Consider the following 284,191-nt stretch of genomic DNA (forward strand, 5'->3'; position numbering starts at 1 on the left):
CAGTGGGCATGACTTTGAGAAACAGAAAGCTCTAAAAATCTTGGGTGTTATTACTGTCTAGGCAGTGCAGTCAGAGATGATGTTGATGGTGGTAGCCTGTTTTACTCATCTCACTCTCAGAGGATGCTAATCACATGGGTGGGAAATTTCATTAAACAACTGTCTCCTGGAGGCAGATGTTCATCCCAGAGCAGATTGGCATTCAGTCCCTTCCCCCCAGCTGGCCTGAAGAGCACTGGCAACGCAGGCCAGTGCTCCAGAGGTGCTGGGATGGAAGGTCCTGAGGTTAATCCTCTTCCAGCATTCACTATCCATGCACCCTCTAAGTTTCGCTTTCTCATCTGTGAATTTTCTCATCTGAGGAAGGGCTGCCGGCAGGAAGGGGCCAGTGATCCAAGCCCAGTTAGCCAAATCCTCCCGGTACAGTCTGCTGAAGTCATTGAAAAACCCCATGTCTTCTCATCTCAGCTGCTGGCCTGTGAGCCTGGGGCTGCCTGCCTCGTGGAAAGTGAGAGAGAGAGAGAGAGAGAGAGAGATAGAACTTTGGCAACCTGGGTTGGGCTAGGTTATAATAATACCTACTGTAGGTTATAATAATACCTGACTGTGAACTGGGAGCCATAATAATACCTACTATGGGTTTTCTAGGAGGTGAGAAGTTTGTCTTCTACTTTTTTTTGAAACTACAAAATACTTTAGACATCCAAAATGTAAGTATTAATATATAACCCACCAGCAGCTTAAGAGATAAAATGTTGTAACTGATGCACTCCTGCCCCAGTTCCATTCCTCTCCTTTCCTTACCAGAGGCAACCATTCCCCCAAGTCTGATATAGATCAAGACTTGGAAAACTTTCTGAAAAGGGCCAGATGGTAAGTAGTTGCACCTTTGCAGGCCACACGGTCTGTGGCAAGTATTCAACCCTGTCCTTGGAGTACAAAGGCAGCCATAGTTGATAAGTGAAAGAACAAGTGTGGTGGTGTTCCAGCAAATTTTATTTATGCACACTGGAATTTGAATTTCATATAATTTTCAGGTGTCACCAAAGAGTGTCCTTCTTTTGATTTTTTTTCAACTATTTAAAATTGTAAAACCCATTCTTAGCTCACAAGCCACGCAAAAGCAGGTGGTGGGCTGGACTTGGCCATGGGCATAATTTGCCAACCTTGGTATATATCATTCCCATGCATATTTTAATACTGAAACATAATATGTGTATATCCATATACAGTATTGTTTAGTGGGTCTTAAAATTTCATATAAATGGTATTATATGGTACTTTCACTTCTACAGCTGATCACTCTTTTTCAACATCAAATTTGCTGAGATTTAGGTGAGTTATTACATGTAACTTCAGTTAATTCATCTTAACTGCTGTATAGGAACTCACTATATGACTTTACCACAACTTATATGTAGGACTATTTATAGGATTTTACTATATGAATTCACTGCAACTTATTTATCCCTTCTCCTCTCAGTGGGCATTCAAGTTGTTCTACAGTTTTACAAATAAGGCTGCAAGAAGCACCTTCTGCATGTCTCCTTGTGCATGTGCACAAAAGCTGCTGTAGGATTGCTCTTCCTAGTAGAATTTCATGGTCACAGGAATGTTTGCTGATCACATAAAGCCAGGAAGGAAAGGGCTCATACCCAGCACCTTGTGTATCAATCACTGGCAGCTCCTGTTCCTCTGGAGCCCCCTCAAGCACCGGACAGAGGAATGAGCACATGTAAGTGCTTAATACACACTTTTTCACTTAATTCATAAAGACAGGGGGGCAGGGGGCAGGGGCAAAGGGAGGGAGAGCATTAGGACAAATACCTAATGCATGTGGGGCTTAAAAACTAGATGACAGGTTGGTACGTACAGCAAACCACCATGGTACGTGTATACCTATGTAAAAAACCTGCACGTTCTGCACATGTATCCCAGAAATTAAAGTAAAATTTAACAACTAAATAATAAAAATTAAAAATTAAAAAAGACCATCATGGAAAAAAATCTGTGGGACAAACAGTGGGACCTGTGAGTGATCAGGGAGAGAAAAACTCAGTTAGATGAAAATCTCCAAGAATGGCTTTTTAAAAAAGCAACATAGTTGAAGTTGGGAGGGATGGATGGAAAACAAATTCTTCTGATGAAGGCACTGACCTAAGTGGGCTCCGAGGTGGAAATGAACATGCCATGTGCAAGGAAATCCAGGAGACCAAGTAGGCTGGAACATTTGCAAAGTTCTTTTTGCAGGCATTGAATGCCAGGCAGGGGGCATGGGGCTTGACTTGCTGGTCAGTGGGAGCCCAGGAAAGGCCAGCCTAGGATGGCCAGGGCTACCCACTGAGTATGTTAACTCAGCTGGTCCTGTGTGGTGGAAGCTTGGGAGCAGAGCCTGAAATCACACACACCGTGAAAATAGTATGTTGGTGTTGTGGCTCTTCCAAGGCTGAGCCAAGCCTGATACAGCTTGGCCTTTTTTATACCGTATCTTTAAACCAATTTAACATTTTTGGCTCAGGCAGAAGTGGATATACTATTAGTCATTCAGCTAAGGCTGTGGAGGCTCACATTTCCCACTGTACACATAAGACAAACAATTATTGTTATTAAGGGAGAAAACTATGTTTGACATGAAATCAGAGAAAAAGAAAGAAGAACAAAGAAAATCAACAGCATCTCTCCATTCTTTCATTCAACATATGCATATTTATTAATCCCCTTTTGTGTGTGCCAGGTACAGCAGGGCCACGGGAATGTATAAAGCATGGCATGTACCATCCACCCAATGGGTTGAGAGAGCTACTGTTGTTTTCCAATAGTAATACAAAGCAGCATAGGGTAAGTGTCAGAACTAATCTTTTGAACAATTAACATAATAGAAGTTCAAGGGAATAAAGAAAGGCTAAGGAAAGCCTGGAAGAGGCACTTCCAGTTGGCTTTTTGAAGGACTTAGAGGCAGAGAGGGAACAGGAAGGAACCTCAAACAGACCGGGACGAGCAGCCATATGGCGGTGAAAATGAGCAAGACATATTTGGGCAGAGTGAAGCCCAGAACGGCATGCTCCTACACTCACTGTAACACAGCAGCACCCAGTGCTCCTGATTTGGGGATGCAGGCTGCCCCACACGTCAATATTCTCTCTTCCCCTAGCATCCTGGTGATACATCCTGTCCCCATCTTCCTCTCCCTCTTCCCAGACTCCTGTGGAGCCAGGCACCAGGGGTATGTTGGCTCTGTGGCTTGCTGGCCTTGTTACCTCAAGCAGATTGTGTAACCGCTCTGAAATTTCATTTATTTGACGGGTAAATGGAGTTGATCATGCCTCCACTCACCCAGCTGTTGTAAATATTGAAGGGATCGGCCACATTGGGTCACTCTGTAAGTAGGAAAGGATCCTTCCTGCAAACCTACGCCACCATCATGTCTACTGTGAAGTTTCTATATAAACATCTGGAGTACAGCCAGATGCAAAATCTGAAAGGATACCATCAAGCCATAAGCAAGAACACTTCATTTAAAATGGAAGCTCCAGCCACGGGTACTCTGACTTCTGCGATCCTGGCCCTCATCGCCACATCCCCCACAATGCCATGCAGACAAAAAGACTAGATAGGGCTGATGGATGGACATCCAGAGAGTTCCTGGCAATTGTTAAGGTTATGTCCAGAACTACCGCCATGCTGCTTTGCGTTTGGGCAGGACACCTTCTCTCTCTGGGTTAAATGTGAATGGCTCAGAAATACATGCTAGAAGTTCTCTCCAGGACCTTTCCCAGGTGGGGGTTAGAATCCTGGAAGACGGTGTCTTCAAAATGGAATTTCCACACCCTGAGTGCTGCACATGATGAACCACTGGGGTGTGGGGAGAAAGTATTAGAGCTTCTACCTTCAATTTTTCTAATATACAATTACATTCATTTTCAGTTGCCACCAAAATAAATTACCACAAACGTAGCAACTTAAAACAGTCCAAACATATCTCAGTTTCTGGGCCAGTTGAACTCAGTTGGATCCTCTGTTTAGTGTCTCAAAAGCCAAAATCAGGGTATCTGCAAGGCCTCACTTCCTCCTAAAGGTTCTGGGGAAGAATGCTCTTCTAGCTTGTCCAGGTTGCTGGCTGAATTCGGTTTCTTGTGGCTAGAGGACTGCTGTCTTTTCCTTGTGGCTGGCAGTCTTTGTTCCCAAAGGTTGCCTGTGTCCCTTCTCGTGCTTTCCAGGTGGGCTCCCCAGAAACAGTAGGTCGGGTCTTTCTCACACTTCCAATCTCTCCGACGACCTCTTTTGTCACATCTCTTTGACTCCAGCCAGAGAAAGCTCTCTGCATTTGAAGTCTCATGGGATTAGATTAGACACCTGGATAGTCCAGGGTACTCCCTCTAATTTAAGGTCTTTAACCTTAATCACGTCTGCAAAGTCCCTTTTGCCATAGAAGGTGACATGTTCAGTTTCCATGGATTCAAGCATAGTCACCTTTGGGGGGCATTCTGTCTACCACAATCCTCAAGGAAAAGGCTTTACACTCAATGACCGCTGTTGCTGTGGGACACAGGGTCAAGGTTACATATGATATCTGAGATGTCTTGAGGGAAAGGTGGGAATCTCACGACAAGGAGCAGTTGACAGTGACACCCTCACTTGCTGGTTTGCTTTTAGCACATAGTGACAGATGAAAACCTGTGCCTTCACAGTGGCCAAGAATCAGAAATGAGAGTCCAGTTAGTTCCCTTCTTCCATTCAGATTTATATGTCTCATATATCTTTCTCAGCTATAATCGCCCAAGTATTGAAAATCAGAGCCAGGCTTTTGACTCACTGTGCCACAAAGTATTATACCAAGATTTTTAAAAATAATCATGCCTATCCAATCCCATTGCTCTCACTAGAAATTTGATTAATAATAATATATTTTAATGAGAACAAAAAGGGTTTCAGATAGTTAATAGACAAAATCTTTTTTTTTTTGAGACAAAGTTTTGCTCTTGTTGCCCAGGATGGACTGCAATGGCACGATCTCGGCTCCCTGCAACCTCTGCCTCCTGGGTTCAAGCGATTCTCCTGCCTCAGCCTCCCGAGTACCTCGGATTACAGGTGTCCGCCACCATACCCAGCTAATTTTTTGTATATTTAGTAGAGATGAGGTTTCACCATGTTGACCAGGCTGGTCTTGAAATTCTGACCTCAGGTGATCCACCCACCTCGGCCTCCCAAAGTGCTGGGATTACAGGCATGAGCCACCGCGCCCAGCCCTATTTTTAAATATTTATTTCATCGGTATCAATTTTTAAATTTGTGTTTAGATATGTGTTTTTAAAAATACATATTTAATATGTATTTGTTTAATGTTAATACATTGTTTAATGTTAATGTATTTGTTTAATGTTAATATGTAAAAATACATATTTAATATGTATCTGTTTAAAAAAACAGAACATATTAGTTCAACAGTATGTGTACAAAAGTTATAATAAGTATATACGTGTTAGATGTGCATTCTCAAAAATGTTTTTATTAATGAAGTTGCTCAAGTAAGGTTCGGAAGATAAACCTTTGGGTCACAAGACAGACATCGTGCTGGGCTAAACACAAACCTTCTGGAGATATTTTAAAGCTTCCTCAAACTTCCTAAATATGCTGTGTTTCAAAATACTTGGTTCTTGGGTTGTGATCGATTTTTCAGGCAATTTAGAGAATCTCTTTTCCAAGTAGCCCCTTCCCTACACTCTTGTTTTAGCTGAAGAACGTTAAGAAAAGAAAATGGAGTTCTCTTTCGAGGTACTGTTTACTGAGGTGCAAAATGAGAGACGGGGTCTGGGCCTCCTGGTTTCTTGTGTTTGGGTCCAGCAGGAGTTGAGAGCCTCTGAATGGCCATGCTGGGGGGTTTCCTGTGCAAGACTTTACACATTTGAGGTTCCATCAATCCGGCACCTATGGGACAGGAAGCCAGCAAGGTTTGTGGAGCCAGATAGCCAAATAAAAAAGAATCACCTTTTACTTTCCTGAAGTTAATTAATGCTGAGTGGAGCAGGCCAAGTACAAAAACTGATCAGGCTTTCTCTGAGCAAAGACTCCACATTTTACCCATAAAGCCAAATAAGCCTGACCCTGGGACCCCCACAAATGCAGGTCAGGCCTAGCTGGGAGGTACAGAGGAACTAACACTTTTCCCTTCACACTCCTTCTGGTGTTTCCCTTCTGGGTCTTATTTTTATTCATTTTTCCAGTTTATAAAACACACTCACCGATGGGCCCTTGGGGCACATGTGGAAAAGCTTAAAAGACACAAGTACAAAAACAGACTGACTTAGAGTCAAGAACCAAAACCCTAAGAATTCTCCTCTATCTCGCCCCCACCCCCTACTCCTGCCCAAGTTACATTATGGGCCTTCCCCTCCCATATTTCCTAAAAGGTCCATAAAGTTGGGCTTTTTCCAAAGGAAAGGGAGGTAGGTATCAGAACTATTCTCTTAATATCTTGATCCAAGGTTTTCTCGGAGCCTGGTGCTGTAGCCTAAGGTGGTTTGGCAAAGGGGTTGCTTGAACAAAGAGGTCAGGCCTCAGCAACGGGCAGTGAGGCCTCTGCTCCCAGGCCCTGGACAGCCTCCAGAACATCCGGGTCACTCCTAAGAATCCAGGATCCAGACCCAGTACACACATATCAGGAGCTCAGATTTCCCACATCAGGAAGGGAAATAAAGACTACTTTCTTAGGCCGGGCGCAGCATCTCACACCTGTAATCCCAGCACTTTGGGAGGCCGAGGTGAGTGGATCATGAGGTCAGGGGTTCAAAACTAGCCTGGCCAAGATGGTGAAATCCAGTCTCTACTAAAAACACAAAAATTAGCTGGGCATAGTGGCGGGCACCTGCAATCCCAGCTACTCGGGAGGCTGAGGCAGAGAATTGCTTGAACCCAGGAGGTAGAGGTTGCAGCAAGTCTCCATCGTAAATAAATAAAGTCTATATTCTTTGAGGGCCCAAACAAGATGCTTTCAAAGGCCCAATCTTCCCTCCCTTTTAAAAAGTGTGCTCTCGCCAGGCGCAGTGGCTCACGCCTGTAATCCCAGCACTTTGGGAGGCTGAGGTGGGCGGATCACCTGAGGTCGGGAGTTCAAGACCAGCCTGACTAACATGGAGAAATCTCATCTCTACTAAAAATACAAAATTAGCCGGGTGTGGTGGTGCATGCCTGTAATCCCAGCTACTCGGGAGGCTGAGGCAGGAGAATCGCTTGAACCCGGGAGGCAGAGGTTGCAGTGAGCCGAGATTGTGCCATTGCACTCCAGTCTGGGCAACAAGAGCCAAACTCCGTCTCAAAAAAAAACAAAAACAAAAACAAAAAAAAGAGTGTGCTCTCGAAATTACTTTAATCTGCTCTGTTAAACAGCTGACTGATCATCTGATGAATGGGAAAGAAAAAACAAGTAGTCCAGACACCATTTCAGCATAGAGAGGCAGTGCCATGCTCTCATTCCTTCTTTCATTAAATACATGTTTGTTGAACACCTACTATACACCATAGGCTAGAGCTACATCTGAAAATGAAACAGACTCGCCCCTTCTCCTGTGGCTCTTACAGTTTAGTGGGGAAGACACATTAACCAAATAACTAAGTAATTTCATGTGGGCCTCGTGCACTTTAGGGGAAACTGACTTCATCTGGGGGGTCAAGGAAGGCCTTTCTGAGGGCAGACATTCAAGCTGGAAACTGAAGGACACATGGAGTTAAACAGGTGAACAGTGGAGGAAGAGCTTTTGAGGCAGGCACCATGGAGAAGACTGAAGGGTCCAGAGACCACCACAGGCAAAGACCAAGAGACGCTGTCACCAGGCCTGGCAGGCCACACTCTCAGGGTGCAGCTTTGTCCAAGTGCAATGAGCAAACTAACGTGATCTATTCACGTTTTTAAAAAGATCTCTCCTGGGGCTGGGCGCGGTGGCTCACGCCTGTAATCCTAACACTATGGGAGGCCAAGACAGGCAGATTGCCTGAGCTCAGGAGTTCGAGACCACCCTGGGCAATATGGTGAAACCCCATCTCTACTAAAATACAAAAAAAATAGCTGGGCGTGGTGGTGTGCACATATAGTCCCAGCTACCCAGGAGGCTGAGGCATAAGAATTGCTTGAACCCGGGAGGCAGATGTTGCAGTATGAGCCGAGATTGAGCCACTGTACTCCAGACTGAGTGACACAACAAGACTCTGCCTCAAAAAAAAAAAAAAAAAAAAAAAAAAAAACTCTCCCTAGAACTCCTGTTGTTCCTGGAGCTCTGAGAAACGTGGTTTGAAAAGGGCCAACCTGAGGAATCAGGGTCGTGGTCTTCATTTCCATCAGTGATTGACTTTTGTGATCACAGGAGTTGCATTCAGATGGTTTGCTGAGAATGTTGCTCTGGCAGACACGAAAGAGAATGTGAGAAACACAGACACAGTTCTGGAGCACCATGAATGTAGACAAAACACACTCAGCAAAGTAGCAAATCCCCACACTGGGTAACCAGGAAGGAGATGAGTGTGGCCTTCCGGTGAGACCCGCTCTTCCTGAGGGGCGCTTCAGGCACCAGAGGCCCCTGCTCGCTCATGACTCCCTCAGCCAATCTCAGCCTTCTGCCAGGCCAACCAGACTCCTCAACCACCAGAGATTAGAAGAAAATAAGGCTGTCCTATTGCCTCTAAATCAAGTGATGAAGCATGACAACTGTCAGGACACTTTTTTAAACGATTTGTCCTGAGGTTTGTGAACACATTCTTCCTGAGGCAAAGAAAAACAAAACAAACCAAACCATCCTGCACAGCTTTGGGCACACCCATCTCAAGTGTCCCTGAGGACCAGGATCTTTGACTCCTCCTGCCCAGAGGAAGCTTCCAGAAGAACACTGTTCTCCAGTGGCTGTTGGGCTGTGGTATTTTTCACAGGAAAGGGAAGTGGGGTCTCTGTGAGAATCGGCCACCTGCCCCAGGTCCCCTGAAAGTTGACATAATGCCTGGACTGTATTCTGCTCCAGCTCTCTTCACAGACCCTGAGTGGGGAGAGGGGCAATGCTCTGTGATTTATTCATCCTGCTTCCATCCTTCATGCAGTGCATGAATAAATGAAAGAGAAGGTGTACTCAGCTGAAAGGAAAATAAAAAAGAAGGGAATAAGAGACACCCCCCCGGCCAAAACATGAAAAAATAGGCAATTTTTTCAAAAAGCCATTGCATAGGTTAAAATCGCCCCAGGGAATGTTTAAGTTGCTTCTTGGTCATTTATTTGAGCTTTAGGCCACTCTTGGGCTGTGGTGCTTAATGGAAAGAGTATTTACCTCAGCAACTGCGGCAAACCAGGGATCCAGCAGGCATGCTGGGCGGACACAAAGTACCTTCACAAAGGAGGCCATCAGCTAAGAAAATGTCAGACTTAACATTTGGGGATGCCATCAAGGGATCTTTTAAAAATATTTTTCTGTTAATGATGACTGAGGGTGGAGAAAGAGAAGGAGAAGAAAAAGGCACACTCAAGTTTCCCTTCTATTTTTCACAACTGCCCCTGCTTTTCCCTGTTCCCCCTCCTCTGTTGAACAGTACAGAAGCAGGTAAGGCAGACTGGGTAAGAAAGGATCATTTGGGAAAAGGAGTTTGGAAAGCAATGTCTTTCTTCCTGACACCTTGTTGCCAACAGTCACCAGCATGCACACAGGAAGCTCCATGTAAAATCCTGCAGGTCATTTTCCCCACAAGCCAAGAGGTAAAAGGTATCCAGATGTATGCTCTTGCATATCCAGTCTTCTGCTCCCCACACTTAAATGCATAACATTGGCCGGATTCAGTGGCTCACGCCTGTAATTCCAACACTTTGGGAGGCTGAGGCTGGCAGATCACCTGAGGTCAGGAGTTCGAGACCAGCCTGGCTGACATGGTGAAACCCCATCTCTACTAAAAATACAAAAATTAGTCAGATGTTGTAGCACGTACCTGTAATTCCAGCTACTTGGGAGGCTGAGGCAGGAGAATCATTTGAACCCAGCAGGCAGAGGTTGCAGTGAGCCAAGATTACGCCATTGCACTCCAGCCTGGGAGACAAGAGTGAAACTCTATCTAAAAAAAAAAAAAAAAAAAAAAAAAAGCATAACATTTTACTTGTCTGTATCTAATATCAGGCCTACAGCATGCACACGTGTGTGCACGCATACACACACACACACACACGCCAAGCAGCCCTCTTGTTTTCAGGAGCACAGAAAGAATTCTACTATTTAGATGCAGTCAATTGGACCAGATGATGCAGTGATAGCCTGGAGTGTTAAGCCCCAGACCACCAAAAGAGAAGCAATGGGCATTCGTACTGTCCAAGGAGTTGCGGCAAGTTCTCAACCTGGTGACTTAGCAGAAACCCCAAGGCAGAGCTCCTCCAGCTTTTCATGGGGAGGCTTCCTCATCGATGGGACACAGGGGGATGAAGGGAACAGTGGGGGAAGTGATGGGTGGTGAGTGGAAAGGAAGGGTAAAAGTGCAGAGGGCAGCTGCCATCTGGGAATCTTACTGCAAGCCACGGGAATGCGGATCAAGCCAGCACCTCACACTCCCCCTGCTCCACATACACACACATCACTTGAGACATCACCATCTCAAATATGGTTGTTCAGCCTCAAAGCTGAGCAAGCACAGTCTTTAGTGTTGGCAACAAAATAGACATCTGACCTTTTAGGTGTGAGTTAGCAAAGGCAGACTCTATAATTGTTAGCATAGGCTAAGGTGCAGTAACAAATAGACCCAAATGCAGTGACTAAACACCACGGAAGTTTATTTCTTGCTCATGTAACATCTTGGGCAGTGCTCCAACCTGTGAGCAGCTCTCTCCACCCGGTCTTTCAAGGAGCCAGGCTCCTTCTGTCATGAGGCTCTGCCATGCACGGAAGTTTCACTCCCTAAGGTTGGTGAAAGACGAAAGGGATATAGAAGAGTGTTGGCCTGGAAGAGGTACACTGCACTTTCACTCACATTCCCCTGGTGAGGAATTGTTGTGTCTCTGCTCAATGTAAGAAAGGGACGAAGAAATGGATTCCCTGGCTGGGCAGCTCCTCCCCAGTGACAACTATATAGTATGGAAAGGAGATGGCCACCTCTTCCACAGTAACTCTGAATTCATGCACTCCTCTGCTCCCAGGAAAAACCTTGGTTTACACATGACAAATAAGATAGAAACTACGTTCATTTCACTTTACTTCTACTTTCTAATTAAGGTTGGGGGCCGGGCATGTTGGCTCACACATGTAATCCTAGTGCTTTGGGAGGCCAAAGCAGGCAGATCACTTGAGGTCAGAGTTCGAGACCAGCCAGGCCAACATGGTGAAACCCCGTCTCTACTAAAAACACAAAAATTAGCCCGGCACTAAAGACTGTGTTTGCTCAGCTTTGAGGCTGAACAACCATATTTGAGATGGTGACGTCTCAGGTGCCTGTAATCCCAGCTACTGGGGAGGTTGAGGCAGGAGAATCACTTGAACCCAGGAGGCAGAGGTTGCAGTGAGCGGAGATTGCACTATTGATATTTTGGGCGGCAGAATTCTTTGTTGCAGGGGTCTGTCCTGTGCACTCCAGCCTGGGCAACAGAGAAAGACTCCATCTTAAAAAAAAAAAAAAAAAAAAGGTTGGGAAGATGATCAAAGAAGAGGAAGGCCAGGTAGAAGTCACTTACCTCCCTTTTATTCTATTTGAGTGCCTAGTTAGTGCATGAGTGGTGTCTTAGCAGCCCACCCCACCCCACCCCACCCCAGGCTTAACTAAGTGTGAAGATCTTTATTGGTTCCAATGTCAGAAAAAGGATGAAGTCCAAATGCGTCAGAGTCCTGTTCATTCTGTTCCTGGCCTGTTTTATTGGTTCCTTGTCCTATCTCCTCCTCCTCCTATCCTCATTCAGCCTACACACCAGCCACATCCAGCTCCCTCTGCCCGTGCCCGCCATGCTCTTTAATGCCTTCGCACCCATGCACACTGTTCCTTCAGAATAAAATGCCCTTACCCCTCTGCTGTGCCTGGCAAACTTCCACACACTGTTCAAGATGCAGCTCAAGCATACCCTTGCTCCCCGCCCTTAGTCCCATAATCCTTTGAGCATGCATCCATTAAAGCACGTAGGTTACTTTGTGTCTGTCTCCAATTAGACCAGCAGTTCTCAACCAGAGGCAATTTCACCCTCCACTCCCAAGGACATTTGGCAATGTCTAGAGACATTTTTGGTTGTCACAACTCGGGGGAGGGGGTGATACTGGCATCTAGTGGATAGAGGCCCGGGATGCTGCTAAAAATCCTATAATGCACAGGACAGACCCCCACAACAAAGAATTCTCCTGCCCAAAATGTCAACAGTGCAGAGGTTAAGAACCTCTGAATTAGATGGTGAGTTTCTCAGAGCAAGGATATCCCATTTCTTTGGAATCACCTTAGCAATGTCACAGTGCTGTACAATGTACAAAGTAGGCTCTTTAGGAATGTTAAATGGAAGGATGGATGAATAGATAGATAAGATAGATAACTGATAGATAATAGACAGATAAGAGATAGATAGATGATAGATTGATAGATGATAGTTAGATAGATAGATAGATAGATAGATAGATAGATAGATAGATAGATAGATGATAGATAGGTAGGTAGGTAGATAGATCAACATTAGAGCAAACCACACAGACTGAAGAACTGTGAAGCCAGGCTTATCTCCTGAGTTGTCCTTGGCATGAAAAGATGCAGAATCTCCAAACTTCAAGCTTCCATGGCCAGAGAACAACCGGTTAAATTGCAGGAGCTGCCAAAGAGAGACCCCAGGAGGACGAGGACTCTTCCTGGAGCTTACCACTAAATTCAGCAGCTCACTAAATACATTAGACACAATTTTAATAAATATCTGTTTGTGTCTTTCCTTTTTTTTTTTTTTTTTTGCAACTTGTATTCTGCTAATTGATTTGTAGAAGATAAATTATGTTTATCAATGTAAATAATTTGCATTCTGAACTTGTTTGTTTTACTTTATGCATCTTCACACCCTTTAGTCCCCGGGAACCCTGAGGGACAAAGTGTTTCATAAACTGGTTAAGAAGCAAATTTTCAGGAATAATGTATTTTTTAAACCAGACTTACTTACCTGTGGTTTGCTTGCTGCTACTCAGGCAAGAAGTAGGTGATTATTAGACCCAATCTGACATCACTCCCAGGGCATGCCCCGTCCCAGCCCCTGCAGAACTTCTAGTTAGAAAAGCAGCAACCGCCGCACATGCTCCAGCACAGAAGTGCTCCCCTCAACTCCCCTCCTTGTCCCCATGGATTCCAGCTGTCCCTCTTCCATCACCAAACAGGCTGACGACAACCACAGCTGAACATGATGTCAAAGGGCAGCCCCTGCCTACTGGTTACTCTGGGATTGTGGCCCAGGACTCTACAGACAGCGAGCTCAGAGGTCTGCAGAGCCCTCTTCCTAAGTGTGCCCCAAACTCCGTCATGCCCAGGGGACTCTGGGGCTTTTGACAAGCATGTTCAGCTGAGTTCAGAGCAGCCCAATTCCAAGAGCTTTAACTAAACAAAAGATCTGTGCCAAGCACCGTGCTAGAAGCTGGAGACTTAGAAATTTTTGAAGAAACAGAGCTACTTGGGGCAGGAGGAGCAGGGGAGACAGACATGCAGACAAATAATTACAAGCCTGTGTGTCAGGGCAGTGACAGCAGTAAGGATGAAGGGCTATGGGAACAGAGAAGCCCAGGCCAGATGTAGGGCCTGGCCCTGGCCATTCCCCTGCAGAGGAGAAAATGACAGCTGGCTGAAGGTTGGGGAGGGTGCAGCTTCTGACCTACAGTCCCATCTAGGTCCCCAGGCTGAGGTTCTCTACAACTCTGATGACAGCCCAGGACCACTCCTCCGCCTTGGACTTCAGGGGGAGCTGAGCTTTCCTCTTACAAACCCCATATGGATTCCCTTTCTCAGGAGGGGGTGGGGGTCAATGGCTAAGTCCGGCCTATCAGGACTGGGGCCCGCTGGGGCCTGGGGGGCTTGCGCAGACTAAACATTTAAAACCCTAAACTCCCACAGATGTCAGTCTGGCTGGACGGCACAGTCGGACACCTCCGAAAGGCTGTCCACTCCCTGTCTGAGAATAAACAGGACCACAAAGTGTTGGATTTTTTTTTTTTGTATGACTGCGTGTGTGTGTGTGTGTGTGTGTGTGTGAGAGAGAGAGACTTCCTTAACTCAGAGGTCAGCAGAGGCTCAGCCCTGCCCACCTCAGCCCCCACACACCAATCCCTCAGCCCACAGACTTTCCCAGGACTCTGTCCGCCTCTTCCTCCCCCACACCCTTCCAGATGCTCTCGAGTCCTCTGTCCATGGAGGCTTCCTTGAAGACTGACCCTCACATCTCTCTGGCCTCCCCCTCCAGGAGTTATTAGCCCAGTGCTTCTGATTTGTTCAAAACCCGTAACCTGAAGCATGAGCTGCAATGTGCTATCGTGGATAGTGCCTGGGGCCATGGCTTGAGTATCAACATTACTCTGGTGGTTCAGCCTTGGGTAAATGGGTGACTCAAGGTTTCTAACTGAGACTGAAGAATCTGCCCTTTCAGCCCCCATCGTGGCCCCCATATTGTTCCAGTAGAGCCAACCCTGGCTCTTCCGAACTTTCCCAGTAAACACCCCAGTAACCAGTGAACTACACAATTTCATTGCATGAGCAATCCTTTATTCCCCAAATTTCTCTCAGGTTAGGGGACAGAGATCTGATAAATATGGACCCAGAGGATCCAGAACAAATAGCTCTAAACTCCTCCCATAAATGTCTATCTGCCCCACAGCCTCTCCCCTTCCTCTCCCAGCAGATGCAGCCCCAGCCCCACCCTAGGCTCTCTTTCTCTGCCTCTGCTTCTCCTAGACCAGGGGATGCCAAACTATGACAGCTCAAGAAGGCTGTGGAGGAGCTTCCGTGAAGTCCCTTCCACGCAGCCCAGCCAGAACATCCTCAGTGGGGAATCTTAATTATGATGAAGGGTGACTCCAATTTCAAACTTCCTGGAGTTCAGAGGGGTCCAGTGTGTGCATCTGTAATTTAATTACTATTTATTATTTATCATCCCTTCATAACCCGAGAAGCTTCAAACCTTTAAAGAATTAGATATGTGTACTACCAAGATCTGCAACCCAGAGTGTAACAGATAAATCACTAGCTTCCTTCCTTTAAAAAAAAAAAATGTTTAACGTCTTTACCATTTCTGCTTCTCCCTAAAATGTGTTTACCCTGAATTAACCTTACAGAAAAAAATCCCTTCCCTAGGGAGCAAGAGGAGGGCAGGTATATTGAGAGTCAACTCAAAGCTGACCTTTAACCCTCAGCCTTTTCATCAGAAGATTGACCATATATTAAGCTGAGGGCAGCTGCAGCTGCCCTTGGCCCCTCATCCTTATCACGAATCAGATGCCTCTTCTCCCAGGCTGGCTTCAGTCCAGAAGCTCAGCTCAGCCAGCACAGATAGTGTTCCCTATGTCCAGTCTGCTTCCAGAATCCAGGACACTCCCATTGCCTTCAAAATGCAGGGCCACCACCAAGCTCCCACACAGCAAAGACCAGTAAGGACAGGTCAGACCTGGAGGGGAAACTTGCTCTGCTGAGCATCCCTTAGCCCCAAGAACGTCCTTCTCATCACTCAATTTGATGCCTAAAATCCCTTCTGCAAGTGAGCAAGCCTTTTACTTCACAATTGGAGCTAAGGCTACAAAATGCCCCAAGAAGTAATTCACTGGCTTTAGTTCATGTTTCCAAGGGCTAATAACTTCTAGAGTTGGTCTCTGAGGGGCTTTCAAAGAGCATGCCAAAGGGCATGGAGGCAGCAACCTCTGGTGGGAAGAACTTGGCATTTGAATTAGACAGGCTTGAATTGAAATCCTAGCTTCATCCCATACTGGCTGTGTGATCTTGGCTGAGTTACTTAACCTCTCTGAAGGTCAATTTCTTCATGTGTAAAACATTTAAATCATTGGGTTATCATAAATAGTAAAGGTGATGGCATAAGTAAAGTGCCTGGCATATAGACGATCAACTTTCTTCTGTCTTTTGCACAGAGGAAACTCAAAAAAAAAAAAAAAAAAGGAAAAAAAACAAATAAAATGATACTTCACTTGTTTCACTCTTGAGTCCAGAATCAGTACTAACTCCTCTGACATATAAATAGGAATTCATAAGTAAAATAAGCTTAAAAACTGGGGAAGCCACACATTCTTAGGAGGTTTGCATGACAGCACATTTTAATCTATATTCTTTACCATGGGTAGGGAAAAATTTTCCTGTAAAGGGCCAGATAGTAAATACTTTTGGCTTTGAGGGCCAGTCTCAGTCATGACTACTCAACTCTGCCATTGAAAGCAGCCATAGACTTAGATAGCATAGATGCATAAAAGAACAGGCATGGTTGTGCTCCAATAAAACATTATATACAAAAACAGGCGGTGGTCTGGATTTGGCCCCTGGGCTGCAGTTTGCCAACTCCCGTTCTATACCAACCTGTCCCAACAAGTTTCATGACTTTTGAGCATCACAGGGATACCTCTGAAGATCTTGCCATATTTCACACTGAAGTCTGGGGGAGCATTGAACCCTTGGGCATGTCCAGCAGTTTGTCCAGCCCTCTAGACTGCCACTGGGTTGAGTGAGTCTAGACTGCCCTGTTAGGGTCTTCGATGATGATTGCTCATATTTGGGGAAATACGCTGTGTCCCAACCCAGGCTATCTGGCCACGTGAAGTTCGGCTTAGCTTCTCCAAGGAGGACTCAAAGGCTAAAGAGGTAAACAATATGCAGAACACTTTGTCTCCTTCATATGCATTATCTCAACGCATTTCAAAACAAAGTCATAGCAAGAGTGGATACCATTACCTCACTTTACAGACCTAAAAGCTGAGACACCAGGGAGGAGCCTGAACTACCCAAGATTTGATGGTTGGCTAATTGGTGACATGAGAAGTAAAATGTAGTTCTTGCTCTTTCTGCCATATGACAGTATCTCCCCCTGCCCACTTTGTCCTGCTTTTTGCTTGATTTTAGAACTTGTGAAGTAGCATGAGCAGACATCTCCCACACTGAAAGGGACCCAAATTTTTAAGAGTAGAGAAAACATGAATTAAGAAACTCATGTAAATAGGAATTAATGACGTGCTGTGTGTGATCTGTGATGTTCCAGGCATATTGCAAAGATTATGTCTCATTTCAAAGAGCAACCTCTGCAGCCTGGAAGCCGGTTTAGGGCAGGCAGGGCAGGGCCAAGGCTGCTAGTGTGAGTAATCAGCCCCCAGGCTGGGGCTTTTCTGCACAATGCCACTGTCCGATCTCCCCAACTTGTTTCTGGCACCTTGCTTCTTTGTCCAAGCAGGTCATTAAGCAGGTAAAATTGACCTTGATCTATTTAAGAACATCTTCCAAAACGGCAGCTGGTCTAAACAGGGTGTCGAGCATTCATGCTCGTCCTGGGGGTACTGCTCGGTTTCTGGAAGGATTCCATAATGCATGGAGGAGTGAAGGATTCTGCAGCTTCCTAAAATTAGGGAAATCGTGTTTTGGTCAGACGTATTCGTTCATTGAGGAATTCAAGCCTCATTTCTGAGCGGGCTCCCTTTCCCTTTGCCAAATGTACATTTTAAAACTCTGTCTTTGCCCCACAGATTTATGTCTAAATTGCTCTAACTCTTTGAAATAAGGGCTGGATATAAATCTTACCAAATAATGACTAATGTATATTAAGAGTCAACTACATGCCAGGCACTCTGCCTGCAATAACTCATGCCATGTTCACAATAACCTCGCAGCTGAGTTAGTATTGTCTCCATTTTCCAGATGAAGAAGGAAGGATCTCAGAGAAGGCACAGTTTCAAGTGATACTGAGGATCTGAACTCAGGTTTGTGTGTCTCTAAGTCCTGCCTTTGCTACTTGCGCTCATTCGTGGATGTATCTCTTTTTCATAAATCTCAAGTAAAATTTCAACAATGCTGCAGGTCTAAAGCAATGACTGGGAAACTGCTCTCCACTGGGAGCTCATTCTTCCTCTTCCTGGTCTTCAAATAATCAGTGTCTGAAGGATGCAGAAGGAAAGTGACTACAGTATCCACCAGTTTTGCCCCCTTTCCTAAAGCATCCTTGAGGTGTGTCACTGCACCCTCCCGGCCAAGGTCTCCTCCAGGTCAGTGGGTCTTCTTCGAGGACTATGGTGACAGGGACAGATATCTACCAGGGCTCAGGCGAAGATCATCAAGCTCTGGTGACCAAAGCCAGAGGTGAACTCTGGGCCGCAGAAATGAAAGGTCGGCAGTCAGCCCATATTCCCCTGTTCCTGCCCCGCTCCACAGGGCAACAGACAGCCCCGAAACTCAGAAGCCATAATCGCTGCTCTCTGAAGCCATTTCAAATGCATCTGACCGCCCAGGTTTAATTCATCACCTTTGAGGTTTCAGGAGATGACCCGACCCTGGGCTGCAGACCCGAGGCTCACCTTCAAGGACACAGGCACGAAATACGACACCACTCCCCCTCCCCGCATCCTCCAGTCAATCCCCAAGGCCTCAGACAGCCACAGGACCCCAGGAGGGGGATGCAGACAGGCCTGACCAGGCACAGGAGGGGGAACATGACCCTCCAGGGCTTCTCATGCCACCACATTAAAAAAAATGTGGACTAGGTCAAATTTCATTCATTTCTTCTGGTTTACGAAAAGCAAGTCTGAGAGTCTGGGTGGGAAGGCAACTCAGAGGACAGTCCCCAAGGTACAGAAACCCAGACAGCCCCTGTGGGTGGGGGGGGGGGGGGGACGGACGTGCTGTTTGACAAAGGTGTCATGTGATATTAAACATGGTCTCGGAACTGCGAACACTGACCTTCGCCCCTGCCAGCCCTGCCCTTTCTCGCCCCTGCTCCCCCATTTCAAATCTGAAATGTAGATTTGGCCTGGATACAAAATACCTTCCTCTAACCAGGACTGAACGTTTGCACACCCTGAATGCATTGAAATGATACAATGCCGGGGTCAGAGTAACACAAAATACTAGGACCACTAGACATAACACAGACTCTTTATTTCTAAACACCACTATAGCAGTTGGCAGTCCCCAACCCCCACCTCCAACCCAAGTCTCAAATGTAAGAGAATTTTCACTTTATCTCCTCGGGCTTGTTTTCCCTTCACTCTCCTTATTCATTCCATGTCCTTGTATTTTATTTTTCCTTTTATTAAAAAATATATATATCAGTGCCTTCTCTAGAGCCCTCCTTTTTAAAACAGCACAAGAAGGCACCTTAAGGGAGGCTGTGGAAATCTGTTTGCAACTTTCTAGATGTAATTCTAAACCACAAGGAAGAATATCCTTCCGCCTGTGCAGCTAAAAAATTTAAGAAACCACAACAGCTTTTCTCACTCAGACGCAGGACACCTCCTCCAGCTGAAAAACTAGATTCTGAAAAGAAGGAATTGTAGGAAAACTAACCAAAAAGAGGATAACTTCTCCAAAACACTCACCTTTGAGTTTGGAGCACCCTGTTGAGTGTATATCTGTGTGTGTGCATTTGAGTGTGTGGACGCGAGTATGCATGAGTGTATCTTTGTGCAAGTAAGTGTATGTATGTGTGGATGAGCAAATGTGTATGTGCAAGTGTACATACATGTGTATATGAGAATGTGTGCATGCATGTGAGTTTACGAGTGAGAGTGTGAACATATGTGAGCGGCTGTTCATGCAAGTGAGTGTGTATATGTATGTGTCAGTAGTGAGTGTATATGTGTGAGCTGAGTGTGCATGTGTATGTCTGGGTTTTTTAGTGCAGAAATACAGCATATGATGAACCAACTAGACTAAGGGTCTCTTGGCTCCACCTGGAAGCTACCATACAACCCTTGCTCCTTACCTTAGGGCAAAGGTGAGGCTGAAGTTGCCTGGAGGTATGCGATGAACAAGGACCAGAGAAAAGCAAGGCAGCGAGCCCTCCGGGGAGTCAGTTCTGTGACTGAAGACACTCTCAACATTTGCAGACTTTGCTGCAGGTCCCAGGAAAGCCTATCACAAGAGGGTAAGGCTATGGCAAGATGGGCAAGCTCCCTTGAACGGAAGGGTGAGGCTCACAGCACAGCTGTCTGCTGGCGCATCCATTTCCTCAGTTATTACACCTGCCCCAAGCTCCTGGCTCTTGCAGGAAAATACCGCACTGCATCAGAGGAAAGATGCCCAGGCATAAGTCTGCTGTATTTCTACATTTGTGGGCCAAGAGACTGATGCATCCAAACTGCTTCAAGCCTCCTGAAGACCTCATTCCACCATTACCAAAGTATCTCCCCCATCCCTCCCAGGCCCCAGCATTCTAGCCACCAAATGACAACAGACTTCAGAATTAAATTTTCCTTTTTTTCCCAATAAATCTATAGTCTTCACTACCCCCTTATATTTTCTAATCTCCTAAACTCATTTAATTATGTCCAGAGTAATTAAACTTGCTATCAGGGGGCATCTGGAAGGAAAGTTAATACATTTTAATTTTACTTATACAATGAATATTCGATCCCACATACAGTGTAGGGGAAGGCACTGGTACACACACAATCTTGCATAATGGACTCATGGGGATCATGGGTTGCAGGAGGTTGGCGGGGTAGGAGCCAGCAGGATTCACCCAGACATGCTAGGAGACAGGGAGCACCGTATGGACGAAGCCTCGGGGTGAAAAGGGATTAGTGAGGAGTATTAAAACTGGGCAGGGTGGGGCCTCAGGAATCTCAGACACCCTTTGACCAAAGTTCCCAGGAGTCATACCAGACAAAAATCTTCCTAAGATTTGAGGATTCATGATTCCTTTTAAAAGCAGACAGAGGTAGGGTTAAAAAAATAATAATAATAATAAGGGGTAGCTAGTACTAACCCTCCCTCCCCAATCAAACTCCGCATGGGGCTTTCTTCCTCTACCTGTCTGACAGGGGAAAGTGGGCAGGGGCAAACCTCCTCCCAAATTCCCCTTCTGAGAAGGGGTAGGAGGTGGGGTGCTTGTCCGTCACAGGTACACATTGTGTTTCCATCTACATGCACCATGCCATGCCCCCACTGCTTGTAGACAAAAAGGAATGAGTCAAATAACTGTCAAGTGACTCAACACTTGACAGGCTGTGTGGCCATTATGTGGGTCCCTTCCATACTGGCTCCTGGTGACTGAAGCCAGCCTCAGTTTTGTCCTCTGTGATGTGAGGACTTGAGCAAGAACCTTGCCAAAGCTCCCCTAGCCAGGATACTCTACAATTGCACACCCCTGGCTTCAGGCCTCCCCAGGGAACTTTACCTCCTGGTGAGAAGGGGTTGTGGGCCAAGATCTGCTGGCAGCAGAGCTCCCCAGCATGGGCCATTAATCCACATGGGGACAGTTAGCATAACTGAAATTTAATCAAATAAATGGCTAAAACTTAATTGTTAAGTGGGAGTTTGCCTGTGCCATCTCACAGATGGCATGCTCCCTAATCCTACAGCTTACTGCACGGCTAGACACCATCCGAGGGACAGGGTAAGACCGAGACAGCTCCTGCTCACCTCCCAGTTGGCCCCACACCATGCACACTCAGGTCCTGGTGAGGCCACTTGTCACCAGAAGGCCCATTATGCTAACATGCAACTAAGATAAAATGGATAACTCTTAAGGGGGCAAAAGATCCCTCGTGGGAAAGGCTCATGGTAAGAGAACGCACCTCCCTGGAAACAGATGTCTTGGTCCTATAACACAAATTGCAGTATCACATCCCCAAAACACAAGCCCTCCCATAAATCATTCAGGGGAGCCTGTTTCGTTTTCCTGTTCTGATGAAAGTGACCTGCATGTGGGGCTCAAGGCCAAAAGCACTGCCACACTCGAGCAACTCCACACTTCCCCACGGCTTACTGTAAAGATGCTGACCAAAACCACCAGGGCTGGAACCGCTGCCCTGCCCAACCTGTAGAAGTTGGCATTCCCCAGGGTTCTGCCCACAGGCTGAGCCCCTGCCCTTCCCCCTCCTCCTTTGCCAATCCTACCAAGTGCTCAATGCCCACCCACGTTGGTCTCCTTTCTCCCACCTTTCTTGGATCATCTCACACAGAGTTGGGGGCTCCAGGTCCCATTTTTTATCTTCTATAGTGCCCAGTCTATGGCTCTGGTTTGGGCATTCTCTCTGACTCTAACTTGCGTTGTTTGTTTCACACAAACATGTTCTCTCTCCACATTGTATTTTCTGTAGTCAACAAAAATTCACCAACTGTAAGTGCGCAATTGAATGAGTTTTGTCAACCATATACAACCATATGACCACCAGCACAGTGATGTGTAGAACACTGACATTATCTCTCACCTGTTTGCCATCAATCCCCTATCCAGGCCCCATGGCTGTTGGGAATCTCTGATGTGTCTTCTATCACTATTGTTTTGCCTTGTCTAGAGTTTTGCATTTTGCAATCATTCAGAATGTAGTCTTTGTGGTTGGCTTCTTTCACATAGCATATTCCTTGAGATTCATCCACATTGTTGCATGCATCTCAACACATCATATGGTTGCATGCATAAAGTACTTCAGTACTTCAGCTCTTTTTAGAGCTGAGTAATATTCCAGTGTATGGATAGATCACAATTTGTTTACCCATTCATCACTTGATGGGTATTTCAGTTATTTCCAGTTTTCCTTAACATAACAAAATGCCACTGTGAACATTTAAATACAAGTCTTTGTGTGGATGTATGTTCTCATTTCCCCTGGGAATATAGCTAGCAGATAAATTGCTGAGTCATACGGTCAGTGCATATTTAACTACATAAGAAATCACTAAAGTACTTCCCAAAGTGGCTGTGTCATCTTGCATTTCTAGTGAATGAGAGTTCCAGTTGCTCCACATCTTGGTCAGTGCCTGTTATTGTTGGTCTTTTTAATTTTGATCATTCGAGTGCATATGTAGTGATATCTCCTTGTGGTTTTAATTTGCATTTCCCTAATGACTAATGATGTTCAGCATCTTTCCATGTGTTTATTTGCCATGCCTTCTTTGGTGGAATGTCTGTTCAAATCTTTCGCTCATTTTCATTGTGTTGCATTGATTTCTTACTATTGACTTTTGAGAGTGCTTTATTTATTCCGGATACAAGTTCTTTATCAGATGTATTTTTTGCAAAAACTTTCTCCCAGTCTGTCTTGTCTTTTTACTTTATTAACAGTGTCTTTCGAAGAGCAAAAGTTTTAAACTTCGATAATGCCTGATTTATCAATTTTTTATTTAATAGTTTGGTTTGTGTGTGCATGTGTGTCCTATTTAAAAATTATTTCTCAGGCCGGGCACGGTGGCTCACGCCTGTAATCCCAACACTTTGGGAGGCCGAGGCTGGCGGATCACCTGAGGTCGGGAGTTTCAGACCAGCCTGACCAACATGGAGAAACCCCGTCTCTACTAAAAATACAAAATTAGCTAGGCATGGTGGCACATGTCTGTAATCCCAGCTACTCAGGAGGCTGAGGCAGGAGAATCGCTTGAACCCGGGAGGCAGAGCTTGCAGTGAGCCAAGATCGTGCCATTGCCCTCCAGTGTGGGCAATAAGAGCAAAACTCCATCTCAAAAAAAAAAAAGCATTTCTCTAATGCAAGGTCACATCGATTTTCTCCATGTTTTCTTTTATAGTTGTTGCCCTGCATTTAGATCTGTGATCCACTTTAAGTTAACTTTTGTGTGTGGTGTGACTTGTAGGTTGAAGTTCTTTTTTTGCATATAAATTCTAATTATTCCAGCTCCTTTGATGAAAAGATTGCCCTTTCCCCCATTAAACTGCTTGTGCATCTTTGTCAAAATTCAGTTAATCTTATATGCATGGGTCTATCTCTGGACTTTGTTCTATTGATCCTGTCTGTCTGTACACTAACACCACAAGTTTTGAAGTCAGATAGCACTGTATAAGTCCTCCAAATGTGTTTTTCTTTTTCAAAATTGCTTTAACTATTTTAGGCATTTGCATTTCCACATACATTTTAGAATCAGTTTGTCAATTTCAACAAAAAAAGCCTGCTGGGATTTTGATTGGATTTGCATTGACTATTGATCAATTTCTCTCCCTGTTATGTTTTAAGCTCCTGGAGGACAAGGAACCTATCTTGCATTTCCCCATGGTTCCTGAGCCATAGTAAACTATGTGCTTATCTCTGGCAATGCGGCTGTGATTGGGGGCGGGGAGGGTGAAAGCCAAGCGAGAGAGGGTAAAGCAGAAGGCAAGGAATGGTGTAGAGTCACAGGCAGACGTGAGGATGATGAATGCGAACTCTTGGCTGGTGTCATGTATTCTGGCAGTGGCACAAGGAAGTGGTGACTCGGGAGAGGCCAGTTTTCTTCTCATAGCCAAGGTCACTGTTTCACAATCAGGGAAAGTTGCAAGATCCCCAGAACTTGAGATTTCTAGGACAAGCTAGGGTTCCTAGAGTCTGGGATCTGGTGAACAATCGCCAAAGAATAGAATGGAAGTTGATTTCATGTCTGTCTGACTTTAGCTTCCTTCTAGAAAGAGCTAGAAAGGTCTCAGAGATCATCTAGTCCACATTTTATAGATGAGCAAAACAAGAACTGGAAAGACTGAGGTCACAGAGTTAAACAGTGAATTGGTAGCACCCTAAGACTACGAAAAAAATCAGGTCTTCTGTCCTCAAGGCTGTTGACCTTTTGGCTACATCACATCTCCCCCCACTTTTTTTTTTTTTTAGTAATGTTTGTCCTCTCCTGTCTGTCACCAGAGCCATTTACGTCACAGAACTGGAGCTCTTAGAAGTCAATCAGTTGGCTGTGCCAGAAAGTCAGAATTTGGTCTTCAAGTCCCCCCGATGCCTCCTCCTTTCCTGTGCATCTATCAACACAAGACATTATTAAGAAAGCTTAGTGACTTCTCATCAAAATCCCCTCTATAACCAGACTCCCTTTCCCTGCCATTTGCTTCAAGCCAGCTTTGGCCTTCCCAGGTATTTTGGTGAGATGGGATGGGCTATAAACCAGAAATCAGGGACATGGTTTTTAAACCACCTATTCCTTACTCATCAGGCAAATCACTGAACTTCTCCACCCATGGTTTTCTCTCTCAAATGAGGACGGTAATACTCACCCTATCTGCTTGAAGGCTTATAAGAACACAGTGAAAATAGAGCAGAAGTCCCCTCCAATGCCTACAAGGTGGCATATAATGGAAGATACAGGGAAGAAGATAACACACTCCAGAAACAAACTTTTTCTGAAACCTCACTGCCAGAAGCAGGAATTACAAAGGAGATTTATGGGTACATTGTCAGGCCTCTGAGCCCAACCTAAGCCATCATATCCCCTGTGACCTGCATGTATACATCCAGATGGCCTGAAGTAACTGAAGAATCACAAAAGAAGTGAAAATGACTTGTTCCTGCCTTAACTGATGACATTACCTTGTGAAATTCCTTCTCCTGGCTCATCCTGGCTCAAAAGCTCCCCCACTGAGCACCTTGTGACCCCCGCCCCTGCCCGCCAGAGAACAACCCCCTTTGACTGTAATTTTCCATCACCTTCCCAAATCCTATAAAATGGCCCCACCCCTATCTCCCTTCACTGACTCTCTTTTCAGACTCAGCCCGCCTGCACCCAGGTGAAATAAACAGCTTTATTGCTCACACAAAGCCTGTTTGGTGGTCTCTTCACAGGGACATGCATGAAATTTGGTGCCGTGACTCGGATCGGGGGACCTCCCTTGGGAGATCAATCCCCTGTCCTCCTGCTCTTTGCTCCATGAGAAAGATCCACCTACGACCTCAGGTCCTCAGACCGACCAGCCGAAGAAACATCTCACCAATTTCAAATCCGGTAAGCGGCCTCTTTTTACTCTCTTCTCCAACCTCCCTCACTATCCCTCAACCTCTTTCTCCTTTCAATCTTGGCGCCACACTTCAATCTCTCCCTTCTCTTAATTTCAATTCCTTTCATTTTCTGGTAGAGACAAAAGAGACATGTTTTATCCGTGAACCCAAAACTCCGGCGCCAGTCACGGACTGGGAAGGCAGCCTTCCCTTGATGTTTAATCATTGCAGGGACGCCTCTCTGATTATATACCCACGTTTCAAGGGTGTCAGACCACGCAGGGACGCCTGCCTTGGTCCTTCACCCTTAGCGGCAAGTCCCGCTTTCCTGGGGCAGGGGCAAGTACCCCAACCCCTTCTCCTTCAACCTCAGCAGCAAGTCCCGCTTTCCTGGGGCAGGGGCAAGTACCCCTCAACCCCTTCTCCTTCACCCTCAGCAGCAAGTCCCGCTTTCCTGGGGCAGGGGCAAGTACCCCTCAACCCCTTCTCCTTCACGCTCAGTGGCAAGTCCCACTTTCCTGAGGCAGGGGCAAGTACCCCTCAACCCCTTCTCCTTCACCCTCAGCGGCAAGTCCCGCTTTCCTGGGGCAGGGGCAACTACCCCTCAACCCCTTCTCCTTCACCCTCAGCGGCAAGTCCTGCTTTCCTGAGGCAGGGGCAACTACCCCTCAACCCCTTCTCCTTCACCCTCAGCGGCAAGTCCCGCTTTCCTAGGGGGCAAGAAACCCCCAATCGCTTATTTCCACACCCCAGCCTCTTATCTCTGCACCCCAATCCCTTATTTCCACACCCTGACCTCTTATCTCTGTGCCCCAATCCCTTATTTCTGTGCCCCAACCCCTTCTCTGCTTTTCTGGAGGGCAAGAACCCCCCACCCCTTCTCTGTGTCTCTACTTTTTTCTGGGCTTGCCTCCTTCACTATGGGTAAGCTTCCACCTTCCATTCCTCCTTTTTCTCCCTTAGCCTGTGTTCTCAAAAACTTAAAACCTCTTCAACTCACACCTGACCTAAAACCTAAATGCCTTATTTTCTTCTGCAATGCCGCTTGACTCCAATACAAGCTCGACAGTAGTTCCAAATAGCCGGAAAACGGCACTTTCAATTTTTCCATCCTACAATATCTAAATAATTCTTGTCGTAAAAGGGGCAAATGGTCTGAGGTGCCTGACGTCCAGGCATTCCTTTACACATCAGTCCCTTCCTAGTCTCTGCCCAGTGCAACTTGTCCCAAATCTTCCTTCTTTCCTTCCCGCCTGTCCCCTCAGTCCCAACCCCAAGTGTCGCTGAGTCTTTCTAATCTTCCTTTTCTACAGACCCATGTGACCTCTCCCCTCCTCACCAGCCCAAGCTAGGTCCCAATTCTTCCTCAGCCTCCGCTCTTGCACCCTGTAATCTTTTTATCGCCTCCCCTCCTCACACCTGGTCAGGCTTACAGTTTCGTTCCGTGACTAGCCCTCCCCCACCTGCCCAGCAATTCACTCTTAAAAAGGTGGCTGGAGCCAAAGGTATAGTCAAGGTTAATGCTCCTTTTTCCTTATCCCAAATCAGATAGCGTTTAGGCTCTTTTTCATCAAATATAAAAATCCAGCCCAGTTCATGGCTTGTTTGGCAGCAACCCTGAGATACTTTACAGCCCTAGACCCTAAAAGGTCAAGTGCCATCTTATTCTCAATATACATTTTATTACCCAATCTGCTCCCGACATTAAATAAAACTCCAAAAATTAAATTCCGGCCCTCAAACCCCACAACAGGATTTAATTAACCTCGCCTTCAAGGTGTACAATAATAGAAAAAAGTTGCAATTCCTTGCCCCCACTGTGAGACAAACCCCAGCCACATCTCCAGCACACAAGAACTTCCAAACGCCTGAACTGAGTTCCTCCAGAACCTCCTTCCCCAGGAGCTTGCTACAAGTGCCAGAAATCTGACCACCAGGCCAAGGAATGCCTGTAGCCCAGGATTCCTTCTAAGCTGTGTCCCATCTGTGCGGGACCCCACTGGAAACTGGACTGTTCAACTCACCTGGCAGCCACTCCCAGAGCCCCTGGAACTCTGGCCCAAGGCTCTCTGACTGACTCCTTCTCGGCTTAGCGGCTGAAGACTGTTGCTGCCCGATCGCCTCGGAAGCCCCGTAGACCATCACGGACGCCGAGCTTCCAGTAACTCACAGTGAAAGGTAAGCCCGTCCCCTTCTTAATCAATACGGAGGCTACCCACTCCACATTACCTTCTTTTCAAGGGCCTGTTTCCCTTGCCTCCATAACTGTTGTGGGTATTGACAGCCAGGCTTCTAAACCTCTTAATACTCCCCAACTCTGGTGCCAACTTAGACAATACTCTTTTAAGCACTCTTTTTTAGTTATCCCCACCTGCCCAGTTCCCTTATTAGGCCGAGATATTTTAACCAAATTATCTGCTTCCCTGACTATTCCTGGACTACAGCTGCATCTCATTGCTGCCCTTCTTCCCAATCCAAAGCCTCCTTTGCGTCCTCCTCTTGTATTCCCCCACCTTAACCCACAAGTATAAGAGACCTCTACTCCCTCCTTGGCGACTGATCATGCACCCCTTACCATCTCATTAAAACCTAATCACCCTTACCCCACTCAACGCCAATATCCTATCCCACAGCACGCTTTAAAAGGATTAAAGCCTGTGATCACTCGCCTGCTACAGCACCGGCTTCTAAAACCTATAAACTCCTTACCATTCCCCCATTTTACCTGTCCTAAAACCAGACAAGGTTTACAAGTTAGTTCAGAATCTGCGCCTTATCAACCAAATTGTTTTGCCTATCCACCCCGTGATGCCAAACCCATATACTCTCCTATCCTCAATACCTCCCTCTACTACCCATTATTCTGTTCTGGATCTCAAACATGCTTTCTTTACTATTCCTTTGCACCCTTCATCCCAGCCTCTCTTTGCCTTCACTTAGACTGACCCTGACACCCATTTGGCTTAGCAAATTACCTGGGCTGTACTGCCGCAAGGCTTCACAGACAGCCCCCATTACTTCAGTCAAGCCCAAATTTCATCCTCATCTGTTACCTATCTCGGCATAATTCTCATAAAAACACACATGCTCTCCCTGCTGATCGTGTCCGATTAATCTCCCAAACCTCAATCCCTTACAAAAGAACAACTCCTTTCCTTCCTAGGCATGGTTAGTGCAGTCAGAATTCTTACACAAGAGCCAGGACCACACCGTGTAGCCTTTCTGTCCAAACAACTTGACCTTACTGTTTTAGCCTAGCCCTCATGTCTGCGTGCAGCGGCTGCCACTGCTTTAATACTGTTAGAGGCCCTAAAAATCACAAACTATGCTCAACTCACTCTCTATAGCTCTCATAATTTCCAAAATCTATTTTCTTCCTCACACCTGACACATACACTTTCTGCTCCCCGGCTCCTTCAGCTGTACTCACTCTTTGTTGAGTCTCCCACAATTACCATTGTTCCTGGCCCGGACTTCAATCCGGCCTCCCACATTATTCCGGATACCACACCTGACCCTCATGACTGTATCTCTCTGATCCACCTGATATTCACCCCATTTCCCCATATTTCCTTCTTTCCTGTTCCTCACCCTGATCACGCTTGCCTCATGCTATCCCCAAACTGCCATTCTTAACTCTTGAAGTAAATGAATAATCTTTGCTGGCAGGGCTATGCTGAATGTCCTTAGGCACTCTCTAATCAGATGTCCTGAGTCGTCCCAATTCTTAGACCTTTTATACCTTTTTTTTTCCTTCTCTTATTCCATTTAGTTTTTCAATTCATACAAAACCGTATCCAGGCCATCACCAATAATTCTACACGACAAATGTTTCTTCTAACAACCCCACAATATCACCCCTTACCACAAAATCTTCCTTCAGCTTAATCTCTCCCACGTTAGGTTCCCACACTGCCCCTAATCCCGTTGAAGCAGCCCTGAGAAACATCGCCCATTCTCTCTCCATACCACCCCCCAAAAATTTTCGCCACTTCAACACTATTTTGTTTTATTTGTCTTATTAATATAAGAAGGCAGGAATGTCAGGCCTCTGAGCCCAGGCCAGGCCATCGCATCCCCTGTGACTTGCACGTATACATCCAGATGGCCTGAAGTAACTGAAGATCCACAAAAGAAGTAAAAACAGCCTTAACTGATGACATTCCACCATTGTGATTTGTTCCTGCCCCACCCTAACTGATCAATGTACTTTGTAATCTCCCCCACCCTTAAGAAGGTACTTTGTAGTCTCCCCCACCCTTAAGAAGGTTCTTTGTAATTCTCCCCACCCTTGAGAATGTACTTTGTGAGATCCACCCCTGCCCACCAGAGAACAACCCCCTTTGACTAATTTTCCATTACCTTCCCAAATCCTATAAAATGGCCCCACCCCTATCTCCCTTCACTGACTCTCTTTTCTTACTCAGCCCGCCTGCACCCAGGTGAAATAAACAGCCATGTTGCTCACACAAAGCCTGTTTGGTGGTCTCTTCACACGGAGGTGCATGAAAGGGTGGACATCCTAACTTTCTACTGATTGCTCCATCTCCATTTCTCTTTCTAGAAATGGAGGCTTCCCAGAAAGTGTTAAGCTCACCTTTGCTCTGGTCTTGGAAGCCCCTTTCACTCCCAAATCACTGCACACAGCTCAAGTCCTAAACTTGCAACACTTTTCCTCTACTTCCCAAGTCAGTCCAGCCAGTGTCCTGGCCCATCTCTTGATAGACATCCAATTGCACCCCTGATTTTCCTGTTCAGTGGCTGACTTAGACACCCCAGGGCTAAATTCCCCCAGAAGCCAGAAGTTGTTTGTTCATTTAACAGAGTTTTGCACCCACCTAAGTATTATTAAGTGGGAAAGATCCATAAAAGCAATCAGTGATCAATGCTTCATATCAAGCACTGACCATTCTAAAAACTCATGGACTTCAAACTCTATCTAGTTCCCAGAGACATGTTCCTTTTGCTTGCTTTTCTCTCCTCTGAAAGGAAAGCCTGCGTTTTTGCTGAGACTGAACACTGCTCACGTGGTGAAAGCCTTCTTTTTGGTGATGCAGGATTCAACTCTGGTTCCTGGAAGACTCAAAACTCAGTGAGCCTGGAACTGACCCTAGGCTCTGCTTATCTCTCCTGCTTTGAGCAATTTAATTAGTAAATTAAGATAATACCATTGTTTTTCTAACCACAAATGGCTTTAAAAAGATCCATGTCGCTAATGGGTAGCTGAATCTCCCTCTAGCCACCTCCCCCACCCACGTCCTAATCTTCCCACCTCCCCCCTCCAAGGAGAACCATACTGTCTTGTCTTTGAGTGAAAGTGCCACATTTCCATGCAAATTGAGTGTCCAGAGTGAATGGGGTGGGGGCGGTGCCCGGACTTTCTCCATGGCTGAGTTGCTGGAGTATTTGCATAATAAAATGCGTTAACAGCTTGGAATTAATCATTGCTGTTACCCTGAATGGCCTAGGAACTATTTTCCAGGCCCTCTTCTGTGAAAACTATGGATGCCATTTGTAGGTAATGGAGCCTCTGCATATTTTTCTAATTATCACTACTACATTTTTCTCTGTCTCCAAAATATGCCCCCATCCTAGAATATCATAAACTGTTGTAGATAACTGGGAATTTCACATGATATGAAAATTCTCAAATGCTCAGTAATTTACACTACACATGCCTTTATGCATAAGGATGATGTTGGAATAGGATGAGCAAGGTTTGCACAATAGAGTGGACAGAGTAATGACTCTAGTTTGAGTCTTCTTCTATGGTTGATTTAGGGCTAAAACTTGGTTCCCTCTGCTGTAAAAAAGGGATGTGGTAGGTGGCCTTCTAAAATGGTCCCATTCTCAGCCGGGAGCATTGGTTTCACACCTCTAATCACAGCATTTTGGGAGGCAAAGGAGGTCAGGAGTTGGAGACCAGCCTGGCCAACATGGTGAAATCCCATCTCTACTAAAAATGCAAAAATTATCTGGGCATGGCGATGGGTGCCTATAATCCTAGCTAGTCGAGAGGCCAAGTCAGGAGAATTGCTTGAACCTGGAAGGCGGAGATTGCAGTGAGCCCAGATCCCACCACTATACTCTAGCCTGGGTGACAGAGCAAAACTGTGTCTCAAAATAAAATAAAATAGCCCCATTCTGGTATCCACACCCTTGTGTAATCCCCTCCCCTTGAATGTAGGCTGGACCTAATGGCTTGCTTTTAGCAAAAAGAATATGGCAAAAGTGATAAGATGTGAATTCCAAGGTCAGGTTACGAAAGTCTGATCAATCTCTCTCTCTCCCTTTTCCTCTCTCTCCCTCTCTGTCAGCTTGTTTAATGAAGCTAGCTTCAATGCTGTGAGCTGCTCTATAGACGCCCATGTAGGAGGAAACTCAAGGGGCCCCCAGCCACTAGCCATTGAGGAACTGAGGCCCTCAATCCAACAACCCACAAGGAACTGAATCCTGCCAACAACCACTGAGTGAGCCTGGAAGCGGATCCTGCCCAGCTGAAACTCGAGAAGATTGTAGCTCTGCTGCCCTGACCACTATTCTAACTGCACCCTTGAGAGAGACCCTCAGCCAGCTAATCTGTACCTGGATTCCTAACCTGGAGAAACTGAAATAGCAACGCATGTTGATGTAAGTGCTAAGTTTGGGAGTAATTTGTTATGTAACAATAAATAACTAATAATACTTATTATTTAGGCAATAAAACCATAGAAAATACTTCTCAGGGATGTTTTCTCCATAAGATAATCAGATTTTAAATCATCAAGTTCTATACAGATGTATATTATCATTTGTTTTCTACCCAGTAAATAGGTTCCTCTCCTAAACACTCCACTTGCTCCCTTTGACCAGCCAGAGGAAGTTCTGCCTTCCTCCAAATGACCCATCAATATATTTGTCTGGAGTTTTTATTTCTGTCACAATTCTGTTTCACCACTTGGGTTTGTTGTGCCTACGCTGTGGGCAGGACCACCTCACAGAAGACAATGGGTGGGCGATGGTGAGAAGTGAGTTGAGGGTGCAAAAGGATACTATATCACGGGACTCCCAAATCACTAAGCCAAAGAAAAAGGTCAAGCTGGGAACTGCTTAGGGCAAACCTGCCTCCCATTCTATTCCTCAAAAAGATAGCTACTAACATAAAAAAAGCTACATACCTCCCTCACAATTTGTCTACAAGGAAATTCCTTGTGGACAAATGACAGACAGATGTCAAAGTCATCCCTCTGCTCACTGAGATAAATGCATATCTGATTGCTTCCCTGGGAAAGGCTAATCAGACACTCAAAAGAATGCAACCATTTGTCTCTTCTGTACCTATGACCTGGAAACCCCCTTCCTGCTGCGAGTTGTCCCACCTTTCCAAACCAAGCCAATGTAAATCTTGCGTATATTGATTGATGTCTAACGTCTCCCTAAAATGTATAAAACCGAGCTGCGCCCCGACCATCTTGGGCACATGTCACTAAGACCTCCTGAGGCTGTGTCATGGGTGTGTTCTTAACCTTGGCAAAATAAACTTTCTAATGCAAGTCGAAACCACAGTGAGATACCATCTCACACCAGTTAGAATGGCGATCATTAAAAAGTCAGGAAACAACAGGTGCTGGAGAGGATGTGGAGAAATAGGAACACTTTTACACGGTTGGTGGGACCGTAAGCTAGATCAACCATTGTGGAAGTCAGTGTGGTGATTCCTCAGGGATCTAGAACTAGAAATGCCATTTGACCCAGCCATCCCATTACTGGGTATATACCCAAAGGATTATAAAACATGCTGCTATAAAGACACATGCACACGTATGTTTATTGTGGCACTATTCACAATAGCAAAGACTTGGAACCAACCCAAATGTCCAACAATGATAGACTGGATTAAGAAAATGTGGCACATATACACCATGGAATACTATGCAGCCGTAAAAAAGGATGAGTTCATGTCCTTTGTAGGGACATAGATGAAGCTGGAAACCATCATTCTCAGCAAACTATGGCAAGGACAAAAAACCAAACACCACATGTTCTCACTCATAGGTGGGAATTGAACAATGAGAACACATGGACGCAGGAAGGGGAACATCACACTCTGGGGCCTGTTGTGGGGTGGGGGGAGGGGGGAGGGATAGCATTGGGAGATATACCTGATGTTAAATGATGAGTTAATGGGTGCAGCACACCAACATGGCACATGTATACATATGTAACAAACCTGCACATTGTGCACATGAACCCTAAAACTTAAAGTATAATAAAAAAAATAAAAAAATAAACTTTCTAAATTAATTGAGACCTGTCTCAGATACTTTTTGGGTTACAAGGGTAAAGGAAGGCTGCCCCCCAAAACTATTCTTACCCAGCTTTTGTCACTGACAAACTCCTACCAGTATAATAGGGATAAGAATCATAATAACAACTACTACCAATTTTTGAGCAACTTCTTTGTGCCAGGAACTTTGCAAATATTCTTTCAGATCCTCACCACAACCCTGGGGAAAAAAATCCAGAGAGTTTAAACCACTTAGTCAATGGTAGGCAGTTAGCACATGTCAGAGCTGAGGTTAGAACAAAACTCCTCTCTCTTGTATTTGCTTATTTCTTATCTTCTAGGGCTGTGTGCCTAAACAAACTATTTTCAATAAAGTTAGAATTTATTGGTTTTGTATGCTTTTTATCCCACTTAACACATTAACATGAATATTTTTCCATGTCATTAAACTTTTTTTGAAAACACTATTTTTAAAGGCTGCATAATATTCCATTGTTGAGTGGATTTGCCCTTCCCTTATTTTTCCAGCCTTTAAGCTGTTTCCAGGTGATTTACTGTCATAAATTATGCTGTGATAAGCATCCTTGTACATGCATCTGTGATCGCATCTCCAATTATTTTCTTAGGCTAGAGCACTAGAGGAGGGACTGCCAGGTCAAGTTAGAAAACGCCTTTAAGTCTCCCGATGCCAGTTGCCAAATTGCTTTCCCGAAAGGTTGTACCAATTCATATTCCCAAGGAGATAAACACTTAACTTTGAAAGGAAAGGGTGTTTTAAAGTGTGAGATAAGCCGGCACCTTGTTTAAAGGAACAACTCCTTGAGTTCCGCACAAAGGCCCTCAGAACCCCTGTGAACCATGGGCTGAGGAAACATTGTTCGGCCTTCCTGACTGGCTGGTTAAATTCCCAACATCCCAGATGTCATTTTACTCATGGTTGTAGGAGGAGATTCAGTGGGGTAAGGGGGGAAATGGAAGCATTTGCATGATAATCAACCTGAAACTTAATAATCATGCTTTTATAAAACGTGTATGGTCCTTTCTTGAGACAGCTTTTCCAGAATTGGATGACCTTCTCCAAGTGGATAAGGATATTTTTCACTGCCAGATCTTAAGCTAGGGCATTGAAATTATTTCTATACACATACACAAAGAGAAGGAGGGAGCTGAGGTGCAAATATTTAGCCACCCAGAAAGAGGAGAAAAGACACCACTACAACTGTAATCCTCTAGATGGTACCTAAGGCCAAAGGAAGATTCAGAACAAATTTTTTTTAATTGTTAAAATTCTCTACCCCAATTTGTTATGCATTGACATAGCCAAAGAACTATTGGCCTATTTTAACCTTTGAACATTTCTATTTTCCTTTGTGAATTGGAAGAGGGAGAGAGGAAAAGAATGTTGAAAAAGACAATGGGTAAAGATGGCAATGGGAGGGAGACAGAAACAGAAGAGGGAGAAAAGGCTATTTTAATTCTCTGTAGTTACTTGGATTTTCACACCATAGGCTAGATATTAAGAAATCAAAGTCCACTTCCCTTACAGTTCAGGTAGGGCTGGGCCTGCGTGGTATGGTTTTTAGAGGTCAAAAAGATTTCTGTATTCTGCCATTATTTGAAATGCCCTGCATCAGTCAGAGAGGCTAACTGCTGTAACAACCCCAATCTCAAAGGCCTAACACAATAAACTTTATTTCTAGTTTATATCAGTTAGATACAGGTTAGCCAGGGGGCCAGGAGTAAAGGAGGACCTGCTCCACACGGTCATTCAGGGACTCAGGGAAATGGGTATTAAACCAAGACCAGGTCATTCTCATCCATCAGATGGACAAAATTTTAAATTTTACAACAAAAATACATGTTTATATCAATTGTGTGATTCAAATAGATTTTAGGAATTATAATACGGCTTCTAAGTGTTTTGTGCCCTCAGAGAATATAGGAAACACCTCATAAGCAAAGCTAGGGGTAGAAGGAGAATGAGGTAAAAGGGAAGACACTTGAGGGAACCACTTGCTTTGCTCCCCAACTCAAAACAGGTTTAGAAGAAAAGGAAAAATGGGTCTAAGCCGTTATAGGCTGTGCTTTATAAAATAGGCTCTTTTAGACTCTACGACCACTCTCAGATCCCTCCCTTCAAGAATAACTCACTTAAATCAGGATATCTAAGAATCCCAGGCATGGAATATCCATGCTCATCTCTTAAAGCTCTTGTTTTCTTGTGGTCACACATTTCTTAGCAGCCCAGTCAGAGCATCCATTTTGGAAGGAAAAGATCTTTTCGGAAGAAAAGTTGCTCCTTCACAGGCATGAGGTAAGGGCTTGGGAGACCGTGTGAGAACCAAGGCAGAGGCCCAGCCACGGTCCCACCTGACTCCTCTGAACCTTCAGCTCCCACCCTAGGACAGGTGAAGGCAGAAGGAGAAGCCTGGGATGAGAAGGTGACTTCAGGGACATCTGGTGCAAGACCAGCTAGACCAGGTCCAAACTAGCTTCTGGGATAGGAAGTGACTTAGTTACACAGGCATAGGGGCTGGGGGAGAAAGCATTTCATCATTTAAATTTCAGTATTTACTTAATAGGGACCCGAAGAGACTTTAAGGGAAGTCAAGTAATGGCCAAGGAAAATCAGGGTTTTCTAGAATCTTTTTATATTTCTTAGTGATGCTGTCACTTGCCCTGGCACCACCTTAACACTAAATTGGTAGGAACTGTCCTTCTTGGGGTGGCCGCCTGGCTGGTTTGCCCAGTGCTTTGCTGGTTTTAAAACTGACAGAAGCCACCTGTTCTCAGGCATACCAGCATGGCTGCCGCCCTAGATTGTCTACATAATTTTGCTGACAGCATCAACTGGGAGCTATTTTAATCAAAAAGACTCGGCCTGGCGCAGTGACTCACACCTGTAATCCCAGCACTTTGGGAAGCCGAGGTGGGTGGATCACCTGAGGTCAGGAGTTCGAGACCAGCCTGGCCAACATGGTGAAACCCCATCTCGACTAAAAATACAAAAAATTAGTTGGGCATGGTGGTGGGCGCCTGTAATCCCAGCTACTCAGGAGGCTGAGGCAGGAGAATCGCTTGAACCCGGGAGGCAGAGGTTGCAGTGAGCCGAGATCGTACCATTGTACTCCAGCTTGGGCAACAAGAGTGAAACTCTGTCAAAAAAAAAAAAAAAAAAAAAAGACAAAGGATTTGGTCTGAACCACTGACCGTCTCACCTAGAGGAGTCACGGTGAGGATAGGACAGGGCTGCTGTCTGTGATTCTGGCACAACGCAGCACTGTCTACTCCATGAGGAGACTGAATTTACATCTTTGGCCTCTCATCACAGACTTGGAAGGGAGCTTGGAGATTATCTAGAGTAACTATCCAGATGGCAAATAAGGAAATTGAGATGGAGAAACCTTAAGGAACTCACCTAAAGCCATGCAGCAGAACTGTCCAGGACCAAGTCTTCTTTTATAATCTAGTGCTCTTTCCAACACACGGCATAGACCCATCACTGCAGTGCCCAAGCAACCAAATTAATGGGCCTCAAGAGATAAACATGGACATCCATCCAAAACCCTATGAGAAACGTTCCCACTAGTCACCACCAGTGGCAAAGCAGAGGATCGCAACAACAGCCACCCCCGGGGAGATTAAATGTGATGGCTAAGAAGCCACACAATACCACTTGGAGCCACCAGGTTCTTCTGGGACTCCACCCCACAACTTCCAACCTCTCCTGTCCAACTGCAGAGCACTAAACCATCCTGTAATCTCTTTCCCTATCCCACCTTCTTGGGTTTACACAAGTCTGAAAAAGAAGGCCAAAAGAGAGGGAAGAGTGGGCATAGGATGCAGTCAGTTAGAGGCACCACAACAGCCTCCTCTGAGAATCTCTTTAAATAAAGTTTATTGGCAACTTCTGAGAAGCTGAGTTAAATACCTTGTTCAAGTTGATTTCATAGAACTGTCATTTCTGTTCTCTGAAAACCAACCTGACACCGAGCAATGACCTCTTCAACCAATGAAACACCTGCTTACCAATGTATTATTTTTTAAGGGAACAGAAAAGGTTTTGATCACGCACAGAAAGGAGCGCTTTTCAGCTAGTAGCATATGGCTCTTGGGAACACAGGGCTTTTAAAATCTCTACTTTTAGGACTCCTCTCATTATTATTTCATCAATTATTTCATTATTGTATCACCTGTGTCATCTGTGTAGATGTAGGTAATTTGGGTTGGTTATTGTTTTAGGAAGCATGTGGAAATTGCTGTCAATGAGTAATATTTCATATTCTCACCCCTCCCAGTTCTCCTTCTGGACTTAGAGCTAGTCACTATTAAGGCAGATGAACGTGGGAGTTAGACAATGAAACCACCCTCTTCACTATTTGAGGGTTGAAAGGCCACTCCAGGTAGTTATAATTGAACCTCAAAGCAGGTGACCTTGCAAAGTTAAAGCATCTGCTCCAATTTACCTCTGCATCTCACTGCCCCCAGACACAAGTTCTGCCGCTCTTCTCTATTCATGGTTCCTGCAAATCTTTTCTGTGCTCTGAGACCCAGCTTGAGATCCTCTCAAGACATGGTGCCAAGCCTCTCCAGCTGACATATTCTCCCTTCCCTGAATTCATATAGCTCTTAAATTAGCACTTAATTACAAAATGTGTTATATTGTGCTGTGTTTGGTGATTGTCTGATTCTTCCCCTTAGAGCACACAGAGTGCCCCATGTGGAGGCAGCATGTTTGATGAGAAAGGCTCAATTAATATTTCTTAAATTAATTAATTAATAAGAGCATGGATTTTTGAGTCAGAAAGACTTGACTTTACCATGTACTAGCTAGATGACCTTTATCGAGCCACTTAACTAGTTTAAGCTCCAATGTCTTTATCTGGAAAATGGCAATAATGCTACATGGCTTGGAGGAATAACTGAAATACACCTCACAGTTGCTCAAGTGGAGAGCATGTTCTTTACCCCTGCCAAGTGCCCACTGAGTAGACATTCATTTATTGACTGTCTAAACCAGTTTGTATTCCAGAGTCCTATTTTTCTTTTTAATAGTGTTCATTCCAAGACATGTCTACCACATTTTTGTTATTTTCACCTATCAATTATGAAAAAGTTTTCAGGAACCAAGACCCAAGTCCCACAACAAAAAGACACAGGTAGGTCAGCATGTAGATGTGTGTTGATGTGCCTTCTTATCTGAAAATAAAAATTCCCCAAACTTAATACAATTTGGGAAATGTTGAGTCACCTGCTGTGGACCTAGTATTGTTCAATTGTCATTTTCCTTGAAACACTTGGTACTGTGTCTTGCAGGTAGTAAGACATAGTGGGGGCCAGGCACGGTGGCTCACAGCTGTAATCCCAGCACTTTGGGAGGCAGAGGCGGGCGGATCATCTGAGGTCAGGTGTTCAAGACCAGCCTGGCCAACGTGTCGAAATCCTGTCTCTACTAAAAAATACAAAAATTAGCTGGGCGTGGTGGCGCACACCAAAAATCATAGCTACTCGGGAGGCTGAGACAGGAGAATCGCTTGAACCTGGGAGGCAGAGGTTGCAGTGAGCCGAGATCACACCACTGCACTCCAATTTAGGCAACAGAGTAAGACTCTGTCTCAAAAATAAAATAAACTAAAATAAAAAGACATAGTGGGTACTCCATTTGTGTTTGTAAACTGAATTATAGCCATGATTCCAAAGTATTGGGAATTTAACTGCCTAGGATGGGATGAAAATGTTTTCAAAAGGCACTTAATTCTCTGCATTCTAAGCTATATTTCAACAAGCAAAACTTCCAAACAGAATCCCAAAAGATGCCCAAAGCTGCAACCAAGACAGCCCCAGGCCAAGAATTGTTAAATGGTGTCCTTTAAACTCTGCCTCGTAAATACTCCCAGCCTAATGACTCAATGCCCCCAAACAGCCCCTGAACTGGTCTGCTAACCCCAATACATGTTAAATTTATGATTTCTAAACAAGATAAAAGACCTGATTGGATTTATTATCTTTAAGAAAAAAAAAAAAAAGCATTCCACTCCTGACCAAGTTGGGACCCTGCGCTGGTTTGTTTGCTACTAGCGCCTACTGGCCAATCACTTAGACAAAACCTGCTTGTAAACTTCCCTGGCGTTTTGGAAGTCACCTCCTTCCCCTGACTGGCCTGCACCTCCTTCTCTCTCACCACAGATTGCTCATGGCAGGTGACTCCTCGGTGATTCAGGGATGCCTCCTGTGCCTCTGCCTGGTGGCTTCGTACCTGGCCACCCTGAGCAGCCGCCTCCCAGACGCCCCTCCTGGGTTCTCTTCCAGTGAGAGTCCTGTAGAATCTAAGAGTGACCTTAGAATTGGTTGGCTCCTGCTACAGATGAGAAAACTAAGACCCAGAGAAGAGAAGAACGTGAACTGAAGGAGCAAGGATTAGAGCCCGGGAGTCTTGGTCCTGAATCCAGTGCCATGCCCAGCAGCCATGTGGCCCGAAGACAACCTCAGCAGCCCCCTCCCTGAGACACTCCTGTCAGCTCACATGGGGAGTAGGAGGAGTTTGCCTTCAAGGCCTGGACCCAACACAGCACCTGGATAGGGTCCCTGCAGCTGCCTTCCTCGCTGCCAGCGCTCCTGCCAGCTCGTCTCATCTCAGCTCACTCCCCGACCTTCCATCCTCTCAAAGTCAGAGTCCTTTCTTCAGGAACCATCAAGGTGAGATGTGCTAAATCTATCTGAGGAGAGGAGACTAAAGACCCCTCCCAGATAATCTGAGAATAATAAAACAACGGCCTACTGAAGGAAAGAGCTTAGCTATCCTGACCAGAACAGCAACCTCAAAAGAGGGCATCTGAATTCGGAGGGGAAGGCAGGGGAGCTGGCCAGCCTCAGGAGTGGCCCAGAGACTCCATTCATCAGTGCCATCAGCTATTGCAAGCTGAATGCAATCATGTAGAACTATGCCTCACTAGCCTGACCCAGCACTCACACCCTGCCCTTCCAAGAAACGGTCTGGCCTGAATTGCTATCACCCCTCCCCCCTCCATGGAAGGGTTAGGACCAGCTCTAGCCTGAGCACTGCAAGAGCTACCCTCCATTCCCACACTCACCCCACAACATCCAACACACTCCTGCCTAGCCCTCAGCATGTGTCTAAACCCAGGCATGGGCATGACCAGAAAGGACAAGATTGAAAACCCCAAGGGAAGTCTGCAGAATGAGTCACAATACCTGCATCCTAATCCACGCCTCTTCTAACCGGTTCTGTGGCCTCCAACAAACCCCCGGACTGCTCTCAGCCTCAGTTTACTTCTCTGAGAAATTAGGGCAATAGCAATACCTGGGTGGCATAGAGACAAAATGAGAAAATAAAAACTCTTCAAACTTAAAAGTATTTGTCAAAGCTATGACTATCTCCTTGCATTACTAGTAATAATATAGTCACTTCCTTGCCCTCCACCCAGATATTTACTCAGAATTTTCAGAGAATTCCCCAAATTTACCAAGCACCTTGGAAGAATGAGCTTCTCTTGCTGCTCAAATTCCCTTGTAGTTAATCCCAGCTTGTGCCCATCGATTTTCCTTAATAAGATTAAAGGGGAAGTTTCGACCAGGTCATCTCTCAGGACTCAGGAAACAAAACCGTTTGGTAAAAAATAAATTCCAGTCATCTGCCTCTGTCACCAGCAAATATATGCTCAGTGCTACCTGAGAGCAAATCAGTGCTGAATACTTGGCTCCTCTGCACTGGTTTCAGAATGTAATTTCATTTCTGAAGTCCCTTTACTTTTGAGGCCAGTTCTTGAGCTTCTGGTTCTAAAGCCTGATGACACTTTAGCCCAGTGGTTCACACCTGTACTCCTACAGTTTGGGAGGCTGAGGCATGAGGATCCCTTGAGCCCAAGAGTTCGAGGCCAGCCTGGGCAACATACTGAGACCCCCATCTCTACAAAAAATTAGCCGGGTGTGGTGGCTATCCCCAGCTACTGGGGAGGCTGAGGTGGGAGGATTGCTTGAGCCCAGGAGGATGAGGCTGCAGTGAGCCACGATCATACGACTGCATTCCAGCCTGGGTGACAGAGCAAGACCCTGTCTTAAAAATAAAATAAAACAGAGCCTCATGGCAACAAACAAAACATGTGCCCATGCTCTGCTTTATCTCAGTGTTCACACCTTGCATTCCAGCCTTTTTCATCTAAGGACTTTAACCTTCGGGACCGAACAGAGAAATCTACCGGCAGGGGCTGGGTTGTAACTCCACTATCTTGTTGCTTAAAGGGAAAAAAGAGAGGAGTCCATTCTGAAAAAACAAGGAATGACCATACAACAAATTAATACAAAGTTTAGTCTTCTTGTCTCTGCCAGCCTTAGTCCCTTTTTTTTTTTTTTTTTTTTTTTGAGACTGAGGTCTCGCTCTGTCATCCAAGCTGGAGCATAGTGGCACAATCAATCATAGCTCACTGCAGCCTCAAAGTCTTCAGCTCAAGCAAGTAGCTAAGATTACAATCACATGCTACCATGCCTGGCTCCAAGTCCAAGTTTGAAAGCCAGCTTTTCCATGTTTCCTAACAGGCAGTATGGACAACATGAAACTTTTAGAATGATAAAAGTAGATGTCACAAACTCACAGTAAAGAGCTGGGCCCCAAGGTAGGGAGCATTTTACCTTTGTTGGGAATGCTCCCATCATTTTAAAAGCCCCTATTTCTTCTACTTCCGAAAGGCTTAAAAATTATTCAAAAGTGAGAATATAATTAGAGGAAGCAGCAACCACGGAATTTGATGACTTTTCCCAATCTCCTCCTCAAAAGAAACCTTCCACTAAAGTAAATAGCTCTAAGGGCGCAGTTCATCAAGAAAGCACTCATATCAACCCCCGGCCTTAAAATAGACATAAATATTAGGTCAGTTTCATAGTCATTTATCCCACTCTGGGGATAAAACACATAAATAAATTGGAAATGGGCACTTCTCCCACCCTAGGGATATGATCCTGCCCCGGGGCTCCAGGGCTGCTGCCATGCAGTAAAAGAAAGCCATCTCTTCTCTGGCTGATACTGGGACAGTTTCCCTGCAGGAGTCTCAGGCCCCAGAGAATGCCTCTCTTCCCAGCACTAAGGTATGCGACCCCTTGGGCAGAGCACCACCTGGACCTCTCCCAGAGACACCTTGTTCCTTTTCATGATGTACTGTTGTGTCTTCCACACCAGCCCCTGTCCTTTACCCTTGGGCCCTCTCTTCTTCCTTTGCCTCCTTTTTTGCTTTTGTTTGTTCGGTTGTTGTTTTCTATTTGGGTTTGTTTGCTTCCTTTTTTTTTTTTTTTTTTTTTTCTTGAGACAGAGTCTCACTCTTGTCACCCAGGCTGGACTGCAGTAGTGCAATCTCGGCTCACTGCAACCTCCGCCTCCCAGGTTCAAGCGATTCTCGTGCCTCAGCCTCCCAAGTAGCTGGGATTACAGGCATGTGCTGCCACGTCCCAGTTAATTTTGGTATTTTCAGTAGAGATAGGGTTTCACCATGTTGGCCAGGCTGGTCTTGAACTCCTGTCCTCAAGTGACCTTGGCCTCCCAAAGTGCTGAGATTACAGGCATGAGTCACTGCGCCTGGCCTGTTTGCTTTCTTTTAACAGTCTGTTTTAATTGTGTTAATATATATATATAATGTACCATTTACCATTTTAATCATTTGTGAGTATACACTTCAGTGGCATTAAGTACGTTCACAATGCTGTGTCCTCATCCCACCGTCTACCTCCAACACTTTTTCATCATCCCCAGCATAAATTCCCTACCCGTTAAACAGTAGCTCCCCTTCCCCATCCCCTCATTAATCCCTTAGTAATCTCTATTCCATTTTCTGTCTCTATGAATTTACCCAGTATAGGTACCTCATGGAAGTGGAATCATATAATATTGCTCCTTTTATATCTGGCATATCTCATTTAGCACAATGTATGTGAGGTCCATCCATGTTGTAGCATATGTCAAAATTTCATTTATTTTTATGGCTGAATATTATTCCACTGTGTGTATAGCTCACATTTTGTTTATCCATTCATCTCTTCTTTTCTTTTTTTTTTTTTTTTTTCCTGAGACAGATTTTCCCTCTGTCACCCAGGCTGGAGTGCAATGGTATGATCTCAGCTCACTGCAACCTCCGCCTCCCGGGCTTAAGTGATTCTCGTGCCTCAGCCTCCTGAGTAGCTGGAATTACAGGCATGCACCGCCACGCCCGGCTAATTTTTATATTTTTAGTAGAGACGGGGTTTCACCATGTTGGCCAGGCTGGTCTTGAACTCCTGGTGTCAAGTGATCTGCCCGCCTCGGCCTCCTGAAGTGCTTGGGATTACAGGCATGAGCGGCCACGCCGGGCCTCATTCATCTTTTTATGGATGCTTGGGTTGTTTCTACTTTGCGTTTATTGTGACTAATACTGCTATGAACGTGAGTGTATAGAAATCTGCTTAAATCCCTGATTTCCATTCTTTTGGCTATACACCTGGGAGTGGAATTTCAGGATCGTATGGTAAGTGTGCAACTTTTTGAGAAACTGCCAAACTGTTTTCCACAGTGATTCCACCATTTGACATTCCCACCAGCAATGCATGCGGTCTCCATCTTCTCTACATTCTAACTAACACTTGTTATTTTCTGTTTTTGTTTGTTTGTTTTTAATAGCCATTCTAGTAGGCATGAAGTGGTGTTTGCCTGCTTTTTTTGATGGAGGTGGAGGAATAGGGTGGAATTGGTCCTTAACCATCAATTAAGCTGGGGGCCTTAGACCTCTGTGAATTGGCTGTGACAATAGCTAAAGGAGGCTGCTACCTCATACTGAAGAGATGTTTCCTAAGTTTGTCACCGGAGAGGGCACCGAACCAACTTATTGTCTTGGAGGGAAGAAGCAGCAAGGCAGAAGACTTGAACTTCTCAGAGAAAAAAACAGTCTACAGACTTCATTTTATGCTGTCCTCACACACTACTGAAAGCTCTACCCTGGGGACCTGGCTTGACTTCTAACTAGCTGTGTTATCTCAGGAGAGCTCCCAGCTGCTCTGAGTCTCAGTCTCTCAATCAGTGAAATGGAGGCAATAGCACCTGCCTGGCTGCATCGCCCCACAGTGCTGCAATGAGCATCCAACGAGAGAAAGCTTGTCACCTGTGTTGCAAACTAAGTTACACAAATGCAGGCAGTAGCAGCTAGAAGAAAATGGTTGGGAATCTGAAAAGAATTAAAGCCCCCCATGAATTTCTTCTCACGCCTCCTCCAAAAGCCAGGGACTGCTTCACCCCGCCTCCAGGACTGCTGCTCCAGCATTTCCGGCAGCTGCTGACAGAATGTATGTTGCTTCTGATCCCCCGTGGCACAGTCAAGCCCAGATGGAGCAAGGGCCTCCCTCAGAGAGAGGCACCCAGGGCTCACCCTTCAAAGGAAGCACTTGGAGGGATGGCTTCTCAAAGGTCACACAGGAAACTGAAGTTAAAGCCTGGATCTAAACTATAGGAGAAATAGGAGCATTTGAATCCACACATTTGAATGTGGTAATTAGTGATCCCACTCCCCCGACCCATCCCCAATCTTCTGCCCATCTGAGAGCGTTTAGATGATCTGATGATGTTAATTTGAACTTCAAAACGCTTGAGAAAAATGTCCACTTTGCTTTTTAAAAATGGAAAGAAAACAAAAGTAAGTTACTCCAGAGACCTGGATGCATGTGGCCGTTCTAGTGACAACACAATAAGGAAAATAAAATCCATCCTAGGAGAGGAAATTATCCCACCAAAGTTCTTCTTGGCCCTTCCAAAGGCCATTTACCTCTGGGCATCTATGCAGAGTTCACTCATCACCCAGGAATTACGTGAGGAGGGTTATGCTTGCTACAAGGGAAGCCACGAAGAGTAAGACAGGATCAGATGGAAAAATAAGACATTTAAATATAATGCTCCAATTAATAAAGCCCTAAGAGCCAACCTCCTTTGTATGAAATAATCTGGGTTTAAAAACAAAAAAAGCAAAAAGCTTTATTGAAGAATGCAAAGTTGAGCTGTGGTCTTTGCAGCTGCCTGACTGAAATATAACCCTTGCTGAGATGCTTCCTTTCTCACTGTGACGTAAGCTAGGCCCCCAGACTCCTGGCTAAGAGGAGAGACTTCAAAATGCACGCTCGGCACCCAGCCTTCTGATCAGTTTTATCTGAGTCTTTCCCACACTTGTTCAGTGCACCCCAGCAAAACCAGGAGAGTTCCGTGTCTTCACTCCTTGTTGAGACTTGGTGATTGATTGGCTGGTTATTCTTTAACCCATTCACACTTAAGTGTTACCTCAACCCAGCCTTTGTGGGGTAAGCATTTTCTCTCCTAATTGTGTTATAAAAAGATTTTCATCTTATTAAGGAAATCCAGACCTTGGCAGTTTAGCGGGGCAGAGTTAGTCTAAGAAGCCCCTGCAATAACCGCAGGCTCACCCAGTCTGCCTCAAGGTTAACTGAGTTTCATCATTAGGTGACCTGGGGACCCCTGTCCTCCGGCCCCTTCCCTCTCCTCCCTGCTGTCCCTAACTTTCACTCTTCAGGAGGTGGCTGGTGGCCTATTTCTGGAGAGGGTTAGGCAGGGGCAGACCACACTTATGTCCATAGCGTCCTCTTGGGCTTGAGCCAACGCCATCAGAGTAAATGTGTCTCTCAGCAAACATCTCATGTCCTCAAGGGCTGGACATCCCTTTCCTCCGCAGCCAACATCAAGGTGACCCCTGATGTTATCTAACATAGTGTTAGTGGTATTTCATGCTTGCGCCCTATTGACCTCTGATGCATCCCTATGCTTCTTGCAATAATTTTCCCTCTAATCATAAAGGTTTAACCCCCTAAAAAGGAGGCATTTGGAAGACCCTCTCTTAATTCTTCAAACCCTGCAAGCCCTAAATGGTGAAAGAGGGGCTCATGCAGTGGTCAGAGGGTAGGGGTAGCACACTTCTCACAAGTTCATGTGCCTCCCTAAAACGCAGATCGTGACTCATAGGTCTGAGGAGGGAGGGGCTGCAGGTTGCGCATTTCACCTGGCTTACAGATGACGCTCTGTGGCTCTACGGTCCACACACGATCCCACATGAGTCTCTGGCGGGGAGCTCCCTTCACCCAGAACCCCCAGGTGAGGAAGGCTTCTGAGAGGGGGCAGAGCTGAGGGCCGGTGTCCTCATCTGTGGAGCCCATGGGGATGACCACCTGGAGACACACAGAGTGCATCCTCTCAGTGACACCCTGAGAGGGAATTCACTGACTCAAGGGTGGCAGGAAGGCCACTAATTACCCAGAAGGCTGTTTGTGCCACCCAGGGAAAGAGGAACTGACCTTTTTCTCATGGGGAAGTGCGTCTTCTCCTCTCCAAACCACAGGCTCACAAGCAGACCAGCTCAAGTGAAGTTCCTGCAATGACCACTGGGTGTGGGCCTGCTTTTCCGGCCCCTGCTGAGAGGGGTCCCTGAGAGAGGTCCACGAGCCACGCAGGGCCACCATTCCCCTGCCCTGGTTTGGAACCCCAGCCTCCCCCACCCGGAGCCAACTCGCCTCCAGCACACGGGCGCTGTGCCTCCCAGCCTAAGCCAGGAAAGAAAGCTGTGTACGCTGACACTTAAATTAGAGCCTCGCAATTATCTCTCAATCCCGGCTTGCCCTGTGCTGCTTTATCACTGTTTTTTATAGCTAAAGTTACTCGCCCTCGTTTTAAGTACATTGTGCATAAGGCATAGGCCAACTTCTGATATATTCCCACAAGCAAAATTAAATACCAGTAACATGTGTTTTAGTGAATTGGGTCCCTCAATTTGCATCTTATAATAAGGATGTTATCATACTGGTTTATGGCTGAGCTCTTTAGTTTTTATCTCTCTGGGGCTAGATTCCCCCTCATGAGTTCAATATAAGTCCATGAACTAATGCAATTTTTAAAACACTTTTCTTCTGTGTTAACATTAACACCCTTATGAGTGAAAGGGTTTTACTCCCCAAAGTGTACAGAATGTTTGCATTCACTGGAGGATGTGGCGGGATATTAGCCCTCAGTGATAGCTGTGGTTGCTCATAAGTGAAAGGAGTTGAGTCTGTAATCCAGTCTGCCACTGCGAAGAAGCCTTTTTCACCTCTTTGCACTGAGACATAATCTCTGGTGTGTTCATTCTCTTACATTTAGATTAATTATAAAACATTGTCACCAGAATATTAAAGTAATGTTTAATACACAGAAGGGAATAAGGTACTCTGGAAAATGCATAATTTCCCTATGATGATTTTGCCAGTTGCATGCAATATGATCTTTTGATTGCCAGCTATAGAAATATTGTGACTAAGCTTTCACTAGCTTTTTATTTTTGCAACCATCCTGTCATAGCACTTTGAAAACTGTAAGCTTGGCCCATCAAAAAAAAAAAAAAAAAACAACCAAGAGTGCCCATGCTAAAGATTTCTGTCAGCTTGGTTCCAAAGAAGGGAGATGATAGGAGAGGGTGAGCCTTGTACGGGCAGCACCTTCCACTTCAGCAAGCCTAACACAGCTGGGTGGTGGAGAAAGGATGGACTCTTACCCTCTGTACAGGCCCAACACACATGCACACCCATACACACACACACACACACACACACGTCCTTTGAACATGGGAAGGTGTCAACATTCCTAAATGGAAATCTCAAGTCCTCTCACTTGCTTCAGATTTTCCAAGCTCTACTGCAGCCATACACCCCGGAGGAATCATCTGAATCAACACCGAGTCACAGCTAGCAGAACTCTCCTTGCTGGCAGTGGCTGAAATGGGACCAACATTCCTCAGGGGGCTGCTCCTGGGGATTGGTTACCTCCCTCTAGATACTGGGCTCCATCCTTGGCTGTGTTGGTTAAAAACCAAGTGTCGTTACCAGCGGAGGGCTCCTGTCCTTCGAGGTCTCTCTCCAGGTCTCCACAGGTGAAACTTTTCCACGATGATAATCATTTAAAAAATAATCACAGTAATAGCAGAAGGAGCACTCCAACCCATCCGTCTTCCCAGCACACTCACTGGGCAAGTTGGTAACCCCATGCTTCTGTCACACCACCAAGAATGCTGGTAGAATTCTCAGTGTGTTTTAAAACTAAAATTAATTTTTAAATGTGTTTTCTGTTTATCCATGCCCCCTAATGGCAATGCACCCAGCACCTATTATCTTGTTTCTATTCTCTTCAAGGCCTCCTACGTCTCTCTGACCTCTACCCTCTGCTCTTCGAAAATATACTGGATGTGAAAAGCCCTCTCAACCCCAAAAGGCTCAAAGTCTTGTAGCTTAATTACCTTTCCATTTGCAACACGGAGGCCCCTTGGGTCAGAATTCAATGTGATTTCCAGTAGGAGAGGGGATAGGTTTACTTGGCTCCAGCCCACCCCACATCTGTTCTATAGACACAAGGACCCCCTAGGCCAGGAGAGGATATATGCTAACCTTTGCTGGCCTGGCTTTCTAGCCTTTACCTTTAACTCCAGGAGAAGAGTGGGAGCCCAGAGTGAATACAGCTTCTGAGGATAAGACTACAGAAACTAGAGGATAATGACTATCAAAGATCAAGGCCAGTAATGTCATTGAGATCGTCATAGTCGTTACAGATGAGGCATTTTTTTATGTCTAGATAGATGTGTGTATACGGGTGGCACATGAATAGGCATGTGCTATAAATAGATATATACACAAGGAACTATATGTGACTGTGCATATGTGCATACTTCCCATACATATACCATGATTCTGACTCATGGGCAAAATGGAAAAGAACGAATCTATGCAAACAGGCCCTTGGAATGCATGCTTGCATTTCCTAACCCAAGTATAGTATGTATGACTTTTAGTGATTATGTTTTGCTGAGGCACGGATTAAGCCTTGTGCTGACATGAAGAGGGGGTGCTTAGCTAGTGAAGGAAGTTTGCCTGCTCACAGACTTCATCTCACACAGGCCTTGCTTTCCTCCCTGTCCCCACTCAAGGTCTATACCTCACTTTTTCATTACACTTTACTATATTTCAGTGGGAGGGGAAATATGGGGCGTCCTGGTAATAGCAGAGTGTTTTCACACCTCAGGGGAACACTTCCATGTGTGTTGAACCCCTCAGACGCCTCCCGGCCGTTCTCTTGTGACTGATCCTTAGCATTTATTTACACGCTTGCTCCTAGGCCACCGTCCTGAGGTGGGGGTGTTGCAGGGTGGGCATTGCTGAGACTTGTGGCCATGGCAGGTCACAGGAGTGGAGACCACAGAGCTCTGGGAGAAACTCTAGGATGAAATAGAGAGTTTGCAATCCAGCACCAAAAAGGAATTCTTTATATGCCCTAAATATTATGACTTAAGACACTGGACAGTCATAGACTAGTCCTGCTTCCAGGAGAAACAGGATAGTAGGCATGGGGGAGAGAGATAGGGAAGGACACCAGATGATATGACTTATGACTGCAGTACAAAAATACCAAGTCTCTATTTTTGAAATGCAAGCTCCAAGAGAGTGAAGCCCCAGCCTGCACTGCCTTACTTTGTGCAGAGAATGCTTCTTTGGTTATGTATATACATGCTTGCTTATTCTAATCCATGCCTTTATTACGAAATTCATCTAATGTTGTGGCCAAATGGCAATAAAATAATATTATTACAGGACACGGGCCTGTACCAACAAGCATATTGCAAAGAAAAAACAATATAATGTAACTTTTACAAATAGGAGAATCAAAAAATTCTTAAATCACAGCTGGGTGGTGGCTCACGCCTATAATCCCAGCACCTGGGGAGGCCAAGGCAGGAGGATCATTTGAAGCCAGGAGTTTGAGACCAGCCTGGCAACAAAACAAGACCCTGTGTCTACAAAAAGAAAAAAATTCTTAAATCTCCCCTCAAAAAAGAAGTATTTGTACCTCTCTGATCTGCAAAAATCTTGTAGCGTTCTATTCTTTTTTCTGTTAGGTTTATCATTTTGCTTTGAGACATGATACTAAAGTGTTAAGTGCTTAATGAGACATGAAGTCGTCCTTTGTGTTGTAAAAATAGTCAATCCCTAGGAACTAACTGGCCTGTTTGGGCCTCAAGGTCTTTATCTTTAGGCTGTTTGTGGTGTGGTGTGGTGTAGGATCAACCCATAAGGAAGAACTTTTTCAAGCTTCTACAGTCTTTGATGGGTCTAGACCAGCACAAATGGGGAATTTAGATACAGCTTCAAACAACAGGGTCAATGTCTATTTGAATGTGTCAAGGATGACTACATAGTTTAACCCAAGTACTGTATGCACAGCAGAATCCTTCAATGAAACAACCAGTGCCTTCCAGGATCGGCCTTCTACTGGTCTCTTGGCTTGTTTTGAATTCCCTTTCAATCTATTTCATGCCCTGCTACACTCTTCCAAAACTTTTCTATGGACATGATTTTGAATAATCATTAACTGACTATAAGATTTAAGAAAGGCCAGGTGCGATGGCTCACTCCTGTAATCCCAGCACTTTGGGAGGCTGAGGCGGGTGGATCGCCTGAGGTCAGGAGTTCAAGACCAGCCTGGCCAACATGATGAAACCCTGTCTCTACTAAAAATACAAAAAATTAGCCAGGCGTGGTGGTGGGCACCTGTAATTCCAGCTACTCGGGAGGCTGAGGCAGGAGAATTGCTGGAACCTGGGAGGCGGAGGTTGCAGTGAGCCAAGATCATGCCATTGCACTCTAGCTTGGGCAACAAGAGTGAAACTCAGTCTCAAAAAAAAAAAAAAAAAAAAGATTTAAGAAAATGTTATTGACTATAAGATAAAATACAAGCCCCTTGGCCTATTGTCAAAATTTCTCCATAACATGGCCCCAAATTAGTTTCCCACCTTATGTTCCACTAGTTTCATAGACAAACCTCTTCCTGCCATACTGGTCTGGTCAGTGCCCTCCAGACACTGCAGTACTGCCTTGAACTGGTTTGCTGTCATCTTTTCTCTCTGTCATCTAAATTCTAGCCTGTCTTTGATGGCTAAAAGCCTAACATCTCTGTGGGCCTCAGAGAAATTATCTTCCTCTGCATTCCTCCAGTTGGCATCTCTCACTAATGGATTAATCATATTACCCTCTCCTATTGTTATGTGCTTTTATGCATATAATCTTAGCCCCCCCATAGGACCAACTGTAATCCCTTTGAGGACAGGGGTTTGATCTTGTACCTATTTATAGTTCCCCACGTGCCTAGAGCCTCTTGCACACTGTAGGCTGGGGGAAAATATTTGCTTATGCTGATGATCTGAGAAAGATAATACTGCAAACAGGAGAAGTAAAGATTTCTTTGTCTTGTTCCATTTGGAATGAATTAGTGGCAGGTAATCAGTTAGAGGTCAGTTCAGAAGGTTAAAATACGTGGACTTATCCCCTGTTACAGGTCTCTTATCTTTACAAAGATTGTGTTCCTGTTACTAACCTCTTTCTAAATCATTGGTGTTGTTATTTACAAGAAGGACTGGGCCAAATATGTGAGGAAACATCAATGTATACTCATCCCTACCATTTGAAAAACAAGTTTTAAGTGTGTGTACCACTGATGAAGTATGAAGAATAACGTTCCCATTCATTCCAGAGTACTCAGGCCCTTTGCCTGGGACTGCTAGCTACACATGCAAAGTGAATTCTATATCAGCATTTTGTAAAGCCCACTATTCTCACCGTACCAGCTTAACTGCAACCAGTTATTTAATAGGATTCTAATTAATTTAATTCTCCACTGGTAGCAATTTCTGATGCACAATGTCTGTGCCTTTTACCTCTTTGCATCCCTTCCCCAGCACTTAACTCAGCAGGTTGCATATAGCAGGAACCTAATAAATATTTGTTGATTGAACAAATGAATGAGCCATACGGCAGATGGAGAATACTGGAGAGTGAATTCCTCAGATATGCCTCACAAAACCATACCGGTCCTCCCAGCATCAGAAATGGACAGAAATGCAAGTACCACAGCACGAAATGGCACCAGCCTTGCTCCATAGTCTGCAGAACCAGAGCCCTCAAAGCAAAACCACTTTGAATAGACTTCTTAATCAGTTTAATTAGCACTGCTGTTAATTTTTTAAGATGGTAAACTCAGCATTGGCATTACAAGTGGTAAGAAAATTTCAGGATGAGGTAGATACTAGGAGTCAAAAGGTAGAGGTTGGGAGTAAGCATTCTGTAGTTATATGACAGTAGTAGTACTATTTGCAAAACCTTAGACATGTCATTTAAAGTCTCTCTAAGCTTAAGTAGAATGAAAATAATAATAGTACCTATACCACACGATGATCAGGAAGAAGAAATAAGAACATGCATGGAGGCCAGGCACGGTGGCTCACGTCTGTAATCCCAGCACTTTGGGAGGCCAAGGTGGGTGGATCACCTGAGGTCAGGAGTTCGAGACCAGTCTAATCAACATAGTGAAAGCCCGTCTCTACTAAAAATATAAAAATTAGCTGGGCGTGGTGGCACGTGCCTATAATCCCAGCTACTCTGGAGGCTGAGGTAGGAGAATTGCTTGAATCCGGGAGGCGGAGGTTGCAGTGAGCTGAGATCATGCCATTGGACTCCAGCCTGGGCAACAATAGCAAAACTCCATCTCAAAAAAAAAAAAAAGAACATGCTTGGAAAATCCTTATCACTGTGCCTAGAACATAGTAAATTCTCAATAAACATTAGCTGATATGATTATTTCTACTTTAACCTACGTTTTCCTCTTTACCAAGCTCTGGGCAGTCTGCCAATCAAGGACGAGAAGGGTTAGGTTCTCAGTCAGAGATCACATTTCAGAAACATCTGGGCCTGGATCTCCAGGCACCCGAAGAAGTTTGGTGCTTTGCCACCCTCAGTGAGATGCCGAGGCCCTGTGGGAAAGGGCTGCCCTCCATGCTACCCTCCAGCAGGAAAAGGGGTGAAGAGGGACCCCCAACCTTAAAGTACAACCAAAGTGATAAGATGCACCCTGAGCACTGTACAAGCAACTGTGTAAAAAATGTGTGCATGACGACAGCTTTGGTTTTCGAACAAAAATCGCTTGCTGCTTTTTTTCTGTGACATAAGCTTATAAAGAAAAATGGGTTTACTAGCCAAAAGCAAAGAAAAGCCCACCCTTAACATGGACCACAACCCCACATCCCCGTGGCCATCAAGACTGGATGTCAACACTCCAGTCCCAAGAGGCCGGAACACAAGAATGTCTCCCACTGCTGTGACTGTTGCGTGCTGCTGGGAAGTAGGAGGTAGGAAACAGATTGTGTCCTTCCTTTTTCAGAGGGAGGAATGGGCCTTGAATGTGTCACATGCAGAAAGAGGGGACACCAGGTGGGTCAGCATGGCAATGATAAAGCCAAGATCATAACCCTGAGCTGTGGGCTCAGAGAACAGCACCATTTACCAGTCCAGACCAAAAAGCACAGGAACCCCATCCTCATCCTGCCCCCAACACATAGGCCTGTGTCAGAGGGAAAAGAAAATGTGCTCTCAGAGAAGCTGAAAAATAAAAAGAGTTCCACAAATAAGGCATATTGGCTGCAGGCAAATCCACACAAAGGACCGCTTTAAAGAAAAATCTCTTGTGTTCCTGAGTTCTGAGCTTTGGGTGAGTTTCTGAAGAGGAATATTTGCATTTTGGGTTTTTCCCCTTTGTGTGGTGAAGCAACAGGTAAAATCAGTCACTCTGAAATAGAAGCATGAGTAACTGCAAATCTTAGAGCCCAAAGGAAGCTAATCTCTTCCTACCTCTCAATTGGCTTTCTACGTATTCTAGAAGAGGGACAAATCAGCAGGGAGAGAGAAGCAGAAGGTTCAGAAATGGCAGCGGGAGTTGTCTGCTTGCATTACCATCTAAGGAAATTCAGGCAACTATCACTGGGGGAAAAATCAGGCAAATTACTTCGTCTCAGACCATCCTCAACAGGGATGTTTGATTTGCTGTTGCTCAGTGAGGCTTCCCGCTGTCTTTCTCCTATTTCAGGGAGGGCTTTGCCTGTGCAGGCTCTAAACAGCTGCTGCGCACAGCAACTGCTGCCCTACCGGGCCCCAAGACATTCAAAGTCAACCCATGTCCACTAGAAATAAATGTGAATCAAAGGGTGACTGGCAAGAAAAGAAATGGCCACAGAGGCCGGGTGTGGTGGCTCACGCCTGTAATCCCAGCACTTTGGGAGGCCAAGGTGGGCGAATCACCTGAGGTCAGGAGTTTGAGACCAGCCTGGCTAACATGGTGAAACTCCATTTCTACTAAAAATACAAAAAATTAGCTGGGCATGGTGGCTTTTGCCTGTAGTTCCAGCTACTCAGGAGGCTGAGGCAGGGGAATCACTTGAACCAGGGAGGCAGAGGTTGCGGTGAGCCGAGATCACGCCACTGCACTCCAGCCTGGGAGACAGGGTGAGACTCCATCTCAAAAAAAAAAAAGAAAGAAAAAGATACAGGTTATGCTATTGGTTATTTGGATTCTCTAACAGGATGTGATGTGGCATCAAAATTCAAATTCAGTGGGTGTTTCTCTTATATCTTGTCTAGAGAATGGAACAGATTGTGAGACCCACTTAAGTCATTGGAGATGAATTTGGTTTGATGAGCAGCCCTTTTAACTTTAAAAGCTGTCTCTCAGCAATTCTTGGTCTCCAGGTTTATTTCTACCGTTGGAGGGGTGAATTAAAGAAGAATCCATTCAGGTTGTGACCTAAATCTTCTCCGTCATAGGAATACTATTTTAGAAACCTGTTTTCCGTATGGGGCAGGCTGACATGTTCCCTGCTAGTACTGGCACTACCAAAACAAGCTTTTGGGTTTGTTCTTAAATCCTTCTGAAATGCATACTTTTCTGCTATTCCTATTTCTGAATTTAGTGGGTCACTAGGGAGAGATTTGCCACTTGAATTCCTTTGCACAGGAGCTGGGAGACTTGGGTTCCAATTCTGACTCAGCCACTAACTGTGTGGTTTCAAGCTTGGCTATGATGTTTTTTTCACACTGTGATCTTAGGTACTTCACTTAATCTTTGGGCCCTTATTATTCTGATCTCTAAAATGAGTGATTACTAGGATTCCTTTCAACTTCAGTCTATTCTTTTCTTATCTAATTTATAGAATCACAAGGAAAATTGATTCTATCATGTATATAAAAGTATTCTATAAAGCTTAAGTACTTCCTGGGAGCATTTTTTAAAATACAAAGCAAAAAGAAAGGCCATGTGGTTCGTAATAAGATATCCTAATTTAAACTAAGATAGAAAAACAGACAATGACTGCTTCTGGATTTTACTGGAAGTGAGAAGTTCCATGACTTAATGTAACTCCAGGGGAATGCAAACTGAAGAGTACTGTCTCTCCTAGGCAGTCAGAGGAAAGAAATATAATATTGTTTCTCTGCTGGTTAGGAACTCAAGATGAACTCTTGAAGAAGGAAGGTGTGCTTGCATCACCAGTTATTTTGGAACTTCCACCAGACTCAAAATTCCTCAAATCTGCTTCCTTCACACTATACTCCAAAAGGAGTCAAAGCTATGTGGCATACTGTAAGAACAGAACCAACAGCCTACAAAATACTTCCATTCTAATCCTACTATTACTTCCGGGGACACTGATTTATAAAATAAGAATTATAAAATAAGAATTTTTAAAAATAGGAATAAATATAGCCATCTTCGTCAATGTTAACCTCACTATCAAAAAAAAAAAAAAATCATGTCAACGCATACAAAACCTGAAAGATATTCCTGACCACTTGAAGGGCTTGGTTTTAATCTGAATGCTCTTGGAAACTCCAAGCAAAAGTGCCCAGAAAATATGCTGCCAAGGTTTGGGGCACTCAGTTAGACCTCAGCAGATTCCAAGATTGCACTCCTTGCCTAAGAGTTTTCTTTAAATGATCACTGGTTTTTGAAACAATTATTTCTCAAACAGGCTGATATTCAACATGCTGGATGCTGGGTGCTGCAGGGGCTTTGAGTGTCTTTCTCTCCCATCATGGACCCCAATTCTAACAGACCTTTTTTATACAGTGTAATAATCTGTCCGGGCGCGGTGGCTTACACCTGTAATCCCAGCACTTTGGGAGGCCGAGGCAGGTGGCTCATGAGGTCAGGAGTTCGAGACCAGCCTGACCAACATGGTGAAACCCCGTCTCTACTAAAAATACAAAAATTAGCCAGGTGGTACGCACCTGTAATCCCAGCCACTCAGGAGGCTGAGGCAGGAGAACCACTTGAACCCGGGAGGTAGAGGTTGCAGTGAGCCAAGATCGTGCCATTGCACTCCAGCCTGGGCAATAGAGTGAGACTCCATCTCAACAATAATAATAATAATAATAATAATAATAATAATAATAATAATAATAATCTGAACAGCCCACAAAAGGCTTGGGAAAGTAAAAACAATGCCCTGTATTTGGTCTCCTCCATCCAAGTGGCTGGGACTCTGTCCTCTAGTCTGTGCTCATGTCAGGCAACCAATTTATCTCTCTGCAATCTGAAGTTCCACTCTGCAGAGAGGACACAGTGAGAACCCCTGGCAGATTTGTGAGCCTCTTCCCTGCTTCTGCCATTCATGGATAACCATGATCTTGACTCATCACACAGAGAGATGTCTTCCCAAATTGTCAATCTTGTATGGGGTTTCAAAAGTCTAGCCCTAGGCCAGGTGAGGTAGTGCAATGCCTCTAATCCCAGCACTATGGGAGGCCTAGGAGGGTGGATCACGAGATCAGGAGATGGAGACCATCCTGGCTAACACGGTGAAACGCCGTATCTACTAAAAATACAAAAAATATTAGCTGGGCGTGGTGGCGCGTGCCTGTAGTCCCAGCTACTTGGGAAGCTGAGGCAGGAGGATCCCTTGAACCCAGTAGGCGGAGGTTGTGGTGAGCTGAGTCCTTGCCACTGCACTCCAGCCTGGGTGACAGAGCGAGATTCTGTCTTAAAAAAAAAAAAAAAAAAAAAAAAATGGCTAGCCCTAACACAATACCGTTTCCTAATAAATTCTGTAAATAAATTTTTGTTGTCTTTCAACTTTAAAAGCCATGGGAAAAGACAGTCTTTTTGTTCTGTTTGTTTTGAGGGGGTTCTTCTCCACAGTGAAGAGGATAAAACAATATCCTTTATCCACTTCTGTTATCCTCTTGCCCCTTAAAAATCCCACTTTTAGAGATATCCACTTATTTACAAACTGACTCTGAGAAGAAATATATAAAAAGTGGGGGTAGAAACACAGACCAGAAATGAAAGTGTAGTGACCACCAAGTGCAGTTACAAAGGCTGAACTTGTCTCAAGACCCAGGATTGTTGTTTCAGTTCTGGCCTCCCTTTGGAAGTGGTGTCACTCTTTCTAGGCATCAGCAAGGAGTTCAGCACATTTAGGGAGGAAGCCATCACAGAAACCCTAATGGTCTTATGTTTCAGCAACACATAGGCAGAGCATGGGGCAGGGAGAGGGTTTCTTTATGAAATAACTTCTTGTCTGGAAGTCCCAACTAATTGATAGGAAGTCACAAACAGGCCACTCGTGCAATCAGGGTTATTTGTCATGGAAAAGCCACAGGGGAAAGGTGATGGCAAGGAGGCTGCAACCTCCCTTTCTCAGTGCACACATCTGTTGGTAGGAAGAGGCAACTCTGCATGCCTTTACCAAAGGCCATCCTGGGTCTGTATGTGTAAGCCACATGTGTGTGTCTGTGAACATTTATGACTTATGTGCTAACACAGGAAAAGATACTCCCTTTGATCAGTTAAACAGAGTTTGGTGAAATTAGCTCTGGACAAGAAACCAGAAAACCTGGCTTCTCTGCTTTCTCTCTTACTGATGTGGCCTCTGGCAAGCCCTTAACCTTGGTAAGCCTCAATCTCCACCTCCATAAAGTAGAAGTCGTGAGATCTGTCCCAGAGAGCAGGTGAAATAATGCACGAGACAGCACTGTATACAGTATAAGGTAGTTCACTACTGTAGACAGTCATTATTTATTATGAATAAGCAGGAAATAATTCACATGCCAATTATTTGGCTATCTTTTCACTAAGCTAGGTAATCTAGCCAGAAGGTGGATAGGTAGGATTTTCCCCACTTAGGTTCACGGCCTGTATGTGAATCTACAGCACACAGGTGTCTGAGCTCTATTATTGACAAACCTATTTTAATTTGCTATGTTGTTTCTAATTCTCTTCTGGATCTCCAAGCAGTAAAAAATACCAAACTGAGAAAAGTTCTGTGCAAATTAACTGGGCCAGAAAGAATTTTTACCACCTGTTTGTAGATGTAACTTATTTGTGGCACTAATTTCTAAGGAATAGAGCATTGCTGTGATTGTCTGTTCTGATGTGAACTTCTTTCCTCCTATAATTTCCCCCCTCTAAAATCTGCCCCAAATTTCCTGATGTAAGTACTAAAGAAGTTTTATGTTTGTTTGTCTGCATTAAGATATATTTCCTGAAGGTTTGGGAACCTAAAATTAGAATATTTAATAAGAAACTACTGACATTTATCACCTTCTTTAGGATTTACCGCTCGCCCAGTGATGTTCTTTCCTAAGCTAAATTAAAAGACAAATTCAAATCCTGCATGGTAGCCACCAAAAGCATATATTTGAAAAACAGGATTCGGCGTGCCATATTATGCATTATTTAATGGTATGCAAATTATAAGTCAGACAGTTAGGAAAACCACACTTCAGCATTAATAAACAGCAATATTACTACTACATTAATTATGATATTGCTATGATTTATTCCCAAGTTTTGCATTTTGATTCTCCTTGAAAATTTATGCCATCTGATAAGCGGTAACCTAGTTCCCCTCCTACATCTCCTGCCCATTTCTCAAATCTGTTCCTCCTACCCACCCGATGGGTGTCTGTAGGAAACAGGTACAGAAGTACAAAATCATAAGCAGCCTCATTGTCTTATAAGCATTAAAAATTAAAGAACAAGCAAACACCACCTAAAGCTCCAACATTTATTGTGTCAATGTTAAGCACACTTTTTAAAAGACAACATAGAATGTATAGAAACAAGGGGTTGGGGACTCATGCGCATTTCCACAATACAGGTAATTAGGTTGGCTGGTTTCAGAAGGGCCAGGGCATCACTCATGACAGCGATGGTCCACGGGCCCTCTCTATGGGACTGATTCACTGTTCCAATGTGGGTCTGTTTTTTTGTTTTTACTTTTTATTAAAAAATATAAATAAAATGGCGCTGCAGGCCTAGGCTGGAAGGACTCTGCAGGACTCTGTCTTCGCACAACGGCTTCTTGGAGGCTACTGTCAGAAAACATCACAAACTAGCAGGATGACAGACCACGCTGACGTCGACTGGGCGGCACGCGTCCACCCCACCCCTGGGGGCTTCAAATTTTCTCAGAACTTAAGGGCTCTCGAGCTTCCATCCGAAAACTGCCACACATCTTGAGCTCTCTGGGTACTACGCCGAATGGGGGTGTGTGAAGAACCTAGAAAGAGGTTGGAGACAGAGGAGGGGGAAAAAAAAAGTACAGGTGTGACTTGGCCCAATGATTTTCTGTTCTCTAACTAGCTTTTTAAAAATTAGAACTTAAACCAACCACAGGTCGAGCCACTGGCATCTTAAGCATGATTTCAAACTCAGCCTCCCCTCCCCAAGTATCTCTGACCTCTGAGTCGTCTTCCCATGCCTCCCTCCCTTCCGTCCCCCCAAGGAGGACCCAGGTCCCCCCACCCCTGCCCAATTGTATGATAGTCCTAATAAACTCGGGACACACCTGGAAGGAAACACTTGCCCTTATGACTGAGAAAACTTAGTAAGAAACAGTCCTTTGGTTGAGGAGAGCGGGAGAGGGAGGAGGGAAAGGGGACACCTTCTCAAAATAATAATAAAATTATAAAGAAACAAAAAATCAAAACTGATGTAAAAGCAGCACAACGAAAACATGAAATGTCATCAAGTTCAACGTCAAAGCAGCCAATGATTTACAAGAGGCGAACAAATCTCTGAAGAGAAAACCAGAACCCAAAAGAGTTGCTCTCAAATTGCACCAAAAACTGCCTGTAGTTTCTTTCAAACATGCAGTTTTCTTTTCTTTTTTGGAAGGGGGAAGGCAATGGTGAAGGGAAGAAGGGAGTGGTTATTTTCCTCCGGGGTTCCTCCCTTGCTGTGGACATTGACTTGAAGCAGCAGAACTGGGAGTCCGGATGTGCCGAGGAAGAGGGCTACCACTGTGGCATTCCAGGCCTCGTTGCCATGGCGACCCGAAGCAGGGGCCTGGGGCCTCCTCTCCCCTGACTTGGCGCCGCAGGAGGCCCGGGGTCTGGATCTCAGCTGCTCTCACGCATCCCACCCCTGAGCAGAGCAGCGGAGACCTGGGCTGAGGGGCATGCTGCGTCCAGGTGGGTTCTGGGGAATCCCATTCCCAGTCCAGCGCTAAGTCACTGTCGTCGAGGCCCCTTTAGCTGATACCCCAATCAAACCCTTTCGTCCAACCTGCTACCAATATTCAAATTCTAATAGACAAAGTATATCATGGGCATGTACCACGTTCACAGCTATTTAAAAGCACAGCCCCCCTATGGGTTTAGGGGCTCCCGCTTTAGAGGATACTTGGGGAAATGGCTTAATTTGCCTTTTCTACCATCCCTATGAAAGATCTGATACACGTGCTCCCTTGAAATAGTTTTTGCCACTTTACAGAAAGGAAAAACGTATTTGGATCAACCATCGAGCTGTGTTCAGCCAAGTTTAGGTTCTCAAGTACAATGACCCGTGTGAACTGGATTGGTCTCTTTCCCATTTGGAAGGGAGGAATTAATGGTATCCCATGACCGTAGATGACGCTGGGAAATAGAGAGAGAGAAAGAGAGAGAGAGAGAGAGAAACAGCCCCATTCCCCTAAAGGCTGAGTCACTGGCCTCGTGCTGTATGTAGTAAATTAAACAGCGGGCTAATGGGATAACGAGATGCCAGCAAGCAGAAGTGCAGACCGGACAACCCATGTCCACAGTTCATAGCTATAGCAGCCCTAGAGTAAATACACATCATACCAATTCCCTCTATGTGTTCTGATGTCCATTTCTCTAACAATGGGTTCGTTTATTTTCTATTGGGAAATATGCAGGGCTTTAGGAGACAACTAGGAAAATCTGCTAGATGGCTCATGCCTTTTAAAAGTTAGCAGTCTTTTAAGAAACATTTTTCCAAGCAGGTTGAGAGAACTCTGCCAATCCCATCCTCATATCGGCAAAGTTCCCACAATTTTTTTTTTATGGGAAGTTGTCTGAAAAAAAGAGAATGGGATGGGTACATTCCTGAACACACCAGGCCCAGGGACAATGGAGTAACAGAATCGTAATGAGGAACACACAGTTACAACACAGTCATAAGAAGTCATGTTCATGTGTGTACGGAGGGGGAAAAGAGGCTTAAAACAAGAAAACACTGTATTTCCTCCCTCAGTCTCTGTGAGCAAAGTACTACAAGCAGGAGAGGATGGGGCCTGAGGCTTCTCAACTCCTTTTCAGGAAGGCCCGAAATAATCCCAGTACCTTTCAGCAAACTGTGTCTGTGAATAAACCACCTCATTTCCTTATTTCTCCAATTGGAATTATACCTAAGCCATCTCCCGCCACTTCCTTTCAAGTTCTCACTTCTAGCATTATGATTATATACAATATGTACTTATTGCATATACAAAAATGGTATTTAAATAAACAGTTCTATATCTACAGAATGCCCTGGGAAAAACTCAACTACTTCACACTTTCTGCCATGGCCAGTGCAAATGAAGAACTGTGTTCACCTCACTTCTTAGCAACCTTTGTAATGTGTTGGTTCCAGCCTTTTTGTAGGTCCTAAACAAAGAGAGGATAGCAAATGGGTTCAGGAAGGAGGTAATATAGGCACTGGAAGAGTTTCTGGTTTAAAATCTGTGAGAAATAGAATTTGCGGTATTCCTGTTTATTAAGTTGTTCTCAAATGAAGATTAAAAAGAACATTTTAAGCATCAGTTCAGGTATGTAGAGAACATTCCATCAGCACGTCAAGCCTGTTACAAAAACTTACTTGAGGATTTTAAGAGACATTAATGTTCTTAGTAGTTCCTCATTTAAAAAAAAAAGATCATGAATTCATCTTACTATTGGAAATGTGCATGTTATTTTATATTAAGATTTTAAATTTTAGAGTTCTGGATACAAAATATCATTTATAAGTGATATCATGTTGGCTAGGTTCTCATGTTTCTATTGTTCATCAGCTTCAGAAATAATATTTTATCAGAAGGCGTCAATAAGTCAGGAGACTAAGTAACCTGAAGAACCCATCTCCCAGTAAATTTATTTAACTTTGGGACCATGTAAATCAAACATAATCTGTGATTTATCACCAGATGTTTGCACTCCTCCCCATTCCCCATTTGATTTAAGAAATTTGAACAGACAAGTGTACAGTATCCACCATTAATTCTGTCTGTCAGGATGCAAAACCTAATTACGCTAAGAGCAGCATATACTGAGAAATTAAAATGAATACTGTATATAAAACCTACACAGTTGCACTCATAGCTCCTAATAAAAGAGTAATAGGGACACACAGAGGTTTTATGGACATTTAATAGGGTGGAGTCGAAGTCACCACATCTAAAGCTGGCATGGCACTGGGGAATTATTTCTATCTGTCTTGAGCAGCATTTTGGATTCAGTTTTGGAGAAACCTAATCCAAAACACATACAGTATATCTTTTCTAAGTTCAGTGACAAACATCAAGTTCTCAAGGTACCGCACGCCCACCCCACCCCACCTCCTATGTAATATTCTCCAACATCCTTTCTCAGTGGATTCCTCTAGCCCCACTCTCTCCTTCCCACCCAAACTGGCTTTTCAGAAAACATTGACTTTCTTTATACTTTAGAAAGATAAAACTATTCTTGCCTCAGATAAAAGGCATGACATGAAAAGGCCACCTCACAGGCACTAGGGCATAAGAACTGAGCGACAAAAAATGCTACCACAAGAAGACAACAGAACGGCTTTTGTTTTGGTTTTTTACAAAAATAAGAACAATGTCGTATTCATTCATCTACACTGGGAACAGGGACACGATATCACAGAGGTATGTGTTTAGTAAAGCAAATAGATGCTGCAACATGCAGTATTTGTAAAAGTGACAACACAGATTTCTAAGGATTTTTAAAATAGACCTAACTGGCTGGTCAGAAGATAATTGAAGGGTATTCCCGCCCTTATTTGCTGTCATCCAGGAAGACCCTATCAAAACACCTAAAGTAATCTGTAGCATCTAGGGTTCCTGGGATCTCAGAACCACAAGGCAAACCACTATGCATCTCAGGAAATCAGTGGCTGATTCCAAAGATTTCACTATGTCTGGCTACACCCCTAGTGGCTGCTTTCTTTTCTTTCGTCTCTCTCTTTTTTTCTCCCTCTTTTTTAAACAAAACAAAACAAAACAAAACAAAACCTGATGCCTTTGTTTCCAGATTTTTAGATTTCAAAAGTGGGGTTATTTTGTTATGAGAAAAGACTCTTACATGGAAACCAAAGAGCTGATTTTTTTTAAAAAAATCTTTTTTACATTATGTTCTAAGATAAAGCAAGGATGGGAGAATAGAAAAGAACTTTTAGACAACAAGAACAGCAAAAAATTTAAAGGAAATAAAAGTTTAAGATGCTATTACCAGCAAGTTTTTTCACTTATGTTTGAATGGATTTCTGCTAAGAGATGGAGTAAGTTTTTAACATCAGACTGAAAACACCTTCCATTTCTTGAAAACTATTCTAAACTGGAAAGCCTTAAAACTATGTCCAGGGTTTGAGATATGTCTATTTTAATATAGTAAGTACTTTATGTTCCTTTAGGGTATAATACACGCATCAGAATGCCCATAGAAATAATCCTGAAAAAGACTGACTGGCCTTCTCTTAAAACCTGTTATTTTCTTGCAAGTAATTTACAGAGTGTGTCAAATGAGGACACAAGAAGCTTACAATGTGTACTTTAATTTTTTTTATTTTTTCAATAAAGGGACAAAATGGGTGTATGAACAGGTTAATGCAGACAACTGCCAAAAAAACACAGACAGTGGTTTTTCCAATAGAACTTAACAAAGACCAGAAACAAATACAATAAAAAGCCAGGTTGTAATGACCTTTGGTCATCTAAATAAAAAAAAAAATAAAAACAAAGAAAAATAAAAGATCAAATTAAGTGCCTCTGTTTTGAACAGGGCACATAAGCAATAATAAATAGTGACTCCCATAGTAAAAGATAAAATTTCAAGTTACGACAAACAGCTTTCATTACAGGAATAGAAAAGGCCAATAACAAAATATTCTGCATTGCCATTTACAAAAAAGTATTGACTAAAGCGGGCTTTCTCTTTAATATGCTTTGCATATGAAATTCTTTCCAATCTAAATATAAAGCACCATTTAGTTTTTGGCAATGAAAAAAACTGCAAAACATTGGTTTTTTTTTTTTTTTCCTTTTTTTTTCTTTCTTTCTTTTACTGCATATGAAGGTAAGATGCTGGAATGTAGGGTGATAGAAGGAAAGGGACAAAAAGCACACTACATAACAAACCAACGTTATTAGCTTGCAGTACTGCATACAGTATGGCAGCAGGAAAAAGGAACAAAAAAGGATATGTACAACCCCTATGACAGCCATCCATGTGACATTCTAGCAGGCTCCCCCAAACCGCCATTATATGGCTTCTCATCTGTAATGTCACACTTTTTTGTTTCTCTCTTTTTTTTTTTTTTGAAGCATACAAATAATTTGCACTATATTATCCTGCCAAATTAAAAAAATATACTGTGGCAGCCTGTCTTTTTTTTTTCCACTACCAAAAAAGGTACATTGATACCTTTTAAGAGAACAAGCAACAGTTAAAAATACAAGCTTCAATATAAATACTATAGTGCCTAACACTAGATGAACATTTAATTCAAATACCATTCTAGAAATACAGAAAAAAGACCATAAATGTATTTTAGCATAGGAATCAACATGAGTGTGCATTTTCCTATATTTAAGTACTATATAATCTTAAACCTTTCCCCAATGTATGTTTTTTTTTTTTACAACCTGAAGAGCGGTGTGTATCCAAGGCATAGAATTTCCACTACCATTTTTAAATGGATAACAAGTCTTGTAACACCACCAAGACAATGGAACCCTAAAATGCAGTTCCCCCCTAAACATAATGAAGTGTTTTTTAAAAAAAATTTTTCTTAACATTTATATTTAAAAAAGTTTTGTACAAAAAAATCCTTGCACTGTAGAAGCGAAAGCAATCATTCATTTCTATGTTAAGTGTATTCTGTTTCCATTCACAGCGCTTGCAATGTTGCGTCCAAGTAAGTAAGCTCAATAGTCAAGTAAATGGCTGGCAAAGTTTTTTTTTTTTTAGTTTTTAAAAAATGCTCCTCAATGAGATTGTGTTCAATTTTTTTTCAGCATTCTTGCAACTTTTCCCTTAAGTATAGACCTGTAAACTGGGAAAATTGTACAGTGCACTTAATTGTCCTATCTGAGCAGGTTTATTTTATACTCAACCTCTGTATCTCTGATTAGAGAAAAGATACAGATATCACAGGCAGAGTCAAGTGCTATTTGAACACCAACTGGGGCAGATGCTAGCTTAATAAAAAAGAAAAAATTAAAAAAATAAAAATAAAAACAATGAATCCTCTTCCATGTTAACACAAATAGCACACAGTGTATGGAAAAGAAATGAAGTACAACTTTTAGGGAGCACAGACATATATACTGCTACTCTTAAAATTCTTTCTCTTCTTTTTTTAAGAATGTCACATTTAAATGCAAGTCTTAAGAATTCATAGTTAATCATCATTGTATCAATATTAGCTTATATACCTGTTCTAGTTTTAAATGGCAAATAGTACCACGTTGTGCTAATAAATCATATTATTTTCTTCTGTTCCCCTCTGTCAAACCTTATTGTCAGCCTCTTCCTTTCAATATGGTATACAAGGTCTTAAAGTTTATCATTTGATTGTCCACTTGACAACCAAGTAGATCTGGATCTATTTCTTTTGGTGCCAGTATTTTTAAAAAGACATTATTAAAGCAAATATCTTCATAAAATGAACTCCTTACTAGTGTATTTAATTGCGTTCCAGGGCTTTTGCACATTACACATTCAATTTAATCATTGTTTAAAAAAAATAAAACTTTGGGCAAAACAGCCCATTTCTTTTAAGCTCTCACCAGGAGCAAAGTAGCTTTTATACTGGTATAATCAGTTTTGTTTATAAAATTAAACTAAAGGAAAAATGATGATTAACTAGGACATAATGGGTCATCTTTTTAGGTAGCCATTGTTGTGAGAAATACAATATAGAATTATATGCTAGTTCCTAAGGTTTATTACCTCACCCAATGCTGAATTAAGCTACAAGTTTATAACAAGTAGAAAGAACCATCGATGTGGTTTTAATAGATCCAAGGCACTCATATTTTAAAACCAAATGATAGAATAAACTTGTTCTGTTTTTCTGTTAATTTGTCAATTCAAGGCCTTTTTTCTTCCTTTCCAATTGATACATTTAACCCTTTAGAGACAGACATTTAGCTCATAGAGATTTTTTTTCAGTGCTATCTATTCTGTCTATAGAGGGTTAATCCAAAGACTGTTTTTCCTCCTCACGTTATAAAATAAAACTGTACATGATATGTATTACAGAATGTATGCAGCATGGTCTTTTTCTCTCTCTCTCTCTTTTTCTCTCAGAACGGAACTGGAAACAGCAACATGTTTGCTCAGCAACGAATTAGGGACAATTTAAAATAGCCATAACATACCATACATGCTGTCTAAGTTTAAAAAAAAACATACACAACATGTAAATTATTGCACAAGAGAAAGGCTCAAAGTTTGCGTAAAATGCAATAGTATTGCCCCATACAGATCATGCATTCAAACGGTGAGAACATAAAGGAAAAAAAAAAAAAAGGAAAAAGAAAAAAGAAAAAGAAAAAGAAAAAAAACAGGTGTGCTGGTGACAAGCACTCTCATATTCTTAGCTTCGTTACTTCTGTTTGTTTGTTTGTTTGTTTAAATCACATGGGACTAGAAAAAAATCCTACAGGGAGTGGGGCTGGAGGGCGATGGGGAAGGGGAGTGGTGAAAAAGGGGGTGTCAGGTGGGAGTGAGGGAGGGGTATTAATATACCTCTATTCAGTTTTTATATCATTATTCAACACTCGATCACTGTGCCATTTTTTCATGTGTTTCTCCAGGGTACTGTACACGCTAAAAGGCATCTTACAAATTTCACATTTGTAAACGTCCTTCCCCACCTGGCCATGCGTTTTCATGTGCCTGGTGAGCTTGCTACTCTGGGCACAGGCATAGTTGCACAGCTCGCATTTATAAGGCCTTTCGCCCGTGTGGCTTCTCCTGTGGACAGTGAGATTGCTACAGTTCTTGAAGACTTTCCCACAGTACTCACAAGTGTCGCTGCGTCTGCCCTCTTTTGAGCTGGGCCTGCCCGGGCCCGGACCACTAATATGGGGCGTGCTCCCTCCACTTCCCGTGCCGCTGCGCCCCGAGATCCCTCCGTCCAGCTCCCCGGGCGGTGTGGAGAAGCGCAAACTCCCGTTCTCCGAGGAGTGCTCCGACGAGGAGGCAAAAGGCGATTGTCTGGAGTCTCCGAAGCTAAGGAAGGGATCTTTGAGCTGCCTGGAGGCCGCGTAGCCGGCGAGCCACTGCGAGTACACGTTCTCCGTGTTGGGCATCGCGGCCGGGGGCAGGTCGAACTCCTTCTCGAGCTTGATGCGCTTAGAGAAGGGGCTCAGCGAGCTGGGGCTGCCCAGCAGCAGCTTTTTGGACAGGCCCCCCGAGGCCGACTCGCCCGGGGAGCAGCCGCGGCCATTAACAGTGCCATCGTCTATGCGGTCCGACTCGCCGGCCACCGAGTCTTCGTCGCAAGTGTCCCTGTGGCCCTCGGCCTCGGCCAGGTGGCCGCGCTTATGCTTCTCGCCCAGGACCTGGTGGAAGGCCTCGCTGAAGTGCTGCATGGAGCTGAGCACCATGCCCTGCATGACGTCGGGCAGGGCGCGGCTCTCGTCGCCCACGCCCACGACCGCGCCCCGCGAGCTGTTCTCGTGGTGGCGCGCCGCCTCCAGGCTCAGCCCGAAGCCGTAGTCCACCCTCTCGCTCTCCGTCAGCTCCTCCTCCTCCTCTTCCTCCTCTTCTTCCTCTTCCTCGTCGTCCTCCTCTTCCTCCTCGTCCCCGTTCTCCGGGATCAGGTTGGGGTCGTTCTCGCTCTTGAACTTGGCCACCACGGACTTGAGCGCGCTGCTGGCGCTGCCCACCAAGTCGCTGGTGCCGGGTTCCGGGGAGCTGGCGGTGGAGAGACCGTCGTCGGACTTGACCGTCATGGGGGACGATTTGTGCATGTGCGTCTTCATGTGGCGCTTCAGCTTGCTGGCCTGGGTGCACGCGTGGTCGCACAGGTTGCACTTGTAGGGCTTCTCGCCCGTGTGGCTGCGCCGGTGCACCACCAGGTTGCTCTGAAATTTGAACGTCTTGCCGCAGAACTCGCATGACTTGGACTTGACCGGGGGCTGGGAGGGAGGAGGGGCGGATTGCAGAGGAGGGAGGGGGGGCGTCGCCAGGAAGGGCGGCTTGCTACCTGGCTGGAATGGTTGCAGTAACCTTTGCATAGGGCTGGGCCGGCCTGGGGACAGCGGTGGGCTAGACGTGTTCCCTGCCAGCTCTCTAAGTCTCCTAGAGAAATCCATGGCGGGAGGCTCCATAGCCATTGGATTCAACCGCAGCACCCTGTCAAAGGCACTCGGGTGATGGGTGGCCAGGGCCATCTCTTCCGCCCCCAGGCGCTCTATGCGGTGGGGGTCCAAGTGATGTCTCGGTGGTGGACTAAACAGGGGGGGAGTGGGTGGAAAGCGCCCTTCTGCCAGGCCGGAAGCCTCTCTCGATACTGATCCTGGTATTCTTAGCAGGTTAAAGGGGTTATTGTCTGCAATATGAATCCCATGGAGAGGTGGCTGGGAAGGACATTCTGCACCTAGTCCTGAAGGGATACCAACCCGCGGGGTCAGGGGACTTCCGTGTTCGCTTTCTAAGTAGATTCTTAATCCATGAGTGTTCTGTGCGTGTTGCAAGAGAAACCATGCACTGGTGAATGGCTGTTTGCAAGTTGTACATGTGTAGCTGCTGGGCTCATCTTTACCTGCAAAATAATACAACACCAACATCAATGTTTAATCACTGAGGCGGGCATCAGCAATTGCTTATTTATGTTCCACCTCCAGCCTTCCCTGCCCCCACCCCTCAACCCCAAGGCCTAAGCCCTCACTGACCTACCCCCTGTGCCTGGCACGTCTGAGCATGGGTACCCAGTAAATATTGGTCCAATTGATCTTCCTGCCATTAAACTCAGTTCTAGAAATTTTATATCCAATCCCCAAAGCAGAAAAATCCTGACCAGTTCTGGCTTGAGGATGAAGGTCCCTACATTCTAGGCACCTCAACAAATGTCTTCTAAACTTTCCAGTTCCATCAGCTGTAGTTTGGGGCAAGCCATCTCATCTCCATGTGCCTCTGTTTCCTCCTTGTTAAGTGAGAAACTTGGACAAGGTGACCCAAGGAAACTTTTTGGCTTCCTAAATCCCAGCTTTCTATTCCCCCCTGGGTGACAGGTGAACTTTCTAAATAGGCAAACATTTCATAGAGGTATCAAAAAAGGGGAAGAAGGTCAACTCACTACAATGTTCTATGGCCCTAAAGATGCTTTCAGCATTAGCCTGAAACACACTAATTGTTGATATTGTTAAAATGAGAGGGTACTCATAAAATACTTCCGTGGAAAAAAGACTAGCAACATTCTCACACCCCAGACTGTGGGAGGATCAGTGAGTCCCAATTTTGGTTCCACAACACCCCATGGGGACGTCCATTTTTATCTCAAAGAATGTTTAAAAAATCTGAAAGAAAAACTTCATTCAGATTTAACGGATAGGCTGTATCCAATCTTTAGGAGTTGTCCCCCGGTCAGACAAATGCAAGTCTGGAAAAGTTAGGAGGAGTGGCTGGTGCCGACTTAAGCAGACACAGCATCCTAGTTTAAGGAACAGTTAAAACAGCCAGCGCCATGACAGGCAGCAGGCTGAGAAATGCTACACTATCCTCCTCCTCATTGTTTTGAGAGGCTAACAACGTGAACCAAATTATACAACATCCTGCGCCCTCGGCTGGGACTCAGCTCCAGTTGAGAAAGAAACAGAAAGATACAGTTCAGCTAGTCAACTCTGGCCAGTAGCCAAGCCGTCTGGAGAGGGGCCCTGCTTAAGTCACATTATTTCCCTTGCTGAAAAGAACCCAAGAGTGGTAAATGCCACTTTGGCAAAGAAGGGCCAGCTTGACTTCACAAAATATTTCATTTGGGGAGATGGCTAAATTAAATATATATGGGGAGATAGCTACATTAAATATATATATATATGGAATAACTGACCAACAGTTTACTAGTCAACTGCAACATTAAAAAGGGCAGAAGTAATGGTAGCCAAAGGACGAGGATGAGAAAAACAAAACTTCCCAGAGATTCTGAAAAAAAAAGCCTTAAAATATAACTGAGAAATAACAAACTTTTCTCCTTCTTTTAAAAGAAGGGCTGCAAGAGTTCTTTAAGGCCACAGCTAGTATTTGTCAGTAACTTTCTAAGAAGGAAAAAAAAAAAAAATCTACCAGGGAGGTTAAGAGTGAGAATGAGGAATTAATCAATTATATGATGCCTCCATTTAGCAAGTCAGAAAGAAAAGCCGGCAGGGTCTTCTCAGGAGCCCCCAAACACTGGTATTCCAAAATAAGCCAGCCTCGCTCAAGCACTTGTCTAAATAATGGACTCCTGCCCTGACCTTGTAATTTACTTTACAACGCATTTATAATCCCACTCAATATATCTCACTCCTGGGTAAATCTCTTAAACAAGATTAGATGGTAAGATACCAAAATTAGGTTTCAAACATTTGTCTAATGTGGAAGGGGGAAAAAAGGCAGAAAGATTTTGAAAGAAAACGCTGACATTAGTATCACATTATCTGCCTATTTTTGTTTGCCTCCTCTCTTCAAAGGGAAATAAAAAGCTTCATTGAGAACATTTTTATAAATTTTTTGTTGTTGTTGAACAATAACTTGGGTCCCAAATAGGCTGGAAAAAAAACTATCTGGTTCCAACTACATGATCCTCTGTGGCTTCCTCCTTGTCCTCCCTAGATCTCTGGGTGACTATCATTCCTATTTAGCCTGACGATCTGAGTTGGGCAAGTAAAAAGATTTGTCTGATAATCCAAGTCCTTAACACGTTCATCACTCCAAATGCCTTAAAATTATATTTTACCTTATAAAACATCGATTGAAATCCAGGACTAGACTCATAATTAGTGGTGCTGGTTTCACATGTGCCATGAATTGTAGTCATTGATAAATGCCAAAATCTGTGGCATACAGCACTACATCAAGGATCTCATTTGTATCCTTTCAAAAAGGCTTAAATGAGAAAAGTCCATTTTATTTTGCTGCCCTGAGCATCCTAAACTTTTTTTCAGAGCCAGTTATGTGATCATGCTACAGTATGTTAACACTGTGATGTTATCCTCCCCTCTCTCTCATACATCAGGTCAGAGAAAATGGCATTTTATCTTATAATGAGCATACAACATACAGTTTTCACTATCGCATTTTAGTATTCCCATCAACTAGATATTCTAGATCATGAGGGCAGCTAGTGTAATCATAATGTCAATGAGAAGGGCTGTTACGATTGAGACTAAAGATTACATGGAGAGAGCTGCTTTGAAACTGGTAATTATTACCAGTCCACTAATAGCAAATGATGCATTACAATTTCACCATATAATCTGTATTTCACTCAGCTCATGCCGGTGTACCATATTATATTACAGTGCTCACAGATTCTAAATTCCTAAACTGCAGTCATCAATAAATGTGTTACTTGCCATAATTTGTGAAATTACTTTGTTCATAACATCTTTGATGATTTAGAAAGACTGGAATTGATTTCCTGTGTGGCAAAATTAGGGCTACATTGATTTATTGATGTGTAAAATATAATAATATTCTTCATTTACTCTGATGAAAATCAACTTCTCAATTTGAGAGCCTCATTGGGCATTTACGGGGATTGTTTTGATTTAGAGCAATAAACTGACACCTGGCCCCTAAGCATAGGAACTTGAGACATCAAAAGGGTTAAAATCAGCTATTAGCCCACCTACTGGCTTTTATTTTATTTCATTTTACTTTATGGGAAGGAATGACCCCCATTTCTAGTATGTCACCAATGTGAAAAAGTCATGTGATCTAAGCCTCAAGATTCAGAAGAACAAGGAGGTCTGAGACTGGAGGCCTAGCTCTATTATCCACTAGATTGTAACTCTGGGATAGTCATTTGATTTCTCTGAGTCTTGGAATTCCTATCTGTAAAATGAGCATAAAAACAGTACCTGTAAGAATTGTTGGGAAGTTCAAATGACAGAAGTATATAAAAGCCCTCTGTAAACTATCAGGTCGAATGTGAATGTGAGTTTTCATTACTACCAGGGGTGATTAATTACTGAGGGTAATGACTAACCACATTACACACCCCGAACGGCTTCCAGAGGAAGGTCCCAGTCCAGGCCTTAACCCAGGCCAAAAGGAGGCTCTAGTTAAAGAGCAGGGGTGACTGGCACACAGCAGAGTGGCCACAGGGAAGTGCTATGAGCTCTGGAAGCCAGGGGCAGCAGGTTAATGCCGCCAAGTGGAATGGGCATCAGGTTTGTTCTAGAGCTTTCTGGACCCCCACAACCCACTTCCACATACCTTGTTCTGGTCACTCCTAAATTGGTCCTGCCAGCAGGGGCACCAGCAAACTATGTACCCTCCCTTTGTGGGAAGGTGGGAGAGGACAGGGGTTCCCTATCAAGCTCAGACTTTCCTACCAGTCAAATCAAACTCCCAGCCCTCAGGAAGACCAGGCTGAAGACCGAGAACTATGTTTCCCTGGCAACAGCCCTTGGCCTCTCAACTCCACCCTCCTCTGAACTGCTCAACTCCCTTCTATCCCTTCCCTCCAAAAGTGGCTCCGTTTCCACAGCCCCATGCAGGCCCCAGATGCCCCCAGCAACAGGAGAGCTCTCCCCACCCAGCCAGCATGCAGGGACTAGAAACCGTGAGCCCAACCTCCTAAACCTTCTGCAATCTGTGACCTAACCCAGGCTTAGGCCCAGCTTGGGGGAAGGGAGCAGATGAGGTGCTTTTAACCCCTGAACCACCCAGCCCTCAGGACCTGAGGGCTTATGAAATTCACACAATAACTCTTTGTTACCTAGGATTACCTAGGAGTTAACAAAAATAAACAACTGGCTTTGAATCTGGTCTCAGGGTGCATGCCCTGCTCTTCAGATACCATTTACAAGATGGGTAAGTGTCATCTCCCTCCCATCTAAAAACAGTCCCCCTTAGAGCCTTAACTCTGGCATCTTGCTCTTTGTTATTCTCTCTCCATGACCTTTTTCCTTTTCTTTTTTTTTCTTTCCACAGCAGGTTATTTTTCATTTACTTTCAAATAAAAATTAGATGTCACACTTCTTTTCTTCTTGAACCTGCTTTTTTGTGTTTAGGGTGGAATCACTGCCCACCCCCTAACCTTTTAGCCATGCATGATTCATACCATGTGTTCCTACACAGAGAAGCAAACTGTATTATTTTCTAAAACAGTATCTTTCAGAAAACATTTGTATAAATGGACAAATTTAAGTTTCATAAAATGGTCCCTACTATAAAAGCTCACTTGAACAAGTAAATGGTGGTGGCAGTGGTGGTGGTGGTGGTGGTGGTGATGATGGTGGTGGTAGTGGTGGTGGTGGTGGTGATGGTGGTGTTGGTGGTGATGGTGGTGGTGGTGGTGGTGATGGTGGTGGTGGTGGTGGTGATGGTGGTGGTGATGGCGGTGATGGTACTGGTGATGGTGGTGGTGGTAGTGATGGTGGTGGTAATGGTGGTGGTGGTGATGGTGGTGGTGGTGGTAGTGATGGTGGTGGTAATGGTGGTGGTGGTGATGGTGGTGGTGGTGGTAGTGATGGTGGTGGTAATGGTGGTGGTGGTGATGGTGGTGATGATGGTGATGGTACTGGTGGTGATGGTGATGGTGATGGTACTGGTGATGGTGGTGGTGGTAGTGATGGTGGTGGTAATGGTGGTGGTGGTGATGGTGGTGGTAATGGTGGTGGTGGTGATGGTGGTGATGATGGTGATGGTACTGGTGGTGATGGTGATGGTGATGGTACTGGTGATGGTGGTGGTGGTAGTGATGGTGGTGGTAATGGTGGTGGTGGTGATGGTGGTGGTGGTGGTAGTGATGGTGGTGGTAATGGTGGTGGTGGTGATGGTGGTGATGATGGTGATGGTACTGGTGGTGATGGTGATGGTGGTGGTGGTGGTGATGGTACTGGTGGTGATGGTACTGGTGGTGATGGTGGTGGTGGTAGTGATGGTGGTGGTAATGGTGGTGGTGGAGATGGTGGTGTTGATGGTGATGGTACTGGTGGTGATGGTACTGGTGGTGATGGTGATGGTGGTGGTGGTGGTGATGCTACTGGTGGTGATGGTACTGGTGGTGATGGTGGTGGTGGTAGTGATGGTGGTGGTAATGGTGGTGGTGGTGGTGGTGGTAGTGATGGTGGTGGTGGTGATGGTACTGGTGGTGATGGTGGTGGTGGTAGTGATGGTGGTGGTAATGGTGGTGGTGGTGATGGTGGTGGTGGTGGTAGTGGTGGTGATGGTGGTGATGGTACTGGTGGTGATGGTGGTGGTGGTAGTGATGGTGGTGGTTGTGGTGGTGGTGGTGATGGTGGCAGTGGTGGTTGTGGTGGTGGTGGTGATGGTGGTGGTGGTGGTGGTGATAGTAGAGCCTTCACATTTTAACTACAATGATGTGCATTTTTCTCTAAAACCAGGAGAAAAATTAGTCAAAATTATGTGTGGGCATGAATATACAACATATACTATGTTCAAATACACATGTAAATACATAAGGAATATGCATTGGAATAACTCTGGAATAACCCTAAACTGACTCCTTTTGATTCTGGCCTTGGCTAAAGATGTGTGCCATGGACTATACCCAAAGTCCTAAATGAGGCCACAGGAGTGAATGTCCAGTAATAAAATGGGCTCCAGAGGCACAGGCATCTTCAATCACTAGCCACGGAGCAAGACAAGACCCTGGGGAGAAGACCCACAGGGATGAGCTACTATCAGCTCCCAGCCTCCAGTGAGGAAAGAAAAAGGGGAGGGAAGAAGTCCCTCTGGGGCTGAGTGGAGTGGGGAGCGGCTGCCAAGTGAGTAATGGAATAATACATATGACAATCTATTTTGGAAGTAACTCCTTCAGTACTTAAAAAGTAAGGGCAATTTCCAGAAATTCTCATCTCTATACACATGGACATTTGTAGAAGAAATAAGGCTCAACTTACAAATACCCTGCGGGGCATATTCTGCACTCATCCCAGGCGTGGGGATTAGAGCTCCATGTGCAGAACGAGGGGAGGAGAGGCCCCTCCAGTGCAGAAGTTTATCTGTGAAAGAAACCCAAAATCAAGCACTACAGCTACAAACAACGTGCATCATAAACCACAGGATATCACATTTCAATTCCATTAAAATAGATTACAACATCATTACAACAGCCTTGCAGATAGTTAACAGGCCCAAGGCCTGAAACAAAAGAAGAGTGGTGAGTTATTTCCCAGAGTTTCTGTTTTGTTTTCAATTTCGGTCTTTTTGACAAAAGTGAAAGGGTTTGTTTTAGGAAAGGGGAGAGGTGGTCTTTGGTTCATTTGCTTATTTATTTGTTGTTGTTTGATTATTGTCTTGTGGAAAGAAGATGTGTAAGCAGCAAGGGGAAAACTGGTAATATTGTGGGTAGCCTGGAAACATGGGGGGATTTTATCTGCAAGGCTGGTTTACATGCATACATTAACTTTACTTTATAGACAAACCCAAGCAAAAAGCAAAATGCTGATAGGAAATGAGTAGATTTGTGAATCGTTTTTTATGGGACAGAGTCCCACTTTGCTTTCTCTGTCCCTCTGCCCCCCTCTTCCCATGCTATATTTATGATAGCGCCTTCAGTGATAGGGGAAACCTGGGCATTTCTGGACTGAGCTGGGCCATACTCTAGAATCCTGTCAACTGGAAACCTTACACAGATGTGGCTTCTCACAATACAAAGCAATGGAAGATAAAGATTAGACTTCTGGGGTCCAAATAACTTTGACCATTAAATGACAAGGAAAGAACCAGCATTCCAATAATGCCAGCACCCAGAAACCCTGACCCATCTTCACCATTTTACTGCACTTTGTTGTACTCTGGTGAAGACAAGTGACTTCTCACACTAATAAAATGAATCTAATAGTCAATGAAACATTTGTAGCACTGAGATTTTTTTGAGAAGAGGAAAATTTGGTTTGTGCAATCTGGGGATTTTACGGTTTATGTGGTAAGTGCCTAGCTTTTCCAAGTCCTCCTCTAGCTAACTAACCATGTAGCTGTCCATCTTGAGACAGACTGGAGGATAGATGGTGCAGGAGACGCTCTGTGTGTTCTAGAGGTTTGGAGTTCATGATGATTGGGGAGGGCGGGAGACAAGAAAAACAGACTTTGATGGTGAACAAACAGTATGTTTTCCATTAGCTTAATATTAAGAGCACTTAGAAGTGTTGTTGTTGTACTCTAGGATAGCAGGTCTCAAGTGTAAAATACATCCTGTTCTCCTTATATAGAGCACACTGCCAAGCACAGCCAAGGCAGTTGGGACAAGATTTCCTTTCGCAAGGAGCCTGGTGGGTAACGATGGTGTGCTGCTGAGAAGGCTCTTACACAGACAGCATAGGTCTGCTGTTACCAGGCCTGCAGAGGGAAGCCCTGGTGGAAGCACCACCTAGCCTGAGAACATCTACAGAGACATTTCATCCTCTCTGACCCAAAACAAAATAAACACCACAAAGTGAACCAACACAAGCAGGAAGACCGGACTTAACAAACAAGTATGTCTACATTTGACTGTTTACGTCAAGTGAATTGAGAGTGTGGCGTAAAATTACTACAGATTTTGTCATGGTATTTTTCAATGAGAAATCTGAGAATCCATCTTTGCACTTGTTTTTGCCTCAGCCGTTCACTAAGTTTGCTGCCAAAACAGACATCCTTTTCTTAGGAAACACAGGCAACCCAGGTATCTCTGTGATCCCAGCATAAACGCAACAGGTACTTGGATCCTTGTATGGGGAGTATCAAATTTCAAATTCTCTGCCACTTACTCTGGGAAGAGACCCTGAAGTGCTTCAGCAGGCCTCCAGCAAGAAATGGGAGAACTGCTAACCTAATCCATGCCTAGCCCCTCGCATGAATCTCTTGTTGGCAAACTTGTCTACAAACCCATTAGCCCTAAACAAGCTGACGGCAGGACCAGATCTCTACAGTGTCTGGCCGTGTGGCAAAGTGAGGTCTCATCTGACTATCTGGCAGCATAGTTTGTTTTTGTTTTTGTTTTTGTTTTTGTTTTCTAAGTTGTAAAAAACCCTAGCTATCATCAAGTCTGTCCCTTCATTTTACAGATGGGGAAACTGAGGCCATGAGAAATTAAGTGACTTGCCCATGGCTACACTGATGATTAACCACAATGTGAAGATTAGAATTAATCTCCTGACTCCTGATCCAGTGGTCTTTCCTGGGAATTTGTCTCTTCCCCCCTGCTGCTCCTGCCGTGGTCTTCACTGCCCAACAAGAAGGTCCTGTTTCTACTGATCCATTAAGCAGTACTTAACCGTCTTGGGGGAGGGTCCAGCCCAGCAGCGCTACATGGGGCTTTCGAAAGGTGCCAATGAACTGACTTGGTCTCACAATTGGAAAACAAGGCCTGCTCTGCTGCCTGGGCCTCCTGGCCTCACCTTTGCTGTGTTCACCCTCTACCTCTGCTTCCCCTGCAGAATTAGACAGCTAAAAACATTTCTATCAGCCTAAGAAGCTATTTACTTTAGAAAAAAAGCACACTGTCTTTGTGAGACTCACCCTTGCATTTATCTTCCTTCAGGAAGAGGGTCAAAGCAAAGCCAACTGGGGACCCCAGCTGATTCTGCTGCTTCTTCCACTAAACACATCCATAATATTCTCTTTGGTAAGTAAAATCGACATTCCCACATGAACTGGAAATGCTAAATTGTTAATAGCCTCCCTAGGGCTTAACTTCTTGCTATGATGCCTTCAATTATTTCATCACGGCTTAGGCAAAGTAAAGTATCACAATTAATGCTTCTGAGCGTCAAACTCGAGGAGCAGCTCTGCCTTCCCAGGCCAAGGTGGGGAAAAGGAGCTGCCCCTGGTTGAGGGCCTCTTCTTTTCCCACCTTCGCTTTCATTCTCCCCAGCCAGAGATGGGCTCTGGTTGCTGGCTAGGAAGTGGGTGATCTAGTTATGTCCTCTTTTTTTCTTTGTTAGTGCTCTTAGGCAAGTGATTCTCACAGCGCAGACCCAGGCCCACCCCCGATCAGCATCACCTGGGAGTTTGTTCAAAATGCAAATTCTTGGGCACCACCTCAGACTTACTGAATCAGAAATTGAGGGTGGGGAAGCAGCCTTCTATGTTGAATAAATTCTCCAGGTGATTCTCATGCACACTCAAGCTGAATCAGCACTGCTGTCTTAGGGTAAGGGAAGTATGAACGCTGGAAGCTTTGAAATTCCCTGGGCAGAGACCCATGGGCCATGAGGCTGTTTTCCCTCCTGTCCAGGACCCACCTCCTTTAGGACTGGAACAGTCAAAAACAAATTAAGCTTAGGGAATCCCTAAGGATCCCTCCATTAGGAAATTCAGGTTCCACCCTCCGTCTGTCATTGATAAGGACAGGGAACAGGTCCAGGCTCTCCATCAGGTCCAGGGCCTTCTTAGCATGAGACAACACCCAAACCAGCTTGTGCCAGACAGATTGTGTCCTCACTGCTTCCATTAAAGCCGACATGTCAGCGAACGCAGCTGTGGCAACTGCACGGACACAGCAGGAACTGGACTCTTGTTTCCCTTTCTGGTCTCTCAAATGGGACACATTTCCCTTTTCTGACTCAATCTTTTTTCAAATGTCTTACACTTTTCTGGTGGAAGGTGTTTCAACCTGTTCTATTTCATAAAGGTCTCTCTAGACCCAGTATTTCCACTTGGGGCCTCAGAAATGCCTTACACATTATTAGGTTGCAAAGTTTCCTTATGGCTGAATTTAAAAATAGTGACTCTTATTTTTCAGGTTTCATTAAAAAATATGCAGCAAACTGGGAATGGCTTTGATTTAATGTTATACATTTGGTCACTTTACATTTCTACATATATTGGGTACCAACTTTTGACAAAGAGCTCTAAGCCCAGTGGGATGTTCCTGGAATTTAAGTCATTAAATCAAGTTTTTTGGTTTCCTCAAGAACATCTCAAAGATTCCTTGACTATTAACATGCTATTTGTTTCTGAAACTAATCACTGGGTGTGTAATACAGCCACATTACTGTCTACTAATCAACAGGTAATACTGCAGATTTCCAAATGTGCCAAAACAGCTAAGCAAAAAGCATCATTCCAACACGTTTAATGACTGCTTTGGGAGCCCAACTTTAACAGGTATTAAAACCACAGGACTCTCCACAGGAGTACATAGATGTGTGCTATTCACTAAAATGTACGTGTGTGTGTGTTTGCAAGCATTTATGTGTACATATGTGTGTTAGCGTGTGCATGCATATGTGTTTGTGAGCATGTGCATGTGTGTATATTGTGACTGTGTGCATGTGTGTGTATGCTTGTGCATGTGTTAGCATGTGCATGCACATGTGTGTTAGCGTGTTCATGTGTGTGTATATGTGAGTGTGTGCATATGTGTCTGTGTACGTGTGTGAATGTGTGTATATTTCCTAAACATATGTTTTTAGATAATTTCCCTGTTTTTTTTTTTTTTTCAGTGAGACAGGCACAAAAGCAGTAGAGCTGTCCCACGTGGAATGGGCTATCTCGTGACACTGTGACCCCCTTTCTTTCACCCTGGGTCTTCAAAAAGAGAATGGATGACACTATGATGAGGAGGGGTCTCTATATTGGTGACAGGCCAAAATACAGGACTACCTACAGTCCTTTCGCAGTCCATAATCCTCAAGTCCCTCAGCTCTTCCATGTACCACCTTCTAGACTACACTTAAAATGCATCCTGAACGTTTGTAAAGTACCCTGAAGGAACCCATTCCAGTTCTGAATCCGATTACTAGGTTCAAGCCACACAAATAACAACAGTGCAGCTAGTCTGAGCTAGAGGCTTCTTTACCTAACTGCAAAGTAAATGTCCTTTCTATTCAGCCGCATCTAGCTCTTGACCCTATGTTTACCATAGATACCAGTTCTTCTCACTTAGATTCTCTGACTTATCAGAGTATTATAGAGCAAACATTAGCTATGCCTGTGACTTGAGTTGTGTCAATCTGTAATGAAAATGTGCCAGCTTTATCATCACTCACAGACTTCTTAATTAACCTTCTGATATTGTCAAAATCGCACTCTCTTTTGTTCTAGAAATGAGCATTTACATGTGCATTTTTTTTCCTTCATTGCTTTTTTACTGGCTGTTTTACCAAATCCTGATGTTCTTTAAAAAGTGTATTCTGCAAAAACAAAAGAAAGCAATAATTATAGACACTACAATATAGAATTTCTTCCCTGAAACTCTCTCATGGTCCTTAGATTCCTTGATACTTCACCAGTGACTTTAATAACATCAATCACTCATTTTAAAACTCTTTTTTGATCAATGCTATCCTCTTAGAGCCTTGATTACTCAAACAACAGGTTACTAACTTCACCTTTTAAGAGTTCTCCTCCTAGGCTTTTTCTCAATAAAGGGAGGAAGTAGAGATGACATTTTGCGTGCCCCTTTATCTATAAAAATGCCAGCCACCAATCTGTCAGGCCTAAACAAAATTTTTCTGCAAGCTGTGTCTTTAACATAAGCAAAGCATATAATTCCAAAAAAAAAAAATCTTGCTTTTCTGAAAAGCAACTAAGCCAAAGACATTGTGTTCCATCTTTGTGTTGAAATGCAGATTTCCCACTAAAAGGCAAATCCTTCATTTCAAAAGGTTGAATAGGATGGTACTTAAAAAAAGAATTCCAGCTGGTTAAATTTAGGGTGTTAAAAAAAGTTCACTCCAATAATATTCTTTGGCTCTGGGCCCAAAGTATTTTCACTTGATCGTGAATTAGATAAATTTTTATTACACTTTAAGCTTTTGCCTTAGAATGGCGGAACTTATCTAGGAGACTGAGAGGGCAGCTGCATAAAAAGACAAATTGTCTTAGGACAATTTTTTTTTGTTTGTTTAATCACATACCTCACTATGCAAAATGTGTGTTCCCAGGATAAATTCCATTCATTCATTCTCTCATGCATTCATTCAACCTCTCATGCATTCATTCAACAAATATTTACCGAGTGCCTACAATGCCCAAAGCAATGGGCTAGCCGCTGTGGGCAGTACAAAGAAAACACGGACACAGATTTCTCCCACAGCAGGCTTCATTTAGTAGAAAAGGTAAGGCCTGCACAGAAATTGCTCTACCCCCATGTAGAAAGTGTGTCATGAGAGAGGTACAGATGAGCTGCTATGGAAATTCAAAGGAAGAGAAATTATTTCCATTTGGAAGGGAGGGAGAGAGGCTTTGGGAAAGAGGAAAACTTATGAGTTAAACCTGGAGAGCCAAGAGAAAGGATATCCTAGATAAAAAGAAAAAGCAGGTAAAGATGCTTAGAGAGAAGCAAAGCCCAAGGTGGGCACAGAGTAAATGGGGCCCAATAGGCGGTTACATTCACATCAAAATATTGCACACTGATTCATCCAGTTGACAGCGGAGGATACGACCATCTAAATAAATCCTCTGAAGATTTCTGTGACATCTTCAGCTTTCACAAGTGCGTATTTTCCAATTTCACATTTTCTGAAAATAAGGGACACAACCATGTGGACTCTTGTGAAACTCCATGAAGGTTCATCTGTTCTGTTTTCCCCCCACCTCAATTGTTTCTTCCCCCAATGAATGTGGGTGGCCCGCTAAGGCAAAATTTACTATGTTTTATTCCTCTGAGTCAGACAAACAAGTGTTGATAGCCATGTTCTTCCTTGCAATACTGCCTCCCTGGCTTAAATAATCTATTTCAGATGTCTCATTGCCAGTTTAAGATGGGCTTGTACTTGCTGACACATTTTCAACAAATGACTGTGCAAGAAACATTGAGATTTTCCTACACTACTTTGTCTCTTCAATCATCAACTTGACCATCCCTCCAAATTTCCCCTCTTTCTTCTTTTCAAAGCCATGGGGAGGATAGGGGTGCCCTTACTCCTGCTCTGAGTCCTCAGCTGAGGATCTTGTTTGTGTGTAGTGGGGGCAGGGGGAGGGGTGTAGCCTTGCCTCTATCCGAGGTATTTATCAGGTTATTTGGGAGCTACTTTCAGAGATGCCCTTGCTCTATGTATTCCCACTGCCACCACTCCCCGGATTCTTTTCTTCCTTTAGGAAGCAGGGACTTGTTCCTCTGGAGAGACTGCTAGAGGAAAGTCAGGAACCTAAGTTCTGCAACCCCAACTCTGCCACTCACCAGCTGTTTCGTGACTTTGAATAAATCCTTTCTTTCTGGCCCTAAGTGTTTCCATCTTTAAAAGGAGAAGACTGGATTAGATGGGGTGGCTTCTCTCTCCTGCCTCCCATGCAAGTCCAGGCCTCCTTTGGACCAACCAAGAGACCTACTATAGGCCGTGCTAGAAGCTGGCCAGGATACACCTGTTCCCCTCATGACCTTGACCTGGATGAGGAGGGCCTTATAGGAGAGTTCAGGGCTGGGCTTGGTCCCCAGGCTAATCCTTAGGCTTAGAGAGTGAGCCTGATGATGGATTTCAACCTCCTGGGACACAGTCTTGCAAAGTTTACATGTCTGAGCTTCAAGGAGGAAACCTAGGTGTGTCCTGAGCCAATGAGACTGAAGGTCAGAGAACCAGGAAGAAACTTCCCCAAACCCAGGCTAAATGTCAAGGGAAAAGGTCTCAGTGGCTCATGCCAGAAGTCCAGTAGCAAAGCTCGGCCTCATGCCAGAGCCTGGCACCCATTGCTCACAAAGGCACACACAGGACTCTAAGAAAAGGGAGTCCTCTCCCCAGCCACCACAAACCAGGACAGCAAAGCCCAGCACCCTGTGGTCCTTGACCTCCCACCACACCCCATCAGCATGGAGGGTTCTTGGAAAGCCATGTGTAAAATGAATTTCTGTAAAATAAATCATATTTGCTAACCAACATAATTTCAGAGATGTTTCGTCACCCTTCCAGGCTCATTGAAAATTGGCAGGGCTTCTAACATTTTACCTTTTAAGTGTGTCTTCCTTCCCCCAACCCCCAATATCCTCTCTGTCAAGTAGTTAATGATCTGTAAACAAACACTTTAAATTCAGTGGGGGAGCTCACTATTTAAAGAAACCCTGTGGTGAAACCTTTTGAAAAGTTAACAATCTTTCTGTAATGTGAAAAATCACTCTCTAATTTATCAGTTTCCATTAATGAGATTTTTGTGTGTATTGGGCCTTCTGAAAGTGGGGCTCAACTGCAATCCATGCCTTTGTAGTTAGAAGGGACGATAAAAGACACTGCCCTGAACATATTTCTGTCACCCGAATTGTCCAGCTTCACACAAACGTATCACAAACACCCCGATGCCTCCCTGCCCCACTCGAGAAATGAAGAAAAGGATGGGAAATCATCATTTGGACACCTGGAAAGCCTTGCAAACCACACTTGCGTTTCTCCCAGGTTAAGTATTAGATACCTGAGGAAGGTGAAATACGCATTTTCAACTGAGCATTCAGGAAGAGGCATGGGGCTGTGAAGATGGATGCGATGAGAATGATCATTTGCAAACGTTTGATTCTGATAACACCTGCCAGAGCAGAGAAGGGCTTGTCTATCAAAGCCAGCAGAACACACAACTCCCAAATTACTCTGAAGACCACCCCAAGCCTTTTTATCTGCATCAACTCACAACAAATGTGCTTTATGCCTCTATATTATCATTTCGATCGGTCTTGAGAAAATACTAGAATAAGCTAAAGAAAACCAAACATGGGTGGAGGGGCAAGGGGAGGGATAGCATTAGGAGAAATGCCTAATGTAGATGATGGGTTGATAGGTGCAGCAAACCACCATGGTACATGTATACTTATGTAACAAACCTGCACATTCTGCACATGTATCCCAGAACTTAGAGTAAAATAAATAAAGAAAGAAAGAAAGAAAGAAATAATCAAACATGGTGTTTCCAAGAGACTCCTGATGTTTTGTTCGTGGGCACTGTGGAAACAGGGGCAGTGGTGCTGTGAGAGACAAGGGAGTGGGGAGCCATGGTCAGCAAGTGTGGGCAGCCCCAGCGACACTGCAGCCCGGCCAGGTGGAGGGCTTTCCTGACTTATCATCCAAGACTGGTCTGTGCACGGAGAAGGGGCCAGAAGAACAGGCAGCCCCAGGAAGGCTCTGTCAGGCCTCCCCCAAGGCCAACAAGCCCAGAGGAGGGCAAGGCCTCCAACTCTAGCCCTTCTTAAGGAAGCACATCTGTCCTGGCCTTTATGGAAAGCTTTTTTTTTTTTTTTTTTAATTGAGACATGGTCTCACTCTGTTGCCCAGGCTGGAGTGCAGTGGTGCAATCTTGGCTCACTGCAACCTCCGCCTCCCGAGTTCAAGCAGTCCTCCTGCCTCAGCTCTCAAGTAGCTAGGACTACAGGCATGCGCCACCACCACACCTGGCTAATTTTTGTATTTTTTGTAGAGATGGGATCTCACCATGTTGCCCAGGCTGGGTGGAAAGTGTTATGTTCTTCCCAAAGTACTCTCCTCACATCCTGCCCCAACAGTCGCCCTGTGGAATGAGGGAAGGTATTAGCCTCACCTCCCAGTGAGGAACTCGAAGATCTCAGAAGTGTCCTGCTGTGGACAGGGAGGACAGGGCTGGGCTTCAGGACCCTGCCCACCTTCTGACAAACCCCTCCCACTGCCACCTCAGGGCCGCGGCAGAAACCTGTCGTCTGGACACTGGTCATACAGCCCCTTTCAGGCAATCTCCTCACTTGCCTTTCTGGCACTATTGAGTGACTGGTGTGTGGACTTCAGGGGAAGCGTGGAAGGCACTTCACAGGCCTAATACTCTGTGACAGTCTTGGCCAAGAGATTCTGAGAACCAGAACTGGCCATTCTCCAGAATTAAAACCTATTATGTCCTATGGTTAACACAGAGCTGCTCAGAAATTATGAGAACTAATTTAAGGCTTCAAAGCTCTACCAAAAAAAATGGTCTAGCAGGTCAGGCTCTAACATTTCTTCAGGAATAAAACTAGGCTGCCCTCTCGCCTGAGGTGAGGCTGAATGAAGGAGCGCTCTGGTGCTGCGAGGCCAGGCCTCCTCCCATGACGGCAAGTCCTTCTTTCAGAAAACAGGCCTCTGCCCGGGGCATGCTGCAGCTGCTTCTCTGCAGTGCCTCAGCACCTTCCCGCCTCCCAGGCACACAGCAGCCCAGCCTCAGTCCTCATCTCTCTGGCAAAGTCCCACAGAACAAAACACAGGCCTTGGCTTTGACGTGCTTTGTTTTTTGTTTTTTTTTTTTCCCTCCTCCCTGGCTTTTTACCCAATTTCCTAATCCTTCATTTATACCACTGACCAATCTGGAAAGAGTTCCCTGAGCAAATTGGAGATGCCCGCAGATACAACCTGCCATCATTGGAGCAGCCTCAGTCCAGCCATGGGGTGTGGCACTGCCGTCTGTTCTTGGCTCTACTAATTCTGCTGATTCCATATGAGTAACATCCAATGTTCCCAGACACCTCCAAGCTCCTCCAACCAACAGCACAACATCTTCAACTCCTTTCTACCCACCTAGCAGGTCCACGTGGGGACTCAGCCTATGGACACCTGGCCTCTGCGGGCACAGCGGCCACACACCACGGTGGGACCCGGAGACCATTTTTTGTTTTGAGTCTCTCTAAGACTGCTTGGGAAATGAGGTCTCTCAGGTCTAGCATTTCCACGCAGTCCCAACCATGAGGCTGACCAGAGGCCACCAACGTCAAGCTCTCTCAGGTCTACTAGGAACAGGAAAGAATAACTCTCCCTTAACAAGCCCCTCAGGCTGAAATCCTTTTGCTTCCAGGGCCTCAACCTTCTACTGCTGGGTAGAAAGCCCCCTCTGTCACCGGCCCACAGATCTCAGCTGCCATCGCACTCAAACCCTGTCAGGCGGTGGAGAGTGTGGACGGCAGGCTGACGCGGTTTCAAAGAGGCCGACCAGGCAAGAACCGTCCTGTACTCCTGCCCCAGCTCTAATGCAATAAAATGTCTTTTATCAATGTAATTCAAGGCAAAGAGTCAAGGGTCTGTCACCATTTTAAAGAGGCTTATTACATGGCCACAAAAATTTGCCTCAGGCTCAAACCTGGCATGTAAGGTATCAGCGTGGGACAGGTTCTTTTGATTTTATTTTATTTTCTTACAAAATCTGAAAATGAAACGCTTCTGTCCCTCCCTTCCACCAACCGTTTTTTGATTTATGGGGAGGAGGAAAGAAATCTGAAGTTGACAGGTTGGGACAACTCCACTCAGCTTTCTCACTCAAAAGCTGCTTTTGTTAAATCATACTTTGCATTTATGGCCTGCGGCTCTTGGCTGACTTTGGCGGCTCCTCCGGTGTGGAGCAAGCTGTGGACTTCCCCGGGAGGAGGCCCCACTGAGATGACTGCCCCACTCTGCACCAAGGACAGCGAGGAGGGGGGAAGGTGGGGGTGGAGGAGCTGGAGGCCAGGGGGCTGGGGACATGAAGGCACTGGCTAGGTAACACAAAGGCCTGTAAAGGATATGTCTCTCTTCTGAACCTGGCTCTCCACTCCATTTCTCCTGGATCCAAGTCTCCCTGTAATCAGCATGTATCTACCACTGGTTCTCCAACTAAAAGTTCAAGGCTTCTAAGAACCAAGACTCAGTGGTCTACCTCTGACTGTCCAGCACCATGCTGGGCAAAGAAGAGCCCCTCAATAAATAATTAGGATTCAAGCGCTGTGCAGTGAACTTTTCTTCCTGTTGGAGAGCCATTCTAAATGACCTGGCTGGAAGGACCAGGCCATGGAGCCAGCAGTGACCAGGGGAAACCTTCCCTAGTAAATGATTCACTAACCAAGGAGCCTCTGGGTCAGCCTTGACCCAGGAGAGGATTACAGCCCCTTGAAAGTGGCTGCTGGTCCATCGCTTCACTGTACTATTTTGGCAATCTGTAATAGTGTATTTACTCAATGGTTGTTATGGACAATCAGGTTAATCATTCACTTTCCAAATGCTGTGTAATTACACAGTTAAAAGAGCTACAGCGGATGTCAAATTTCCTTAAGTCTTCTGGTGAATTGGTCTCAATTACTAGTCTGGGTCCCTTTCTTCCTTCCTCTCTCAATTTGTTTTAGCAATCCTCCACATTTTCCTCTATTCTCATCCCCTACCTGCACCCCCATCTCTGTCCCAAGAGAAAGAACAGTGTGAAGTACCTCCGCTTGAATAATCCTATTTTTGAACTCATAGTTCTAAATAGTTTTTGCTCCACTAAAAGGGCTTAAAAATAAGGCTAGGAAGCTAGACCTGGGAGGGGCATTACAGGCTGGCTGGAAGCCCCCAGCTGCCTCCCTGCCTCAGATGCAGGGAGAACACCTGCAGCCACCCACACCTTGTCACCCAAGTTGCACTAGATCCTGGTACAGCCCAGTGGTGGCCGCAGCTCAGGGAAGAAAGAAGGCAAAGCCCTGCTGTGCTCAAGGAGATTGAGGCTTCCCAGCCCCAAAACTGGGAAGGGCCCTGGAATGGGATATCCCCTCCCCTCCCAGCACCCCATTCCCAAACCTAGCCACCCATCTCTGCTTGGGACATGCTGGAAGGCAAGAAGAGAGAAACAAGTAACTCCTTGAAAACAAAAATGAAGCAGGGATCCTAGGAAAAGTAAAAACATTCAGAACCCAGGGCCTTCTCTCTGTCTCCCACGACCTACACCAGGCCCTTCGCACCTCTGCTTTGCGGCTTTAACGCACTACACCCCACCCACCACAAGCACATACACATGCTCTCAGGAGTCAGAGGGTCACCCAGGGCTAGAACTTAAGCCACCCAGCCCACAAGCTGGCAGGTGAAGGAGGACAGGGATCAAGGTGACAGTGCTGTCCACGCTGGCCCCTGGCTAAGAGCAACTGCAGCAGAAACAGTGTTTCTTCTCCATTTCCATGGCTCGTGAATTTTTTTGTCTTGTTTTTCTTGACGCTCCACCCCCTACATCTTTCTTTTCCCCACATGCTCCAGCACATACAACTCAGGGCTCCAGTGTTTTAAGGGCATTTTTTTTCCACAAGTGAGATTAATTTTCTAACAGAACCCTAGTACATTCTGTGTGATGGTGGGAGAGCCTTTTGACCATCACAGTGTCCTGGAATGAGCTCAGCATGCTCTCTGGGAAGTGAATTGGGAAAGTGAATGGGGAAAAGCCTCAACACACAGACAGCCCCATGGAAAATTCTCCAGCTCAGGAAACCCACCTAGGTATAGAGACCTTCTCCGGAACCTCTGGTCTGTTCTAGTCCTGCTGTCAAAAGAAAGGGGTTGGACTGATGTTTCCCAGTGGAGGGCTTGTTTGTCATTTTTGGACCTAACATCCAGTTCATCAAGGTCACTTCTGACTCCCAGGAAGAGAGGCAGACCTGTTAAGGGGCGGGTGGTTTGAGCCACTTAGGACATTTTGGACATTTTGCATCTCTCATGATTCTATCTTGAGAGTTTAGTTTGGTTGGAGTTTAGTTTTTGAGTTTTTTGTTCGGGTTGTGGTTTCTCTTCCTCCATTAAAAAAAAAAATTGGAGCTGTATTTCTGTTTCCTGTTCACGGAGCGGACAGAAGGAGGGTGTGCAGTGGAGGAGGTGTGTGGGGAGGAGGCTGATACATGGAGCAGAGCCGAGAATATCCGGAACTGGAGAAAAGTGAGAAATGGAGCTTTTTTCTTGGCTTCCAAACAGTTGTAATTTCCACTGCCACTGCTTAGTTCCTGGGCACCAGGCATACAGAGTGGGAAAGGGGCATGTGACAACTTTGCCACAAATCAGGATTTGGCATTTAAATCCACAGGAAGCAAGAAGAATAGAGGGACTGCTTATTTATAGATTTGCAGATGAATGAGATAACCAAAATGCACTTCTCGCGTATGTGAAGGAGCAATTCCATTTTCAGACTTGGAAAGTTCTCCATAATTAAGTATCACCCAACCCTGAAAGCACACTGCATCCCAAGGTTAAGATCAGCTTCCTGAAAACAGGGCAGAAGACTGCTGCTTCAGTGGTAGCTCAAAAATTCTATTTTGAAGGACAGGTTAGTACCACACTACATTTAACTGGATTCAGTTCATGTGATTATACAGTGCCTTGCTTTCTAGAATGTGTAATCATCTCTTTCTGATGACATTTTAAATATCCAACTAGACAAATAATTGCAGCAATAATTGATAGCAGAGTCAAGCTGGAAGATCATTGATTGGCAGAGTCCCCACTGAAACAAATCTTTCTTTCAAACATTACAGAAATGATGATGTTTAAGTCTAACTTTTGCTGATAAATGCTCAAAATCTGATTTACTGATAAAGGCACTGCAAGAAAACCTGCACTTCAGCCCATGATTACTTTGCGAGATGTTTGAGAAGAATCAGGCAGTGTGATTTATATTATTTCCCATGAATAACTGCAAGGATAGTGTGGGTAGTTGGAGGAGAATCAACACAGGCGAGAGAAGTGTTGCTCCTTAATGCTACACTTCCTGAACAATGCTAGCCAACAATCAGGGTTTACAGCCGTTTTCCCCTCTAATATATATCCCGTGGTAGAGAAATGGTCTTGACAAGGGGAAGACCAGGAAAAGAAGACACACAAATAATCAGCTCCATTCAGGCCTTTGAAAAGTGGTTTAAATCGATGCCTCAAATTGGGACTCAAATTCCCCTGCCCAGTGCAAAGATCCCTGGCCAAGGTCAGAAGACTTGAGACCAGGCAAGTCCCAGATGATCTCAGGCAAGTCCCCAGGTATAGCTGCAGTCCCTTTAGCCCCAGTCTGTTTCTCTGTCCAAGGCAGAACCCAAATCAACTGCTGTCTATGTCATGTGTTTTGATTGTAATATTTAAGTTAGGGCACTGTGTTCAACAACTCAGACCCTGTGGAATGCTGCAGTTGTCAGAAATAACTCAAGAGAGGATGCTCGTCCCCAGGAAACATCAAATGAATGAGCTGGCATATTAGCAGACGTGGATTACAGTAAGGAAAATCTAAAACAGAAGATGTATCTGGATGCTTCAGCAGACAACAAAGGAAGAATTTGGGGACTGGGTCTAAGCACTCGCCCAAAGCACTAGAAGGAGGATTTCTTTTTATTTTTCTTTCCTATTTTTGTTCTTCTGGTTGTTCTTTCTTTCTTCCTTTTCTCCCTTTTTTTCTTTCCTTCTTTTTCTTTCTTGGTTGCTTTTTTTTCCCCCTTTGAAACTGAACCATTATAAATGAGTTGGTCTCATAGCTTCTGTTAAAAATCAGAAGCTTGTTAGATGTAATGATTATCTGCATTGTGACACTTACCGCGTATGAGGGGTCTTGTCGAACAGCTTTACTCTAATTTAGAGCTCCTCTGTTAATTAGAAAGCCCTCAGATTTTCTGCAAATGCAGGTCACTATCGACAGCTCATGCTTTTGATGCTTCGTCTGTGACAGTTGTTGGGTTGCCCTTCTAGGAGCTGGCAGGGTTGTCCAGACTCTGACAGTGTCAGAAAATGCAGTCACCACGGCTGCTTCACAGGAAGTTACACGCAAGGTCCGCACACAGTCAGTTTCCCTGTAGCCCAGAAGCCTGATGAAATCTGCACTCACATTCAGCTGAAAATAGCTCGAATTCCAACCCTCTCTCCCCCTGCCTCCTCTCTTCCCCTTTTCCTCCTTTCTACTTCCTTGCCTCTCTTTCTCCAACCTCTGTTTCCAGCATCTTCTTTCTCATCTTCTCTCTCTTTAGTCCTCAACAACTGGGGTCCTCTGCTGTCAAAAACAGCCACATTCACCAGAAAGGGAAGTAGGTTTTACAGATAAACCGGGTTGCTTTTCACTGAAACAGCAGTGATTGTGGAACAGAAACTCTCCCCTCCCTGCCTTTTAAATAATATTTCCTATTTTTTTGCACCGGTCAGCAGCCGCACCTGGTGAGGCTGAGGTCAAGGCTGTACTTCCAACATGGCTCACGTGTTTTTTCTTAAGAGAAGGGGGAATTTGGAGGGGGGCAAAAAAAGAAGGAGAAAGAGAGGAAAGGTTAACCACTCGAGAAAAAATGCACATGGGCTGAGGTTTCCTGCCCTTATCACCATTCCAGTATAAAACCTCAAATTATGGGAATTCTCACTTAGGAACACCTCATTATGGAACATATGTGCTGGGGGTCTGGGGAGATGGGAGAAGGGGTGTGTGTTCATGACCATGTGTGTAAACTTGTGTGCTCCAAATTTTATCAAGTTCAAGCCAAAAAGAAATCCTCTGTGGCACTTGTTTAGGACTTAAAAAAAAAAAAAAAAAACCAACCAACCAAACAAAAAACAGTATTTAAATCAAAATAGGAAATACAAAAAACAATTTGTACACCCTCACCACCACCACCAAGGCATAGCCTTGGAAGAAAAAGGCATCCCTTGCAGCCACAATTTCGCAAGTTGACCTTTTCACCAGGCCAGTGCCTAATTTCCTAAACAGGCCCCTTCTTCCTTGAAGTCACTGCAAATAAATGCAGTCATCCAGAGTGTAATGGAAGTCTGGCCTTGGAGTTACTGGCTTATGAAATGCAATGGGATGAGGTGGGGTGAGAGGCCATAGCCCAGACTGAACGGCACAGTGACCAGGTAGGGTGGAGCAAGGCCACTCCAGCAAGAATGCCAAGGATAGCCTGCAGTGGGTTATTAGCCCCAGCAGGGCCCATGCCTCTACGGCCATGTTGCTGTCATCTTCGTTCTTGGCTAGCAGATGCTAGTCCCAGGAATGTCCTCCATGCCTTTAAGCTAACTGCAAAAACAGAACGGTGTGAGCCAGGGCAGACCCCATACTCTTTTATATTCTACCTATAAGGGAAAAATAAACCTAGACCTGGAAAACAATGTGTAAAGTGGCAAAAGCCAATCAACTCATTTAAAAAGAAAAACCCTCCATCCAACGTCACGAAGCTGCTGAATATTAGGTTCCTGGGAAGCTGTCCCAGCAACCTAGATATGAGAAACAACGCTTGCTATTCTGGGGTGAGAAGTGAAGTTGCCTTTCACTCGGGACTGTCAAACACAGTCTATAAATACCAGCAATGCCCCTTGTGAACTACGGGCTGAGCTCAACCCAGAGAAGGCAAGTGTTTCCCAAAGGTCACACAGCAATTCCAGGTCCCCCAGAAGTAGCCCTTCACCAGATGGATCCCATCACCAGATAGCTCTTGGAAATAATACATTGCTGCATCTGATTCTCATTTTCAACAAGAAGGCTGAGGAATGAGATTGCACATTTTAGTTTCCTTCCCCAACTTTCTTTCTCCAACCTTCTGCTCTGGTTCTCCTCTCCCCCACCACACGTACAAAAAAAATCTTTTTAGTATGTTTAGGGATCTATTTCCATATCTACCCAAAATCTCCAAGCCCCTTGTTCTATCAGCAGGTCAAGAGTAGAGAACTGTGACAAGCTGTTCTCCATTCTGAAATGGATTTGACTGAACAGCTGCTGAAAGGCAAGACATCCTAGGGAGACTGGTACTGGGGATTTCAGGGTCCTTGTTCTGTGGGTGGACCATGGCTCCTTTCCAGAGAATGACTTGTGATTTGTTCTCTCTCCTACACATCAAAGTGAGACACCAATCACAGCTCTACTGGCCCACCTTGCCCCACCTCCAATTTGGCAACTTTGCCTCCTTCTCACACAATGAGAAAGAACGGATAGCCAAATTCTAAGAGTTCACTTTCTGCACATATGTGTAGTTAAGTACTGAAGTGAGAAATTCAAGAAAACTATACTTAGGCACACACACACACATTTTGAGAGATAATTTCTAAAGACCTACCAATCTAAGATACTGAAAGAAAATGGCTACATCAGGCCCAGAAAAGCCTTGAAATTTTCCCTATCCACAGACCACAGCCCTGTGATGGACATGAGATCCTCTGGCTTTGAGATGAATAATGCACAGAAATGAGCAGCATGATGGATTAGCTGGCAGATTATTACCAGACATGTGAACATGCCAACTCAACATCAGGATTGGGCCTGAAACTTCTCTCAGGAAGGCCTTGATAGCATTAGATGGTTGACAGAGGTATTACAGTGTGACAGAGTCTGAGCCCACAGTCTGAGAATGACCACATCCCTTCCCAGGGAGACGTTCCCACTCAACACCCTGGGAAGACTACTGCGAATCACTCTGTCTCTCAAACCTGGCCATGGCTCAGCCCACGCCCTTTCATGTATTTGCCCTTTTCCCTGCTAACAGAAATGGAATCAGAACAAATTAATATTTAATTTTAAGATTACTATTCTATCAGAATAAAAAAGACTCGGGAGATTCAAAGCGAAGGCAAATGCCCCTCCTTTAAGTCTAACGTTGCTATTCAGGCATTTAGGAGCGCTAGACACAGTGAGTTTCCCTGCCTCCAACCTGTGATTTGCCACAAGGCAGGAAGGGGAAGGATAGTGCAACACCCCTAAGTGTGTGAAGTTCTAACCTTTTACCCATGTAATGATCTAGTTAATGTAATATTTTGCCTTTAATCAATGAAAGAGTAAGATAATTTGATATCCTATAAAACTCCCTAACCTATATTTTGCAAGTCGATTAGCTAAGCTCTTCATGCTAATGTCAGCAGAGCCCATGTTACATCTCCAGTCAGGCTTTCAGGTGTCTGCACCCCACAATGCCACACACCGAGAGTGGAAAAAGAAAATTCAGCAGGGGGAGCAGTGTAGTGGGCAGTTACGTTTTCGTCATCTGTATGGAAATTGGGAAATCGTCTTCTCAAATGTAGATTATCTTCCCTTGGGATCCTTCTGGAGGGCTATAAATAATAGAACATACTAATCAACATTAGATATTTAAAAATGAATACAGATTCAGATTAAGGGAAAACTAAATGATGCCTTTATAAAATCCAGAACAAAACAAAACAAAAAAAGGCATGAAAAAGAAGGCTTAGCGGATCCCCCTTAAGTTAGCCCTATTCTCTGGCAACCACACCAGCCTTTAACGAGGGTGTTCAAAGTAACCATTTCCCACTCCCTTATTTATGAGCAGCAGAATGTAAAAAGCAAGAGGCTTAATTTTAATGCGGTAATTTTCTCATCAACCATTCTATCTAAGGAAGCTGCAGAAAGGTGAAAACTGGAAATTTATGAACCTTTAATGGGAAATCTGGATAAGAATTTGGTCTAAATATATGAAGAGGAACATGGACAGCTGGCACAAACACAAAATGCAAGTACTCCAACTCCAGCTCCCTGATAACATCTGCCACTAAAGGTTTACTGACTTGGTTTTCCCAACTCTAGAATGGAGCCCTCATCTAAACCTGGGGAAGCAATATATGAACAATTAGATATTAAATGCTTATAGATCCCTCTCTGTGCTATTACTTTTGACCTGGGTTTTAAAAACACAGTAACACTTACAATTTATTCTCATTATGTAGAAACATTTAAATTATCCTGGAAGAGTTTGTCTCACGGGCTGTTCAAAGAGTGTTTCTTCCTTTCCTTCTAGGAACATGAGGAGTGAATCTGACTATTTCATCAAAGCCTGTAAAAGATACCTGAGTCATGATTTTAACTGAACAATGTCTCCAAGAATTCAGACTGTGAGAGGGGGAAGAAGACCGTCTCTTTGGTGCAGTGGGAATTGCCATTGTGTCCTCCCTGGTTCCTCTCCTCTGTCCTTGGCAATCCAGTTACAATTTGACAGCATTTAAAGATGACAGTACTTGAGATAATAGGACAATGCCATAACAGGATTACAGCAAATGTGAAAGAAAGGACACACGTAGGTACTGTCATTTAGGTAATGTCATCTATGATCAGTTTTTGTTTCATTTTTTGCTGACACAGAACTCAGTGCTACTTATACAATTCACTGGAAACCCTGTTATGGCTGTAAATAGTTTGCTTCCCCCAATGAAAGAAAATACTTACTGTACTGCAGGGGAATTCGGTAAAACTTTCTAGTTTTGCTTAACATGAAAATAATAACAAAAAATTTCAAATCAGTATCAATAGCCAAAGATCCAAAAACAGCCTAAAGCCACTGCTACCCAAAACGATTTTGTTTGTTTGTTTGTTTGTTTGTTTGTTTTTTGTTTCTGAGGTGGAGTTTCGCTCTTGTTGCCCGGGCTGGAGTGCAATGGCGCAATCTCGGCTCACCGCAATCTCCGCCTCCCGGGTTCAAGCGATTCTCCTGCCTCAGCCTCCCAAGTAGCTGGGATTATAGGCATGCGCCACCACACGCGGCTAATTTCTGTATTTTTGGTAGAGACGGGGTTTCTCCATGTTGGTCAGGCTGGTCTCAAACTCCCGACCTTAGGTGATCCACCCACCTCAGCCTCCCAAAGTGCTGGGATTATAGGCATAAGCTACCACACCCAGCCATACCCAAAACAAATTTATCTTCAAAGAAAAAAAATGCTGTGTGTCCTAAATAATAGGTGGTCAAAATGTTTCTAAAGGGTACCTTAGACCCCAATTAAACTGTTGCTTTAGAGTTTGGGGAAAATAAAGTGGAAACACCTAACTAAATTCACACTGTGAGAGCCAGTCAACACTAGCCCACATGCCAATGGGGTCCTTGTCAGTCACTTACACTATTTCTCATTCCATTTCTTTTATGTCATTTTGCCCACAACATATCCAAATTCATACAATAGAGGCATTTGGAACCCAGTGCTACTCTGCTTCCTAACTAATTTCTGCCGCTGGAAGTTTGTTCCTAAAGCCACCAAGTCTCCTAGAAGCCCTTATTTCTTGGCAGTAAACACACGGCGGCCCTGCGTGCCATTAAAATAGCTGCCTCATCATCCAGGATGACAAACAGCCACACTGTGTGCCAAGTGACCAGCCACAAACAAAAGCTTGTTTGACCAGCACCTATCTCAAAAGAAAATTCTGAGTAGAAGAGGAAGCACCTGAAGGAAGCTGAAAAGAAAGTCTGACATTTGAAATTCTAACAGAGGTTCTTTCCCCTCTAGGACACTCTGGGTCACTAGCATCTCTGCTTTCCTTGTTCCCTGGCTCATCTCCTGAGCCCCCGGGCCGTTCTCCTTTCCAACTGTCTATTTACTAACCACTTTTATCAGCCCCCCTCTCACCCCATCCAAAAATGTTTACTCAAGTTCAGGCTAGCTTAATAACCCCCAAAGCAGGAGGACACTATTAAAGAGAGATCACAGGGATATGAATTTTGATGCCTGCCTTATTTTGTCACATATCATCAAAATGATAAATGCTATCATGAAACACCATCCATGCCCTGAGTATCCCAACATGGATGGACTGGAGGAGAGGGACAAGGGACCAATACAGACCCTGATGGGCCCTTGATTCTGAACGTCATTCCTGCCCACTCCCCATCTGCAATGGGGGCAAAGGCAAAAGGAAAGCTTTCCAAGATTTAAACAGTCCTCTATATTAGTAACAGACCCATGTGCTAGGCTCCTACAATATCTGGTTCCATTCTGCTAGTGAAAGGAAACCCTACGGTCAACCAACTCCATCCTCTAGAACATATAAGTCAACAGGGGAGAACTCGGCATGAAGGGTATAACAGAGAATTTCAACAACTCATCCACCCCCTTTGCAGAGTCCTCACTTAACATCCCCTAGCATGCTGCCTTTGTCTTCTGATCAGAGTATTTCAGCAGCCCTCTGTGATCTATAGGATATGGTCCAACTCCTTAAGCCATCATTCCAGAGCTCCACAATCCAACTCCAATTTTCTATTCCAGTCTTAGTTCCCCGTACCCATCAAGGAAAATATTCTGCCCAAGTAAAAATCCCTTCCGTTCTCATTTCCTTCCTGGCTTTTCTTCTTCTTCTCTTACCTCCTGGAATCCTGCTCATACTTCAAGGCCTCAATGAAGGTCTACCTAGTCACCTTAGCAAGAAGAATCAATCTCATCCTTCTCCAACCTCATAGAACACTCATCCCATGCACCACTCCCTGACTCATATCTAGGCCTTACATTGCTGGTTAACCCTCTATGCCTCTAATTAATTTCATGTGTTCCCAATGAGTTTCTTCAATACAGGGACTCTTTCTCCTACTTGCTTCTATTATATTTGAAAGTACCAGCACAGCATGTGACATGATATTCATATATTCTAGGAATTCAACAAATAGCATATAAATGACTGATTTACCTTCCTAAAAGGGAAGTTATTTTTCCAAATATCATTTCTGTTCAAAATGGTAATTTTAACCTTCTTAGCACCCACAAACATTTCCCTTCTGATATCTACTTGAACTTTCAGATAAAAAAAAAAAAGCAAGTTGCAGTAACATGTTATGCTACACAAAGATTAGCATGAATATCCACCCTCTTTAAACAGCCACCCCACACCCTGGAGAAGAGCAAATGTGAAGTTTATGTGCCAACCAGACTGTGCGCCAGGTTGGTAAAGTCTGACAGAGTTACCAAAAAATGACAACATCTTCTATATGTGAAGCCCAACTACGTGGTTGTGCAACTCTATAGCTGACTTTCAACCATGGTCATCTGCAAAGAAGTTAGTCTCAGCCACCTGCGCATCCTCAATGCAAAAAGCTAAGTTCTAAAAACGTATTCTTAATGCTGTTTTAAATGCAGCACTACTAAAAAGGACCTCATTTTGATGCCAGAGGGCAGCAAACATGGACACTTTTGGCCCCCTTCAGCTATTAAGTACAGTAAAAGGAAGTCCTAACTATCATTTGAAATGCTCCCGGCCAGGCGCTGTGGCTCACACCTGTAATCCCAGCACTTTGGGAGGCCGGGGCAGGAGGATCACCTGAGGTCAGGAGTTCAAGATCAGTTTGGACAACACAGTGAAACCCCGTCTCTACTAAAAATACAAAATTAGCCGGGCATGGTAATACATGCCTGTAATCTCAGCTACTCGGGAGGCTGAGGCAGGAGATCGCTTGAACCTGGGAGGCAGAAGATGCAGTGAGCCGAGATCGCGCCATTGCATTCCAGCCCGGGCAACAAGAGTAAATCTCCGTCTCACCAAAAAAAGAAAAAAGAAAAAAAAAAAAAAGAAAGAAATGCTCCCCTCAGTTCTCCAGGCTGGGCTGACTGCCCACGTCAAAACACCCTAGGCATCATCACTCCGTGTTGAGAGCCAAGTGGCCAGGTAGGACCCAACACTACGCAGGCACAGACGTTTTCCATGTTAAGAACCCAAATCCATACAGTCCTTAGCACCCAAATAGGTTCAGAAAAGGCAGTCCACACAAATCTGCCAAATAAATGAAGTTCAGATATTGCATTTACGCTAAATACCTTGGAAATTGAGAGGGAATCTGGAGAGGAAGATGGATGTAGGAAAAACAAAAACCCTCACTTTACAGGAATTCAGCACAGGAGATGCTACATTGTTAGCATCTCCGCTTAAGGAGAAGACATACTGATGAATAAGACTGAGTTGGTGACAGGCACAGTGGCTCTCGCCTGTAATCCCAGCACTTTGGGAGGTCAAGGCAGGAGGATCACTGGAGCCCAGGAGTTCAAGACCAGCCTGGGCAACAGGGAGAAACTCCATCTCTACAAAATTAGCCAGGCATGGTGGCATGCACCTGTCGTCCCAGCTACTCAGGAGGCTGAGGTGACAGGATGGCTTGAGCCTAGGAGATCAAGGCTGCAGTGAGCTATGAACATGCCACTACACTCTAGCCTAGGCAACACAGCGAGACCCTGTCTCAAAAACAAACAAACAAACAAACAAAAGACAACTAATTGGGCTAATGTTTAGAATAAATGTATTTCTAGGGAAGAAAAAAACTTAGTTGGGTACTCCCTCCCCTTTTTACTTTTTGAAGCCTGCTGGAATTCTAGGAAAACAGATTTCCTCCCCTTGCTCTCTCCTTCCTCACATACTCACCAGTACTCATGCGCTTCTCAGACCCAAATGCTCTGCTTATGGTGGATAACCCCATCTCAGTGGGCCTCCCTCTCTCTCTCTCTCTCTCTCTCTCTCTGTCATTACCAACTTCTATAAAATCTCAGAATACAAAGGGCATTCTCATTTCCCTGAAATGTACTTTGGTGCTACCCTGAAAGACGGCTAGAGTCTTGAGGAGACCCAAACAGTTAAAGGTTACAGACAGACTTGGTTCCACTCCAGTGGTGGGTGTTTTGTTTTGTTTCGCTTTAGCTTTATTAAGGTATACTTTACATACAACAAAAGTCATTCATTTTAAGTGTACAGTTGGATTCAATTTGCCAGTTGTATACAGCTGTGTGGCCTCCACCAAAATCAAGATACAGAACACGTCCACCAGTCTAGAAAGCCCCCTCATGCCCCTTTGCTGTCAATCCCCTTCCCTAACCCTCTGACCCCTTCCTTCTAACCACTGAACCCCCACCTACCACCACAGTGTTGAGAATTCTAGAATTTGTTACAAATGGACTCATACAGGATATCGTCTTTTGTGTTTAATTTCTTCCACAGAGCAGAATGATTCTGGGATTCATCCATGGTGTGGAGTGTGTTACTCTTTCATTCTTCTACTGTTGAGTTGTATTCCACCATAGGGCGTTTATCCATTCAACCTATTGGTTGCCATGTGGGTTGTGACCACTTTTTGACCACTATGAACAGTGCTACAATGGACACTGTGTAGATGTGTTTATAGGAATGTATGTCTACATTTCTCTTAGGTAAACATCTAAGGCATTTCGAGAACACAGAAAAGGTTTTGAGTTTGAGTCCAGGGAGCCCTCATTTTGTCATCCTCCAGGCTGCCCCCCTCCCACCCCATTCCCTGGAGAGTTCAACTCCAAACCCTATATCCCAGCTATCTGTTTGGCTCAGCTACCAAATGTCATCCTATTCCGAATAGAAACCTCTCCACTACACTAAGGAAATGATGGGAAGAGACCCCAAAACATTCTTAAAATGGGCATTCATTTGAATCAGGCCAAATAAATTGGACTCTGGGTCAGAGATAACTTAAGTGTGGTGTTCGGAGTCCTAAGAGCCCCCACTAGCTCAGAAATGGACTTAGTTGACCTCCCCCATTAGCAGCATGGAGAGTCAAGGAGATGACTTCTACCTTGCCAAAGGCCTTGGGAAGAAAGACAGCATCAAGGTCTCACACAACACTCCAGGGAGGCAGCTGCTGCCCAGTGCTGTGGACAGCAAAGCTTCAGTGCAGGAAATTAAGATTCCCCCTGCCTCCCCCTCCCCCATCCTCATCAGCTTGGCCATGGCAGGGCTGGGGGATCAGAGGTGAACAGGAAGCAGAAGGACCCCTGGGGGAGACAGGGCCTCCAGTGGGACCAGAGCTGAGTGGCCTCAGGCAGTGGCGGAAGCTGATTAAAGGAAGGTACGGGGAGTGGAGGGGAAGTGGACAAAAGACAGGACAGCCATCTTAGACAACAATGCAAGGGGGAGAAACTGAAGAAAACAGAACAGAGACCACTACTGGCAATAAACAGAGAGAAAGTGAAGCCCCATGGGTGAGGCACACCTACATTACTTAAGAAACCTGAGCACATTCTTACGCCTAGGGCAATAAATACATCCTTGAGCTACACAGGCTAAGCAAGAGTGAGAGAGGGTGATGCTGACAGGCCACATGGGAGAGTGGGAAGACGTGGGCTGGGAGCTGGGAGTTTGGCTTCTCATCTGTGCATGGCCTCTAAACTGGGCAGTGACCATGGCCTGGTCACCTCCCCACTCTGGACCTGGGTTGCCCCTCTGTAAACAAGGAGGTTGTAATAAATTATCTCCAATACCCTAATGTCTTATAAATCTTATGCAATTTTTGCCAAGATGGGAGTATGGGGAGAGAAGAGTGGAAACGGCCCAGAGCTCAGTGAGATGAGATATCAAAGGGGACGAAAAGTGTTCATTCCATCTCCCTAATCTCCAATTGGCAAAGCCAGACTTGGGGCAATACAGACTGGTTCTGTGATGACAAATAACTCCTAGCTCATTCCTAATGATTTATCACCAAATGTTCTTTCTTCAGCTGGAATTTAAAATATGGACTCATCCGTAAAATAGGAATAATAATAGTATATGCTTCATAGGGTTTGTATGAAAATAAAATGAGTGCGTATTTGTAAAGTTCCTAGAGCAGAGTAAGTGCTCCGAGCTTGTGAACTAAAATGCTGCCTCCTGGTATTTATTAGTTACACCTCAGCAGAAACAAAGTTATCAGGCCCTTTCCCCAATTCCTAGTTTGGGTCAGAAGAAAAGGGAAAAGGGAGAGGAAAAAGGAAAAGAATATGACGTCAGGGGGAGGCAAGTCAGTTGGGAACACAGATCCTAACACAGTAGCTGGTACCTGATAGGTGCCTATATGTGATGGATGGGTGGACAGCCCGACAGATGAAAAATGGACAATTATGAGGAGGGGAGAGTGCAGACAGGGGAAGCTTCACCTCCTTTACAATTTTGGGAGTCCACACGGCATGGCATACAAATTATTTCATTCCCATTGAGAAATAAAATCCAATTCTCCATCACCAAGAGAGCCTTCCGAAAGAGGCCCCCCTGGGCAAACGGCCACCGATGGAGAGGTCTGCCAGTCCTCTTCTACCCCACCCACGCCCCCACCCTAATCAGAGGCCAAACCCTTCCTGGAGCCTGTGATAAAAGCAACTGTTAGCTTGCACTAGACTAGCTTCAAAGTTGTATTGACCCTGGTGTGTTATGTCTAAGAGTAGATGCCATATCTCTTTTCTGGCCTATGTTATTACCTGTATGGACTTTGCACTGGAATCAGCTATCTGCTCTTACTTATGCACACCTGGGGCATAGAGCCAGCCCTGTATCGCTTTTCAGCCATCTCACTACAGATAACTCCCAAGTCCTGTCTAGCTGCCTTCCTTATCACAGGAATAGCACCCAAGGTCCATCAGTACCTCAGAGTAGAACCCCCTATAAACTAGTCTGGTTTGCCCATGGGGCACAGTCAGGCTGTTTTCCAGGGTGGGGTGCAGACATTCTCTGCCTGTTGTGATGCTTACATATAACGTCATAACAGACACACGTATGTGTTGTGATCCCTGTGGTTTGAGAGTTTGGAGCTTCCCTAAAAGTCAAAATATTCTCAATGGGCCCTCAATCAGCACATACACACAAAAGGTACCTGGAAAACTGTAATTCTTTTCCTGCTCAAAGACAGGCAATTCAATACCCCTTCCCCCAACCAAAAACCCTTGCCACCATGGGAGCCTGGGGCAGAGAAGGCACAGTGAAGTCAAACTGTAATTCCAGGCTCTAAATGGTGCTGTCATTTTTCTGAGAGTCTCTAAATTACAAGGGTGTTTTCACTATTCTTAGCTATTTTTTAAAACACCTAAGAAACATACTGCAGCTCTGGAAAAGAGAACAAACAAACCAAAGAGAAGGGATCCAGAGGTCACCCTCATATGTGAAAAGTCAATTGATAATGAAGGCTTTAGGATAACCGGAGGGGAGATGATTGAAAGCAATGCACCTGTGCAGGAAATGGATTACGGAAACAGGGAATTGTTCATGAAATCCCAGAAAACCAGAACCGGGAAAGTTCTGGAAGTCGGAAAAACAAATCATGACTTAAGCAATGGAAGTCCAATACACGTTTACAGAATGCCTTGTCCCACGAGGCAACACAGGCTACCACAGATGGGGGACAGGGTGGGAGTGGACCATCCCAGTGGTGTTACTGAGGGGCAAAGGGATAGCCCTATGAGGCAAGTGTCCAGGGCAGAACTGGAGCTTTGTGAAACCATTTCCCAGGCAGAGACAGAGCACTAGGCTGGTGCTGCCAGTCTGACAATAAGTCTGCCATTGTCCTCTGGTCAGCTCTGGACACACAGCAAAAGTGAGTTCAGAGTAGCCTGAAGCAGGAAAGAGGGAAGAGAGGAGGATAACACCTATCTTCCACTTTGCTGCAGGTTCAAGGCAAGGATTTGAGACAGTTACCCCTTCTGGAAGAGCCTGGTGAGTACATCTCTCCTGCCTTGTACAACCCTCTCTCCTCACCGACTTTCTCTCCCAGCAGCCAGCAGGGGCCTGGGCCATTTATGGAATGCAAGCCCTGACCACACAGACTTACTTACATGCCAGGACAGCCACCAGGTAGCCTTTCCCACTCTAGGTTCCACTGTGAGTGCTCTCTCTCTCTCTCTCTCTCACTATGCTCCCAAGAGGAGTCTTACATCAACCCCTTCCTCAAATCTCCCTCACTGGATGTCACAGTCATAGGCCTGAAAAGCAGCATGCAAACTGAATTTTTGTAAAGCAGGACCCATTTCCCCATGGACAGTCATAAGAGATGAGTGAACACAATGTAGCACTTAATTTCTGTCTTCACGATTACTTCACGATAAATCTGGATTCCAAAGGGACTATAAGCTCTCACATGGAAGGAAGCAAGATCTCTACTCCTCCCCCAGTGTTGAGTGGACAGGGAGTACACCGCAGACACCTGTTGGCCAACCAATTCTAATTCCCTTTAGCTAGCATCCCCTAAGCTAGAGCTAGAGCTAGAGCTATTTCCTTGCAGCCTTCCTTTTCTCTAGCAAAGTCCTTCCATGCAGTAGCTAATGACCTGTAAACACTTAATGAGCTAGAGAAACATTCCATTGAAAGGAATACCACTGTGCATCCTTTTGTAAAGAGGGGGGAAAATCTTTTGTAAAACGAAGCATCGCCTTTAACTGCTCTGTTTGATCAAGTCAGATTTTTCAGAATATGAATAGCTAGTATTCAAGCATATATGAACTGTCTTTAAGTTAATCAATCCCTAGAAACTAGCCCTCAGGTTAGCAGGCCAAGGATATATGAGAGTGCTTTGAAGTCTAGACTTAAACTGCCGCTCCTGAATTGAATTAGAACATTCCAGGTAGACAGATTCATGGCCCCTAACATCAGGAATCAGCTAGAAACTCAATCGGCTCTTACCAGTCACTACCTACGTCAGTGCCATATCCTATAATGGTGATGATAATGACCATTATGATGATGATAATAATAATAATAGCTTCCACTGGATGGCACTTTGCACCTTCCAGAGCAATTTAACATCCTTTACTTTTTTTGGAAGGCCTTCAGGTCCAGCCTCCTACTCTTCTCTTTCTCTGAACTATCACCTTACTATAGGCACATATTTCCCCCAAAGGACTCAGTGGCCTCTTTTGTCTCATTTCTCCCTTTGCTGATGATCCAGTAGAGAAATGATCAAAAGGATCCTGCACATTGTCCTAAATGAAACCAAGCTTCCTCTGCAGGATGGAAGTGAGCCAGGTGATAGAAGGGGGAGCCTGGACCCACCGCTTCATTGGCCGAGGATGACCCCATAAAGGTCAGGGTGTTGCAGAGATTGCTATGCACAAAATCCAAGAGGCCCATGGAGGTGGGGAGATGAGGGACCCACCTGGCAGACCCTCAAGAGCAGGGGTCTTCTCTTTGGGGGAGGACATCACTCTTAGCAGGGCTGGGGTGAGTCAAAAGTCTGGGAGAATGGAGGTGTGGAGGGGATAACTGGGTCAGACCCCAAGCAGGAAGGGCCTCTATGTAGACGGGTGTGTGGCTCCTTAAGGTGACCCAGCAGCCCTGGGCACAGAAGTGGTGCGTGGAGATAATGCCAACAGTGATAACCAGCAGGGCCTGTCAGAAGAGGCCCTGGACACTGAAGGCTGGGCACAGCCTTGGGGACCGCTCACAGGACATGCAGCAGTGTGTGCCGACAACTCCCTACCGCGACCCCTATCAGTGCCGACCAAGCACACAAGATGCACACCCAGGCTGGGCTGGACAGAGGGGTCCCACAAGATCACAGGGTGTGCCCTGAGAAGGTGGGGAGCTCACAGCCTCCAAGCATTGCATCATCCTGGTACCAGGAAGGCAATGGGCTGCCCCATACCCACTTCCCTTCCTAGAATTGGCCTGGGACATTCATTATTTAGCCACCTCTGGCACCTGCATTTGTTTTTCAAATTTTAATAGCAAATAGGCTTAGTGTGCTGGGCAGAGCTGAGCAGAGGTGATCTGACCCCTCTACCTACTCACATAAGATCAGTAAAGAGAAGGAAGCAGGCAGATGAGGTGACAAGGGGAGAAACCAGTGAGGTCATCTATAGGTCCAAGTTCGTACAGACCCAGCCAGACTGCCAGTTCTCTGAGGAGCTAGAGACTTGTGGCTTAAGGAAGCCTCTCTGATGGATGTACTAATATGTATGTACCTTATACATACATTTGAATTACCTGTAAATCTTGATCAAACTCAGATGACTGTCCAACTCATCCAGAAACTACGTTTGTCTAATAGAACAGGAAGCAGGTGGTGGTGGTGGGTGGTGGGGGGGCATTGATGAGAGGCAGGGCCAGTGTTTCTTCTTCATTTTCCATTCCACTGATTCTGTCCCCACACAGGCATCCAAAGGGAAGAATGCTACAGCTACAGTCCATTTCTCGCTGGCTTTTCTGGGAGATCACCCTACAATGTGTTCCCCAGTATTCAGGTTTCTGGGCTGCCATTATCTTCTCTGGTCTCGGGGCCCAAGCCAAAGAGCTGGAGAACAGTATCTGGCCACAGAACCTAAGGCCTGGTAGAGCAAGACAGCCATGTGCAAGGCGAGTGGATAGCGCCCTTCCGTCACTCCCACAGAGCTGCAGGGGTGTGACGCCCCTGCCCAGCCATACCCTTCTGGGCCACAGTGCTGGAGGCTGAAGTCAAAGCCCATCGTGCCTTATTCCTTCAGGAGCAATACTCCTGGGAAAGGTTGCACATTCTGTAACTCCTCTAAGTGATATTTCTTCCCAGGGGCAAAAAAGGAAATTAGCCCCATTTTATAGATAAAGAGCCTGAGGCCCAATAGGCTGATTGACTTGTCCGGGGCCACCTAGCCAGCAGGTGAAAAGACTCATGTGTAGCTGACTTTAGAGTCCAAGCTCCTTCAACGTCCCACTTTCTCAAGACAGTGTTTGCCACGGGCCAGGGCTAGCAAAAAGACCCCTCCAACCCCTCATACCTCCCCACCAACCCCATGCAGGTGTCAGTGAGGCCCAGGAACATGAAGCTCCCCGGACCAAAGGGGTGGACAGCACTGAAGGAAACCGCTCAACCTTGAGTGGAGAGGCTGCTGTGAAACAGCTCTGGGCAGCACCTGGGCCACAGCATGTGGAAGGAGACATGTTCCTAAGCTGCCTGGTACTCTGCCATCTGTCTTCTCTTCCTCCTAATCCATAAGCACCAGACCTCAAGCCCCATGTGCAGCTCCGGAAGCTGCTAGACCTCAAGCAGGACTAAGATTCGGAGAGAGCAGCCACCGACCTGGCTCCTCCCAGGCAGGCCAGCCCAGGTGAGCCCCTCCAGCCAGGCACTCACCCCACTGCCAGGCTGTTTACTCTTAGCTGGTGTTTGTCTCCTGTCTGCTCTACTGTAGCTCCCTCCCTCCTCTCCTCCTTTCGGTCCTCTGCCCAGGCCTGCCTGAGGCTGCCTGCCAGTGAGATTGCATGTCAGGGCTTTGCCCTGGGCACTGAGGGCTAGGGTGCCCAGAGGCCTGCGGCTGTGCCCTGGATGGAAAACCAGCAGCCTGCAAAGCTGTGGGGGCAGCACAGGACCTGTGTGTGAGAGCGGTGGTCTTGAGAGTGAAAGTGGACAAGTCAAGCCCAGGCGGGGAGGGGACAGGGGGCAGGTAGGGATAGGGCAGGTGAGGTTCCCGGGGCCAGTTCCCCCATTATGCACTGCCTCTGCTTCCCCGCCACCATTAACCGTGCCTCTGTGGGCTGACAGATGTGCCTTCAGAGAAGGGCAGGGAGCAGCTGGGGGCCTGGCCAGAGCAATCATCCCAGCAGGAACTTACATCAGAGCAGGCAGCCTACCCAAGAGCCAGGGAAGGAAGGAGAGCCCCTGAGAAAAAATGGCAGAAGAATGGAAGGGACTACGTGTATTGATGGAATAAACCAGACACCCCACACTTCCCAACTCCTCAGGACAGGGTTCAGAGCTAGGCTGGTGGCTGCTACACAGAGACAGCACCCTCCACCAGTTAAGGTATAAGACAAGGTATAAGGCTGATGGGCTGTAGGCATCAAACCTGGAACTCACAGTCGGGGCACCTCACTTCAAGCCTTGGTGGATAGGTAAGATGAACACTCAGGCTCCCAAGTTAGACAGATGAGCTGGATCCTTCATCTACCACCAATTTCCTGGCTGTGTGTCTGGGAGCAGCTCTTTAACCTCTCCAAGCCTCAGTTTCTTCACTGGTAAAATGTGTATGATGACATTGTATGGCCAACCTGGGGTTGCTGATGGAACTAGTTAAAAGAGTGTCTGTGAAGCAAGCCTAGCTGGGTGGGCTTGCAAGCATTTCTGGGTCGCTGCATCCTCCTCTGTAAAATGGGAGAACCCTGAACTGCTCAGCCGACCTCATGGTTGACTCACTCAGCAACAGAGGTCTCCACAGGAGCCCTGCCCACATGAGACATCTTTGGCACATCTTCTGAAACAAGACCTGTTTCTGGAAAGTTGTTGGTAAACATCCAATTTTGCACTTATTTATATTATTGTTTCAGAAACACTACCTTCATTCTGCTTTGATTCAATGGCAGCCAATTTAATTCATTTGGTCCAAACCTGTAGTGCTACTTGCCAGAACAAAATGGAATGAGCCTCATTCCCTGCCCTCAAGGAGCTCACAGTCCAGTGGCTCTGTCTTTAATATCTATAAGAGCACAGGTAAGTGTCACAGGAAGCCATGGTCCTTTGGGGGAAATGAAGAACACTCTTGTAATATGATTAATCACTTCCAAATACTTTACCTGGTTTGTAAGTTCTCTTTCGGGTGCTTCCCTGAGTGGCAAGAGGGAAAGGCCTTTTGCAAGTACTGACACCGCTTTCTTTTTTTTTTTTTTTTTTTTTGAGACAGAGTTTCGCTCTTGTTGCCCAGGCTGGGGTGCAATGGTGTGATCTCGGCTCACCACCTCTGCCTCCTGGGTTCAAGCAATTCTCCTCCCTCAGCCTCCTGAGTAGCTGGGATTACAGGCATGTGCGACCATGCCTGGCTAAGTTTATATTTTTAATAGAGATGAGGTTTCTCCATGTTGGTCAGGCTGGTCTCAAACTCTTGACCTCAGGTGATCTACCCACCTCGGCCTCCCAAAGTGCTGGAATTACAGACGTGAGCCACTGCGCCCAGCCTTACACTGCTTTCTTAATTACAGCAGTGTGCTCATCTCACATAAAAATTTAAGACGGGAAAACAGGAAGATGCATTCTGAGAAGTTATATCAGCCCCTCTGCCTCTCTACATTCCAAAACAGCCTTTTATTCTAATTATTTTACTAGTGAATTATGGAATAAAGTAGTATTATGTTTCTTTCTACACAACTTGTGTTGCACTAGGTGAAATCTCAGGCTAACAGAGCTTCAGGGAGGAAAGGCCAGACCAAAAATATGCCTCACTCCACAGAGAAGCTGTACCACCAGAAGTCCTGGAAAACTGAGAGGTTTGCATGTTGTAACAATGCAACTCAAGACTATCAGAATGATATGAATATTTGTATAGATACTTATCAAAGCAACAATCAGAGATCAGGTCCCTCCAAATGAGCTTACAGTTTATGATCCTGCTTTGTAAAAGCTGGTGAAACAAAATGATGGATAGCAGATTTGCTGAGCTCCAAAGTCAGGGAGTAGGTAAACAGTGTGAACGTGTCAGCTCCCTCCTGGCTCTCCTCTACATTCTGTGAGCAAACGGAAAAATAAACCATCGGAAAAAGTCTCAGCCTAATAAAACTGCACAGACAGAATAACTTCTTCATCAGATTCAGAAGAGTAGCAGGGGGTTTCTCGCTAGCACAGATTTGAGCTCTGCCATCACACACTTTGTACATACAATTCTGGGATCTCAGGTATTGCTCCTAAAGAAAGAGCCAGCTTCCTTCTCTTATCTTCCTCCAACATCCAAAAGCAGTGTTCACACCCAATCCCATGCTTTCTAATATTAAAATATGAATTTAAGAAATACCAGTGAAAAGAGATTTTTTAAACCAGAAACTCTTTGTGTTGTAATGTTCTTGATATGTTAATAAAACTGTTTTCAATCATCATCAGAGAAAAACAAATTTACCTCTGATCATGGTAGCACAGTAGAGCAGAAAGAGCACTCAATTGGTGATCAAAAGAAATAAATTCTAGTCCTGTCACCCAGAAACTATGTGACCAGGGGAGGTACTTAATCTCTAAGAGAATCAAGTCTCGAGTGGGTAAAATGAGCTGGGGAAGGAGTGAACCAGTGAGAAAGAACACTGGTCTGTCTGGGGCTCCCAGAAGACACAGCCAGACTTCTTTCTTGCTCTTGTCCAAACACCTCCTTGTCTTTTAAGGCCTGGGCTGTCTAGGGGGATGGCTACTGGCTTGGAGCAAAACCAACGTGTCTGTCATCTTAATACACACGGAATGTGTTGAAATGAAGGTGTCTGTGTGGAAGGGACAGACCCAGATCCACTCTGCATTTGTCCTGGCAATGGGAGCAGGAATGAGTCCACCTTCTCTAAACCTGGTCACTCCTAGTCCCAAGATGGAGAAGCCACATCACCCTTGATCATGTTAGCCCCATTCTGCAGCCTCAGGAGGCTCTGACCAGGTGGAAAGCCAGAATGGGGTCCAACCAGGAGACCCAAGACAGAAAAGGCAGGTGGCTGCAAGGAGCCTCACTTCTCCAGGCATTGTGACTTTTTATTAAAAACCCTTACCCATGCCACCCACCGCAGCCTGGACAGGCATTCCAGGAGCCAGACATGTCCCTGGAAGACAGTAGGCTATTGCTTCCTCTGAGCACTGCAACAATTTTCTCTGGACCCTCTCCTCCACCTATTCACAGATGGGGCATAACCCTCCCTCCTATCCATTAGATTGCCCAAATCTGGGAAAATAATGTGTGGCGCTCAGGTCTGAGTGCAGACCAAGCTCCCAATACCAGTGGCTCTTTCAGGCTTACAAAGCCTTGGTGGTTTCCACACCCAGCAGTTCCTACCCAGGACTGAGAAGCCCTCAGCAAACACCCAGATGGCCCTTGTTCACCCTCCTGGAAACCTATAGCTGCCAGGGAAATGTGACATTTTGTGAGGACTAATTTAACCCGCCTAGAAGATTTAGGAGCCAAGATGCAACCCTAAAGCCCACTGCAAGGGACAATATTCTGGATCTTTTGTCAGAGCTTTATTATTTTAATAAAATTTTTATATTAAACAGCAATTCACATTCATCTAAACCTCCTGAAAATTGGTTATTGGCTGCTTCGTTGATTCTAGAAAAAAAAGAAAGCAAGAAATGCAGGAAAGGAACGAGGGGGCAGAGAGGGAATGAAAGACACTGAGTATTAAGGCCCAACCCAGCCAAAACCCCATCTGCTAGAAGCCTGCTGGAAGCCTACATGGCTTCGAGCGGCACATTCTGAGAACTCTGAAGAGTACCACTCAGCCGACACTGCCCCCATGACATAGGGCCCTGGTCTCCTCTTTGACTCACACTTGCCTGGCAGGACTCCCCAAACAGAACAGAGATGCTCAGCCGGGCACAAGAGAGCAGGCCCCAGGGCTCATGCTGCACTGTGGTTTCCCCAGCAATTCCAGAACTGCTGCCTACCGGCACGCATGCAGGATCAATGATGAAGATGCAGTACCTTCTGGGTCTGCCTGGGTCCACCCTTCCTTTCTTAGTCACTGCAAGATTTCACCCAGCCCAGCCACCCACTGAAAAGGCAGAGGAGGCCACCTATCTGAATGCTAGGATATGACACACTTGAACCTTCCTCCTGGCCAGCCTGCTCTCCCAAAGAAGGAATAACAGAACAAAAAAGTCAACCTCTGACTACTTCTGGTTTGTAAATTTATACCAATGTTCTTCTTGAAGTGGGAGCTCAGCATCGGGACACCCAGAAAAAATAATCTCCAAGGCAAAAAGCAAATAGCAGAATGAGTCTGCTGAAACAGCCAACTCTGTCTCTGTCTCCCCCAAGCCCTCCTAGTCAGAACGTTCTCTCAGCATTTCAGCAGGTACTGCTCACCTGGAAATACAGCTGATGTATTTACTGAGAAGCTTCTTCAAGCTTTCTACTGGTGCTTAGGGACAATGCCAATCAAGTCTTGAAATTATATAGAGAGGTGGAATATCAGGTACATATCTGTCCCTGAAAATGCTTAAAAGATCAAACTGATTCCTATCACATGCCTCCCCTACCAGTGAGCGCCCACCACTAGCTTCCTTGCTCCAAACTATTAAAACAGAGCGTCCCCCCAAAAAAACAGCCTTCTGCAAGCCACAACTTCCCTACCCTGTGTGCAGGCTGTGGAAGCGTGGGGTGGACCCAGAAGTATAAGGAGTTCTGGATCAGAATCCCTAGTCTACCCCTGCGGCTGCATGAGACCAGACCTGCCATTTAACCTCTCTAAGCTTCAACTACCCTTTCTCCTGCCTCTTCACAGGGTTACTCATGAGGTGAGTCTCAATTTGACAATACTCCTCAAAGGGCTTACTCAAAAAAAAAATGTGATTTTATCCGTATCCTCATTACTAACAGCACAATGGACATTCGAAAGGGATGGGCCCAATTTTTCATAAGCCAAAAAAGCTAGAGGATCGGAGAGAAAAGAAGGGACGGATACTCAGAAACGGCTTCAAGGGTGTCCTTTGGCACCCCATTCTTCCAGATTGTTCCAAATGCCTGCTGCAGTAATAACAGCCCCAAAAGAACACACCACTTTGTCAGGACTTGTAGGTGAAATGTGTTGGAGCAGCTGTCAGCTTGGGGAAAATCACTCATCAGGTAGTCAGCCGAGTGAGGCTGCCTTCAGCTGGACAAACACTGCATCCACACAGGGAACAAGCGGGTGCTTTCCTGTCCTTCCCTTAGGGGCCAAACCAGCCCTCTTTTACCTTCTTGTCCAACCCAGTGGGCCTCTCTCCCTCAAATGCATACCTCCTTCTCTTTCCTCCAGCTCCCTAAGCTGTTGTTCAGGGCACAGACAGCTCTTCAGGCTGCCAGAGCAAGAGAGTTAGGAAATAACGACCCCTCCACATGCATTCCCACCTCCCGGAAGCAGGGGACACAGCTGGCCACTCTGTGACGGAGGGTGGGTAACCTCTCTACCTGGGTCTATCATTTTAGAATAAATCATTCGTGGCTGACTCTTAAATGGGAAGGGCCAATTACAGATATCTCTGAGAACAACTCTACCTGAGGGAGGGGGAAATCCCTCCCAAAACAACGGTGGGCAGAAAAATCTGCATCCCGTAAATACCCAGAAGCAATAGCAGCCCCACCTGGTTCGTCTGCCAGATGCTGTGGAGATGGCATGGTGGCATTTGGTAAATAACCCAAATAGGGCTTTGCAGGGTATGGGACACCACACTAGGCTTTGCAGCCCGGGTGAAACCAGATGGTGCGAGAAGATAGTGAATCACTCATAGGCAAGGGATGTTAGCACACCTAAAAATCCCCTTTCCCAGCCATCCTTTGACACCCACCATAGAAATCACAGAGAGGTCAGAAAGAACACCTGGGCCCAAAATAGCCTGTCCTGTTAGCCAAATGCCAGCACTCCCACTTTCTCTGAGGGCATGGAGGGGAGGCAGCAGCTAGGGCTCTGGCCTCCTCATTTAATTCTCTCTGCATCAGAGGAAGAGTCACCTTCACAGGCCAGCTGTGGTCTGACTTGCCACATCTAATGCCACCAGGCCCTGCCAGCGGCCCCCATTCTGGTCTGTCAAACCCCTGGAAAACTTCAGACAGTGTTCCTCAGATCCAGGACAGAGCTGGCTCAGGACGCCACATGGGTCAACCCGAGCGCACCAGTCCTCAGACCCTCCAAGGTGACAAAGACCTCACTAGACTGTATCTCATTTTTCCAGCCTCAGTGAGCCGGCCCCAGCTGGCATGCTGAGTCCAGGAAAGCCCTGGCTATACAAAACACAGCACCCACGTGCCTTTGTGCATGGCTGCTTAGAGGGCTAATGATAAAGGCAGCTCACTAAGAAAACGACCGTGCCCAGCAGTCTCCTAAATGGCGAAGGCAGCATTTACCACTGATGACAGCCCCCCGCATGTTTCCTCCTAAACGCCTGATATATATCCATTTTTCTGTCAGCAACCTCAAATAATGTCTATAATGCTGAGATTTATACATGGGTACTTATAAATGTGATTTCATTATAGCCTCTGCAAAACTACCTTTCCGCCTAAACATTCAATTAATGTAATTAAATTGCTACCTGATGGCATTATCTAATTTAACTTGGGATCCAAACTATTGAAAAGCATGTGCCTTTTAACACCCTGACTGGTAAGGCATGTGATGAACAGAGCTATAAACATGTTGGCGTAACTGAGCTGTTTAAAAATAAATTAGCAAACTATAAAAATAAACAGTAACGTACATATGTACTCAATTATGAACTAACTCTAATTTTTGTTCTGAAATACTGTCTTTGACCTTAGTCATAAACAAGCACTATTAAAAAAACATAATATCCCAACAGACAGAGGGCCAAGGATTAAATGCTCTTCTAGCTCTGCAGAATGCAAAGCAAGACAAGGAAGAAAGGAAGGAAGGAAGGAAGGAAGGAAGGGAGGGAGGGAGGGGAGGGGAGGGGAGGGGAGGGGAGGGGAGGGGAGGGGAGGGGAGGGGAGGGGAGGGGAGGGGAGGGGAGGGGAAGGGAAGGGAAGGGAAGGGAAGGGAAGGGAAGGGAAGGGAAGGGAAGGGAAGGGAAGGGAGGGAGGGAAGGAGGGCCCTTGCCTTTCTTGAAAAGCTAGAAAACTGTGTCCAAAACCTACAAAGACTATTGTGCTCTTGTTGACTTGAAGCTGCTTCCGTTCAAGCCAGAAAAGTTAAAACCTTGTGAAGTGCTTTTACATTTTCAGATGTTTTGGAGTCTCTCAAGAAATGAGGACAGGCAAGGGGAAGAACTGTTTCCACATGCAGCTGTTTCAACAGCTCACTGCATAACAGAGTCTCTTACACAGGGCTGCCTCCGCACCTGAGCTGAGCTTGCTGTCCTAAGTCGGCTACTGCTTCTAAGTCCCCAGCTTTTCTAAGACATATGGCAGAAATGTGGAAATTGTCTTCCAAACAGCACAAGACAGAAAGCGGGTGGGGTGGGGGGCGACGGGTGCGGGGAGAAGGGAAGAAGTAAAAACAAGCTGTTGAAACTGTATACAGGACACGTCTTCACAGTAATCCAATGCTCCTGTAACAAAGGACAGCATACTATGGGATAATTACTATGGATTATTATTACAGTTTCTAAAGCAAAAGAACAAAAAAAAATTCACAAAAGACATATTACACACGCAGATTTCTAAAGCTTTAAAATCATATGGTCTTCGGTGTTGGTTCCTATGGGGTTACGGATAATGCCCTAACTGAGCACGACAGATGCAAACACAAAAAAGAAATCACAATAAACCTGAAATTCTCTCATGTCATGGTGCTTACTGCCCTTTCTTTCACAAACAAAAGTAGTTGAGCAACAGCTAAGTAGTTATTCATCTCAAAGAACCAACCTAAAATTCTGACAGGCCCAGCACTGTCTACCCCCACCCCCAAACAACAACAACAACAACAAATTACACAAATAAAAACTAGGAGGAAGCTCAAACTCATCCACACTTGGTTCAGGACACAGGGAAGGCCTGATGTGAAAGAGGAGACAGAGAAGCTTCCTGGGTGTGCAGAATTACACCCCAGGCCACACTCCCTGCAGGGGCCACAGGAGCAAGCACTGCAGCCGGGTCCCTGAGTCTGACTTTTACCCAAACAGGGGGTTGCCAGTTGCTGCGAGACAAATATCCCTAGCACATTACCTAGTTGGCAAAGGAATGCAACTGGGAGGTTCTGGAATAGCACAGTGTGGAACTGCACTGGACTTTTCCTGTTCTGAAGAGGACTTTGCTTTCCTCCGGGATGTAAAGCATTTGGCAGGCAAAGGACAAAACTTACCTCAGGTACTATGGCAAACTGGCCAAAGAGAAGCGTTGCTAGGAGAATGGACACGGCAGGAAACAGCCTCAGCTTGGCCCAGGAAGAAGCTGGCGCTCAGCTACAGGGGCCGTGGGAATAGCTGGAGGCCTGTGCATTTCCCTGAGGGTCTCCTTGGCGACAGGGCTGGACCTTTGCACTGGCAGCCTGGACTCTTCTCTGAGCTCCCCCTTGGGTTACCTATGATTCCAGAAGAGTTTGTTCTACATGTGGCAAAGCCAGCACCATAGAGGGGACAGAGGGAAACCTAAGGCCTACCTTGAGGGATGTTAAACTTACGCCCTACCCACTGCTACTTAAGGTGTCTTTTGAATCCTGAGGACCAAGGAGCTCTCCTATGACAAGGAACCTGTCACTGGTTCTTCTGTGATTGCTAAAGCCTAGAGGACCTCCTCCAAAGAAAAGTGGCTCAGACAGAAACACTGACTCTTATTTCTCATCAGACTCCGAAATCACAGGCTTCTGGTCTAAAGATTCAAGCTGAGAAACAAGAAAGCAATTTGTTTGATTCAGGCCCTTGCAAATTACCCCCCAATAATTTACTTGGTCTCAGCTTTGGCTGGCTTGGATGTTATGAGGATTCCAAGAATTTTTTTACTTTTCCATTAGAGGGCTCTGCACTCTCCTTTCAAGGAAAAAGGCTCTATGTGCCAGCCCACTTCTTTCCAGAAATGGGGAAAGGGAGGAGGAGAACCTGTGGAAAAGAGGACAACGGATTTCCGGAAGAAATTCCAAGCCAGGGGCTAACCGTGGACCTGAGCACAGCAGAGCCACACGGACGTCTCAGAAAACGGTTCTGTGGAAGCACAAGACACGTGGCAGTGAGAGTCCTGAGAAGTCCAGGAAAAGATGCAGCTTCCAACCCATTCCTAAATATCACCAATTAACAGCAGCTCGATGGTCTACCTGAGACCTGAGAAAACAAACGAAGGGAAAGAAATGCAAGAAACAAAGCGCATCTTTCTGGATCAAAAGATCAAGTTGTCTTTGGTAGCTAAAGAACAACAGAGAAGGAAAAAGAACAAAAAGATTAGGAGGAGGAGAAAAACACCTGGCCCTCCCCAAAGAACTCGACTTAAATCATCTCAGCTATAGGCAGTCAACTGGGGCTCTCCGAACAGCCACAATCGGGGGGCTACTCTCTTTCCCCTCACGATCTTCCTGAACAGGGCAGTAGTCTAGCATCCACTGAAGTCCTGAAGTGGTGAAGGAGCCCCAGACACACCCATCCTCTGAGCACCTCCACAGCCTTTCTGGCCCATCCCAATAAACAGCAATTCTATTCTCCCAGTCACCGAGCCACACATTTTGGGGTCCATCTTGACTCCTCCCTTCCTTTCATACAACCCATCCCACCAGTCAGCAAATCCTGCCGGTTTTCCCTTCGAAGTATGTCCAGAATCCAGCCCCTTCTCACGTCCCCACCACCCTGGTCCACGCCACCATCACTTGCCTAAAATTTGCCTTCTGACTGCTTCTGCCTCACTTTCCCATGCTTGAGTCTCAAAATGCGGCCCAAGAGACTCTCTGGAAGCGCAAGTCATATGACATCACTCCTCCAGTGGCTTCCATCTCCCTTGGAGTCAGAGCCAAAAATCCCTGCTCTACGTCCTTCAAGGAGCCAGCTGGTCTCCTCTCCTCCTCCTCCTGCACTCTTTCCACTCTGACCTCAGGGCCCCTTGCTCCTCCTCCAGTAGCCAGGCGTATTACACACAAGGTCTCTGCTCTCTACACACTCTTCCTGGAACCATCTTCTCAAAATTCTCATGGCCAACTTCCTCACCTCTTTGGAGCCTTTGCTTCTCATTGGGCCTTCCCTAATTATCCTATTTAAAAGCCTGGTCACCATGCACCCCTTACCCCTCTTCCCCACCTTATTTTCGTGCAGGCAGTTTGATCTTCTCTTGCCATACTATATAATTCACATATTTATTGGTGCATCTTCTGTCTCTCCCCAGCTAGAAAGGGGGTGCCACAAGAGCAGGGAGTTTTTAAGGCTTTCTATGCCCAACACCAAGAACCGTTCCCAGCATGTGGCAGGTGTTCAAAATATTTGTTGAAAAATGAATGAGTGAACCTTCACAATTCCAAACTGCCAGGAGGCCACTCAATGCCATATCTATAAAACTGTCAGGCAGCCCAACCTGGGGGCACTTTAGCTTTGGATCTTGGGTTTGAGCCAGATTCCATTTTCCCCACAGGCCCTGAGACCCACAGGGAAGAGCTTTTGCATTATAATGTAAATGGAGGGGTTGAGCTGGTTTGGGGGAACCCTTGACAGGAGCCAGTTAAAACCAAACGAAAGTCTTTCCTAAGGCTTAGGTGGAGCCTCTAGAAAGAGGGGCTGAGAGCCTGGGGAAGAGCCAACCACCAGCAGTTCCTCAGAGTTCTTCCCACTGGGGCTGTGCAGCCAACTGCGTTTCCAGGCACACTGAGATGCCCATACTCATATCCAATACTGTGCAGGGGCACTGGCCAGGCACAAATCCCAGCTGCCTCCACGGCATTACTCTCCCTCCATTCTTGCTTTCAGATTCTCCCTCCTCCTGGCAGGGGCACTGGGGAGGGCAGGAGAGAAGGAGGCCATGGCAAAGGGACAAATCCCTTCTACCTGAGAGCCCGGGATGCAGCCAGAAAAGCTAAAATACCCTTTCCCACCCTAGCATACAATTTGACAGGTGAATAAGTGCTCCCCAGTAGGCAATAACAAGGAGAAGTCTGAATTAAAAGAACTCGCCAATTTGGGAAGTAATGTCATTCTATGTGACTCCACTCTTTTCCGTTACCAATAAAACACTTAAAGATGCTATTCATGCAGACATAAAGTGCTAATGGCCACTTGTTACCATGTTTCATAATGCTAATATTTCCCTCTGATTTCTGACAGTTCTTTTTTTTTCCTTCTTCTTTTTTGGGGCTATTTTAAGTTAACAGAGCGCTAATCTGATTCAAAACTGAAGACTCAAAGAGCTACACTCTACATAACTGCACTATTAATGACAACCATTGCTTTACATGTTGCACCATTTCATGAAAACAATCATCACTCAGTCAACGTATTTTCCAAGCCACAGAAAATAAGTTGAAATAAGTTGAAAATGCAGTAGGCAAAGAAGCAGCTAGTCATGTAAGACACTAAGGGGCAGGGGAGTCATTAATTCTTCTCCAAGCTTTCAACACTCTGTTTCTATGAAGGCAAGGGTTGGAGGGAGCTTTTTTCTTTCAAATAAATCAGTAAAATGATGAGGTGCTTCCTCTGCTACGCCCAGTGGCCCAGGCACTCTCACTAAGGTATCCTCCCAGCAATGTAGGTGTTCAAAGGCAAAAGAAAGGGAACCAGCTCATGGCGTAATACTTGCTCGGCCAAAGACATAGTAACGCTTCCCAGGAAATACAAGTGTCACAGTCACTCCAAAATGAATATGTGTGCAGCCACCTGGGCTTGCAACTTAATTCAAACAACTTGGAAGGCTAAGGAGCACTGGAGCTGGGGAGCTGCAGATGAACCCCTGTGCTCACCACCCCTGGAGAGCAGTCAGAGAGGAAGCCTGCTTTCCTCAGATGTTTTAAAGGAAGCCACCTAGAGCCCCACCTGTCACTGTGGAACTGCTCATGGTGGCTGCCCGATGCGCTGATGTGGAACTCAGAATCATTCATTTGGGCTTGTGGCTGAGCTGTGCTAGGTAACTGGGTGGCCTGGGCAAGTCACTTCACCTCCCTTGGCCTGTGTCCTTGAGCTTTCCTGGCTGCACATCTTGCTCTCAGGTATAAAGGATCTGTCTCCTTCTACCTGCCCCTGTGCCACACACACTCGCCTCTCAAATGAGAAAGGCAGCTTTGAGAGAGGATGCTTGCCTTCCCGGCTCCCCTCCCAACCCAGAACCTATCACAATGCTCTGCAGAGAGTACATGCTCAACAAATCCAATGCTAAATTGTAAAAAGTGAGACTAGATGGTATCTGCCTCTCCTCTCAGCTCTAAATTATTTGGTCTAAAGAAAACTGAAGCCCCCAGCAACTCCATTTTGCATATCTAATTGGAGATGGTTTCAATAATATAATTATCAAGGCATCCCTACGTTACTTGAAGTTGGTTCATAATCTGGCGACGTTCACAGCCTTATGAAGACAGTTTATTCTCTTTTAGTGTCTCAAGTATGAGTCACCTCTGATGACGGATAGGAGAACAAGCAGGTTTTACTACAATACACACCTAAAGTAAATGAATAAACCCAACCACTTTGCCCACCCACATGGCATCCATTTGGAGGAGACACAGAGAAAGGAGTTTCACCTCTTAGACGTCTCAGAGATTAACATTTTCTCAAAAATGAACACACAGAGCAACAGCTGACGAGTCACAGTGGACCACACCACCACCTCTGGTTACCCCCTGAGAAAGGCAGAGAAAGGACCCCCAGAACAGTCACCATTTGAGGAGAGGTTCAGGGATCATGAGGACTCACCACCCCACTGAAATCCATGGATAGTCTAGCCTGTGAGGGGTTGGGGGTGGCAAATTACTTTATCTTTCTCATCTTTGAGCGGCTCTTCCCCAGAGTCAGGATGACTCTCACTAGGTTTCAGGTACATCCCCATCATGCCCCGGACTCCAGTCTCTGCAGCTGACACGGCTCCAAGATGCTAAATATGAGACAAGGAGGGGACAAGGAATTTAGTCCCAGGAGTGGCACTAGAAGGAGTCCCTGCTCCCTCAGGAGCCATCTGCCGGGTGCTTCTGGAGATGCTGCCTCCACGCCCCACTTGAGGCTGTCCACAGCAGAAACCAGCGCCCAGATCCCCTCAAGCCAGCCACCCCATGGGAACCCCTTTGGCAGGTGTGGGTGTTGGGTTAGCCTCTAGCCAGAACTCCTGCTGCTTCTCTCTTTGTGGAGCAAATCTTCATGTCCTGTCTGGATCTTCCCAGTCCTGCCCTCTCTCTTCTGAATCTTCCCACCCTTCCAAGGGCCTGCTGCCTAATCCATCTCCCCACTCACACGCTAAAGTAAATGAATAAACCCAACAGCACGGACTCATCCCTGATCAGGACTGAAAAAAGAAAAAGAAATAGCCTCCCATCACACCACTCTCTGGGAAAATAGAACTGAGTCCTAGCTCTAGCACTGGGCACAGCTGGGTCAGCACCTACGAAGGGTCCTATGCAGTGAACACCTTGCAGTCTGAAGGGCAGACTCTCTCTTCTCAACAAGCCAGAGATTCTCTGCCTTCCAGACAGGCACCTCCATGAAGAGAAGCTGTTCCTGGCTTGTGGTGAGCAAAACTCCCTGGATTGAGTCGAGACCTGGATTCTAGTTCCACTACTTTGAATTCTCTAGGTTCACAGTCCTAAATCCTCAGAGAAGGACAGACTTGAGGGCAGACAGCCACAGGTGGCCTGGCATGGGCTGAGGCAGCACACAAGGACTCTGAGCCACACCAGCCATCTCCTTGTGGACTTTCCTGAGAGCACGTGCAGCTAGCAGTGCTCCAAGCACTCTCTGAGAGGCTTCCAGGCTGGAGCTCTGAGAGGCTTCCAGGCTGGGCTACCTCCAGCCATGTGGTGGAAACTGGTAGCAAAGGAAGCCCAGAAGGGCCACAACTGAACTAGAAGGCTAAGGAACACCCCGGCCACTGGTGGGATCGCAGTGCTGAGCCATGAGCCCTACCAGGCAACCCATTTCTGGGCAGTCCCAAGACTTGGAGAACAAGCCATCTGAAAATAGAATTAAATAGCCAGGTGCGGTGGCTCACACCTGTAATCTCAGCATTTTGGGAGGCCGAGGCGTGTGGGTCACCTGAGGTCAGGAGTTCAAGACCAGCCTAGCCAACATGGTGAAACCCCATCTCTACTTAAAAAAAAAAAAAAAAAAAAAAATCAGCCAGGTGTGATGGCATGCACCTATAATCCCAGCTACTTGGGAGGCTGAGGCAGGAGAATCACTTGAACCTGGGAGGCGGAGGCTGCAATGAGCCGAGATCGTAGCACTGCACTCCAGCCTGGGCGACAGAGCGAGACTCCATCTCAAAAAAAAAAAAAAATTAAATTGGGTGGGGGAGTTTCTTAGGAAAAAAATCAGAGTTGTGCAAATAAATCTAGTTGGTCTGACTGTCTTTACAACACAATGAAAGGGTAAGGCACCATAAGAGGCTGTGAATTCCATTGATAAGAGAGGATTTCCCTACTCAAATATCAAAGGTCTTGCATACACATACACTAAAACAGAAAAAAGAAAAAAAAAAAAAGAAAAGAGAGACAGAGAGAGAGAGAGAATCACCTTTTAAACTCATCCAAGAGCCAGTCAAAGCCACCCAAAGGAAAGCAGGCCCCAGTCCCTTCCGAACTCAGCCGTTCTCCCTCTGGTGAGACAGGCTCTAGCTTGTTTCCAGAATGCCACTACCAGCTTCCCACACCTCCAGGGGACCCCCTAACTCCAAAGTGTTGCCCAGACCTAAGGATCCTCCCCCACGTGCTCCTTCCCCAACACTGGCTTCCAGGTGAGCGAGACAGAATCTGCAAGCAGAGTTCACTGCTTGACCATGGGGTGAAAGCCACAAAGACACCACCAGCTATCCCAACCCCAGCACTTTCACTTTTTCACTTTCTCCCCAGGGAGGAAGGGGGAAATAAACTTGCCCAGCCTCACACCTTCCCTGGACAGGGAGCTGGGGATCCATTCAAAGCCCGGTCTTTCTCTGTTCAATCAAGCAGCGTGAGCAAAGTACAGATTAAATACTACATATGAACCAGCATTATGTTAGGCACCAAGAAGGCACAAAAAATAAAACATGACTCCTGCCCTCCAAAAGGTTATAATTTGAGGAGGAGAAAATACACCCACGAGCCAATGTGAATACCACTGATCCCCTTTTAACTAATCCCAGAGTGACACCTCCTCCAAAGAAAGCCAAGTTGCTGACAGAGTCAGGCCTTCCTAGTTACCTAGAAAAATGGCCTGGGGAGGTCCAGCCCACTAGAAGGAGATACAGAAACAAGCCCTCCATAAATATCTGTGGGACCCAGCTACCTCTCTGAAACACAGCCCAGTGCTTTCAGGCAGGGAGAAAGTGGTGGTGGGTGGCGGACAGAGATGTGAGTGGACTGACACAGACATGGGGGCTTCCAAATGACTCTTGATCACCCAACTTTCCAGCTTCCCCATTTCTGCCCCTGACTTGAGCTCCCAGGCCACTCAACCCACTGTGAGGTCTTACTGTGGGGATTACCGAGTCACCACCAGGCTGCGCTGAACAGGAAGTGAACAAGTCAATTCGAGAAAGATCCAATAAGGGAATATTCTCTGGGCACCGCTGGGCCAACACCCACGGAGGGGTCCTGGAATACAAATACCCTGGAGTCTGAAGGGCGGTGGCCCCTCTTCTCACCACTTCAATTATGTCTTCATTGAACTGGGTTATGAAAAAGGGAAGCAGGGATTGAAAATCTAGCCTTGTGGCCATAAGCCTGTGATGACTCATGCCAGCTTTGGGTGCTCTAAGATGCTTTCCCATGTCTGTAATGCTTTTCATATCATCCTACACACTCACTGTCACCTCTCCTCACCCCAGCACACAGAAAAGATGTGCTTATTATGTGCACTTAGGTTTTGTTGTACTATTAAACACAATGACCCACTCCTATTATTAAAACACAGGTTTTGCTGGAAACTCAAAAAAGACTTGGCTCTGCTGGCTCACAGGGAATCTGGGCTCCGCTCTTCCAAAACCTTTGTTCTCCAGATGTCAGTGCAAAGTTATGAACAGCTCTCCCCCTGAGCTAACTTACCGAGCAGTAAGTGAGGCAAGAAAGGCCACTCACTATATTTCTCAGCCTCCATGAAGTCGTCACTGGGAGAGGAGCCAAGAGGGAGGGGGCACCTTAGGAGACAAGATCGTAACTCACCGTCATCCGGGGAAGTGGAGAGGAAGTCAGGGAACTCGTGTCAGGAGTGGAGAGCTAAGCTCAATATGGACAAGGACAGAGAGGGGCACCTGGGATGGGAGAAATGTGGCATCAGGACAACTGGGAGTGAAAGTTTAACTGCCCTCAAAGATGGCTGACAAAGATCTAGCATTCCTAGTGGACACCAAGCTGAGCATGAGTCATCAATGAAGCACTGGTTTTTAAAAAAGCAAGCAGGACATAAGAGTGCAGACATAAGACTAAAGAATGTGGAAAACACTAAGATATCTTGCCATTGGACTCTGTAGTTATCAGACTAATGTTTGAGTAAAAGAGCTGGAAAACCAGCAGATTCTAAAGAGAGGCATAGAAACAATAAATGGGTTACAAGATAATAGATCCATGAGTTCAGGTTCAGGAAAGAGATTATTTAGGAAGAAGAAGTGGCGGAGAATGGAATGAAGAATGTAAAATATGAAGCATTTCAGCCCAAAGCTGGTGATGAGATACTTTGTCGTCTCTGGAATGAAGAGGAAATGGGTTTAAAATGAAGCATAAGGGATCGAAGGTAGACAAAAGGAAGGATTTCCTGCGATTGAGAGGTGTCTTTAAAAATAGAACTAGGGTGGTGAGGAAGAGGTTGGGCTGGCCAATTCTGGAGGGCCATCTGCCCCTGAGAGGGTACACGTTCCTTCACCACCCCAACTCCATCTACTCCATTATCTCCAGTTATCTGAATAAAAAAGCCAAGCTATTCCCTGGGCACACCATGTAAACCCCAGAAGGGCCACACTTTGGGAGCCCTAGCAGGAAAGGTGGTAGGAAGACCAGCCCCGAAAAAGGGCAGAGAAAACAGGGAAAGGAACAAGGCAAGAAGAAAGGGCAAAGGACCATTCTCTGCAACAGCACAGGTGATTGGGTGGTGGTTTTGTTGCTTGGGTTTTACCATGGGCTCCCCAGGTTAGCACTGCCACAAAAGCACCAGGCTCTTCAACAAAGCTCCAGTTAAGAAAAGCATTCCAGCCATCACCGATAAAAGCGTGGGTGCAAGTTCCTCTGCAAAGCACATGCGGGCCACCTCTGGCTCCTGCTGGCCATGGAGAGGCCATGTGCGATTGGTACAGTCAGCCAGGAATGAAAGTGGGAAGCCCCAGGCTCTGGGCCAAGTCTACCACTGCCTAGCAAGTAGACTCTGGCACTCACTCCCCTCTTAGCCTCAACCTTTCTCATCTGTAAAATGACAGGGTTAATGATATGACTTCACAAGTCTATGTCTACATAGAAGATGCTCAATAAGTATTCACTTTGGCTTTCCACGAAGGAAACTATCTATGCTCAAAGAGCTGTGCTTTCTTCTATGATTCCTCAGAAACTCTTGTCGACTAGAGGAACAAGAACCTTACTCTAAAACCCAATTTTAGGGGAGGAGAGAAAATTTTTAAAAGACTTTAAATTAATTACTTGAAGGCCAGAGGCATTTGCTTATGCCTATAATCTCAGAAATTTGGAAGGCCACAGAGGGAAGATTGCTTGAAGCTAGGAGTTCAAGACCAGCCTGGGCAACATAGCAAAACCCTGTCTCTACAAAAAGCTTAATAAATAAAATAAAATAATTGCTGAGATTTAGCTATCTTTTCAAAGAAAATATAAAATTTGGCCCAGTTTTTTATCTATCAAACCTAGACCTAAAATCATCTTGTCTCATTCCCTCTGTCAACATCTGCTGAGCTCTCATAATACATAAAACATCATAGATAAAGGAGTCACAGGATTAGACCTACCGTTCCATACCAGTGTGTTACAGCCTGTCATGAAGCAGACTCAGAGAATTTGGCTACTACTTAGTACTAACATTTAATTTAGTTTTAAAATGTCTGCGATAGAGCAGATTCAGGATTATGCCTGTAAGATGACATTCCAACTCACCTGCATTTAAATATGAATAAAGAGTGAGCAGAAGGGACCAGGTAAAAATGGCACATGGGAGGGCATCGCACATGTGAATTTTAGCTTCCCACACGCAAAGGCATGGGGGGACAAGGCAGGAAGCATTGCTCTAGATCTGAGAATCACCACACACCAGAGAGGGCATGGGAGGTGACACACAAACCCAGCAGAGAACGTTGAGAAAGAGTTTTAAGAGCCTACTCATCATCAGAGTTCACTTAAAAGTCCATCCAGAATCAGAACGTGGGATGGGGTGCCCCAAGGCATTCCTGGGGGCCGGGCGTGGATTTTAAGGACTCATCAATTACTGTTCAAGTTCAGGTCAAGCTGGATGGACACCATCCACATGGTGTTGCTCGATGGGCAAAGATCAAGAGGCAGTCGTTCACCACCAGCCGTATTTCCTGGGGCTGCTTGTTACTGACATTCTGTCATTCAAGGTGGGTCCTGAAGCCACAGTAAGCACCAAATCTGCTCCCTACAATCCACAGCAAAAGGAGAGTTCCTTCTTTTAAAGAGCGATGGCACACATCTCTCAACTCTTGAGAGAAAATGGACAGAAGTGGGATTTTTCAATCCTGATACCAGCAGGAAACAGGGAGTCTCTGGTAGGTACTACCAAACCAAGAAGCTTCTTTTCTCCCAAGTACACCAGGAACCCCTTTCAAATACAGGCGCTACAAAAAAAGAAATAGGTGTGAAAGCGGGGCAAGAAAGGGAACCTGAGGACTATGCATGCTCTGTCTATGGGTATCAACACCTTTAAGGCATTTTGCGGTCTTTTTGATTCTATAACCTCCATATTGAGAGACATAAAACACAGAACATTACACCTGTCAGGTGCTGGGCCCTGAACTATCTCCAGGCAGCTGAAAGTCAGTACATCAGCTTTTTAATGATGTGAAAGTTAAAGATTAAAAACATGTTGGAACGCTTACTTTATGCAGTGCCAAAAATGTGTCTATAACCTGTAAGGAGAGATGGGTGTGGAACATCGTAGGAAAAAGGTGACTGCACTCATGCTGCAGAGAAAAAATAAGGTCCTCACTTGCCTGCCTGCCTGCCTGCCTGCCTGCCTGCCTGCCTGCCTGCCTTCTTTCCTTACAAGAGAAATCGCTCCTGAAATCTGACGTGCTTTGCAACAGCAGTAAGTTGACCACTGGAGAAAGTGAGGCTGGAACCACTGGAATCTTGTAGATTTCTGAGGCCAGTTCTGTTCTGACACATGCAGCTGGGAGCCACTGGTTTAGGAATTCACGTGGGCATGGGACTGTGCTTATTCAGAAAGGGCTCCCAGTCACATCCTGTATTCTCCTAAATTACTCCAATGACAAAGAAAACTCAGTGAAGACAAAGAGATCGTTTTCATAGGCATTGTCATTTGCCAATCCATAACTCAGGAATTCATGGCTATGCTTGGATAATTCTCTCTAGACTTGGAGTGTTAAAAGTTTGCACCTAGTTATTCTCCCCTCTCTCTGGCAGGAGAATCATGTCACTGGCAAGCAATTATTGTATCCTCTTCAAATAATTCGGCCTAAATTTTCATTTATGCCTGTGTATTTATGCACAAATGTGTGTATGATATAGTATTATGGCTTCTTTTTCTGAAAATTGAAAAATTCAGAAAGCCAAAGATAATAGAATATACCTTGCGTGGCAAGGTATATTGATTAGGTAGGAATCAAAAATAATTGCAAAATTATTTATGCAGGAGTATTAAAATTTTCCTCAAAAGTTCCCAGGCAAATGGGTTCCTCTTTAATTTTCACCCTTACAATAAACTCTTCTGCAGGTTTTGTTTATTTTGAGGAAACATTTCACTTTTTTTTTCAAGACATGAGGTGTGAATGATGCAAAACAGTATTTGGATATGTAAACTGAATTATTTGCATAATGCATTACTAATCAGTGAGTATAAATTCTGGAGTCTGAGGACCTGAAATCAAGTGCCACCAAATTTTTTAAAATCTAGATTATAAAAGTAAAGAGCATCACCCTTCGGTGGGATAATGTACACATTTGTGTACACATTCGCATTCCGTTTATAAGAAGGAGAAATTATCCTCACAGAGTTTTCTGAGGAAAATTAAATAAGTGGCCTTTGATGTAAACTGTTTTGCTCTGACTCAACACTATGAGGCATAAGGTCCTAAATTCATAGGCACAACCACAGAAGCACCAAGGAGAGTGAAGATATTTGCATCAAAAAGAGCAGACAGTCCCCCACCCCCACCCCATGTTGGTCGCCTACGGAATCTACAGGAATCTGAAGGGGCAGCCAGACATTCTGCCTATACCACCCATCAGATCAGCCACCAACCGAACCAAAAACCACCCATGCCCTTCTCCAGTGGGTTCCCACCGGTGTTTTCGTGCAAGCTTAGCCCCTTCTTTGCAGAAAAAAAGATATTGATGTGCCAACAGTAGAAAGAAGAAAAAATTATTCCAGCTCTGTACACAACCTTTGTCAACCCAGCATGATAAAACCAAGTCTGGGAAACTATTTGTCTAAACACTTTTTGGAAAGGGATGAAATGGAGAGGAAAGGAAAAGGAAGTGTAGCCTAGTGGTCAGCACACACACACACACACACACACACACACACACTCACACACACACACACACACACACTCACACAAATCCTTGAGGGTGCCAGGTTACATTTCTACAACAGCTGCCTTCCATTGTCTACTGCCAGTGAAGCCAAACCAGCCTAAAATTTAATTTAATCTGCTGTAAACCCAAGTATCAGGCACTTAGATGGCAGCTAAAAGCGCCACTCTCAGATAACTGAGTGACACTTGCTAATAATAGCCTCTGTGTGAAGCGAGAGAGAGCGGACATTTTGTAAAACCAGAGGGACCCGGGCCTGGGCCTGGGCCTGGGTCTGGGAATGGTGTGATGTGGTTAGGCCAGTCTCAGCTTCCAGGCAGCAGATACGGCAGAGACGAGGCCCACCATGGCTCCCCTGTGACGGGCTGCACGAAGCCCACCAGTGACCTAGCTTTCAAGTCACACAGCGACAGTCCTGGCTTTTGCTATCTAGAAGAACAAAATTCCCCTTTCCAGCTCTGCAATTGCCACTCTGCTCCCTTTCATCTTCCATCTTGTGCCCCAGTCCTCCCTTAAAGGGAAGGCTGCTTAACCCTTGACGTGTTCTTTGTCCCCTTCTTTCTGAGAGTGTGGTCAATCTCCTCTCAGGCAAATCATCTTTCTCTAATAGCCAGGGCTCAAATGGCCAAAGAAAGGTCCCAAAGCCTTGTCTTCATAACACTACCAGCCACGTGAGCACGTCCCAGCTGCTTCTTCCTGACCCTCACCACGAGGCACAGAGGCACCTGTGCTGAAACTCAAGCAAACGCCACATCTGACTCTGCCTCATGCACTGAAAAAGACAAGGGATCTCTGTTCTTCCAGGAGAATGGGGGACAGTGCACAGTACAGACCCTTAAATGACCCCTTCACAATGAACTTCCCAGATACAAGACTTGAGCTCACAGGTACTTTCTTGCCCATAGGACACTTGTCCCCTTGCTACCTCTGAGCCAAACCCTTGGTGAAGAAACAACACCGACTAAACAAGGCCATACTGCTCTCCACCAGTCAGGCAATACCTTTATTTTCTGGAAAAATCTCAAATACTACAAAAGTAGAGAGAATGTTATAAATCAGTCCCCAAGTCCACATCTTCCAGCTCCAACCACCACAGCTCACAGTCATTCTTGTCTTCTGTAACCCTATCGCCTCCCTAGCCCATTTTATTATTTAAGTTGATCCCAGACGTCATATCATTTCATCAGTAAACACCTCTGTATGTATTTTTTAAACATAGGAACTCGTTTTTTTTCTTTTAAATACAACTGCAAAACCATTATCACACCTAAAAATAATAAAGTCACAAATAAAGTCCCGTATTACCAAATAGGGGAGTTATTTTAAACTCAGAAATACTTCTTTCCATCTGGGTCATGTTTTGGAGGATCCCTTCCAGTGAGGTTCAAGACTGAAGCTGCCAAGAAAAGCTTCAGAGAATCACACTCTCTAAAAAGGGCCTTGTGTAAAGCCACCTTGCATGTCAGCCCAAGCTCCTGCCCCTTGCAGTCCTTTGCCCTGTTCAGGGCTGAATGCACCCTCTGAGAGTCTCTGTGACAGTCCTCCCACATCGACTGCCCCACAGGCCCTGAGTCTCCCTCACTCCCCACCATGTGGCCCATCACCACATCCGACAAGCAGGTGCACTCCCAGTGTTCAGAACTGGAATTCATTTGTCTTGGAAGAAAGTGTTCTCCTGGACGGTTCTGCACAGAATTCATTCACAGAGCATGTCTTGGATATACAGCTGACTAGATATGTCAGTTATGTTCCAAATGGGTTTTCACAGGTCAAGGTTCTGCAGGCAAGAGCAAATACTATTTTTAGACAGGATAAGGTCAAAATGCTTTTAGAGACAGTGAGGTCTACAATAAAACCTATTGATCAGCCTCTGGAACTAGTGCTCCAGAGAGACACAGAGATTGAAACAAAAATTGCCTGGCCGTTTTCTCTGTAGACTCTGTGGGTAAAAGCTTGTTGGACTTAATATCTTTCAGGATATAAAATAAGTAAGAAGTAACTGTGTACAGATTACTGAAGTCCATTTAACCAGATGCAGAGGCAGGTCACAGAAAATACACTCATGGCAGAACCGTAAAGAAGGGAGATTTCAAGGCAACACGTGTTGCAACCTAGAGAAAGAATAAACACCAGTCTTCTCAACTCAGGGGAGGCACAAAGGACAGCCTGCCATCCAGGATTCCTGCTTGGGACTGTTGCTCCTAAATTTGCCACTATGATCCTCAATCCAGCGCTATGTGAACAACAGACTTTCAGATAAATAGTATGGAGATAATTTGCTTAAGTCAGATTTTGATGAAAAGTGGTTTCTACATGGATAGCTTTCAAAAACTTCTATATTGATTTGATGGAATCATGGTGAATTCTAAAGACTTTCCTATTCTCTCTCTCTCCCTTTCTACACACACACAGGCACACAACTATATATATATTCATACATGCATATACGTATGTATATATGTAGTATGTACATATGTATGTGTGTATATAGATGCATATGTATATATGCTTTATCTTATGATGACAGTGTTGATGTGTTTGGGGATTTTTTTTTTTTTCAAAAAGAGTTAATAAGCCTTTTATAGGTGTACCACACAAGACTCCAGTAAGCAAAATCATTCATTGCCAGGCAAAACTTGAGAAATACATTTAGAAATCATACGAGCACACAGGAGCTCAATCAAGTAAATGAATCACCAAGGCACAGAAAGTCACTGGAAAATTACTTAACTAGCCCAAACGTTCAAGAATTGACCAAGGTTTAAGCAGTAAACCCTAAATAATTTATTTAAGCCAAATAGGAGCTTTAAGCACAGACATTAATGTAATGGACTATCCCATCTTAAACTTCAGCCAGAGATCTAAAACTTTGAAGTCAATTATGTTCCCATAAATACCTCTCCATTATCAGGGGTGCTTTATTGTTTGAGAGACTCCGGACCACAGGAACTAGTGTGAAAACTGGAGGGTATCTTCATTTATCATCCGCTCCCATTTCGCAAACAAAATATGCCATGGTAAATATAATCTATATATCACATTGTGACACAGCTGACCGCATTAGTGAGCCAAGACTGTCCTAGCGGCAGCTTCCTATCATGCATTAACAATACAACGGCTGATACATTTGCACAACACAATAAGAGGTGGGGGAGAAGAGAGAACATTGGGCTATGAAATCCTAAACTTCATGTCTGAATACATAATTTTGTCACCTATCTCTGGCATGAATGTTATCATGCTTTTATTTCAGGTAATAATGGAAGGGGAAAGTAGAGCCTCTGGGGGGCTGCCATTCATTCGGCCTGTTATTTGCTTTTGGGTTGGGTTAGGGCTAAACTTTATGTTCCTTGTTTTTGTTTTTGTTTTTTTTTCTTTTTTCTTGTTTTTTAAGATTTTATTTTGTTACCAGAGATAGAAGAGCATGCAAAATCAGAAACAGCTGATTACCAGTGCCCTTACAGAGCATGCCTATTAAAAATCCCCAAAACATTATAAATTAAAGAGGCAGTAATTTAAATAAATTACCTTTTTATTGAAGCTATAGATCTCAAGAGTGCCTGTGTCCTACAAGGAACACATATTTCACAACTGATTCATTTGCCCCTTACTCTGAGCACATGGGATAATAAAAGAAAGTTTTAGATCATCATTATCCAAAGGATAACTTTGAATGCCCTTTTTCAGCATGCTTCTGAAAACATTTCATATCTCATTCAATGCCACATATAAATGGTATTTGCTGGACAGTGTGGAAAACAGAAACATCCGTGCTAAAAGCCAATGGTAAACACCAAGTTTAAAAAATGGATTGCAAAGATCGCATGTCCCAGAACAGGCCATATGCTTTTACCTACATGATGAATAAAAAAAGAACATTTTCCCTCAATTTATGCTGTCTTCAACACTAACAGAGGGAGAGTTCTTCTAAACATGTTGCATCGGATGCCTTTAACAAGCAAAAATTCCTAACTCCAGGGACTCAGCATATGTAGGCTATGTCCATACAGAGAAACCAGCTTTTGGGAGGAGGAAGGAGGAAAATATCACTGAATTCAGTCAGTTAATTGAATTTAAAATACCTGGTTGTTTGAATTCAACTATTTCTTTTTCAAAAACGTACTTCTATTTTGATGTAGTTACATTTGCCCAAAAAAGCAAACTTGGAGAAAATACACATTACATTCTTTGGAGTTTTTCAAAAAAAACAGCTTGCAACAATTAAAAGATGGAGAAATCTTATAAGGCTGGAAACTTCTGTGAATTATCACCATTCCATTATACTGCACTTCAATTTTGCTTCCAGCAATTTGAAAGATGCCTTTAAGCTTTCTGTTGGGGAATCACGAATCCAAGCCTTAATCTCCACCATAGCTTCCATCTTTGAGGCAAATCAAGAAAATAATATTCTGCTGTCTTTGCAGGTGAGCCCCATTCAGCAACTAGATTCCAAAAAATAGCAGGGAGAAAACTGGTCAGTGGTGTTCATACTATGCTAGAACATCATGGGGACTTAGAGACCCACCCAGTCCAAACTATCTATTTTACCTACTTTACAAGACAAGGAAACAAATGCTAACAGGTGAAGGGAGCCCAAAATCTCACAGCATGATACAATAAGGGTCAGAACCCAGGTGTCCTGGTTTTCAGATCAGTGTCTCTCTGTTAACACTAAAAGTCAAAGTTTGGTTCTGGAAAATCTGTAATGCCCAAAAGACCTTAAATGCCCTCCCCCCAAACCAGTCTTGGTAATTTCTCCATGGCTTTCACAGAAGGGTAAATGTCTACTTGGAAGGCCTTTACTAATTTTTATGTTATCTTCTTCCTTCATTCGTGTTTGGTAATCAAAAATAGTTTATCATAATGCTCTCAATTGGAAGGTCTTCATACTACAGGCAGATACTGTTATTTTCTGGTAGAGGATGGCAGCAGGGCTGGGAAAAAAGAATGTGGTTTTTTTCTAACCACAGTAGGTTTTTTCTATAACAATGATTTCACTTTCTAGATATAAAACAGGCATGGTTTCTCTCACCCTGAACTTCTGCAAAATCTAGATTTGATCAAATTCAGAAACTGGTGATTTGATCAAATTCAGAATCCCATATTTTGGGATGATGTGTTCTAGCAGAAAGCTATTGGTTGGCTATATTTTGCTCTTTCTTCCCCAAAAGATTTTTAAATAGTTTTCATCTTTAAAAGGATTTCAACTTCAGATTGTGCCCACGCCAAAGTCTCTATACATCTAATCAATAAATAAATAAGACAAACAAAGCAGCATATGTTTATCCTTTACCATTTGGGAAGTGTACATTAATTACTGCAGATTGTCTCCTATGCATCTCCCCCCACCCCCTCTGCATCGCAGACAGCAGTGCTCAAAAGGGTCCGCAAAATAAAAATGTGTCGGGTAATTAAATGGGTATTTATAATTAGAACTTAATAATTTGCATCAGGGACAAATGAGCTCTGATTTTAATCTGCAGCGCATTTAGATTAGCCCAAAGATAGTGTAATTTGATGGTTTATAGGCCTCCTCTCGGATTATGAAACAATACCAAGCCTTCAAGTGCAGTGTGTCTATGTCAGGAGGGTGTTAAAGAAGAAGATGCAATGAAAATGTTTGACAACGTGAAAGCAGCCATAAATTACATGACAACTGTGTAAAAGTCATGATGAAACAAATAAAGGGCTGACCTATAATGCGTCTGATTCATTGTGACACACACAACTCCCTGCGCTAATCTCTGCCCAGCCAACGCATTCTTAAGCGGGGAACTACTTAGCACCAGGAACGTTGTAAATTATCACTAGTCAACAGCATTGATTTTTAGTCGACATTTCAATCAGGTTGAAGTAGAAATACTACCCGGCTCATCCAACAGCCTCTTAACCAGTCCACTGCCCCTCTGAGGTCTCCCCGGTTATGGCTTTGCTAAATTTCCATTGCTCTCACCATTCGATATTTATTGTAGCTTTGCCACATCCAGGCACTTGGCCTGAAGGGTCACCGGCCTGCCTCTTGGGACATCAAATTTGTGCTTACCTAACGAAGGCAGAAACAGAAAAAGAAAAAGAAACAAAAGGCCATCATCAGAGATGTGGCCTGATTTTCACTGATTTTCAAGGGAAGAGAAGGAAAACTAGGGGGTGCGAGCGAGGGAAATAAGAAGGGTTCTAAAGCCATGATACGCCTTTTATCATTTCAGCTTTATCATTTCAGTCTAGGAGACCCAGCAAATAAAACTAAGAGCTTCTCTTCCAGGGTGACAAGGGAGAACCACTACACTCTTGACCCAAGGGTATGTAGAGACAATGAAGAGGGCCAAGAGAAGGGGTGAGGGGGAAGGGCTTGCATGACCTCCATTGAGGACGTCCATGCCCCGGGACAGAGTGCGAAGTAAAAGTGAAGCTTTGGAGCTCTTGACCCACATGGATTCTCAGCAGCCACCTCCATCCCACCTCAAACTCAGAAGACAACCTGGATGTGACCGACAACTTCTTTGTGATGGATCTGAACAGCCTCCCTTGGTTCTAGCAGAAGGACTTACCAAGTGAGCAGAGCTCCCATCCGATACTCGCCAGTGCTGAGGCCAACTCTTCCACTCCTCCCACGGGGCCTCCGCATGAAGTAGGCGCTTCTCAACTACCAAATGATTCTGAAATTCTCTCAGTGGAGGTCTATGTTAGCCTGGCCAATTTGAAAGGATGGAGAATACAGGAAAACAGTAACATTTGGTTTTGGAATACATTGTGTAATCCATCTGCAACGAACCTCAGGTCTTGCTTCAGCAAATATTAATAGCGTCAGGGCAGCCTGTGGAGTGACTGGGAGAGGCCACCACGCAGCTGAAAACTTGCCTCTGGGGAAGCCACATGCGGATCATATGGAGCTGTTGACTGCAGTTTCCATTCAAAACTTCCCTCAAGTTTCCAGCATGCCTTCCGGACTTGCCTTACCACAGCCTTGTTCAGCCAGAAATGAAAACCTCCTCGAAGCAGATTATGACCCCCCAGAACCCATCGTCCTAAGAAACACCACTGCCACGCACACTCACTCACACTCAGTCTCTCCCTCCCTGTATAATTCTGATTCTCCCCAGCCTTTGAAGGTACGATCCGAGAAGTAAATGCCACAGAGACAACACACAGAACTGCTGCAGGCCAAGCCTCACCACTTCTTAAAAGTCCGAGCTTAGTTTCTCATTCAGCCCACTGCAGTCTCCTGACCAAGCCACACACAAACAGTAAAACCTCCTCCCTCTGTTTCTCAGGACCCTCACTTGATTTCAGGCTCATTCTGGACAGATGGGGAAATGACTACTTGCAAAGCAGGATTCCTTACATTGCAACTTTTCCCAACAGCTCCGTGCTCCTTCAATATGCCCAGAACTGGAGGGGAACATTCTTCTCTTTCCCAGAAGATTGAAAAACTTGACCACAGAACCCATGGGAGGGACAACTGTCCAGCACCAGAGCTTCCTGCCCAGTTGTTGCCTGGCACCGCTGAAGAAAGCTGCAAACGTACTGAAGAGGTAGCAGAGGGTGGCGGCCGCAGGCCAAAGGATTGAACAACTGTGGACCCTCAGGGAAGTCATTTAACCCTTGATGAACCCCAATTTCCTCCTCTACCAAATGAGGCTAATGGGAGTGTTTCCTTTCCGAGGTTGTTGTGGGATGGAATATCAATGTGTCAGACACATGGTAATAATGACAACAGCAATTCTGGAGGTGCAGCCCCCGGAGCGAGTAATGTCTGTGCTTTCCCTCATTTACTTCTCACATGGACTCTATGAGGTAAGGGACCTTGAGTTATCTCCATTTCACAGAGAGGTGAAATGATTCCCTCAGACTCTCCCAACCAGCTAGCAGTAACATAGAAATCTGAACCCAGAGTAACTGTGTCACACACCCAGGCAGGCACAAGCCTCTCGTAAGGCAACACACGTCTATGGGGAGAGGGGACTCCCACCCACGAGGGAGCTGCCACCAGAAACATAATGAGACCCTGAGCTCTTTAGACCCCCACCTGCCCTGCTCTTCTCTCATCCCAACCTGCTCACCCCATAATGGGGGAACTACTTTGAGACCCCAGGAGCACACAGTTCCAAGCCATGAGTCATAACCGTAATAGTAATGAGCTTTTGTGACATGTTTTACCATGTGCCCAGCACTGAGCCCAGCGCCCCCACATGCTCTCATAGGATGCTCAAAGGCCCTATGAGGCAAGCCCCGTGATTCTCCCCACTTTACAGATTGAGGAAGCGGAGGCTTAGGGAATGAAATCTGCCCAAGGTTGCACAACTAGAAATGGTATTACTTCTTTACCCTCAGCCTAAACCATTTTATTTCGTGTAATCAAAGAGAAGAAGAAAAGAAAGAAGATACATCATATGTCAAGGGCATATTTCCCCTCTTTCTGTCCCTCCTCCCTTTCTTACCAGCTCAGGTTACAAAGACATCTAGGTGGGAGAGAAGACTGCCTCTAAGGGCTTGGCTGAGTTGGCGGGCGGGAGCGGGGGCAGGTATCCATGGGATAAACCCAGAGGCCCCCAAATTTTCCCAGTTTTTATTTGCTACTAGAAAAGGAGAAGGAAATCCTGCCTCCCTTATGAGGCCTAGCCAGGGGAAGTAAATGTGATTTTATCACATTTTATATAGATGTGCACAATGGTGCCTTTTCAAGTCTATGATGGGAAAAATATTTTTTATTGTGTGAATATCATTTCAGACAGGTCCCCAAACCACTTGAAAGCCCTGGTGTCCCCTAGGTGGGATTCTATGAACCCAGCTTTAGCCCCAGCAGCTCCTCTGGTGGGAACTAGAACATGCCTCCTGCCAGTTAGTAACAGGGAAATTCAATTACTTCGCCACTTGTGGCAGGAGGGCAAAGACTGCACATTAAAAGAGCTAAAAATGTCAGGAAGTTATTGGGATGATGACTCCTGCTTGCCAACATTCATATATGAATGCATAATGTCACAATAAACTAAAAAACACAGGAAGAGGCCAAGAAGATAAGAAAATCGAGAACAAAACAAGCCCAAACACATGGGTTTGCCATCGGTCCTGGGTCCTGCCCAGGAAAGGCTGCGCCTCTAACAAGAGCACCTTTTCCCCACCCCTGGCCTTTCTTGAGCCTTCCTTGAGCCTTCCTTGCATATTATCGTTCTCAGCCACCGACAGCTTAATTCACAGGCCCTTCCAACAAGTTAAACTTCAGCCATTTAAAAAAAAAAAAAAAAAAGAGTTTCCACTGATTTCTTACCTGCACACGCAGGCACGCCGGCCACGCCCCACCCCACTGCACCACGAGCTCTCACACCTGGTCGCCTGAACACAACCAAACCCTTCCCATCTGGCCCTCGGGTTACTGGCGTTATCACAACTTTTTTTCCCAACGGCAAGCCAGGAAAGATGATAGAACCCGCATATGTAGCCAAAAGACTGGCCTCAACTGGTTCAGAGGAGGGAAAAAATTGAGCTGTGCGTCTCTTTTTTTTTTTATTTTTTATTTTTTTGCCTTTAGCCAAAAGACCAGGGAGCATTTGATGTACAGTCAGCAGGTATTTAAAAAAGAAAGAAAGAAAAAGGAAAAAAAAAACACTGAAAAGGCTTGGCTGCACTGGGGCCCTGACACGCTCTCATCTAAAGCCTGGCCCTCGGCCAAGTTCATCTGTTAATGGACAACCACAACCAGGGCCTGCACCTCCCCCACCTCCCACTACCCCTCCTGAGTCTTCTCTGTTCTCCTACCTCTTTCGAGCTCCTAAAAACTAGACATCGATTATGTCTGCGCTTTTCCCTTTCTATTCAAGATAAACAAAGTGCTTCAAGTTCAGGGCGCACCCTGGGACCCCTGACAAAACAATCTATCATTCTGTCTGCTAAACCAGTCTGGCTACACCATGGCCAGGGAGAGTAACGCTCCCAATGTACAATTTTCCCTTTGTGCTCCTTCCCTCTTGCCACTAACCTCTTTTCTTTACCACCTTCTCCGGAGCAGATGGACTTGACCACTTTGCTTAAGCCCCTCCTGGCAACCTCAGAAATTAGAGAAAAAAAAAAAAAGAGCTCCTGGCTACCCTACTCCGGTCCAGGTTTTTCTCCTCCCTCTGTGTTGCCCGACGGTCCTGCACACACAGACACAAATCCCGTTGGACCCACAGAATCTTTTCGACCCTCTCACACTAACACTAAACCAGAAAATAAATTAAATACTGGGACTGCCCCCTCCTTTGCGTTCTGCAAGAATATTTTAAGTGAGTTTTGTTTTAAATCATATCCATTAATTTACCCTGACTTGCAATTAAATGCAAGCACACTTTTTACAACCAGTACGGAATGCATTAATTATAACTACAAATGGTCAAATGAGAGCAAGGTCCCTCCAAAAAATATTAATAAAATACATAATAAATAATATTAATGAAACAAAAATAGATTCATAAGCCTTGGCCAGGGCTTTTATTATTTCATGCAAGGGGAAAGTCCAGCCAATGAAACTTGCTCCATACACTTTGGCAGGACTCAGACCAACCACTACCATTAAACTCAAGAGCGTGTTTTGGCAGTGCCCTGGCATTGGGGGGCCCTGTGCAGACACCACCAGGAGACGCTGACCCCAGTACCCAAGGCAGGGTCCATAACGTCTTATTCAGCCTTTCCATGTGGTCGGGAAGTTACCCACAGGCTGCTTCCCTCTTCCTAACCACCCTCTCTGCCGGCCGCAGCTGTTCTGTCAGTGTCCACCCTGCCCCTCAAAGGACAAATGAAATCCCCCAGACCCAGTGGGAAATAAGCCCACCTAAATGAAGAACTCAAGACTAGGGCACCATGAGCATCTGGGTTAAGGCTCGGAATCCTGCACCAGCGTTGGAAGCTGCCTTTGTTCCTGCCACACCGCCGGGCCCCTGCTAACCTGTCTCCACAACACTCAGCCTCACGCCTCACCCCAGCACTCCCTGCCTCTGCCCCTCCCCCCAAATCCAACACACCCACCGCACAATCGAATCTAATTAAGATCAGGAAGAAATTTGCATTTTCTTTTCACTGTACCCCCAGTAATCACAGAAGTTCTTCAAATTTTGAGAATTTTGTTCCTCTGCTAATTATTTCCCTCATTTTGCATTTCAAGGCACAAAGACAGTCTATCTCACTGGTGGTCTATTAATAGTTTGAAGTTTTGAGCGTCAGAAGGTGGTTGTTGCTTTTTGGTTTTTGGGTTTTTTTTTTTTTCCTTTTAAAACTATTCTGTCATTTCCAGTTTTTTAAAAAGGTTTTGTTTTGTTTTGCTTTGTTTTTTGTTTTTTTGTTTTTCTTTTTTTGGTGGTGGTGGCGTTAATGTTTCTTCAGAAAGACAGCTTCTGGGCCACTCTGGGTATTATGATTTGGTTTCCCCCTTACAATAGTTACTCTCTGCCTGGTTTACTGATTTACAGAACCTTGGTATGTGAATGGCGAAAAAGAAAAAAAAGGAAAGAAAAAAAGAAAATTCCTTGGCATAAGGATATGTTTGCTGATCAAATTTCAGATCATGTGTTGTTCATTATTATGACTTTACTTGAAAAACAGTTTGCCACAGTGAGATGGATTCACTTATATGCTTTCTACCCCTCCACTCCCTTTAAGTACTTCGAAAAACAGTACAATTTTTTTAAAGGTAGATTTAAAGCATTAACTGGTTTGGATTAAAACAATGTTTCACCATCTGTAAATTCCCTGAAAATACATTTTCAAAAGACTTATGCAAAGCCACATGATTTTGAAGGAGCTAATGAGATTGTCCCACCACCAAAATTTAATGGTGACTTAAGAAATTCTAATACTTTTTATTTACTTCCTGTAGAATTATTTGTGTACTTGACATTTATACAGTTTCTCCATTATATAACAATCTACCCTGGGTACACTAGATTATGCCAATCTATTAGAATGAAATTTGTACTCCATATAAGCAGAAGTTTCCAGTCACTTTTGACTTACCATTATGTTTCAATGTAAAGTGTTATTATAGCAGAGTATAAAGCACAGCTCCTCCATGCTCACGTTTTTAACTCTAATACTGTAATCTTTCTTGCTGCTTCTAGGGCTGTGTCAGTGTTTACATTCCTGGAAGTTAAATAAACCGACATGGCAAAACTCCTGGATAGACTGAATAATAAGGCTTGTGATGACTAAATTGTTTACTTTTTACCTTGTTAGGATCCCTTTCTTGTAAAGTTTGGGGGAGAGAGAGAGGAGAGAAAGAGAGAAGGAATGAAGGGGGTGATGCAAGATAGAAGGAGAGAGATTTATACACTGGCTTCCATATGTCACAAAGACCTTCCTATCCACAGCCAACGCGACTGAAGCAGCATGCATAAGTTAGTGTTGCTTGTTTTGTTTTCTTAAATACCGGGTCAGCTGAATACCCCTTTCTCCACTGCCCACTCAGCCCCACATAAAGTATGAAGATTTTTTTTGACCATTTTCAAATAGCAAATTATCCATTAGATTTCATCATATCTTAGTAAAGCAATTACATCAAGAAAATGATAGTGCGTGTGGAATCAATTATGCATGCAGTTGGCCGGAGACCAAAGGCTGTGAAGTCGGAGAGGGCAGAATCGCTCGACACACACAAATAAAAAGCCCCTGGATCTCACAGATGGACCCCATCAGTTCATCTTACTGCCTAAAAAGTTCATGCACTTAATAATTTATTTGTGTTCTGGATACTGTTTCCCAGCTGAATATTAACAACTTTAAACTGAAGCATGCTTTTAGCATGGTATGGATGGAAGTCACGGTAGGGCAGTGCTAGGTCCCTCGGAGGTTAAAATTATAGTTATGTTTCTTACACACTGTTCATTTTCCATCACAATTTATTTTCTTTCATTAAACATTCGTTTTAATCAGAATATCAGTTACACTGTTCTGATTCTGCTTGTTAACCAGTGATAAACTCATAAACCAAAGATGAACATCAATAATACAGCACAGGTTATTCAACAGCAAAGGCAAACACCAAAATCACAGGCTCTCAAAAATCGGAAACCGTTAGTTAGCACCTTGTTTTCACCACCAGGGCACTCGTGTACCTTGAGGGAGACACTGGGAGCCCAGGGAGCCTGGAGACCAGGATATACTTTGGTGATGAGGGGAGGACACATTGTAGCTCAGAGCAGCAGCTGAATGAGAAAACTTACTTGATCTAAAAGATAAAAGAGTCAGCCAAACCCAGGCCCAAGTCCTTTAGGTGCCAGCCATCTATCTAAAGAAGAAACCTAAAGCATTGTTAGAAAGGTTTGTAGTTCTGTAGCCTTCCCTCCTCCAAAGGAGGAACCTGATGTCTTAATACACTATAATAGCCAAGGCTTCCTGCCATCAAACTGCTAACAATAAAACTGCCCTGCAATGTTCGTGGGGAACAGAAACAGGCAATACATATTTCTCTATGTATCTGGAAGTGCCTCAATCATATACTTAAATTTTACAGTCTTCTCCCCAAATGAGAACGATTTCCAGCCAACACGTTCACAAACTGTACTTAACGTTAAAAGAAAACGGATAAAACATATGTAATTACTCAAGGTTAGACTTCTAATTCCTCAATTCACTAAAGGAAACTTGGCAAGAAGATGCATCATTTTGCTCCTTTCTACTGGGGCATCTGAGGAGGAGAGCCACTGAGGCAGCTAATACACAAAACATGATCAAAAGTGATTAACAACAGCTTCATATGCAAATTACATTAATGAAGGAGTGCAAAGTCATCATGTAAATTAAATATGTCAAATCTCTTGGTGAACTTTTAATCTTGAGAAGAAAAAACACTGCTTTAATTTTTTTACATCATCAATTTTGCAAGATTGAAAATCTAAGAATCTTGGTGCTATAAACAATTTTCACCTTTTTTTTCTCCTTCAGCAGGCTGACAGGCCAGCCTGATGTGCACCGAATGTACATGTTAATAGGCCAATCAAAAATGCAAAACAATTCGCAATTACTGGAAGGACCTAATGGTCATTAGAATTTACAACTAGGTAATGAACTGAAGTCTGCCCACACCATGCATATTCATAAAGCAATTTAGCCTTTGAAGATTAAAGAAGTGCTTAAAATTCAAATGAGCTTTAGCAAATTATCAGTAAGATTCATCCAAAAAGCAAAGGGTTTTTCTTCCTATGATTTCCTCATTTTTTTAATGCAAAATTGTAATATCTTCCAGACTGAGCTTAAACTAAACATAGAGCTTCTAGTCAAGCCAAAGGGGCTAAGATACAAACAGAGGCTGCAAACATCGTCACGGACTTTGTTCATAAAACTAAGCCCTTAAGAGCCAAACCTATCTCTAAACATGGTAATTTATCAAAAACAGCCCAGAGTCGCTCATAGGCAATACTGCATAGTCCTCCAACAGAACAGATTAACACGAGTCCCTCCACCCTTCCAAAAAGCCTTTTCCCCCTCAAGTTGTCTCTCCTGTGTAAACATCCACTGTGGTATAAAAACAGCTTTTTCATTGGCTTGGAGTGGCATTAATTTTAGAAGTTTCTGCTTCCAAAGGGAAACCAGCAAGAAAGGAGAAGCACAGGAGGGAGAGGAGCAAGGTCTGGTTTACTTCTGAGGAGTGCAAATCCTGTTGCTTGAGATTTGCCTTTCTGATTTCCTCCATTCGGCACCAGCCGCATTTAATCCATGGTGAACGGGTCATGCAGACATCAGCTGACATTCAGAAAGTTGTGGTGTCCACCCACCACCACCATCCCACCCCAGTTATTAGAGAGTATCGTGGGAACCTGGATTTGCAGGCTTTCCAATTACTAGTCTGGAGAAGAATCCTTTGCTTGAATGCTAACTCACACCTTGCTAACCTCCTGACATTTAAAAAATTCTAGTGACAGAATTCCCAATGAACTCCTCCTCTTCCTCCCAACCCCAACCTCTCCAACCCAGGTGAAAGCAAGAAAGTATATGTTAAGTCCTATCTCAGCTGGTGTGCAAGTCAGACTGAGAATAACAGCTTCGAAAGGCCACGTGTCCCAGCTTACCGCTCCACTGCTAGACCCAAAAGCTCTCTGCTGTGGGGATTTCATTTGAACTGCTATCGAAGAATATTCCAAGAACCTCTCTCCGCACCCTTCTCCCCCTCTCTCCCCCAGCCTCAGACTTTCTCCTAGAGTTGATCTTACCGGAAATGTGGATGTTATCAAGGAAATCGGAAAGAGAAGGGAGAAAAATCTCAGGTACTACCCCCTGATTTCTTAACTCTCTTATCCTTGGGCCCTGCTCAGAAATGTGCCACATTTTAACATTTATTAGAAAGGATAGGATGCAGAGCTGCATGGAACCCACATCCACAACCATCTGTATGAGCCACAGGTCCACAGTCCTGACCAATTCCGTTTGACACTAATGTTACTCTACATGAGTAGAGTTCAATGAGGGTTGATATGGGATGTGACAGGGCAAATCAGAATTAGATTAAAAACAAAAGTTTAGAAACCAATGCTACACTACAGAGCAAATGGGACTTGAAGGCCAAATTTCCCCTAACTGCCTTCAAGTGATTTTCCCTATTAGAGCGTTTGCCTGCCACCCCCCTGCTGGCAACACCGCAATCACATCAGAAAGTAAAGTGGAATGCATATAGGAAGCCTTGAGATATTCCTCTTTAAATACAATACCTATATACTTAATATATAGCAATTAACTTCTGGTCAGCAGTGTGCAGGCAGCAGGCTGCCCCAAGCAGATAGGAGGGGAGGGGGACCCAGAGCTGGGACAAGCACAAAAGACAGGTCCAACAACAATGCCTGCTGTCAGCAGCTGAATTATTTTTATACAGGAATTTTTATCTCTATTGTACAAACAAGTACGTGTCTGTGCTGACTTGTTAAGCAATCCACTTGTATGTAGAATAAGATTTTTTTTCTTTCTTGCTACCAGTCACACAGCTCCAAGATCAGAAGAAATACATAGTCTTTGAAGCTGCTCAAATGTTTTAGTTAAAAGGACAGCAGTTGTTTTCAAAGATCCAAGAGTATCTTTATCAGAATTAAATTTTTCCTTATTGATTTTTTTCTCCTTAACATAACAAAAACATAACATGAGAAGGTTACGATTTATTATTAAAATTTTTTTCAGCCTTTAAATCATTCTTCAGTAGCCAATGTTCAGTTTTAAATGTAAAGGAATAATTTTTTTAAAATATTAGGGTGTGATGGAGAGAAACTCACGAGATTTAAGATTTAACATTGGTTAATGCATTGTTTTAACTGGAAACTGAAAGGATCGGGGCAGGGGAGTTAAAATGGGGAGTAAATGGTTCACTGAGGGGTTCCCCCCTAAATGTAAATAAATCATAAAATCATGGTATACCTTGAGTTGGTGAAGGAGAATACTTCAGGTTTGGTTCTCTTAGTTTTTTGAGGTTTGTTTTTGTTTGAGGAGGTGCAGGGATTGGCCAAATATTAAAACTCTATATTTAAAATGTACAGGAACAGACTTGGCACATAGTGCTTTGTGCTCCAACATAAGAATCCAAGCTACACTTTATTTCCCTAAAAATTAACAGATGTGATTTCCTTGCAGCCTTTTTATGCATCATTACATATTAAGAAAATGAACAACTGATGAATATAAATTTAAATGCCCTGATGCTTAGCAAAAAGCTTCCTTGTGTTTTTTAGAAAGTTCAAAAAGCAAATAGAAAGGCGAGGTAGGTATACAACAGCACTGGTTTTCTTTTTGAAGGCACCCTTGCAGGTTTCACAATAATTCCATTCTTTATTTTAATGGGAGTTTTTAATCAGTGGATTCGCCTCTATCTAAAACTAAAATCAAATTGTAGGTGCAATTGTTCATTGGCAATGCTAACAACAGTGAGAATACAAACAAAAACTCATTGTGAGTGACCAAAGGTCCCCAGGTATCCCCTTCATCAACATACCTGCTCCAGGTTCCCACTGGGAATTCTCTGGCAGAGACTGATTCAGTTCTGAATAACATGCTGCCAGCCCTATCTGGAAAAGGGTGTGCAAGGCGCCTTCTCGCCTCTTTTACAGGAAGTTTAAACCTGATCATCTCACCTTTAGGTATATATAATTTGTTGTTTAGCACTCTGAGAACTTGGTATTTTATCTATCTAAAGAGATCAAAAAGGGCAAAAGATGGAGCGAGCTGAGGCCCAGCCTAGCTCTGGTGCATACGTCAATCGTGCACTGCGCGTTGCCTTAGAGGAGCAACCTGTGCAGGTAAATCTTCCAGCAGCATTGCATCAGATCCACTCACATCAGTCTCCAGGGTGAACCAAGAGATGACACTTCAGTTCCCTGTCTGCAAACTTCTAATTCGCCAGTTCTTAGCAGCTTATTTTTCCAAGTGTTTTGTTTCAGGAAACGTGTATTTTTCTTTATACGTTTTGTGGATCTACCACAACTGCTTCTGACAGCTGTTGATTCTGTTAAAGGAACACATTATAAAAATCTTCTTTAAAACCTCAAGCAATGTGGACTCAAAAATATAATGGTGAAATATTTTAATGGAATTCCAGTTGAAAGTTGTTTTTTAAAAAAAGTACAAATGAAGGTACAGAAGTCCTTTAGATCAGTACTAGATTTAAACTGAATGTCTCTCTCTCTCTCTCTCTCTGTGTGTGTGTGTGTGTGTGTGTGTGTGTGTGTGTGTGTGTGTGTAATGGGGAAAGAGGGGTGTTGCAAATCACCACAAATATTTACACTGTACTCCCTTTGTTCAAATCACATACTTTTAACGGGAAAAGCTGGAACTGTGGCTATTTAAAATTTTAAATATTCAAACGCCTGTAATTAACCATATGAAACAAATTATGTTGCATTTCTCCATACCAGCACATGCAAAAAAATTCTGGTGGTGAATTGGGAGGTGGCAGAGTTGGGGAGACAACTCCAAGAGAAGAAAAGGATGATGTTTTCATTTCGCTATAGATCAAAGGAGAACAAGAATGGAAACTGTGGCATATCGAGCATTTTTCCATTGCTGTCTTTCACACTGGGCTATCTAAGTTTATACAATTCCCCAGACTAGCTGCATATTAAGCTTGCTGTGTACAGCTTTATTATGGTGTGGTGGTGGAAGAAGCATTAATATTCCAGCTCCGCATCTGACAGGGCATTTACATGCGCCCATCTGAGCGGCACCTGAGAGCTCCTCCAAGGTGCAGTAACTGTGCGCCTATTGTAAAGGCAAATGAAGCTCACCTATTCCCTGCTGGGATCAGAAGTGACCTCACCACCCCCCATGCCTCAAATCCTTCCCTTGCCAACCTAACTCAATGCCATTGCAGAATGACGAATGAGCTCAGAAATAGACCCCAAGTTACTAACCCTGCTAAGAACAGCAAAAGCCTTTGCTGAAATGTTTTAAAAATGCATAGGGAGTGCAGCTGGCCAGTAAAAAGCAGGGAGACAAATTCCAATGAACCCAATATGGAATAAGTTACATTTTAAAACTGATTAGAAATACAGTCTGATGTTTACTGGCTTCAAATTGAGTTTGGCATCAAGTATACTGGCTTTAATAATGCTGGCACTTTTAAAATTATTATTATTTTAAATCTGCCTTTGGTCTCTAGGAGCACATGTAGAGAGCTAAAGAATTCTTATTTGTCAGGTTACATTTCCTGGAAATTAAGTTTGTGACAGAAAATGACTCCAGTAGCAATAATATGGTTCGTGCTCAAATTAATTAGGTCATGTTGTAAAAACTACGTGGCAAATTACAAAGGTAAATTTACTGATATTGGCCAGTGCTCTATACCCTGGTCGTAAAGGGGAGAAGCTGTTTAAGGATGCCCATTTACCTAGGTAGGAGAAAAGAACCAAGGAGGGAGGGAGACAACAGTCAATTTCCTATTTGTATTACAAATAAAAATAGTAGTCATTATCCATTAAATTATATAGTCTGAACATATTTTATGAACTTCATTAATGTCATCCAAATTGATACATAACATAAAAACCTGCTTGATTTGAAATAATGTTAAAAGTGGGCTCTAAGTTAGAATCTTTTTTTTTAATCCTTGAAATAACAACACTGCTGACATAGCCATGACCCAAATGAAATCTGAACAAGCAGAAAGGTACTAAAGATGCTTGGTGATTAAATCTCATGCTAAAAAAGTGGCAAGGTGCCAGGCTGGGTCCAGCTTGATGCTAAGTGCTTTTTATTGCACAAAGCTGGTACTACTGTATGTAAAAACAGACTTGGGCTTGGGGTAAATTTTGTCAAATGACTTCTTTGTGCAATAAAGGGTGTGAACAGACCAACCAAAGTAGATTAAATTAACATCCAGTGACGCAATCTTGGTGCATCTCCCTAGCTGTGCTTTCTACTTCGGTTAAATTTAATATTTCCCCCCAAAGGAAAGCCAAAATTTGTTTCCTTTCTTACTGACCAGCACGCAAAGCCACCATTCACCTATTCTCCTTTATTAAACATTTTCATTGAGAAATCACAAAAATCTAAAAAATGTTTCCCTAGGATTTGCATGTTTTTTATGTACCCCAATTTAGTACTCCCACATTAGCCAAACTACATGGAAGCTGCAGTGTGAAATTAATGATTTTCCAGGACTCTAAAAGATGCCATTAATAAGCATCCAACTCGCCTCCTCCCTGAGCTGAAGGTTGCCTGTCCTGACCCTGCCTGCACGTTTCTACACCCAGTTGCATTTTCCAGCCCATGTGCAGCTCCACAATTATATGCCACATTCACTAAGAGAAAGGTGTGCAAAACATATTTCAGATCCTTTATAGTAAAGGCACAACTTGCAACACAACAAGGAATGGGGTGATTTAAGAAATTACAGCACTGGTTTTGTGTGTGTGTGTGTGTGTGTGTGTGTGTGTGTGTGTGTGTGTGTGGTTATTTTGTTTTTTTGTTTTTTTAAGCTTTCACAGAATAAACACAGAGAACGGGAGGGAAACTTTGTCCCCCTCTGCTCCTGTTCTTGAAGTGAATACATATTTGTGTTTCCAATAAAAGGCCATTTTTACATTAACTGTCTGTAACAGCAGGAGACAGAAAAACTAACACAATCTCCACATCACACACAGGATGATCTTCATATCACGTGGACCTATTCTCAAAACATTATTTATAAAAGATGACTAGGAAAATGCACAATGCATCTTTTCTGTGTCACCACAAGGGTAATGTCTGAAGAAGTTTGGGATCTTTAGGATCTTCTACATTTTAGATATATTTTTTTTTTCCTTTTGGCTTTCCTTAGTAAGTTTAGCAGCCATGCGGGCCACTGTGTTTAATTAAGCTTTCAAAAGTCCTGACAATGCCAACAATTGTAGGACACTTCTGCGGCTCAATCATGCAATCACTGTGACAGTTCTATTTACAATTTGTCTTAGAAAGAGTTTCTCTGACATTGTACTTTGACAAAACATCCAAGCTGCCAGTTCACAACCTTTCTCTGTCTTATTTACAAATACAGCTTGTATATAGGACTCCCAGTTTCATGAACATTAGTCTTTGGATAGTGGCCTCACAAACATAGGCTCCCTATGAAAATCCTAGGTACTTATTAGAAAACAATATTCTCTACTCTCTGGATTTTGAAGGTAAGTAAAATGTTCACCAGTATATTGTTTTTTGTGGTAGTGGTGTTTTTTTGTTTTAACTGCCATGCTGAAAATTCACTTCAGAAGTCAGTCGTTTTTATTCAGAATCACATAAATAAAGAGAAAAGAAAAATAAGTAGTCATAATAGCATACTATAATTTATAGTCTCATTTACAATTACACCATAAGGTACACAAATACATCCTCCAGTTCAGTCTGAGCTAGGAGAGAATCAGAATGGATACAAAAAGAAAAGGTAAGTTCATTTTCTAAATTCTGAAAAGCATATTGTATTTGATTTACTTTTAAGAGCATGCTAATGTATTTCCATTTTGAATTACTATATCTCCCTTCTTTAGAGTATCTGTCTGATATATCATTATCTAAATACCAGCTATACTGTCTAGGCAAATAATTTTAAATACCCTGATATAAATGTCTATGTTCATGATTTTAAAGAGAAAAAATGTTATATATCAACAGGAGCAGACTTTACTACATTTTATAGGACTTGTCATATTTTTTCTCTAGTCTCTCAAAAAGCTAACTTTATGACAGCCCAAACCTAATTTAAAGATTCCTATGTGCAATAAGCCAAAACCTCAAATCTGACATGATGGGATAATGTTTGGGTCTTTTCTATAAGGGAACAGCAGTTTCACATTCAGTAATCTTCCATGAATATTTCCCCCCATCATAAAATATGAGACTAAAAAAAAAGAAAACAAAACAAAACAAAACCCCTATTGAAAGCTCTGACTGCAAGTCAAAGGCTGCTGATATCTGAGGGTGGATATTTGACACACATATTGATGAACTGGGCCCACACAACATAAGCTGCTAATTCCCAGCTAAATTAATACTACTTCAATGATCTCAATGGATCACAATCACACAATATTTTGAATATTTAAATAAAATGAAAAAAGCAACCTGATTAACATCTATGTGTACAGCTCATATGTGTACGTGGATGAAGTGGGGGAGCACATACCCATCTATTCACCAGGTAAAAAGAATCCTCTAAAAAATACTCAGTTTGGGCCAGGTGCGGTCGCTCAAGCCTGTAATCCCAGCACTTTGGGAGGCCAAGCCAGGTGGATCACCTGAGGTCAGGAGTTCAAGACCAGCCTGGCCAACATGGTGAAACCCTGCCTCTACTGAAAATACAAAAAACTAGCTGGGCGTAGTGGCACACGCCTGTAATCCCAGCTACTTGGGAGGCTGAGGCAGGAGAATCGCTTGAACCTAGGAGGCAGAGGTTGCAGTGAGCCAAAATCATGCCACTGCACTCCAGCCTGGGCAACAAGAGCAAAACTCTGTCTAAAAAAAAAAAAAAAAAAAAAAAACTCAGCTTGGAGAGGCCTGAGTACAGTGAAAATGCATACCATTTTACTCAAGATTTAAAGAACTCTGCCTTATTCTCCTATCTGAAAGTCCCGAATTCTAAGCTTTATTTATCTTAGGAAGAAGATCTGTCACTGTTTTATTCTTGCTTCCTGCCTATAAAATAGTACAGGCTCACAGTGAACTCAAATCCAACTTACATCACTTTAATAAAGCCTTTCCTACCCAGCACGCTTAAATGACTACCTTTTATGTGGTTGCCAAACACATTCTTCTAGAGATTCATCAATATATCTCTTTCCTTAATACAAGGCATTGCTTCTCCTTTCTTTTTGTGACACAATTCAAATATCTACTGAATGATTACTGTTATTGTTTCCTTCCTCATCATAAAAAGAAAAGCAGACTTGGAATTGTGCAGACGTGCTTTAGAGAAATGGGCTGGGGGTACACACACAGCCGTCTTCCAGAACTTCGCTTCAGGGGCACCTGAGGGCCAGAGCGTCGGAATTTATGTGCAATGGTAGAATGTTAACTTCACCATAGGAAACTCTTAATTCATTACTGTGAATTATGAGAAGTCGTGATTCTAGTTACTGACATCTCACTTTGAGATGTGACCACACTATTTATGTTCAGCCAGTTCCAGGGTGGGAACAGGTGATTAAACACAATGAAAGAAATCAAGACTTTGTAATTATTCATGCACGAAAGGTTTACCTCACCTGGGTCACAGCACTTGTTGTGCGCCCATTGAATATCTTAGACATCTTAGAGAGCTTTTCGTCTCAGTTAAATGATTGATTATTAGCGCTATAAAATATATTTTAAATTTGCTTTTGGTTTTGGCTTCTCTAGGCTCTGCTATTATACTTGTTCTTTAAAAAAATAATAACAGAACCTTTAGACAACCAGGGAGTTCAAGCAAATATCTCTTATTTCCCTACATAGATTCACAACTATAGCAGTAAAAGTCTTAACTATATGTAAGGCCTTCCCCCCAGCATTTAGATTCCTCCTCTAAATACAGAGGCACAGAATTTTTGAGCTGGTTAATCTAAGACTGAATAACCTATTTGGGACCTCAGTAAGAAGTGTGGTTTTAATTCTTGCTTGACAGACACTGTGTTTTGTCTTTTAAACGAGCAGCTCGATATGTAAATACGATGTTACATCACGCAAGTGTTACTCCATATTTGGTGATTTAGCAAGGCTTTGGATCTCCGAAGACGACAAATCCCCTTCCGCCTGCTCTTGCTTCATTAATCATGCCTTACACTTCTGTTCATTTTCCTTCCAGTCACAAGACAACACATGGAAATGGTCATTCCCACATCCTGCTGGGGGGTAGGGGAGATAAAATCTTCACCTACATGTCACATAAGGTAAATGTGGTGGATTCAAGAAATACACTCCACAAATGCAGCTTCCCTAGCAGCAGATTTCCCATTTCACTAAAGGGAAAGTATCTGAGTGCTATCACAGAAAGCACTAAAAAAAGAAAGAAAATGCCATGTTTGGTTTTAATGATCAAATTCTAGAGGGGGAGAGGAGAAATAATATGACATTTAATCCCCTCTAGACCACTGACCTATTATGGTTCAACTTTGTGGTCAAACTAGGTCGGAGAGACAAGTTCCAGTGAATCAATTCATGATATGCACTACCTTTCCTAAAACTGAACAAACCTCTTGCCTTTCGGGAGCTGGGTGGTAGGTAGATGGAAGAAAGCGATCCACCAACAGGCATGGCATGTCTGTCATCACAGAATCTGCATTGACTTTTGTCTAACATGCTCAAGCAAAAAATGTTTTGAGGGTCACTATATAGTGTTACTGTTTATCACTTAGAGAAGGGAATTTAAGTCCCACTGCTAGCCTTTAATTCCTTTTCCCTTGAGCTGCCGAGAAACCCACACACCTAGCTGCCTCCCTGCTAAAATTAACCAAAGGAGGGAGGGCTGTTGAATACGTGTGTGTATTTTTCCAAGAAAATTTTTACATTGTGTTATAGCAGAAACAGTGGAGTCTGGACTGGACATTTGTAAGGGTGACATGTGGCTGTGTAAACCACAAACAAAATCAAGATACATCTGTCAAAACCACATCAGAGACAAGAGAGAGCACAGAGAAGCATTTATCATTTAGCTGAGGAGGCAGGCTGCAGGGAGCAGCCGTTCCTGTCAAACCAACCTTTTGAAATTTCCAACATGCCCTTAAACTTTTCGAGTAAGCATGTCTGTGCGCTTCAGCAACTGCCCTCTCTACTCTGGCCTGGCCAGTCGAAAATGGCATCTTAAAGTCAAGGTCATGGTGTCATCCCACCACGGGGCTGTGTTTAATTACAGCCCCATCCGGGCTGACAGCCAATATGGATCCAAGGCTAGCCCTGAAGCTCAGTTAACTCTTTCCACCACCTCCAACTACCCTGCCAGCCCACTCTACTTCAGGGAAGCCTTGAGAACGAGCTGAACCCCTAAGGAGGCCTGGCCAGATGTTCTGAGTCAAACAAGTCATTGGCTGAACTGCAAATGCCTATATGGCCACTTTGCCTCTGACACGTCACCAAGGCTGGAAATGGACAATGGAAGCTGGACTAGGTGTAGTAAAGCTCAATACTTCAAAATGAGAAGGTGGGGATGGGGAAGAAAAGAAATCCAAAATCGACAGATCCAGAGAGAAGGTGTCTGATGTGTGTACCTATCCTGCCTACATCTGATTCAGTGAGGTGGAAAATATTTATTTTTCTGTGTTCTGGACGTAAGCAACAGAAATGATTATTTTAACATTACAGGGCTGTCATGGACAGTCACATAGAGTAATAGAGAAAGCACTTCACAACTCCTTACTGCTTGGCTACAGCACCTCTGAAAATGAAAAGAAAACATGCAAACAGCTTTTCTCCTTGCTTCTCATTTACCTGCTATGTGTTCCTGTTTGGGGCAAATTCCTCTAGATGACGTTGATAAACAATCGTCATCCTCTGGCGTGACCTGGATGCCAACCTCCACGGGATTGGATGCTTTTTTCATCTCGATTGGTGAAGGGGAAGGTGGCTTATCCACAGCTTTTTCTAAGCAGAGGCTGCCATTGCATTGTTTCCGTTTGTGCTCGATAAAAATAAGAATGTCCCCCAATGGGAAGTTCATCTGGCACTGCCCACAGGTGAGGAGGTCATGATCCCCTTCTGGAGCTCCCAACGGGCCGTGGTCTGGTTCATCATCTGTAAGAATGGCTTCAAGAGGCTCGGCTGTGGTTGGAGAAACAAAAGCACAATTATTAGAGTGCCAGAGAGGACAGAAAGGGGAGAAGCACATCTCAACCCCATGCCATCCCACCACATCATGTAAAGTGTTTCTAGGCTTCTCTATATAATACCCAGAAAATGTGAGCATACAAAAAGTACAAGGATGTGAAGGTTATCAACCAGAGAGCAAATTTGTCAATGAGGCAAATCATCACATATGTAAAGAAAACAGTCTTCCTTGCATAACTCCAGAGAACACACACACACACATATACCCATGCACACACCCACAGCAACAAATGTGTCTGGTTTGTAAGTTTAGAAAGAATGCTACTTAAATAGTTAACACAGGGAACATAAAGAAAGCTTAAATAATAACTACAAGAAAAACTGGTTAAAAAAAAAAGTGGATAGAAACCAAATTTGTTTCTTTTTTCCTATACACCAAGTTGTCCATTGTGCCAAAGAATGAAAGGAGAGGTGAATAAACACACACACCCTTTGTGTGTGAATGTATATACTCCTAAGTAAACAGACATGGCTTCATAAATTAGAAAGCTACTATGTCACATGAAAAATGTGCCACATTTACACTGCTGTAATAAGAAAACGACTGCATGCACCTATGAAACGGATCTAAATAATAATCATGTCGCAGCATAATTCACACTGCCAAAAACCTTTCTGCTCTCACTCTCAGCAGTGCCACAAAATCAAAGAAATACCAAATGCACGGGCAGTATTTCTCAGACACATTAGCTAAATGGGATACTTTTGAGTACTTAAGAAAATAAGCCAATTAGTCATTTTTTTTTTATTCTGAGAAATGGAATGCCTATAATATTCTAAACATGTTTGCACTTGGTGGCATCTATGATATAAAAATCAGAATGGTCAAGCAAACACCACATTTCAGAGCAAGGCTGAGAAGTCCTTTCTTTAGACTTGAAATACTTCGCCTAATGTTGTCAAAGTGGACTAATTTTCTGAATGAGCTCCAAAATGCTTCATTATGAGACTATTTCTGCACACATAATCACCAGCGGATGGTATAACAAGGTAGACATGTCTTTCTTTCCTGTTTGCTTTTTTTTTTAACTTTGTACTAAAATACTCCAGCATCTACTTTACCAGCTTCTATCATTTTTTAAGCTTCCAAAGGGGAAAAGAGAGTTGGTAAGTCTCTGCTTGTGAAATCTTATGCTTGCTCTATCAAAAAAAAAAAAAAAATCACAAAATACAAAACATCCAGGATGCTGCCAGTTAATAAAACTGAAGCAGAAAATGTACAAGTCTTAAACAGTTAATCAGTCTGACCTTCTTTAGCAAGCTGCCAATTTTACATTTAATGAACTTAAAGCCACAGAGAATCAAAAAATAGATTTTAATTTGAGTGTAGAATATTGGAACAGATTTTGATAAAGTGCAAAAATCCAGTGAACTCAGGTTAAATTTATTTCAACCCTACCCAGGCTGAATATTGAGGGGGAAGATCTGGAGTAACTCCCAGATGTGCTAGGTGAAATAATATTGAGAGAGCCCTGCCTAGCTGCACCTGTGCTCAAGTAGGACATCTCATAATTTCTAGCCTCTGGTACTCCTCCTAATTTAACATAAGGTCACCACAGGAATATGAAGGTTATATTCCTACTAATAAAGACAGTAAAGTAAGCACTTATGTTTCTTTGCCCAACATACTGGCCAAAAGATAAATACAGAATACATATGCATACTTTTCAAATAAAAGAAGACAAACAGAAGTGCCTCTGCATTGTGCCTTAATGTCATTCTTCTCTTACATTTGCTTCCATTTTGACCAAGTGAGGAATAGGGAACTCATTCTCAAAATATTCCTGTTGTCTGAATTAAGGATTTTAAGTACACATTGATAAATGTGGCTTTTTTGTTTAGCATTAGCTACAAGTTCTGAGGTTTACAGACTGAAGGAAGACTTAGGAAAATATTTTATCAAACTTACTAGTACATAGAACCTTTGCAAAAAAAAAAATTTTTTATTTCCACCGTTAAGATTCTTTTTTTTTTTTTTTTGTTCCCAAGGTCTGACACATTTCTAAAAGTGGGAATATTATTTAGGTGCAAAAGGAAATATTCTCCTAGGTATCAAATAGTTAAAGGTAATGTGGTTCAAAACAGACTTGGTTAAAGTCTTCTAAATGTAGTGACTGAACTGATTTACAATCAAAACCGGGAAATGAAGTGGTAATTCAGAGGTTGCTGATTACACCTCCACATTTCACCTAATTAATTTTATAGGAGGCAAAGTTCTTGAAAATAACAAGATGATCAAATGTACAGATATAAAACCTGTAACCTCAACATTTTCTATGCTCTTAACGTAAATTATTGCTAATTAACAAGAATTATATTCTAATGTATGAAATACGTTTAACATCGGTCTCCTTGCAAAACATTTGGCTAGTGGTGTTCAGAGAAATACCAAAACGTGTTTTTATCATTGCTGGTATATTATTAAAAATCAGACAAAGTGGGACACAAAGAAAATATGAAAATACAATTCTCATGGTGTAGTCTACTGATTTGCATTGACATCTTTTCTCAGTGGCAATCAACATTTCCTTTCTGGGCATCTGATAATTTCTCTGCATTTTAATGCAAATTCCCCTTTCCCTAAAAACCTTCCTAACCCTCAGCCATTTACCCCCTCCCTCAATTCAACTCCATCCTCCTTCGCCCCAACAATACCAACATTTCTAAGCTCCGGCCTAAACTCCGGCTACAAAGCAGGGAGTCCTCGATTGAAGTGGAAGGGAGTGGGCAAATAATCATAATAATTAGCCGCGAATTCTCTCTACGAGGGGAGGAAGAAATAGAAAATAAAATGCTTCTACGTTCAAACAGCAAGACAGCCTGGAACGTCTCAATGTCTCAGTGACAGACTGAGATCTCTTTCCTCTCTGTGTAGTTGCAAAAGAATAAATTTAAGGGAAAAAAATAATCCTTATAGGAAATGTTGGTAAGGAGCGAGCAAAACGAGAGCTGCCGGGGAGCGGAGGGGGAGGGGGAAAGGGAGATGTGTCTTCAAGTTTGCTTTCCAAGTCCTTCTCCTTGATTGTCTTAACAGGGTAAAGAAGCAAACGGAGGCTGAAATTCAGAGAGGAAAAGCAAAGAAACAAAAGCAAAGCCGGGGGCTACAGGCCCGGGGCAGGGGCCCCGGCAAGGGTGGACCGTGCAGAAAGTGAAGTTGGGCGCGGGGACTCTGAGGCACAAAGCGAGCAGCGTGCTGGCTGCAGGCTCCCGCCGCGCTTGCTGCGAACACGTGCAGCAGCGGCCGCGGGGCCTTGGGGCCCGGGGGCCCGGAGACGGAGGGCAGCCAGGGGCCCTGACTGCTGCCTCCATGCCCGTCCAGCTCGGCCAGCTCGGCCGCGGGGTGACGGTTCCCTGGGCCTGCCAGTTGGTGAAAAAGGAAGTGAGGTTTGGAAAACCCGGCTGGTTAACCTGGTGCAGTCTCAGTATCTCCGCACACACCTCAAGCGCGGGTCCTGAGATTCATTCTGTGTCCACAAGCTTACACTTTTTACTTTGGGGGATCTCTGCAAATGCATTTCCCCCGCAATTCTGGGCACTGGGTGTGCGCGGCGGCGGCTGCGGTTATTCATTATTAATGACGCTGCCTGCCCGCATCATTATGATGATAACTATTACTATTGTTGTGATTCCGAGCTCCGAGGCGAGAGGGGGGGTGTCGGGCTGCAGAGCCGCCCAGCAAGCCAGCCGAGGCCACCGAGGTCTGTGCTTTGCATGGGGGTGAGGGGGTGGAAGAAGTGAGGCTGGAGACCAAGTGCAAACTTGCCATATCCCCCTCTTCGGCCATGCCCCGAAGCCCTAGAGCGCGCACTCCCGGTTCCTCCCTACCAAAAATGCCGGCCCCGAAAGAAAGCGAAAACTGCACCGTGCTCCGAGCCCGGCGCGCGCTGGTCTCAGCTCGCGCACGGGGGTGTCGGCCGCGCGCCCGGTCGCTTCTCCGCGGCCCCGGCCAGAAGCATTTTTAAAGTCAAAATGAAGAACAAAGACATACGGGGTGATGGGGGAGAGAAAGGGAATTCTGCCTAACCGTTCTTTCCCCCCACCCCCACCCTCGCAAAGCTCGTTCCTCCCCGGACGAGAATCGCCGGGCAGGAGGTGGGGGAGGCTCTGGTACAGGTTCAAGTTCGCTGAGCTTTCTTGATCTTGTTCTGCCTCCTAGCGACCGAATGGCTCATTCAGCCCACATAGCAGAGGCGGGGGGCGGGGGGGTGGTACTGAGGACCGGGATGGCTCCTGCCCCCTCTGAGCACCCAGAAAATGAGGACAGAAAGAAGTGGCCCCCTCACCCCCTCCCAAACTGGCCCTTTAACCCCGGGACAGGAGGAGGGGGTACTAACCCTCCCAGCCTAGAGTGTCCCAAGATGGACCCAGGAGGGAGAGGGGTACGAGGGAGCAGCCTGGACTGCGCGCCCCGGTCTGTCCTTTGAGCCCCCACTGCATCCTTCCGAAGAAGGGCCTGACTTTCCCGAGTCCTGCGAACACTGCCCTTCCTTCCCGCCGGTACCTGGCCGGGCTGTAACTTCACACCGCCGCGCGCCGCGTCTGATCCGCATCCGGCGCGGCCGGGGGAGTTGGGGGCGGGGGAGAGCGGCGAGGGAGGGATGCGAGGGGGTGGGGAGAGGGAGGGCCGCGCAACGTGCCGGGGTGGGGGAGCTTCCGAAGTGTGTGACAAGTTCCAGGGCCCAGTGAAAAATTAAATTCCCTGTGCGCACCCCCCACCACCACCCCTTTAAAAAAACACAGAACCAAGTATAGGTGGTCCTTTAAAACTGCATCAAAAATTTAAAGTAAGAATCATAAATTGAGTAGGGGGGGAATGTGGGCCCTCACGCCTTTCTTTCCCTTGCTGCCAAACTTTCCTAAGTGCCCACCGCCCGCCTTTCCAGGCGCAGTCAGCGGGAGACAGCCACCACCACCAGCTCTTATACAGACTCACAAGAACCTCAGACCAAGCCAGGCCTGGGGAAGAGGGCAAGACCCAAAGGGTGAAGTGCTCGGGGTCCCAGGATCCAGCGCCCTTAAAATGCACACTCAAACACACTTCTCCCCTGCCCTTCCCCGGCAACCCCGCCACCTGGCCTAGTCGTGCTCGGGGCGCAGGGGGACTGGTGACCAGACCGGGCGGGGTGGGGGGTGGGCAGGGAAAGCACGTGGTGACCTCCTCGCGGTCCCGAGCTGTGGACAAGAGACGTCTGAGAAAGTACCCAGGGCGGAGGGGAGGGGAGGCGCAGAACGCGCTTTTACAGTTGCCCTGCAAAATAAAAATGCTTTGCAAAGCCGAGTTTCACCCAGCCGATTTCGCAGTCTGGGAGGTCGAGAAGAGGTCTCGGCATTGTGCTGGGGGCGGACCAGGACCACGGGCCAGGCTGGCGCGGAGACACTGCGTGGCCTGCCGCCGTGCCTGGCGGGTGGGCGCCGGGCGCCGGGTGGGCGATCCGGGGCTGGGCTGGGGCGCGGCGAGGTCGGGCAAGGCCCGGGCGAGGCCAGGCCGCCGCCGCCGCCTGCTCCGGGGCTGCCGCGCCGCGCTCGGTCCTCTGTCTGTTTGTTGGCAGGAGGCTCCCGCACACGCGGTGCTTGTAAACATTCAGACACGAGATTTTTCCCAATCAAAATCCACTTCCACTTTTTTTGAAAATCTTCCAAAAAATAGTAAGAGGAGGGAGTTCCTCTCTCCCTCTCCGTGCCGTCGGCGCCCTAAGTTTGCAACTGAAGGGGTTTGGGGGAAGAGGGTGATTGTAAATTTTTTTCTAGATGAGAGATTGTGAGATTTTTGCAGGGGGGCTGGTGGGGGAGTCAAAGAGAAGGCCGTCACAGAAAAGGGTTGGCAGAGCGTTTGGCTTCGGTTTGGGGGCAAGAAATTGTACATTCTCTTGCCTTGTTTTATTTATTTTATTTTTATGTATTTATTTATTTATGTGCCAGTCTTCTCCTTGCTGCCTCTGAGGTTCGGTCGGGAGGGGAGGGCAGCGGCAACCCAGGAGGCAGCAGTCCGGGCTCCCTCCCTCCCTCTCCCGCGTGCCCCCGGCCGCCTCCTCCCCCGGCCCTAGCTCCTGCCCTTCGGCGGCGGCGGCGGCGGCGGCGCGGGAGGGCAAGCGCGAGGAGCCGGCACAAAAGGCAGCGGGACAAACACCCACCTCTGGCCGGAACAAAAGGCGGCAGTGCCGGCCGCGTCTCCCGTCCTTCCCGGTCCCACGGCTCTCCCCGTCGCCGCGGCCCCTCTCCCGACTCCGCGGACTCAGGAGCGCCGGGGGCCCCTTTCCACAGTGCCACTTTCTCACTATTGTGGGGATGACTACTTTCCTCCCGCTGCACACTTGACCGTGAGCGCGCTGGTGTCCAAAAGCCAGTCTCACCTCTTTTCTCCCCGGGAATCGTTTTTTAGACTTGTACTCACTCCCTCCCTACCCCCCCATTTTCTTACGGTGAGTGGGAAGCAACCTCCCTTTCCCCACCAGCTCCCACCCCCAGGTTTGCATGTGAGTTGTTCGCAACCTTAGCATTGTTCATTATTTTGCAAAACTGGCGGGGCGGGGGGGGAGTGGAATCATTGCATTCCTTTTCGAAAAGAGAAATAAAGCGGCGGAAAGGAGGAAAGAGGAGGAGTCAAATTTTTGTAAAATTAAATAAAATTAAAAGGTGCGTGCTGTCTCAAAAGTGCATACACGGCAATGGTTCCAGATGGGATGAGGGTTTTTTCCCCCTTTATCTCTTTTACCTCGACTCTCGGAGGTTTTTCTCGTGAAAAATTTAAAAATGCATGCACACACCCCTCTCTCCCCCTCGCTTTTGCTTCTAGTCCTGCGCGCTCTCGTGATTATTAATAATTATTATTACTATTATTGGGTTACTTACGCGAGAATTCCCGTTTGCTTAAGTGCTGGGGTTTGCCTTGCTTGCGGCGAGACATGGTGGGCTGCGGGGCGGGCGGCGGCGGCGGCGGCGGCGGCGGCGGGCGGACGACGGCTCGGTTCACATCGGGAGAGCCGGGTTAGAAAGAAGGAGACTCCAGAGAAAATATCTTCATCAGTGCCTTTTGACATCCAAAATAAATTAGAAATAATACAAAGATGGCGCAGGGAAGATGAATTGTGGGAGAGCCGTCATGGCTTTTTTTTAAGCAAAAAAAAAAAAAAAAAAAAAAAAAAAAAGAGGGAGAGAGAGAGAAGAGAGATAGAGGGAGAGAGAGAGAGAGAGATGAAAAAAATGGCAAAAGCCCCCCTGAGCTGCAAGTTCAAGTGCGGACGTGACGTCCCTGCGAACTTGAACGTCAGGAGTCTGGATGGACAGAGACACACAAAACATGGGCAGGGCGAGCAGGAGAGAAGGGGAGGAGGGAAGGGGAAGCTCACACCAATGGACACACATCAGGGGCTGGACATGAAAAAGAGACCAGGACAAGCCAATGGCCAGTGCGGGGAGGGGGAGGTGCGGGGCGGGGGGCTCCGCGGACGCCAGACGCGGCCCCCGGGGGAGGGGCGGGCCGAGGGGAGGGGGCGCTGGGGCCGCGGGCTCACCAGTGGCCGCAGCGAGCGCCGCGGCGGTGGCGTGGCCGGGAGAGAAGAAAGGGGTGGCAGGGGTGGGAGGAAAGGGTGGGGGGGAGCAAGACGTGCGCCCTGCTCCCCCCCACACACGCGGACTCTAAAATGAAAGATTATTCAAAAAAGAAAAAAATAGAGCGAGAGTGCACCGGGAGGCTGCAGCCCCGGGCTGGGGAAGCGCGGGCGGAGGGAAGCCAGGTAGAGTTGCTCCCGGACACCCTCCTCCGTACGCACACCCACTTCCCCTCCCCGCCGCCGCCGCGCTCGCTCCCCGCGTGTGGACGCCAGGGGCCGAAGTAAAAGCCCCGAGCCCGCGGCTGCGCTCGGGAAACTTTGCCCGAGGAGAGGACAGCAAAGAAAAATCACCCGAAGTTGAGAGCTGAGCCTCCAAGTTACAGCTCCGCAGCGGGCGAGGGGAGGTGGGAGGGAGCGCACGGCAACGCGGAATCCAGCCTAAGTTTGGAGGGCTGCGGGTCCGGAAGGGCAGCGCCCAAGTCTCCAGGAGCCCGCGCGGCCTGGAAAGAGGGGACCGGGGAGAGGCAGGCGGCGCAGGCCGGGGCCCGAGGGCGCCCCCAAGGCCGAGCCAGGGACCGGGAATCTGAGCGCCCCGCCAAGCGACTGGGTCTGAATGCAACTGAAAGCGCCGAGTCCCCGGCTCCTAAGGGTCGCAGAAAGAGAGCCCGAGGAATAAAGAACGAGGAGCCAGAGTCTGGCCCCCGGAGGGGAGCGCCGGGGGCCTGGGCAAGAGAGGCACCGAGGCGTCCACCTCTCTGAGAGGCCGAGGACAAAGCGCGGGCAGTCCCGGGAGTCCCAGTCCCTGGGAATGTGCTCACGGCGCCGCGGGAGGTCCCCGAGCCGGGTCCCTGGGAGGGACACACCCCCTCCCACTCCAGAGCAACTGCAAAAGCACAGAGGGATGGGAAGAAAATGTTTCTTACGGGCAGAGCACAACTGTTCCTGTGCTGTTACCCAGGGAAAGAGAAAATGGGAATGGAGAGAGAGCGACAGGCTCGCAGGAGCAGCGGGGAGACCACGGTGGTGAGATGACCGCCTCGGGTCACCGCCGCGCTCCCCAGGCGCCGCCGGCCAAGGCGCACACCCAGGAGCCAGCAGCCCCCTCTCGCCTTTCTGCAGACGTTCCCTGGAAATTAGGGAAGACCTGTTGGAAATAAAACCCTGTCTCTTTAATGCACACACGCACACACACGCGCGTGCTGCCGCTGTCAAAAAGCGGGCTTCACTCTGGCGTGGGATACTTTCAGTTTTACGTAAAATGTACAGCAACAGCACCCCCTGCGATTGGAAAGTTTATTCAGAAACGTGCCTGTAAAGTCCCCTGGCGCCTCCCGCCTCCCAGCCTCCCTGCCTGCCAGCACCACTCTGCAGCCGCCGCCGCCGCCGCCGGGGAGATCGCAGTCCGATTCCAAATCTGGAAGGAGTTGGGGGGAGAGGAGAATGGACTCAGGTCCAAGGGAGGTGCGGAGGGTGCAGGGTGGAGACGGGTCGCCATGGCCCGCGAGACCCTGAGCTGCAGGTGGATATGTGTGAGTGTGTCTGCAGAGCGAGGAGCCCTCCTTCCCTCTCCTCGGAGCGGTTCCACAACCCCCGTCTTCTCATCCCCCTCTTCAGTCTAAAGGGTGTCGCTTCCGTAAACTCACCCACCCGGTGGGGGGGCTTTATTGTTTTAAGCGAGGGCCCCGGGCTTGCACGCGCTCACCCATCCCGCAGCCCTGCCGGCAAGCGGCTGTTTATTCCTGTTTCGTCTTAGTAAAGTTTCAAGTCTACTGTGTTAGAAAATGACTGGCTTGCCTAGCTCGGCGGAGCTTCGGACCCCTCTAAGGAAGAAAAGGAGGTTTTGATGCTCAACATTGAGAGAGATGTGGGCTGTACTGGGATTGTGTCAATGTGGTTTGTTGTTTGTTGTTGTTTCCCTCCAGTTTGTGGGAGGGAGACCTCAAATTCTGTTTAAGAAGCGGGAGGATTCACTAGAAGTTAAGCTCTGTAGCTTGTGTGTGACACCATTTCCCCTTTTCACTGAGTTCTTCAGAGCAGGTCAGCATCTCTATTCCACCACAGTCTGCTTTTTGTCTTGTTAAACCAGCCTTGGAGTCACCAAAAGAATGTCTTCTTGGGGGGTGGCGGGGGAGGACGACGTGGGGGACGGTTGGAGGGAAGGTGAAGAGAGGGAAGAAGAAAGTGCAACTGGGAGGCCTTTGAAAAATAAATAAATAAAAGAAAAGCCCCTTCAGGTAACAATAGTGAGCCAGATTCTTTCAGAACCAAGCTTTTCAGATTTGAATATTGTTCCCACCCGTCCATAAAAGTCCATCTATAGAGAAGATATATAAATGAGCGAGTGAGTGTTGTGGAAATATATATATATGTATGATTTATATATAATGGTGTGTATAAAGCTTTTCGGGGTTGGCTGTAGTGTAAAAAGTAATGACTTTATTACCTCTGAAAGGTTCTGTGGTTCACATTTAACAGTCTTCTGAATTACAATTCATTACACAATTGTGTGCGCTCTGACGATGGCACCCTATCAGGGCTGCTATCTGTGGCTATTTCCAATAAATAACTGGCAACATTTTATTGATTTTCCTTTTTAAAAAAAAACATAGGAAATTAAGCACTTAGTTACAAGTAGGTCTGCTATGTTATTGCACTTGTTTCAGATTCCAGGGGGTTCCTTCCTAAACCACATCTTAAAACATACATTAAAAAGCCAGTTTTGCAGCTGCTTTCCCTGGGTGCCAAAGGAGAGGTAAGCAGCGACGATTCCCCGACATATATTTAATTTCACCATCATAATATGCCCAGGGTGAAATGGGAAGTGCCCTCCGCTCCCGCCCCTCCCCCAGCCAGATTTCACCCAGTCCAGAAAACCACGGCTGTGTGTCGGCATTTGATCCCTCCTGGTCGTCGACCCCCCTCCCCGGCCCCTGGTGCCCTCCCCTAGGGCGACAACCCCTCCCTCAGCACTGCTGGATGCTCGCTAAAGAGCCCGAAAGTGGGGGAGGGGAGGGTTTGTATGTGTGTTTAAAGAAAGATGTGTCGTTTTAAGAGATTTTAAAATATTACGTAAGTATTGATTAATGATGCAGGTGGTTTTGTAGAGGGGGTGAAAGGTCACTTTAAATGCGCACACTTGGATACACAATAAGTATATTTACCTTTCCAGAAGTGGCTTTTAGAAAGTAATAAATTATGACAACGTTAAAATTATTTTCTGGCCGTTCAGTTAACTTCGTTTGGGGCTGTAGAGCTGTTGCTGCTCCCATTGAAAGGGTAATTACGTTCCGTGGGCTCTTTCCCAAACCTTTGGTGACGACACTGCGTGTAAACTCCAGGCCAGCAGACGACCCCTCCCCTTCCCTCCTCCCCCTTTTTATCTTGCCCGCGGAGGAGACGCCCCAGGACTTCCTGCAGTATATATTCTGCCTCTGATCTCCGTACTTAATAGCCAAGTCCTAGTTTATGCTTTATAATGTGTTGACAAGTTTTCTAACAGACTTTCTGAAATAATGCACATATATTCACGTCGGTTAGAAACCCACCGTATTTTTAGAGTTGAGTAGATCTATACCCTAATGCAGTGAGAGAGTGTAAATCATACAGGATTTCATAGTCCTTTCAGTAGTTTTCGGTATGAAGTATGAGCCGCGTGGCCTCCAGACGTAACCTTTTAGAAAAAAAAAAAGACAGTGCTTTTATTTTATGGTGTAAAGTGCTTTTAGCTCAAGGGCTCTGAACGTGAATGTGGTCAACAAACAGCTCGAAGAGGGAGACTTAATACAGTCCCAGCCCTCGGACCGAGGATCGCCTGGCGCGAGGAACTCGGGCTGAGCTGGAAGATGAAGGGTTAAAAGGTCTGTCAGGATGGAAACTACAAGATTAAAATAAAATATTCACTGTCTGCCTTTAGGGGGAAACACCTTCATAGACTCAAAGATAAATAAGTGAATGACTGAATGAATGATTAAAAATACAATCATTTCCTTCTTGATTTTTACTTTAGCCTTTTTTCTTCTTTTTATTTCTTTTCTTTTAATTTTTATTTTTTGTTTTTCCTAATTGGCAGGTCACAAAATAGAGAACAGGCAGTCATCTTCATAAAAATAAAACTTAGGTTTGGATTCTATGCTTGGCATAGGTTTTGTATTTTGGGTCTCAATGATGGAAGTGCTAGGCTGTTGTTAAGACAAAGGAAAAATGAATTTTAAAATGTTGGGAATGGCTGGGGGTGGTGGCTCACACCTGTAATCCCAGCACTTTGGGAAGCCGAGGTGGGAGGATCACTTGAGGTCAGGAGTTCAAGACCAGCCTGGCCAACAATGTGAAACCCCATCTCTACTAAAAATACAAAAAATTGCTGAGCATGGTGGCGCATGCTTGTAGTCCCACCTACTTGGGAGGCTGAGGCACAAGAATCGCTTGAACCTGGGGGACAGAGGTTGCAGTGAGCCAAGATCACATCACTGCACTCCAGCCCGGGCAACAGCCTGTCTCAAAAAAATAATAATAAAAATGTTAGGGAGTTGCTTGTGGAAGAGGATGAGCTTCTTTTTCCTCCTCTACTCCCAGTGTGACCCACAGGTTGGGAGGTCCCTGGAGGACAGTATCTATACCTTCTACAAAGGCACAGACATCTCTCAAGGAGGCTCCTGGGAGAACCATTAGTCTGGCATCTTTCTCTCCAGGCTCCCTGGGCCTTTAGCTAGCTAGCAGTCAGCGCTTCAAACACCTGAATGAACCTATCCAAAGAAAAAGGAAAAGGAAAGAAGGAAGAAAGGAAGGAAGGAGGGAGGGAGGGAGGGAGGGAGGAAGGAAGGAAGGAAGGAAGAAAGAAAGAAAGGAGGGAGGAAGGGAGGGAGGGAGGAAGGAAGGAGCGAGCTGAACCTGCTCTAAGTCTATACTTTCCTCTAGATGAGGCTGCTGTGTGCTAAGTCAATAATGTATGGGGAAGAGGGAGCAGTAGTCTTACCACATAAGTAAGGGGCCCCTTGGAAGAGACAAAGAGTTCTAGTTAGAACGCTACTGAATGAAATGCTCAGTTTAGCTTCCTAATATTGACATCAAAGACACAGAGGTGCTGGGCAATGCTGCCAGTCCAATGAATGTACTGCACTAGAGAGTTCCTAATGCAATAATCAGCACACAGTAGATGTCCAATAAATGGTCTTTGATAAATAATAAATTAATAAAGTTATCTGATAAATAATAATTTGATAAATAATAAACTAATAAATCCTATCACCACATACATGAAACCAACATAACCATCCAAATTCTATTCATTTTCCCCCAAAACTAATAAGGCTTTGATCAGGCAACCCTATTCCAAGAGTGTGTTTAAACATAAAAGTGATTCCCACCAAGGATGGTGAGCTCAGAAAAGATTATCTCGAATATCAGAGCAGCTGAACAAGTAACAATACAAGATATTTCCATCGTCTCCAGCAGCATACATTATCAAATATCTTCCAAATAAGCCAGTATCAATAAGCTGGTATCAAATGATTTCTTTTTTTTTTTAACATTGCTTTTGGATACGTACAAAACTGCTTTCTCAAATGAGACTACTTTTAAAGGAAAAAAAATACAATCAAAACAACCAAAAATAAAAGGTATTTCAAACTTGATTCTCTATGCTTCCCTACCCCATGCATCTTTTACCTTTAGCAAGGGAATAATTTTTTAATACGTGTTTTTCAAACCCAATCTTAAAAACAACCTTCACCTATATGCCTCTCTCTTTCCCTCTCTCTCGTAAATAAAAAAAAAAGCAACACACACACACACACACACACATCTGGTCTGACATTTTGTACAGCCAGCTTCAGCCCAATGTGATTTAAAACAATGTGAGTTAAAAACCTCTTAAAATTTGGGTTTATAATGGAAACGCTGACAGACTCTTAATTATAGCAGCCCTGCCAGACACTGCTATAATGAAATAGTTGTGCTTTCATTACTATAGAGGCACTATAGTTAAGGGTCTGTCAGTGTTTCTATTATAAACCCCAAGTTTAAGAGGTTTATAACTTGGGCTATTTAAATGGCACTGGGTAGAATTCAAGTTATCAGTCCAGATGTGAACTTGTTTTATAAAAGGCAGAATAACTCAGCTGAGGAAGCTTTTGGATCTCTCTCTCTCCTCTTTCTCTCTCTCTCTCTCTCTCTCCTGTTTCTCTCTCTCTCTATCTCTTCTGTTTCTCTCTCTCTCCCTCTCTCTCCTCCAGAACATTTCAGAATGTTTTTAGTAGTTTCAGATGGTCTTATTGCCAACTTCCAGCTATGACTTCACTGCCTGAAAGGAAATTTTATAGGCAGTTAGTCCTTTATTTGGACAAGTACTCTTTGCGATTTTATAAGTTTTTATTATTTTATCCTGGAGTATGTATGTGTGGGTGTGTGTGTTCCTACATATATATAGGCGCACACACAGAAAGAAACAACTTAAAAATCAAGACTATATGCCAAGGAATGTTGCGACCTCATACATATACACAGAGGTATGCATTCTGTGCTACCTTCTGATGAAAAAGTATGAACTTACCAGAAAGGAAAAATAAAGCACCTCAGATCATCTTAATCCTGTCTACCAACTGTGTGGTAAAAATAAGAGTTAGTATTCACATCTTATTTCATAAAAGGTACAGCTTTCCTGGCATCACTTGGTTTGTTTGGAAGGCAATAGCATGGTGCAGTCATCCTGAGTTACCCAAGGACTGTACACAAACACCATGTATTTCTCTGCTTGACTTTGACTGTTGACAGATTGATGAAGAATTTACTTTGTATAATCCGGTGGACCAGAGTTTTGAAATATGTACTATTAACCTGGTATACCACCACCATAATATGAAACTAATGTTTATGGGTGATGATGTGGCCGATGCTGAGTATATGCATGAGGAAAACAAGGATGGTGGTGGTAATGATGATGATGGTGGCGATAGAGGTGGCGGTGGTGGTGATGATGATACTGGTGGTGATGGTGATGGAGAAGGTAGTGCTGATGGGGTGGGGAGTGGCAGTTTCTCTAATTAACATGTCCACCAGAGGGCAGTAGAAATAGGATGAAAGATGGGGTAAGGTTAGAAGCTCTAACACTTTGTTTCTCCAAATCTTGTTGCTTTAGAAAAGCCACTCCATAAACATCAGGTGGCGGACAAGTTAAAGTGAAGTTTTTAAATGCATGCAGCTCATGGCACCTCCACCAAAATGTGACCTTGGCTGGATGTTGTTGGCAGACCCTAAGGTCACTGACTTCACACAGAAAGGCCCACCAAGAGCTATGCAGCAACCACATCTGCATTCAGAAATCTTTTCACTTTCAGAAGAGCAGTTCCTTTCCTCTATTCCCTCTGACTGGGATCAGACCACCAAATTAGGCCACTGAGGACCACAGGCTTTGATCGTTCTCACTTCACAATAGCTTTAGTTGGTCTCCTCTGGAATTCAATGAGTGACAAAAGGGAAGCAGTCATCAAAACATGTCACCAGGCTCAAGTTCCTTCTCTACCAGTGTCTCATAAACCCCATAATTGCCTAACCCCATAACCACTCCAGCTGAATGCCAGTCATTCCCAGAGAGCACTGCACAGCCCAGACTATTCTGGTCCCTTCTCTAGAAATTAAGACTTTTTTTGTGTGTGATAGTCAATAGTCTTTTTTGGTTTTTTCTTGTCAAATTCAGCAAAGGGAACTTTTCTAGGAGAAAATACCTATCCCTCTGTCATCTTTCTTTGGCAGCTTAGTAGAGAATAAACAAATCTCTCTATTCTCCCATTCCCAGTTGCACACAATTTGCCTGTTTTCTCTTTCTCTTAAAAAAAAAAAATCCTTGCACAAGTTCAGTTATCTGAACCTCCAGATTCCTATAAAATGAAGAATCTGGTCCTAAGAATTGTTATTCTTTCCTTCTTTATGGAGCACTGCACTGTGCAAACATAAGATGTGGTCCCTGCTTTTGGATGATTGGTTTTGTTTTGTTTTGTTTTTTAAGGCGGTAAGACACACATACACAGGCACAAGCATGTCACATAAAGTTCACCAGTCACACATGCCAAAGCCATACAAATGCACACTATTATCCTATTTTGTATAGCCCTAGCTTCATATTACTAATTTGAGCGGTTCTAAACCTATAGCGAGGATCTATGTGAGGCAACACAGCTCTGGTCACTCTGACACCAGATTTGTACTTTCTGGAGAAAAACTTGATTTCCCATAAATGAGAATGGTAAATAATGAGGTCTGGTCATAGATATCTGTGATCATCTATCTCTATCACAGTTTTTATAATGTTTTCAAATGGCTTAACTAGTTACTTTTGAGAAATGAGCTTTCTGTGCTACCACTTGTTTTGTAGGCAATATTATGGACTATTCCTAGCATGTATTTGTGAATGTGCCTTTTTTTTTTTTTTGAGTCGGAGTCTCGCTCTTTCACCTCTGGAATGCAGTGGCACAATCTTGGCTCACTGCAACTTCTGCCTCCAGGTTCAAGCAATTCTCCCTCCCTCAACCTCCTGAGTAGCTGGGATTACAGGTGCCCACCACTATGCCAGGCTAATTTTTGTATTTTTTTAGTAGAGAGGGGGTTTCACTATGTTGGCCAGGCTGGCCTCGAACTCCTGACCTCACGTGATCCACCCACCTCAGTCTCCCAAAGTGCTGGGATTATAGGCGTGAGCCACTGCGTCCAGCCAATTTTTTGTTTTGGTTCCCTAACACATAGTAGGCACTTAATACATTTCCTGAATCAAGGAATGAATTCCACAAATATATTTTCAGTTGCTGCTGCCAGTGAAAAAGACATGGGTATTTGCGTTGCTCACTAATAAGTACTCAATAATTGAAAATTATATTATTTTATTTCATTTTTTAAATAGTTAAGAAACATGGGCCATTTGCACTGCTATTTAACCTACATATTATAAACTCCACACCCACTTCCATCAGGGGGAAACAATTACATGTCTCTCTGTGTATATTCCATATAATATCTGTGTATATATGTGTGTATAATATCTTTGTATATATGTCATAAAAGCCACCACATCACCCAAGTCCTAAGTTGTTAGAGCTTATAGGGCACAGTCTCTGTCATTTTCATCTTTCTCTCCCTCAGCACAGAGTAGAACCTTAGGAAAATGTCTGGTACATGAACAAAGACTTACAAAGTAAACCACTTAGATTCCCAGGAACTTCAAAATCCTATCTACCATAGACAAAATGTCCTTTTTATTGTTCTCAATTCTCAGATTTTGAAATGCAGCAAAATATTCAAACAGCCAAATTTCAAGAGCATCATAACAGAGTAACTCTGAGAGACTAATTCTGGAGGCTGATTCTCCAGACACTACGTTCTTTAAATATCAAGACCTGTCTAGCTGGTTTTCATTTGCAACAGGCAAAGCTCACAGAGCTTTATATGGGCAACCCCCTTCCCATACACCCCCAAACAGTGATTTTTTCTGGCCTGGCTCAGGGAGCAAGGGAAATATCAGTATATGCTCTTGACATATGATGAGTAAAGAAGTATGACCTTCTCTTCTCAAAATATTGAATCTTGAACTCAGAGCTTAATTAGTGGATTTTTAAAATAAACTAAGCTTCTGACTACAAATATATTAGGGGAAAGCATATACATTATTTGAATATTAAGCACATAAGGGGGTTTTGCTAAAGATTATAGATCTTTTGCTTGTATTGATTTAAAGGTTCTAGAAAATTTTAAATATGCTCATTTTAAAACATGTTTTATAAGAAATCAACTCTCCTTCATGGGAACATGCAGCTTTCCATTTTTTTTCTTTTATTTTAGCATAAATAAATCAAACAGAGGCAGCCTCCAACCAAAAAGGAACTCCTTTCTTTTAAAAAAAAATTATATGATTTTAGCTTTAGTAATGTCTTCAGAATTCCAAGATGGATCGTTTCTTTCCACTGATGTTCACATTTAAGGGGCTGGATCTCTTTAACTTAATGTGACCAAGAAAGAAATTTAAATACTGAGTCCATACTTGTGTTTTCAGCTATTTTACCCTCAGTAAGATTGACATGATATCTGATTTGTAGTAACAACCAAAATTAATACATTTATGACAATGCTAAAAAGTTGCGCTTCAATACTTACAATTTTTAAACATTTTAGAAGGAAGAAGATTGTCACTATGGATGCTAAAAGGGACAAAAAAGCCCCTGATTTCAGTTGGTATCTTTTATTAATTTTTTTAGGAATGAGAGATTAACCAACAACCAGGAAACAAATATTAATCCTGAGGTACATTTTTTTCAACACAATACCAAATGCCTAAACATTGTATGTAAACTTGCACTGAAATAATAAGATGATGGCAGTAATTATTTCAGTGAAAATTTCCCCGGCCAGAGTAACAAGCAGAGAGATCACCTAATGTTACACTGAGAGGTAGAATACAAGAACGCGTAGTGCTGTGGTGACTAATGGGTGATAAGAGAATCCTTCTGCTTGCTGTTTGGGCATTTATGTCTCCAGTATTATTGATAGCACATATTATTTTTACTACATGGTGTCTTTATTATGTAAAACCTAATTTCAGGAAAAATTATTTTTATCCTCTTGATTTTGATAGGCATTTGCATAGAAAGGGTAAGATGCAGAGAAGGCCGTGTCTTGTGGAATTCCACTATCATGAAGGATGTGCTGATGATTGCTAATACCAGTTCTATAAGCACTGTGTACACCGGCCATTTAAAAGAAAAGGAAATTAAGTACAATAGACTTGTGATAAAATAAGAAAGAGGTTCTGGTGAAGATACAGGGAGGAAGCAGGATGACTCAGAATTAGAGCTTCAGTCTCATCCTCCCTGAATGTTCCTGTGTCCAAGTATCACCAACTAAAGAGTATATGAAATCTCTCACTAAACTGAAACCCCTGGTGAAACAGCACATTAACTGCACCTTGGTCTTGAGGTGGAGATAAGATTAGATTTTTCTGGGTGTAATTTCAATTATGATGCTGACTTTTGGTGGAGTGGTTTTCAAGAGAGCAAGCAGAGTAACAAAAATCTGGCATCCAGAACCAAACAGGCCTGAGTGTCTGGACCATGGACAGCTTCCACAAAGAGGATCGGTCAAGAAGGGCTGAAAGAAAAGGTATATCAAAGGTATCCTTGGAACTCAGAGCCAATAAAAATGAAACTATTCTCTTCTGAGACCTAATTAACTTTTATATCCAAAGGTACACTACACATTTGTTCTTTGCTTATGATGAGAACTAAAACAATATATGTGCCATGGAACTAGGGTTTTAAATGATCTATTGGGTGGCTTTTCCTCGCCTGTAAGGAATTTTCTGTTCTTTAGAGGTAGTCAGGCAATGAATAAGTAAGTCTATGCTGATTTTTTTTTCTCAAAACATTAAGTATTTTCCTATATCTATTTTCAAGGAATCAGGGACTTAGTCCTATAACTTCCAAAATATTCCTTTCGTATCCTAAAACAAAACAAAAACAAAAATATTCAGGAAACAAATTTCATGCTTCCTTGCAAGGATTAGTCTCCTATTAGTCACTGCTCCTATATGATCCTTTTTCATGTTTTAAAGGAGGATATATATTTTTCTGTTACCTTTCCTGACTGTAAAGCAATCACAGGAACCTGCAGGAGGCACTATAAATATGCAAATTTCTGAGAGATAACTGTTTTCAGTGGTTATGCCTCCAAGTAGTAAGGGAAACAGGAAAGCCGGAGCTTCCTCCTACTTTCAAGTAATTCGTATGTTGGTGGTGCCCCCTGCTGCAATCACAGGTTGTCCAAGAAAGGGAGAATAAAATTCAGAAGCATTTAGATCTGGTTAATATGTGAAATAAATGCCCACTTCCCCTGCTCCAGGAACAGCCATACCTGAGTTCAGAGTTCCTCCCGTCAGCCACAGTTCCACTTTAAACATTCCTCAACCTAAAATCTGGAAATTTGCTTTTATCTCAAACCCTTTAAAGATGCATGTTACATAGAGATAGGTTTAAAAAAAAAAAAACTCACCAAGATCCCAAACACCATTTTCAAAGAATGAAATGTTTTAAGAATTTCCTAGAGGTTACCTAATGATAATAAATTCTGAATTAGAAGAATTTCCTGCCACTTACTAGGACATTAGAACAGAAAGGGAAAAGTTAGTGTTAACAGCATGTACAGCTATTACACAGCTTTAAATGGCTTTATCTATTAAAGGAAAATTTTGTGAGTCATTAGCTTATAGTGTAGACTGGACATTTTGATATTCAAAATAAAATGAAATAAAATAAATAAATGAAACAACCAAGTTAGGCACATTGAAATCTGATGGCCATAGCTCTATAGTCACTCTATTACAGATTTTCATATTAAGATGGGCAGGGCGGGGGGTAGCTGACAGAACAGAATAATATGATATAATTCAGACCTGTGATGGTCTATTGAATACATAATATGCATTTTTAAATTGCCTGAATATATATTCACATGACAGAATCTAATGGGTTGAGGAGGAGTCCTTGCTCTGATCAAATCACAAAAACTGTTAAAACTTGTCTATCACATCAAATCACATACACTTTTATTGAAATTGGGTGGGGTTTTTTTGTCTTCTTATTTAAATTCTAAAGTTGAAATAGATAAAAGGAAATTAAACCTACCAAAAGAAACTCAGGTGTACATTAAAAACTCTAGATTCTGAGCCACCAAGGCAAGCCTTGATGAAAGACACTCAACTTTTTCTGTTAGACTCACCTCAATCTTCCCCAAGGCCCCACACTCCCTAATTTTGCTATTTTTTAACATCAGTTTTAGGAATATAAGCTCTCTCCTAATGTAAACATCTCACCGTGGCTACATACTGAAGTTTGAATTTCAACTTAGCTCTGTACTTCTTTTCCATATTCAGATCTTTACAGCTACAGCAAAGTGGAGGACTGAGGAAATTACCTATGTAATTTCAGCAATGAGCCTGCCTTTATCTGCACCATCCAGGAATCTTGTATCCTGTGTGTTGAGCTCTGACCTGAGGGCCCACAAGGAGAGAAAGGGAGAGAAACTGGTGGATGCTATTTACCAGGCAGAACTAATTAGAAATAGATCCCGATATTAATGGTACCAACCCTTTCCTCACCCAAAACTTAAACAAGCACCCATCACTCTATATGATCAGGAGAATTTTTAAACCCCTACTCCAGGTTTTACTGCCACAGAAGGTGAACTGTTAGAAAAAGAAAACCAGCATGCACAAAACAGCAGTTGGGAATGGAAGCTCCTCTTTCCCAGAACCCCTGCCATATACGCTCTGTCGCTCACCTTCTAGACACTCCGTACAACCATTCAATCTATTGAATCAAGAGACTGTTTGATCTTATCTGCATCTGTGAGCTGACTGTCAACCTGCTTAGGCTGCATATTAAATCATCTATAGTAGCTGTATCAAGCTGGGATGATCTGTTAATTCTAAATTTATTAACCCTTGGAGTGCAGTCATCATGTTTAATCTAGTGTAGCCCGCATTTATTTTACAAGACTAAATCCTTCTTTAAGATATGGCTGTGCTGTAGGTTAAAAACAGCTAATGTGGGTTTCATTATGATAATTGGGGGGAGAGAGACTGTCTGAAAAATGCTAGTGTGGCTACCCTAACAGGCTATGGATGTCTGATCCCAGGCACTCTCCTAGGCTGAGGTTTGCCTGTGAAGTGAAATTTTCTCCAGAAACAGTTCAGTCTCTGAAAACAATGCAAAAGGAAAAAGAGGAGGGGGAAGAAGAAAGGGAAGGAGTCCTCTAACAGATTTCCAATGGTCCAAAGCCAGAAAGACTGATTTCCAGCCAGTGTCAACCCCTAATGTAATGCCTAAGGAATAAATTTCCAAAGGCACACACCTGGGAAAAAAAAAAAAAAAAAAAAAAAAAAACCTCAACAAATTCCTCCAGTAAGTCAAACTTCTGAATCAATAAGGATCAGCTATTGCTGGAATGAATGATTTTTCACCTCCCCTCCCCCAAAGAAGAACTCTAAGCAATTAGAATTATAGGTAGTCCTGCTAAAGGGGAGGGGGGGAATATTCGTTTAATATGTTAGTCTGTCTTCAGATAAAAAAAAGATATCCATCTCTTCTACTTGCCCATTACTGATGTTATCAACATATTCATAGCTTTTCTTTCAGACACAAACTGCTAGGCATGCTCCCTTTTTTGGTAACCACGTGCCTGATATCTCTCTAATGTAGCCTAATAACAATTTTAGCATTCAGATGAAGCGATTTCATTCTGTGACTGCCTTTTCTATTAGATTTGATTTTGAGAAGCCCCAGTGGGTGCCTTCGAGGCAGAGATCTATCTGTGAGGCTGCTACCGACTCAATAGCAGCCTGGGCTAACCTTGACCTTTCCTGAGACCCCGCTCCATCTGGTGCCAGCCTGCTTTCCACCACCCCCCCTCCTTTTTTGCTTCATAGTCAACATTGATCAAGGCAGAACGGAGCGCCTCGTCTCCTGGAAGGGCTGGGCAGACTCAGGAGAACAGCACATTTCAGTATATGGAAATGATCAAGCCTCTTATGCAATCATAAATCTACATAGGAGTCTTGTGATTTGATATTTCATTCACCTCCAAAGATTTTTTTTCTCCCTCCCAACAGGGATTTATAAGCTCTGTAAGAGCTCCCGGACAACGGCTTTCCCCAACACCTGGAAATTATCAAGCTTCCTGCTTGCTGAATGATGCTAACAGCTCTAATGCTGCAAATTCATTTTTAACAACTCACTGGCTTTTATCTAGGATTTGTGTGTGTGTGTGTGTGTGTGTGTGTGTGTGTGCACATGTGCCTTTCTTTAATAAAAATCTACCAAAGCAACGGATAGTATCAAAGATACCAAAATCAAATCTGACTTGAATATCCTACATCTCCACACCCATCCTCATTATGCATTTCTAGATAGATGGGTTTTTCCATCTCTGAATTCTGACCCCTTTTTTAACCATCAAGAGGGGAGAGATAAAGAGGGAGAGAGGAGAGTCAGAGAAAAGAGACACAGAGGAGAGAGAAACAGATGGAAACATGCCAAACAGAGAGAGGTAACGATGTAACACTTGAATGGAGCTTGAAATCAGCTTCTCTCCTCCCTAGGCCACATTCCTCCTTTCCCAAAGACCCACACGAACGTCTCCTTCTCCAGATCACCCACTAGAGTACACAGATGCCTCCTCTGCCCCACACTCTCTTTCTTTCCTCCTCTTCTCTCTGTATCAGGGGCTGGGTGGTAAAGAGGCTGACTGAGGGGGAGTCACGTGGGCAGCCCGTGGGCAGCGGCGGCAGCAGCTCAAAAGAAATTGACTGACTGGCCGCTTGGGCGCATTTCAATATATGGAAATGACCAGAGGCTTCTGCAATAAATCAGCACTCAACACTTTGTCATTTTTCTAGTTCTGCTTCATTTTCCTATTTTCCTCTTCTCCTCACAGAAGCCTCATTTCTTGCATTTTGCCTTGCCGCGTCTCTTCCCACTTCCAACCTACACCCTCTCCAAATCTTGCCCCATCCTCTCCATCGCTCCCAACCACCGCGCGCCCCCACCCCCGACACACACACACACACACACACACACACACACACACACGCACGCACACACACACTTTCTGTTCTCTGGCTCCCCTGTAATTGGAAACATCCGGTCTACGACGATTTTTTCCTTTTCTTTCCCTTTCAAAAAATTTTCCGACAAAATCAGGCAGTATTTGCTGCCCTGCCTCGGATTATCTGAGACAAGAGGCGCCCAGGATGAGCTCATGTAATCCCCAGGATGGGAACCTCAAGCCCCTTATGATAAAGAAAAAAGAAAAAGACCAGGATACTCATTCCTTACCCCAGCCCCCACTCCACCCTCGAGGAGTTCCCTTAGCAAACTTAAAAGACTATCAGAAGCAACTTGTGCCATGCAGTGCCATGGAGAGCGCTGGATGGCTAGCCAGAAGAAAAGGGAAGGTTGTAGTGGAAATCTACGTGGGTTTGCAGGTTCCTGCTTTTCTTGTGTAGAGCCTCCGGTGCCCTCCACCTAACCCTGCCCCAATGCCTCGGGTCTTTTTTGAACTAATGCTGTGCGTCTCCGCAATCTGCAATTACTTTGGATATTTCTCAGGAGCTAAACGCAGCCTGAATTTCGTGGCGCGTGCAAAAAAAAAAAAAAAGGCGAAATTAACAAAACCCCACCACCGCGCTGTTGTTTTTTTCTGGAGTTTTTTTTTTTTTTTTTTTTTAGTTCGGTTCAGAAGCAAACGCTACCTAGTTTCTTCCACTCCCTCCCAGATCCTACTTGAGATCTCTAATCTTTCAACTTGGGTCTCTGTTTTGCCTACTGGGCAGCCTCTCTTTTTTTTTCTTTCTCTTGGATCTAGGAACAATAGGCATGTAAAGGGTCAGTGGGCATCACCCTATAAAGCTCAGAACCTAATTAATTTTATTAAAGGAAGATCTGTTTATGCAATATGACAGCCTGGGGGAATTAACCATTTGAGGACGCAGACGCTGTTGAGTCACCAGAGATTCCATCCTCACATCATAAGCTTATACTTCCTGCCCCATTTGATCCTGGGCGGCACCGTGATCCGGGTCTGGTTTTTGTTTGACCTTGTGAAGAGCTTGTCTGAATCCCGGGGTTCTGCACAATTGGAGGGACACCCGGAAAATCCGTATATTCCCATTGCCAGACGGCAGTTGAAGTGCTCACCCATTCATAGTTTGTTGTCGTGACAGCCCCAAAGCTCTCACTATTTGGAACTGGTGGGGAGGTGTGGGGCAGCGTGAACCTCCGGTGCATCCTAGAGTGGATATTTTCTTGAAAATAATCTGCTTAGAAATCACATTCTATGAAATCCAATATGCCTTCTCAAGAGCGAAGGAAAATGTAACAGTTTTTAAGTTATTATTTTTTATTTTTTCCTGCCACTCTGGTAATTTGAAATACATTTTTAATAACCTCCTGGAAAAAACCAATTTAATAGTTCAGACATATTGTTCTTTGACTTAATATCCCTGTGTATTCCTTAATTGCCAAAACAAAGTTTATTTCATTTACAAGGGCTAACTGTATATCTCCTAGGAATTCTAATGTCATAGTCTCATGGTTTTTTTTTTATATTATCACCTTGGATTTTGTTCAACATGGATCTAGAAACGTATAGCATATGTATAGAAATAGATATGATAAAATATTCAAGAGCTCTCTGAAGGAAAATGTGCTTGAAAATAACCCCCTCTTTTATGGAATTTGTTTTGATTTAGATCTATAGATAGTAAAAAGAATGAAAGAAACTGTGAATTACACTGAATCTAAGATGTTTATCACTTTAATATTACACTTCCTAGCTTCCATGTTACAGAGCTTTAGGAATAGTCCCCAAACTTTCAGATTGAAGCTCTGCCTTGTACGGTCTGAGGTTTGTCTGGAAAGACCTGCCAGCACATGCCAGCTAAAAATGAGTGTCAATTAATAATAATAAAAAAGCTCCCTTATTTCTACACTCATGTAATTTAACAGGTTTGGAGAGGAACATAGGATGACAACAGTTGTGAGAACATTCCAATATATGCAGTTCTAACAGCTTTCATTCTAAGACGCCAAACCTTCCGAAAATAGAATGGCTTAACATTTCTTTTTTATATTAAAAGTCCAATCTACACTTCACATAAAATGTTTTTTTATCACAAAAATATTTGTCTCTAACAAAATGCACTTTTTGTTCTACCAAAAAAGCAAACATCTTGAAACAGATTCTCCCAGCTTTTTACAGCTCCCCATGGCAATTTTCTGTACTATTTTCAACTGCCCCTCCCCCATATGAGACACTTTGAACACTGGAATAAAAATAATTACTATTGAAACACTGAACTAGAATGCCCTGTTTCCCAATATTGCTAACAAAATCTCTAATTCTCAGACTGCTCTCTGATGGAACTAGGAGAATTGGGGAACTTACACTGATATTTCTAAGTGCAGTTTGTTGTTTTAAAAACATATTGTACTGATTAATAAAAATGTGAAATAATTTGAGTTACAAATTTTGAACTACGAATCGCCATCTGCTCAAATGGGGGAAAACCAAAAATTGCCGAATATATTTTCTCACCTCTTTTTTTTTTATGATAACATAAACAACATTCCTGAATAATTTAAAAAAGAAACTGACTACACTTAATGCATTTTTATAGTTCAACAACTGCTTGGTGAGTCCACCTTCTCAAACGTGCAATTATTTTTTCCTAATTACTTACATAGGTTCTATCAAAAGATTCAGGTTCTAGTGCTTTTCCCACATATTGTGCAAATCTGCTTAGCTTTGTTTATCAGGACTCTAAGTCCCTGGGTTGATATGATAAAGTAGACTGCATTGTGCAGTAACCCCAATTTGGTCCTCGGTGTCAACTATGTCAGAGACCTGTAAGAACATTCAAAGTATCCTCTGGGAGTGGGGAGAAAAGAAAAAAGTCTCCATGAACCCAAACTTGGAGGGAAAAGCACAACTATCAAATAGATAAATAGATACAAAGAATTGTGATAAAGAATTATCTTATCTTTTTGTGGGAAAGAAAGTAGGTAGGTGGATCTGCCATTCAGGGCTATTGAAAGCAGTTGTTGATGGTCTGGCATCCAGGACCCAGTGGAACTTACTATTCCCCCAGCAGAAGAAACAGCAGAATACAGATCATCTAGGATGTACCAAGTTGTAAGGATTCAAGCAATGAAGATGATGAGCCAGGAGCAATTGGTACAGGGGGTGTAATAGAAGATCTGATGGAGAGGCAAATGTACTGTTTTTAAAACCATATCCTAGGCTTCCACATGACAGATAAAACAAGTTGATTTTCAGGCATCCTAAAAATAAAGAAATTCAATTCTATTAATCACAGAATAATATGATGTATTTTCCTTTCCTTTTTTTTTTTTTTATTTTTCTTTAAGAGAAGAAAACTCTGACTGTCCAGGGAGGAGAGGATGCCTCGTTTTTCTTATAAACAGACATTGGCACCAAGATCAAAAAGCCAGAAATTTGTAAGTTATGTCTGCAATAATCACCCTTTGCCAGGGGGAGGGAAGAGTGAGCCAAATGATGTCATGTTGTCATGCCTATCACCGTCACTGTTCAGTTTCAGTTCAGGTAAAAATGAGGGTGTAAATTCCCAGGCCCCTGGAATGATGAGGACGTTGCTTCATCGTGTTGGAGTTGGGTAGAAGAAAATGAAGAACTCGTCAAAAAATGCTTCCAGACGACCTTGAACATCAGCTGCTCTCTTTCTACTCAAAGTATAATTCCTTGAACATGGCAGCTGCTACTTTTGTTTTGATTTGTTTTTCATTCATAAACAATCTCTCTAAACTTATAGAATATTGAATATTGTGTATAATGTGAAATAGGAAGTTCTCTTATTTAGAGTCAGTTCAATACCAGGTGCTTTTGAGTATCAGAAAACTGTGTCACATGTTGAGGGGACCGAAGACAAGTTAACAACAAGAAAAGGTCCATGTTGCGGAGTGGGTCAGAGTCCAGGGGAGGGACTCACATACAAGTCTGACTGGGGAACTGGCAATAGGTAAGAGGTCAGGGAGGTGCCCCAAAGCGGGAGAATTTTCAACTGCTGGGGAGGAATGAGTAGGGCTTTGCTACATGGAAAATGTGAGAAGAGCACTCAGAGTGGAAATACTGGCCTGAGCCTAGAGCAAGAGGCTCAAGCAGGCCTGGTGAGTTTGGGGGCTGCATCTTGCCTGATGTAGCTGAAGCACAGTGGAGTGACAGGAAGATGTCTGCAAAGGGAGGTTGGGGCAAGTCTGGGGAGAACCTGGAATGTCGTCATTCACAGCCTTGACCTGAATCTCTAGGCAAAGGAAAACCATTAGAGGTTTTGGAGTAGGGGTGCTGGGTGACATGCTCTTTGGAAAAATTGAAAGCTGGAGGCAATTTAGAGAATGGCTTGAAGCAAGTTGTTCTCTGCCATTCAACTTATTTTTCTATTTGCCAGTCTGCAGAGGAAGTGGCCCATATGCAAATGAAATGATTTGGACCTCACCAGGAATGAAATATTCACCATCTTCTCTTTCATAATTGACGATGATGCTTCTGATGGTGATTTCTATTTACATACACAGGATGGCTGAATCTTCTCATAGAAAGTCTACTCTTTGAATGCTTCTATAATTGGACTGTCTAAGAACCTAATTCATCCTTCCCTGTGGGGGCCCCAAAAGTTTTTACCTCTAACCCCTTGACCCAATTTGCCAAAAGGTAAGACTCAAATTTATGAAGGAAATCCCTCTTCTCCACCTCTAGGAAGAAACACTTGAAGATGTCTAAGCCTGCCCACTATACAATCACATTCATTCAGCATCCACTATATGCACAACCTTTTGCTGAATCTTCTTTTAAAAAATGAACCCAAATAGAGATATTGAGAAAACAAGGATGAATAATACATGACATTATACATTTTAAAACATTACCTAAAATCAAATGAAAGAGTAACAATTGCTATCTGTTAACCGGTTGGATGGTGAGCTGGTTTTTAGCACGACATCCCTGGTGCAATAAAGCTAAGTTTTGTAAATTAAAAATCCTTTAAAATTAGATTCTGTTTTTACAGGGCTGGAGAGACCAACTTACAGAACTTTAACCATGAAGTTTCATGGCTCTTGTCTTACTTTTCTAGTTCTATCCAGTAGAAAATAACAGTATGAAAAATGGGACACCATGCTGCATTTCAAATAGCCTTCTGCTAATTAGAAAATTACCCTGTATCTTCATAAGGGCTGCCAGCATTGTTTTAATATGGCTCTGCTAATATACCGAAGGCCCTAATTTAAAAATCTTGTATCTTGGCTGCTAAAATCACTGCAGGCTGAATCTTGTCATACAGGAGGAGATTTTGTTTCTCAGTCCAGGGCATGGAGCATGATTGGTGTCAGTTTTACACGCCTGGAATGTGTGTGTGTTTAGAGGGGTGGGAGGGTGGAGAGACAAAACAATTGTCTTTAAATGCCTTCTTCTTAGCACACCTTAGCTGTGATCCCAGATCGGAACCCAGTTCTCTTGAGAATGAAGGCTGCTTTGACATGTTAGTAAGGAAAAAATCAAGTAACTCAAAAATTTCTCTTACAGGATTTAGTTAAAATATATATTTATGTGAGATTTAAACAAAGTAATTTCTGCTGTATGTTTACAATTGATATGTTTGTCTGTTAAAATTTTTTTTGCTGTTTAAATAAAATCTCTTAATAAGAATGAGCAAAATGTGTGGATCCAGTTATATAAACACACATTCACATGCATATCAGCAAATATTATGTAATACATAGAAATATACAGTACATCCACTTTGATATCAAAATTGAACACCTATGGTCTGACTTTAGAAAAATGTTAGGAATATCAGACTTAAATTCTTACTTCCATTCTTAATTATGACTTGGTATTATTTTTATATGCTTCCCTACTTCAAATATCAAACAGTAAAAGCTTTCATGTGTCTTACATATTCATGTCATACCACAGGGTCAAGGCCAAATGCCAAAGAGTCGTGACACAAAAAAAATACCTTTCAGCCTGAACCTCGAAACATCAGCCTTCACTTTATCTGTTTAGGGTATTATTTTAATGTAAATTGGTATATGGATATGATATTACTCAAGGGAAGAGATATTCATAAATAGCTATATTTCTGAGATTTAACTCAGAAAATTAGTTTTGGTCTTTTATTTTTATCTTCTTTTGCTAGCTGTACTTTCAAAAATGGTTTCTCGTTTAAACAACTTCTAGTTCAACTAAAAAGTGATTATACCCTTGAGTTATTCTTATTTAAATTACAGGCCCATAAGCATTTCTTTTCATCCTTGGCAAAAATTAAAAAGTATCAACTTAAAATGTAAAAGCATCTCTATCTAAGAAACAAGTTTAATAGTTTACAGTATATGGCAATTTGAGTGTGATGACTACTTCCAAGCTCTGTAAGCATTCATTAGCTTAGTTTCCTCCCGTTAGCTTGCAATAAAAATAATAATATTTGCCATTTAGTAGGGGCTTTTCACCCTCAAAGTGCTTTACAGGCATCAAATGGTTTATTTATTAATAATCTATGTTTCTGCTTAATAAACTAGATTTCTGTTTACAATCAAAGGGAAAATTAGAAAGTGTTCCCCTTGCAATAAGTAAAAGAGTTGCTAACAGACTATCAAATTATGTATTTATTTTGTCCTGCCCATTATTTTAAAATAACTTTCTCTTAGCCAATTAAAAATTTCAAGGTCCTAGGCAATGAAATAAAGCAGTCTGTTTCATGTCTGTTTGTTTTACTAATTTGAAAGGAAGTAGGTAATTTTCAAAATTTTTACCCCCTCAATTTATTCATGCAAAAGGAAACTTGGTTTCAGATATTACAGATTAGACACCAAAGAGATTTATCTATTTCCATTTGTGTTTATAAGAACATAGTGGATCTGTGCTGGAGGTAAGGGAGCCTCTGGAACCCCTAGGGTATCAGCTCAAAGGCCCTGGATTCTATTCCAACCTGAGTGGGAACTGTAAGCTAATATTTTAAAGACCTAAGGCCTCCAGGACATTTGAATTTTGCTTCTTGGGCTCTGGCTTTAGGGCAGCGGTTGGATGTGGGCAGGGGTTAGCCTGGCCCCAAGATAGGTAATCTCTACAGAAGAAATCACATAAACTGGCCTGCGGTTGGGGGGCTTAGATGATACCTATAGACTCAGAAATAAGGCCACTTCCTATAAAACCCCACACCGTTTTTCAAATTGACCTTCCCCATCTCATGATATGCTGTTCCCTGAAAACTAATGCTTAGTTGAAACTACTTATGATTCTATTTTGACTTTACCATCCAGAGTTCTCATGAGGAACATCTGAAATGTTGCAGGCTTCTGGAGATTTCTTTGAAGCAGTGCAGAATAAAAGGAAGATAGAAACTAGTTTACACAGAAGTTTAAAATGGCTCATTGTCCTGCAACTTAAATACATAAATACAGGAAACATCAGAAAGCTTCAACACATTAGGAAACTGTTCCAGTCATGCCCTATGCTATCTTTTAAGGCTTATAGGTAATTATGATAATAAGAATGTTACCAGGCCAGGCGCGGTGGCTCACACCTGTAATCCCAGCACTTTGGGAGGCCGAGGGAGGTGGGTCACATGAGGTCAGGAGTTCAAGACCAGCCTGGCCAACAGGGCGAAACCCTCTCGCTACTAAAAATGCAAAAATTACCTGGGTACGGTGGCACACACCTGTGGTCCCAGCTACTCAGGAGGCTGAGGCATGAGAATCGCTTGAACCCGGGAGGCAGAGGCTGCAGTGAGCCAAGATTGCGCCACTGCACTCCAGCCTGGGTGACAGAGTAAAGACTCTGCCCCCCCCCAAAAAAAAGAATATTACCTTATGTGTGGTGATACTTTATAATCTTCACTGTATTTACACACATATATTTTTTCATTGAAACATACTTTCATCTCTTTTCACATTGATTTTGGCTTGTTTGCTCTTTAATATTTTCTGTTGTTTTTCTTCTAACTGATAAGAATGGGGTAGGGTAAACATCACCCTAGCATGTTTGCACAATGCTGCCTTGTTATAATTAAGTGTATTTTTCAAAGGCCTCTAAACCAGTCATAAAAATTTGGTCAGAGCTAAGCTTGGAATGTTAAGGTCTGATCCTGCAAGCGAATTCTCTCAAACACCAAAATAACCTGAATTTTGGGCATTTAAAAATATGCACTCATGAAACATAAACTCTCCAAGAGGATTTCTGTTTTACAAAATGATTTGGTGTGCCTCCTACTCTTATTTATGCGAAGAATGGATGTGTTCAAAGTTAATTTTGGTCTTTTTAATGGTTGAACAGAAGCCCTGGAGGCAGAAATAGGACTTGTGATTCACCTTCAGTTTAAAAGCGCTAATTTCTGCCTTCTGGGTGCCTTTATAACAACTTGTCCCCATCTTTGGCATCAAAAAGCAACTTTCGAGTGAGAGGGGAGGAAAGGATAGAGGGAGCCAGCCCCCTCTCCCAGAATACAAGCCTCCCTTCTGACGCTGGCTGCGAAGGAGGCTGAGAGAAACAATTTGCAAAATATCCACAGGCAGGACAGAGGTGGAGACGCACCAGCATTTAACAGCTCCTTCTGAGAACACCCACTGAGGTCTGTCTCCTCCCACTGAGGGCCTTAACTCACCTTTACCATCCCTGTAGAAACAGAAGACTAAGTAGGTAAGAGGACCCACCTCTCTCTCTATAAAAAGCCATTTGCTGCCTCATCCCTTATCTCTTTCCAAAGACAGCAGTCATAAAAAAATAACATTGCAAAGTTGGGCAGGAATGGGAACAAAATTGCAATTCAATTGCTTTTTTTTATGTTTTGTAAAATAATGGCAATAAATTAAATAATCAAAATATTGAGCCCTACCAACTGGCTTCTGCCACTTGTTCAGTGACTTCTTTTCATCAGGAAGGTTGCTTTACATACCAATAGGTATTTTTAAAATTATCTCAATGTCTATTTAAATGTGCTGCACCATGAAGGCCTTCTGGTTTTTTTCAGTTGAAATTAATATTTGCTAATAAAAGAACTGTCAGGTCATTGAAGTAAACATTCATTGATGTACCCAAAAGAACAGAATGTTGCCAGTTTTTATTTGCGTGGTATCCCTCTGCCCGAGTCAGTCAGTTACCCAGCAAGGCTGCAGCTCTGGCCACAGCCGGACATCAAGCTCAAGATATGATGAAGAGCTACCTCCCTGAACAAGGAACATAGAATATTGAATTAATTCATTTCACAAGCCCTATATGCTCCTGGCAAAAGCAAAGACACTGTGTGGGCTGGATTTTGCATTTACTCATAAAGTTTAAGGTGTTGGCTATAAGAATGACTGTCAAAAGGCGATTGCAGCATAACCCATGAGAATAAAGTGGGGAGACTCCGGAGGAAAAACTCAATCTCACACCTACTAAATTTTCATATCTATTTCAGGCATAAATGGATTCTGAAATTTTGTGGCTTAAAAAAAAGAAAAAGTTCCGTGAACGCAGCAGAAACTGCAACGTTGAAACATTTCAGTGTGGAGATCTGGAAGCACAGATCGGATTTTGGAGCTGACCTGGGCATGTTTATGATCACAGTCCAAATCAAACATCACAGACCGGATTATCAGCCAGGAGCAGCACCCCTGAAGGTCCCTGTGTTCTGCCATGCGACAGCTTTGCCTGGACCTCAAGTTCTCTTCCTCGGCCTTCTCTTGTGCCTTTGCATTCCTACCTCAGGAAGACCCATACAATAATTGAAAAAACTGAGATTTGGTAATACTTTTCAAGGATTACCAAGTCAATTACTGAGAGGGAGAAAAATAAAAAGGAAATAGTTGAGCATCACATGCTAGGGCACATTCAATTCAAACAGCTCCCAGGGAGTTAAAATTCTCTCTATATGGTGAACAGTGTGTGCTTACATGTCGCTGGCAAGCCCACAGCAGTTTAAGGTAATATTTTGGTCAGCAGGTGTAGACCCCAAATGAACAGTGGTTTAAGACCTGGATTGCAAGAGGCAGGCATGTACCGAAATTAGAAAAGCATTCTCAGGCTATTGTTTAACATTCTACATATGTGAGATACAGAATGAAAGAATGAGAATTATCTTAAAATCCCTGCTAAAGCAGGGCCTGCTTTCTCAAGGCAATCTCAAGCTTTAGTAGTTCAGACAGATTCTCTAACTGACAATTAATATTAATAGGTAGATTTCACAATGTGGCATTATCACACGGGAGATGGGTGGGCACACCATCTGGGTTTTGGCAGGTATTAGATGTAATCAAAGGGATTACTTGGCTCAGGGAGAAATAGAAAACCTTGGGTTTGTTTAGTCTCTTTCCTCTTTTGTTTGGACGCAGCTCTAGGTGTGCTTAACTATTTTCCCCCTTGTTCTTTATTTGTGGTCGGCAACATCTCCAGGGGAAAAGAAACAAAAACAAAAAGAGATGGATGGACAGCCCACAACGATAGCTTGGATATGGAATCCTGGCCCATTTTCCCTTCTTACATAAAATTCACCAAAAATTTATTGAATGCCTACTATGGGCAAGGAGCCTTGCCAGGACACCTCAGCTGTAGGGCAATAAGATGTCAGCACTTACAGGTCTATTTCTGGATGCTTTAGAATAGGTAAAAGGGCATATTGAATCTTCAAGGAGAATGTAATATTTCTTGATCTGTCTTTGCCCCTTGCCCACCATGTACCTCTATCCACACACACACACACACACACACACACACACACACACACACAAATGTTACCTGGAAGATCAAAAGGTGGATGCTAAAAGGTGGCATCCACCTCAGATTTTAGAAAACAGTCACATAATTGCATTGCTTATTGGAAAGATTCAATACACTAGACCAAGGAACCTATAAGAAGGTATACATGTTTATTTTCAATAAAAATAAATGGAAGTCGTTGATTGGTTTACATTCTTGGAGGAGACAGGTGACGAGGCATTCTTGAGGTACCAGAACCCTGATGATTGCTGCTGCAGGTAACTTGTGAATTTTATGTTCAACTTTTGCTCTGATGATGAGTGAGAAGTTGGCTTGCCACCAAGACATTCCAACTCATGAAAAAACACTTCTAATTCCCCAGTGTCTCTACCCAGGACTGTCTTGCATCCCACAGATAAACACCACCCTAACACACAATGATACTGCCATTGTTTCATATTTATCACATGCCCAGAGAAAACAGCAGTGACAGAACCTCAGGCTGGACGGTCAAGCTCCCGCAGATACCGGCACTCCTCCACGCCTCCTTCTGAGCACACAAGACCGCAGAAGATCCCAGGTTCCTTCAAAATTATTTCTGGTAGGATGATCTTGTCCCAAGAACCCAATGTGTGGGATGTATATACTTAGCCACTTAATAGATGACAGTGATTAGCCCCAAACTTTCTGTAACAATAGATCAAAGATTAGGCAGTCCCATTCGCAGGACTAGCAAGGCATTGTAAGGACCTATTTCATCTTCACCTTCATTCTCATGCTACGTTACTCCACACGCAGGGCACCCCCTAACCATCTCCCTAAACAGACAAAATAAACTCAGCTGGCACCACTTTTTCTTTCCCAGCCCCCCAGCCACTTCCAGGATCTTTTCGGGTGTAACAGGCACATGATCCATGCTGTATGTGAATCTTTATAAAATTTTACTGTCAACAACATAACTACATATTCTAGTGCTCAGATCGACTTGAGCCCTTAAGACTGCAGGGCCCACTACAAAACCCACTAGTCACATGCGACTACCTAAATTCAAGTTTATTAAAATTAAATACAGTTTAAAATTCAGTTCTTCAGCCACACCTCAAGCGATCCATGGCCACGTGTGGCTAGTGGCCACCATATTGGCCAGTGGAGACAGAACATTGGCATCATCCCAGTAAACTCTACTGGACTGCGGGACTAGAGGGTGCCAGAACACGAGAGGAGAGAAGTTTTCCTGGACCCCTGCAGAGCTGCGCTTGGAACAGCCAGGCCCAGATGCTCACGAGTTTGCAGTCAACCTAAATGCATGTCTCCTCTGCACCCGGGACACCCAGGCCCTGTAGCCTTTCAAATGGGAAGTCAGGGCAGTGCTGCAAAACCTCCACAGTGCGGAATTCCGGGAAAATTCTTTACAGAGGTGTGGAGGTGGAGGAAAGCTTCCTGGGCAGGCCTTTGGGGTCGTCCCCACGCAGGCGCTTGCAGCCACCCCAGCTCGCGCGGGGCCGGGCTTTGGGGTGTGAGAGCTGGGACGGGAGTCGGGTGGATGCCTGGCCGGAGCCGCCAGCTCCCCTCGTCCTCTTTGCTTGTCCTTTAGCACAAGGGCGAGCAGCGTAGGACAAAGACTCGGGCGGCAGCTGCCTGGTTCGGCGCGCAGGGGCGGCCTCGGCCACCCGGGGCGCCCGCCGCCTCCACCGCCCCGCGGGGGAGGCCCGATGCCCGTCTTTGTCTGTGCCGCCGCCGTGGGCCGGGTCCGCAGGAAGCGGGCGCCATCGTGCGGCCTGAGCTGGACACTGCGCCCCCGGAGGCGCGGAGGCGCGAACCACCAAGCGTGGCTCCAAGCTCCACGGGGACGCTGGTGTCATCGTGGCCACGACTGCTTGTACTGTTGTGGTGCGTTCTCTTTTGTATACTAAGTGCTGTGTGAACACAGAACCACTTCCAGTAAATGCAACTGAGCCGTCGCCAGCAGAAAAAGTAGAAGGAGGTGGACAGACTTGTCTATGTACAATGAATAAAAATACCATGATCAAGAATATTTAGTGATGTAGTTGCTTGCATATGCGTGGAATATATCTGGAACGTCACAAAGGAAAGTGGTTACCGTACCTGCCCTGGTGACCTAGGAGGGTGGCTCATGACTTCCTTGACTTTCGTACCATGTGCACATATTACCTACTCAAAACCAAAGCATTTAACAACCTAAAGATATATTTAATAAAATGTGTCGGTCAGGCGCCGTGGCTCACGCCTGTAATCCCAGCACTTTGGGAGGCCGAGGCAGGAGTATCACTTGAGGCCAGGAGTTGGAGATCAGCCTGGCAAACATGGCGAAACCCCGTCTCTACTACAAATACAAAAATTAGCTGGCGTGGTGGCACATGCCTTTAATCCCAGCTACTCGGGAGGTTGAGACTAAAATCTCTTGAACCCGGGAGATAGAGGTTGCAGCGAGCTGAGATTGCACCACTGCACTCCAGCCTGGGCAACAGAGTGAGACTCCATCTCAAAAAAAAAAAAAAAGTCTATGATATGTACCATGTGCAAATGTTGCTGAAGCCAAAGGTAAGTAAATGCCAAGTCCTTGCCTTCTGGGGACCCTGAGTACATGAACAATCTACAAGTCACAGAAACGGAATTAAACCATGTTTCAAAGGATGCTTGGTCAGGAAGGGTTTTTTGTTTTGTTTTGTTTTTTGTTTTTAGCTTGAATGACCCAGTTCAGCAGGTGAGGTTTTGCAGTCTTGGTGAGGACAGAAAATGTCTTCGTTGTCCTGATTCAGTTGGCCAAACTCTTCTTACCATAGAGTAAATTCCTCTAACTATGTTTGTCTCTGAAAATGCTCACCCCAGAAAGATAGCAGAAAAGTAGCATTTACCCTCTGGCTTATTTTAGAAGCCATGGGTAGAGTTGAAGCTCTCAGAAATGACACTCTGTGTCCTTCCAACCCAATCTTCTCTCCTAAACACTCCACCCCATCCTCTAACCGAAGTCCAAAGTACTCCAACAAATTTAACCTAGAGCCATGTACCAAGTTAGAATTGATTACATTTAAGCTACTTCCAATTACCAGAGCCTTGATTCTGTGGCATAGCCACAGAGTTGGGCCTTGTTGTGGATGGCCTCCCAGAGCATTTAAATCTGGCCAAGGAGCCAAGGTAAATGCACTGGGCCAGTGGAGCTCCTCCAGGCAGGGACAGCACCATCATCCTTTTTGTGACCTCCCCCCAGTGCCTCCATCAGTGCCTGGTAGAATACCTGGCACTGTATTAAACTGAACCCTAAACTTTTTATTTCCCTGGAAGTGCTCTGCAGAGTCATGGAAAAATGTTGAGACAGAAAGCTCAGCACTCCTGAGGTTGGGCTGGAAGGAGTGTGGGCAGCAGGGCTGCCTTAGGTGCTTAAAGAGTCTCTCCTGATCATAAAGAAGACGTGATCTGCATGCCAAATGGAAAAAGCTAGAGTCCTAAGAGCAGGGAGAGCAAACGGCTGGGAAAGCCTCCCCCAAGAGGAGAAAATTTAACTCGGCTGGGAAAGCATGGCTTTGGCCTAAGAAGGGAATGTGTGTATTCACATGTGTGTGCATGTGTGTGTGACAGCATGCATATGTGTGTGTGAACATGCACACGTGTAAGTGGCTGGGTCTGTGCAGTAAGCATTCGAGAATCCTGGTTCACCTGCCTGCTTGGAGCAAAGCATCTGATTTGGGGAGCAGGAGAGCAGGGGAGAGAGAGCTTATTGAGTCAAAATCTATATATAAATATACATTTTTTTTTTTGCCATTGGACCCTTGAGGACCAATTTATAAACAATAACTTCCAAAAATGCAAGACCTAACCCCAGTCCCTATCCTAGATCTCTGATGAACCTCTGAGGCATGAACAGGAGGGGCCTGGCCGGGCAGCAAGAACATGACCAGCATTTCCCTAGCAGTGGGGAAGGGAGTAGAAATGCATCTCAGACTTGCACGAGGCATGAAGTGGGTTAGCTGGTTTTCCTGTTTTCTGTAGAAACAGGGCGGATGCATCCTTCCATGTCCTCTGCTCCTGCCATGAGTTCTCTCTTAGACCTGCCTTGATTGTCCTGCTTCTGATGGGATAGACAAAAGAAATCAGGAACAGTAAGGAGCCTACTTCTTGGGAAAAACTGCTCAGCCAACTGGAAAGTACTTAGAATCTAAACTGCCCACTTGGGAAGGGGGACTAAGTCAACCTGCAGTCCATTTATTGAGTACCCATCAGCATCCTGCACCATGCTGGGCACTTTCAGGCAGGGTAGCATCTTCCATTTTATCTTATTGGGATTTCTGTGACCTAATGAGGGTGGCAATGAACCCAACTCCCTCTGTAACTCCAGAGAAGACAGTATGTCCACGGTACAATCCATGTTTGGATGGACAGTGTCCTTCAAACAGCTGCTTGTCAGTCAGGCGTTAGGCCTTGGTAAGCAAGTAGATGCCTCTTGCCTCAGCTGAGGCTTATTGGCCGTGTCAGGAGCCAAAGATATCCTCCAGTTCCTTAACTACCCCCTACACCACCTTCCCTTCTCTCCCCTCAAAAGAGAAGATTGGCGCCATTGGCTCCTTGAGGAAGACTTTGGCCTCCATGTGCATGTGTGTGTGTGTGTGCGCGTGTGTGTGTGTGTGTGTCTTCCCAGTGGGGAAGCCCTTTGCACTCTCGATGGGGATCCATGAAGCTTCTCAGCCTTGCCTTGGGCTCCCCTTGGGCTCCCCTTGGGCTCCTGGCTCACGGGAGACAGAGGTTGGTGAGAATTAATTGTGAAGTGCATTGAGAGGCACAAATGAAAACCAGTCCCGCGGCGGAGAGATTATTACTGTTGGCAATTTGGGTTTTCTAAAATAGCTCTTAGGATATGACTGTGGCAGCCCAAACCCCAGAGGTGAGCTCAAGGCTGATAGATTTTCAGAGCAGCCCCATTTTGCTCCAGTCTCCGGCTTCCCTTCCCTCCAGGGCGGGGGTGAGCAAGGCAGAGTGGGTCGTGGGCTGGGGAGCACTGTCCCTTCCAAAGGCTGCTGATGGGAGGGCAGCTGAAGGCTGACCCCACGTTCTTGAGAGAAGGTCCCCAGACTTCCCGGCATAATTTCCTTCTCACTTCACTGTTCTCTTCCCTGTCTGAAATGGCAGGTGACCTAAGAGGGAGCGGTGTGCAAATTGATTTGGAGGCGATCAATGGCTCGGGGCGCGGCCCCGGCTCGCTGCCGTGTCACTGATCCTCTCCAAATCGATTCACACACCATTCCTCCTCAGCACACCTGCCATGTCAGATGGAGAGGGACGCATGAAGTGAGAAGAAAATTACGTGTTCGTTAGGCCGCCGCCACCTCCGCCGCTGCCGCCTCTCCTCGTCCCAGCTCCCCACCACGTTCCAGTCCACTACCGCTTGCCTCGCGAGACTGGGGAGCCCTTTTCCATGCACGTGGAGAAAGAACCCAGAGGGTGACGGAGCTGCAAATATTCTTGCACCGACACCACCTCACTGACAGCCTCTAACTCAGGCAACTAAAAGTTGGCCCTCTCCATAACACTGGCTCCCAGAGCTTCTTACTCTTTTACTCTTCAAATTCTGTTGGGGACCAGTTTATAAACAGTCAACTTCATTGGTGGGCCCAGGGTCACTTGACATTTGAATTTCATTAATTTGAATTAATCCACCCATCCATCCCTCCACCCACCCTGTCATTCAACAAGAAGTCAACTCTGTGGAACCCCCCACTGGGTGTCCAGCAGTGACCAGAGCTCAGGCCTGCTCCTCAACATCATGAGTTACGACCAGGACAATCTACTTTGGAGAAGTCAAAGTATGCTCACAGGAAAGGAAGCAAGGAATTAAATTCACAGAAAGAGTTCTTTAGCTATTTAAGACAGAACTTATTACAGTGCTCAGTCCACTAATCATTCATTACCAGTCGGCTAGGGGCTCAGAGGGTGACACCAGAAGGCGAATACACTGAGACGCTAAGTTTTTTCACAGTAAGACTTTCTCAATGAAGGAAGCAGTGCATTTTACGTTCTGGTGCAAGCACTCCCGGACTGGCACGTTGAGGCAGGCACAGCTTATCTATTAGTCACAGTGGGCACAGTGCCCAAGCCCCAAGATACACTTAGGGATTGTGGTAGCTAAATAATGCCCCATCCCCCACCAAAGATACCTACATTCTGGTTCCCAGAAACCATGGACATTACATAGCAAAAGAGATCTTGCAGATGTGATTAAATTAGGGATCTTGAGATTGGGGAGGTTATCCTGGATTATCTGGATGGGCCCAAAATAAACACAAGGGTCCTTTTAAGAGAGAGGCAAGGAGTCAGAGAAACAGATGTGATGACAGAAGCACAATTCAGAGAGTCAGAGAGAGGTATGAAGATGTGAATCTGCTGGCTCTGAAGAGTCCACAAACAAAGCAATATGAGCATCTTTTAGAAGCTCAGAAAGGCAGAAGCATTCCCACTTTGTGCCTCCAGACGGAACCAGACCTGCCAACACATTGATTTCAGCCCAATGAGACTTCCAATCTCCAGAACTATAAGATCATGAATTTGTATTGTTTGAAGCTGCTAAATTTGTGGTAATTTGGCACAGCAGCAATAGGAAACTAACACAGGGGTCAACGACAAAAAGTTTTATTTTCTTTTCAGAAGAAAAAAATAAATTTTTAGGTCAAAGAAAATGTTCTACCATAAAATCCTAATATATTTCTCTTTATACCAATGCAGCTGTAAAATAGAATTTTTGATTTTTTTTATGGTGAGTGGGGCCCACAGAGACAAGGTGCCAAGAGCCATGGAAGTCCCCATGTAACCATGCTTTGAGTAGCAGTGATCACGAGGAACCCTGTCCCCACAAAATTCTAGAAGGATAGGAAAGTACATATCTGATGTACAGCTGAACAACCCATTTGACCACCAGTCTTAATGCAGCCATTCTGTAAATCCTTCAAAAACCGGCATTTTTAAACAGAAGTTAAGTGTGCTAAATTCATTTGCCAAAGTACATCCAAGTTACTTATTTAGAATACGGGAGGGTGGGTCTGCTTCCTTCTGTCTTGTACAGTCTTCAGTTACACAGAAATGGTTTCCCTCAAGATTAGAGGTGTTTCCTATTTATAACTGAGGATTCCTTTTCTTTGAAAAGCTCCCTGGAAGATTTCTGGATGACTTGGAAGCTAAATCAACTAAAAGTTTTTAACGATCTTTTAATCCTGCTTTTGTCTGCTCTTGAGCCACTGAAATCAAGATTCTTCCACAGGCAGAGAACCAAAGTGATTCCTCTCAGCAAACTCTTTGACTTACTGTCCAGGTTCTGACACATTCCTCTGCCAACAGCAAATAAGTGAGAATGCTTCCAATGAGCAGTGGCATCTCTTCTCATTTGTAAAAGGGAGTGTCAGACTGAAAATAGTGGCCAACTGTTTTAACCCAAAAAGCAAGAATTTCAGGCCAACTGCAGCCAAGTGGGCTATTCTTAGCTATGCATAGGAGACTGGGAGGTCTCTCTGTGGGTTGTGGGTAGATGGTTCAGGGTTTGTGACTTTTAAGTTGCTCTTGCAAATGTTTAAAGATGAACAAGCCCCTGCAGATCACATTCATCATGAACACTTCAATTCTATCAGACCTTCATGGCCCTTCTCAAACATCAACTTGTTTTTGAGGTTTCCCCCCAGTAACTCAGGAATCAATTCAGAATGATTCTTTCCACTCCTGATCACCCATGATCCCTTTGATCAGTGCTGTATTTATACTTGGATGACTTCCTAAGTGGTACTTGGATGTTACTTTTGCAGAGTCCTGACACGGTCTTCATCCACCTTGAGTTTTCAGAAGTATTTGAGGTGACCGCTTCTTCCTCCTTTTGTTTCTAGACCTCTGTGACACATACTTGCCTAGTTTTTCTCACACCTCACTGGACTTTTTAAATTCTTTACTGATTTCTTGTTCTCTAACAAATCTCTAAATGTTGAAGCACTCCAGGGTGCTGTCTTTTGTTCTTTTCATTCTCTGTCCACCTGTCTCCCTAGATGATCTTATATGGTTCCATGATTTCATGAACCATGGCTTTATCATAACTGCCAAATGCTACCTCCAGCCTGAACCTCTTCTCTGAATTCTGAACTCATATTTCCAACCATTCACTCAACAGCTCCATGTGGATGTTGTCGTGGATTTGTAATGTGTCAGCTTGGCTAGACTAAACTACGTGTTTCAGCACTCCCTTTCTTACACGCATGCTTCTTGGCATAAAATAGGGTTACATCCTGATAAACCCATTGCAAGTATCATAAATCAAAAATGCGTCTAATATACCTAACCTATTGAACATCATAGCTTAGCCTAGCCTAACTTACATGTGCTCAGAACACTTACGTTAGCCTACTAACTTACTCATATTTTTTTAAAGACAAGGGCTTGCTCTTTCGCCCATGCTGGAGGGCAATGGCATGATGAAAGCTCACTGCAGCCTTGAACTCCTGGGCTCAAGCAGTCCTCTTGTCCTAGCTTCCTGAATATCTAGAACTACACCACACCTGGCTTGTTTGTTTGTTTGTTTGTTTGTTGTAGAAATGAGGTCTGACTTCTTTGCCCAGGCTGGTCTCAAACTCCTGGCTTCAAGCAATCCTGCGGCCTCAGACTTCCAAAGAGATGGGATTATAGACATGAGCCATCATGCCCAACCTTCATTAGCTTATAGCTGGCAAAATCATCTAACACAAAGCCTCTTTTATAATAATGTGTTGAATGTCTCATGTAATTTATTGAATACCATACTGAAAGTGAAAAACAGAATGGTTATAGGGGTACCCTAAGTATTTTCTACTCAATGTGTATTGCTTTTGCACCATCATGAAGTCAAAAATCATAAGGAATTCTGTGTTCTGAATGTGCTGGAAACTTTTTTTAATAGAATAAAATTAAACTAGTAAGTCAAACCATCAGAAGTCAGGGACCATCTGTGTATTTTCAGTTAGGATGGGCTACAAAGGTGATTCCTGGAAGATTTTGGAAGGTGGAACAAAAGCAGCACCCATTTTATAGCTCACAGATATTATTGCTGATCTGCTGACTCATTTCACTGGTGTGAAGCAGCAGTTGGGCCTGCAACTGCACTATCTTCCCTGGGATCTTTCTTCAGCTTTTCTGAATCTTGAATCTGGTGTGTGTGTTTAGATCCAGGACAAAGGGCCCCAGCTTCTGCAGGATATATCTATCTAACAGTTTTATATACATATATACATACACACACACATATATATGTATAATATATATATATATACACATACATATTTTATATATATATATATTTCTAAAAGGCATATCAGGCTGGGTGTGGTGGCTCACACCTGTAATCCCAGCACTTTGGGAGGCCAAAGTGGGCAGATCACCTGAGGTCAGGAGTTTAAGACCAACCTGGCCAACCTGGTGAAACCCCATGTCTACTAAAAATATAAAAATTAGCCAAGCACGGTGGCTTATGTCTGTAATCCCAACTACTCGTGAGGCTGAGGCACAAGAATCACTTGAACCCAGGAGGCGGAGGTTGCAGTGATCCGAGATCCCACCACTGCACTCCAGCCTCGGTGTCAGAGCGAGACTCTGTCTCCAAAAAAAAAAAATGAAATAAATAATAATAATAATAATAAAAGGCATCTCAAACATCATGTGGCCCAAACAGAATTGCTCCATCACTGCTCCCTAATCTGCTCTCCAAAGTTCTCCCCATCTCAGTAAATGACAGAAGGGAAACCACAAGTTAATTCACCAATTGGTCCTGTTAGTTCTATCTCCAAAATACATTACCAGGGTAACTGCCTGTTGCCACCTCTACTGCTAAAATTTTTATTCCAGCCACCACCATCTCTTACCTGGGTAACTGCAACAGTCTGTCATCTACACTCGCAGTTTCCCCTCTTGTTCTATTTACAGCAGCCTATCCTTCACACAGTAACCAGAAAATCTTTCTGGATCTTAAATCCAAACCCTTCCTTCTCCTCCTTAAAACCTTCAATACCAGACCACATGTGGTGGCTCATACCTATAATCTCAACACTTTGGGAGGCCAAGGCAGGCAGACTACTTGAAACCAGGAGTTTGAGACCAGCCTGGACAACATCGTTTTGCCCATCTCTACAAAAAATACAAAAATTAGCCAGGATTGATGGTGCACACTTGCAGTTCTAGCTACTTGGGAGGCTGAAGTGAGAGGATCCCTTGAGCCCTAGAGGTCAAGTCCAGCCTGGGCAATAGGGTGAGATTCTGTCTCAAAGAAAAAAAAAAAACCTTAAATATCTTCCCACTGCAATCAAAATATAAATCCAGAATCCTCCAAGATCCTATATATTTTGACCCCTCATGCTCCTTGGGCCTCATTTCCCTGCACTGTCCCATTTATTCTCTATCTTTAGGCACACGCACTCTCAGACATGCCTGCTCACACCCTGGAGCCTTGGCACCAGCTGTTCCTCCTGCTTGGAATGCCCTTTCCTCAGGACCTCACTTGGCTCCCTCCTCACTGTTTAGACCTCAACTTAAATGTCACCTCCACAGAGTTTCTCTCCACTCTCACTTGCTCAGTTATCTGAGTAAGGTTTCTACCACATTACTCTAGTTTGTCTTTTTCATAGGCCCTCACTGTACATGAAATTATCTTATTGATATATTACTGTTTTGTGTTTCTGGAGTGTCACCTCTGTGGAATGTAAGATCTTTGAAGGCTGACAATCTGTCTGGTTCATTGCTATTCTCCAGAAGTAAGAAAGTGTTCTTGCAGGGAGTAGGAGCATAATAAGTACCTTTGACTATTTCTTACGTTGTTCCCTAACTAACTGGTTCAATCTTTTAACCTCTCCAGTGATAGTTTACACATCTTGGAAATCAAAACCATCTTCAGAAAAGGGAGATGTTACAACTGACACCACAGAAAGAGAAAGAATCATTAGAGACTATTCCAAACAATTATACACCAACAAATTTGAAAATCTAGAAGGAATGGATACATTCCTGGATACATACAACCTACAAAGATTGAACCATGAAGACATGGAAAACCTCAACATGCCAATAACGAGTAACCAGATGGAAGCTTCCCATCGAAGAAAAACCCAGGACCTGATGACTTCACTGCTGAGTTCTACAAAACATTTAAAGAACTAACACCAATTTTACTCAAACTCTTCAGAAAAATTGAAGAGAAGGGAATACTTCCAAACTCATCCTACAAGGCCAGCATTTCCCTCCTACCAAAGCCAGGCAGGGACACAATGAATAAAGAAAGCTACAGGCCAGCATCACCGATGAACAAAGGCGTAAAAACACTCAACGAAATAGTAGCAAACCAAATTCAACAACACATTAAAAAGATTATTCACCATGATCAGGTGGTATTCATCTCAGGGATGCAAAGATGATTCAACATACACAAATTAATACATGATACATCACATTAACAGAACCAAAAACAAAATTTATATGATCAATTCAATAGATGCTGAAAAAGCATTCAATAAAATTAAAATGTTAAAATCCTCAAAAAACTGGATAGAGGACGAACATATCTCAAAATAATAAAAGGCCATATATGACAAACCCATAGCTAACATCATACTGAACGTGGAAAAATTGGAAGCCTTTCCTTCAAGATCTGGAAGAAGACAAGGATGCCCACTTTTACCACTTTTATTCAACATAATACTGGAAGTCTTGGCCAGAGCAATTAGGCAAGAGAAAAAAAGAAAGGGCATCCAAATTGGAAAGAAAGAAGTCAAATTAGCCTTTTTCACAGACAACACGATCTTATACTTAGAAATGCCTAAAGACTCCACCAAAAAATTGTTAGAACTGATAAATGGATTCAGTAAAGTTGCAGGATATAAAATAAACATACAAAAGTCAGCAGCATTTATATGTGCCAACAGCAAACAATTTGAAAAAGAAATCAGAAAGCAATTTAATTTACAATAGCTACAAAAACAAAATACTTAAGAATCAGTTTGACCAAAGAAGAGAAAGCTCTGTACAAGCAAAATTATAAAACACTGATGAAAGAAATTGAAGAGGACACAAAAAAAGAAAGATATATTCCATACTCATGGATTGAAAGAATTAATGCCATTAAAATGACATTACTACCTAAAGGAATTTACAGATTCAATGTAATCTCTATCAAAATACCAAGTATATTCTTCACAGAAGTAGAAAAAAAATCCTAAAATATACATGGAACCATAAAAGACCCCAAATAGCCAAAAAAAAAAAAAAAATCCTGAATAAAAAGAACAAAGCTGGAAGCATCACATTATCTGACTTTAAAATATATTACAAAGCTATATTTACCAAATCAGCATGGTACTGTCAAAAAAAAAAAAAAGCCAAAAACAAAAAAAGAAAAACAGACACATAGACCATTGGAACAGAATAGGGAACCAGATAAAAATTCATTCATTTATAGCCAACTGATTTTCAACAAAGGCACGAAGAACATACAACAGGGAAAGGACACCCTCTTCAATAAATGTTGCTGGGAAAACTCTATAACTATATGCAGAAGAACAAAACTAGACCCCTACCTCTCACCATAGGCAAAAATAAAATCAAACAGATAAGAGACTTAAATTTAAGACCTGAAACTATGAAACTACTAGAAGGGAACATTGAGGAAATACTCTAGGACATTGTTCTGGGCAAAGAGTTTTTGTGTAAGACCTCAAAAGCATAGGTAACCAAAGCAAAAATAGACAAGTGTGATTACAACCAGCTAAAAACCTTCTGCACAACAAAGGAAATAATCAACAAAGAGACAACCCACAGAATGAGAGGAAATATTTACAAATTATCCATCTGACAAGGGATTAGTAACTAGAACATATAAAGAACTCAAACGTCTCAATAGCAAAAAAACCCTGAAATAATCCAATTACAAAATGAGAAGAAGAACTCAGTAGACACTTCTCAAAATAATATATACAAATGGCCAACAGATATATGAAAAAATGTTTAGTATCACTCATCATCATAATCAGAGAAATGCAAATCAAAACCATAATGAGATATCATCCATGTCACCCCAGTTAAAATGGCTTTTATCAAAAAGACAGGGAATAATGGATGCTGGCTAGGATATGGAGGAAGGGGAACCCCCATACACTGTTGGTGGGAATGCAAATTAGAACAGTCACAAAGGAAAACTGTATGGAGGTTCCTCAAAAAACTAAAAATAGAACTACCATATGATTTAGCATTTTCACTACTGGCTATATATCCAAGAGAAAGAAAATCAATATATCAAAGAGATATCTGCACTCCCATGTTTACTGCAATGTTATTTACAATAGCTAAAATATGGAATCAACCTAAGTACTCATCAGTGGATGAATGGATAGAGAAAATGTGATACATATGCACAACAGAATATTATTTAGTCATCAAAAAAATGAAATCCTGTGATTTATGGAAACATGGATGGAACTGGAGGTCATTATGTTAAGTAAAACAAGCCAAGCACAAAAAGACAAATATCTCATATTCCCACTCATATGTGGGAGCTGAAGACAGACAGTAGATTGGTGGTTTCCAGAGGCCAGGAATGGTCAGAGGGGTGAGGGGCAGATGCAAAGAGGTTGATTAATGGGTCCAAATAAACATAGAAAAAACAAATACAAAGTTTGATAAAAGAAATAAGACCTCATGTTTGATAGATTAGTAGAGTGACTACAGTTTGCAATAATCTATTGTATATCTCAAAATAGATGGAAGAGAATAACTCAAATGGCTCTAGCATAAAGAAAAGACATATATTTAAGGTGATAAATACCCCAATTACACTGATTTGATCTTTACAAATTATACAAATGTATTAAATTATCACGTGCCCTGAAAATGTGTACATCCATTATTTATCAATTATAAAACATATGAAATGTGCTGCATGGTGCCTAGCAAAAGGCTAGGAATATGGGTGGCAGGTTCTCAATAATATTCATCTCAGACAAGAGTGGTGGTTGCAACATAAATCACTGTTCAGAGCCACCTGTACCCCAAGCCTCCATGTAGTTCCTTCTTTTCTCTTGGCTTTTCTCTCTTTGCTTCTTAAGGAGTGATTAAGAACACTGGGCCAGAGAGACAGGGCTCTGGGCTGAGATGTGTTGCTAACTAGCTGTAGAACTCAGGGCCAGTAGCCTTTTGCAGAACTCAGTTTCTGAAACTCTAAAATGGACAGGTGCCATTCAGGTCATGGAAGTGTAGGAAGAGGCCTGGTTTAAGTCATCCAGGAGTGGAGAAGACCAAAGGACTCCAGAGACTGCCAATGTGCCCAGCTTCCCTTATATGGTCTCTTACATACATTCAGCTTTCCTCCTCTCCTTCTGCCTTAGATTGAACACAGCCCTTTTGCCATTTCTTAGTTCAGTTATCTCCTCCAGCAAAATTCTACAAGAACTGCTTCCTCGCTGATGCTTTCAGTAAGTGCTGGAACCTTCAGTCAATGCCTACACTTCTGAATGGTGCCCGCACCTGATGGCTAGGCCACCCTTTGGAGAACCTGTTCGTCTACTCCCCTGTAATGCCACTAGTGTTTAGGTTTATAAAAAGGCAACGGAGGGTGGAGAGTGAGCACTTGGTTGCTTCCCAAACAACTCAAGGCAAAAGCACCATTATGGAGAGGGAAGATTTCTGACTTAAACTACTCAACTAATTGTTCAACTGCAAACTTCAGAATGTCACAGCAGAAATATTTTTTGTCTTCCAACATTTCAGACAAGGCTATGAGATCATCATGGCTCAAAGTTCTTCAAAATGCAATTTGCAAATAAAGGCAGCAAACTGGGCAGATGGTTGGGGCGGGGGTGAAGGGTGAGCTCCTACTCTATTTTGGGAACCCTCTTTTCGTAAAGAACCAGGTCTCTGAGACACAGCTGTGGATCTGATATCCCCCTCATGCCTTTGACATCTGAGCAAGAGATATTGGAGCTCAACCACAATGAAGATCCACTTCAAAAAGGCTTCGTGGTTTGGGAATGCTGTGCTTCCTTCCACAACAACCACCTTCTGTCTGGCTGAGACCATGGTGGCTTAAGGGATATCACGACTTCCAAAGGTGTTCTGTCAGCACCTCCTAGGATCTATCCCTAGCAGACTAAGCAGAGATTTTTTTTAAAGATAAGCAAATAAGCATTAAGAGCAGCCAAATGATGATGCCTCAACCAAGGAGCTCATCATTTCTATTCTGAAAACTGTCTCTGTGGACAGGTGGGCAGAGCCATGGCCATATCTTTTTGTGACAGGGGAGTCATTGAGTAATTCCAAAATAAGACAATTTCCTTAACTATGCAAATGAATTCATATTAATAATTCCATGAAATGTGTCTATAGTAACACACGGACAAGAGATGGGCCTTGTAAGAGTGGCCCACTACGTTCTTTGAGGTCTTTGTCAGTTTTACCTGCCACAGACTGTGTAGACTAGCTGCAGTCAAAATTCCCATTCCCTCATCACTTGCTCTGAAATTTATCTGAAGTCAAAAGGAGTGGGTTACCAAAAGAGAAGCATCCAGAGATGTGGATGGTGCAAGAAGAAATGTTGTAGAACCTCAAAAGCTAGGTTCTAGTATCTGATGCTCAGTAAGCCAAACACTAACATGTCAGCACTTAGGAGCAGAGAAAGGTTTATTTGGTGTCCCCATAGTGTGAGGACGGGAGAGGCAAACCTTAAATCCAGCTTGCCTTTGAACATCACTGGGGGATTTATGAGTAAGGTAGGCATGCGGGAGGTGAGATTTCCAGTGATCAAAGCTACTTGCGTCTCTCGGCCATCAAACTTCTGGATGCCTCCAAGAAGGTCTATGTGACCTAAGGATCATTGTTCTTTGAAAGAAAAACAAGTTCATTAATCTTGCAGACAGCCCCAGGGGTCAGGATATAAAGTTAATCAATGATTAGTGAATTAGTGACCACGCTCTACCAAAATGACTATGTGCAAGTAATCATGCATGGAGAAAGAAAAGGACAAAGAGAAAAGAAAATAAGTAAAATAAACACTTGATGATCATATCACACAGGCTTGGTTACAGAAACACAGGAGGAAGAATCTGAATCTACACTGGGGTCCACAAACAGCAATATTCCCTCTCTTTTTATTAGGATTATAAAATGTTAGAGCTCACAAGGGACATAAGAGATGATATTATGGGTTGACTATTGTCTCCCCAAAATTCATTTCAAGTCCTAACCTCCAGAACCTCAGAATGTGACCTTATTTGGAAATAAGGTCATTGTAGATGTAATTATTTAATATGAAGTCATAAAGGAATAAGGTGGGTCCCTAAGCCAATATGACTGATGACTGATATGGCTTGGTTCTGTGTCCCCACCCCAATCTTATCTCAAATTGTAATCCCCATATGTCAGTGGAAGGACCTGGTGGGAGGTGACTGGATTATGGGGGCAGATTTCCCCGTTGTTCTCGTGATAGTGAGGTTTCACAAGATCTGGTAGTTTAAAACTGTGTGGCACTTCCTCCTGCTCTCTGTTTGTCTCTCCTGCCATCATGTAAGATGTGCCTTGCTTCCCCCTTGCCTTCCACCATGATTGGAAGTTTCTGAGGTCTCCACAGCTATGCAGAACTGTCAGTCAATTAAACCTCTTTTCTTTATAAATTACCCAGTCTTGGGTACTTCTTTTTTTTTTTTTTTTTTTTTGAGACGGAGTCTCTGTTGCCCAGGCTGGAGTGCAGTGGCATGATCTCAGCTCACTGCAACCTCCACTTCCTGGGGTCAAGTGATTCTACTGCCTCAGCCTCTCGAGTAGCTAGGATTACAGGCACGCACCACCACACTCAGATAATGTTTGTATTTTTAGTAGATACGGGGTTTCACCATGTTGGCCAGGCTGGTCTCAAACTCCTGACCCCAAGTAATCCACCCGCCTTGGCCTCCCAAAGTTCTGGGATTACAGGCGTGAGCCATCACACCATCTCCCTCAGGTAGTTCTTTATAGCAGTGTGAAAACAGACGAATGCAGTGACCTTATAAAAATGGGAGATTTTCACACAGGCACACACACGGGGAACTCTTTGTGAATGTAAAGTCAGAGATCAGCCAAGGAATGCCAAAGATTGCCAGCACATCTCCAGAAACTAGCAGAGAGTTTGAAGAGATTTTTTTTTTTCTCAGAAGGAACCAGCCCTGCTGATACCTTGATCTTGGGCTTCTAGCCTCCAGAGCTGTGAGACAATACATTACTGCTGTTTAAGCTGCCCAGTTTGTTGTCCTTTGTTATGGCAGCGCTAGGAAACGAATACAAATAACCTACTTCACCTCCTCATCTTAGAGCAGTAGTTCTCAGCCAGGGAATTTTGCCCTCCAGGGAATATTTGGCAACATCTTGAGACATTTTTGGTTGTCACAGCTGGGAGGTGCTATGGCATCCAATGGATAGAGGCCAGAAATGCTACAAAACATTCTACAGTGCACAGAACAGTCTCTTACAACAAAGAATTATCAGACTCAAAATGTGAATAGTTTGAAGACTGAGGAACCCTCTTTTAGAGGTACAGAAATGGAAGCTCAGAGGGCGTAAGCAATTCACAAAATCTCTAAGAAAATTAGGGCAAAACTGGAGCCAGGATCCAGTAAGAAACAGATTAAGCCTAGCAAGAACATTGGTGGAACAATGTCCTAAGATACAGACAGAGGAAAAGAAACCCACAGGAGGCAAAGAAGGAGAGAAAAGCTCAAGAGGAAGGAAGAGACCACAGTATGTCATCCGAGGGCCAAAAAGAGAGGTGCTTCATGGAGAGCGAGCTCAACAGTGTCCGCTGCAACAGGGAGCCCAAACTAGAACTCTGCAAGGGGCTCATAGAAGTTGGGGATTAGGATGTTGCTGAAGGACCATGGAGAGAGCAGGTCCAGGCACCCAGGGAGCAGGGCCATGAGTCAGACTCCCGTATGACTGTGAGTGAGATGGCGAAGATGGAGTATTCTAGAGCAGAAAACTTTTTTTTCCTAAATCACCATTGGATCTACTGAAGAGCATAAATCTCTTAAAAGACATTGGAAGGGAAAAAGGGATGGAGTCCAGCTTGCAGGGTAGGGGGATTAGCTTGACCATGAAGAGGATGGCAGAAGCAATTAATGGAAGGTGACCTTTAGAAGGAATAAATGCTCCCTGTCTACTCTGCCTTAATCTTATTTTACCTTGAGAATACTGTTTGTTAATAACTAACAAACACGGTGGAGAACTCTGGACTTCCTGGATATACGTGCTCAAGGATCATGTATAGGAGCATGATCTCAGGAAGGCTTCCAGTTTTCCTTGCTATTCCCTGAAAATCTGTTGCTACTTCCTCCTATGCATTGCGGATATGCCTTAGGAAGTTTCCACACTCTGGTCCTGCCATGGCTGGTAGATACAGGGAAAACAAAAAACAAACAACAACAACAAAAAAAAACCCAGTGAGAATAGTCCAAATTCCACAGGAAGGATTTCAATAGGATATGGATGACAAAGAGGGTGGCTTCATGGGCATATAACCCTTGCAGTCTCACAGCACCCTGTGCTCAGAAGGGAACCCCGGGCTAGGGGTTTAATGCTCTGTGGTCACCATCTTCAAAATGTCAGTAACTATTTTTTGACACGGGGTCTCACTATGTTACCCAGGCTGGAGTGCAGTGGAGCAATCACAGCTCACTGCAGCCCCAACCTCCGAGGCTCAAGCGATCTTCCCAACTAAGCATCCCAGTAGCTGAGACTATTGGTGCACGCCACCACTCCCAGCTAATTTTTAAGTTTGTTTTTGTAGAGACAGAGTCTCGCCATCTTGCCCAGGCTGGTCTCTAACTCCCAAGTTCAAACAATCTTCTCACCTTGGCATCGCAAAGTGCTGGGATGACATGTGTGAGGCACCACACCCTGTCCAAATTGTCAATAGCTTTATCTTTGAGTTTTTATTTTGTAAATAAAGTCTGATGAGACAATGGAGTGTACCCTAAGGGCTTAGAACTTCGGCTCACACGTGGTCCTGCCTCCCACCACCTCCCAGATCGGGCTCTTTACCTTCGGCTCTCATACTCTTACCGAGAAATGGTGTCCCCCGCTCAGAGTAAGTGAGTGAGTGAGAGGGCCCAGGTGCAGGCAGGTGCCTGTGGGGGTCTGCACTCCTTATGCAAATATCCCTATGCTCCAGGGTACACAACATTATATAGCAAATTAAAAAAAAAGAAAACAAAAAAAAAGAAACTACAATAGGTCAAGAGAGAGGGAGAATGAAAACAGGCTTTCTTCCTGCTTTTTAAACAAGGGCTCCCACATCTCCATTTTTCACTGAGAGCATGAATTAATGTAGCTGTTCCTGCTAACTGGCATAAAAGGAGCTGAAAGAACTGAGAAGCAGAAAGTTTCCTGGAGTTTCCATCACCATTTATCCAACTACTAGTGACCAAGCACCTCACAGACACAGGGATAAAATGACTAAAAGGCATATTTCCTGATTTCAGATCTTAGAGAATAGGAGGGCTGAGTGGACACACATGAAAACAAATCATTGCAGGGCTGTGTGCAGCATCAGGAGGAAGTTGGCCAGGGGTCTATGGGAGCACCAGGAGGGCCCCAACCTGCCTTAGGGAGGGCAGCGAAGGCTTCTCCGAGAGCATCTCTTCTGAGCAGAGTCCTGAGCGAGGACCATTCAGAGGAAGAAAACGGAGCTGTTATTCCAAGGAGGCAGAGAGTACATGGCCAGTTTGGAAGCTGCAAATCATTCCAAGTAGCTGGAGTACAGGGAAGAGGAGCACTCAGAGAAGGAGGCCCACATCACAAGGTGCCTTGTTCTGTAAGCTAGGCATTCCAGCATTATCCTTAGACCACGGGGAGCCACTTGAGGGGCTTTAAACTGGACTGACTGACTCAGACTGGGGCCTTAGAAAGATGGTGCCAGCTCTGTGTGGAGGTACCCAGATTGGAGCCAGAAAGAACACTGAGGTTTTTGTTTCAATCCCAAATCCACACAAGAAGCAACAAGGACCTGAACCAAGGAGGTGGCAGTTGGAATGGAGAGAATTGACCCCCAGTTGGGTGACCTTGAGAGATATTTCAGAGGTAGAATAGAAACAACAAGACAAGGTGGTAGATTCGCTGGGGTGGAAGGGAAGTGAGCAAAGGGTGACTTTGTATTTCTGGTTTGGGCCCATGGGAGAATGGTCCCTCTTCAGGGTCCATCACACTGCTCGTGGAATAAATTCATGGGATAGGCAGTTTCCTAAGATAGTCCTCCATGATCATGTTCTGCTATTGATGTCCTTGTGTAATCCCCTCCTCTTGAAAGTGGGATAGACCTAGTGACTTGCCTCCAATGAATAGAATATGGCAAAGGTTATGAGACGTTTCTTCCGAGATTAGGTTATAAAAGATTATGACGCTCATCTGTTTCTCTCTCTTTCTATCTCTCTTGCCCTCCTCCTCACTCACAGTAAGAAAAGGTGGCTACCATGCTGTGACCTGCCCTATGGAGAGCCCATATGGCAAGGAGAGGCCAGGAGGCCTCTGCTCAGCAGCCTGCAGACAACTGCATCCTGCCAACAACCACCTGAGTGAGCTTGCAAGCAGATCCACCCCAGTCAAGCCTTTAGATGACTATAGCCCCCGCCAATACCTCAAAGCCTTGTGAGAAAACAGAGCCAGGGGACCCAGCTAAGCCACGTGCAGACTCCAGATGTACAGACACCGTGAGATGATAAATGCTGTAGCTTTGAGGCACAGTGTTTTGAAGTAATTTGTTATACAGTAATAACTCATCAGTACAATAAGCAAGATAGGGTTATAGTCACAAGGAATAAGAGAAGAAAAATTTCAAGTACATTTGGAGAACTTCTGGAGCACTAATTTATTTATCTATTTGTTTTTGTTGAGACCTGGTCTTGCTCTCTTGCCCAGGCTGGAGTGCAGTGGTGTGATCTCAGCTCACTGCAACCTCCACCTCTGAGATTCAAGCGATTCTCCTGCCTCAGCCTCTTGAGTAGCTGGGACTACAGGCACACATCACCATGCCCAGCTAATTTTTGTCTTTCTTTTTCAGTAGAGATGGGGTTTCACCATGTTGGCCACACTGGTCCGGAACTCCTGAGCTCAGGTGACCTGCCCACCTCAGACTCCCAAAGTGCTGGGATTACAGGCATGAGCCAGCATGCCTGGCCTGGAGCACTCATTTATAAACAATAGTTGTCTAAGTATGAATCACGTTTATATTTCTTTTACACTTTTTTTTTTTTTTTTTTTTTAGAGACAGAGTCTCACTCTGTCACCCAGGCTGGAGTGCAGCGGTGCGACCTTGGCTCACTGCAGCCTCCACCTCCTGGGTTCCAGCAATTCTCCTGCATCAGCCTCCTGGGTAGCTGGGACTACAGGCACATGCCGCCACACCTGGCTAATTTTTGTATTTTTACTAGAGACGGGGTTTCGCCATGTTGGCCAACCTGGTCTCAAACTCCTGACTTCAGATGATCTGCCCACCTTGGCCTCTCAAAGTGCTAGTATTACAGGTGTGAGCCACTGTACCTGGCTCATGTTTATATTTCATTCAATAGGTTTCCTAATAACTTCTACTGAATTAGACTTTTATTTGTATATGTTCTCTACTTACAACACTTTGACATATCTCTTTGTATGACTGTCTCTCCATTAAGCTAGAAGATCTTGGAAGACAAGAATACTCCTCTATTCAACTTTGCAGCCCTAACACTTAGCATGGAGTGTAGAGTCAATAGTGACCAAGTGTTTGTTGAATGAGATTCTAGTTGTTGAATATTCTCAAAATCTCTATCAAACTTTTGTTTGATTAAAAATTGCCATCATTAATCTAGTTCTACTCCCAAGAGGAATTTGGATATTAATTGAGTTCTGGTAAACCAAAACTAGCAGAGGCAGAAAGATTAATAAGAATTTTTTTTTACATTCTCCAGCGCTATTTTTTGACATTTGTTAAAAGTAGGTGAGTATAATTTCTTTCATTATTTGCCATGGTATAAATTGTTTAAAACATGAGACGTGAGAATACTTAGACATTTCAGAAAGAATTTGAAAGTGTGAGGTGTACAAAAATATGCTTCTCCTAACTTCTACAGAAATTCCACAGATTCATGAATTCATTTATTTAGCAAATGACTCCCTGCTTTGCCGTTTCCTACGGGACCTTGGACACATTCCTTCTCACCTCCGAACCTAGTGTCTTCAATTGTAAAAATAAGAGGAAATGTGGTCAGATCATATATTTTCGAATTTCTACTTCATGTCTCAAGTTCTCTGAATTCTGTGAAATATCCTGAGATATTGTTCTCATTTAGACCCGGGGCAGAGCTGGGTTTGAATCTCAGTTCCGCTTTTCAATGAATAAGTTATTTTTATCTGTGTGCCCAAATGTAAAAGGGGGTCGTTGTTAACAATTAGACATGAAGAATGTAAAACATCTGCCTTAATTAAAAAAAAAAAAAAAAGAGCCATGACCAATGTGTCAAGCACTAATGGGGAAATACAAAAGAAAAATGTAAGACATTAAATCAACTTTCTAGGAATCTCCAGTCTGGCTGGGGACACTATTATTTATGATCATCTTTTAAAATATCTTCCAGCCTCTGCTCAGGTAACTATTATCTTATCCTGACCAACCATGAACGTATTTCATTAGCATGAAAATTTTCCCAATGCTTTTGAGATTCAGCCAGCACACCCTGTCCTAACACTGAATTTCCTGGCCTCAATACCTGTGGAAAGCGGTGGTTTCTCTTTTCATTTAGCTTACATTTGCTGCCCTGTAATTTGATTCTTCCCCTTCATTCCTGGACTCTCTCCTTTCTTCTCAAACAAGGGGCCCACTTCGGTCTTGACCAAGCCCTTCATCTTCCTGAATTTCTCAGCTAAATCGTTTCTAACGCTTCCCTTTTTCCAACATAAATAGTTCTTTCTCGCTCATTGTCCCACCCTGCCTCACCTCTGGCTCCAATTAGAGCAATATTTATTTTTCCTTTTTAAGAATCTCTGTAGCCTCTACTCTTCGGAAATGAGGCAACGCAGCTCGTGTTAAAAGCCCTTTATTATGGTCACAGAAAATCTGCTCTGACAAGATCCAGCTCGACAAGATTGTGTTCCTGGAGATCCTTCCCTCATTTATCTGTCATCTCACTTTCTAGGTCACATCATTTCCTAGCATCTAAAGTGTTGTCTGTTTATATATATTTTAAAGCAATGGAGGAGTGGAATGCGGAGTGAGTGCCTCGTGGTGCTGGAATGTAGAAAAGTCTCTTCTAATTTCAATGAAGGGCATGCTGCCATTTTCCAGAGAAGGAAGAGGAACAAACACACATATAGCCTTGTTTTCAAAGAACCTGTTGATGTTAATGGGGTTTATTTTAGTTCATTGAGACAGCTAACAGTAACCCAAAGCCCAAATGCAGACTCAGATTTGCTGGAACTAGGGCATAGGTCAAACCTCAGGGAAGTGAGTGTGAGTATTCCCTGGAATCTTCCGGAAACACAGACAGCCCTCAGGGATTTGGGGCCTCAAGAACTCCGGGAGGACCCTACAGGCCCCCACCGTCTTAGAAAACAGCCAGTCCCATAGTAAGTCAGCTTGCATCAGGTGGGCCCAAAATCATCTTCCTGGCATCTTCTTCCTCAGTCTCTTGCCTCCCTTTTTATCATAATGAAATCTATTCATCAAGTGCTTATAAGCACCAGCACTGTGCTCAGCACGGGACAAGTGCAACCACATAGATGCTTCACAACTGCACAAAAAAGGAGGTTCTATTATTACCATTCCCATTTGCAGTGAGGAAACAGAGGCCCATTGAGCATACACAACTTGCCTAAAGGTTCGAAGCGAGTAGAGAACAGAGCCAGAATGTGAACTTGAACTGTCTGGCTCAGAGCCCAAGCTCTTAGCTTGACTTGGTTCATGTTATGTGTTGAATTGTGTCCCCCAAAAAAGATATATTGGAGTCTTAACCCCTAGTACCTCAGAATGTTACCTTATATGGATATAGGGTCTTTAAATAGGTAATCAATTTAAAGTGAGGTCGTTAAGGAGGGCCTTAATCCATTATCCTCAGTGTCCTTACAACAAGGGGAAATTTGGACACACTTAGAGGGACGATGATGTAAAGAGACATACATAGAGAAGCGGACTGTCTACAAGCCAAGGAGAGTGACCGGGGACAGATCCCTTGCCCACAGCTCACAGAAGGAACCAACTCTGCCAACACCCCGATTTCAGACTTTGGGCCTCCACAAATTGTGAGAGAATAAATTTCTATTGTTTGAGCCACCCAGTTTATGGTACTTTGTCACAGTAGCCCTAGGAAACTAATATTATTAGTGATCCTCATTGTAAAGCAAAGTCACTCTAGGCTCAAAATTCATTTAGCAAAAAGTCTTGGTTTCTCTTTCAGTGTGATCATTGGACCCTGACTGGGGTTCAAATACTCTTGAAGCCTAGGTAGGTGGAGTCTGACCTAACAGAGATTAAGGTGTTCTTATGCAATGGTGTGTAATATGCACCAAGTGTCTGTGCATCCATAGCAAAGCCCAGAGTGAGCCAAGGACTTGACTATGACTGGGCCCAAGACGGCTGAGGTTCCCAGGAACATCTTCACCAGCAAACAGTCAAGTCATCAGATTTGCTTAAAAGAGAATAACTCAGTGTGAGTTTATGGACAGCACCTGGAGGGACACTCGAATCCTCCTCCTGCCCACCAGACTTGGGCCTGGGTCTTCAAAAGAGGGCATGGAACTGCAGGTGAATAATGTAGGAGTGGCTGGGCTCAAGCCCAGTGACACATTGAGAGTGAAGGCAGCACAGCCCTTGTGCCCAAATATCAAGGTGACCGACAGAAGGAGGTGCAAGGGACACTTCCACCTTGCAGGAGAGTACTGAGGGCTTGGATACACCAAGAACTCCAAGACACATCTGCCTTGACAGTTCCCAGGACTTTCTTCAGCAAAAGGGGCAGACACTGTGGTTACTGCAGCTTCTGGGCACCCCCTTAACCCAGCCCAGCCCCCTCCTCCTCCTATGGACCTGGCCCTGGCAGCCACTTTATGGCAATCCCAGGTATGGACAGCAGGTCATCATCAAAGCCTGGTGGATTGGGAGCATGGCAGGTGCCTGAGAAATACGGTAGCTTCCAGTATATAACACACGGAGAGAATCTTGTGGTGGAGAGAACACAATCTTTGGAAGCCGACTTGTGACCTGTGGAAGTCAGAACACGCATCTTAACCTCTCTGAGCCTCATGCTCATCGTCTGTAACATAGGGATAACATCTATCTCAGGGATTATGGTAAGTACTAGAACAATGTAGGTAAATAATATAGCACTTAGCCTGGCACACTGCAGTTGTCAAATAAATTGTTGTTATTATGAAGATTATATATTTATGTATAAGTAGATGATCCCATTTGTGTCCGTATATGTTCCCTTATTTAGCACAAACTCTAAAAAGCTATATATAAGTCAATAAATTTATTGAGTAGTTCTTTCATTCAACAAATATTTGTTAAGCCCCTATGATGTGCCAGCTTCTGGGGTTCTAGCAGTGAGCAGGGCTCCAAGAAAATGGTGCCCCTGGGATCTTGTGAATCAGAAGGAGCTCTTAGTTCTGGGAAGAAAAAAGAGACAATCACCACACACTGTGATACAGTCTACAGGAGATATGGATATATACTGTAGAATCCCATTTGTGGGGGATCAGGAAGCTTCCCAGAGACCTAAAGTGCAATAGATGTGAGGCAAGTGAAAAGAGGGTTGGGAAGAGCGTCAGAGCGAGCACATAGTCAAAGACTGGGAACAGAGCGCAGAGCTCAGCCTGGCTGGGATCTAAAATGAATAACGGCATGGCAGAGTGAGAGGAGCTGGGCCCACATGGGCTTGGCAGGGAGAATAGCAGTAAAACACATTACTCTTTAAGATGCAAGGCACTGGAAAAAGGCAAGTGGCATTTTCTCTGCTATGCAGCATGAACAGAAAGTAAATTTTGCTTAGGAAATGACAGAGAGAACTCAGGTCCTAGTCTTATTTTTCCATTTGAGTAGCCCAAAGAAGGAAAGAGTGAAGGTGTGTCTTAAAACCTGATAAGTTGCCCGGGCACGGTGGCTTATGTCTGTAATCCCAGCACATGATTTGCCGAGGCGGGCAAATCATGAGGTCAAGAGATCGGGACCATTCTGGTCAATGTGGTGAAACCCCGTCTCTACTAAAAATACAAAAATTAGCTGGGCGTGGTGGTGTGTGCCTGTAGTCCCAGCTACTCAGGAGGCTGAGGCAGGAAAATCACTTGAATACGGGAGGCGGAGGTTGCAGTGAGCCGAGCATACTGCACTCCTGCCTGGCGACAGAGTGAGACTCCATCTCAAAAAAAAAAAAAAAAAAAAAAAAAACCTGATAAGTCTATGCTTTTTTTGCATGCATCATCTAAGTAGTATGTTATGTATAGATAAACATGCTACCACTCATACATATGGATGTATGGATTATAACTGCCTTGTTTTTCCATCACAGTATAGGTACCATCAGCTATGAATTCAGGGTCAGATTATCGGATGATTTAAATTGAGCCTTTTTTTTTTTTAATGGAGTCTCACTCTGTCACCCAGGCTGGAGTGCAGTGGTGTGATCTTGGCTCACTGCAACCTCTACCTCCCAGTCTCAAGCAATCCTTCCACCTCAGCCTCCCAAGTAGCTGGGACTACAGGCAAGTGTCACCATGCCTGGTTAATTTTGTTTTTTATTTTTTGTAGATAAGAGGTCTCACTATGTTGCCAGGGCTGGTCTCGAACTTCTGAACTCAAGCCTACCTTGGCCTCCCAAAGTGCTAGGATTACAGGTGTGAGCCACCACACCTAGCCTTAATTGAGCCTTAATACCTTAACAAGCAATATCTGATGTCCTCTGATTAAACAGTGTTGGCCAGCTACACACTTGTCCTTTCTCCTCCCTTCCTTCCTTCCTTATCTACTCAGGGTATATCGTTTGCATATTTCCACTCCGATATGCATATATTCGTAAGAAGGTATATTAATTTCCTAGGGCTGCCATAACTAATGACCACAAACTAGGTGGCTTAAAACAATGAAATTTAGTCTCTCACAGTTCTGGAGACCAGAAGGCTGAAATCAAGGTATCTGCAGGGTTGGTTCCTTCTTGGGCCTCAAAAGGAGAGTCTGTTCATGCCTCTCCCCTGACTTCTGGTGGTTGCTGGCAATCTCTGGAATTCGTTGGCTTGGGGCAGCATAACTTCAATCTCTGCCATCATTGTTGGATGGCATCTCCCTATGTGTCTGTGTTCAAATTTCCATCTTATAGAGGCACCAGTCCTATTGGATTTGGGGCCCAACTGAATCCAGTGTGACTTATCTTTATTTGATTACATCTGGCAAAGACACTATTTCCAAATTAGGTCACATTCACAGGTTCCAGCTGAGCATGAACTAACTTTTGGGGGACACTATTTAACCCAGAACAGAAGGTGAATACCATCAGGTATGTGGTCAGTTTCCTCTCCCCTCACCATAGGCTCCCACGAGGAGGCCATTCAGATCGAAACCAGTGTCAAGGACAGGACAGGCAGCAGGGCCAGCTGGCTTCTAGATTCTTAGTTCAACAAGTGGGAACCAGCTTATACCTAGGAAGGAAACCTGATTGGGTCTCAAGTCCCCAAACAATAATAAAACTTTGATTCGGCATGAGAAGTAATCCCACCATGTTCCCACCCTGGGATACCACTAGGCTGCCAGGGGGCTCTGAAGCCTGCCTTGATGTCCATGAGTCACTCAGGGGCTCCTGCAGACCAAACCACCTCTGTTTGCTGGGGGTCTGGTTGCCAAGTCAGCTCACAGAATCTAGATGTTATTGATTTTGGTCTCTTTGACACTACTAAATCGTGATAGGAATCCAGAGAATGACCTAGTGAATTTGTGGCTTTCATTTTCTAGACTGGTTGAGTCCAACAAATAACCAGTACAGTCCACTGTTTTTTCTTTTTTTTAAGAAAAATATATTTATAGCTATTAATATAGAAAGCTGTCTGCAAGCTATTATGTTAAAAAGATTGTAGGTGTCAAAAGAGTGTGTATAACTTGATCCCAATTGTGTGAAAAATAAATATGAAGATATATTCAAAAGTAATAACAATAACAATAAATAAATATTGAACACTTTACACTATGCCAGGCCCTGTTCTAAGAATTTCATGTAGCTTAATCCTCACAACAGCCCTATGGAAGTCCTATTTTTATCCTTATTTTACTACTTTCAGTAGAGTTGGCTAATCTGCTACATATTAAGTGTGACAATAGTGATATTCACAAGGGAGAAAGGAAAGAGTTTCAAATAAATATTTTAAGATAGAAATTAAATCCCGTGAATCATCAGAAAATCACAAATATGAATTTTAAATAAGCCCTGTGTGTTTCTCTTTTATTATATTTTGGGGTTTTTTGGACATATTTAATTCTTCCCCAAGTATAAACTATTTTCTTCAGGAAGGTTCCCACGTTTTGAACTCATATTCCTATCCTTTGATTCATTGAATTTTTGGCCATTCTCGCATTAGGTCAAAAAAAAAATATCTTGTAGGGCAGGAGTTAAGAGTTGCTCAGAGTTTCATGGGGAATAGCCAACTTCTTTTCCAAGACCTGCCTTGTACTTCCTGCTTCTCTCACTGGGGGCAAATAAAAGACAGGAGATTTAGGAGACAAATTATCCCAGAGAAAGCTTCCTAGAACAGAGTAAAAATTATTGAAAAATGATAACAAGTGGCTGAAATGTTCAGAGAAATAAATGTGATTTATCACAGAGCACATAAGCACAGACGTGAAATTGTAACTGCAGACTTCCCTTCACATCTGGTGACCTTTGGAACTTTCAGAAAAACTTCCACCACACACAAACACCTAAGAATTTCTAGTTGGAGATGAACCCTGGTTTGTGGTCCACTTTCCTAGATGTACCTTTTAATTTTCCTTGTTTTGTATTTTAGTCCATCTTGAGAGGCATTTCTTAAGAACTTAATCAAAAACTAAAAACAAAACCAGTTCTGTATCCAATATTGTAAAGTCAATTTGAGTTTCCAAGGATGAAGATGTGAAAGGTTGTTTTAAGTAAGACATTTTTCCTTCTCAACATATTTGCTAAAGAAAGAGGATGAAAAGAACATATGTGTATTGCTTCATTGTTATCAGCCAGTTAGTTTTAAATTTCTGTCTTCGCAGCATTTTCTCCTCATATACCTGATTTTCTCACCATTCTGTTACAGAATATGAGACAAGCACCACCACAAAAGAGATAAAGGTTTCCAATAAGAGCCTGCTGCTCTTTGGTATGGAAATTTGGGGTTTATGCTTCTTTGAGGTTTTTGTTTTGTTTTGTTTTGTTTTGTTTTTTTAAGTTTAGCAGCCAAGAATTCAAGAGTTAAGGCTGATAAAACTGCATTAAGATTATCTCACCTGCCCAAGTGTGGGAGAAAACATGAGTCCAGAATAAATTGCCTTTCTCAAAATAGAAAGATTTTTCTGGTTTTATTTGGCCTGGGAACAAAGCCGAAGGGTAGGTGGGGCTTCCCCCTCTAACATCTGCTTCTTGGATCTCTGGGAGGCTCAGAAACTGGGAATCCCCTAAGCACCTTTATGGATGAAGTGAGGGCTCTGGCTCCCCCAAAGAGCGGCAGGCAGGAGACAGTCACCGGGCAGCTCCTGCTGCATCCCTGAAGTGGCTCCTGCACCCCCAAATCTCACAGACTCACATAACATCAAAAATCCAGATGCAGAACCTGGCACCTCACCTTAAACAGAGTAAGACTCCGATTAATTTCTTGAATTATGATCTAATACATATATCTGTAGGTGTTTTAAAGACAATACTTTTGACAGCTAAAATTATGACCACGTATGGTGGCTCATGCCTGTAATCCCAACACTTTGGGAGGCCAGGGCAGGAGAATCCTTAAACTCAGGAGTTCAAGTTTGTAGTGAGCTAGGATCACACCACTGCACTCCAGCCTTGGCAACAGGGCAAGACCTTGTCTCAAAATATATATATATATATGATAAAACCAACACAAATCCCAACAAGCGTGCTAACTGTGTATACTGTTGCTGTCCCCATGGCAATCCATCATGCACTTAGATACTGACGAAGACACGTTACTAGCACGTAGTGCTGATGGTACTGCCATGTGGTCCACTAAACCCAACTGCTGCTGTATTTCCTTGAATTATTCTTATCCAGATCAACATCTTTAAATTCCTTAACTGTGTTGGTCAGTCAGTTTCTCTGTTCCTTTTCGTACACATCTTCCAAACCCACCATCTTCCCAAACCAGGCCTATTAACCAGAAATCAATTCTGAAACATTGTTTGTTTAAATTTTTAAATTGCAATTTAGCTGCACATGCCATGGGATCATGGACCAAAAGCCCAACTGGAGAATAATAATTTTTTAAAACAGCTCTGAGTAACAATGACCTTGTGAAAATGCATTTTGCACATGTTCCATTGGTGAATTTTTGCTGTTCTTTTTTTTTTTTTTTAAATGGGAAGCCGTCATTTTAGGAGATAATATAGTAACCTCAGTTAATTCGTATGCTGCTGTTCAATCGGAGTCTGAAAGCTGAAGGCCACAAGGTTGTGCTGTAATGGAAAAAAGCTTTTTAACTAAAAGCCAGGAGACCTGGGTTCTAATAGCCCGGCTTCTGCCTCGCTGTGAGACAGTGGGCAAGTCACTTAACCTGCCTGCGTCTCAGTGCCTTCATCTCTAAAATGGGGATAGCGGCCCCGTCCTTGCACACTTGGGGTTCTTATAAAGATTAAAAGCAGTGATGGAAGTAGAAGCCTATCATGAATTAGGAGTGCAGTGTATTTGCCATGTTTTTGCCACTGTAGGGTTTTATCCATGCCTTCTTTAGACATCAGGGAGCCAGGATTGGCTTTAGGGTACCTTTTCAGAGCAGCCCAGTACAGGACTTGTGAGGCTGGGCACTCACTCCAACCACCCTAAGTTTAAATACTGGCTCCACTATTTATAAACTGAGTGACCTAGGGCAAACTGCATAACTTCTCTATCTCTCAGTAGCCACATCTGTAAAGTGGACATAATGATATCTACCTCTTAGGGTTGCTGTGTGGACTAAATGAGTCATAGGGACTAAATATACCTAGTGAGCACTTAATACCATCATCATACTTCTTGGTTGTAGGCATATAAGGAGATATTCTTTTATAGAAATAATACTCAGTCGCTATCATGTCCCAAGTCTATCTGGTCCCTGGCTATGTTCAAGTAGCTCACCCATGAATAAGTTTGAAATAACTGGAGACCAAAATTCAACCATTTTCTGATGTAATACAAAGAATTCAGATAGTATTCAGCTCAGGAGTTACCCCCATCCTTCCAAAAGCCAGTGACAGACAGTCAAGACAACAGGCAGAGGCGACTTTGCAGAGCATGAAGCCGACTGAAATGGACCTTCTTAAATTAAGTTCTAGCACAAAACAAGTTTGTGCAGTTCAAGTCAGAAATGGGATCATCTGGAGCTGCCTAAATAGTTATTAATGACTCTGGACTTAAAACACAAACAGATTTTGAAGACAGAGAAACTTGAGAATCCTTTCAATTGGCTTAAAAATCCAAATATAATAAGGTGACCATTTAATGCTTCCACTGTCTCCTGCATACAATTAGCTCTCAAATTTCCATTTAAATCTCCAACCTGATCTTCTCTACCAAGTTCCAGAGCAACACTCAATTTATGCTAAACAACGATATCAAAAATTCACACAGCAAATATATGACGAGTACCTACTGTGTGCCAGGCAAGCCACACAGAGAACTTGTACCCTGGTGGGACATATAGAAAGATGAACAGAAAATTAGGGTATGAGCAGGGCCACAGGCTGCTTGGGGCAGCTACATGGGCTGCTCCTATCTGTGGGAAGCAGGGCACTTCCTTCACTTTCTGGAGGGAGTGAGGTGTCAGCTGATACAGGAAGGGCAAGTCAATCCGGTGTGTGGAAAGGGTTCTGAGGAGTGTTCAAGCAGAAGGAACTGCCTGTACAGACCCTGCAGCAAGAGAAACCACACTAAAGGGACTGGGAACCATGATTAGATTCAAACGTAGAAAATCTCTCTCAAAACTATGCATATTTGAAGGAGGCAAGACTAGAGGTAGGGAGACCAGTTAGGAGGCTGTGGGGTAACCCAGGCAAGAGATAGTGGATGGCAGTGGTTGAGAATTGGAGAACGGCAGTGGAAATGGAGAAAAGCTCATGAATTCAGGGATATGAAAGAGTTGGAGCCAGTCAGAAGTGGAGGTGGATTGGATGTGGACTGGAAATAGAGATTTGAGAGTCATCATACAAATCATAAAAATAAGCAAGATCATCCAGAGAGAGTATACAGTAAGAAGGGAAGAAAGCCAAGGATGGAATCCTGAAGAATGTCAGAGTTTAATTGATGGCAGATGGAATGAAGCAAAGGTGTGACTAAAGAAGTAGGAAGAAACCAGAAGAGGATAATTCTCTAGAAGCCAAAGCAAGAGAGTGCTTCAAGAAAGCATTCATCATCATCAGTGTCAAAAATCCAAGGGGAGGGAATGGGAGCTTAAGGAGTGGCTAAGGGGTATAAGTTTTCTTTCTGGACTAATAAAAATGTTCTAAAATTGATTGTGGTGATTAATATCCAGAATATATACAGAATTCCTACAAATGAACAACAACAAAAGAAAAGTCAAAAATGGGCAAAGGACTTGAATTATTTTTCCAAAGAAGATATACAAATGGCCAATAAGCACATGAAAAGATACTCAACACCACTAGTCATTAGAAAGATGCAAATCAAAACCACAATGAGATACCACCTCACACCCATTAGCATGGCTACTATTTTTAAGGAACAGAAAATAAATATTGGCAAAAATGTAGAAAAATTGAAATCTTTGTGCACTGTTGGTAAGAATGTAAAATAGTGCAGTTTCTGTAGTAAACAGCATGGCAGTTTTTCAAAAAATTAAAAATAGAATTATTGGCCAGGTGTGTTGACTCACACCTGTAATCCCAGCACTTTGGGAGGCCTAGGTGGGAGGATTGCTCGAGGCCAGGAGTTCAAAACCAGCCTGGAAAACACAGCAAGACATTATTTATATATATATATATATGTGTGTGTGTGTGTGTGTGTGTGTGTGTGTGTGTGTATGTATTGTGTGTGTATATATACACTATATATATATATACACACACACACACACACACACAGTGGAATATTATTCAGCCTTAAAAACGAAGGAAATTCTGACACATGCTATAACATGGATGAACCTTGAGGACATTAGACTAAGTGAAATAAGCCAGTCACGAAAGGACAAATACTGTATAATTCCACTTACATGAGGTAACTAGAGTAGTCAAATTCATAGAATCGAAAAGTAGAATAGTGTTTGCCAGGGGCTGGAGAGGAAGGAAAAATGAGCAGTTATTATTTAATGGCTACAGAGTTTCAACTTTGCAAAATGAAAAGAGTTTTCTGGAGATTGATGGTGGGAATGGTTGCACAACAATGTGAGTGTACTTAATGCCATGGAACTGTATACTTCCTGGCTAAGGCCAGGTGCAATGGCTTACGCCTGTAATCCCAGCACTTTGGGAGGCCTAGGCAGGTGGATCACATGAGGTCAGGAGTTCGAGACCAGCCTGGCCAACATGGTGAAACCCCGTCCCTACTAAAAATGCAAAAAAAAAATTATCTGGGCGTGATGGCGTGTACCTGTAATCCCAGCTACTAGGGAGGCTGAGACAGGAGAATCGCTTGAACCCGGGAGGTGGAGGTTGCAGTGAGCTGAGATCGTGCCATTGCACTCCATCCTGGGCAACAACAGTGAGACTCCATCTCAAAAAAAAAATGACTAAGTTGGTAAATTTCATGTTTTGTGTATTTTACTGCAATTAAAAAATATATAGGCAATAATTGAAGGAAATGGAATGGGATGGGTGTACAACTCTGTGAATATTTTAAAATGTGAATAAACTCATTGTTCAGTTTAAATGGGTGTATTGCATAGTATGTGAATTATATCTCAATAAATCCATTTCAAAGAAAACTCAGGGATAGTCAAGTAAAAGAACTGATCAATATTTGTTATGACAGTTACAAAGAGGTTGTTAGTGGCAGTGATAGCAGCGGTTTCAGTGGAGTGATGCAGAAGGAAGCCAGACAATGGAGGGAGGACTCAGCGGAGAGCGGAGGGAGGACTCAGCGGAGAGCAGAGGTCGGGAGAGATGAGCTCACCGTGCATACACACTGCCAGCATGAAAAATTCTTTCAACAAGTTTGCCTGGGGCAGGGAAGCAAGAGGAGCAGTATCTGGAAAGGACATGTGGTCAATGGAGAGTTGTTTCTAAGAAGAGAGAAATTTGAGCATCTAAAAGTATCCATAGAAAGAATGATAGACAAAAGTCAATGTTACAGGAGAGTGAGGGGATAATTGATCATTCCAGGTTCTGAAGGAGGTAGGTAGAGTTCAGGTGTGCATTAATTCATTTGGGCTGCTATAACAAAATGCCAGCTGGGGACAGTGGCTCAAGCCTATAATCCCAGCACTTTGGGAGGCCAAAGCGGGCGGATGGCTTGAGTGCAGGAGTTCGAGACTGGCCTGGGCAATATAGTGAAACCCCGACCCTACAAAAAAATACAAAAATTAGCCCGGTGTGGGGGTGTGTACCTGTAGTCCCAGCTACTCAGGAGGCTGAGGTGGGAGGACCACCTAAGCCCAAGAGGTCAAGGCTGCAGTGAGCTGTGATTGCGCCACTGCACTCCAACCTTGGCAACAAAGTAAGACCCTCTCTCAAAAAGAAAAAAAAAAAAAGCCATGAACTGGGTAGCTTATAAACAACAGAAACTTATTTCTCACAGTTCTGAAAGCTGGGAAGTCCAAACTCAAGGCACCAGTGGATCTAGTGCTGTGTGAGGATCTTCTTTCTGGTTCCTAGATGGCACCTACTTGCTGTGTCCTTGTGTGATGGAAGGGCCAAGGCAGCTCCCTGGGGCCTCTTTTATAAGGGCACTAATCCTGCTCATGGAGTCTCCACCCTCATGACGTAGTCACCTCCCAGAGGCCTGCCTCCTAATATCATCAACTAGGTGATTAAAAGTTTCAACGTATGAATTGCTGGGGGAATACAAACATTCAGTCCTTTGCAAGATGCAAGGGGCAGGAAAAGAGAAGGAAGAAAGCAGGTCAGTTTGGAGCCAGGAAGCAGGAAACTGAAGGAATTCTGATTTGATCCTTGGCAAAGTTGAAGATTGAGAGTGAGAAGGAAGATGGTAACACAAGGGGAAATCTGTGGAAAGCTGAGAAGGCTGGAAACACCACCCATGGAGAATGAGAGAGAGAACTGATAGGAGAAATTAGATATAGTTTGCTGGCAGTGTGGAAGACCTTGGTAAGACTCACAACACGAATCTTACGAACATATAGTACTTCCAGTAGGTGAGGTCCCTTGTAACCCATCTGTGGGAGATCAAACTCTCCAACTTACCTCTTGAGATGCCTTCTTCTCCAGATTTGGCTGCTTCCTTTACTCAAATCTTCACCCAAAGTTGTGCTTCTCTGACGACCATGTCTCAGCTGTCTCCGGGCTGTTCTATATCTCCTACTATCACCCTACTTGAGGCCCTTGTCTGTCTGTCTCTCTCTCTCTGTCTCTCTCTCTCACTTAGTGAAATCCAGACTAACCTTGTGGGAGCATGGTTCCAATCATGTCACCTCTTCACTACCAAAGGATGGCCAGTCCAGTATCACCAACCCCAGGTTCCCAGCTTGCTACAGTAGGCCATCAACCACACTTCAGAGCCTCACCTGCTCATTCTCCTTCCATACACCCCAATCTTTAGTCACATTGACTACTCACTGCCTCCCAGATACACTTTGTGTTTTCCTACCTTGGTGCCTCTGCTCATGTTCTTCACTCCCTAGGTAAGAATGCCCTATCTGCCAGCCTCCTGAGTGAAATCTCTGCCATTCAAGACCAGCCTCTTCTCAAAACAAATGAGATTTCTTGAACTGGACATAACCTCTCCTTTCCATGGATCTTTGCTAATACTTCTCTTATTTCCCTCTCCCCACAGTTCTTTGGTAAACTCACTAGGAGCACAGACAATGCCTTGTACACAGTAGGTCTACAATAAATATTTGCTACATTGAGTTACGTTAAATTAATAACATGGGATTTAGGAAGAGAGTCATGTCTAAGTAGGACTTCAAGGAGGCTACTCTTTAGTCAATGTGGCAATAATTGATGAGCTCTTGAGCTATATTTCTGGCAAAACAATTCCTTCTTTTTTTAAAGGATATATCACATCACATTTTTTCATTGTGGTAAAATACACATAACATAGTAAGTTCATGTGCCACATAACAGTGTTTCAGTCAGGGATAGACCACATATTCAGCCTCGTAAGATTATAATGGAGCTAAAAAAATTCTTATTGCCTAGCAACTCCTGTTATAATGTCATAGCACAATGCATTATTTTATTCACATGTTTGTGGTGATGCCGGTGTAAACAAGCCTACTGTACACAAGTCGTATACAAGTGTAGCACACACAGCCTGTAATCCCAGCACTTTGGGAAGCTGAGGTGGGAGGATCACTTGAGTCCAGGAGTTAGAGACCAGTCTGAGCAACATAGTAAGACCTCGTCTCCAAAAAAAAAAAAAAAAAAAAAAAAAAAAAAAAAATTAGCTGGGCATGATGTTGTGCACCTGTAGTCCTAGCTACTTGGGAGGCTGAGGTGGGAGGATTGCTTGACTGTCAGAGGCAGAGGCTGCAGTGAGCTATGATCGTGCCTCTGCACTCCAGCCTGGGTGACAGAATCAGACCTGTCTCAAAAAAAAAAAAAGTACAGCAGATACAATTATGTACAGTACTTAATACTTGATAATGATAATGATAAAAACTGACTACGTTACTGGTTTGTGTATTTACTATACTATACATTTAATCATTATTTTAGAGTGTACTCCTACTTGTTAAAAAGGCAGATCCTCCAGGCAGGTCCTTCAGGAGGGATTCCAGAAGAAGGCAGTGTTATCATAGGAGATGACAGCTATATGTGTGTTGTTGCCCCTGAAAACCTACCAGAGGGACAAGATGTAGAGGAGGAAGACAGTGATATTGATGATCCTGCCCTTGTGTAGGCCAGGATAATGTGTGTGTGCTTTGTCTTAGTTTTTAACAAAAAATTTTAAAAATAAAAAAATGTTTAAAATAGAGAAATCTTATAGGATAAGGATATAAAGAAAAAATCTTTATATACAGCTGTTACAATGTGTTTGTATTTTAAGCTAAGTGTTATTACAAAACAATCAAAGAGTTTTTTTAAATTAAAAAGTTTGTAAAGTAAAAATGTTACAGTAAGCTAAGGTTAATTTATTGTTGAAGAAATAAATTTTATTTATTTATTTATTTATTTTTATTTTATTTTTTGAGATGGAGTCTTTCTATGTCACCCAGGCTGGAGTGCAGTGGTGCGATCTCAGCTCACTGTAACCTCCATTTCCCAGCTTCAAGCAATTCTCGTGCCTCAGCCTTCCGAGTATCTGGGACCACAGGCACATGCCACCATGCCTGGCTAATTTTTTTTTTTTTTTTTTTTGTAGAGATGAGGTTTCACCATGTTGGCCAGGCTGGTCTCGAACTCCTGACCTCAAGCAATTAGCCTGCCTCAGCCTCCCAAAGTGCTGAGATAACAGGTGTGAGCCACCGTGCCTGGCCGAATGAAGAAAAATTTTAAAATAAATTTGGTGTAGCCAAAGTGTATAGTGTTTACACTTTTTGTCCTAGGCCTTCACTTTCATTCATCACTCACTCAGTGACTTACCCAGACAACTAGTCCTGCAAGCTCCATTCATGGTAAGTGCCCTATAGAGCTGTACTATTTTTTACCTTTTATACCATATTTTGGCTGTACCTTTTCTATGTTTAGATGTGTTTAGATACACAAATACTTACCATTGTGTTACAGTTGCCTGCAGTATTCAGTATGATCACATGCTATACACATTTGGAGCCCAGGAGCAACAGGGAGTACCATGTAGCCTGGGTGTGTAGTAGGCACCACCATCTAAGTCTAAGTACACTCTGTGATGTTCACACAATGACAAAATCACCTAACGACGAATCTCTCAGAATGTGTCTCCATTATTAAGCAATGCATGACTGTATTTATTATTTTAACCCATTTGTAAATGTATAATTCAGTGCCATTAAATATATTCACAAGGCTGTGCACCCATCATCATTATCTATCCCCAAAACTTTCTCATTATCCGCAACATAAACTCTGTACCCACTAAACAGTAACTTCCCTTTCCTCCTTCTCCCCAGCCCCTGGTAACCTCTATTCCACTTTCTGTGTCTGTGAATTTGCCTATTCTAGGAATCTCACATAAGTAGAATCATATAATATCTGTTCTTCTGTGTCTGGTTTATTTTACTGAGCGTGATGTTTTCATGGTCCATCTATGTTGTATCATACATCAAGATTTTATTCACTTTTATGGCCAAATAGTATTCCATTGTGCATACATACCACATTTTGTTTATCCATCTACTGATAGACACAGGTTATTTCCACCTTTTACCTATTGTGAATAACTCTGCTGTGAGCATTGGTGGACAAGTATCTGTTTGAATCCCTGCTTTCAATTCTTTGGCTATATACCTAGGAGTGGAATTGCTGGGTCATATGGTAATTCTATGTTTAACTGTTTGAGGATCTGCCACCTGTTTTCTACAGCGGCTGCACCATTTTACATTCTCACTGGCAACACACAAGGTTCCAGTTTCTCCACATTCTCACCAATACTTGTTATTTTCTTTTTTGAAAAAACATATTATTATAGCCATACTAGTAAGTATGAAATGGTATCTCATTGTGGTTTTGATTTGCATTTCTCTAATGACTAATGATGTTGAGCATCTTTTCATGTGTTTATTGGTCATTTGTATTATCTTCTTTGAAAAACTGTCTATTCAAGTTCTTTTGCCCATTTTTGAATTGAATTGTTTGTCTTCTTTATTGTTGAGAGTGTTTTCTTTTTTAAAAAGCTGTCTAGGGCTGGGCATAGTGGCTGACGCCTGTAACCCCAGCACTTTGGGAGGCCGAGGCAGGTGGATCACCTGAGGTCAGGAGTTCAAGACTAGCCTGGCCAACATGTCTCTACTAAAAACACAAAAAGTAGCCAGGCATGGTGGCAGGCACCTGTAATCCCAGCTACTCAGGAGACTGAAGCAGGAGAATTGCTTGAACCTGGGAGGCGGAGATTGGAGTGAGCCGAGATTGTGCCATTGCACTTCAGCCTGGGTGACAGAAAGCGACTCCTTCTAAAACAAACAAAAAAAAAAGGTGTCTAGGAAATACAAAAATATAAAATATAGAAATAACCTGTGGTCACTGCATGCTTGGTGAGAACCCACGATCCAGTATGGAAATTTTCTGTAGGCTATTGAGTTCCCAAATATATACATCAATTTTCTCTATATTCTTTTCATTTATCGAAGTGTTGGGATTTTCTTAGATCCCAGAGAATCCTCTCATCAAGATAGTTAAACCTGGACCTTCCAGGCAGCTGCCTACGTTCAAATCTGTACATGGCATTAAAACATCACAGCACCGCGGGGCACAGTGGCTCACACCTGTAATCCCAGCACTCTGGGAGGCCGAGGCGGGCGGATCACTTGGGGTCAGGAGTTCGAGATCAGCCTGACCAATATGGCAAAACCCTGTCTCTACTAAAAATACAAAAATTAGCCAGGCGTGGTAGCGGGCTCCTGTAGTCCCAGCTACTCGGGAGACTGAGGTAGGAGAATCACATGAGCCTAGGAGGCGGAGGTAGCAGTGAGCCGAAATCGTGCCACTGCACTCCAGCCTGGGAGACAGAGGGAGACCCCATCTAAAAAAAAAAAAGGCAGTGGGGTGGGGAGGAAATGTGGACACAGACATGCACAGAGGAAGAAGGCCCCGTGAAGATGAAGGCAGAGATTGGAGTGAGGCATCTACAAGCCGAGGAATGCCAAAGATCGCCAGCAACCACCAGAAGCTAGGACAGTCATGGAACAGATTCTCCCCAACAGCCCAGAGAAGAAATCCACAACCCCGCCAACACCCTGATGGTGGATTTCTAGCCTCCAGAACTATGAGACCATAAATTTCTACTGTTTATGCCATCCAGTTTGTGGTACTTTGTTAAGGCAGCCCTGGCAAACCAACATAGTTCTCTTCCTTCAGAAACAGAACTGGAGTGGTATAGTGGAGTTGTTTGGAATGGAAATTAAAAAAAAAAAAATTCCTGGTAGTATGTGGAAGTTGTTTGTGGTAATAGAACAGCTCTGTGTGTTGATTGTAGTGGTGGTTACACAAACCTATACGTGGAACAAAAGTGCACAGAACTATACACACACATTCCAAGGAGTGCAGGTTTAAAAAATGGTGAAAACTGAATAAGGTCTATCTCTAGTTAATAGAAATATGCTAATGTCAACCTCTTGGCTTCGATATTATATTACAGCTATATAAGATGTCACGTTGGACTGGGCAGGGTGGCTCACGCTGGTAATCCTAGCACTTTGGGAGGCAGAGGTGGGCAGATTACCTGAGCCCAGGAGTTCAAGACCAACTAGGGGCACATAGTGAGACCCCGTATGTATAAAAAATTTAAAAATTAGCTGGGCATGGTGACATGTGCCTGTAGCCCCAGCTACTCAGGAGGCTGAGGTGGGAGGATTGCTTGAACCAGGAGGTTAAGGCTGCAGTGAGCTGTGATCACACCATCACCCTCCAGCCTGGGTGACAGAATGAGACTCTGGTTTAAAAAAAATTTTTTTTTAATTAATAAAAAATAAAATGCCACCTTTAGGGGAAGCTGGCTGAAGAGTACACAGAATTATGTTACTGTTTTTGCGAATTCTTGAGTCTGAAATTATTTCAAAACACAAAGTTTTGAAAAAAATTAATAAACAGCAACACCCCCGACCAAAGCTGTCTTCCTGAGTATTTTTGCACTACTTGTATGCAAGCTGCGCACCAACAGAGACACCAGCCCTGAAGTCGGCCAGCTCACAGCTACAGTCAGTGAAATTCTGAAACCGCATAATGCTAAGCACAGTGTGACTATCAGGAACAAGTGCTGCATTTTGGCCAGGCATGGTGGCTCACACCTATAATCCCAGCACTTCGGGAGGCCAAGGCCGTTGGATCACTTGAGGTCAGGAGCTTGAGATCACCCCTGGCCAACATGGTGAAACTCCGTCTCTACTAAAAATACAAATATTAGCCAGGCATGGTGGCATGCATCTACAATCCCAGCTACTCGGGAGGCTGAGGCAGGAGAATTGCTTGAACCCGGGAGGCGGAGGTTGCAGTGAGCCGAGATCGTGCCACCTCACTCCAGCCTGGGCGACAGAACGAGACTCCATCTAAAAAAAAAAAACTGAAAAGAGGACAAGAACAGAAAGGTAAGAAACATTAAGCTGCATTTTTTTTCAGAACACTGTCACAACTTCATCCAGAAGTATATTTAGTAAGAAAATTAGCCTGTGATTACAATTTGTATTTCTAGAAAATCAGCGTTTTCCATATCCTATTAAATACAAGCTAAGCAATTTAAAAAAAAAAAACTGATTTGAAGGGAAGTCAAATTATTGTCATACTTGGAGCACTTTCATGTCTCTAAACCCAGCTCTACAGGTAAGACTTTCTAAGCAACATGTCTTTAATAAAACAAATTGAATGTGGTGCAAAGGCAAGTGAGGGTCAAATTGCAGAGAGAGCCCAATTCCTCTTGGCTCTGTCACCCCACCGCTATCTCCTACCTCCTCTTTGCTTGCTGGCTTTCTCCTTTTCCCACCCCTCTATTTTCCTATTCATCGTGTCATGGAGAAATGCTTGCAAAGGGTCAATTCCACCCAGCATGGTTCCGGTGGAGATATGAATCACCATCAGCAGCAACTACAAGAAGTGGCTAAAAATTATAGGATGTGTTTCTTAAAGGGAGTTACAGAAATAGAATATGTCACAACCATCCTGAAGATTCAGACTTGATCAACACTTGAAGGGAATGAAGCCCCAACTCCTGGGGCTGTGTCTTTGGTCAAAGGTAACCATTATCCTGGGACGATTTACTCCAGTGTCTCCACTGAAAACAGGTTCCTCTCTGTCAGATGGAGAGATGAAATTCTTCCATTTCCAAAGAAGGTAATTATTATGAATACTTTTATCCAACAAAATGATTTTGTGTCTCACCTCCTGGGTCTGGAAGCTGCACGGGCTGCCTCATGGGGTAGATGTTTCAGCGGGGAGAAACCTCTCACCTGTACTCTGTTGCTTTCAGGCTTGGTGCTTTGTTTCTTGGGAGCCTTTAATGAAAACAGGTTCATTGGGATTTTAACATAAATAAATTTATTTTCCTTCTGAATAAATTTATCAAGCAATTCTCCTGCCTCAGCCTCCCAAGTAGCTGGGACTATAGGCACATGCCACCACACCTGGCTAATTTTTGTATTTTTAGTAGAGACAGGGTTTCACCATATTGGTCAGGCTGGTCTTGAACTCCTAACCTCAGGCAATCCACCCACCTCAGCCTCCCAAACTGCTGGGATTTCAGGTGTGAGCCACTGCACCTGGCTAGCATTTATTCTTAAAGGGATAAGAGAGAAACTTTTGAGACTTTCTGGAAAGGCTTAAGTTCAGTTCCGCCATTGTACCTTGGCTTCTCTTTGAGAAGGGAGACTTAAAGCAGCCACAACCTGATGGCTTCTTAGGTGTAGGTGCCAGGATTCTCTTTGGCTTATGTGCCTTTGGGTATTGCAATTTATCTTCACATCCCCTGACATAGCTGTCTCATTAGTTGGAACATAGAAGTAACACTCTTTCTTTGTAGGCAGATCTGGCCCAGTCTCAAACTTGGTAGTAGCTTTTGTATCCTGCATGAGGACATTGGTGATAAGAAAAGATGCAATTCAGAATGTCATTCGTGCACATTGTAGTTGAAGACAGCTCCAAGTGTCTTGGGTCAACTGTACTCTCTGTGCCTCTCTTTAGTTTTACAGAAGTTGAACTCTCTGCGTTGGGTTCTCTTTCCCTTTGTTATTTAAGTTACATTTGATTCTTCCTTCCATCTTCATTTTACAACAGCTCCTTCCCTTGAGTAATCCACCTCACACTTTCTCTTCACTGCATCTTACGCCTCCATCTAAGGAAAGCAGGAACTATGACATGCAGCACTGTTGGTTGTGTTCTGAAAGGACCCAGTCCTGGAATAGAAATGAGACCTCTCTTATGCTTGATGTTAGAAAGTCATTGTCCCTCGGGCTTTCACCAAGGACCCATGGAACAAGTGCAGATGACTCTGGCCAGGGCCCCTTCTGTGATACCTTCCATTCTGGTCTGGAAGTCAAAACAACTCAGGAGATTATAAAGACAGCCCAAAATTGGCTTCTCTGGGTTCAAAGTAAAAATTGAAAAAAGCCCAAATTAAGCAAAACAGTTCTTGCTTTTGGTAGACAGAAGCAGAAAACTTGGATTTGTGCCTCATTCAAGGAAACTGGCACTCACCTGGCTGAGTCAAATACTAAACATGATCCATCTGCCCACTCCCCAGTCTCCTAGTAGCACTTGTACTTATTCAATAGAAGAAGAAATTTCAAGGCTTAATTAGTGCAGATGAAGAAGTGTTAACAGTGGTTAATGTACCCAACCAACAGTAAAAATTTTATTAAACATACTTCACACACATGCAGTTTCTATTACCTACTATAGTTAAGACTACTACCTAGCATTAGTAAGTGTGGGACTGCAGAGGTAGTTCAATAACAGATATTACCTTTATTCTGTTTTTAGTCAAAGCTGATGATATTCATTCATTCAACAAATATGCATTGAGTGCCTACCAGGTGCTAGGTACTGTGTTACATACTGAGAATAAGCACTGAAAAGATAGATCCCTGCTGTCCTGGAGTGATACGTGCTGTTGACCATGAAAAGTGGTTAGTACAAGCAAGATAAAAAAAGGAAAAGGTAAATTTTCAAAAGAAAAACGCTCACTGCCTTTCAATTTTAAAATAGCCTTCTGAGACCATGGGGTCCAGTGGTCATCCATTCTGTGCAAACAACTGTAACCTCACTCATCTTTTTGAAACACTCTTTTTCACTGGTCAGTTGAAGGTCAGGCTTGAAGAGCTTTTTTGGTTTTTTATTTTTCTGGTTGCCTCATTCTGTCTTTTAAACCATGACAGAAAAGGATTAATAGCCAGGAGAGCAGAGAGCCTGACAACTCAATTCCATCACCCATGAGTCCTTACTGAGCTGCCACCTGGACAGAGCCCAGTGCTAGATGCTCTTGCTAATAATATGTGGCTGTGTCTTCTCCCTGCAGGACCTTGGCACACACAAGACTTGACAGGAAACTGCTCCAGAGCCCATGGTGGGTGTGGGATTAGGGCCTGAGATGAGACTTCACGTGTGAATCTTTGTGGGGAGCAAGGAAAAAAGAGGCAAATATGAGTCTAAGGTTAATTACTTTCCAGAGAGTTCACACTTTGAGCAACATTGTGGAGAAGGGCTGGCTGGTGACCATGTGAAGGTTAATGGCACTATTATATACTCAAAGAGTCTATATTGTTCTATGACAATTAACAGTAAAGGGATGGACTTCTTTTTAATAATAACATAATTGATCATAACCACTCTTCTGGTGCACAGAGACAGGGCAGTAAAAACGGGGGCATTATTAGAAGACACAAACACACACACACACACACACACACACCCCAAGCACTTTGAAAGGAGACTCACTCCACTATCTTCAGCCTCTCAGATGATCATGGCATCAGTTAAAATTGGGAGAGCTTAATTATTCTTCCGGTTATTGGGTGATATGGTTTGGCTCTGTGTCCCCACCCAAATCTCATGTTAAATTGTAATTCCCAATGTTGTGGGAGGGACCTGCTGGGAGGTGATTTGATAATGGGAGTGGATTTCCCCTTTGCTGTTCTCATGATAGTGAGTGAGCTCTCATGAGATCTGGTTATTTGAAAATGTGTCACACTGTCCCATTTGCTCCCTCTGTCCTGCTGCCATGTGAAGACATCCTTGCTTCCCCTTCACCTTCCACCATGATTGTAAATTTCCCGAGGCCTCCCCAGCCATGCTGCCTGTACAGCCCGTAGAACTGTGAGTCAATTAAACCTCTTTTCTTTATAAACTACCCAGTCTCGGGTAGTTCCTTATAGCAATGTGAGAATGGACTAATGCATTGGGTGAAACTCATTTGAAGATACCAAAATGCTAAAGCTTAGCATGGAGAGAGTTTTAAGGTTTCCTTAGAGTGAGTTTTTTTTTTTTTTTTTTTTTTTTTGAGGTGGAGTCTTGCTCTGTTGCCCAGACTAGAGTGCAGTGGCACAATCTTGGCTCACAGTAAGCTCCGCCTCCCGGGTTCATGCCATTCTCCTGCCTCAGCCTCCCGAGTAGATGGGACTACAGGCGACTGCCACCACACCCAGCTAATTTTTTTTTGTATTTTTAGTAGAGGAGGGGTTTCACCATATTAGCCAGGATGGTTTCAATCTCCTGACCTCGTGATCCGCCCGCCTCGGTCTCTCAAAGTGCTGGGATTACAGGCGTGAGCCACTGCGCCCAGCCTTAGAGTGAGACTTTTAAGGCAACGTATATTTCTTAATTGGACCCATTGGGAAAAGGTCAACCAGGCACACTTGAAAACTGTGTCTGTCTTACTCTGTCCCTAGCATGCAGCATGTGCTCTGTGAGTACCTGCTAAATGAAGACTCTTCAAATCCCAGAAAGGTGGGCAAGGCTGCTTCTCCCTCACCCTGGGGGCAAGACAAGAGCAGAGACAGGAAACTGACTATTGGTTGAAGCCTCAGTTTTCTTTCCTTTAAAATGAGGCTATTACCCCAGTTTTGAGAATTACAAGGGACAATAACTGAAAATTTGTTTAATTATTAAAGGGATTATAGATGTAAGAAATTATTTTTACTAGTTTAAACACCATTTAAATGTTTCACCTTATTAAGGGTAAGAGTACAATGCTTTAAAAGGAGATGTTCTCAGTCTGGAATATTTGTATTATACAAGTGACTCTTAGTTCACCCAGGTCGTGTAAATGGGGTTTATGGAGAAAAGTGCAGAAGAGTTTTCAGTGTCACTATTGATTTCAGTTTGCCCAGGACTAAGAAGTTTCCCTGAGTGTTTTCAGTGCTAAAGCCAGAACAGACATGGAAAAACCAGGATGAGTTGTTCACCTGTTCCTGTTCAACTCTCTTAATTCCATTAGCTCCAAGTTTAGTTTTCTTATTTCTTACAGAGTGTTAATAAACCTATGAAAATAAAGACAATATCCTTGAGTAACGTTGGATATTGAATGAGTGGCAGAAAATCTGTCCCTGTGGTCCTTGGTGAGACATTAGGGGTACCAAGGGAGCAGAAGAAAAAAAATATTCTCTTTCATTCTGTTTCTCCTCCCAGCCTCCTGTTACCCATCTTTCAGAAGACCTGTGAGTTGAACAATGCACACTCAACACTGGCCAACTGAAATCAGTCACTGTGTGACTCCCAGGCTTCTCCAACCACAGATATGCAAGAATAATGTTTTCAAAGTGTCAGTGGAGAGCATAAGTTCTACTGAGCACAAACTTGGGAGGCAAGTAATCAAGGCATTTACCTGATGAATGAAGAGGGGGAAGAAGGCATTATCATTTCAAATACATCTAGCACATTCCCATTAAGCCACGGAACTTGCAGTTATTAATCACCAAAATAAATGCACCTTGCCCTTAGGCAAGTGCAGCCTTGCACAAGAGAAACCACCAATACAGCGCTTTTTTTCATGAAATTATCAAAAATGAAATGAATTTGAAAGAATATCCTAGGTGAATTAGACATTCAACTACTTAACAAGAAGAGGTTTTGCTGGGACCCTCGTTTATTATTTTGAGAAGTTAAGTCAGTTCCTGCCAATAATTCAGTAGCATTTACGTCTCCATTATTTCACAGGCAGGAGATTCCATGGCTAATGGCCAGTCCCTATTGTATCTTGAGTTTGGCATTGGAAATGGTTATGAGAGCTTCCCACTGAGCCCAGAGTCAAGTTAGAGATCTCCTGTGCAGAAAGGAGTGGGCATTCCATTATTCTGCAATATAGCAGAGTAAAATAAGTAGGATTTCATTTAGGCTGTGTGTTTTTTGTTTTTTGTTTTTTAGATTAGGTTAAATGGCCAAGATGCTAAAAGCATCCTATCTTGTACAAATTGAGTGCCTCTGTCTGCTGATTCTGACCATGCTGGCTGCATATTCTGAAAAGCTTTTGATAAGCATCTTAAGTGTAGACAGACATCTCATGTGTCTTGCTAAGCACAGGCACGTTTTCATATCGAAAAGGTGCTGCACCTTTTGAAAGTCACCCTCTTCCTTCAGGGGTACTTTATAAGCAATACAGAGAGTTTTAAACTAAACTCTAAATTCGAGATTCAAACATTAGTCCCCAGTTTTAGGGGAAAAAATTGTTTAGAGGACAAGCCAGGACATCAATATTTCAAAGTGTACCCCCCAGAAAGATACCTGTTCTCAAAACAGGGAAAGCTCATTTCACAGTTTAAAGAAAACAAAGAAAAGAAAAGGCACAAAATGAAAAAAGAAAAAGTAGTCTGGGTCTACTGTCTGTCCATCCACCCATCTGCATTCTGGCCTTGCCCTGCCTGGACTGTCCTCCTCTCCCTTCAAGGCTGGAGGGAAGGTCCCTCTGGCAAGAGAATATCCTCTTCCACCCACTGGCTGATGCTCAAAATTCTACTATTAGGACATAATCACTTTAGTTTCAGCTTTGATCCCTGTTAAAATGCAAATACCTCTGGGTGGGGTAATACTTAAACTGTTATCAGCCCTTTACAGTCCACCGAGGAGGAAGGAGCTGGGCAAATTTCACTAAGCTTTGGAGGGCAGATCTGGAGGCCGAAGAGCCACAGAGGGTGACGTGTGGGCACCCAAGGAAGATCCAAGGGCCAGAAAACAAACAGCTTCTCCCATGTGCCAAAACATGGCCAGACCTGAAAACAGGAATCTTATTTTGTCTGAATGGGACAGCATACATTTATGTAGAAATCCGTCCACCTAAGAATCTAAGAAAAGCATTAGCTGAACAATGGGACAAGCTATCATTCTACTGAAAGATAATTCAAATGTTGGGGCTTGTTCTGCAATAAAATATAATGGCTAATCCTCAGGGTTCAGCCTTTCTGTTCTAACTTTAACTAAGGAAAAAAGTTTAGCCTTGTTAAAGCTATTATCTGTTCCTAAATTGCATAGTATATAAAATGTAAATGTGATCACACCACTCTTAAATTATTATAACAATACGCCATTCTGTTTTCTTCCCCTTGACATTTACAAAATTCATTTGGAAGAGTGGGATCTACCTCACAGAGATTAGTGATAAATCATGTATTTTTAATGAATATCAATAGGAGAAACCCCATGACATAGCCCACCATCTAATTTGATTAAACTGTGCTTAAGGCAACACTACCTCTCTGGCTAGGGAATAGCTCCATAATGACTTTGTGAGCATTATTGCAGGCTGTTTTAATGATTTAATGAACTGCCTCTATATTTAGTTCAATAGCCTTAAAATGATTAGTGTTTAAGAAAAATTAGCTCACTTTGATTTGATTCTATTTGATGGTAAGTTTAAATAACCTAACCCTTCAAAACACAGTGGAAAAAAAAATCCTACAATCCCAGCCAGCTAACTGCTAGAAAACATTATGACCATCATTAATAACCATTCATTTATGTTTAGCTACAGTATCCAGCCTGACATGCTCATCCGAGGAGCTGGGCTGTAGCAACAAGGGCTAATGCTGCATTTCATCTTCCCTTTCTACGACTAGGAAGGGGAGGGAGAGGAGAGGAGATGGGAGAAGCAAGACAGAGCCTTCGATTTCATATGTTGGGCTATAAGGAATTTTCTCTAGTTCAGGTCTAAAGTGGGCATCTGTCTACATTTGGGAGAAGCTCTAGGTTTCTAGAAGAGAAGGAGGGGAAAATTGGTGTGAGGTTTTGAGCCAACCTCTCCTGCTGTGATGCAGGCAGTCAGCATGGTTAGGTTTGAGCAGTGTGGTCAGGAAGCTCCCTGGGACACCCGGATGAGAGTCAGGGAGGCTTTCTGCAAAGAAGACTGAGGCAGATGGCTTTTCACCAGGGAAAGTGATCTGAGAGTTGGTGTGATACTGCAGGGACCAAAGCCAGCTCCTTACTCCAAAAGAAAGAAGGTCACAGCACACACACACAGAAGTACATTCTGCAATATCCTCGTGGGTGACCGCTGCTTGTGCACACCCCAAAACATGGAAAAGAATGTGCACTGGGGACCCCAGTACTGCGCTTCATCTGAAACCATCTAGGCCAGTCATCTTCTGTGCAGACCACAATGTTACGAAACCATTATCAGAAGAAAGAGACAAACTGGGAGGTCTGTTTAACTTTGAACTTTAGAATAATAATAGGTAACATTTATTAAGCACTTACCAAATGCCAGGCACTGTTTACTCTTTATGTAAACCCAAGAGGTAGATACAATGATTATCCCCATTTTCAGCAAAGAAGCCAGAGGTCAGAAAGACTAAGAAGCTTGCCTAAGGGCACACAGCAGAGTGTAGGGAGGGGACAGGCTTGCACCCAAGTCTGCTTGACTTCCGATTCTTACCTACTCCATCCTGTTGTCTTTCATTTCGCCATCTGTGCCATGTGACGTGCTGAGTGTATTCTGAGTTAGAAACAGGGAAAGACTTAAAGAAAATGGATGTCAGAGGAAGGTGGGTGAGTATCCAATGAATAATTCACTAAATGAGGCCACTCACCCCAGCCTTCATTACTCAGAGCTGTCGCTGTGGATTCTTGGGCCTTGGGGGCAAGAATGCAATCCACTAACCATTACTACTCCTTGTCTTTGGGAAGGGAGAGGAAATATTTCTAGATGAGCCATTGTCATCTAATGAAAAAGCCCTGTATTTCTTGGCATGTGTTGGGTACTCCCAAGACACCTTCCTCTTTTCTCTCTCTCTCTGTTAATGTCCACCCCTCCTCCACTCTCCTAACCTGCCTCTTCCCACACTCTGATGTGTGCACACAGATCCACACAATGTGCTCACACATGCGACACAGGTGCACATGCACACATACACAGGCATACTGTTCAGTCCTATTTCATGGACATTTACTGAGTTCATAGTGTGGGGCAAGTACTATGCTGATATGGTTTGGCTCTGTGTCCCCACCCAAATCTCATCTTGAATTGTACTCCCATAATTCCCACATGTTGTGGGAGGGATTTGGTGGGAGATAATTGAATCATGGGGGCAGTTTCCCCCATACTATTCTCGTGGTGTGAATTAGTCTCGTGAGATCTGATGGTTTTACCAGGGGTTTCCACTTTTGCATCTTCCTCATTCTCTCTTTGCCTGCTGCCATCCATGTAAGATGGAACTTTCTCCTCCTTGCCTTCCATCATGATTATGAGGCTTCCCTAGCCGTGTGGAACTGTGAGTCCAATTAAACCTCTTTCTTTTGTAAATTGCCCAGTCTCGGGCAATTGTGTCTTTGTCAGCAGCGTGAAAACGGACTAATACATATGCCAACGTGGGAAACAGAGATGAATGAAAAAGGGTCTCTGTCCATGGCTCTGTACTTGAAGGAGGGCTCAGTCTCCTAAGGGGGAGGGAGTGGTTCAAAAATCATGCCCACCATCTCATGGCCATAACTCCCTCTTGGTCTAATCCCAGACAACCCAACACTTTTTCAGAGTCCTTTTTGCAAAGGTGTCAACCTCCTTTGTTTTGTTGTTTGTTTGTTTCTTTTTGTGACAGGGTCTCACTCTGTTGCCCAGGCTGGAGTGCAGTGGTGTGATCTTGGTTTACTGGAACCTCTGCCTCTCAAGCTCAAGGGATCCTGCCACCTCAGCCTCCTGAGTAGCTGTGACTACAGGGGCCACCACCATGCCCGGCTAATTATTTTTTTGTATTCTTTTGTAGCGATGGGGTTTCGCCTTGTTGCCCAGGCTGGAACCTCCCTTCTGATGTCACCTTCCCCAGTGCCTCAGAGCCACTCTTTGTCTTTCCCACCCTTACTTTAGACTTTTGTCTTCCTTCCCCATCCCCTCACCAAAAACAAAAGAAAACAAAACAAAACAAAACAAAATCCTGAACCGAACCCACAACTCATTTTCATGAGGCCAATTATTCTGACACACTCATCCTAGACTTACACATAAATAACTGAGAATAACTTTAGTAGCTTTTCTCCTCCCAGAGAGGCTATGAGCAACTATTTTATACTATTTAAGAGAACCAAGCCATTTGTGTGGACATTTCCTGATTGTGGAGCCGTGAATTCTTGTGCAGGGCAGGAAATGTAAATGAATGAAGTAAGCTACATGAGAACTGACCAACTAGACCAACAAGTTCCATCTAGAAGGGGTAGCACCACTCAGCGACAGCCCATGGCTGCCAATCAGTGCTCCCAGAGCACCCCAGCTTTCAAGGAAAATACAGCATTCTGATTTTTATTCAAAATATTCTAATTTTTTTAAGTTGGCTCAGTAAAAAATAAAATAAAATGCCATACAGGCTAAACAAATACAGTCCACAGCTGCCAGTTTGCAACCTCTGCCCCACCATTACACAAGTGGCATTGACAGACCAGCAATGTGATGGCTTATAGAGCAGGAGTCTCCAGTGCCAAGGTCACGGCTCCCCATGGGAGGGATGCTCTGCACAGGCTTGCTTTCTTATTTTGGAACAGGGTCCCCCTCTGTTATCCAGGCTGGAGTGCAACAGTGTGATCACCGCTCACTGCAGCCTTGTCAACTTCCTGGACTCAAGTGATCCTCCTGCCTCAGCCTCACGAGTAGCTGGGACTATAGGCATGTGCCACCATGCCTGGCTAATTGTTTTTTGTATTGTTTTGTTTTGTTTTTGAGATGGGGTCTCGCTCTGTCGCCCAGTCTGGAGTGCAGTGGTATAATCTCGGCTCACTGCAACCTCCACCTCCTGGGTTCAAGGAATTCTCCTCCCTCAGTCTACCAAGTAGCTGGGATTACAGGCTCCTGCCACCACACCCAGCTAATTTTTGTATTTTTAGTAGAGACAGGGTTTCACCATGCTAGCCAGGCTGGTCTCAAACTCCTGACCTCAGGTGATCCGCTCACCTCGGTCTCCTAAAGTGCTGGGTCTACAGGCGTGAGCCACTGCACCCAGCCGTATTTATTATTTATAAAGACGGGGTCTCACCCTGTTGCCCAGGCTGGTCTCCAACTCCTGGACTCAAGCAATCCTCCAGCCTCAGCCTCCCAACATGCTGGAATTGCAGGTGTAAGCCACTGGGCCCGACTGCACAGGCTTTCAAGAACGGCAGCCCATGCCTGTAGTCCTAGCACTTTGGGAGGCCAAGGCAGGTGGATCTCTTGAAGCCACGAGTTCAAGACCAGCCTGACCAACATGGTAAAACCCCATCTCTACTAAAAATACAAAAGTTAGCCGGGTATGGGGGCCACATGCCTGTAGTCCCAGCTACTCTGGAGGCTAAGGCATGAGATCACTTGAACCCAGGAGGCAGAGGTTGCTGCAGTGAGCCACGATCACACCACTGCACTCTAGGGGCAACAGAGCATGACTCTGTCTCAAAAAAAAATAAAAATTAAAAATAAAGAACAGTGCTAAAATAAGCACACAGCAACACATGTGTAAGCATATATCATGTGCGTGCATGCACGTATTTGGGTGTGGAAAGGGGTAGGTTGGGGGAGTGGATGAAGGGTGGTCATTAACAGAGAGACAGAGAGAAGAGGCTGACATGTGCCTCTTGAGGTGAACCTAGAAGACCCTAGATGTTGCTGCTAATAACTTTCCTGTAAGCCACCCAAATCTCCAAATATGTAATTCTTGATGGAAAGAAAAAAAGAAGCTCCTGGCTATGCATATGCAATATCCTCCAATTGGAATTAAAAATTACTTGACCTACATTTAGATCTTCTGACTCTGTTTTTGAGCACTGTGTTCTTGAAACAGCTGCTGCTGATTCAGAATTCTGACCCTACTTGTTATTTGCTTCTGCTGTGCCTCTGAGAGCATTCTGTAATCACAAATCCAGTTGTTTTAACAGAAAATATGAAGTTTTATGCAGAAGACAGGTTTTAAAATTTAGAAAGCTTTATGGGAAAGTGGCAGACTGTGATTTTCAAAGAGCGGGGAATCCCATAAATTTTCCACTTTAAATTCCGTCGTCTCCTGGCGAGTGGAAAACTTACCCTAAAAACTGGGGTAAAGAGATGGATCAGCGGTTTTGGACCCAAAATGGAAAATCTCAACAGGTTTCCTGTATGTGCAAAGCCACTTGAAATTGAGTATGTGTCAACAGAGATTTAATTAACTCCCAGCCAGGACCTATTGGAAATGATCCCAGAAAGTTGGGACAAAGGAGAAGGTGTTAATTTCTCAGCAGGAGAGAAAGTGCCTTTTAACTGCATTGGATTATGGCTTAGGGCCTGGTGATAGAGCCACGGTGCATTTTCAGATGATTCATTTCAAGTGGGCTGAAAACAAGTGGCAATAAAAATCAACAAGTCAGTCCCTGCCGGTAAGGCCAGAAGATGCAGGACGGGGTCCGGCAGTCAACCCCACTCACATTATTCACTTATTCCATGCACAGGTAGTCCCAGAATCTCTGATTCCAGGAAGGACAACAGGAAAGGGTCCTCAAGAATTTAAAATCCAGGTTACTCTGTAAGAGTTAAACCAGTTTTTAAAAATGAAAAATGACACACTTATATGATTACCCTTTTGTAGGAGAAAGCCAAGAGACTGGGAAGTTTAGGAGCTTCAAACCCCAATTGATAATGGCAGCCCCTAAACCGCGATCCTCCCTCGCATCCTCAGAAAGCCATACAGATCCACAAGGACAGCAAGTAAACCACACATAAGCCAGGACTTCAGCATACTGGGATGAATACTGTGAATTTCAAATTACCTCTAAGTAATAGATATTGATTGATAAATGATAGAATAGATAGATAGATAGATAGATAGATAGACAGAAGCAAACATCAGTTGAACCGATTGAAGTAATCAGAGTATAATCTTGGAGAAGCAGAACTGGATGTGATCATAATTGAGTAAGCAGACACAAAATCAATTATGTAGTACACTGTTAGGAGAAAGTCTGGAACATAGAAGGGAAACTCTAAGGAGTGGGAAGCTGACCCTGTTTAGTCATTGGTGTTCAAGGGGAGGAGGTGTTGAAGTCAGGGGATTGTGAACCTCCTACTCCCTGGAGAAATGGACTTTGTTGTTGAGTAGGAATGACTCACGAAGTCACATGGTAGGCAAGATTGAACCCTTTTCCTAAGAGTCCACTTATCCACACCAGAGTTCCAGGCTCACCAACCAATCTTCCCTAGACAAACCTGGCTTCCCAATCATGCAGGTACCCAGAAGGGGCTAGGCAGGAAGTATGAACATTTCAGTGATCAGAAAGCAGTTCCCCACTCTAAACAATAAGCTGACATCAGGCTGCTATGTATGCAGCAGTCTTCTGTGAGCTTGATTGATGTGGGTCGGCCTCCCCAAGTCCAATCAGCTACAATGACATGGCAAAGGGCTAGACCCAAGACAACTGTACGTTTACCAACAAATTACCTTTTGTTAGGTAGTAACTCTGACCCAATCTATACCCCCTTTTGTACCTAAAATGCTTTCTGTGTGCCCAGACCTGTTCTAGGAGCTTGAAGGCAATAAAATAAGATCCTGCCAGTCGACTCAGAAGAATAAAACTTGACATGCAAAACCATTAGAGGACAATATACAGTAATAAGTAATTGAGTATTAGGTAGGGCTTATCAGACAGTATTTGCATGAAAGCTGAAAGAGAAGCACATCCCTTGGGGACTAGAGCTGTGATACTAGTAATCATAATATGTTTAATTTTATCACACTTCATCATCAATAAAGCAATTACACATATCTGATCTAATTTAATTCTCTCACTAACTAGTTGAAGCAAGTGCTATCATTCCCTCATTACAAAAAACCTGAAGACCAGAGAGCTTCAGTTACTTGGTCCAAGTCTTATAGCTAGCTAAAAGTCAAGCCACATCTCCTGATTCCAAAGTCAATGCTCCTACAATACCCAGCTGAGAACAGGAAAGTAAACGAGTGGATATTAAGGATCTTTAGTGAGCGGAGAAAGACATGATACCTGACATCAGGGGAGGCTTCCTGGAGGAAACAAGATTTGGGGGAGAGCCTGCAGGTGAGTGGGCGTTACAGAGAAGGAAGAGAACATATCCTGAGCAAGGTCAGACTCTCCCCCCGAGATGTCCTGAGGTGTCTCTGGGTCACACCCTTGCAAATCAAGACTAAAACATCAGTCTACGCCAGAGCTGGATCCAGAGCCTGGGGTTTGTAACATTGAAGAAAAAGAATACAAATCCCCTCAGGCTCCCTGGAATAGGTCTTACAAATCTTTAGCATCACATAAACCCTTCTTTGGTCATCACTCTGATATTCATAAGCCCCCAGATCCTATTCAGAACCCATCTGCTGATCAGCTTCCAAAACCAGGAAAGGCTCCTGCCCTTCCCTGGGACCTGATTTATAGAAAGGATCTGTATTAGTTTGGATTAGACTCAGCTGCCAGTGACAACAATAACAGCAACACCAAAACAGTAGCATAGATGAAAGAGAAGGTTATTTTTCCCAATATAAATGTAGACCGTTTAGGGTTTATATGGTAACTAGTGATCAAGATAAAAGAGACTCACCCTCCTTCTATCTTGTTGCTCCATTATTCTTAATACACAGCTTCTATCTCATGGTCCAACATGGCTGCTCAAGTCCAGCCATCATCTGTCTTCCAGCCAACATAAAAAAAGTAATTTCTGGAATGCGTGCATACTTTTCTCTTTAAGGACACTTCCTTGGAGTTACACACACTTCTTATGCTTGCAACCTATTGGTTAGAATTTATGAGATGGCCACACCACACTGCAAGGGAGACTGAGAATAAATATGGTCTTTATTCTGGATAGCCATGTAACTAGCAAAACATCAAGGGTTCTATTACTAAGGAAGAGGAGGAAATGTATGGTAAGAAACTACTTACCACAGAACTCAAGTTCCTTTGAGGAAGACTGTGGAACTCCCAGTGAAGTCACTAGAAATGGACATGGTAATGATTTTACAACCTGGAGGCAAGATCACAACCAGGCAAGAAGCAGTCTATTTCATTCACCCTATTTCAAGGCCGAATGAAAACCACCAGGGAGGAATACTGAGCATGTGCAGCTCTCACAGCCATTGGTATACTCAGCGGCCTTTGGAGGACTTAGCTCGGGTTCCTTGGGCAAACTTGGGTTTAACTCCCAGCTCCACCAGTCACGAAATACATGACATCAAGCAAGTTACTGAACTGCTACATTATCCAAAACTCTTCTGGTTGCAAGTGATAGAGGCCAATTCAAATTAGCTTACATTAAAAAGGGAATTTACTTGTCCCCCGACCCAGAAGTTTTAGAGGTTGTCCAGCTTTAGGCATGTCTGAATCCAACCACATGGCTCAGTCTCAGTCTTGGACTCTGCTTCTCTCTGGGACTGGCATCATTCCCAGGCAGGTTCTCTTTTCAAATGTTAGCAAGCCCACCAGCAGAGCTTATCATCTCCTTACTTAGCAACTCCAAAAGAAGGAGAGCCCCTTTCTAATTATCCCGACCAAAGACCCAAAGTCAACTCTGGTCCAGCAGAGGTGATTTATACATCTTTGAGCCAATCATGGTGTCTCTGACTGGCCTGGAGCTGGGTGGGGCAGGCCTACCTTAATCACAAGGGGGGACGAGAGTGGTTCTCCAAAGGAAACTGAGGATGCTATTAGAAGAACGGGGAGAGTTATGCTGGTTAGGCAGAAGGAACATGTCTTTGTCCATTTTGTGTTACTATAACAATACATGAGGCTAGGTGATTCATAAAGAAAAGAGGTTTATGTAGCTCATGGTTCTGCAGGCCGGGAAGTACAAGAAGCATAGCACCAGCATGGCTTGGCTTCTGGTGAGGGCTTTCATGCTGCACCACAATATGACAAAAGGTGGTGGGGGAAGTGGGCTCATGGGAAGAGGCAAAACCCGAGAGGTGCACTGGCTTTATAACAACCCACTCTCGTGGGAACATTCCCTCCAGAACTAGTCCAGCCTCCAAAGAGCGAGAACAGCTCCAAGCCATTCGTGAGGGATCCGTCCCCACAATCCAAACACCTCCCACTAGGCCCCACCTCCCAACACCACCACCTCAGGGATCAAACGTCAACATGATTTTTGGTGGGGACAAACTCAAACCATAACACAACAGAAGCTTATTTTTTTCATCCCTTAGTATAGTACTTACTTCATCAGACAATTATGAGAATGGAATGAGATACCACGCATGAACACATTTAGCATAGTGCCAGGCACATCACAGGAGCCTTGCAGGTACATGTGACTGGTTATAAGGGGCTATAACAGAGTGGGGAACCAGCACAAAAACTTCAGAGCAGAATGCCAGTAAAGTGTGTGGCCCAGAGCAGAGGCAGCGCGGAGAAGAGGGACAAACTGAAGTGTGTGGCAGGACAGAGGAGAGAAGTTCCAGAACAAGCGTGTGGCAGAGTCCCTGGAACAGGCCAAGCAGCTATAGCAGGTCAGAGTGAGACCTGGTGGGGAGACAGCCTAGGGGACAGGGGGTGAGGATGGCAATGTCAGGCAGGGACCTGGCAGGAATCACAACCCATGCAGAAGCATCTGACTGAAGAGTTTAGTGAACTATTCGGTTGGCGCAATTACTTTTGCACCAACCTAATACTTGCAGATGACTTACAGAGGCATGGTCAAGGTTAAGTGAACTCCTGCAAGGTGTGTGGGTCCCAGAGACCAGCAAGAGGGGGCCACAGTTTTTTTCATCCCCCAGGCTGAGGGGGCCAGGGGAGAAATTGTATTGCTGGAAGCCAGTGACATCTGGAGTCCCTGCATGAGGAGGGGCCGCCCAGCAGGAGCTAAAGTCACGGAAGGACATAGCCCCTGCCAGGCCCAGGCTCTTTCTCACCCATCTCAACCTCCTGCTGGTGCCTCCTCTTGGCCAACCCAGAGCACGAAGGAGCTGCATGATGCACTCTGCAGAGGTTGGCCTCCCAGGGCACAGAGCAAGCAGAGAAGGCAGACAGAGATCTGGAGGGCAAGTGGAATACCCAGCCAACCCAGCATCGACGGCTCCTGGGGACCCTAACTTTCTGGAATCTTCTGCCCCTAATATGGAGCTGCAGAGAAAGACGTGGTGGTGATCTTTCCTCCTACTCAAAATCTCCCAGCAGTGGGAGAGAGGCATGGCTTCCAGAGGGTCAAGAAGGCAGGAACTCCAAGCAGACTGTAATTTCTCATTGGCAAATACACTCCAGAAAACTGTCCCTGCCTACCCCAGCATGGCCAGCTCACCTTACAATTGCCCTCTCCTCATGGGCTCTACCCTAAGCCCTGAGTCAATGAGACCACGGTGGGCAGCGGGGGTGGGAGTTGCAGGGCCCAGGGTAGTCATGTCGTGTTTCTGGAGAAAGCCTCTGAGGACCTGCATGCCTGCAGAGCTGTGCCCCCGACCCTCGTCTCCCATCTCCTACACCTAGTCCACAAGGTTGGGCTTCTGTTTCCACCCCTGGTTTGTTCTCTAGTCCCCAGCAGGTGTGGGAAGCTCATCTAAGCTCCAGCCTGTTTGGCCTAACTCTCTGAGACCCCCACTTTCTGGACATGGTCCTGTCCCATTGTACAACAGTGCTTGGTACTTGTTTTTTGTTTTGTTTTGTTGTTTTGAGACGGAGTCTCGCTCTATTACCCAGGCTGGAGGGCAGTGGCGGGATCTCGGCTCACTGCAACCTCCGCCTCCCAGTTCTCCTGCCTCAGCCTCCCAAGTAGAGACAGCATTTCACCATGTTGGTCAGGCTGGTCTCGAACTCCTGACCGCAGGTGATCCACCCACCTCGGCCTCCCAAAGTGCTGGGATTACAGATATAAGCCACCGCACCTGGTACTTGTTTTTTTTTTTTGGAAGAGGCTTTAAGGTAACGGTTTAAAGAACAAACCCTGCAGCCAGTGGCTCCACCACTTACTGTGCACGCTTGGGTAAGTTAGTTGACCTCTCTTCTCCCTAGTTTCCTCATTCATAAAATGGGAACAATAAAAGTACCTGTCTTAGAAATTGATTGTGGTGATTAAATTAATTAATAGCTGGAAAATGCTTAGAACATGCTTCACACATTGTTAGCAACCAATAACTTTTAACTAATGTTATTACATTTTCAATGAATGAAAGTTGAGTTAGTTGTGGCAGCAATGAGGACTGAATTCGGGAAGCTGGTCTTGAATTATGAAGCTCCTCCTCCATGGGTGAAAAAAAATGACCAGTATGTCTTCTCAATTATATTCAACTTGGATTTGAGAGGATCTCTCTGGGAGGTTCGTCCTTTGATGACCCAAAGCCATGCTCCGCGTGCTTTCGTGATTATGCTCATTAACAGGACCAGGAGCAAAGTTATTCTTAGTATGCCTGAAGACAAATCAGAAAGTCCATAAGAACTAAAATTAATCTTCCAAAAGTCTCCATTGGTGATCAGCGTGTATTTGCACAGACTTTTTGAGGGTGATGAAGGCTCAGTATGTGTCGCATGCTCTGCTGAAACCAGCTTTCTGAAGGCTGAGGAATGTCTACAGAACTTGGGGAATTAGTTATTTTAAACCAGTGACAATAAACAATGCCCTCCCTCTCCCTCCTTCCAGGCTCCACCTTGCTGACAGTCCCATGTAGATGTCTCAGTTTTAAGATCAGGGAAGCCAAAGATGGGAGAAATTGAGGCTCCCTCGCCATGTCTTAAAATGTAAAGCAAAGAATGAGACAAATCACCTCTCCTTCAGATCATGGTGAGATTCAATAATTTTATTTATTTATTTAGAGATAGCGTCTCCCTTTGTTGCCCAGGCTGGAGTGCGGTGGCACAATCTCAGCTCACCGCAACCTCCGCCTCCTGGATTCAAGTGATTCTCCTGCCTCAGCCTCCTGAGTAGCTGGGATTACAGCTGTGCGCAACCATGCCTGGCTAATTTTTGTATTTTTAGTAGAGACGGGGTTTCACCATGTCGGCAGGCTGGTCTCAAGCTCCTGACCTCAAGCGATCTGCCCTCCTCAGCCTCCCAAAGTGCTGGGATTACAGATGTGAGCCACGCGCCTGGCCAATAATGATATTTAATTCACATAGACAGTTCACCCTCCAGGGCCCCACCCTCTATTTTTACTTTGAAAGATAAAATAGCAAGGATTTAAATTTGTGAGCAATGTCAGACATGGTGGTGTGCACCTTTGGTCCCAGCTACTTGGAAGGCTGAGGCGGGAGAATCGCTTGAGTCCAGGAGTTCTGGGCTGGAGTGCGGTATGTCAATTGGGTAGCCACACTAAGTTCGGCACCAACATTGCGACCTTCCAGGAGCAGGGGACCACCAGGCTGCCTAACGAGAAGTGAACCAGCCCAGGTTGGAAACAGAGCAGGTCAAAACTCTCATGCAGATCAATACTGGGATCACACTGGTGAGTAGCCACTGCACTCCAGCCTGGGCAACATATGAGATCCCATCTCTATTTAAATAAATAAAGTTGTGGGTATGCTTTGCTGATTCCTCTCTGGTGTCCTCCTGTTCCTCATTTTCAGCCTCCATGCCATCAGCAGCAGTGTAGGGTGCTCCTGAAGAGCCACATCAGGCTCTGAGGGTCTCTCCCACCATTTCCTTCTGTTCCTAGATCTCTAGCACCAGAGCTGATCCTAAAAGTCCCTGCTCATGTTCATCCATCCAACCAGAGGTAAAAGCTGAGTTCTAGAGGTGTTGGATCTGAAAGACACCTCAGATAGCATCTAGAACCATCACTTCAACTTACTGAAAAGGATGCTGCATCCAGAGAAGAGACAGAACTTAGACAAGATTATAGAGCTAGTAACTCTGAGATCCAGAATGTAATTTAGACCTCAAGACTTTCAAGTATGCATGCATGCATTCATTCTTCAACTAGGGTATTTGACAAGCATTTTTGAGTATCTGTGATGTGCCTAGCACTAGATCAGCAAGACAGACAGGGCCTACCCTCCCAGGGGACATAAGGCAGCAAATGGACCATTTCCACATAGATTTATAGCCCAGAGCTCTTTCCCTACACCTCACAGCTGGGATTTGAGCACAGAATCCGACCCTCCACATCTATAGAGGTACATCTGCAATTGAGATGCATATCACTTATAAGAATGATAAGAATAGCATGAAACCACTCACTTTAATCCATGTGACCTGTGATGACAAAAACCAAAATGAAAATGTACACACCAAAGCACCACCCTTCCACAGAATGGTTGTGTGCATAAAGAAAGAGCATGAACTTAGAAATCAGAAAGCCCTGGATTTGAAACTGATCTACTGTTAATAGTTACTAGCCGTGTGATGCTGTGTAAGGGACTTTGCCTCACTGGGCCTGTTTCCTCACCTATAAAAAGGAAGTGATAGTGCCATTTCATAGGGTTATTGCAGGATTAAATGAGGTAATGGACCAATGGATGCAATTCACACAACACAGTCCCTAACACATCACAATGCTCAAAACACATCAGCAACTTTTCTTCCTCTACCACCCCCTCTGCTATAGTTAGCACTGCAGTTCCATTGCTGGCCTCTTTGAGGAAATCATGGGCCAGGTGCAGTGGGAGGCAGAGGCAGGCAAATCTCTTGAGCCCAGGAGTTTGAAACCAGCCTGGGCAACCTGGCGAAACCTCATCTCTATCAAAAATACAAAATTAGCCAGGCATGGTGGGAAGATCGATTGAGCCCAGGAGGTCAAGGCTGCAGTGAACCATGATGACACCAGGCACTCCAGCTTGGGTGACAGAGTGATATCTGTTTGAAAAAAAAAAAAGAGAGAGAGAGAGAAATCATTGCATTTGGAAGACTTAGTAAAATGATTCACTTGAAAGGGTGATATGATTACAAACAAAGCCCCCAACCAGTTTTCCTTTTATTTCCTGGAATTTTTTTTTAAAGCAAATTTCTTTGAACACTTATTAATAAGTGTTAGAGTCTGCCCCCTAGTGGTCATGTCACACAGTGTGTGCTTACGCAGATGACAATTCAGCCCCCAAAACATTTCCCCCATCTGTGTTTGATTAACCTTCGACGGTGCCTCTTGGCCTAGTCACAACAGATTTTTATCTTAACAAAAAAAATTAAACAGGAACAATTGTGACTAAAGTTAACAAGATTGATTGTTTAGCATAGAGGTTAATCTTGGCTGCACATTAAAATCACACACACACACACACACACACACACACATCAATGCCTGGGCTCCACCCTAAGCCAGTTGAATCTGAATGTCTAGGGGAAAGGTCCGAGCATGAAGAGTTTTTAAAGCTCTGCAGGTGATTCTGATGAGTAGCCGGGACTCAGAATCGGAGATTTCAAAACTCTATCAGAACTTGACAAATGACAGCACAGGCCATCCCCTTGTAGGCAACTCTCCCAGAACCCTCTGTGCGCTCTGCAGAGATATTGCCCTTGATCAGAATGGTTTTGGTCCCCTCGGGGGAAGCTGCTTTCAGATCATGTAGCATATATTTTGGAGCATTCTCAATACTGGCAAATTTTTGTCTTTTGACAGTGGATTTGAGTTTGGATAAAAACCTTCAAATGATTCCAAAATCAAGCTCGCTGAATATGCTGGGCCATTTTGCAGGATAAACTGGGTAAGACCATTTTTGGTCAAACACAACATATGGCCAAGGGGATGGATCTGTCTCATGCGCCTCATAATTGACACAAAAAGCAATTCCAAAAGAGGGCCACAAACATTTTTATTAGTAACAGCTGTATTGGAGCCCACATGCTGCTCCCCAAAGCACTGTCATTAAAAGACAATGTTGATCTGGATGTGTGAGGGCTGGCGGGACTATTAAAAATCTGCCTCATTATGTACGGGTCAAACCCGAATTTAGAATTGAAAGGGGGAACAGTGGTGGGAGGGGTCAGAACCGAACAGCCCCTGGGCTTTATGGTCCTCTCTGTTCGTCACCCTACACTGTCAGAATCCAATCTGCCACACCTAAGAGGGACCTCATTCCAGGCTGGCAGAGTGACAGCCAACCCCAGGAGCTGCTGAGGATCTCTGTTCAGGGACACCAGACTTTTCTTCTCAGGAAACTCTGCAACCAGGTGAGATGATTCAATATTGCGTTGTGATTTTTGTTAGTCCTCTAAACCCTCATAATGAAATTCCCTCACATTCTATCAGATAAATCCTAACTGGTGAGAGCACAACACACTGTGAAACGCAAATAGTCAATCATAAATCAACCGGACTTTACTTCCAGCTCCAACATCTTGCAGTTATTTTCTTTCCCAGATGAGATTTTATTTTGCACTCATACCTCCCGAATCTGCTGTGGACATTAACCATTGCACCCCCCTGTCTGGAGTCTTCTGTCTGTAGGATGGAGTTTCCCAATGTGTATTTCAAGGAACACTGTTTGCTTGGTGCAAAAGTAATTACGGTTTTTGCCGTTACTTTTGTGACCACGGTCACTGTTGCTCCCGCCTAATAGTTTCATAGTATCCATTTGTTCATTCGTTTATCCAATAATGATTTGTTGAGCACCTAGTGTGTCCCAGACAGGGGTGGATCCAGGTTTTGTGAGGTCAGAAGCTTATAAAAATTCTGACAGTCCTTTTTAAGGAAAAGAACACAATTTGTGGATAAGAAATTAGGCACAGGGCCTTGGAAGGGGCCTGTGTAACTGAGGGGCCCCCAAAGCTTAAGTTCGATCACTTCATAGCACTTTCGCCTCTGGTTTCAGGCACTGTTCCGGGCTGTGGAGCTATAATTACAGATGAAACAGACAAAGACCTGCCCTTGTGAAGCTGACATTCTAAAGGGATAGAAATGGGAGCTGGAGATCAATAGAACTTAGAAGGTCCATGGTCATAGGTTTGGAAACTAAGGAGCTAAACAAAATTAAACAGGCTTCTTCATGTAAGGGCTTCTCAGAGCCATTCAAATGCTGATGCATTCCATGACTCTGTAAGAGGGGAACTGCAACACATCACTCCCCAAATTTATTTATCATAGAATTCTTCTTTTGTGAGGCATCCCCATGGACAGAATTCTGTGAGGGCCACTTGGGGAAATCCTGCTTTGTCGTGTAGTGAATTGCTTGGCACGTGGACATCATCTGTATGTCATCATCCATGAAACTGGGTCTCCTTCTTGTTTGGGGAAAAGCATTTGGTTTTTGTGCTAAAGAAATAATTTAAATCATTTTTCATTATTGTAGTTTTCTGACTCCTCTCCTACTGTTTTAGGCATTTTGAACACTTATCTCATCTCCTCTGCCTCTAACATTTCAGAATATAAGTCTCAAAATACATGTTTTAAAAGCCTTCCAATCAGGCCCTGGATTTTACATAGCATGGGTTCCTCTGAAAGTAACAAGCATTCACCTTATGAGGGATTTCCAAATTTAGAAATGCAAAATACCACGATACCTTGTGGCTTCAAAACCAGACGTTATTCTTAAGAATCACAGAAGAGTCAGCATTTGGGGTCCTCAATCTGCCTTCACACCTCCCTTTAACCCCTCCAACAGGGCGAGAAGCCTCTTGCGTGGGGCCTTGCTTTCCAGTGGTAAGAATTATATTTGTCTCAGTGCTGGTTTCAGAGACATCTGTCATGGCAGCCCATCCAGCTCTGTTCTCAGGGAGCTAACTTTAGCAGCAGATTCTGCATCTGCTGGCGGAGTTTGACACAGCATATGTTTGCCAAAGCAGCCCTTCCCAATGGCTGACTCTCTCTCGTGTGAGGACATTTAATATATCCTGAGAACTAATCATCCCCCTACTTTCCTAACGTGTAAGCTATTTTTAATTTCATCCAAGTTAACAAGCAGTCCTATCTGGAGCCCATCTTCTGACTTCAAAATAAATAAAAAAGATTTTCTATAACTCAGATTTCTCCTCTGGGCAGGCCAGCAAATTTATCCTCACCTTTCTCCAAATAAAGTCTTTCTTTCATAGGCTCCCTGACTCTCCCATTAACCTTTTAACCACTTGAGGAGATTAAGTACAAGGGAATGACCACTGTAGTGGTCTTCAAATATGTCCACAATTTCTTTAACACTTCTCTCTTCAAAAGGCGGAGTTTCATTACCTTCCCCTCACATGTGAGCTCGACTCAGTGATAAACTTCTAACAAACAGCGAAATGATGTGTTTGACTTCCAAGGCTGGTTTATAAAAAGCACTGTGGCCTCTTTGTTTTTCTCGGATCACTCACTCTGGGGACAGCCAGGTGCCATGTCATAAAGACACTGAGGCAGCTCTATGGAGAGATCCACAAGGTAAGAAACCAACACCTCCTGCCAACAGCCAGGAAGGAGCTAAGGATTTTGCCCACAGCCATGTGAGTGTGCCACCGTGGAAGTATATCCTCCAGCTCCAGTTATCCTTTGGGTGAATGCAGCCCTGACCACATCTTCACTTTGACCTCATAAGAGACTCTGAGACAGAATTGCCCCACTAAAGCCAGGTGCGGTGGCTCACGCCTGTAATCCCAGCACTTTGGGAGGCCAAGGCAGTGGATGACTTGAGGCCAGGAGTTCAAAACCAGCATGGCCAACATGAAATCCTATCTCTACTAAAATACAAAAATTAACCACGCATGGTGGTGTGCACCTGTAGCCCCAGCTGCTTGGGAGGCTGAGGCAGGAGAATTGCTTGAACCCAGGAGGCAGAGGCTGCAGTGAGCCAAGATCCCACCACTGCCCTCTAGCCTGGGTAACAGAGCGAGACTCCGTCTAAAAAAAAAATAAAAAATAAATAAATAAAAATAAAAACTCACAAAATACACTACAAAATAAAAGAATCACCCAACTAAGCTGCTCCTGAATTTCTGACCAACTGTAAGAGATAATAAATGCTTATTATCTTTTAAGCCACTAAGGTTTGAATTCACTTGTCATGCAGAAATAGATAACTAATACAACCATCTTATGGGATCTCATAGGATGGTCCGACTGCACACCCTGCAGCACTTGTCTCATCCATCTGCAGCAGCTGGATTGGATAGGTCTGGAGTGCAATTACTTGAGTAAAGAGAAGGGTGTCCATGGACTTCACCCTGTGGGTAAATTTCAATACTGTCATGAGAGGGGCCTGCTTTCAAGATTCCCAGGCCCCTGGTGGGACGGGAAGGTGGCACCCACAGCACTCCCAGTTTAATCCTGTCTCCTTCCTACACGCCAGGCAGCTGCCCCTGCACATCTTCAGGGGCCCTCTTCATGCCTCCCCAGGCCACCAGCTAAGCTGCTACCATTGCCCGCTGCTTGGCTACTGAGACTACTCCATGGGGCCCTGTCATTGTCACTGGATGCTGAGCTATCTGACAACTGTCCTCTTGTCTGTTTGTATCTCTTAGAGGGGCCCCAGTGCAGTGTTAGGGCTCCATGAACTTTATAGACACAGCCTTCCTTTCTGTGGGGAGGCTGCCACCACGAGGTACCACATACAGGTAGCAGCCAGCATGCCAGAGAAGAACCATCACTCCCTTTTGACCTCCAGAGCCCTATTGCAGAATTTAGCTAGACACACCTAACACTTTTGTTCTTCAGAGTAGATTCTCTCCCAGAGCCAGCAGCCTCCTTCTTCATTGCTTAGTAATCCCACCAGCAGCAGACACAAACAAGCCCACCAAGCATTCCTGTACAAATAAACGAATCCTAGTAATTTATCTTATTTATTTTCCTAAAAAGTTTCTTGGCCCCTATAACAATGAGATGACTCTTTCTCTGAGTGGGGAAGTTCTCAAGTTTTAATCTTAATAGCCCCATTTAAAATTTATTTCTAAGATAAGTATGTACATGTGTATATTGCACGGTGTTGCAGCTAAGCAGTGATTGGTCTCCAGATGGGCCCTTTTTGGAAGGAACTATGGCTATATTTATATATCACCAAAACCTCCAACTTTCAAAATCCTCACAAATGCATTGTGCAGCACACCAGCTCTTCAGGATGCTGGGGTTCTGTGGTCATTGGGAGAAATGCCAGAGTCCAATGTTTCTCTACTATTGGACTTCTCCAGGCCTTTAATATGGAATGTTCATCATGTGGCACCAAAATAAGGGTTTAGATTAGATGTGTAATGTTTCCCAAACTCACTTCATCACAAAGAGCTCATAGAAATAGTATTATATGGAGCATATTTTGTAAAATGCTGGGTGAGACCTGCCCCAATGAAAATGGAATGTAGCAAATTTGCTACCTGTCCCAGATCATTCAGCTTTGATCTGCTTCCAACAAGTCTTAGGAATGTACAGGGGAAATAGTTCCTTAAAGACGTAGATCTGGAATTCAAAGAACCTTTAAACCAAAATAAGCTGGTTAGCCCATTTTCTCCCCAAGGACAGAAAGAATAAGAGTGCTCAGTGGATATCCGTGGGTAGGTACGTCAAATCTGATTTTGCTCTCAGTCATTAAGCTAAGACCAAATGTCCCACTTCAAGCCCCACATTGAAAGCCTGGGATGCCTAGACAGAGAATCATCAGAGCCGAGGCCCCTACCCCAGCCCGCCTTTTCAAAAAGTCCCCGTAAAGACTCTGAAATGAAGGAAGGTGAGAGATGAGGGAGGGGGAGAGAGGGGAAAAAAAAACTTTATTCTTTCAACATTGACCCATTTTGTTCAGGTCTAACAACTCAAAAGCAGCAGAGTCATTGAAACACGATTGTAAAACTATAACACTCCTCAATTACTTCTTGTTGGCCAGACAAGCAAACCTATTATTTGACAATGCATCATGCTCCAAGATAGTAAACTTTATCATACAGAGGTCATGAGAAAAAGACCACAGGTACAGTTTGCTAACCTCCACTAGATAATTTTTCACAGTTATCATCCAAGCACTGTAAAAGCACAAAAGATATGTTATCTTCGGGCTCAGTTTATTATAACGTGTGGGTGAAACTCCCTATAAAACCACTTACTAGGTAACTGTTGCACGTTCTCCTGCACAGAAAGTCAAATCAGTAAAACATCTTTTTGACAGTGTCTTTTTAAGTGTCAGAAATAAAAGGACGTGCTCTTAAAGGAGAGGTAGCACATGATTTATCATCCCCCCTCACTTTCCCACACGTACACAAGAAGATCCCCATCGCCTCTCTGCATGCCAGAGACACTCAAAAGAATCCTTCTCAGTAGTCTCGTTTCTTTTACAGCTGAGTATTTCACGGCAGAATTGTTCCTGGATAAAGCTGCAAGTAACATTAACTCAAGATACTATAGGTGCCAGCCTCTCAAATACTAGTCATGGTATTTTTTTCCCTAGAGTCATAATATTGAATGAGACCCAGGAAATACAAATAAAAAGATGATGGACTTCCCCAGCAAATGCTCTCAAGAGTCACGGATTTAATATTACAGCCTGAGAGAGGTGGTCTAACTATAGCTCAAACCTTGGATTTTTCTAAGATCCTACCTCTCTCCCACAGTAATGGCTTCATGGTCCCTAGGGACAATTCAGGGTGAGGGAGGAAGTCCTGGGTGGTTAAACCGTAGGATACATAATGACATCCCAAGAAGCTCAGGGTTCACAATCCTATCCCCAAAAGGAAAGACAAGTTAAAGAATGTGAGATGGGGAATTCCTGCCAGAATGCAGTTCTCTTTAGAATTCACTTCTTCCAATAGTCCAACAAGTCTAGGAGCTTTTTATCCATTCAAAGCAAAGAAACAGCTTTCTAGACTGGAATACACAAAAGCAGTGATTTTTCAAAGGAAATCAACAATACTTTGGAGGGTTAGTTATGTCTCCCCACAAAAATCTGCTGAATAAATATTGAGGGGTTATTATGATTCCAATACAAAATAGAGGATTTGGAAGAATAAAGAGAAATGGGCATGCGATTGTACAGCATAGTGACTATAGTTAATAGCAATGTATTGTATTCTTGAAAATTGCTAAGACAGTAGATTTTAAGTGTTCTCACCACAAAAAAATGATAAGTATGTGAGGTAATGGATATGTTAATTAGCTCAATTAAGCTATGCCATGGTGTATACATACTTCAAAACAATATATTGTACACAATAAGTAGATAAAATTTTTATTTGTCAATATCTAAAAGTCAAAAATAAAAGCTCCCCAGCCAGGGATAAGAACTACTGGTATAGGTTTGATCTGAGGCAAAATGAATGGGGGGCAGACCCAAACTTAACAAAACAAAACACCTATTCCCAGAGTGGATCTCTTAAGGGTTTGCCAAATTGGTTTCCTACTATTCTTTAGAGCAGTGGTTTCCAAACTTCAGTGTGCATCAGAATCACACACACATACACAAGAAGGGAGGAAGGGAGGGAGGGAGGAAGGGAGAGTTGGAGGGAGGGAGGGAGGGAGGAAGGAAGGAAGGAAAGAAGGAAAGAAGGAAGGAAGGAAAAAAGGGAGGGAGAAAAGAAGCAGGGAAGGAAGGAAAAAAGGGAGGGAGGCAGAAAAGAAGGAAAGAAGGAAGAATGAAAGGAAGGAAGGGAGGGAGGCAGGGAGAAAAAAGGAAAGAATGGAATAGAAAAGAAAAAGAAATAGCCTATGCACTCCCTTTGCTTGTAAAGTTTACAGTTTGGTTGACAAGATAATACTTTTACACAGGGGATAAAGAACAACTAGCAAAATGCTAAACTGGTTGTCTTATAGTTAAAAAGTTTCCTCATTACCGACGTATGCTTGGGGACCAATAAGAGGGTGTACAAATTTTCTTTACCTGGAGCTTAGCTCAGAAGTCAACTCAAGGAACCCAAAATACAACCACAAACCTTTAACAGGTAAGCAAAGCCTCCTTTCCAAATCTTTTTCCCATATCTACCATGTTAAAGGCCTTTGAAATCTTTCTAGTGCATTCTTCATGTATTCAACCTTCAGTCTTTGAATAAACATTGGTGGGGCACTCTCTGTGGTCTAGGTACAAGGTCTTTATTTTATTAAAGACCCAGTCCATGCCTCCCAGGGCCACAGAGATAGCCCTGGGATCCATTCTAGGCCTAGCATCAATCGTCCATTGGGATTTCTAAGACAGACCAAGTGTGTCACAGAAAACTTCCGAAAAGGAAATGGTACCTGAGTTGAAGCATAAAGATTAGTGAGAGTTAGCCATTGGAAATGGGTACAGGAAGAAAAGCCAGCATGCACGAGGGCCAGGAGGATTGGGAAAGCATGGAGTGGCCACAGAGCTGCAAGTCACTTGATTTGCTTAGAGGAGAAGATATCAGAGATTTCAGAAAAAAGAATGGCTACATATCTGGGGAGGCTTTGTGAAGGAAGTGAGTTTTGGAGCTGAGCTTTGGCAAATGGGCAGGATTTCAGTTAAATGAAGTGAGAAGACAGGAAAGGGAGGCGGTGTTCTCCAGTTTCCTACATTGCCTGGCATGAACAGGTGCTCAAAAAACATTATTAAATGTTGAAAAGGTACCAAGGGAATATCAGAAAGCAGAAAATCCAGCTCAAGATATGTTCAGAACAGTGAATAACCTAGTTTGTTGGATGCATAGAATCTTTATGGAGAAGATATGGGAGATAATGTAGGCCAGAACCGAGGCCAGATTAAAGTCTTGACTGTCAGTTAAAGAACATGGGAATAATCTTCTAAGCAATGGAGAGCCATCAATGAATTTTGAGCAGGACAGTGGCAGGACCAAAGTGTGCTAGAGAGATCTTTTGGTAGGATAGAGGAAGGGAGGAATCAAAGTCTAGGGGCCAGTTAACATGCTAACAATAGGCCGGGCTCAGTGGCTCATGCCTGTAATCCTAGCACTTTGGGAAGCCAAGGTGGGCAGATCACTTGAGCTCAGAAGTTTGAGACCAGCCTGAACAACATGGCAAAACCTCATCTCTACAAAAAATAGCCGGGCGTGGTGCCTCGCGCCTATAGTCCCAGCTCCTTGCGGTGTTGAGGCGAGAGGATCACTTGAGCCCAGGAAATCAAGGCTGCAGTGAGCAGAGATCACGCCATTGTACTCCAGCATGGGCAACAGAGCAAAACACCATCTGAAAAACAAAACTGAAATTCAACTTTGTGCTACTTATAAGAGACATACTTAAGAAGAAATGACACAGAACAGTCAAAAATTAAATGAAAAAAAGCAATATCAGATGAACACTAATAAAATGGAAACTGATATGGCAAATTTAATAGCAGAAAGGAAAAAAAAGATGCTAATGATACAACCCAGAGTGACATAATTAGGTACCCAGCTAGGTGGGACCATAAGAAAGAAGGAGACTGTGGACTAACTAGTTACATGTAGAAAGAGGGGACTGCGGAGAGAGGAGTTACAATGCTCTGAAGGTTTTAGGCTCTGTATTCTAGGAATGTCTAAGGCTACATAAAACACCAATCACTAGTGGCTTACAACATCACTATTAGTGGCTTAAAACAACAATCACTATTTTGCTTATACATATGCAATGTGGTTAGGGCTCAGTAGGGAGGGCTCATCTGTGTTCCGTGCAGCACCAGCTGGGGCAACTGACTGAGGCGAGAGGGTCCACTTCCCAGATGGCTCAGTGGCTTGGCTGGCACCTTGGTGTTGGCTGTCTCTAGGAACTAAACTAAGGCTAAAGGGAGGGGACCCTCAGTTTCTCTCCACATGGTCATGTCTGTGGGCCTGGGTTTCCTCGCAGCATGGTGGCTGCATCACAAGGGAAAGTGTGGCAAAAGAGGCAGGCAGAACCTGTGTGTCTTTTATGAGCTGGCCTCAGGAGTCACACAGCATCACTCCACCACACTCGGTTAGTCAAAGTGGTTGCCAAGGCCCACCCAGTTCAAGGAGAAGGGGCGTCGACTTCACTTGTTCATGGGAGAGCAGGAAGGTTCTGGAAGAGCCCATGGGATAGGAAAGACTACGTATGTAATGTAATGGGTTGAACGGACTCCAGACACCACACACACACACACACACACATACACACACACACACACACACACACACACACACACACTTCATGTTACTGGGGACCTCAGAACGTGACCTTATTTGAAAAATGGGTCTTGCAGATGTATTTCAGTTAAGATGAGGTCATACTGCATTAGGATATGCCCTAAATCCAATGACTGGTGTCATAAAAAGAGGATTTGACATGCAGACACAGAGACACACACAGGGAAGAAGGCCATGTGAAGACTGAGGCAGAGACTGGAATGGTGCAGCCACGTGCCAAGGAAAGCCAGAAGTCACCAGAAGCTGGAAGAGGCATGAAAGGCTCCTCCCATAGTGCCTTTGGAGGGAGCATCACCCCCCCCCCCCCAACACTTTGATTTCAGAGTTGGGGCCCCCAGAACAATAAGAAAATACATTTCTGTCATTCTAAGTCACCAAGTTTATGGCAATTTGTTTCAGCAGCCCTAGGAAATTAACACAGCCCTTTTTGGAGAATGCCATCTGCCACGCTGGTTGACTTGAAGATTTGGGAGGATGGTCTTGAAATATAACAGCAGGAAGAGGAGCTGGCCTAGGCGGGCAGGTTCTAATGTCAAGATTAGCTCTGTGGAGTTCGTCGGGCGCCACAAACGCCAGGATCGTGCTGGTGTGAAATGTGAGACTGTTGCTTACAGGACTGGGCTGGGACTAAAGAGGCAGTTTTAAAATCCCGGCCATCGGCAAGAAGCTCCGCACAGAGTCAGACATCCTCTGTGTTGCCACCTCCCGTGGGGGCTGCATCAGGTGACCGCACATGTTTCTACGTTTTAATTATTTATGGTGTACAGTCTAAAGTGGCGTTCAACCAGCCTAATGACTTGGGGTGATTGAATCAAAGAGAAAGGAGAGTGGAGCTGTACATGGATAGTTTCTAATAGACTTCTCTAGAGTGCACAGCTGAAGGGAAGAGCCGCTCCCTCTGCTTCCTAATAGACTAACAAACCTCTCTAAATCTTCTTCGGAGACCCCAAAGGTACCCGCCAGTTGCTCTTTCGTTCGAGAGCCAAAATGAGTACAATAAGTTTTGTGGCTGGCACAGATGAAATTAGGAATTTGTTAGTGGAATGTTCTATACGCTGATTTTCCTGACAACCCTCTCATGGTCGTAGATAGCAGTCCCTGATCAACCGGAGGCCAATTAAAAGAGAGCAGCCGTTTCACTCATCCAAATATTTCCACTTCGCTCAAAATGGATTCCAAACAGTCCTGGGATTCTCAGGGATGCTTTCAATTCCTTTTCCTAGCTAGACCATCTTTTAGATTTTCTGCTTAAAACTCTCACCCTTCCTTGCAAAGCTTAAATGGAAATTAGACCTCAGTTTGGTTACCCACCGCCCCCCAACCCTCCTCCTCTCCACACCCCATGATAGGGTACTTATTAATTTAGATTTCCTGGGAACTCGGGTCCCTCCTGGCCAGGGCTAGTAAAGAAATCCTATTAAAGATAATGAATTTTTTTCCCTAAACTTTTTGGGCTGGTAGTTTTCCTGAAAGGTGTAGAGGGACAGAATTTTCTTTGCAAGGCACAAAGCTGCGACCACTGTGGATAAGTCCTTAGAGAACTCAACATGAGGAGAAGAAGATGGAGAAAGGAATCAGAAGGGAGTGTCCCTGAAGGATGGTGCAGGGGAGGCAAAAAAAAAAGGCAAAGAGGAGGGAGAGAAAGTGGTGAAGGAGAAAGAAAAACACAAAGATGCCTTGCTGCCACAAAACCACGGGCGGTTCCACAAGTGCTCCACAGGTTTTTGGGGTGGGCAACCAGAAAGCTGCACACAGAGCACCTGGGTGAGGTATTATTGGGAGTAGGAGAGGAGGGTCCATGGATTCCAGAAAGGCAGGGAGGGAGCAGACCATAAGCCAGCCCCAGAAAGGACCACTGCAGAGCCCAAAAGAGTTTCTGTCCTCACCTTCCTCCTCCCAAGGAAGGCAAATACCCTAGAAAACTTAGGGTATAGGGAAAGGAAAGGGTTCTCCACCTTTCTATACCAGTCTCTAAATCAAGGCCAATTTTTTATTTCTTGCTGGGGGAAGTGGTTTGCTGGCTAAACTTTGCCACAGCAATTTAAGCCCATAGTTTTTCTAAGTTATAGCAAATAATAAAATTCATAACACAGCTAACATTTAGTATTTAGTGTATACCAAGAATTGCATTAAGCTTCTTTAATTCTCACAAGCTTTCTGTGAGGTTGGTGCTGTTATTGTCATGCCCACTTTTAGGGGACAGAACTAAGACATAGACAGGTTGCAAAATTTGCCCAAAATCACTCAGAGCCAGGATTTGAACTAGGAAGTCCAACAGCAGAGCCAACCCTTTGAACACTTACTCTACTACACCATTGTATGGCCTAGTGTAATAAATAATCAGAGGTGTAACATACTGAATAAAATGAGCTAATTATGAGACTCTTCAATGAGAATGTCCAGACCGGCACATTGTGGAACAGAAGTTACTGTCATTCTAAGCCACCAAGTTTATGGCAATTTGTTTCATTAATAATCCATTTTAAATGGATTATATAATAGCATTTAAAACTGAAAAGACAGGCCGGGTGCGGTGGCTCACACCTGTAATCCCAGCACTTTGGGAGGCTGAGGTGGGTGGATCACAAGGTCAAGAGATCAAGACCATCCTGGCCAACATGGTGAAATCCCATCTCTACTAAAAATACAAAAATTAGCTGAGGCAGGAGAATCGCTTGAACCCAGGAGGCAGAGGTTGCAGTGAGCCGAGATCACACCACTACACTCCAGCCTGGTGACACAGCAAGACTCGGTCTCAAAAAAAAAAAAAACCTGAAAGGACTTTAGCAATCAATTGCCCCAGTTAGGGAAACTGAGGCAACAGGGAGGACTTGCCCAAGGTCACACAACTACTCTGGCAAAGCTGGGTTAGAATTAGAGCCTACTAACTCCTGGCTTGTTGCAGGGATGACTGATGTGTTAATATCACTTGGCTCCTAGAATTGACCAATGACACCATCAGCCCAGAAGACATATATGGAAGCATTCAGGTGTGCCCCCGCAGAGGGAGAGGAGTCTACAAGAAAGGGCTGGTCACAGAGGCTTGCAGAGCTATACTGCAGAGACAGCATCTTTGTTTTACCCTCACCTTCTGTGAATGTAGACCCCAAATCCCAGATCCGTCATTGGGAACACAGAGGGAAAGAAGCTGCTGATGAGCTGACCCTCCAGGGGCTGGAAAGTTTATCTGCACAAACGGGAAAGGAATTGGAGCTGCAAAGAGAGCTGAGCTGCATGAGGGCTTCTTATTTGTGTTAACAAAATGATCAAACCTTTCCTTGGATCCCTTTATGGCAGATTAAGAAGGCTTTGGGGGATCCTGGCATACCTGTCACTGAGCATTTGCATTTCACACTGCAAAAACCCTTTAGATTAATGATCTCCCTATCTGCAAGATATTCTTGTCTTAATAGTCAAGTTATGTGTAATGCCAATCCCACTAAGATTAAAGAGGAAAGAATTTCTGGTACGAAATTTTCTAATGACTGACAAAGACATAAAATCTTGCTGCAATAAATTAACACGTGTCTTTAATATGGACCTGCTGATTTACTCGAGGCAAAATTGCTCTGGAACCACACACCTGGGCATCATCGGGCCCCCCTTAGAAATGGTGGGTTTCATATTTATGCTCAGCTGCAGTGAACCCTGAGGACAACCATCTGGCGCTGCAAGTACCAATCGCCCTGAAGAGGAAAGTGGCATTTCTGTAATGCCGCAATCAGTAATCCTGCCAGCAGGGTGTGGTGGAGAAAGAAAAGGACAACCCCTTAGACCCATCATTACCACGTAGATACCCCACACTCCCCTTTACTGACCTCTAGGCACTAGACATTTTTACCCATTTTGCAGTTATTGCATGTCACGGAAAAGAGTGCCAAATTCTGTGCATGCTCTATTCCATAATGCCTCACAGCACAGCAGGAGGCCCCTAAGCACAAGGACTCTGACCCTACCCTGACTTGGTTCAAATCCCATTTCTGCCACTTATTATTCATGTGGTCTCAAACAATTGACCTCTTTATGCCTTAGCTTCCCCACCTGTTAAAAAATAAAAATAAAAAAAAGCAGTAGCAGCGGGGTGGGTGGATAACCATACCTATATAAGTCACTTAGAATATAGTTCCTGGCAGATAGGAGGACATCAGAGGGCAGGCATAGAACTGGACTCCCTCTTGTTACTAATTTTTCAGCCCAGGCCTGCATGCAGAGAAAGCGATTGACCTCAGTGCTCGCCAATAAGGTAGCGCTGTACGTGAGTGACTTTGAATACTATGAGCTAAACAAGCTGTCCCTCTACTGAGCATTGATTTAAATACTGAACCTAGCAAGGACAATGTGAGGCATTGCTTCACATCACTAATGAGTGAGTCTAGCCACCCGCTTGGCATTAGGATGCCCACAAAACTCGGAGGCTGAATCCTCACCAGACTCCTCTACGCCTCACTGTTTTCTGAGTTCCCCAGTGCTTGGTGGTGTAAGTTCCTGCAGACTCCGGTGTTCCAGAGTTTTGTTCCTTTTTTGGTTCCACCAAGAACTTTCCCTGATACTGAAAGTTTTCAGTAGTTGCAAAAGGACTTCTCTCCATCAGCTTTGTGAATATGGGTTTAACCCGTTCAACTTATAGCGTAAGACAGTGGCCCCCAAAGGCTAGGGTTTCAGATGCTAGGACCTGAAATGCACCCAAAGCCCAAGTCTCCATGTCTGAATTTACACCACCAGTTACCATGACTACAAGTATTTCTGCTTCCTACCCTACCCATTTCCCCCTGCTAGAGTCTGGCTGAACAGGGCACCTCTTCAGGACCAAAGGGCCCTGACATCCCGCTGCCTTCCTCTCACTGTAAAAATGGTAAAAATGTGTGGAGGGAGCCCTTAGCAGCTTGAGATTCGCAAGGTAAAAACGTAGTCCCATCTGTGTAAGATGATGACCAATGAGGCTTTCACCACAGTGCTTCACTGACCTGTCCACAGAACCTCTGGCGGGCAAGAAAGGATGGAGCACGTCTAGGACCGAGCATCCCTTATCAGTTGCCTTCTTATACACAACATCCTGAATGTCTGTCCATTAACAGTGAGTTGGGGCCAGACACGGTGGCTCACACTTGTAATCTCAGCACTTTGGAAGGCCGAGGTAGGCAGATCACTTGAGATCAGGAGTTCGAGACCAGCCTGGCTGATATGGTGATACCCTGTCTCTACTAAAAAAAAAAAAAAAAAGTGAGCTGAGATGGTGCCACTGCACTTCAGCTGGGTGACAGAGTAAGACTCCATCTCAAAAAAAAAAAAAAAAAGAATAAAGAATAAATGTTTAAGTGTGGAAGGGAATGCTGAGCTCCAGGTAAGAATCCAAGCCTGTTGACAACTGATTTCAACTTTGTGAGAGACCCTGAGCAGAGAACCCAGTACACTGTGCCCAGACCTCTAACCTACGGAAACTGTGAGATTACAACAGGGTGTTGTTTTCAGCCACAAAGTTCGTGGTAATTTGTTACATAGCCATAGAAAACTGATACACTCTCCTTGGCGCTTGCTCATATCACACCAGTTTTAAGGTAGGGCCGGCTATAGGTCTGTTTCTGTGTAGCTTGGTCATCTTTAGCCTTTTCCCTCAGATACTTCTCATATGTCTCTCCATTTTCAGCTTTGAATTGTCTTTCTACCAATATGCTCTCAGGTCTTGGCTCATTATCCTGCTTTGAAACAACCGTGAAATCCTCAGTTCATCCAGTGCTCCTCAGCCTCCCATCTGCTGGGACCTGCTAAGTTCTCTGTTTAATAGCCAATATGTTTGGCGTGTCCCCACCCAAATCTCATCTTGAATTGTAGTTCCCATAATGCCCACCTGTTATGGGAGGGACCCAGTGGGAGATAATTGAATCATGGTGGCGGTTTTCCCCAGACTGTTCTCATCGTAGTGAATAAGTCTCACAAGATCTGATGGTTTTATAAGGAGAAACCCCTGTTGCTTGGTTTTCATTTTTTCACCTCTGCCACCAGGTAAGACATGCCTTTTGCCTTCCACTATGATTGTGAGGCCTCCCCAGCCACGTGGAGCTGTGAGTCCATTAAACCTCTTTTGCTTTATAAATTACCCAGTCTCAGGTATGTCTTTATTAGCAGCATGAGAACAGAGTAATACACTAGCCCAGCATCTGCATGCAGCTCAGCACAGCTTTGCTTTTCTCTGCTTGTCTTCATCTACACCATGCTCCCAAGAAGTGCTCTTATGGATTGCCCAAGTCTGGAGATTGCAAAGTTCTCTCAGCTATACCCCTTAAGGATATCAAGGGGCTAGCATGCCTTGGAGTTCCACACAGGGGACGATCATTGGTAGAAATAGGAGCTGGGATTTCTCAATTAAAGTGAGATATGTGAATGACTGACGCCAATCATGAGGACAGTGAAAGTTCTTTAATGAACCAGTGGAATCTACATAATGAGGTTTTACTGTATTTGATTTAAATTGCAGAAACTTTCTCCATGACCCACACAAGTGTGTGATTAGTAGTTTCTAAATGAAAGAATGTGTGAATGAAGGAACCAAACACTTAATCAGCAATAGAATGATAGGCCAGTAAGAATGATACCTAATAAACATCAGCATCCATGGGTCTTTACTTCTTGATGAAATTCACCTATTTAAATACAATTGCCAAAGATATTAGTTGCTGTTTCTACCTAGTTATTTAAATAAAATGGCTTTTAAAAATAGCATTTAATTGAGAGGGAGGACACGCTAACTTCTCTCTGCGAATGCTCATAGAGAGAATAGCTAGCCAGTCCACAAGAGTGTAACTACGCCCCTAGAGGCACAGACACAGACATGGAGGAGGGGAGGAGGGTAAAGCACCCTACAGAAAATAATTGGCCAGCTGAATATTGTCCCTGCAAAATTCCAATCCACAAAGCGATAACGAGCAACTTGAGATTTATTTATAAATATTTTATCATTCTGAAAAATTTGAAACAATCTAAATACTCATCAATACAGGATCCATTAGATAAACTCAGGTACATTTGAATGAAGTAGTACACGGTCATTAAAAATAAGGATCTGTATTTATTGACATGAAAGGATTTTGTGACATATTGTTAAGTAAAAGGAAAGCAAATTAGAAAATGTTATTTACAGAATAAGCATAAGGAAAAAAAGAATAGATGGCTATGTAACAAAAATGCTAACTGTGGCCATCTCTGGAGAGTGGGACTTGTAGGTGGGGTGACCATACATCCTGGTCTGCCAGGTATAGTCTAATTTTAAGAACACTCTGGTTCATTCTGCAAAGTGTTCCTGTTTGTGTGATAAATTATATGGTCACCTTAGCTATTGGTAGTTTTACTTTATTCTTGTATTTTTACATTTTAGCATGTTTTCTTTTTAAAATCAATTAGGTAGGCATAAAAGTAATTGCGGTTTTCGCCATTACTTTTCATCTGCTGTCCAATGTTCTACCTCCGAGCTCTACCCCCTCCTTTTGCCATTACTTTTAATAGCTATTTTCATTTTTGAGGGGAGAGCACTTTATCATTTTCATTTCTCAGTCATTTAAATGGACTGTCTTCCAGGTTAATCCAAAGTATGTGTTTTGGCTAAATTCCATGGTGTCTTCTAAACACCAGGCACTGTGCTAGGTGCAGGGGATACAAGAATAAATTCAGCAGTCCCCGTTCTCCACAGCTGGAGGAGTAAGCACCATAGACCACCACGTGCCAGGCTAATCACTACATGAATTATCTCATTTGACCCTCACGACAACTCTATGAGGTGAGCACTATCATTATTTCCTTTCTATAAGTAACTATTAAAGAGGTTACACTACTTGCTCAAGGTTGCATAGCCAGAATTTAAATCCAAGCTGTCCGCTCATGTCTTAATTTGAGCATGCTGCCAGGGGGTGTAGACAGTGGGGAGTAATAGGTAAATGCAATACCTATTGTATTGTATCACAGAAAGTCCTATGATAAAAGTAGGCAATGAGTGCTATGAGATCACCCAGGCTGGACAGGTCACCCAGCCCAGGAAGGCAGAAGTTGGGGCTCTTGAAGGATGAGCAGAATGAGGATGTAGAGAGTGTGAGTTGGGGGAATGTGCCAGACGGAGGCAATAGAACGATATTGTTGGAGTCTTCAGGGAGTGGCAGGTAATAGGCGTTGGCAACCTGTAAAGTGCAAAGGGGGAACAGGGATACCAGGCTGGCCCATGGAGGGTTTGATGTGCCCACTAGGGAGTCTCGCCTGTGCCCGGGAGACAATGGGCCACTGGCAAAGAATGCCAGAGAGGGTCCTTCTTTTTTTTTAATTTTCAATTTTTTTTTTAATTTGTCATTGAGACAGGGTCTTGCCATGTTGCCCAGGCTGGTCTTGAATTCCTGGGCCCAAGCAATCCTCCTGACTCAGCCTCCCCAAGTGCTAGGATTACAGGTGTGAGCCACCACATCCAACCCTAAACAGGGCCCTTCTACAGCTGATGGTGGAGTCCATATGAAGGAACACTAGAGTGGCTGGACAGATCAGGGAGCCCCTACCACATAATCATAGGAGGATTTACTGTGACAATTCTGCAGCTGAAGTTTCAGGGACCACCACCAGTAGAGGCCCCTTCCAGGGTTTATTTCTAATTTTGTATCCATAGTTTTGTAGCCTTTCTCTTATAAGCCCCCCTCCCAAAACTGGTTAAGCTTCAGGCCCCCCAAATCTAGATCTGCCCCCTGTGAATAGTAATTGTTTTCTTGTGCCAGCTTCCAATTCCCAGCACTGTAGTAAAATTCATCTTCTTTAAATTCCTCTTTTGACTTTAGTTTCTCTTCCTCTTTTTTTTAAATAAATACCTTGTTTTTCTTAATATCCTAATCTATTCTTATCTTCTTGTTTTCATTTTGCCACCTAGTTACATTTGTTACTGTCAAACTTCTGCTGCTTTTCATACCATTTCTCTCTCTCTGCTGCACCTCATAATATTTTAAAGTGTAAATAACAACAGAGTCTGGTGAAATGGAAATAGAATAATGCTGTACAGACCCCATCCATCATGGAGCAGAGCCTTCTGCTGGCAAAGACTTCCCCTGCATGGCCCCCCTACCCCTATTGCTAAACCTCTGACCATCTTCTCCTCTCTCTGGGGTTCTCCCTTCCCCCTTACCTTCTGTCTCCAAATTTTCTGCTAATTTACCTTCCTTTTTTGCTAATTTACCTTACCACTCTTTTGTCTAGCCTCTGACAGGCCTGAGGTCACAGCCCCAGGTCTTTCCTTCAAAGTCAAGCTTTGTCTTCTCAATGTGATGCCCGCTAGGCACTAGCAAATAGGGTGATTACAACAGGGTCCCCAAAACATGGGGCCTTTGGAGAGTACCATGCGATGGGTGTTGAAGAAGGAAGCAGAAGGGGGCAATCGCTATGCGATATGCAGATGTGAGTCAATATGCAGATCTTGCCCCCGAAATCTGCTGCTCAAGCCGACCCTGTTGCTCATGCTCATTGTTGGAGGACACCAGTTCCGTTACTGTCTGTGTCCTTCCCACCCTCCCCAGACCCATACTTTCAGAGCCTTCTGGAAGCATCCTGACTTAAATATTTAACACCTATGACCATGCATCCAACTATGCAACCAATTAGGCATCCTCATCAGCAGATTAGTGAATGAGGTCACCTAACCCATATTTCAGAACATGAACCCCTTGAGGGCAGTAGCTGGTTAGTCCTCTTGGCTCTCTAGTACTGCCTCGCCTGGAACTCAGTAAGTATTTGTTGTATAAATGAAAATCCCCCAAGGAGATAACATGACCTCCAAATGTGCCTTTCACCTTCCTGGCTCACACATGTTGCCCACTTCCTGGATGGTCCTTCCATCTCCCTCTCCCTCTCCATCTCAGCCTTGCACAATGTGCCTTCCTGCTTCCACTGCTCTCTGCTCTCACCAGCTGAAAAAGCAGGGCCAAGAGTGGGAGAGACATGCACAGCATCGCCTAAGTAACAAGTTCTAGGCCACTGAGTCTCCCAGCAGGGTCAAACACGCTTCCATTTCTGAGCGCATTTTTCACCCTCCCAAGTCAAAGCAGCCAAATAAATGGCCACAGGCCCATACTGAGAATGTCAGATCCGTCAATAGCAATTAAGGGTCTCGCTTAAAAACCGGAAGGTTGGTCCACAGAACTGGCAGGATTCTTGCACGGGCTACTGAAGATCAATGTCAGCACATGTATCATGATGCCACATTGGTTGTAGTTAGAAAGATGTGTAAGCAGGGAGGTCTTGGGTCTCGCCCAGGAAAAGTCAGTGGCTAGGCTTTCAAGAGACCTCAGGGCTTGGATTGGCCTTGATGAATATATCACTGTCGAACATCAGATCTTCAACCTTGCAGTATCTGAAATGGACTTGCTCAACAAACCCAGAGATGATCAGACTTTCAATGGTAAACTCCAGCTAACTAAACTCACAAAAGACTGAAATATAAATCAGAATACCAGTTTGTTCTTTTTACATGGGTTATTTCTTTCCAGAAGCCAGAAAGTTTCAATTTCCCAACCCAAGCTCCACCCTTTTCCTGTGTCATGCTGAACTAATAATCTGAAGATTTCTTGGTGCAATAGAAGCAGAGCACAGGGAAATGGAAGGTCTTGAGCCTTATTTTGTCCTCAGCAGAAAATCCTTCTCAAGGGAAAAGAAGCCCCATCTTACTCTTCTCTACAGATACTAATTGACCAAGTTTTCTGGATTCATTTTTTCAGTGATGACCTCCTCCACTACCTACACATTCCTTTTTCTTTTTTGTAACAGCTTGATGGAGCTATAAGTCACATACCATATACTTCACCTATTTAAAGTATACAATTCAATACTTTTCAGTATATTTGCAGAGTTGTGCAGCTACCAGCACAATAAATTTTCAAACATTTTCATCACCTCAAAAAGAAACCCTGTGCCCTTTAGCTATCACCCCCAACTTTTTCCATCCACCTCCTCCCCCACCCCTAACCAACCAGTGATCTACTTTCTGCCCCTATCTATTTGCCTATTCAGGACATTTCATATAAATGCAGTCATATAATATGTGGTCTCTGTGCCTGGCTTCTTTCACTTAACACACTATTTTCAAGGTTCATCCATGTTGTAGCCTGAATCAGGATTTCATTCCTTTCTATAGCCGAATAATATTCCATTCTATATATATGCCGCATTTTGCTTATCCATTCATCAGTTGATAGAAATTTGGGTTGTTTCCACCTTTTACTTTTGGCTATTATGAATAATGCTGCTATACACATTCAGGTACAAGTTTTACATGGACATATGCTTTTATCTCTCAAGTATACTTCTAGGAGTAAAATTGCTGGGTCACATGGCAACTTTATGTTTAACTTTTTGAGGAACTGCCAAACTGTTTTCCAAAGTAGTTGCACCATTTTACATTCCTACCAGCAATGTATGCGGTTCTGATTTCTCCACATCCTTGTCAACACTTGATATTATCTAACTCTCTGATTATAGCCATACTGGGTATAAAATGCTCTCTCATGGTTTTGATTTTCATTTCCCTGATTTTGAGCATCTTTTCATGTGCTTATTGGCCATTTGTACATCTTTGAAGAAATGTCGATTCTGATCATTTTTTAACTGGGTTATTTTCTTTTTATTATTGAGTTGTGATAGTTCTTTATATGCTCTAAATACAAGCCACTTATCAGATATATATTATTTTTCACATGTGTTAATGGCACCGGATAACATATTAAGGCATTGTCTCCTCCCCCTTACCTGTATATTCTTGGTTTAAAACTCAAGTGTTTTTAGACTTTAATATTTCTGGCATTGAACTAAGTTTGTAAACAGTGTGTATGTGTTTCCTGCTCCTCCATACCTGTTATGGTTTGGCTGCATCCCCACCCAAATCTCATCTTGAATGTATTCCCCACAATCCCCACATGTTGTGGGAGAGACCCGGTGGGAGGTAATTGAATCATGGGGATGGTTCCCGCATGCTGTTCTCTTGATAGTGAGTGAGTTCTCATGAGATCTGATGGTTTTATAAGCACCTGGCATTCCCCCTGCTGGAACTTCTTCTTCCTGCCACCCTGTGAAGAAGGTGCCTTTCTTCCCCTTTGCCTTCCACCATGATTCTAAGTTTCCTGAGGCCTTCTCAGCCATGCAGAACTGTGAGTCAATTAAACCTCTTTCCTTTATAAATTACCCAGTCTCAGATATTTTCCTTATAGCAATGTGAGAATGAACTAATATAATACCCAAAAGCTGGAGAGAAGGCAATGGTGTACATTATGATGGTGATGACTTGTTAAAGAGCATCCTGAGGACACTCCCATGTAGTTATGGTATGTAAATAGACAAGAGAAGAACTGACGGGAAGAATAAAAAACTAGAGGAGGCAGCTGGGTATGGTGGCTCACGCCTATAATCCCAGAACTTTGGGAGGCCAAGGCGGGTGGATCACCTGAGGTCAAGAGTTCAAGACGACCATCATGGCCAACATGGTGAAACCCTGTCTCTACTAAAAATACAAAAATTAGCTGGGTGTGGTGGCACACACCTGTAATCCCAGCTTCTCGGGAGGCTGAGGCAGGATAATTGCTTGAACCCAGGAGGCAGAGGCTGCAATGAGCCAAGATCGCACCATTGCACTCCAGCTGGGCAACAAGAGCGAAACTGCGTCTCAAAAAAAAAAAAAAAAAAAAAAAAAAAAAACTAGAGGAGGCAACCACTATCTTTGGATGTGGACTTAGGACTGTTGAAAATGGTTTCTGCAAATATTTCTGAATACATAAAAACAATTAATGCTTTTCTTTGGCAAGCACGAGGAAGCTCCTAACTTAGGTGGCCCACTACCAAGGGTTCACCAAAGAGATCAGTGGCCCTTATCGTCCTAACTGACCAGAAATCAAACCACACGGAGTTAGCAAGTGACTACAGGATATAGGCTTTTTTCAGCATCTTCTTCTGCACTGGAAGAAGACGGAGGGTGCTCTCTGTAAACTCAAGGACAGATCTGCCAGGCCACATTAAAGAGCCATTTTTATAGCACAACTTGGACTTTTATCTTGTTAAGAGTCTTCTGGAAGTAGGTAATAAAACCCCCAGCCCCAACCTGGCTCAGACAGAAAAGGATGGGATAGCTATAACCATACAGAGATGCTGCCGAAACACCTGACCACTAGCCCCTGTGAGGCCTCAGCAATCCTCAGGACAGGGTGACCAGTCTCTATCTTACACTCATAGCCAGGGAGATAGGTCTTCCCATGGGTCAGTAATCATAAGTAATGTTTATTATTTATGATTAAATAACTTGCCCAAGGTCACATAGCTAGGAATTGATGGAGTCAGGACTCAAACCCAAGCATTTTGGCTTCAAAGCCCACACTCTTCACCACTGGCCTTTATTATACTTTGTTCCAGGGTTACAAACTAAGTGCATGAACTACACAACTGCCTAAAAATGCACATGAAGAGGGACTGAGTTGGAATTATAAATGAATTTATATTAGTCCTCATTTTAGATTCTTAAATCTGAGCAGGGCTGGGTGCAGTGGCTCATACCTATAATCCCAGCAGTCTGGGAGGCCAAGGCAGGAGGATCACTTGAGGTCAGGAATTCGAGACCAGCCTGACCAACATGGCGAAACCCTGTCTCTACCAAAAGTATAAAAAATCAGCCGGGTGTGGTGGCACACTCCTGTAATCCCAGCTACTTGGGAGGCTGAGGCAGGAGAATTGCTTGAACCCGGGAGGCGGAGGTTACAGTAAGCCAAGATCGTGCCATTGCATTCCAGCCTGGGCAACAGAGCAAGACTCCATCTCAAAAAAAAAAAAAAAAAACTGCTGAGCAGGACCTTCAAAATGATCAAGCCCAGTGGTTCTCAAAGTGCAATCCATGCATCCACAGACTCCACTTTGAGACCCCAAGACCTGATGGTACCCAAGACATTTTCAGGGGCATCTGAGAGGTCAAAAGTTACTTCATAATAATACTAAGACATTATTTGGCTTTTTCACTCTGATGACATTTTCACTAATGGTATGAAAACAATGGTGAACAAAATGGCTCATACTTTAGCATGAATCAAAGCAATGGCACCAAACCGTACCAGTGGTCATCATACTCTTTATTACATAGGAGCAGTTAAGAAGAAAACAGCCAGTGTCCCTGAAGAATGTCCTTGATGAAGCAATAAAATTTTTTAATTGTATTAAATCTCAACCCTTGAGTTAACATTTAGTAGGACAAAATGGGGAGAATACATAGAGCATCTGCCGTGTTCCAGGACAAAGATCCTGAGTGAAAGTACTTGTGCAGTTGTTGAGTTGAAAGCCGAACCAGCCATTTTTTTCAGGCAACTTTATTTTTATGTGAAAGAACAACTGACAGTCATTCTTCAGACTAGGGTATGAGGCAGAGATTTTCTCCAAAATAACTAAGTGGACCTGTTCCCTCAAGAAAACAATGGACAGTATTTGTTGCCAATGATAAAACTCAAGCTTTCAAATAAAATCTTGAAGTCTGGAAAAGTTGTCCTTGCCGTAATGAGCTTAACAGCTTCCCAATACTTAGCAACTTTCTGGAGAAGGTTTGTGGTGATAGTAACAAATGTGATTTTTAAATATTTTATATTTGGTATTGTATATATGCTATTGTATAATGGAATGTGTCCACAATTCCAATATTTGCATAACTCCATGAATTAATATTTTCCAAATGATGAACACATAATATTATAAAATCATGAATGGGGACTGGGTGCAGTGGCTCCAGCCTGTAATCCCAGCACTTTGGGAGGCCGAGGTGGGTGGATCATGGGGTCAGGAGATCGAGACCATCCTGGCTAACATGGTGAAACCCTGTCTCTACTAAAAATACAAAAAATTAGCTGGGTGTGGTGGCAAGTGCCTACAGTCCCAGCTACTCGGGAGGTTGAGGCAGGAGAATCGCTTGAGCCCGGGAGACAGAGGTTGCAGTTAGCCGAGATCATGCCATTGCATGCCAGCCTGGGTGACAGAGTGAGACTCCGTCTCAAAAACAACAACAACAAAAAAAAAATCATTAATGGCCAGGCACGCTGGCTCCTGCCTGTAATCCCAGCACTTTGGGAGGCTGAGGTAGGCAGATCACCTGAGGTCAGGAGTTTGAGACCAGCTTGGCCAACATGGTGAAACCCCATCTCTACTAAAAATACAAAAAAATGGCTGGGCATGATGGTGGGTGCCTGTAATCCCAGCTACTTGGGAGGCTGAGGCAGGAGAATCGCTTGAACCTGGGAGGTGGAGGTTGCAGAGACCCAAGATCATGTGATTACACTCCAGCCTGGACAACAAGAACAAAACTCTGTCTCAAAAAAAAAAAAAAAAGTCATGAATGAGTGAAAGATCCATTCAAAGAGTAGGATAGGCTGATGGGTTTCATGGAACAGAGACTGAAAAGTTCATTGATAACATTTCATATTCCACATTCTATAACCTTATTAAATTTTGATGTAGTATCAAATAAGTGCACCCACAATTACACAAAAAAACTATTTGAATTCTTCCTTTCCCAATTTTATTTTATTATTATTATTTTTTTTTTTTTTTGAGATGGAGTTTTGCTCTTGTCACCCAGGCTGGAGTGCAGTGATGCAATCTCGACTCACCACAACTTCCACCTTCTGGGTTCAAGCGATTCTCCTGCCTCAGCTTCCCAAGTGGCTAGGATTACAAGTGCCCACCACCACGCCCAGCTAATTTTTTTTTAGTAGAGATGGGGTTTTGCCATGTTGGCTAGGCTGGTCTCAAACTCCTGACCTCAGGTGATCCACCCACCTTGGCCTCCCAAAGTGCTGGGATTACAGGCATGAGCCACCATGCCCAGTCCCTTTCCCAATTTTATAGCTCTATAAAGCTGGATTTTCTTCATATACTTCAGCAAAACATCTCACAAGAGATTAAAAGCAGAAACAGATACGAGAATCTGGATGCCTTTTACAAAATGAGACATTAAAGATATTTGCAAACATATAAAACAATACCATTCTTCTCAATTTTATTTTTGAAAATAGTTACTTTTTGAAAAAAGTTATTTATATTAACATGTATTGTGGGGTTTTTTCGTTTGTTTGTTTGAGATGGAGTCTCGCTTTGTCACCCAGGATGGAGTGCAGTGGCTCGATCTTGGCTCACTGCAAGTTCCGCCTCCTAGGTTCATGCCATTTTCCTGCCTCAGCCTCCTGAGTAGCTGGGACTACAGGTGCCTGCCACCAGGCCCGGCTAATTTTTTGTATTTTTGGTAGAGACGGGGTTTCACCGCGTTAGCCAGGATGGTCTCTATCTCCTGACCTCGTGATCCGCCCATCTTGGCCTCCCAAAATGCTGGGATTACAGGCATGAGCCACCATGCCCGGCCACATCGTGTTTTTTTAAAAATTAATTAACATTTTTATGTATCCTTTATTGTGTCTAATATGATAAATAACAATGGAATAATTCACATAGATTAAAGCTTCTTTGAGTCTTCAATAATCTTTAAGAGTCCTGAGAACAAAAAGTTTGAGAACTCCTGATCTAGTTCAACATTTACCAAGAGTATTCTGGAAGTTAATGTTTTCTTTCCAAAAAAGGATTCTAAAGCCAAAATAAGTTTGAAAATTCCTTTGTTTAAAAAAATGTTATATATAGGCCAGGCAGGGTGGCTCACACCTGTAATCCCAGAACTTTGGGAGGCCAAGACGAGAGGATCACTTGAAGCCAAGAGTTCGAGACCAACCTGGTCAAGAGAGTGAGACCCCCAGGAGTTCGAGACTAGCAGCGCCAACGTGGCAAAACCATGTCTTTACTAAAAATGCAAAAAAATTAGCCAGGTGTGGTGGCGGGCACCTGTAATCCCAGCTACTCGGGAGGCTGAGGCAGGAGATTCGCTTGAATCTGGGAGGCAGAAGTTACAGTGAGCCAAGATCACGCCACTGCACTCCAGCCTGGGCAACAGAACAAGACTCCATTTCAAAAAAAAAAAAAGAAAAAAGATAGTGAGACCTCATATCATTAAAAAAATGAAGAAGAAGAAAAATGTTATATATATGTGTGTGTGTGTGTGTGTGTTCTATATACACACACACGCAACTGCACTTATTTGCTTCAAGACTCTGAGCCTATTATGTGCTAATGGACATTGTGATGCCCTACTGCGAGATGATGGCATGTAGATTTCCCCAAATGTACCTGACCTTTAGTTCTTCATTCATGGAATACCTATTAACATTTTAAAGACTAGTTTTTCAGCCAGGTGCAGTGGCTCACGCCTGTAATCCCAGCACTTTGGGAGGCCGAGGCAGGCAGATCACGAGGTCATGAGTTCGAGGCCAGCCTGGCCAACATAGTGAAACCCCGTCTCTACAAAAAATACAAAAATTACCCAGGTGTGATGGCACGTGCCTATAGTCCCAGCTATTCGGGAGGCTGAGGCAGGAGAATCGCTTGAACCCGGGAGGCGGAGGTTGCAGGGAGCTGAGATGGTGCCATTGCACTCCAGACTGGGTGACAGAGTGAGACTCCATCTCAAAAAAAAAAAAAAAAAAGACTAGCTTTTCTTGGACTGCATTTTGAGAAATGCTGATCTAGTACTACCTCCTCATTTTGCAGGGGAAACTGAGTCACAGAGAACTCTCAGAGAAATAGCGCCATAAATTATACTACTAATTGGTGGCTATACAGAGACTAGGAGTCAGGTGTTCAGACTGCCAGTCTAGCCGGACATGGTGGTCCCAGCTACTCGGGAGGCTGACGTCAGAGGATTACTTGAGCCTGGGAGGCAGAGGTTGCAGTAAGCCCAGATCAAGCCACTGCACTCCAGCCTGGGTAACAAAGTAAGATCCTATCAAAAAAAAAAAAAAAAAAGAAGGCAATAAGGGAAGGAAGGGAGGGAGGGAACAAAGAGACTATAGGCCGAGCATAGTGGCTCACCCCTGTAATCTCAGCACTTTGGGAGGCCAAGGCAGGCAGATTACCTGAGGTCAGGAGTTCGAGACCAGCCTGGCCAAAATGGCAAAACCCCATCTCTACTAAAAATATAAAAATTTGCCAGGCGTGGTGGGGCATGCCTGTAATCCCAGCTACTCAGGAGGCTGAGGCACAAGGATTGCTTGAACCTGGGAGGTGGAGGTTGGCGTGAGCCAAGATCACGCCACTGCACTCCAGCCTGGGCCACAGAGTGAGACTCTGTCTCAAAACAAAACAAAACAAAAACAGACTGCCAATCTAGCATTCTCTCATTCATTAGAACCTGGAAGCCTCCCCCATCCCCATCCTCACTGAAAGGGATTACAGCCCAAATTTCAGTTTATTTTCACCATCCAGGGCTTCTAATCTGTTACCTTTGAGAGATAATCCTATAAAATGCGGCAGAATGTAGATTCCAAAACCTGCAGAGATTACATTTTATGGGAGGGGAATTATCTCTGTGATCCAATTAACACAGCAAGCGACAGGGGAAAAACATAGGCTTTAGATTAGTGTTGGGGGGAGGAATCAGGACATTCTGCAAGTTAATTCATATTAACAGGTTCAAAAACCTCTGAAGTACATTTATAATTTCCTAAATCCTAATCATTAATCTGCATTGTGAACTGATAGCCTTTGGAAAGAATATTACAACTATGAATCATATGTTTCTTGTTTTGTTTTGTTTGAGACAGTTTCACTCTTGTTGCCCAGGCTGGAGTGCGGTGGCTCCATCTCGGCTCACTGCAATCTCCGCCTAACAGATTCAAGCGATTCTCCTGCCTCAGCCTGCCGAGTAGCTGGGATTACAGGCTCCCGCCACCATGCCCGGCTAATTTTTTTGTAATTTTAGTGGAGACGGAGTTTCATCTCGTTGGCCAGGCTGGTCTCAAACTCCTGACCTCAGGTGATCCACTTGCCTCAGCCTCCCGAAGTGTTGGGATTACAGGCGTGAGCCACCGTGCCCCGCCAAATCAAATGTTTTTAATGTTTGCAATTTTCTTTATGAATGTCCTAGTTTCCTTCGAAAGTTGAGTACATTTCTCCTCTCAAATGATGAGTTTATAATTCACATTTCCCTCTTCATCTTGGCTACCAGGAAGCTTTGAATCAGGTTAAACACACATCAAGATAATCAAATCAACATTTGGCAGGTGATTCCCAAATTCCTAGGTGTGGGAATTTATTTATGTCATATAGATTAGCTAAATAAACCTTCCCCTCTCAGTGGGTCACTTTTGTCATCTGTTGAGCCAAAATGAAATGGTCACTATCAAATTCCCTTTACAATCTTCCCAGGTCTCCAGGCAACTTCCTGTCCAAGTTCATGGTCGTAGCTGCTGAGAATCAAGGTGTCCATCAGACGGTTACTCTGCCTTCCCTTTCAGTATCTCCTATGCTAATATGATCAATAATTATGCAGAGGGCAATAATATTAAACTGCTTTTACCCCCTGAAGGAAATGCTTATGTGCTCAGGATTGCCTGCATTTTCTGAGTATATTCCAAAATCTCTGAAGATTTTATTCATGCAAGTTAAGTGTGACCTTCAACTAAACTCAAATCTATAATTTAAAGTGGCCTCTTTGACTCAAAATCCTCTCCATTTCAATGCCAAATGGATCATCAGCTGCTCTCCAAGTAATACTCGCTCCAGAGGAAGGTTCCAGCTACTGATCGACACACATTTTTGCATTTCTACTCACAGACTTAAGTTCTGCTCTCCAATATGTGACTGTAGCTTAATTGACGGAGGAATGCAAAAAGAGATTTGGAGGCGTCTGACTACTGTCGACTCACTGACTTCCCTCAGAGAATTCTTTCACTTGTCTTTTAAATTTTCCTTTCTTGTCAAAATTGCAGGTGCAGATAAATGCTGGAATCTTATTTCAATCAGAAAGTGCCAAGAACAAGAAAAGATGGAGAATTTTGATTGTCGTTGAGGACAGAGCCTCAAACAGCTGGAGGCCTTCCATTCTCTTTTAGCTTCCATCCATCTAAGAAAAAAAATGCACCAAGGATTTCACTCAATTTGTGCAGAAATATGAGGAAATTCACACTGAAATGAAGAACTGCATTCCCAAAATAGCGTTAACCTAGAACAGCACAGCACTGATGGGGGAATAAGAGACCTTGGATGTGGTGGGTCCAACCTTTGGTAAAAGGTCCAGGGGATGCCCCAGAAGGGATTCCTGTGTGACAGTTAGCTGATGATACATTGGCCTTTCCTTTCAGGGAAGCTTAGAGCCAGCTTAGGGATTCTCACCTCAGCCAGATTTTCTTTCTCCAGACAAATGTGTATTTCAGACAACTTCTAAGTAAATCTGGAAATGATTATGAAAAAGGAAAAATAAAATCCAACAAAAGCCTCTGACTTAGTTATCATTCAGAGTCTGTCCTCCAGGGTGGGTCTAACGATTTGTCCCAGGGTCCACCACAGAGCCTGCCCATGGACTTGCTGTGGTGGGTGTTTTAGGGATTTGAAAGGTTCTGTTTCCATGCTGTCTCCCAACTACTCTGGACCCAGGTCCTCAGCATCAGGGACTGTGTTTGATGGCTTATATATCTCCAGCCTCTGGCCCAACTGCTGGCATATAGTAGATGCTCAATAATGAACTGAAGGCTGGGCACAGTGGCTCACATCTGTAATCCCAGCACTTTGGGAGGCCGAGGCAGGAGGATGGCTTGAGCCCAGGAGCTTGAGACCAGCCTGGGCAACACAGGGAGACCCCATCCCCACACAAAAAAAATTTTTAATTAGCCATGCATGGGGGCCTGTGCCTGTAGTTCCAGCTACCTGGGTGGCTAAGGCAGGAGGATCAAGGCTGCCTCAAGCTGTGATCACACCACTGCACTCCAGCCTGGGTGACAGAGCAAGACCCTGTCTCAAAAAAAAAAAAAAAAAAAAAAAGAGTTGAAACGTAGCTCTTTGGTGAATATTTATTTATGTACAAAAACACTAGAATCGGCCAGGCGTGATGGCTCACACCTGTAATCCCAGCACTTTGGGAGACCGAGGAGGGCAGATCAAGAAGTCAGGAGATTGAGACCATTCTGGCTAACATGGTGAAACCCCATCTCTACTAAAATACAAAAAATTAGCCAGGCGTGGTGGGGGGCACCTGTAGTCCCAGCTACTCAGGAGGCTGAGGCAGGAGAATGGCGTGAACCTGGGAGGCAGAGACTGTAGTGAGCCGAAATCGCGCCACTGCACTCCAGCCTGGGTGACAGAGCGAGACTCTGTCTCAAAAACAAAACAACAACCACCACAAAAAAAACACCAGAATCTGTCCCCAGGCCAGACGTTAATCTTTCCCCATTTCTGGTCCTAATTTCCCCTCTTTCCCAGCTTTAGATATACTCTTAGGCATGTACGGTCTAATACGGTGGCCACCAGCCACGTGTGGCCACTGAGCACTGGAACTGTGGCTAGTCAGAATTGAGATGTGCTGAAATATACACAGAACCTCAAAGAGTTAGTGGAGGGAAAATGGAATATAAACTGTTTCATTAACAATATTAATACTAACTACATGTTGAAATGATTTTGGCTATATTGGGTTAAATAAAATATATTATAAAAATTAATTTCACCCATTTCCTTTTACTTTTTAAAAACGTAGCTTCGGGCCGGGCACAGTGGCTCACATCTATAATCCCAGCACTTTCAGAGGCCAAGGATGGAGGATTGCTTAAGCTCAGCAGTTGGACACCAGCCTGGGCAACAAAGTAAGATGTTGCCTCTACAAAAAACAAAAAATTAGCTGGGCATGGTGGTGCATGCCTGTGGTCCCAGCTGCAAAGGGAGGCTGAGGCAGGGGATTGCTTGAGCTCAGGAGGTCGAGACTGCAGTGAGCCATGATCATGCCACTGCATTCCAGCCTGGACAACAGGGTGAGACCCCACCTCAAAAAAAAAAAAAAAAGCTTCAGCCAGCATGGTGGCTCATGCCTGTAATCCAAGCACTTTGGGAGGCCAAGACAGGAGGATTGCTTGAGGCCAGGAGTTCAAGACCAGCCTTGGCAATGTAGCAAGACTACTTCTCTATACAAAAATAATAATAAACAAAATAAATAAAAATGTATCCTCTAGAAAAGTTTAAATAACCTAAGTACTTTGCATTGTATTTCTACTGGGCTGTGCTGGCTCAGACCTTACCTGGCTCCCATTCAGACCTGGCAGAGTCTACTGTGCCCCCCACTGACTTGACAAGCCTAGTGTCAGACCTGAGGTCCACAAACAGCTCCAGAAAGCCCCAGAAGCAAGTAGCAGAAGGCCACTCCAATCTTGCCGCCAGGCCACACCGTGCTCACGCAGGTCCCCATGCAGGACGTGCTTTGCTGCCCTCTGCTGGCCACGTCCCACTTCCCACAGTCCCCAGGCATTGGCCTCTCCTGCTGCACCCCAGGAGCTGTTCTCGCACTTTTCCTCTGCTTCCCTCTTCCCTCTTGATAGCAGTGTTTTTAAGAGAGAAGGTGGCAAGGAAAAGGGAGACTGCATCTTTTCAAAGGGAAAATGTGTTCTGGAAGAAGCAGTTTCTTTTTTAGATCATTATATATTTACTTCAAAAACGTAAAGGTATCCTGTAGTGTTCTTCACACTTCATTCATGACTTGTATCCTGTGGGGCATCCGTTAAATATACAAATTACCAGGCTTCTCTGCTGCAAATTCTGGGTCAGTAGGTAACAGTTGCAAGCCCAGGAATCTGTGTGTAACAAGCTCCACATTCTTGTCTCCCCTCCCCGGAGGAAGTTTGAGAAATACAGCTAGGAAGCTGTGCATCTTGAATGTGGAGATGCTCAACTGGACACCTGGGACCTTGTTAAATCCTGATTCTGATCCAGTAGGTCCAAGTTGAGGCCTGATAGCCCACACCTGTAACAGGCTTCCAGCTGCTGCTGCTGCTGGTGTTGCTGCTACTGCTGCCTAGGGCCACCCTTTGAGTAGCAGGGTTGTAGTTATTCGGGGTCCACACCCTCAGCTGTAGCCTTAACTAAGCACACCCTTGCTATTTAGAATCACTAAGCACTCTTGCTGCCCACCACTCCCGCCAAGGCTGCTCTAAAGAGCAAATTCGAATGATTTCTTTTGTCTGGAAAAGCAAGGATGCCCCCTTTTGACAGCTCAAAATATTTTCTGTAAAATGCCTGGAGAGGAATAGTAGATGTATTTTCTCCCAAAACAATGTTTTTTAAATCATTATTGGTAAGAAAGAATTCATTTCTCTAATAAACTGTGTAGCCCTGTGTGTTGAAACCATGTAGAGACCCTGGCCATTTACATTACAAATATGATAGGGAGTGACTGAGTGCCACTATCTAAGAGGGTGACCTCTGAAGATCGTCCTGAAGATGAACCACGCAGGGAGAGCTGGGGCTTGGGAAGTGAGAAGTTGCCTTTGAGACCTGTCCGTGGTGTCCAATCTTTAAACTCAAGCTTCTGTCTTTAATTTCCTAACCCTTTCCTGCACTGGTTTCCAGCAAACATTTTTACCTGCTGTCAGATCGAACAGTCCTGCTGGCTCAGGTTGTCACTGCTCCTAGCTGTGCCCTGTGATTCTCTGGAAGTTTGTGGGTAGAGACAGTGGATGGGGAGGGACTCTATTCTATCAGCTTTGGTTAAACTCTGCATTTGAAACTTTCTCTTTTTATTTTTTTATTTATTTTTATTTTATTTATTTATTTTTTTTTGAGGTGGAGCCTCGCTCTTTCACCCAGGCCGGACTGCAGTGGCGCGATCTCGGCTCACTGCAAGCTCCGCCTCCCGGGTTCACGCCATTCTCCTGCCTCAACCCCCCCCGAGTAACTGGGACTACAGGCGCCCGCTACCGCGCCCGGCTAATTTTTTTGTATTTTTAGTAGAGACGGGGTTTCACCATGTTAGCCAGGATGGTCTCGGTCTCCTGACCTCATGATCCGCCCGCCTCG

At 44.1% G+C, this 284,191-nt stretch overlaps 2 protein-coding genes, 1 long non-coding RNA gene and 1 pseudogene across 46 annotated transcripts, besides 41 other annotated features; 1 reads left to right on the top strand and 3 right to left on the bottom strand.

The window, feature by feature from the left end:
- Positions 1-2,686: 2,686 nt before the first annotated feature.
- On the bottom strand, positions 2,687-9,992 carry LOC102724142 (uncharacterized). Of its 3 annotated transcripts, none has more exons than XR_001739489.1 (3): positions 9,952-9,992; positions 8,297-8,389; positions 5,275-5,925 (listed from the first exon to the last, which is right to left on the bottom strand). It is a non-coding gene; the product is annotated as an uncharacterized LOC102724142 (long non-coding RNA). The 3 variants fall into 3 exon arrangements; XR_001739488.1 differs by having other exon boundaries at positions 8,297-9,111; positions 9,952-9,991; XR_007086327.1 differs by lacking the exons at positions 5,275-5,925; positions 9,952-9,992 and adding an exon at positions 2,687-4,680 and having other exon boundaries at positions 8,297-9,841.
- A 40-nt stretch (positions 9,993-10,032) lies between these two features.
- Positions 10,033-47,683, bottom strand: LOC124906010 (uncharacterized). Of its 6 annotated transcripts, XR_007086328.1 has the most exons (6): positions 47,428-47,683; positions 47,136-47,301; positions 45,504-45,578; positions 41,317-41,425; positions 10,820-10,904; positions 10,038-10,074 (listed from the first exon to the last, which is right to left on the bottom strand). XR_007086328.1 is itself a non-coding variant. In XM_047446573.1 (3 exons), exons 1-3 carry the CDS (start codon positions 47,590-47,592, stop codon positions 10,870-10,872), a joined length of 366 nt encoding a protein of 121 aa, XP_047302529.1. In that variant the 5' UTR covers positions 47,593-47,683; the 3' UTR covers positions 10,767-10,869. The 6 variants fall into 6 exon arrangements, 2 of the variants coding, with proteins under 2 accessions (XP_047302529.1, XP_047302530.1); XR_007086329.1 differs by lacking the exon at positions 45,504-45,578; XR_007086331.1 differs by lacking the exons at positions 45,504-45,578; positions 47,136-47,301.
- Positions 21,041-21,090: a silencer, noted in NCBI's record as "silent region_11509". NCBI's record gives its function as "represses an Ori minimal core promoter by ATAC-STARR-seq in GM12878 lymphoblastoid cells {active_cell/tissue: GM12878}" and the evidence as "EXISTENCE:reporter gene assay evidence [ECO:0000049][PMID:35858748]".
- Positions 21,561-21,690: an enhancer, noted in NCBI's record as "active region_15803". NCBI's record gives its function as "activates an Ori minimal core promoter by ATAC-STARR-seq in GM12878 lymphoblastoid cells {active_cell/tissue: GM12878}" and the evidence as "EXISTENCE:reporter gene assay evidence [ECO:0000049][PMID:35858748]".
- Positions 47,397-47,456: an enhancer, noted in NCBI's record as "active region_15804". NCBI's record gives its function as "activates an Ori minimal core promoter by ATAC-STARR-seq in GM12878 lymphoblastoid cells {active_cell/tissue: GM12878}" and the evidence as "EXISTENCE:reporter gene assay evidence [ECO:0000049][PMID:35858748]".
- Positions 47,707-47,796: an enhancer, noted in NCBI's record as "active region_15805". NCBI's record gives its function as "activates an Ori minimal core promoter by ATAC-STARR-seq in GM12878 lymphoblastoid cells {active_cell/tissue: GM12878}" and the evidence as "EXISTENCE:reporter gene assay evidence [ECO:0000049][PMID:35858748]".
- Positions 54,438-54,647: an enhancer, noted in NCBI's record as "active region_15806". NCBI's record gives its function as "activates an Ori minimal core promoter by ATAC-STARR-seq in GM12878 lymphoblastoid cells {active_cell/tissue: GM12878}" and the evidence as "EXISTENCE:reporter gene assay evidence [ECO:0000049][PMID:35858748]".
- Positions 54,838-54,887: an enhancer, noted in NCBI's record as "active region_15807". NCBI's record gives its function as "activates an Ori minimal core promoter by ATAC-STARR-seq in GM12878 lymphoblastoid cells {active_cell/tissue: GM12878}" and the evidence as "EXISTENCE:reporter gene assay evidence [ECO:0000049][PMID:35858748]".
- BCL11A (BCL11 transcription factor A) lies at positions 58,384-161,788 on the bottom strand. 37 transcript variants are annotated; one of them, NM_001405731.1, is made up of 7 exons: positions 161,080-161,518; positions 153,835-154,164; positions 116,470-116,688; positions 76,596-76,697; positions 70,146-70,288; positions 68,546-69,608; positions 60,022-60,530 (listed from the first exon to the last, which is right to left on the bottom strand). In NM_001405731.1, the coding sequence occupies exons 4-7, from the start codon at positions 76,624-76,626 to the stop codon at positions 60,439-60,441; spliced, it is 1,329 nt and encodes a 442-aa protein (NP_001392660.1). In that variant the 5' UTR covers positions 76,627-76,697; positions 116,470-116,688; positions 153,835-154,164; positions 161,080-161,518; the 3' UTR covers positions 60,022-60,438. The 37 variants fall into 37 exon arrangements, 36 of the variants coding, with proteins under 36 accessions (NP_612569.1, NP_060484.2, NP_001350793.1 ...); NM_001405732.1 differs by lacking the exons at positions 68,546-69,608; positions 116,470-116,688 and adding an exon at positions 161,742-161,788 and having other exon boundaries at positions 161,080-161,257; NM_001405730.1 differs by lacking the exon at positions 116,470-116,688.
- Positions 58,961-59,050: an enhancer, noted in NCBI's record as "active region_15808". NCBI's record gives its function as "activates an Ori minimal core promoter by ATAC-STARR-seq in GM12878 lymphoblastoid cells {active_cell/tissue: GM12878}" and the evidence as "EXISTENCE:reporter gene assay evidence [ECO:0000049][PMID:35858748]".
- Positions 60,860-61,857: an enhancer, noted in NCBI's record as "NANOG-H3K27ac-H3K4me1 hESC enhancer chr2:60680131-60681128 (GRCh37/hg19 assembly coordinates)". NCBI's record gives its function as "activates a minimal SCP1, AML or CMV promoter by ChIP-STARR-seq in primed H9 embryonic stem cells {active_cell/tissue: H9 hESC(primed)}" and the evidence as "EXISTENCE:reporter gene assay evidence [ECO:0000049][PMID:30033119]".
- Positions 84,346-85,159: an enhancer, noted in NCBI's record as "OCT4-NANOG-H3K4me1 hESC enhancer chr2:60703617-60704430 (GRCh37/hg19 assembly coordinates)". NCBI's record gives its function as "activates a minimal SCP1, AML or CMV promoter by ChIP-STARR-seq in primed H9 embryonic stem cells {active_cell/tissue: H9 hESC(primed)}" and the evidence as "EXISTENCE:reporter gene assay evidence [ECO:0000049][PMID:30033119]".
- Positions 88,916-89,416: an enhancer, noted in NCBI's record as "H3K4me1 hESC enhancer chr2:60708187-60708687 (GRCh37/hg19 assembly coordinates)". NCBI's record gives its function as "activates a minimal SCP1, AML or CMV promoter by ChIP-STARR-seq in naive H9 embryonic stem cells {active_cell/tissue: H9 hESC(naive)}" and the evidence as "EXISTENCE:reporter gene assay evidence [ECO:0000049][PMID:30033119]".
- Positions 92,638-93,139: an enhancer, noted in NCBI's record as "H3K27ac hESC enhancer chr2:60711909-60712410 (GRCh37/hg19 assembly coordinates)". NCBI's record gives its function as "activates a minimal SCP1, AML or CMV promoter by ChIP-STARR-seq in primed H9 embryonic stem cells {active_cell/tissue: H9 hESC(primed)}" and the evidence as "EXISTENCE:reporter gene assay evidence [ECO:0000049][PMID:30033119]".
- Positions 93,140-93,639: an enhancer, noted in NCBI's record as "H3K27ac hESC enhancer chr2:60712411-60712910 (GRCh37/hg19 assembly coordinates)". NCBI's record gives its function as "activates a minimal SCP1, AML or CMV promoter by ChIP-STARR-seq in primed H9 embryonic stem cells {active_cell/tissue: H9 hESC(primed)}" and the evidence as "EXISTENCE:reporter gene assay evidence [ECO:0000049][PMID:30033119]".
- Positions 101,270-101,771: an enhancer, noted in NCBI's record as "H3K4me1 hESC enhancer chr2:60720541-60721042 (GRCh37/hg19 assembly coordinates)". NCBI's record gives its function as "activates a minimal SCP1, AML or CMV promoter by ChIP-STARR-seq in primed H9 embryonic stem cells {active_cell/tissue: H9 hESC(primed)}" and the evidence as "EXISTENCE:reporter gene assay evidence [ECO:0000049][PMID:30033119]".
- Positions 101,772-102,271: an enhancer, noted in NCBI's record as "H3K4me1 hESC enhancer chr2:60721043-60721542 (GRCh37/hg19 assembly coordinates)". NCBI's record gives its function as "activates a minimal SCP1, AML or CMV promoter by ChIP-STARR-seq in primed H9 embryonic stem cells {active_cell/tissue: H9 hESC(primed)}" and the evidence as "EXISTENCE:reporter gene assay evidence [ECO:0000049][PMID:30033119]".
- Positions 104,825-105,434: an enhancer, noted in NCBI's record as "NANOG hESC enhancer chr2:60724096-60724705 (GRCh37/hg19 assembly coordinates)". NCBI's record gives its function as "activates a minimal SCP1, AML or CMV promoter by ChIP-STARR-seq in naive H9 embryonic stem cells {active_cell/tissue: H9 hESC(naive)}" and the evidence as "EXISTENCE:reporter gene assay evidence [ECO:0000049][PMID:30033119]".
- Positions 107,148-107,217: a silencer, noted in NCBI's record as "silent region_11510". NCBI's record gives its function as "represses an Ori minimal core promoter by ATAC-STARR-seq in GM12878 lymphoblastoid cells {active_cell/tissue: GM12878}" and the evidence as "EXISTENCE:reporter gene assay evidence [ECO:0000049][PMID:35858748]".
- Positions 107,858-108,067: an enhancer, noted in NCBI's record as "active region_15809". NCBI's record gives its function as "activates an Ori minimal core promoter by ATAC-STARR-seq in GM12878 lymphoblastoid cells {active_cell/tissue: GM12878}" and the evidence as "EXISTENCE:reporter gene assay evidence [ECO:0000049][PMID:35858748]".
- Positions 121,056-121,165: an enhancer, noted in NCBI's record as "active region_15810". NCBI's record gives its function as "activates an Ori minimal core promoter by ATAC-STARR-seq in GM12878 lymphoblastoid cells {active_cell/tissue: GM12878}" and the evidence as "EXISTENCE:reporter gene assay evidence [ECO:0000049][PMID:35858748]".
- Positions 123,422-123,551: an enhancer, noted in NCBI's record as "active region_15811". NCBI's record gives its function as "activates an Ori minimal core promoter by ATAC-STARR-seq in GM12878 lymphoblastoid cells {active_cell/tissue: GM12878}" and the evidence as "EXISTENCE:reporter gene assay evidence [ECO:0000049][PMID:35858748]".
- Positions 123,662-123,781: an enhancer, noted in NCBI's record as "active region_15812". NCBI's record gives its function as "activates an Ori minimal core promoter by ATAC-STARR-seq in GM12878 lymphoblastoid cells {active_cell/tissue: GM12878}" and the evidence as "EXISTENCE:reporter gene assay evidence [ECO:0000049][PMID:35858748]".
- Positions 138,605-138,674: a silencer, noted in NCBI's record as "silent region_11511". NCBI's record gives its function as "represses an Ori minimal core promoter by ATAC-STARR-seq in GM12878 lymphoblastoid cells {active_cell/tissue: GM12878}" and the evidence as "EXISTENCE:reporter gene assay evidence [ECO:0000049][PMID:35858748]".
- Positions 139,695-140,254: an enhancer, noted in NCBI's record as "H3K27ac-H3K4me1 hESC enhancer chr2:60758966-60759525 (GRCh37/hg19 assembly coordinates)". NCBI's record gives its function as "activates a minimal SCP1, AML or CMV promoter by ChIP-STARR-seq in primed H9 embryonic stem cells {active_cell/tissue: H9 hESC(primed)}" and the evidence as "EXISTENCE:reporter gene assay evidence [ECO:0000049][PMID:30033119]".
- Positions 142,133-143,802: an enhancer, noted in NCBI's record as "VISTA enhancer hs957". NCBI's record gives its function as "enhancer in: forebrain[4/4]" and the evidence as "EXISTENCE:transgenic organism evidence [ECO:0001131][PMID:17130149]".
- Positions 157,406-158,178: an enhancer, noted in NCBI's record as "H3K27ac hESC enhancer chr2:60776677-60777449 (GRCh37/hg19 assembly coordinates)". NCBI's record gives its function as "activates a minimal SCP1, AML or CMV promoter by ChIP-STARR-seq in primed H9 embryonic stem cells {active_cell/tissue: H9 hESC(primed)}" and the evidence as "EXISTENCE:reporter gene assay evidence [ECO:0000049][PMID:30033119]".
- Positions 157,409-157,588: a silencer, noted in NCBI's record as "silent region_11512". NCBI's record gives its function as "represses an Ori minimal core promoter by ATAC-STARR-seq in GM12878 lymphoblastoid cells {active_cell/tissue: GM12878}" and the evidence as "EXISTENCE:reporter gene assay evidence [ECO:0000049][PMID:35858748]".
- Positions 157,799-157,848: an enhancer, noted in NCBI's record as "active region_15813". NCBI's record gives its function as "activates an Ori minimal core promoter by ATAC-STARR-seq in GM12878 lymphoblastoid cells {active_cell/tissue: GM12878}" and the evidence as "EXISTENCE:reporter gene assay evidence [ECO:0000049][PMID:35858748]".
- Positions 158,179-158,951: an enhancer, noted in NCBI's record as "H3K27ac hESC enhancer chr2:60777450-60778222 (GRCh37/hg19 assembly coordinates)". NCBI's record gives its function as "activates a minimal SCP1, AML or CMV promoter by ChIP-STARR-seq in primed H9 embryonic stem cells {active_cell/tissue: H9 hESC(primed)}" and the evidence as "EXISTENCE:reporter gene assay evidence [ECO:0000049][PMID:30033119]".
- Positions 159,279-159,588: a silencer, noted in NCBI's record as "silent region_11513". NCBI's record gives its function as "represses an Ori minimal core promoter by ATAC-STARR-seq in GM12878 lymphoblastoid cells {active_cell/tissue: GM12878}" and the evidence as "EXISTENCE:reporter gene assay evidence [ECO:0000049][PMID:35858748]".
- Positions 159,649-159,708: a silencer, noted in NCBI's record as "silent region_11514". NCBI's record gives its function as "represses an Ori minimal core promoter by ATAC-STARR-seq in GM12878 lymphoblastoid cells {active_cell/tissue: GM12878}" and the evidence as "EXISTENCE:reporter gene assay evidence [ECO:0000049][PMID:35858748]".
- Positions 160,229-160,588: a silencer, noted in NCBI's record as "silent region_11515". NCBI's record gives its function as "represses an Ori minimal core promoter by ATAC-STARR-seq in GM12878 lymphoblastoid cells {active_cell/tissue: GM12878}" and the evidence as "EXISTENCE:reporter gene assay evidence [ECO:0000049][PMID:35858748]".
- Positions 161,998-162,087: a silencer, noted in NCBI's record as "silent region_11516". NCBI's record gives its function as "represses an Ori minimal core promoter by ATAC-STARR-seq in GM12878 lymphoblastoid cells {active_cell/tissue: GM12878}" and the evidence as "EXISTENCE:reporter gene assay evidence [ECO:0000049][PMID:35858748]".
- Positions 162,778-162,827: an enhancer, noted in NCBI's record as "active region_15814". NCBI's record gives its function as "activates an Ori minimal core promoter by ATAC-STARR-seq in GM12878 lymphoblastoid cells {active_cell/tissue: GM12878}" and the evidence as "EXISTENCE:reporter gene assay evidence [ECO:0000049][PMID:35858748]".
- Positions 163,028-163,157: a silencer, noted in NCBI's record as "silent region_11517". NCBI's record gives its function as "represses an Ori minimal core promoter by ATAC-STARR-seq in GM12878 lymphoblastoid cells {active_cell/tissue: GM12878}" and the evidence as "EXISTENCE:reporter gene assay evidence [ECO:0000049][PMID:35858748]".
- Positions 163,402-164,010: an enhancer, noted in NCBI's record as "NANOG-H3K4me1 hESC enhancer chr2:60782673-60783281 (GRCh37/hg19 assembly coordinates)". NCBI's record gives its function as "activates a minimal SCP1, AML or CMV promoter by ChIP-STARR-seq in primed H9 embryonic stem cells {active_cell/tissue: H9 hESC(primed)}" and the evidence as "EXISTENCE:reporter gene assay evidence [ECO:0000049][PMID:30033119]".
- Positions 165,233-165,382: an enhancer, noted in NCBI's record as "active region_15815". NCBI's record gives its function as "activates an Ori minimal core promoter by ATAC-STARR-seq in GM12878 lymphoblastoid cells {active_cell/tissue: GM12878}" and the evidence as "EXISTENCE:reporter gene assay evidence [ECO:0000049][PMID:35858748]".
- Positions 189,556-189,845: a silencer, noted in NCBI's record as "silent region_11518". NCBI's record gives its function as "represses an Ori minimal core promoter by ATAC-STARR-seq in GM12878 lymphoblastoid cells {active_cell/tissue: GM12878}" and the evidence as "EXISTENCE:reporter gene assay evidence [ECO:0000049][PMID:35858748]".
- Positions 189,824-189,973: a silencer, noted in NCBI's record as "fragment chr2:60809095-60809244 (GRCh37/hg19 assembly coordinates)". NCBI's record gives its function as "represses an EF-1alpha promoter that drives an FKBP-Casp9 reporter gene in an ReSE screen in HepG2 liver carcinoma cells {active_cell/tissue: HepG2}" and the evidence as "EXISTENCE:reporter gene assay evidence [ECO:0000049][PMID:32094911]".
- Positions 235,785-237,617: an enhancer, noted in NCBI's record as "VISTA enhancer hs1142". NCBI's record gives its function as "enhancer in: hindbrain (rhombencephalon)[3/3]" and the evidence as "EXISTENCE:transgenic organism evidence [ECO:0001131][PMID:17130149]".
- Positions 241,250-241,962: an enhancer, noted in NCBI's record as "OCT4-NANOG hESC enhancer chr2:60860521-60861233 (GRCh37/hg19 assembly coordinates)". NCBI's record gives its function as "activates a minimal SCP1, AML or CMV promoter by ChIP-STARR-seq in primed H9 embryonic stem cells {active_cell/tissue: H9 hESC(primed)}" and the evidence as "EXISTENCE:reporter gene assay evidence [ECO:0000049][PMID:30033119]".
- Positions 248,578-248,866, top strand: RN7SL361P (RNA, 7SL, cytoplasmic 361, pseudogene; annotated as a pseudogene).
- Positions 250,403-250,452: a silencer, noted in NCBI's record as "silent region_11519". NCBI's record gives its function as "represses an Ori minimal core promoter by ATAC-STARR-seq in GM12878 lymphoblastoid cells {active_cell/tissue: GM12878}" and the evidence as "EXISTENCE:reporter gene assay evidence [ECO:0000049][PMID:35858748]".
- Positions 282,666-282,835: an enhancer, noted in NCBI's record as "active region_15816". NCBI's record gives its function as "activates an Ori minimal core promoter by ATAC-STARR-seq in GM12878 lymphoblastoid cells {active_cell/tissue: GM12878}" and the evidence as "EXISTENCE:reporter gene assay evidence [ECO:0000049][PMID:35858748]".

This window comes from Homo sapiens, chromosome 2 (genome assembly GCF_000001405.40).
Source record: "Homo sapiens chromosome 2, GRCh38.p14 Primary Assembly".
NCBI classification, from domain to species: domain Eukaryota; kingdom Metazoa; phylum Chordata; class Mammalia; order Primates; family Hominidae; genus Homo; species Homo sapiens.

Excerpts from the sequence above, each read along its gene's own strand:
- LOC124906010 (XM_047446573.1), bottom strand. The coding sequence starts at position 47,592 with ATGGTGGCCCTGCGTGGCTCGTGGACCTCTCTCAGGGACCCCTCTCAG. Across the intron at positions 47,302-47,427 it reads CACTTCCCCATGAGAAAAAG|GTGGTCATCCCCATGGGCTC; the intron begins GTCAGTTCCTCT and ends GTGTGTCTCCAG. Across the intron at positions 10,905-47,135 it reads GAGCGTCATCTGTAAGCCAG|GGAGTGAAACTTCCGTGCAT; the intron begins GTGAAATGCGCA and ends CACCAACCTTAG.
- BCL11A (NM_001405708.1), bottom strand. The coding sequence starts at position 161,134 with ATGTCTCGCCGCAAGCAAGGCAAACCCCAGCACTTAAGCAAACGGGAA. Across the intron at positions 154,165-161,079 it reads AAGCAAACGGGAATTCTCGC|CCGAGCCTCTTGAAGCCATT; the intron begins GTAAGTAACCCA and ends CTCCAACCACAG. Across the intron at positions 70,289-76,595 it reads ATATGCCCCGCAGGGTATTT|GTAAAGATGAGCCCAGCAGC; the intron begins GTAAGTTGAGCC and ends ATTATTTTGCAG.